The sequence below is a fragment of the Carcharodon carcharias genome, chromosome 32 (genome assembly GCF_017639515.1).
Source record: "Carcharodon carcharias isolate sCarCar2 chromosome 32, sCarCar2.pri, whole genome shotgun sequence".
Classification (NCBI taxonomy): Eukaryota; Metazoa; Chordata; class Chondrichthyes; order Lamniformes; family Lamnidae; genus Carcharodon; species Carcharodon carcharias.
In genome coordinates, this window is record NC_054498.1 from 29,256,762 (window position 1) to 29,545,119 (window position 288,358).

The following is a 288,358-nucleotide window of genomic DNA, read 5'->3' on the forward strand; positions in this document are numbered from 1 at the left end:
ACGGGAGAGAATCAGCCTGAAGCACGGGAGACAATCAGACTGAAGTATGGGAAACAATCAGCCTGAAGCATGGGAGACAATCAGCCGGAAGCAAAGGGACATTCAGACTGAAGCATGGGAGACATTCAGTCAGAAGCACGGGGCACATTCGGCATGAAGCAACGGAGATAATCAGCCTGAAGCACAGGGGGCATTCAGCCTGAAGCACGGGAGACAATCAGCCTGAAGCACTGGGGACATTCATCCTGAAGCACGGGAGACAATCAGCCTGAAGCACGGGAGACAATCAGACTGAAGTACGGGAGACAATCAGCCTGAAGCACGGGAGACAATCAGCCTGAAGCACAGATGACATTCAGCCTGAAACACGGAAGACAATTGGCCTGAAGCACAGGGGACATTCATTCTGAAGCACGGGAGACAATAAGACTGAAGCAGGGGAGACAATCAGCCTGAAGCACAGGGGACATTCAGCCTGAAGCACGGGAAAGAATCAGCCTGAAGCACGGGAGACAATCATACTGAAGTACAGGAGACAATCAGCCTGAAGCACGGGAGGCAATCAGCCTGAAGCAGAGGGGATATTCAGCCTTAAGTACGGGAGATAATCAGCATGAAGCACTGGAGACATTAAGCCTGAAGCACTGGAGACAATCAGCCTGAAGGACAGGGGACATTCAGCCTGAAGCACGGGAGACAATCAGCCTGAAGCAGGGGAGACAATCAGCCTGAAGCACAGAGGACATTCAGCCTGAAGCACGGGAAAGTATCGGCCTGAAGCACGGGAGACAATCAGACTGAAGTACGGGAGACAATCAGCCTGAAGCACGTGAGACAATCAGCCTGAAGCAGAGGGGACATTCAGCCTGAAGTACGAAAGATAATCAGCATGAAGCACAGGAGACATTCAGCCTGAAGCACTGGAGACAATCAGCCTGAATCACAGGGGACATTCAGCTTGAAGCACGGGAGACAATCGGCCTGAAGCAGAGGGGGACATTCAGCCTGAAGCACGGGAGACAATCGGCCTGAAGCACAGGGGACATTCAGCCTGAAGCACGGGTGAGAATCAGCCTGAAGCACGGGAGACAATCAGCCTGAAGCACAGGGGACATTCAACCTGAAGCACGGGAGACAATCAGCCTGCAGCACAGGGATATTCAGCCTGAAGCAGAGGGGGACATTCAGCCTGAAGCAGAGGGGACATTCAGCCGGAAGCACGGGAGAGAATCAGCCTGAAGCACGGGAGACAATCAGACTGAAGTATGGGAAACAATCAGCCTGAAGCATGGGAGACAATCAGCCGGAAGCAAAGGGACATTCAGACTGAAGCATGGGAGACATTCAGTCAGAAGCACGGGGCACATTCGGCATGAAGCAATGGAGATAATCAGCCTGAAGCACAGGGGGCATTCAGCCTGAAGCACGGGAGACAATCAGCCTGAAGCACAGATGACATTCAGCCTGAAGCACGGGAGAGAATCAACCTGAAGCACGGGAGACAATCAGACTGAAGTATGGGAGACAATCAGCCTGAAGCATGGGAGACAATCAGCCATAAGCATAGGGACATTCAGCCTGAAGCATGGGAGACAATCAGCCAGAAGAACGGGGCACATTCTGTCTGAAGCAAGGGGCCAATCAGCCTGAAGGACGGAGAAGAATCAGCCTGAAGCACAGTAGACATTCAGCCTGAAGCACAGTGACAATCAACCTGAAGCAGAGGGGGACATTCAGCCTGAAATACGGGAGACATTCAGCCTGAAACACGGGAGACAATTGGCCTGAAGCACAGGGGACATTCATTTTGAAGCACGGGTGACAATCAGCCTGATGAATGGGAGACAATCAGCCTGACGCACGGGAGAAAATCAGACTGAAGTACGGGAGACATACAACATGAAGCAGAGGGGACATTCAGCCTGAAGCACGGAAACTTTCAGCCTGATGTACGGGAGACAATCAGCCTGAAGCATGGGAGACAATCAGCCTGAAGCACGGGAGACAATCAGACTGAAGTATGGGAGACAATCAGCCTGAAGCACGGGAGACAATCAGCCTGAAGCACAGGGGACATTCAGACTGAAGCACGGGAGAGAATCAGCCTGAAGCACGGGAGACAATCAGACTGAAGTATGGGAGACAATCAGCCTGAAGCATGGCAGACAATCAGCCGGAAGCAAAGGGACATTCAGCCTGAAGCATGGGAGACAATCAGCCTGAAGCAAAGGGGTCATTCAGCCTGAAGCAGGGGAGACAATCAGCCTGAAGCACAGGGGACATTCAGCCTGAAGCACGGGAAAGTATCAGCCTGAAGCACGGGAGACAATCCGACTGAAGTAAGGGAGACAATCTGCCTGAAGCACGGGAGACAATCAGCCTGAAGCAGAGGGGACATTCAGCCTGAAGTACGGGAGATAATCAGCATGAAGCACAGGAGACATTCAGCCTGAAGCACTGGAGACAATCAGCCTGAAGCACAGGGGACATTCAGTTTGAAGCACGGGAGACAATCGGCCTGAAGCAGAGGAGGACATTCAGCTTGAAGCACGGGAGACAATCGGCCTGAAGCACAGGGGACATTCAGCCTGAAGCATGGGAGAAAATCAGCCTGAAGCACGGGAGACAATCAGCCTGAAACACAGGGGACATTCAACCTGAAGCACGGGAGACAATCAGCCTGCAGCACAGGGATATTCAGCCTGAAGCAGAGGGGGACATCCAGCATGAAGCAGAGGGGACATTCAGCCGGAAGCACGGGAGAGAATCAGCCTGAAGCACGGGAGACAATCAGACTGAAGTATGGGAGACAATCAGCCTGAAGCATGGGAGACAATCAGCCTGAAGCACGGGAGACAATCAGCCTGAAGGACAGGGGACATTCAGCCTGAAGCACGGGAGACAATCAGCCTGAAGCAGGGAGACAATCAGCCTGAAGCACAGAGGACATTCAGCCTGAAGCACGGGAAAGTATCAGCCTGAAGCACGGGAGACAATCAGACTGAAGTACGGGAGACAATCAAACTGAAGCACGTGAGACAATCAGCCTGAAGCAGAGGGGACATTCAGCCTGAAGTACGGGAGATAATCAGCATGAAGCACAGGAGACATTCAGCCTGAAGCACTGGAGACAATCAGCCTGAATCACAGGGGACATTCAGCTTGAAGCACGGGAGACAATCAGCCTGAACCAAGGGGACCTTCAGCCTGAAGCATGGGAGACAATCAGCCGGAAGCAAAGGGACATTCAGACTGAAGCATGGGAGACATTCAGTCAGAAGCACGGGGCACATTCGGCATGAAGCAATGGAGATAATCAGCCTGAAGCACAGGGGGCATTCAGCCTGAAGCACGGGAGACAATCAGCCTGAAGCACAGATGACATTCAGCCTGAAGCACGGGAGAGAATCAACCTGAAGCACGGGAGACAATCAGACTGAAGTATGGGAGACAATCAGCCTGAAGCATGGGAGACAATCAGCCAGAAGCATAGGGACATTCAGCCTGAAGCATGGGAGACAATCAGCCAGAAGCACGGGGCACATTCTGTCTGAAGCAAGGGGCCAATCAGCCTGAAGGACGGAGAAGAATCAGCCTGAAGCACAGTAGACATTCAGCCTGAAGCACAGTGACAATCAACCTGAAGCAGAGGGGGACATTCAGCCTGAAATACGGGAGACATTCAGCCTGAAACACGGGAGACAATTGGCCTGAAGTACAGGGGACATTCATTTTGAAGCACGGGTGACAATCAGCCTGATGAATGGGAGACAATCAGCCTGACGCACGGGAGAAAATCAGACTGAAGTACGGGAGACATACAACATGAAGCAGAGGGGACATTCAGCCTGAAGCACGGAAACTTTCAGCCTGATGTACGGGAGACAATCAGCCTGAAGCATGGGAGACAATCAGCCTGAAGCACGGGAGACAATCAGACTGAAGTATGGGAGACAATCAGCCTGAAGCACGGGAGACAATCAGCCTGAAGCACAGGGGACATTCAGACTGAAGCACGGGAGAGAATCAGCCTGAAGCACGGGAGACAATCAGACTGAAGTATGGGAGACAATCAGCCTGAAGCATGGCAGACAATCAGCCGGAAGCAAAGGGACATTCAGCCTGAAGCATGGGAGACAATCAGCCTGAAGCAAAGGGGTCATTCAGCCTGAAGCAGGGGAGACAATCAGCCTGAAGCAGAGTGGACATTCAGCCTGAAGCACGGGAAAGTATCAGCCTGAAGCACGGGAGACAATCCGACTGAAGTAAGGGAGACAATCTGCCTGAAGCACGGGAGACAATCAGCCTGAAGCAGAGGGGACATTCAGCCTGAAGTACGGGAGATAATCAGCATGAAGCACAGGAGACATTCAGCCTGAAGCACTGGAGACAATCAGCCTGAAGCACAGGGGACATTCAGTTTGAAGCACGGGAGACAATCGGCCTGAAGCAGAGGAGGACATTCAGCTTGAAGCACGGGAGACAATCGGCCTGAAGCACAGGGGACATTCAGCCTGAAGCACGGGAGAAAATCAGCCTGAAGCACGGGAGACAATCAGCCTGAAACACAGGGGACATTCAACCTGAAGCACGGGAGACAATCAGCCTGCAGCACAGGGATATTCAGCCTGAAGCAGAGGGGGACATCCAGCATGAAGCAGAGGGGACATTCAGCCGGAAGCACGGGAGAGAATCAGCCTGAAGCACGGGAGACAATCCGACTGAAGTACGGGAGACAATCTGCCTGAAGCACGGGAGACAATCAGCCTGAAGCAGAGGGGACATTCAGGCTGAAGTACGGGAGATAATCAGCATGAAGCACAGGAGACATTCAGCCTGAAGCACTGGAGACAATCAGCCTGAAGCACAGGGGACATTCAGTTTGAAGCACGGGAGACAATCGGCCTGAAGCAGAGGAGGACATTCAGCTTGAAGCACGGGAGACAATCGGCCTGAAGCACAGGGGACATTCAGCCTGAAGCACGGGAGAAAATCAGCCTGAAGCACGGGAGACAATCAGCCTGAAACACAGGGGACATTCAACCTGAAGCACGGGAGACAATCAGCCTGCAGCACAGGGATATTCAGCCTGAAGCAGAGGGGGACATCCAGCATGAAGCAGAGGGGACATTCAGCCGGAAGCACGGGAGAGAATCAGCCTGAAGCACGGGAGACAATCAGACTGAAGTATGGGAGACAATCAGCCTGAAGCATGGGAGACAATCAGCCTGAAGCACGGGAGACAATCAGCCTGAAGGACAGGGGACATTCAGCCTGAAGCACGGGAGACAATCAGCCTGAAGCAGGGGAGACAATCAGCCTGAAGCACAGAGGACATTCAGCCTGAAGCACGGGAAAGTATCAGCCTGAAGCACGGGAGACAATCAGACTGAAGTACGGGAGACAATCAAACTGAAGCACGTGAGACAATCAGCCTGAAGCAGAGGGGACATTCAGCCTGAAGTACGGGAGATAATCAGCATGAAGCACAGGAGACATTCAGCCTGAAGCACTGGAGACAATCAGCCTGAATCACAGGGGACATTCAGCTTGAAGCACGGGAGACAATCAGCCTGAACCAAGGGGACCTTCAGCCTGAAGCAGGGGAGACAATCAGCCTGAAGGACAGGGGACATTCAGCCTGAAGCACGGGAGAGAATCAGCCTGAAGCACGGGAGACAATCAGCCTGAAGCACGGGAGACAATCACCCTGAAGGACATTAGACTATCAGGCTGAAGCACAGTGGGACATTCAGCCTGAAGCAGAGGGGACCATCAGCCTGAAGCACAGTAGACAATCAGCCTGAAGCACAAGGGGACATTCAGCCTGAAGCACGGGAGACAATTAGCCTGAAACATGGGAGACTATCAGCCTGAAGCACAGGGGGACAATCAGCCTGAAGCAGAGGGGACGATCAGATTGAAGCACAGTGGACATTCAGCCTGAAGCACAGGGACATTCAGCCTGAAGCACGGGAGACAATCAGCCTAAAACACAGGGTATATTCAGCCTGAAGCACAAGGTACATTCAGTCTGAAGTACGGGGGACATTCAGCCTGAAGCATGGGAGACAATCAGCCTGAAGCACGGGGTAAAATCAGCTTGAAGCACAGGGGACATTCAGCCTGAAGCAGAGGGGATATTCAGCCTGAAACACAGGGGGACATTCAGCCTGAAGCGCAGTGGGAATTTCAGCCTGAAGCACGGGAGACAATCAGCCTGAAGAACAGGAGACATTCAACCTGCAGCACAGGTGACATCGGCCTAAAGCACGGGGGGACATTCAGACTGAAGCAGAGGGTACATGCAGCATGAAGCACAGGAGATAATCAGCCTGAAGCACAGGGGATATTCAGCCTGAAGTACAGTGGGAAATTCACCCTGAAGCACAGGGGACATTCAGCCTGAAGCACAGTAGACGATCAGCCTGAATCACAGGGGACAATCAGCCTGATGAATGGGAGACAATCAGCCTGACGCACGAGAGAAATTCAGACTGAAGTACGGGAGACATTCAACATGAAGCAGAGGGGACATTCAGCCTGAAGCACGGAAACATTCAGCCTGAAGCATGGGAGACAATCAGCCTGAAGCATGGGAGACAATCAGCCGGAAGCAAAGGGACATTCAGACTGAAGCATGGGAGACAATCAGTCAGAAGCACGGGGCACATTCGGCATGAAGCAATGGAGATAATCAGCCTGAAGCACAGGGGGCATTCAGCCTGAAGCACGGGAGACAATCAGCCTGAAGCACTGGGGACATTCAGCCTGAAGCACGGGAGACAATCAGCCTGAAGCACGGGAGACAATCAGACTGAAGTACGGGAGACAATCAGCCTGAAGCACGGGAGACAATCAGCCTGAAGCACAGATGACATTCAGCCTGAAGCACGGGAGAGAATCAGCCTGAAGCACGGGAGACAATCAGACTGAAGTATGGGAGACAATCAGCCTGAAGCATGGGAGACAATCAGCCAGAAGCATAGGGACATTCAGCCTGAAGCATGGGAGACAATCAGCCAGAAGCACGGGGCACATTCTGTCTGAAGCAAGGGGGACAATCAGCCTGAAGGACGGAGAAGAATCAGCCTGAAGCACAGTAGACATTCAGCCTGAAGCACAGTGACAATCAACCTGAAGCAGAGGGGGACATTCAGCCTGAAATACGGGAGACATTCAGCCTGAAACACGGGAGACAATTGGCCTGAAGCACTGGGGACATTCATCCTGAAGCACGGGAGACAATCAGCCTGAAGCACGGGAGACAATCAGACTGAAGTACGGGAGACAATCAGCCTGAAGCACGGGGGACAATCAGCCTGAAGCACAGATGACATTCAGCCTGAAGCACGGGAGAGAATCAACCTGAAGCACGGGAGACAATCAGACTGAAGCATGGGAGACAATCAGCCTGAAGCATGGGAGGCAATCAGCCAGAAGCATAGGGACATTCAGCCTGAAGCATGGGAGACAATCAGCCAGAAGCACGGGGCACATTCTGTCTGAAGCAAGGGGCCAATCAGCCTGAAGGACGGAGAAGAATCAGCCTGAAGCACAGTAGACATTCAGCCTGAAGCACAGTGACAATCAACCTGAAGCAGAGGGGGACATTCAGCCTGAAATACGGGAGACATTCAGCCTGAAACACGGGAGACAATTGGCCTGAAGCACAGGGGACATTCATTTTGAAGCACGGGAGACAATCAGCCTGATGAATGGGAGACAATCAGCCTGACGCACGGGTGAAAATCAGACTGAAGTACGGGAGACATACAACATGAAGCAGAGGGGACATTCAGCCTGAAGCACGGAAACTTTCAGCCTGATGTACGGGAGACAATTAGCCTGAAGCATAGGAGACAATCAGCCTGAAGCACGGGAGACAATCAGACTGAAGTATGGGAGACAATCAGCCTGAAGCACGGGAGACAATCAGCCTGAAGCACAGGGGACATTCAGACTGAAGCACGGGAGAGAATCAGCCTGAAGCACGGGAGACAATCAGACTGAAGTATGGGAGACAATCAGCCTGAAGCATGGCAGACAATCAGCCGGAAGCAAAGGGACATTCAGCCTGAAGCATGGGAGACAATCAGCCTGAAGCACAGGGGACATTCAGCCTGAAGCAGGCAAGACAATCAGCCTGAAGCACAGGGGACATTCAGCCTGAAGCACGGGAAAGTATCAGCCTGAAGCACGGGAGACAATCCGACTGAAGTACGGGAGACAATCTGCCTGAAGCACGGGAGACAATCAGCCTGAAGCAAAGGGGACATTCAGCCTGAAGTACGGGAGATAATCAGCATGAAGCACAGGAGACATTCAGCCTGAAGCACTGGAGACAATCAGCCTGAAACACAGGGGATATTCAGCTTGAAGCACGGGAGACAATCGGCCTGAAGCAGATGGGGACATTCAGCTTGAAGCACGGGAGACAATCGGCCTGAAGCACAGGGGACATTCAGCCTGAAGCACAGTGACAATCAACCTGAAGCAGAGGGGGACATTTAGCCTGAAGCACGGGAGACATTCAGCGTGAAACACGGAAGACAATTGGCCTGAAGCACAGGGGACATTCATTCTGAAGCACGGGAGACAATAAGACTGAAGCAGGGGAGACAATCAGCCTGAAGCACAGGGGACATTCAGCCTGAAGCACGGGAAAGAATCAGCCTGAAGCACGGGAGACAATCATACTGAAGTACAGGAGACAATCAGCCTGAAGCACGGGAGGCAATCAGCCTGAAGCAGAGGGGATATTCAGCCTTAAGTACGGGAGATAATCAGCATGAAGCACTGGAGACATTCAGCCTGAAGCACTGGAGACAATCAGCCTGAAGCACTGGAGACATTCAGCCTGAAGCACTGGAGACAATCAGCCTGAAGGACAGGGGACATTCAGCCTGAAGCACGGGAGACAATCAGCCTGAAGCAGGGGAGACAATCAGCCTGAAGCACAGAGGACATTCAGCCTGAAGCACGGGAAAGTATCAGCCTGAAGCACGGGAGACAATCAGACTGAAGTACGGGAGACAATCAGCCTGAAGCACGTGAGACAATCAGCCTGAAGCAGAGGGGACATTCAGCCTGAAGTACGAAAGATAATTAGCATGAAGCACAGGAGACATTCAGCCTGAAGCACTGGAGACAATCAGCCTGAATCACAGGGGACATTCAGCTTGAAGCACGGGAGACAATCAGCCTGAACCAAGGGGACCTTCAGCCTGAAGCAGGGGAGACAATCAGCCTGAAGGACAGGGGACATTCAGCCTGAAGCACGGGAGAGAATCAGCCTGAAGCACGGGAGACAATCAGCCTGAAGCACGGGAGACAATCACCCTGAAGGACATTAGACTATCAGGCTGAAGCACAGTGGGACATTCAGCCTGAAGCAGAGGGGACCATCAGCCTGAAGCACAGTAGACAATCAGCCTGAAGCACAAGGGGACATTCAGCCTGAAGCACGGGAGACAATTAGCCTGAAACATGGGAGACTATCAGCCTGAAGCACAGGGGGACAATCAGCCTGAAGCAGAGGGGACGATCAGACTGAAGCACAGTGGACATTCAGCCTGAAGCACAGGGACATTCAGCCTGAAGCACGGGAGACAATCAGCCTAAAACACAGGGTATATTCAGCCTGAAGCACAAGGTACATTCAGTCTGAAGTACGGGGGACATTCAGCCTGAAGCATGGGAGACAATCAGCCTGAAGCACGGGGTAAAATCAGCTTGAAGCACAGGGGACATTCAGCCTGAAGCAGAGGGGATATTCAGCCTGAAACACAGGGGGACATTCAGCCTGAAGCGCAGTGGGAATTTCAGCCTGAAGCACGGGAGACAATCAGCCTGAAGAACAGGAGACATTCAACCTGCAGCACAGGTGACATCGGCCTAAAGCACGGGGGGACATTCAGACTGAAGCAGAGGGTACATGCAGCATGAAGCACAGGAGATAATCAGCCTGAAGCACAGGGGATATTCAGCCTGAAGTACAGTGGGAAATTCACCCTGAAGCACAGGGGACATTCAGCCTGAAGCACAGTAGACGATCAGCCTGAATCACAGGGGACAATCAGCCTGATGAATGGGAGACAATCAGCCTGACGCACGAGAGAAATTCAGACTGAAGTACGGGAGACATTCAACATGAAGCAGAGGGGACATTCAGCCTGAAGCACGGAAACATTCAGCCTGAAGCATGGGAGACAATCAGCCTGAAGCATGGGAGACAATCAGCCGGAAGCAAAGGGACATTCAGACTGAAGCATGGGAGACAATCAGTCAGAAGCACGGGGCACATTCGGCATGAAGCAAAGGAGATAATCAGCCTGAAGCACAGGGGGCATTCAGCCTGAAGCACGGGAGACAATCAGCCTGAAGCACGGGAGACAATCAGCCTGAAGCACAGATGACATTCAGCCTGAAGCACGGGAGAGAATCAGCCTGAAGCACGGGAGACAATCAGACTGAAGTATGGGAGACAATCAGCCTGAAGCATGGGAGACAATCAGCCAGAAGCATAGGGACATTCAGCCTGAAGCATGGGAGACAATCAGCCAGAAGCACGGGGCACATTCTGTCTGAAGCAAGGGGGACAATCAGCCTGAAGGACGGAGAAGAATCAGCCTGAAGCAGAGGGGACATTCAGCCTGAAATACGGGAGATAATCAACATGAAGCACAGGAGACATTCAGCCTGAAGCACTGGAGACAATCAGCCTGAAGCACAGGGGACAATCAGCTTGAAGCACGGGAGACAATTGGCCTGACGCACGGGAGAAAATCAGACTGAAGTACGGGAGACATACAACATGAAGCAGAGGGGACATTCAGCCTGAAGCACGGAAACATTCAGCCTGATGTACGGGAGACAATCAGCCTGAAGCATGGGAGACAATCAGCCTGAAACACGGGAGACAATTGGCCTGAAGCACAGGGGACATTCATTTTGAAGCACGGGAGACAATCAGCCTGATGAATGGGAGACAATCAGCCTGACGCACGGGAGAAAATCAGACTGAAGTACGGGAGACATACAACATGAAGCAGAGGGGACATTCAGCCTGAAGCACGGAAACTTTCAGCCTGATGTACGGGAGACAATCAGCCTGAAGCATGGGAGACAATCAGCCTGAAGCACGGGAGACAATCAGACTGAAGTATGGGAGACAATCAGCCTGAAGCACGGGAGACAATCAGCCTGAAGCACAGGGGACATTCAGACTGAAGCACGGGAGAGAATCAGCCTGAAGCACGGGAGACAATCAGACTGAAGTATGGGAGACAATCAGCCTGAAGCATGGCAGACAATCAGCCGGAAGCAAAGGGACATTCAGCCTGAAGCATGGGAGACAATCAGCCTGAAGCACAGGGGAAATTCAGCCTGAAGCAGGCAAGACAATCAGCCTGAAGCACAGGGGACATTCAGCCTGAAGCACGGGAAAGTATCAGCCTGAAGCACGGGAGACAATCAGCCTGAAACACAGGGGACATTCAACCTGAAGCACGGGAGACAATCAGCCTGCAGCACAGGGATATTCAGCCTGAAGCAGAGGGGGACATTCAGCCTGAAGCAGAGGGGGCATTCAGCCGGAAGCACGGTAGAGAATCAGCCTGAAGCACGGGAGACAATCAGACTGAAGTATGGGAGACAATCAGCCTGAAGCATGGGAGACAATCAGCCGGAAGCAAAGGGACATTCAGACTGAAGCATGGGAGACAATCAGTCAGAAGCACGGGGCACATTCGGCATGAAGCAATGGAGACAATCAGCCTGAAGCACAGGGGGCATTCAGCCTGAAGCACAGGAGACAATCCGCCTGAAGCACAGGGGGCATTCAGCCTGAAGCACAGGAGACAATCAGCCTGAAGTACAGGGGACATTAAGCCTGAAGCAGGGGAGACAATCAGCCTGAAGCACGGGAGACAATCAGACTGAAGTACGGGAGACAATCAGACTGAAGTATGGGAGACAATCAGACTGAAGCGCGGGAGACAATCAGCCTGAAGCACAGATGACATTCAGCCTGAAGCACGGGAGAGAATCAGCCTGAAGCACGGGAGACAATCAGCCTGAAGCATGGGAGACAATCAGCCAGAAGCACGGGGCACATTCTGTCTGAAGCAAGGGGGACAATCAGCCTGAAGGACGGAGAAGAATCAGCCTGAAGCACAGTAGACATTCAGCCTGAAGCACAGTGACAATCAACCTGAAGCAGAGGGGGACATGCAGCCAGAAGCACGGGAGACATTCATCCTGAAACACGGGAGACAATTGGCCTGAAGCACAGGGGACTTTCATTCTGAAGCACTGGAGACAATCAGCCTGAAGCAGGGGAGACAATAAGCCTGAAGCACAGGGGACATTCAGCCTGAAGCACGGGAAAGAATCAGCCTGAAGCACGGGAGACAATCATACTGAAGTACAGGAGACAATCAGCCTGAAGCACGGGAGGCAATCAGCCTGAAGCAGAGGGGACATTCAGCCTGAAGTACGGGAGATAATCAGCATGAAGTACAGGAGACATTTAGCCTGAAGCACTGGAGACAATCAGCCTGAAGGACAGGGGACATTCATTCTGAAGCATGGGAGACAATCAGCCTGAAGCAGGGGAGACAATCAGCCTGAAGCACAGGGGACATTCAGCCTGAAGTACGGGAAAGTATCAGCCTGAAGCACGGGAGACAATCAGACTGAAGTACGGGAGACAATCAGCCTGAAGCACGGGAGACAATCAGCCTGAAGCAGAGGGGACATTCAGCCTGAAGTACGGGAGATAATCAGCATGAAGCACAGGAGACATTCAGCCTGAAGCACTGGAGACAATCAGCCTGAAGCACAGGGGACATTCAGCATGAAGCACGGGAGACAATCAGCCTGAAGCACAGGGGACATTCAGCCTGAAGCAGGGGAGACAATCAGCCTGAAGGACAGGGGACATTCAGCCTGAAGCACGGGTGAGAATCAGCCTGAAGCACGGGAGACAATCAGCCTGAAGCACGGGAGACAATCACCCTGAAGGACAGTAGACTATCAGGCTGAAGCACAGGGGGACATTCAGCCTGAAGCAGACGGGACAATCAGCCTGAAGCACAGTAGACAATCAGCCTGAAGCACAAGGGGACATTCAGCCTGAAGCACGGGTGACAATTAGCCTGAAACATGGGAGACTATCAGCCTGAAGCACAGGGGGAAAATCAGCCTGAAGCAGAGGGGACGATCAGACTGAAGCACAGTGGACATTCAGCCTGAAGCACAGGGACATTCAGCCTGAAGCACGGGAGACAATCAGACTGAAGTACGGGAGGCAATCAGCCTGAAGCACGAAAGACAATCAGCCTGAAGCACAGGGGACATTCAGCCTGAAGCACGGGAGAGAATCAGCCTGAAGCACGGGAGACAATCAGTCTGAAGTATGGGAGACAATCAGCCTGAAGCATGGGAGACAATCAGCCGGTTAGCAAAGGGACATTCAGCCTGAAGCATGGGAGACAATCAGCCAGAAGCACGGGGCACATCCTGTCTGAAGCAAGGTGGACAATCAGCCTGAAGGACGGAGAAGAATCAGCCTGATGCACAGTAGACATTCAGCCTGAAGCACAGTGACAATCAACCTGAAGCAGAGGGTGACATTCAGCCTGAAATACGGGAGACATTCAGCCTGAAACACGGGAGACAATTGGCCTGAAGCACAGGGGACATTCATTCTGAAGCACGGGAGACAATCAGCCTGATGAATGGGAGACAATCAGCCTGACGCACGGGAGAAAATCAGACTGAAGTACGGGAGACATTCAACATGAAGCAGAGGCGACATTCAGCCTGAAGCACGGAAACTTTCAGCCTGAAGTACGGGAGACAATCAGCCTGAAGCATGGGAGACAATCAGCCTGAAGCACGGGAGACAATCAGACTGAAGTATGGGAGACAATTAGCCTAAAGCACGGGAGACAATCAGCCTGAAGCACAGGGGACATTCAGCCTGAAGCACGGGAGAGAATCAGCCTGAAGCACGGGAGACAGTCATACTGAAGTATGGGAGACAATCAGCCTGAAGCATGGGAGACAATCAGCCGGAAGCAAAGGGACATTCAGCCTGAAGCATGGGAGTCAATCAGCCAGAAGCACGGGGCACATTCTGTCAGAAGCAAGGGGGACAATCAGCCTGAAGGACAGAGAAGAATCAGCCTGAAGCACAGTAGACATTCAGCCTGCAGCACAGTGACAATCAACCTGAAGCAGAGGGGGAGATTCAGCCTGAAACACGGGAGACAATCATACTGAAGTATGGGAGACAATCAGCCTGAAGCACGGGAGGCAATCAACCTGAAGCAGAGGGGACAATCAGCCTGAAGTACGGGAGATAATCAGCATGAAGCACAGGAGACATTCAGCCTGAAGCACTGGAGACAATCAGCCTGAAGGACAGGGGACATTCAGCCTGAAGCACGGGAGACAATCAGCCTTAAGCACAGGGGACATTCAGCCTGAAGGACGGGAAAGTATCAGGTTGCAGCACGGGAGACAATCAGACTGAAGTACGGGAGACAATCAGCCTGAAGCACGGGAGACAATCAGCCTGAAGCAGAGCGACATTCAGCCTGAAGTACGGGAGATAATCAGCATGAAGCACAGGAGACATTCAGCCTGAAGCACTGGAGACAATCAGCCTGAATCACAGGGGACATTCAGCTTGAAGCACGGGAGACAATCAGCCTGAAGCACAGGGGACATTCAGCCTGAAGCAGAGCGACATTCAGCCTGAAGTACGGGAGATAATCAGCATGAAGCACAGGAGACATTCAGCCTGAAGCACTGGAGACAATCAGCCTGAATCACAGGGGACATTCAGCTTGAAGCACGGGAGACAATCAGCCTGAAGCACAGGGGACATTCAGCCTGAAGCAGGGGAGACAATCAGCCTGAAGGACAGGGGACATTCAGCCTGAAGCACGGGAGAGAATCAGCCTGATGCGCGGGAGACAATCAGCCTGAAGCACGGGAGACAATCACCCTGAAGCACAGTAGACTATCAGGCTGAAGCACAGGGGGACATTCAGCCTGAAGCAGAGGGGACAATCAGCCTGAAGCACAGTAGACAATCAGCCTGAAGCACAAGGGGTCATTCAGCCTGAAGCATGGGAGACAATTAGCCTGAAATATGGGAGACTATCAGCCTGAACCGCAGGGAGACAAGCAGCCTGAAGCAGAGGGGTAAAATCAGCTTGAAGCACAGGGGACATTCAGCCTGAAGCGCAGTGGGAATTTCAGCCTGAAGCACGGGAGACAATCAGCCTGAAGAACAGGAGACATTCAACCTGCAGCACAGGTGACATCAGCCTAAAGCACGGGGGGACATTCAGACTGAAGCAGAGGGTACGTGCAGCATGAAGCACAGGAGACAATCAGACTGAAGCACAGGGGATATTCAGCCTTAAGTACAGTGGGAAATTCAACCTGAAGCACAGGAGGCATTCAGCCTGAAGCACAGTAGACCATCAGCCTGAATCACAGGGGACAATCAGCCTGATGAATGGGAGACAATCAGCCTGACGCACAGGAGAAAATCAGACTGAAGTACGGGAGACATTCAACATGAAGCAGAGGGGACATTCAGCCTGAAGCACGGAAACTTTCAGCCTGAAGCACGGGAGACAATCAGCTTGAAGCATGGTGGACATTCAGCCTGAAGCATGGGAGACAATCAGCAAGAAGCCTGGGGCACATTCGGCCTGAAACAAGGGGGACAATCAGCCTGAAGGACGGAGAAGAATCGGCCTGAAGCACAGGAGACATTTAGCCTGAAGCACAGTGACAATCAACCTGAAGTGGAGGGGTTCTTTCAGCCCGAAGGACAGGTGAAAATCAGCCTGAAGCACAGGGATACTCAGCCTTAAGCAGAGGGGTCATTCAGCCTGAAGCACAGGGGACAATCAGCCTGAAGCACAGGGGACAATCAGCGTGCAGCATGGGAGAGAATCAGCCTGAAGCATTGGAGAGAATCAGCCTGAAGCACGGGAGACAATCAGCCTGAAGCACAGGGGACATTCAGCCTGAAGCATGGGAGAGAATCAGCCTGAAGCACGGGAGACAATCAGCCTGAAGCACGGGAGACAATCAGCCTGAAGCACAGGGGGACAATCAGCCTGAAGCACAGGGAACAATCAGCCTGAAGGACGGAGAAGAATCAGCCTGAAACACAGGAGACATTTAGCCTGAAGCACAGTGACAATCAACCTGAAGCAGAGGGGGACATTTAGCCTGAAGCACAGTGACAATCAGCCTGAAGCACGGGAGACAATCAGCCTGAAGCACAGTGACAATCAACCTGAGGCAAAGGGGGAAATTCAGCCAGAAGTACGGGAGATAATCAGCCTGAAGCACAGCAGACATTTAGCCTGAAGCACTGGAGACAATCAGCCTGAAGCAGAGGGGGACATTCAGCCTGATGCACGGGAGACAATCGGCCTGAAGCAGAGGGGGACATTCAGCCTGAAGCACGGGAGACAATCGGCCTGAAGCACAGCAGACATTTAGCCTGAAGCACAGTGACAATCAGCCTGAAGCACGGGAGACAATCAGCCTGAAGCACAGTGACAATCAACCTGAGGCAAAGGGGAAATTCAGCCTCAAGCAAGGGAGATAATCAGCCTGAAGCACAGCAGACATTTAGCCTGAAGCACAGGAGACAATCAGCCTGAAGCAGAGGGGGACATTCAGCCTGAAGCATGGGAGACAATCGGCCTGAAGCAGAGGGGGACATTCAGCCTGAAGCACGGGAGACAATCGGCCTGAAGCACAGGGGACATTCAGCCTGAAGCACGGGAGACAATCAGCCTGAAGCACGGGAGACAATCAGCCTGAAGCACAGCAGACATTCAACCTGAAGCACGGGAGAGAATCAGCCTGAAGCACAAGGATATTCAGCTTGAAGCAGAGGGGGACATTCAGCCTGAAGCAGAGGGGACATTCAGCCGGAAGTACGGGAGAAAATCAGCCTGAAGCACGGGAGACAATCAGACTGAAGTATGGGAGACAATCAGCCTGAATCACAGGGGGACAATCAGCCTGAAGCACAGGGGTCAATCAGCCTGAAGGACGGAGAAGAATCAGCCTGAAACACAGGAGACATTTAGCCTGAAGCACAGTGACAATCAACCTGAAGCAGAGGGGGACATTTAGCCTGAAGCACAGTGACAATCAGCCTGAAGCACAGTGACAATCAACCTGAGGCGAAGGGGGAAATTCAGCCAGAAGCACGGGAGATAATCAGCCTGAAGCACAGCAGACATTTAGCCTGAAGCACTGGAGACAATCAGCCTGAAGCAGAGGGGGACATTCAGCCTGAAGCACGGGAGACAATCGGCCTGAAGCAGAGGGGGACATTCAGCCTGAAGCACGGGAGACAATCGGCCTGAAGCACAGCAGACATTTAGCCTGAAGCACAGTGACAATCAGCCTGAAGCACGGGAGACAATCAGCCTGAAGCACAGTTACAATCAACCTGAGGCAAAGGGGGAAATTCAGCCTGAAGCACGGGAGATAATCAGCTGGAAGCACAGCAGACATTTAGCCTGAAGCACAGGAGACAATCAGCCTGAAGCAGAGGGGGACATTCAGCCCGAAGGACGGGAGACAATCGGCCTGAAGCAGAGGGGGACATTCAGCCTGAAGCACGGGTGACAATCGGCCTGAAGCACAGGGGACATTCAGCCTGAAGCACGGGAGACAATCAGCCTGAAGCATGGGAGACAATCAGCCTGAAGCACAGGGGACATTCAACCTGAAGCACGGGAGAGAATCAGCCTGAAGCACAGGGATATTCAGCTTGAAGCAGAGGGGGACATTCAGCCTGAACCAGAGGGGACATTCAGCCGGAAGCACGGGAGAGAATCAGCCTGAAGCACAGGAGACATTCAGCCTGAAGCACGGGAGACAATCAGCCTGAAGCACGGGAGACAATCAGACTGAAGTACGGGAGACAATCAGCCTGAAGCATGGGAGACAATCAGCCTGAAGCACGGGAGACAATCAGACTGAAGTATGGGAGACAATCAGCCTGAAGCACGGGAGACAATCAGCCTGAAGCACAGGGGACATTCAGCCTGAAGCACAGGAGAGAATCAGCCTGAAGCACGGGAGACAATCAGACTGAAGTATGGGAGACAATCAGCCTGAAGCATGGGAGACAATCAGCCGGAAGCAAAGGGACATTCAACCTGAAGCATGGGAGACAATCAGCCAGAATCACGGGGCACATTCTGTCTGAAGCAAGGGGGACAATCAGCCTGAAGGACGGAGAAGAATCAGCCTGAAGCACAGTAGACATTCAGCCTGAAGCACAGTGACAATCAACCTGAAGCAGAGAGGGACATGCAGCCTGAAGCACGGGAGACATTCAGCCTGAAACATGGGAGACAATTGGCCTGAAGCACAGGGGACATTCATTCTGAAGCACGGGAGACAATAAGCCTGAAGCAGGGGAGACAATCAGCCGGAAGTAAAGGGACATTCATCCTGAAGCATGGGAGACAATCAGCCAGAAGCACGGGGCGCATTCTGTCAGAAGCAAGGGGGACAATCAGCCTGAAGGACAGAGAAGAATCAGCCTGAAGCACAGTAGACATTCAGCCTGAAGCACAGTGACAATCAACCTGAAGCAGAGGGGGAGATTCAGCCTGAAGCACGGGAGACATTCAGCCTGAAACACGGGAGACAATCATACTGAAGTACAGGAGACAATCAGACTGAAGCACGGGAGGCAATCAGCCTGAAGCAGAGGGGACAATCAGCCTGAAGTACGGGAGATAATCAGCATGAAGCACAGGAGACATTCAGCCTGAAGCACTGGAGACAATCAGCCTGAAGGACAGGGGACATTCAGCCTGAAGCACGGGAGACAATCAGCCTTAAGCACAGGGGACATTCAGCCTGAAGCACGGGAAAGTATCAGCCTGCAGCACGGGAGACAATCAGACTGAAGTACGGCAGACAATCAGCCTGAAGCACGGGAGACAATCAGCCTGAAGCAGAGGGGACATTCAGCCTGAAGTACGGGAGATAATCAGCATGAAGCACAGGAGACATTCAGCCTGAAGCACTGGAGACAATCAGCCTGAATCACAGGGGACATTCAGCTTGAAACATGGGAGACAATCAGCCTGAAGCACAGTGGACATTCAGCCTGAAGCAGGGGAGACAATCAGCCTGAAGGACAGGGGACATTCAGCCTGAAGGACGGGAGACATTCAGCCTGAAACATTGGAGACAATTGGCCTGAAGCACAGGGGACATTCATTCTGAAGCTCGGGAGACAATCAGCCTGAAGCAGGGGAGACAATCAGCCGGAAGCAAAGGGACATTCAGCCTGAAGCATGGGAGACAATCAGCCAGAAGCACGGGGCACATTCTGTCAGAAGCAAGGGGGACAATCAGCCTGAAGGACAGAGAAGAATCAGCCTGAAGCATAGTAGACATTCAGCCTGAAGCACAGTGACAATCAACCTGAAGCAGAGGGGGAGATTCAGCCTGAAGCACGGGAGACATTCAGCCTGAAACACGGGAGACAATCATACTGAAGTACGGGAGACAATCAGCCTGAAGCACGGGAGGCAATCAGCCTGAAGCAGAGGGGACAATCAGCCTGAAGTACGGGAGATAATCAGCATGAAGCACAGGAGACATTCAGCCTGAAGCACTGGAGACAATCAGCCTGAAGGACAGGGGCCATTCATCCTGAAGCACGGGAGACAGTCAGCCTGAAGCACAGGGGACATTCAGCCTGAAGCACGGGAAAGTATCAGCCTGCAGCACGGGAGACAATCAGACTGAAGTACGGGAGAGAATCAGCCTGAAGCACGGGAGACAATCAGCCTGAAGCAGAGGGGACATTCAGCCTGAAGTACGGGAGATAATCAGCATGAAGCACAGGAGACATTCAGCCTGAAGCACTGGAGACAATCAGCCTGAATCACAGGGGACATTCAGCTTGAAGCACGGGAGACAATCAGCCTGAAGCACAGGGGACATTCAGCCTGATGCAGGGGAGACAATCAGCCTGAAGGACAGGGGACATTCAGCCTGAAGCACGGGAGAGAGTCAGCCTGATGCACAGGAGACAATCAGCCTGAAGCACGGGAGACAATCACCCTGAAGCACAGTAGACTATCAGGCTGAAGCACAGGGGGACATTCAGCCTGAAGCAGAGGGGACAATCAGCCTGAAGCACAGTAGACAATCAGCCTGAAGCACAAGGGGTCATTCAGCCTGAAGCATGGGAGACAATTAGCCTGAAACATGGGAGACTATCAGACTGAAGCACAGGGAGACAAGCAGCCTGAAGCAGAGGGGTAAAATCAGCTTGAAGCACAGGGGACATTCAGCCTGAAGTGCAGTGGGAATTTCAGCCTGAAGCATGGGAGACAATCAGCCTGAAGAACAGGAGACATTCAACCTGCAGCACAGGTGACATCGGCCTAAAGCACGGGGGGACATTCAGACTGAAGCAGAGGGTACATGCAGCATGAAGCACAGGAGCCAATCAGCCTGAAGCACAGGGGATATTCAGCCTGAAGTACAGTGGGAAATTCAACCTGAAGCACAGGGGACATTCAGCCTGAAGCACAGTAGACGATCAGCCTGAATCACAGGGGACAATCAGCCTGATGAATGGGAGACAATCAGCCTGACGCACGGGAGAAAATCAGACTGAAGTACGGGAGACATTCAACATGAAGCAGAGGGGACATTCAGCCGGAAGCACGGAAACTTTCAGCCTGAAGCACGGGAGACAATCAGCCTGAAGCATGGTGGACATTCAGCCTGAAGCATGGGAGACAATCAGCCAGAAGCATGGGGCACATTCGGCCTGAAACAAGGGGGACAATCAGCCTGAAGGACGGAGAGGAATCGGCCTGAAGCACTGGAGACATTTAGCCTGAAGCACAGTGACAATCAACCTGAAGTGGAGGGGTTCTTTCAGCCTGAAGGACAGGAGAAAATCAGCCTGAAGCACAGGGATACTCAGCCTTAAGCAGAGGGGTCATTCAGCCTGAAGCACAGGGGACAATCAGCCTGAAGCACAGGGGACAATCAGCGTGAAGCATGGGAGAGAATCAGCCTGAAGCATGGGAGAGAATCAGCATGAAGCACGGGAGACAATCAGCCTGAAGCACAGGGGACATTCAGCCTGAAGCATGGGAGAGAATCTGCCTTGAAGCACGGGAGACAATCAGCCTGAAGCACGGGAGACAATCAGCCTGAAGCACAGGGGGACAATCTGCCTGAAGCACAGGGGACAATCAGCCTGAAGGACGGAGAAGAATCAGCCTGAAACACAGGAGACATTTAGCATGAAGCACAGTGACAATCAACCTGAAGCAGAGGGGGACATTTAGCCTGAAGCACAGTGACAATCAACCTGAAGCAGAGGGGGACATTTAGCCTGAAGCACAGTGACAATCAGCCTGAAGCACGGGAGACAATCAGCCTGAAGCACAGTGACAATCAACCTCAGGAAAAGGGGGAAATTCAGCCAGAAGCACGGGAGATAATCAGCCTGAAGCACTGCAGACATTTAGCCTGAAGCACTGGAGACAATCAGCCTGAAGCAGAGGGGGACATTCAGCCTGAAACACGGGAGACAATCGGCCTGAAGCAGAGGGGGTCATTCAGCCTGAAGCATGAGAGACAATCGGCCTGAAGCACAGCAGACATTAAGCCTGAAGCACAGTGAAAATCAGCCTGAAGCACGGGAGACAATCAGCCTGAAGCACAGTGGCAATCAACCTGAGGCAAAGGGGGAAATTCAGCCTGAAGCAGGGGAGATAATCAGCCTGAAGCACAGCAGACATTTAGCCTGAAGCACTGGAGACAATCGGCCTGAAGCAGAGGGGGACATTCAGCCTGAAGCACGGGAGACAATCGGCCTGAAGCAGAGGGGGACATTCAGCCTGAAGCACGGGAGACAATCAGCCTGAAGCACAGGGGACATTCAACCAGAAGCACGGGAGAGAATCAGCCTGAAGCACAGGGATATTCAGCTTGAAGCAGAGGGGGACATTCAGCCGGAAGTACGGGAGAAAATCAGCCTGAAGCACGGGAGACAATCAGACTGAAGTATGGGAGACAATCAGCCTGAAGCACGGGAGACAATCAGCCGGAAGCAAAGGGACATTCAGACTGAAGCATGGGAGACAATCAGTCAAAAGCACGGGGCACATTCGGCATGAAGCAATGGAGACAATCAGCCTGAAGCACAGGGGGCATTCAGCCTGAAGCACAGGAGACAATCAGCCTGAAGCACAGGGGACATTCAGCCTGAAGCACGGGAGACAATCAGCCTGAAGCACGGGAGACAATCAGACTGAAGTACAGGAGACAATCAGCCTGAAGCATGGGAGACAATCAGCCTGAAGCACGGGAGACAATCAGACTGAAGTATGGGAGACAATCAGCCTGAAGCACGGGAGAGAATCAGCCTGAAGCACGGGAGACAATCAGACTGAGGTACGGGAGACAATCAGCCTGAAGCATGGGAGACAATCAGCCGGAAGCAAAGGGACATTCAACCTGAAGCATGGGAGACAATCAGCCAGAATCACGGGGCACATTCTGTCTGAAGCAAGGAGGACAATCAGCCTGAAGGACGGAGAAGAATCAGCCTGAAGCACAGTAGACATTCAGCCTGAAGCACAGTGACAATCAACCTGAAGCAGAGGGGGACATGCAGCCTGAAGCACGGGAGACATTCAGCCTGAAACATGGGAGACAATTGGCCTGAAGCACAGGGGACATTCATTCTGAAGCACGGGAGACAATCAGCCTGAAGCAGGGGAGACAATCAGCCTGAAGCACTGGGGACATTCAGCCTGAAGCACGGGTAAGTATCAGCCTGAAGCACGGGAGACAATCAGACTGAAGTATGGGAGACAATCAGCCTGAATCACGGGAGACAATCAGCCGGAAGCAAAGGGACATTCAGCCTGAAGCATGGGAGACAATCAGCCAGAAGCACGGGGCACATTCTGTCTGAAGCAAGGGGGACAATCAGCCTGAAGGACGTAGAAGAATCAGCCTGAAGCACAGTAGACATTCAGCCTGAAGCACAGTGACAATCAACCTGAAGCAGAGGGGGACATTCAGCCTGAAGCACGGGAGGCAATCAGCCTGAAGCAGAGGGGACATTCAGCCTGAAGTACGGGAGATAATCAGCATGAAGCACAGAAGACATTCAGCCTGAAGCACTGGAGACAATCAGCCTGAAGGACAGGGGACATTCAGCCTGAAGCACGGGAGACAATCATACTGAAGTACGGGAGACAATCTGCCTGAAGCACGGGAGGCAATCAGCCTGAGGCAGAGGTGACATTCAGCCTGAAGTATGGGAGATAATCAGCATGAAGCACAGGAGACATCCAGCCTGAAGCACTGGAGACAATCAGCCTGAAGGACAGGGGACATTCAGCCTGAAGCATGGGAGACAATCATTCTGAAGCACAGGGGACATTCAGCCTGAAGCATGGGAAAGTATCAGCCTGCAGCACGGGAGACAATCAGCCTGAAGCACTGGAGACAATCAGCCTGAAGCAGAGGGGTCATTCAGCCTGAAGTACGGGAGATAATCAGCATGAAGCACAGGAGACATTCAGCCTGAAGCACTGGAGACAATCAGCCTGAATTACTGCGGACATTCAGCTTGAAGCACGGGAGACAATCAGCCTGAAGCACAGGGGACATTCAGCCTGAAGGAGGGGAGACAATCAGCCTGAAGGGCAGGGGACATTCAGCCTGAAGCACGGGAGACTATCAGCCTGAAGCACGGGAGACAATCAGCCTGAAGCACGGGAGACAATCACCCTGAAGCACAGTAGACTATCAGGCTGAAGCACAGGGGGACATTCACCCTGAAGCAGAGGGGACAATCATCCTGAAGCACAGTAGACAATCAGCCTGAAGCACAAGGGGACATTCAGCCTGAAGCACGGGAGACAATTAGCCTGAAACATGGGAGACTATCAGCCTGAAACACAGGGGGACAATCAGCCTGAAGCAGAGGGGACGATCAGACTGAAGCACAGTGGACATTCAGCCTGAAGCACAGGGACATTCAGCCTGAAGCACGGGAGACAATCACCCTAAAACACAGGGTATATTCAGCCTGAAGCACAAGGTACATTCAGTCTGAAGTACGGGGGTCATTCAGCCTGAAGCATGGGAGACAATCAGCCTGAAGCACGGGGTAAAATCAGCTTGAAGCACAGGGGACATTCATTTTGAAGCTGAGGAGACATTCAGCTTGAAGCACTGGAGACAATCAGCCTGAAGCACAGGGGATATTCAGCCTGAAGCACGGGAGACAATCAGACTGAAGTACGGTAGACAATCAGCCTGAAGCACGGGAGGCAATCAGCCTGAAGCAGAGGGGACATTCAGCCTGAAGTACGGGATATAATCAGCTTGAAGCACAGGAGACATTCAGCCTGAAGCACTGGAGACAATCAGCCTGAAGCACAGGGGGCATTCAGCCTGAAGCACGGGAGACAATCAGCCTGTATCAGGGGAGACAATCAGTCTGAAGCACAGGGGACATTCAGCCTGAAGCACGGGAAAGAATCAGCCTGAAGCATGGGAGAAAATCAGACTGAAGTATGGTAGACAATCAGCCTGAAGCACGAAGACAATCAGCCTGAAGCCGAGGGGACATTCAGCTTGAAGCACGGGAGACAATCAGCCTGAAGCACAGGGGACATTCAGCCTGAAGCAGGTGAGACAAACAGCCTGAAGCACAGTGGACATTCAGCTTGAAGCACGGGAGACAATCAGCCTGAAGCACAGGGGACATTCAGCCTGAAGCAGGTGAGACAATCAGCCTGAAGCACAATGGACATTCAGCCTGAAGCACAGGGATATTCAGCCTGAAGCTCAGGAGACATTCAGCTTGAAGCACTGGAGACAATCAGCCTGAAGCACAGGGGATATTCAGCCTGAAGCACTGGAGACAATCAGCCTGAAGCAGAGGGGGACATTCAGCCTGAAGCACGGGAGACATTCTGCCTGAAGCACGACAGACAATCAGCTTAAAACACGGGGTATATTTAGCGTGAAGCACAAGGTACATTCAGCCTGAAGTACGGGCGACATTCAGCCTGAAGCACGGCGTAAAATCAGCTTGAAGCACAGGGGACATTCAGCCTGAAGCAGAGGGGATATTCAGCCTGAAACACAGGGGGACATTCAGCCTGAAGCACAGTGGGAATTTCAGCCTGAAGCACGGGAGACAGTCAGCCTGAAGAACAGGAGACATTCAACCTGCAGCACAGGTGACATCGGCCTAAAGCACGGGGGGACATTCAGACTGAAGCAGACGGTACATGCAACATGAAGCACAGGAGACAATCAGACTGAAGCACAGGGGATATTCAGCCTGAAGTACAGTGGGAAATTCAACCTGAAGCACAGGGGACATTCAGCCTGAAGCACAGTAGACGATCAGCCTGAATCACAGGGGACAATCAGCCTGATGAATGGGAGACAATCAGCCTGACGCACGGGAGAAAATCAGACTGAAGTACGGGAGACATTCAACATGAAGCAGAGGGGACATTCAGCCGGAAGCACGGAAACTTTCAGCCTGAAGCACGGGAGACAATCAGCCTGAAGCATTGTGGACATTCAGCCTGAAGCATGGGAGACAATCAGCCAGAAGCACGGGGCACATTCGGCCTGAAACAAGGGGGACAATCAGCCTGAAGGACGGAGAAGAATCGGCCTGAAGCACTGGAGACATTTAGCCTGAAGCACAGTGACAATCATCCTGAAGTGGAGGGGGTCATTCAGCCCGAAGGACAGGAGAAAATCAGCCTGAAGCACAGGGTTACTCAGCCTTAAGCAGAGGGGTCATTCAGCCTGAAGCACAGGGGACAATCAGCCTGAAGCACAGGGGAAAATCAGCGTGAAGCATGGGAGAGAATCAGCCTGAAGCACGGGAGAGAATCAGCCTGAAGCACGGGAGACAATCAGCCTGAAGCACGGGAGACAATCAGCCTGAAGCACGGGAGACAATCAGCCTGAAGCACAGGGGGACAATCAGCCTGAAGCACAGGGGACAATCAGCCTGAAGGACAGAGAAGAATCAGCCTGAAACACAGGAGACATTTAGCCTGAAGCACAGTGACAATCAACCTGAAGCAGAGGGGGACATTTAGCCTGAAGCACAGTGACAATCAGCCTGAAGCACGGGAGACAATCAGCTTGAAGCACAGTGACAATCAACCTGAGGGAAAAGGGGACATTCAGCCTGAAGCACGGGAGATAATCAGCGTGAAGCACAGCAGACATTTAGCCTGAAGCACTGGAGACAATCAGCCTGAAGCAGAGGGGGACATTCAGCCTGAAGCACGGGAGACAATCAGCCTGAAGCAGAGGGGGACATTCAGCAAGAAGCACGGGAGACAATCGGCCTGAAGCACAGAGGACATTCAGCCTGAAGCACAGTGACAATCAACCTGAAGCAGAGGGGGACATTCAGCTTGAAGCACGGGAGACATTCAGCCTGAAACACGGGAGACAACTGGCCTGAAGCACAGGGGACATTCATTCTGAAGCACGGGAGACAATCAGCCTGAAGCATGGGAGACAATCAGCCTGAAGCACAGGGGACATTCAGCCTGAAGCACGGGAAAGAATCAGCCTGAAGCACAGGAGACAATCGTACTGAAGTACGGGAGACAATCAGCCTGAAGCACGGGAGGCAATCAGCCTGAAGCACAGGGGACATTCAGTCTGAAGTACGGGAGATAATCAGCATGAAGCACAGGAGACATTCAGCCTGAAGCACTGGAGACAATCAGCCTGAAGCACAGGGGACATTCAGCCTGAAGCACGGGAGACAATCAGCCTGAAGCAGGGGAGACAATCAGCCTGAAGCAAAGGGGACATTCAGCCTGAAGCACGGGAAAGTATCAGCCTGAAGCACGGGAGACAATCAGACTGAAGTATGGTAGACAATCAGCCTGAAGCACGAAGACAATCAGCCTGAAGCCAAGGGCACATTCAGCCTGAAGTACTGGAGATAATCAGCATGAAGCACAGGAGACATTCAGCCTGAAGCACTGGAGACAATCAGCCTGAAGCACAGGGTACATTCAGCTTGAAGCACAGGAGACAATCAGCCTGAAGCACAGCTGACATTCAGCCTGAAGTAGGTGAGACAATCAGCCTGAAGCACAGTGGACATTCAGCCTGAAGCACAGGGATATTCAGCCTGAAGCTCAGGAGACATTCAGCTTGAAGCACTGGAGACAATCAGCCTGAAGCACAGGGGATATTCAGCCTGAAGCAATGGAGACAATCAGCCTGAAGCAGAGGGGGACATTCAGCCTGAAGCACGGGAGACATTCTGCCTGAAGCACGGGAGACAATCAGCTTAAAACACGGGGTATATTTAGCCTGAAGCACAAGGTACATTCAGCCTGAAGTACGGGCGAAATTCAGCCTGAAGCACGGCGTAAAATCAGCTTGAAGCACAGGGGACATTCAGCCTGAAGCAGAGGGGATATTCAGCCTGAAACACAGGGGGACATTCAGCCTGAAGCGCAGTGGGAATTTCAGCCTGAAGCACGGGAGACAATCAGCCTGAAGAACAGGAGACATTCAACCTGCAGCACAGGTGACATCGGCCTAAAGCACGGGGGGACACTCAGACTGAAGCAGACGGTACATGCAACATGAAGCACAGGAGACAATCAGCCTGAAGCACAGGGGATATTCAGCCTGAAGTACAGTGGGAAATTCAACCTGAAGCACAGGGGACATTCAGCCTGAAGCACAGTAGACGATCAGCCTGAATCACAGGGGACAATCAGCCTGATGAATGGGAGACAATCAGCCTGACGCACAGGAGAAAATCAGACTGAAGTACGGGAGACATTCAACATGAAGCAGAGGGGACATTCAGCCGGAAGCACGGAAACTTTCAGCCTGAAGCACGGGAGACAATCAGCCTGAAGCATTGTGGACATTCAGCCTGAAGCATGGGAGACAATCAGCCAGAAGCACGGGGCACATTCGGCCTGAAACAAGGGGGACAATCAGCCTGAAGGACGGAGAAGAATCGGCCTGAAGCACTGGAGACATTTAGCCTGAAGCACAGTGACAATCAACCTGAAGTGGAGGGGGTCATTCAGCCCGAAGGACAGGAGAAAATCAGCCTGAAGCACAGGGTTACTCAGCCTTAAGCAGAGGGGTCATTCAGCCTGAAGCACAGGGGACAATCAGCCTGAAGCACAGGGGAAAATCAGCGTGAAGCATGGGAGAGAATCAGCCTGAAGCACGGGAGAGAATCAGCCTGAAGCACGGGAGACAATCAGCCTGAAGCACAGGGGACATTCAGCCTGAAGCATGGGAGACAATCAGCCTGAAGCACGGGAGACAATCAGCCTGAAGCACGGGAGACAATCAGCCTGAAGCACAGGGGGACAATCAGCCTGAAGCACAGGGGACAATCAGCCTGAAGGACAGAGAAGAATCAGCCTGAAACACAGGAGACATTTAGCCTGAAGCACAGTGACAATCAACCTGAAGCAGAGGGGGACATTTAGCCTGAAGCACAGTGACAATCAACCTGAAGCAGAGGGGGACATTTAGCCTGAAGCACAGTGACAATCAGCCTGAAGCACGGGAGACAATCAGCCTGAAGCACAGTGACAATCAACCTGAGGGAAAAGGGGACATTCAGCCTGAAGCACGGGAGATAATCAGCGTGAAGCACAGCAGACATTTAGCCTGAAGCACTGGAGACAATCAGCCTGAAGCAGAGGGGGACATTCAGCCTGAAGCACGGGAGACAATCAGCCTGAAGCAGAGGGTGACATTCAGCCTGAAGCACGGGAGACAATCGGCCTGAAGCACAGGGGACATTCAGCCTGAAGCACAGTGACAATCAACCTGAAGCAGAGGGGGACATTCAGCTTGAAGCACGGGAGACATTCAGCCTGAAACACGGGAGACAACTGGCCTGAAGCACAGGGACATTCATTCTGAAGCACGGGAGACAATCAGCCTGAAGCGTGGGAGACAATCAGCCTGAAGCACAGGGGACATTCAGCCTGAAGCACGGGAAAGAATCAGCCTGAAGCACGGGAGACAATCATACTGAAGTACGGGAGACAATCAGCCTGAAGCACGGGAGGCAATCAGCCTGAAGCAGAGGGGACATTCAGTCTGAAGTACGGGAGATAATCAGCATGAAGCACAGGAGACATTCAGCCTGAAGCACTGGAGACAATCAGCCTGAAGCACAGGGGACATTCAGCCTGAAGCACGGGAGACAATCAGCCTGAAGCAGGGGAGACAATCAGCCTGAAGCAAAGGGGACATTCAGCCTGAAGCACGGGAAAGTATCAGCCTGAAGCACGGGAGACAATCAGACTGAAGTACGGGAGACAATCAGCCTGAAGCACAGGAGACAATCAGCCTGAAGCAGAGGGGACATTCAGCCTGAAGTACGGGAGATAATCAGCATGAAGCACAGGAGACATTCAGCCTGAAGCACTGAAGACAATCAGCCTGAAGCACAGGGTACATTCAGCTTGAAGCACAGGAGACAATCAGCCTGAAGCATAGGGGACATTCAGCCTGAAGCAGGGGAGACAATCAGCCTGAAGGACAGGGGACATTCAGCCTGAAGCGCGGGAGACAATCAGCCTGAAGGACAGGGGACATTCAGCCTGAAGCACGGGAGAGAATCAGCCTGAAGCACGGGAGACAATCAGCCTGAAGCACGGGAGACAATCACCCTGAAGTACAGTAGACTATCAGGCTGAAGCACAGGGGGACCTTCAGCCTGAAGCAGAGGGGACAATCAGCCTGAAGCACGGTAGACAATCAGCCTGAAGCACAAGGGGACATTCAGCCTGAAGCACGAGAGACAATTAGCCAGAAACATGGGAGACTATCAGCCTGAAGCACAGGGGGACAATCAGCCTGAAGCAGAGGGCACGATCAGACTTATGCACAGTGGACATTCAGCCTGAAGCACAGAGACATTCAGCCTGAAGCACAGGGGACATTCAGCCTGAAGCAGAGGGGAAAGTCAGCCTGAAGCACAGTAGACAAGCTGCCTGAAGCACAGGGATATTCAGCCTGAAGCTCGGGGGACAATCAGCCTGAAGCAAAGTGACAATCAGCCTGAAGAACAGGGGGTCATTCAGCCGGAAGCACGGGGGACAATCAGCTTGAAGCACAGGAGACAATCAGCCTGAAGCAAAGTGACATTCAGCCTGAAGCACAGGGGGACATTCAGCCTGAAGCACGGGAGACAATCAGCGTGAAGCACAGGAGACCATCAGCCTGAAGCAGAGAGGACATTCAGCCTGAAGGATGGGAGACAATCAGCCTGAAGCACAGGAGACAATCAGCCTGAAGCACAGTAGATTATCAGGCTGAAGCAAAGGGTAACAATCAGCCTGAAGCAGAGGGGACATTCAGCCGGAAGCATGGGAGACAATCAGACTGAAGTACGGGAGACAATCAACCTGAAGTACATGGGGACATTCAGCCTGAAGCAGAGGAGTCAATCAGCCTGAAGCACAGTAGACAATCAGCCTGAAGCACAAGGGGACATTCAGCCTGAAGCACGGGAAACAATTAGCCTGAAACATGGGAGAGTATCCGCCTGAAGCACAGGGGGACAATCAGCCTGAAGCAGAGGTTCGATCAGCCTGAAGCACAGGGGACATCACGTGAAGGACGGGGGACATTCAGCCTGAAGCAAAGTAACAATCAGCCTGAAGCACGGGAGACAATCAGCGTGAAGCACGGGAGACAATCAGCCTGAAGCAGAGGGGATATTCAGCCTGAAGTACAGTGGGAAATTCAACCTGAAGCACAGTGGACATTCAGCCTGAATCCTGGGAGAGAATCAGCCTGAACCAAGGGAGAGAATCAGCCTGAAGCACGGGAGACAATCAGCCTGAAGCAGAGGAGACATTCAGCCTGAAGCACAGGGATATTCAGCCTGAAGCAAAGGGGGACGTACAGCCTGAAGCAGAGGGGACAATCGGCCTGAAGCACAGTGGACATTCAGCCTGAATCACAGGGGGACAATCAGCCTGAAGCACAGGGGACAATCAGCCTGAAGGACAGAGAAGAATCAGCCTGAAACACAGGAGACATTTAGCCTGAAGCACAGTGACAATCAACCTGAAGCAGAGGGGGACATTTAGCCTGAAGCACAGTGACAATCAACCTGAAGCAGAGGGGGACATTTAGCCTGAAGCACAGTGACAATCAGCCTGAAGCACGGGAGACAATCAGCCTGAAGCACAGTGACAATCAACCTGAGGGAAAAGGGGACATTCAGCCTGAAGCACGGGAGATAATCAGCGTGAAGCACAGCAGACATTTAGCCTGAAGCACTGGAGACAATCAGCCTGAAGCAGAGGGGGACATTCAGCCTGAAGCACGGGAGACAATCAGCCTGAAGCAGAGGGGGACATTCAGCCAGAAGCACGGGAGACAATCGGCCTGAAGCACAGGGGACATTCAGCCTGAAGCACAGTGACAATCAACCTGAAGCAGAGGGGGACATTCAGCTTGAAGCACGGGAGACATTCAGCCTGAAACACGGGAGACAACTGGCCTGAAGCACAGGGGACATTCATTCTGAAGCACGGGAGACAATCAGCCTGAAGCATGGGAGACAATCAGCCTGAAGCACAGGGGACATTCAGCCTGAAGCACGGGAAAGAATCAGCCTGAAGCACGGGAGACAATCATACTGAAGTACGGGAGACAATCAGCCTGAAGCACAGGAGGCAATCAGCCTGAAGCAGAGGGGACATTCAGTCTGAAGTACGGGAGATAATCAGCATGAAGCACAGGAGACATTCAGCCTGAAGCACTGGAGACAATCAGCCTGAAGCACAGGGGACATTCAGCCTGAAGCACGGGAGACAATCAGCCTGAAGCAGGGGAGACAATCAGCCTGAAGCAAAGGGGACATTCAGCCTGAAGCACGGGAAAGTATCAGCCTGAAGCACGGGAGACAATCAGACTGAAGTATGGTAGACAATCAGCCTGAAGCACGAAGACAATCAGCCTGAAGCCAAGGGCACATTCAGCCTGAAGTACGGGAGATAATCAGCATGAAGCACAGGAGACATTCAGCCTGAAGCACTGGAGACAATCAGCCTGAAGCACAGGGTACATTCAGCTTGAAGCACGGGAGACAATCAGCCTGAAGCACAGCTGACATTCAGCCTGAAGCAGGTGAGACAATCAGCCTGAAGCACAGTGGACATTCAGCCTGAAGCACAGGGATATTCAGCCTGAAGCTCAGGAGACATTCAGCTTGAAGCACTGGAGACAATCAGCCTGAAGCACAGGGGATATTCAGCCTGAAGCAATGGAGACAATCAGCCTGAAGCAGAGGGGGACATTCAGCCTGAAGCACGGGAGACATTCTGCCTGAAGCACGGGAGACAATCAGCTTAAAACACGGGGTATATTTAGCCTGAAGCACAAGGTACATTCAGCCTGAAGTACGGGCGAAATTCAGCCTGAAGCACGGCGTAAAATCAGCTTGAAGCACAGGGGACATTCAGCCTGAAGCAGAGGGGATATTCAGCCTGAAACACAGGGGGACATTCAGCCTGAAGCGCAGTGGGAATTTCAGCCTGAAGCACGGGAGACAATCAGCCTGAAGAACAGGAGACATTCAACCTGCAGCACAGGTGACATCGGCCTAAAGCACGGGGGGACATTCAGACTGAAGCAGACGGTACATGCAACATGAAGCACAGGAGACAATCAGCCTGAATCACAGGGGATATTCAGCCTGAAGTACAGTGGGAAATTCAACCTGAAGCACAGGGGACATTCAGCCTGAAGCACAGTAGACGATCAGCCTGAATCACAGGGGACAATCAGCCTGATGAATGGGAGACAATCAGCCTGACGCACAGGAGAAAATCAGACTGAAGTACGGGAGACATTCAACATGAAGCAGAGGGGACATTCAGCCGGAAGCACGGAAACTTTCAGCCTGAAGCACGGGAGACAATCAGCCAGAAGCACGGGGCACATTCGGCCCGAAACAAGGGGGACAATCAGCCTGAAGGACGGAGAAGAATCGGCCTGAAGCACTGGAGACATTTAGCCTGAAGCACAGTGACAATCAACCTGAAGTGGAGGGGGTCATTCAGCCCGAAGGACAGGAGAAAATCAGCCTGAAGCACAGGGTTACTCAGCCTTAAGCAGAGGGGTCATTCAGCCTGAAGCACAGGGGACAATTAGCCTGAAGCACAGGGGAAAATCAGCGTGAAGCATGGGAGAGAATCAGCCTGAAGCACGGGAGAGAATCAGCCTGAAGCACTGGAGACAATCAGCCTGAAGCACAGGGGACATTCAGCCTGAAGCATGGGAGACAATCAGCCTGAAGCACGGGAGACAATCAGCCTGAAGCACGGGAGACAATCAGCCTGAAGCACAGGGGGACAATCAGCCTGAAGCACAGGGGACAATCAGCCTGAAGGACAGAGAAGAATCAGCCTGAAACACAGGAGACATTTAGCCTGAAGCACAGTGACAATCAACCTGAAGCAGAGGGGGACATTTAGCCTGAAGCACAGTGACAATCAACCTGAAGCAGAGGGGGACATTTAGCCTGAAGCACAGTGACAATCAGCCTGAAGCACGGGAGAAAATCAGCCTGAAGCACAGTGACAATCAACCTGAGGGAAAAGGGGACATTCAGCCTGAAGCACGGGAGATAATCAGCGTGAAGCACAGCAGACATTTAGCCTGAAGCACTGGAGACAATCAGCCTGAAGCAGAGGGGGACATTCAGCCTGAAGCACGGGAGACAATCAGCCTGAAGCAGAGGGGGACATTCAGCCAGAAGCACGGGAGACAATCCGCATGAGGCACAGGGGACATTCAGCCTGAAGCACAGTGACAATCAACCTGAAGCAGAGGGGGACATTCAGCTTGAAGCACGGGAGACATTCAGCCTGAAACACGGGAGACAACTGGCCTGAAGCACAGGGGACATTCATTCTGAAGCACGGGAGACAATCAGCCTGAAGCATGGGAGACAATCAGCCTGAAGCACAGGGGACATTCAGCCTGAAGCACGGGAAAGAATCAGCCTGAAGCACGGGAGACAATCATACTGAAGTACGGGAGACAATCAGCCTGAAGCACGGGAGGCAATCAGCCTGAAGCAGAGGGGACATTCAGTCTGAAGTACGGGAGATAATCAGCATGAAGCACAGGAGACATTCAGCCTGAAGCACTGGAGACAATCAGCCTGAAGCACAGGGGACATTCAGCCTGAAGCACGGGAGACAATCAGCCTGAAGCAGGGGAGACAATCAGCCTGAAGCAAAGGGGACATTCAGCCTGAAGCACGGGAAAGTATCAGCCTGAAGCACGGGAGACAATCAGACTGAAGTACGGGAGACAATCAGCCTGAAGCACGGGAGACAATCAGCCTGAAGCAGAGGGGACATTCAGCCTGAAGTACGGGAGATAATCAGCATGAAGCACAGGAGACATTCAGCCTGAAGCACTGAAGACAATCAGCCTGAAGCACAGGGTACATTCAGCTTGAAGCACAGGAGACAATCAGCCTGAAGCATAGGGGACATTCAGCCTGAAGCAGGGGAGACAATCAGCCTGAAGGACAGGGGACATTCAGCCTGAAGCGCGGGAGACAATCAGCCTGAAGGACAGGGGACATTCAGCCTGAAGCACGGGAGAGAATCAGCCTGAAGCACGGGAGACAATCAGCCTGAAGCACGGGAGACAATCACCCTGAAGTACAGTAGACTATCAGGCTGAAGCACAGGGGGACCTTCAGCCTGAAGCAGAGGGGACAATCAGCCTGAAGCACGGTAGACAATCAGCCTGAAGCACAAGGGGACATTCAGCCTGAAGCACGAGAGACAATTAGCCAGAAACATGGGAGACTATCAGCCTGAAGCACAGGGGGACAATCAGCCTGAAGCAGAGGGCACGATCAGACTTATGCACAGTGGACATTCAGCCTGAAGCACAGAGACATTCAGCCTGAAGCACAGGGGACATTCAGCCTGAAGCAGAGGGGAAAGTCAGCCTGAAGCACAGTAGACAAGCTGCCTGAAGCACAGGGATATTCAGCCTGAAGCTCGGGGGACAATCAGCCTGAAGCAAAGTGACAATCAGCCTGAAGAACAGGGGGTCATTCAGCCGGAAGCACGGGGGACAATCAGCTTGAAGCACAGGAGACAATCAGCCTGAAGCAAAGTGACATTCAGCCTGAAGCACAGGGGGACATTCAGCCTGAAGCACGGGAGACAATCAGCGTGAAGCACAGGAGACCATCAGCCTGAAGCAGAGAGGACATTCAGCCTGAAGGATGGGAGACAATCAGCCTGAAGCACAGGAGACAATCAGCCTGAAGCACAGTAGATTATCAGGCTGAAGCAAAGGGTAACAATCAGCCTGAAGCAGAGGGGACATTCAGCCGGAAGCATGGGAGACAATCAGACTGAAGTACGGGAGACAATCAACCTGAAGTACATGGGGACATTCAGCCTGAAGCAGAGGAGTCAATCAGCCTGAAGCACAGTAGACAATCAGCCTGAAGCACAAGGGGACATTCAGCCTGAAGCACGGGAAACAATTAGCCTGAAACATGGGAGAGTATCCGCCTGAAGCACAGGGGGACAATCAGCCTGAAGCAGAGGTTCGATCAGCCTGAAGCACAGGGGACATCACGTGAAGGACGGGGGACATTCAGCCTGAAGCAAAGTAACAATCAGCCTGAAGCACGGGAGACAATCAGCGTGAAGCATGGGAGACAATCAGCCTGAAGCAGAGGAGACATTCAGCCTGAAGCACAGGGATATTCAGCCTGAAGCAAAGGGGGACGTACAGCCTGAAGCAGAGGGGACAATCGGCCTGAAGCACAGTGGACATTCAGCCTGAATCACAGGGGGACAATCAGCCTGAAGCACAGGGGACAATCAGCCTGAAGGACAGAGAAGAATCAGCCTGAAACACAGGAGACATTTAGCTTGAAGCACAGTGACAATCAACCTGAAGCAGAGGGGGACATTTAGCCTGAAGCACAGTGACAATCAACCTGAAGCAGAGGGGGACATTTAGCCTGAAGCACAGTGACAATCAGCCTGAAGCACGGGAGACAATCAGCCTGAAGCACAGTGACAATCAACCTGAGGGAAAAGGGGACATTCAGCCTGAAGCACGGGAGATAATCAGCGTGAAGCACAGCAGACATTTAGCCTGAAGCACTGGAGACAATCAGCCTGAAGCAGAGGGGGACATTCAGCCTGAAGCACGGGAGACAATCAGCCTGAAGCAGAGGGGGACATTCAGCCTGAAGCACGGGAGACAATCGGCCTGAAGCACAGGGGACATTCAGCCTGAAGCACAGTGACAATCAACCTGAAGCAGAGGGGGACATTCAGCTTGAAGCACGGGAGACATTCAGCCTGAAACACGGGAGACAACTGGCCTGAAGCACAGGGGACATTCATTCTGAAGCACGGGAGACAATCAGCCTGAAGCATGGGAGACAATCAGCCTGAAGCACAGGGGACATTCAGCCTGAAGCACGGGAAAGAATCAGCCTGAAGCACGGGAGACAATCATACTGAAGTACGGGAGACAATCAGCCTGAAGCACGGGAGGCAATCAGCCTGAAGCAGAGGGGACATTCAGCCTGAAGTACGGGAGATAATCAGCATGAAGCACAGGAGACATTCAGCCTGAAGCACTGGAGACAATCAGCCTGAAGCACAGGGGACATTCAGCCTGAAGCACGGGAGACAATCAGCCTGAAGCAGGGGAGACAATCAGCCTGAAGCAAAGGGGACATTCAGCCTGAAGCACGGGAAAGTATCAGCCTGAAGCACGGGAGACAATCAGACTGAAGTATGGTGGACAATCAGCCTGAAGCACGAAGACAATCAGCCTGAAGCCAAGGGCACATTCAGCCTGAAGTACGGGCGATAATCAGCATGAAGCACAGGAGACATTCAGCCTGAAGCACTGGAGACAATCAGCCTGAAGCACAGGGTACATTCAGCTTGAAGCACGGGAGACAATCAGCCTGAAGCACAGCTGACATTCAGCCTGAAGCAGGTGAGACAAAAAGCCTGAAGCACAGTGGACATTCAGCCTGAAGCACAGGGATATTCAGCCTGAAGCTCAGGAGACATTCAGCTTGAAGCACTGGAGACAATCAGCCTGAAGCACAGGGGATATTCAGCCTGAAGCAATGGAGACAATCAGCCTGAAGCAGAGGGGGACATTCAGCCTGAAGCACGGGAGACATTCTGCCTGAAGCACGGGAGACAATCAGCTTAAAACACGGGGTATATTTAGCCTGAAGCACAAGGTACATTCAGCCTGAAGTACGGGCGAAATTCAGCCTGAAGCACGGCGTAAAATCAGCTTGAAGCACAGGGGACATTCAGCCTGAAGCAGAGGGGATATTCAGCCTGAAACACAGGGGGACATTCAGCCTGAAGCGCAGTGGGAATTTCAGCCTGAAGCACGGGAGACAATCAGCCTGAAGAACAGGAGACATTCAACCTGCAGCACAGGTGACATCGGCCTAAAGCACGGGGGGACATTCAGACTGAAGCAGACGGTACATGCAACATGAAGCACAGGAGACAATCAGCCTGAATCACAGGGGATATTCAGCCTGAAGTACAGTGGGAAATTCAACCTGAAGCACAGGGGACATTCAGCCTGAAGCACAGTAGACGATCAGCCTGAATCACAGGGGACAATCAGCCTGATGAATGGGAGACAATCAGCCTGACGCACAGGAGAAAATCAGACTGAAGTACGGGAGACATTCAACATGAAGCAGAGGGGACATTCAGCCGGAAGCACGGAAACTTTCAGCCTGAAGCACGGGAGACAATCAGCCTGAAGCATTGTGGACATTCAGCCTGAAGCATGGGAGACAATCAGCCAGAAGCACGGGGCACATTCGGCCCGAAACAAGGGGGACAATCAGCCTGAAGGACGGAGAAGAATCGGCCTGAAGCACTGGAGACATTTAGCCTGAAGCACAGTGACAATCAACCTGAAGTGGAGGGGGTCATTCAGCCCGAAGGACAGGAGAAAATCAGCCTGAAGCACAGGGTTACTCAGCCTTAAGCAGAGGGGTCATTCAGCCTGAAGCACAGGGGACAATTAGCCTGAAGCACAGGGGAAAATCAGCGTGAAGCATGGGAGAGAATCAGCCTGAAGCACGGGAGAGAATCAGCCTGAAGCACGGGAGACAATCAGCCTGAAGCACAGGGGACATTCAGCCTGAAGCATGGGAGACAATCAGCCTGAAGCACGGGAGACAATCAGCCCGAAGCACGGGAGACAATCAGCCTGAAGCACAGGGGGACAATCAGCCTGAAGCACAGGGGACAATCAGCCTGAAGGACAGAGAAGAATCAGCCTGAAACACAGGAGACATTTAGCCTGAAGCACAGTGACAATCAACCTGAAGCAGAGGGGGACATTTAGCCTGAAGCACAGTGACAATCAACCTGAAGCAGAGGGGGACATTTAGCCTGAAGCACAGTGACAATCAGCCTGAAGCACGGGAGACAATCAGCCTGAAGCACAGTGACAATCAACCTGAGGGAAAAGGGGACATTCAGCCTGAAGCACGGGAGATAATCAGCGTGAAGCACAGCAGACATTTAGCCTGAAGCACTGGAGACAATCAGCCTGAAGCAGAGGGGGACATTCAGCCTGAAGCACGGGAGACAATCAGCCTGAAGCAGAGGGGGACATTCAGCCAGAAGCACGGGAGACAATCCGCATGAGGCACAGGGGACATTCAGCCTGAAGCACAGTGACAATCAACCTGAAGCAGAGGGGGACATTCAGCTTGAAGCACGGGAGACATTCAGCCTGAAACACGGGAGACAACTGGCCTGAAGCACAGGGGACATTCATTCTGAAGCACGGGAGACAATCAGCCTGAAGCATGGGAGACAATCAGCCTGAAGCACAGGGGACATTCAGCCTGAAGCACGGGAAAGAATCAGCCTGAAGCACGGGAGACAATCATACTGAAGTACGGGAGACAATCAGCCTGAAGCACGGGAGGCAATCAGCCTGAAGCAGAGGGGACATTCAGTCTGAAGTACGGGAGATAATCAGCATGAAGCACAGGAGACATTCAGCCTGAAGCACTGGAGACAATCAGCCTGAAGCACAGGGGACATTCAGCCTGAAGCACGGGAGACAATCAGCCTGAAGCAGGGGAGACAATCAGCCTGAAGCAAAGGGGACATTCAGCCTGAAGCACGGGAAAGTATCAGCCTGAAGCACGGGAGACAATCAGACTGAAGTACGGGAGACAATCAGCCTGAAGCACGGGAGACAATCAGCCTGAAGCAGAGGGGACATTCAGCCTGAAGTACGGGAGATAATCAGCATGCAGCACAGGAGACATTCAGCCTGAAGCACTGAAGACAATCAGCCTGAAGCACAGGGTACATTCAGCTTGAAGCACAGGAGACAATCAGCCTGAAGCATAGGGGACATTCAGCCTGAAGCAGGGGAGACAATCAGCCTGAAGGACAGGGGACATTCAGCCTGAAGCACAGGAGAGAATCAGCCTGAAGCACGGGAGACAATCAGCCTGAAGGACAGGGGACATTCAGCCTGAAGCACGGGAGAGAATCAGCCTGAAGCACGGGAGACAATCAGCCTGAAGCACGGGAGACAATCACCCTGAAGTACAGTAGACTATCAGGCTGAAGCACAGGGGGACCTTCAGCCTGAAGCAGAGGGGACAATCAGCCTGAAGCACGGTAGACAATCAGCCTGAAGCACAAGGGGACATTCAGCCTGAAGCACGGGAGACAATTAGCCAGAAACATGGGAGACTATCAGCCTGAAGCACAGGGGGACAATCAGCCTGAAGCAGAGGGCACGATCAGACTTATGCACAGTGGACATTCAGCCTGAAGCACAGAGACATTCAGCCTGAAGCACAGGGGACATTCAGCCTGAAGCAGAGGGGAAAGTCAGCCTGAAGCACAGTAGACAAGCTGCCTGAAGCACAGGGATATTCAGCCTGAAGCTCGGGGGACAATCAGCCTGAAGCAAAGTGACAATCATCCTGAAGCACAGGGGGTCATTCAGCCGGAAGCACGGGGGACAATCAGCTTGAAGCACAGGAGACAATCAGCCTGAAGCAAAGTGACATTCAGCCTGAAGCACAGGGGGACATTCAGCCTGAAGCACGGGAGACAATCAGCGTGAAGCACAGGAGACCATCAGCCTGAAGCAGAGAGGACATTCAGCCTGAAGGATGGGAGACAATCAGCCTGAAGCACAGGAGACAATCAGCCTGAAGCACAGTAGATTATCAGGCTGAAGCAAAGGGTAACAATCAGCCTGAAGCAGAGGGGACATTCAGCCGGAAGCATGGGAGACAATCAGACTGAAGTACGGGAGACAATCAACCTGAAGCACATGGGGACATTCAGCCTGAAGCAGAGGAGTCAATCAGCCTGAAGCACAGTAGACAATCAGCCTGAAGCACAAGGGGACATTCAGCCTGAAGCACGGGAGACAATTAGTCTGAAACATGGGAGACTATCCGCCTGAAGCACAGGGGGACAATCAGCCTGAAGCAGAGGTTCGATCAGCCTGAAGCACAGGGGACATCACGTGAAGGACGGGGGACATTCAGCCTGAAGCAAAGTAACAATCAGCCTGAAGCACGGGAGACAATCAGCGTGAAGCATGGGAGACAATCAGCCTGAAGCAGAGGAGACATTCAGCCTGAAGCACAGGGATATTCAGCCTGAAGCAAAGGGGGACGTACAGCCTGAAGCAGAGGGGACAATCGGCCTGAAGCACAGTGGACATTCAGCCTGAAGCACAGGGAATTTCAGCCTGAAGCACAGGAGACATTCAGCTTGAAGCACTGGAGACAATCAGCCTGAAGCACAGGGATATTCAGCCTGAAGCACAGGGGACAATCAGACTGAAGTACGGTAGACAATCAGCCTGAAGCACGGGAGGCAATCAGCCTGAAGCAGAGGGGACATTCAGCCTGAAGTACGGGATATAATCAGCATGAAGCACAGGAGACATTCAGCCTGAAGCACTGGAGACAATCAGCGTGAAGCACAGGGGGCATTCAGCCTGAAGCACGGGAGACAATCAGCCTGTAGCAGGGGAGACAATCAGTCTGAAGCACAGGGGACATTCAGCCTGAAGCACGGGAAAGAATCAGCCTGAAGCATGGGAGACAATCAGACTGAAGTATGGTAGACAATCAGCTTGAAGCACGAAGACAATCAGCCTGAAGCCGAGGGGACATTCAGCCTGAAGTACGGGAGATAATCAGCATGAAGCACAGGAGACATTCAGCCTGAAGCACTGGAGACAATCAGCCTGAAGCACAGGGTACATTCAGCTTGAAGCACGGGAGACAATCAGCCTGAAGCACAGGGGACATTCAGCCTGAAGCAGGTGAGACAATCAGCCTGAAGCACAGTGGACATTCAGCCTGAAGCACAGGGATATTCAGCCTGAAGCTCAGGAGACATTCAGCTTGAAGCACTGGAGACAATCAGCCTGAAGCACAGGGGATATTCAGCCTGAAGCACTGGAGACAATCAGCCTGAAGCAGAGGGGAACATTCAGCCTGAAGCACGGGAGACAATCTGCCTGAAGCACGGGAGACAATCAGCCTAAAACACGGGGTATATTTAGCGTGAAGCACAAGGTACATTCAGCCTGAAGTATGGGGGACATTCAGCCTGAAGCAAGGCATAAAATCAGCTTGAAGCACAGGGGACATTCAGCCTGAAGCAGAGGGGATATTCAGCCTGAAACACAGGGGGACATTCAGCCTGAAGCGCAGTGGGAATTTCAGCCTGAAGCACGGGAGACAATCAGCCTGAAGAACAGGAGACATTCAACCTGCAGCACAGGTGACATCGGCCTAAAGCACGGGGGGACATTCAGACTGAAGCAGAGGGTACATGCAGCATGAAGCACAGGAGACAATCAGCCTGAAGCACAGGGGATATTCAGCCTGAAATACAGTGGGAAATTCAACCTGAAGCACAGGGGACATTCAGCCTGAAGCACAGTAGACAATCAACCTGAATCACAGGGGACAATCAGCCTGATGAATGGGAGACAATCAGCCTGACGCACGGGAAAAAATCAGACTGAAGTACGGGAGACATTCAACATGAAGCAGAGGGGACATTCAGCCTGAAGGACGGAAACTTTCAGCCTGAAGCATGGTGGACTTTCAGCCTGAAGCAAGGGAGACAATCAGCCAGAAGCACGGGGCACATTTGGCCTGAAACAAGGGGGACAATCAGCCTGAAGGAGGGAGAAGAATCAGCCTGAAGCACAGTAGACATTCAGCCTGAAGCACAGTGACAATCAACCTGAAGCAGAGGGGGACATTCAGCCTGAAGCATCGGAGACGTTCAGCCTGAAACACGGGAGACAATTGCCCTGAAGCACAGGGGTCATTCAGCCTGAAGCACGGGGACAATCAGCCTGAAGGACGGGAGACAATCAGCGTGAAGCATGGGAGAGAATCAGGCTGAAGCACGGGAAAGAATCAGCCTGAAGCACGGGAGACAATCAGACTGAAGTACGGGAGACAATCAGCCTGAAGCACGGGAGGCAATCAGCCTGAAGCAGAGGGGACATTCAGCCTGAAGTACGGGAGATAATCAGCATGAAGCACAGGAGACATTCAGCCTGAAGCACTGGAGACAATCTGCCTGAAGCACAGGGGACATGCAGCCTGAAGCACGGGAGACCATCAGCCTGAAGCAGGGGAGACAATCAGCCTGAAGCACAGGGGACATTCAGCCTGAAGCACGGGAAAGAATCAGCCTGAAGCATGGCAGACAATCAGACTGAAGTACGGGAGACAATCAGCCTGAAGCACGGGAGACAATCAGCCTGAAGCACTGGAGACAATCAGCCTGAAGCACAGGGGACATGCAGCCTGAAGCACGGGAGACCATCAGCCTGAAGCAGGGGAGACAATCAGCCTTAAGCACAGGGGACATTCAGCCTGAAGCACGGGAAAGAATCAGCCTGAAGCACGGGAGACAATCAGACTGAAGCACGGGAGACAATCAGACTGAAGTACGGGAGACAATCAGACTGAAGTATGGGAGACAATCAGACTGAAGCGCGGGAGACAATCAGCCTGAAGCACAGATGACATTCAGCCTGAAGCACGGGAGAGAATCAGCCTGAAGCACGGGAGACAATCAGCCTGAAGCATGGGAGACAATCAGCCAGAAGCATAGGGACATTCAGCCTGAAGCATGGGAGACAATCAGCCAGAAGCACGGGGCACATTCTGTCTGAAGCAAGGGGGACAATCAGCCTGAAGGACGGAGAAGAATCAGCCTGAAGCACAGTAGACATTCAGCCTGAAGCACAGTGACAATCAACCTGAAGCAGAGGGGGACATGCAGCCAGAAGCACGGGAGACATTCAGCCTGAAACACGGGAGACAATTGGCCTGAAGCACAGGGGACTTTCATTCTGAAGCACGGGAGACAATCAGCCTGAAGCAGGGGAGACAATAAGCCTGAAGCACAGGGGACATTCAGCCTGAAGCACGGGAAAGAATCAGCCTGAAGCACGGGAGACAATCATACTGAAGTACAGGAGACAATCAGCCTGAAGCACGGGAGGCAATCAGCCTGAAGCAGAGGGGACATTCAGCCTGAAGTACGGGAGATAATCAGCATGAAGCACAGGAGACATTTAGCCTGAAGCACTGGAGACAATCAGCCTGAAGGACAGGGGACATTCATTCTGAAGCATGGGAGTCAATCAGCCTGAAGCAGGGGAGACAATCAGCCTGAAGCACAGGGGACATTCAGCCTGAAGTACGGGAAAGTATCAGCCTGAAGCACGGGAGACAATCAGACTGAAGTACGGGAGACAATCAGCCTGAAGCACGGGAGACAATCAGCCTGAAGCAGAGGGGACATTCAGCCTGAAGTACGGGAGATAATAAGCATGAAGCACAGGAGACATTCAGCCTGAAGCACTGGAGACAATCAGCCTGAAGCACAGGGGACATTCAGCATGAAGCACGGGAGACAATCAGCCTGAAGCACAGGGGACATTCAGCCTGAAGCAGGGGAGACAATCAGCCTGAAGGACAGGGGACATTCAGCCTGAAGCACGGGTGAGAATCAGCCTGAAGCACGGGAGACAATCAGCCTGAAGCACGGGAGACAATCAGCCTGAAGCACAGGGGACAATCAGCGTGCAGCATGGGAGAGAATCAGCCTGAAGCATTGGAGAGAATCAGCCTGAAGCACAGGAGACAATCAGCCTGAAGCACAGGGGACATTCAGCCTGAAGCATGGGAGAGAATCAGCCTGAAGCACGGGAGACAATCAGCCTGAAGCACGGGAGACAATCAGCCTGAAGCACAGGGGGACAATCAGCCTGAAGCACAGGGAACAATCAGCCTGAAGGACGGAGAAGAATCAGCCTGAAACACAGGAGACATTTAGCCTGAAGCACAGTGACAATCAACCTGAAGCAGAGGGGGACATTTAGCCTGAAGCACAGTGACAATCAGCCTGAAGCACGGGAGACAATCAGCCTGAAGCACAGTGACAATCAACCTGAGGCAAAGGGGGAAATTCAGCCAGAAGCACGGGAGATAATCAGCCTGAAGCACAGCAGACATTTAGCCTGAAGCACTGGAGACAATCAGCCTGAAGCAGAGGGGGACATTCAGCCTGAAGCACGGGAGACAATCGGCCTGAAGCAGAGGGGGACATTCAGCCTGAAGCACGGGAGACAATCGGCCTGAAGCACAGCAGACATTTAGCCTGAAGCACAGTGACAATCAGCCTGAAGCACGGGAGACAATCAGCCTGAAGCACAGTGACAATCAACCTGAGGCAAAGGGGAAATTCAGCCTCAAGCAAGGGAGATAATCAGCCTGAAGCACAGCAGACATTTAGCCTGAAGCACAGGAGACAATCAGCCTGAAGCAGAGGGGGACATTCAGCCTGAAGCACGGGAGACAATCGGCCTGAAGCAGAGGGGGACATTCAGCCTGAAGCACGGGAGACAATCGGCCTGAAGCACAGGGGACATTCAGCCTGAAGCACGGGAGACAATCAGCCTGAAGCACGGGAGACAATCAGCCTGAAGCACAGCAGACATTCAACCTGAAGCACGGGAGAGAATCAGCCTGAAGCACAAGGATTTTCAGCTTGAAGCAGAGGGGGACATTCAGCCTGAAGCAGAGGGGACATTCAGCCGGAAGTACGGGAGAAAATCAGCCTGAAGCACGGGAGACAATCAGACTGAAGTATGGGAGACAATCAGCCTGAATCACAGGGGGACAATCAGCCTGAAGCACAGGGGTCAATCAGCCTGAAGGACGGAGAAGAATCAGCCTGAAACACAGGAGACATTTAGCCTGAAGCACAGTGACAATCAACCTGAAGCAGAGGGGGACATTTAGCCTGAAGCACAGTGACAATCAGCCTGAAGCACAGTGACAATCAACCTGAGGCGAAGGGGGAAATTCAGCCAGAAGCACGGGAGATAATCAGCCTGAAGCACAGCAGACATTTAGCCTGAAGCACTGGAGACAATCAGCCTGAAGCAGAGGGGGACATTCAGCCTGAAGCACGGGAGACAATCGGCCTGAAGCAGAGGGGGACATTCAGCCTGAAGCACGGGAGACAATCGGCCTGAAGCACAGCAGACATTTAGCCTGAAGCACAGTGACAATCAGCCTGAAGCACGGGAGACAATCAGCCTGAAGCACAGTTACAATCAACCTGAGGCAAAGGGGGAAATTCAGCCTGAAGCACGGGAGATAATCAGCTGGAAGCACAGCAGACATTTAGCCTGAAGCACAGGAGACAATCAGCCTGAAGCAGAGGGGGACATTCAGCCTGAAGGACGGGAGACAATCGGCCTGAAGCAGAGGGGGACATTCAGCCTGAAGCACGGGTGACAATCGGCCTGAAGCACAGGGGACATTCAGCCTGAAGCACGGGAGACAATCAGCCTGAAGCATGGGAGACAATCAGCCTGAAGCGCAGGGGACATTCAACCTGAAGCACGGGAGAGAATCAGCCTGAAGCACAGGGATATTCAGCTTGAAGCAGAGGGGGACATTCAGCCTGAAGCAGAGGGGACATTCAGCCGGAAGCACGGGAGAGAATCAGCCTGAAGCACAGGAGACATTCAGCCTGAAGCACGGGAGACAATCAGCCTGAAGCACGGGAGACAATCAGACTGAAGTACGGGAGACAATCAGCCTGAAGCATGGGAGACAATCAGCCTGAAGCACGGGAGACAATCAGACTGAAGTATGGGAGACAATCAGCCTGAAGCACGGGAGACAATCAGCCTGAAGCACAGGGGACATTCAGCCTGAAGCACAGGAGAGAATCAGCCTGAAGCACGGGAGACAATCAGACTGAAGTATGGGAGACAATCAGCCGGAAGCAAAGGGACATTCAACCTGAAGCATGGGAGACAATCAGCCAGAATCACGGGGCACATTCTGTCTGAAGCAAGGGGGACAATCAGCCTGAAGGACGGAGAAGAATCAGCCTGAAGCACAGTAGACATTCAGCCTGAAGCACAGTGACAATCAACCTGAAGCAGAGAGGGACATGCAGCCTGAAGCACGGGAGACATTCAGCCTGAAACATGGGAGACAATTGGCCTGAAGCACAGGGGACATTCATTCTGAAGCACGGGAGACAATAAGCCTGAAGCAGGGGAGACAATCAGCCGGAAGTAAAGGGACATTCATCCTGAAGCATGGGAGATAATCAGCCAGAAGCACGGGGCGCATTCTGTCAGAAGCAAGGGGGACAATCAGCCTGAAGGACAGAGAAGAATCAGCCTGAAGCACAGTAGACATTCAGCCTGAAGCACAGTGACAATCAACCTGAAGCAGAGGGGGAGATTCAGCCTGAAGCACGGGAGACATTCAGCCTGAAACACGGGAGACAATCATACTGAAGTACGGGAGACAATCAGACCGAAGCACGGGAGGCAATCAGCCTGAAGCAGAGGGGACAATCAGCCTGAAGTACGGGAGATAATCAGCATGAAGCACAGGAGACATTCAGCCTGAAGCACTGGAGACAATCAGCCTGAAGGACAGGGGACATTCAGCCTGAAGCACGGGAGACAATCAGCCTTAAGCACAGGGGACATTCAGCCTGAAGCACGGGAAAGTATCAGCCTGCAGCACGGGAGACAATCAGACTGAAGTACGGCAGACAATCAGCCTGAAGCACGGGAGACAATCAGCCTGAAGCAGAGGGGACATTCAGCCTGAAGTACGGGAGATAATCAGCACGAAGCACAGGAGACATTCAGCCTGAAGCACTGGAGACAATCAGCCTGAATCACAGGGGACATTCAGCTTGAAACATGGGAGACAATCAGCCTGAAGCACAGTGGACATTCAGCCTGAAGCAGGGGAGACAATCAGCCTGAAGGACAGGGGACATTCAGCCTGAAGGACGGGAGACATTCAGCCTGAAACATTGGAGACAATTGGCCTGAAGCACAGGGGACATTCATTCTGAAGCTCGGGAGACAATCAGCCTGAAGCAGGGGAGACAATCAGCCGGAAGCAAAGGGACATTCAGCCTGAAGCATGGGAGACAATCAGCCAGAAGCACGGGGCACATTCTGTCAGAAGCAAGGGGGACAATCAGCCTGAAGGACAGAGAAGAATCAGCCTGAAGCATAGTAGACATTCAGCCTGAAGCACAGTGACAATCAACCTGAAGCAGAGGGGGAGATTCAGCCTGAAGCACGGGAGACATTCAGCCTGAAACACGGGAGACAATCATACTGAAGTACGGGAGACAATCAGCCTGAAGCACGGGAGGCAATCAGCCTGAAGCAGAGGGGACAATCAGCCTGAAGTACGGGAGATAATCAGCATGAAGCACAGGAGACATTCAGCCTGAAGCACTGGAGACAATCAGCCTGAAGGACAGGGGCCATTCATCCTGAAGCACGGGAGACAGTCAGCCTGAAGCACAGGGGACATTCAGCCTGAAGCACGGGAAAGTATCAGCCTGCAGCACGGGAGACAATCAGACTGAAGTACGGGAGAGAATCAGCCTGAAGCACGGGAGACAATCAGCCTGAAGCAGAGGGGACATTCAGCCTGAAGTACGGGAGATAATCAGCATGAAGCACAGGAGACATTCAGCCTGAAGCACTGGAGACAATCAGCCTGAATCACAGGGGACATTCAGCTTGAAGCACGGGAGACAATCAGCCTGAAGCACAGGGGACATTCAGCCTGATGCAGGGGAGACAATCAGCCTGAAGGACAGGGGACATTCAGCCTGAAGCACGGGAGAGAGTCAGCCTGATGCACAGGAGACAATCAGCCTGAAGCACGGGAGACAATCACCCTGAAGCACAGTAGACTATCAGGCTGAAGCACAGGGGGACATTCAGCCTGAAGCAGAGGGGACAATCAGCCTGAAGCACAGTAGACAATCAGCCTGAAGCACAAGGGGTCATTCAGCCTGAAGCATGGGAGACAATTAGCCTGAAACATGGGAGACTATCAGACTGAAGCACAGGGAGACAAGCAGCCTGAAGCAGAGGGGTAAAATCAGCTTGAAGCACAGGGGACATTCAGCCTGAAGCGCAGTGGGAATTTCAGCCTGAAGCATGGGAGACAATCAGCCTGAAGAACAGGAGACATTCAACCTGCAGCACAGGTGACATCGGCCTAAAGCACGGGGGGACATTCAGACTGAAGCAGAGGGTACATGCAGCATGAAGCACAGGAGCCAATCAGCCTGAAGCACAGGGGATATTCAGCCTGAAGTACAGTGGGATATTCAACCTGAAGCACAGGGGACATTCAGCCTGAAGCACAGTAGACGATCAGCCTGAATCACAGGGGACAATCAGCCTGATGAATGGGAGACAATCAGCCTGACGCACGGGAGAAAATCAGACTGAAGTACGGGAGACATTCAACATGAAGCAGAGGGGACATTCAGCCGGAAGCACGGAAACTTTCAGCCTGAAGCACGGGAGACAATCAGCCTGAAGCATGGTGGACATTCAGCCTGAAGCATGGGAGACAATCAGCCAGAAGCATGGGGCACATTCGGCCTGAAACAAGGGGGACAATCAGCCTGAAGGACGGAGAAGAATCGGCCTGAAGCACTGGAGACATTTAGCCTGAAGCACAGTGACAATCAACCTGAAGTGGAGGGGTTCTTTCAGCCCGAAGGACAGGAGAAAATCAGCCTGAAGCACAGGGATACTCAGCCTTAAGCAGAGGGGTCATTCAGCCTGAAGCACAGGGGACAATCAGCCTGAAGCACAGGGGACAATCAGCGTGAAGCATGGGAGAGAATCAGCCTGAAGCATGGGAGAGAATCAGCATGAAGCACGGGAGACAATCAGCCTGAAGCACAGGGGACATTCAGCCTGAAGCATGGGAGAGAATCTGCCTTGAAGCACGGGAGACAATCAGCCTGAAGCACGGGAGACAATCAGCCTGAAGCACAGGGGGACAATCAGCCTGAAGCACAGGGGACAATCAGCCTGAAGGACGGAGAAGAATCAGCCTGAAACACAGGAGACATTTAGCATGAAGCACAGTGACAATCAACCTGAAGCAGAGGGGACATTTAGCCTGAAGCACAGTGACAATCAACCTGAAGCAGAGGGGGACATTTAGCCTGAAGCACAGTGACAATCAGCCTGAAGCACGGGAGACAATCAGCCTGAAGCACAGTGACAATCAACCTCAGGAAAAGGGGGAAATTCAGCCAGAAGCACGGGAGATAATCAGCCTGAAGCACAGCAGACATTTAGCCTGAAGCACTGGAGACAATCAGCCTGAAGCAGAGGGGGACATTCAGCCTGAAACACGGGAGACAATCGGCCTGAAGCAGAGGGGGTCATTCAGCCTGAAGCATGAGAGACAATCGGCCTGAAGCACAGCAGACATTAAGCCTGAAGCACAGTGAAAATCAGCCTGAAGCACGGGAGACAATCAGCCTGAAGCACAGTGGCAATCAACCTGAGGCAAAGGGGGAAATTCAGCCTGAAGCAGGGGAGATAATCAGCCTGAAGCACAGCAGACATTTAGCCTGAAGCACTGGAGACAATCGGCCTGAAGCAGAGGGGGACATTCAGCCTGAAGCACGGGAGACAATCGGCCTGAAGCAGAGGGGGACATTCAGCCTGAAGCACGGGAGACAATCAGCCTGAAGCACAGGGGACATTCAACCAGAAGCACGGGAGAGAATCAGCCTGAAGCACAGGGATATTCAGCTTGAAGCAGAGGGGGACATTCAGCCGGAAGTACGGGAGAAAATCAGCCTGAAGCACAGGAGACAATCAGACTGAAGTATGGGAGACAATCAGCCTGAAGCACGGGAGACAATCAGCCGGAAGCAAAGGGACATTCAGACTGAAGCATGGGAGACAATCAGTCAAAAGCACGGGGCACATTCGGCATGAAGCAATGGAGACAATCAGCCTGAAGCACAGGGGGCATTCAGCCTGAAGCACAGGAGACAATCAGCCTGAAGCACAGGGGACATTCAGCCTGAAGCACGGGAGACAATCAGCCTGAAGCACGGGAGACAATCAGACTGAAGTACAGGAGACAATCAGCCTGAAGCATGGGAGACAATCAGCCTGAAGCACGGGAGACAATCAGACTGAAGTATGGGAGACAATCAGCCTGAAGCACGGGAGACAATCAGCCTGAAGCACAGGGGACATTCAGCCTGAATCACGGGAGAGAATCAGCCTGAAGCACGGGAGACAATCAGACTGAGGTACGGGAGACAATCAGCCTGAAGCATGGGAGACAATCAGCCGGAAGCAAAGGGACATTCAACCTGAATCATGGTAGACAATCAGCCAGAATCACGGGGCACATTCTGTCTGAAGCAAGGAGGACAATCAGCCTGAAGGACGGAGAAGAATCAGCCTGAAGCACAGTAGACATTCAGCCTGAAGCACAGTGACAATCAACCTGAAGCAGAGGGGGACATGCAGCCTGAAGCACGGGAGACATTCAGCCTGAAACATGGGAGACAATTGGCCTGAAGCACAGGGGACATTCATTCTGAAGCACGGGAGACAATCAGCCTGAAGCAGGGGAGACAATCAGCCTGAAGCACTGGGGACATTCAGCCTGAAGCACGGGTAAGTATCAGCCTGAAGCACGGGAGACAATCAGACTGAAGTATGGGAGACAATCAGCCTGAATCACGGGAGACAATCAGCCGGAAGCAAAGGGACATTCAGCCTGAAGCATGGGAGACAATCAGCCAGAAGCACGGGGCACATTCTGTCTGAAGCAAGGGGGACAATCAGCCTGAAGGACGTAGAAGAATCAGCCTGAAGCACAGTAGACATTCAGCCTGAAGCACAGTGACAATCAACCTGAAGCAGAGGGGGACATTCAGCCTGAAGCACGGGAGGCAATCAGCCTGAAGCAGAGGGGACATTCAGCCTGAAGTACGGGAGATAATCAGCATGAAGCACAGGAGACATTCAGCCTGAAGCACTGGAGACAATCAGCCTGAAGGACAGGGGACATTCAGCCTGAAGCACGGGAGACAATCATACTGAAGTACGGGAGACAATCTGCCTGAAGCACGGGAGGCATTCAGCCTGAGGCAGAGGTGACATTCAGCCTGAAGTACGGGAGATAATCAGCATGAAGCACAGGAGACATCCAGCCTGAAGCACTGGAGACAATCAGCCTGAAGGACAGGGGACATTCAGCCTGAAGCATGGGAGACAATCATTCTGATGCACAGGGGACATTCAGCCTGAAGCATGGGAAAGTATCAGCCTGCAGCACGGGAGACAATCAGCCTGAAGCACTGGAGACAATCAGCCTGAAGCAGAGGGGTCATTCAGCCTGAAGTACGGGAGATAATCAGCATGAAGCACAGGAGACATTCAGCCTGAAGCACTGGAGACAATCAGCCTGAATTACTGCGGACATTCAGCTTGAAGCACGGGAGACAATCAGCCTGAAGCACAGGGGACATTCAGCCTGAAGGAGGGGAGACAATCAGCCTGAAGGACAGGGGACATTCAGCCTGAAGCACGGGAGACTATCAGCCTGAAGCACGGGAGACAATCAGCCTGAAGCACGGGAGACAATCACCCTGAAGCACAGTAGACTATCAGGCTGAAGCACAGGGGGACATTCACCCTGAAGCAGAGGGGACAATCATCCTGAAGCACAGTAGACAATCAGCCTGAAGCACAAGGGGACATTCAGCCTGAAGCACGGGAGACAATTAGCCTGAAACATGGGAGACTATCAGCCTGAAACACAGGGGGACAATCAGCCTGAAGCAGAGGGGACGATCAGACTGAAGCACAGTGGACATTCAGCCTGAAGCACAGGGACATTCAGCCTGAAGCACGGGAGACAATCACCCTAAAACACAGGGTATATTCAGCCTGAAGCACAAGGTACATTCAGTCTGAAGTACGGGGGTCATTCAGCCTGAAGCATGGGAGACAATCAGCCTGAAGCACGGGGTAAAATCAGCTTGAAGCACAGGGGACATTCATTTTGAAGCTGAGGAGACATTCAGCTTGAAGCACTGGAGACAATCAGCCTGAAGCACAGGGGATATTCAGCCTGAAGCACGGGAGACAATCAGACTGAAGTACGGTAGACAATCAGCCTGAAGCACGGGAGGCAATCAGCCTGAAGCAGAGGGGACATTCAGCCTGAAGTACGCGATATAATCAGCTTGAAGCACAGGAGACATTCAGCCTGAAGCACTGGAGACAATCAGCCTGAAGCACAGGGGGCATTCAGCCTGAAGCACGGGAGACAATCAGCCTGTATCAGGGGAGACAATCAGTCTGAAGCACAGGGGACATTCAGCCTGAAGCACGGGAAAGAATCAGCCTGAAGCATGGGAGAAAATCAGACTGAAGTATGGTAGACAATCAGCCTGAAGCACGAAGACAATCAGCCTGAAGCCGAGGGGACATTCAGCTTGAAGCACGGGAGACAATCAGCCTGAAGCACAGGGGACATTCAGCCTGAAGCAGGTGAGACAAACAGCCTGAAGCACAGTGGACATTCAGCTTGAAGCACGGGAGACAATCAGCCTGAAGCACAGGGGACATTCAGCCTGAAGCAGGTGAGACAATCAGCCTGAAGCACAGTGGACATTCAGCCTGAAGCACAGGGATATTCAGCCTGAAGCTCAGGAGACATTCAGCTTGAAGCACTGGAGACAATCAGCCTGAAGCACAGGGGATATTCAGCCTGAAGCACTGGAGACAATCAGCCTGAAGCAGAGGGGGACATTCAGCCTGAAGCACGGGAGACATTCTGCCTGAAGCACGACAGACAATCAGCTTAAAACACGGGGTATATTTAGCGTGAAGCACAAGGTACATTCAGCCTGAAGTACGGGCGACATTCAGCCTGAAGCAGGCGTAAAATCAGCTTGAAGCACAGGGGACATTCAGCCTGAAGCAGAGGGGATATTCAGCCTGAAACACAGGGGGACATTCAGCCTGAAGCACAGTGGGAATTTCAGCCTGAAGCACGGGAGACAGTCAGCCTGAAGAACAGGAGACATTCAACCTGCAGCACAGGTGACATCGGCCTAAAGCACGGGGGGGACATTCAGACTGAAGCAGACGGTACATGCAACATGAAGCACAGGAGACAATCAGACTGAAGCACAGGGGATATTCAGCCTGAAGTACAGTGGGAAATTCAACCTGAAGCACAGGGGACATTCAGCCTGAAGCACAGTAGACGATCAGCCTGAATCACAGGGGACAATCAGCCTGATGAATGGGAGACAATCAGCCTGACGCACGGGAGAAAATCAGACTGAAGTACGGGAGACATTCAACATGAAGCAGAGGGGACATATAGCCGGAAGCACGGAAACTTTCAGCCTGAAGCACGGGAGACAATCAGCCTGAAGCATTGTGGACATTCAGCCTGAAGCATGGGAGACAATCAGCCAGAAGCACGGGGCACATTCGGCCTGAAACAAGGGGGACAATCAGCCTGAAGGACGGAGAAGAATCGGCCTGAAGCACTGGAGACATTTAGCCTGAAGCACAGTGACAATCATCCTGAAGTGGAGGGGGTCATTCAGCCCGAAGGACAGGAGAAAATCAGCCTGAAGCACAGGGTTACTCAGCCTTAAGCAGAGGGGTCATTCAGCCTGAAGCACAGGGGACAATCAGCCTGAAGCAAAGGGGAAAATCAGCGTGAAGCATGGGAGAGAATCAGCCTGAAGCACGGGAGAGAATCAGCCTGAAGCACGGGAGACAATCAGCCTGAAGCACAGGGGACATTCAGCCTGAAGCATGGGAGACAATCAGCCTGAAGCACGGGAGACAATCAGCCTGAAGCACGGGAGACAATCAGCCTGAAGCACAGGGGGACAATCAGCCTGAAGCACAGGGGACAATCAGCCTGAAGGACAGAGAAGAATCAGCCTGAAACACAGAAGACATTTAGCCTGAAGCACAGTGACAATCAACCTGAAGCAGAGGGGGACATTTAGCCTGAAGCACAGTGACAATCAACCTGAAGCAGAGGGGGACATTTAGCCTGAAGCACAGTGACAATCAGCCTGAAGCACGGGAGACAATCAGCTTGAAGCACAGTGACAATCAACCTGAGGGAAAAGGGGACATTCAGCCTGAAGCACGGGAGATAATCAGCGTGAAGCACAGCAGACATTTAGCCTGAAGCACTGGAGACAATCAGCCTGAAGCAGAGGGGGACATTCAGCCTGAAGCACGGGAGACAATCAGCCTGAAGCAGAGGGGGACATTCAGCAAGAAGCACGGGAGACAATCGGCCTGAAGCACAGGGGACATTCAGCCTGAAGCACAGTGACAATCAACCTGAAGCAGAGGGGGACATTCAGCTTGAAGCACGGGAGACATTCAGCCTGAAACACGGGAGACAACTGGCCTGAAGCACAGGGGACATTCATTCTGAAGCACGGGAGACAATCAGCCTGAAGCACAGGGACATTCAGCCTGAATCACGGGAGAGAATCAGCCTGAAGCACGGGAGACAATCAGACTGAGGTACGGGAGACAATCAGCCTGAAGCATGGGAGACAATCAGCCGGAAGCAAAGGGACATTCAACCTGAAGCATGGGAGACAATCAGCCAGAATCACGGGGCACATTCTGTCTGAAGCAAGGAGGACAATCAGCCTGAAGGACGGAGAAGAATCAGCCTGAAGCACAGTAGACATTCAGCCTGAAGCACAGTGACAATCAACCTGAAGCAGAGGGGGACATGCAGCCTGAAGCACGGGAGACATTCAGCCTGAAACATGGGAGACAATTGGCCTGAAGCACAGGGGACATTCATTCTGAAGCACGGGAGACAATCAGCCTGAAGCAGGGGAGACAATCAGCCTGAAGCACTGGGGACATTCAGCCTGAAGCACGGGTAAGTATCAGCCTGAAGCACGGGAGACAATCAGACTGAAGTATGGGAGACAATCAGCCTGAATCACGGGAGACAATCAGCCGGAAGCAAAGGGACATTCAGCCTGAAGCATGGGAGACAATCAGCCAGAAGCACGGGGCACATTCTGTCTGAAGCAAGGGGGACAATCAGCCTGAAGGACGTAGAAGTATCAGCCTGAAGCACAGTAGACATTCAGCCTGAAGCACAGTGACAATCAACCTGAAGCAGAGGGGGACATTCAGCCTGAAGCACGGGAGGCAATCAGCCTGAAGCAGAGGGGACATTCAGCCTGAAGTACGGGAGATAATCAGCATGAAGCACAGGAGACATTCAGCCTGAAGCACTGGAGACAATCAGCCTGAAGGACAGGGGACATTCAGCCTGAAGCACGGGAGACAATCATACTGAAGTACGGGAGACAATCTGCCTGAAGCACGGGAGGCATTCAGCCTGAGGCAGAGGTGACATTCAGCCTGAAGTACGGGAGATAATCAGCATGAAGCACAGGAGACATCCAGCCTGAAGCACTGGAGACAATCAGCCTGAAGGACAGGGGACATTCAGCCTGAAGCATGGGAGACAATCATTCTGATGCACAGGGGACATTCAGCCTGAAGCATGGGAAAGTATCAGCCTGCAGCACGGGAGACAATCAGCCTGAAGCACTGGAGACAATCAGCCTGAAGCAGAGGGGTCATTCAGCCTGAAGTACGGGAGATAATCAGCATGAAGCACAGGAGACATTCAGCCTGAAGCACTGGAGACAATCAGCCTGAATTACTGCGGACATTCAGCTTGAAGCACGGGAGACAATCAGCCTGAAGCACAGGGGACATTCAGCCTGAAGGAGGGGAGACAATCAGCCTGAAGGACAGGGGACATTCAGCCTGAAGCACGGGAGACTATCAGCCTGAAGCACGGGAGACAATCAGCCTGAAGCACGGGAGACAATCACCCTGAAGCACAGTAGACTATCAGGCTGAAGCACAGGGGGACATTCACCCTGAAGCAGAGGGGACAATCATCCTGAAGCACAGTAGACAATCAGCCTGAAGCACAAGGGGACATTCAGCCTGAAGCACGGGAGACAATTAGCCTGAAACATGGGAGACTATCAGCCTGAAACACAGGGGGACAATCAGCCTGAAGCAGAGGGGACGATCAGACTGAAGCACAGTGGACATTCAGCCTGAAGCACAGGGACATTCAGCCTGAAGCACGGGAGACAATCACCCTAAAACACAGGGTATATTCAGCCTGAAGCACAAGGTACATTCAGTCTGAAGTACGGGGGTCATTCAGCCTGAAGCATGGGAGACAATCAGCCTGAAGCACGGGGTAAAATCAGCTTGAAGCACAGGGGACATTCATTTTGAAGCTGAGGAGACATTCAGCTTGAAGCACTGGAGACAATCAGCCTGAAGCACAGGGGATATTCAGCCTGAAGCACGGGAGACAATCAGACTGAAGTACGGTAGACAATCAGCCTGAAGCACGGGAGGCAATCAGCCTGAAGCAGAGGGGACATTCAGCCTGAAGTACGGGATATAATCAGCTTGAAGCACAGGAGACATTCAGCCTGAAGCACTGGAGACAATCAGCCTGAAGCACAGGGGGCATTCAGCCTGAAGCACGGGAGACAATCAGCCTGTATCAGGGGAGACAATCAGTCTGAAGCACAGGGGACATTCAGCCTGAAGCACGGGAAAGAATCAGCCTGAAGCATGGGAGAAAATCAGACTGAAGTATGGTAGACAATCAGCCTGAAGCACGAAGACAATCAGCCTGAAGCCGAGGGGACATTCAGCTTGAAGCACGGGAGACAATCAGCCTGAAGCACAGGGGACATTCAGCCTGAAGCAGGTGAGACAAACAGCCTGAAGCACAGTGGACATTCAGCTTGAAGCACGGGAGACAATCAGCCTGAAGCACAGGGGACATTCAGCCTGAAGCAGGTGAGACAATCAGCCTGAAGCACAGTGGACATTCAGCCTGAAGCACAGGGATATTCAGCCTGAAGCTCAGGAGACATTCAGCTTGAAGCACTGGAGACAATCAGCCTGAAGCACAGGGGATATTCAGCCTGAAGCACTGGAGACAATCAGCCTGAAGCAGAGGGGGACATTCAGCCTGAAGCACGGGAGACATTCTGCCTGAAGCACGACAGACAATCAGCTTAAAACACGGGGTATATTTAGCGTGAAGCACAAGGTACATTCAGCCTGAAGTACGGGCGACATTCAGCCTGAAGCACGGCGTAAAATCAACTTGAAGCACAGGGGACATTCAGCCTGAAGCAGAGGGGATATTCAGCCTGAAACACAGGGGGACATTCAGCCTGAAGCACAGTGGGAATTTCAGCCTGAAGCACGGGAGACAGTCAGCCTGAAGAACAGGAGACATTCAACCTGCAGCACAGGTGACATCGGCCTAAAGCACGGGGGGACATTCAGACTGAAGCAGACGGTACATGCAACATGAAGCACAGGAGACAATCAGACTGAAGCACAGGGGATATTCAGCCTGAAGTACAGTGGGAAATTCAACCTGAAGCACAGGGGACATTCAGCCTGAAGCACAGTAGACGATCAGCCTGAATCACAGGGGACAATCAGCCTGATGAATGGGAGACAATCAGCCTGACGCACGGGAGAAAATCAGACTGAAGTACGGGAGACATTCAACATGAAGCAGAGGGGACATTCAGCCGGAAGCACGGAAACTTTCAGCCTGAAGCACGGGAGACAATCAGCCTGAAGCATTGTGGACATTCAGCCTGAAGCATGGGAGACAATCAGCCAGAAGCACGGGGCACATTCGGCCTGAAACAAGGGGGACAATCAGCCTGAAGGACGGAGAAGAATCGGCCTGAAGCACTGGAGACATTTAGCCTGAAGCACAGTGACAATCATCCTGAAGTGGAGGGGGTCATTCAGCCCGAAGGACAGGAGAAAATCAGCCTGAAGCACAGGGTTACTCAGCCTTAAGCAGAGGGGTCATTCAGCCTGAAGCACAGGGGACAATCAGCCTGAAGCAAAGGGGAAAATCAGCGTGAAGCATGGGAGAGAATCAGCCTGAAGCACGGGAGAGAATCAGCCTGAAGCACGGGAGACAATCAGCCTGAAGCACAGGGGACATTCAGCCTGAAGCATGGGAGACAATCAGCCTGAAGCACGGGAGACAATCAGCCTGAAGCACGGGAGACAATCAGCCTGAAGCACAGGGGGACAATCAGCCTGAAGCACAGGGGACAATCAGCCTGAAGGACAGAGAAGAATCAGCCTGAAACACAGGAGACATTTAGCCTGAAGCACAGTGACAATCAACCTGAAGCAGAGGGGGACATTTAGCCTGAAGCACAGTGACAATCAACCTGAAGCAGAGGGGGACATTTAGCCTGAAGCACAGTGACAATCAGCCTGAAGCACGGGAGACAATCAGCTTGAAGCACAGTGACAATCAACCTGAGGGAAAAGGGGACATTCAGCCTGAAGCACGGGAGATAATCAGCGTGAAGCACAGCAGACATTTAGCCTGAAGCACTGGAGACAATCAGCCTGAAGCAGAGGGGGACATTCAGCCTGAAGCACGGGAGACAATCAGCCTGAAGCAGAGGGGGACATTCAGCAAGAAGCACGGGAGACAATCGGCCTGAAGCACAGGGGACATTCAGCCTGAAGCACAGTGACAATCAACCTGAAGCAGAGGGGGACATTCAGCTTGAAGCACGGGAGACATTCAGCCTGAAACACGGGAGACAACTGGCCTGAAGCACAGGGGACATTCATTCTGAAGCACGGGAGACAATCAGCCTGAAGCATGGGAGACAATCAGCCTGAAGCACAGGGGACATTCAGCCTGAAGCACGGGAAAGAATCAGCCTGAAGCACAGGAGACAATCGTACTGAAGTACGGGAGACAATCAGCCTGAAGCACGGGAGGCAATCAGCCTGAAGCAGAGGGGACATTCAGTCTGAAGTACGGGAGATAATCAGCATGAAGCACAGGAGACATTCAGCCTGAAGCACTGGAGACAATCAGCCTGAAGCACAGGGGACATTCAGCCTGAAGCACGGGAGACAATCAGCCTGAAGCAGGGGAGACAATCAGCCTGAAGCAAAGGGGACATTCAGCCTGAAGCACGGGAAAGTATCAGCCTGAAGCACGGGAGACAATCAGACTGAAGTATGGTAGACAATCAGCCTGAAGCACGAAGACAATCAGCCTGAAGCCAAGGGCACATTCAGCCTGAAGTACTGGAGATAATCAGCATGAAGCACAGGAGACATTCAGCCTGAAGCACTGGAGACAATCAGCCTGAAGCACAGGGTACTTTCAGCTTGAAGCACAGGAGACAATCAGCCTGAAGCACAGCTGACATTCAGCCTGAAGCAGGTGAGACAATCAGCCTGAAGCACAGTGGACATTCAGCCTGAAGCACAGGGATATTCAGCCTGAAGCTCAGGAGACATTCAGCTTGAAGCACTGGAGACAATCAGCCTGAAGCACAGGGGATATTCAGCCTGAAGCAATGGAGACAATCAGCCTGAAGCAGAGGGGGACATTCAGCCTGAAGCACGGGAGACATTCTGCCTGAAGCACGGGAGACAATCAGCTTAAAACACGGGGTATATTTAGCCTGAAGCACAAGGTACATTCAGCCTGAAGTACGGGCGAAATTCAGCCTGAAGCACGGCGTAAAATCAACTTGAAGCACAGGGGACATTCAGCCTGAAGCAGAGGGGATATTCAGCCTGAAACACAGGGGGACATTCAGCCTGAAGCGCAGTGGGAATTTCAGCCTGAAGCACGGGAGACAATCAGCCTGAAGAACAGGAGACATTCAACCTGCAGCACAGGTGACATCGGCCTAAAGCACGGGGGGACATTCAGACTGAAGCAGACGGTACATGCAACATGAAGCACAGGAGACAATCAGCCTGAAGCACAGGGGATATTCAGCCTGAAGTACAGTGGGAAATTCAACCTGAAGCACAGGGGACATTCAGCCTGAAGCACAGTAGACGATCAGCCTGAATCACAGGGGACAATCAGCCTGATGAATGGGAGACAATCAGCCTGACGCACAGGAGAAAATCAGACTGAAGTACGGGAGACATTCAACATGAAGCAGAGGGGACATTCAGCCGGAAGCACGGAAACTTTCAGCCTGAAGCACGGGAGACAATCAGCCTGAAGCATTGTGGACATTCAGCCTGAAGCATGGGAGACAATCAGCCAGAAGCACGGGGCACATTCGGCCTGAAACAAGGGGGACAATCAGCCTGAAGGACGGAGAAGAATCGGCCTGAAGCACTGGAGACATTTAGCCTGAAGCACAGTGACAATCAACCTGAAGTGGAGGGGGTCATTCAGCCCGAAGGACAGGAGAAAATCAGCCTGAAGCACAGGGTTACTCAGCCTTAAGCAGATGGGTCATTCAGCCTGAAGCACAGGGGACAATCAGCCTGAAGCACAGGGGAAAATCAGCGTGAAGCATGGGAGAGAATCAGCCTGAAGCACGGGAGAGAATCAGCCTGAAGCACGGGAGACAATCAGCCTGAAGCACAGGGGACATTCAGCCTGAAGCATGGGAGACAATCAGCCTGAAGCACGGGAGACAATCAGCCTGAAGCACGGGAGACAATCAGCCTGAAGCACAGGGGGACAATCAGCCTGAAGCACAGGGGACAATCAGCCTGAAGGACAGAGAAGAATCAGCCTGAAACACAGGAGACATTTAGCCTGAAGCACAGTGACAATCAACCTGAAGCAGAGGGGGACATTTAGCCTGAAGCACAGTGACAATCAACCTGAAGCAGAGGGGGACATTTAGCCTGAAGCACAGTGACAATCAGCCTGAAGCATGGGAGACAATCAGCCTGAAGCACAGTGACAATCAACCTGAGGGAAAAGGGGACATTCAGCCTGAAGCACGGGAGATAATCAGCGTGAAGCACAGCAGACATTTAGCCTGAAGCACTGGAGACAATCAGCCTGAAGCAGAGGGGGACATTCAGCCTGAAGCACGGGAGACAATCAGCCTGAAGCAGAGGGGGACATTCAGCCTGAAGCACGGGAGACAATCAGCCTGAAGCACAGGGTTACTCAGCCTTAAGCAGATGGGTCATTCAGCCTGAAGCACGGGAGACAATCAGACTGAAGTACGGGAGACAATCAGCCTGAAGCACAGGAGACAATCAGCCTGAAGCAGAGGGGACATTCAGCCTGAAGTACGGGAGATAATCAGCATGAAGCACAGGAGACATTCAGCCTGAAGCACTGAAGACAATCAGCCTGAAGCACAGGGTACATTCAGCTTGAAGCACAGGAGACAATCAGCCTGAAGCATAGGGGACATTCAGCCTGAAGCAGGGGAGACAATCAGCCTGAAGGACAGGGGACATTCAGCCTGAAGCGCGGGAGACAATCAGCCTGAAGGACAGGGGACATTCAGCCTGAAGCACGGGAGAGAATCAGCCTGAAGCACGGGAGACAATCAGCCTGAAGCACGGGAGACAATCACCCTGAAGTACAGTAGACTATCAGGCTGAAGCACAGGGGGACCTTCAGCCTGAAGCAGAGGGGACAATCAGCCTGAAGCACGGTAGACAATCAGCCTGAAGCACAAGGGGACATTCAGCCTGAAGCACGAGAGACAATTAGCCAGAAACATGGGAGACTATCAGCCTGAAGCACAGGGGGACAATCAGCCTGAAGCAGAGGGCACGATCAGACTTATGCACAGTGGACATTCAGCCTGAAGCACAGAGACATTCAGCCTGAAGCACAGGGGACATTCAGCCTGAAGCAGAGGGGAAAGTCAGCCTGAAGCACAGTAGACAAGCTGCCTGAAGCACAGGGATATTCAGCCTGAAGCTCGGGGGACAAACAGCCTGAAGCAAAGTGACAATCAGCCTGAAGAACAGGGGGTCATTCAGCCGGAAGCACGGGGGACAATCAGCTTGAAGCACAGGAGACAATCAGCCTGAAGCAAAGTGACATTCAGCCTGAAGCACAGGGGGACATTCAGCCTGAAGCACGGGAGACAATCAGCGTGAAGCACAGGAGACAATCAGCCTGAAGCAGAGAGGACATTCGGCCTGAAGGATGGGAGACAATCAGCCTGAAGCACAGGAGACAATCAGCCTGAAGCACAGTAGATTATCAGGCTGAAGCAAAGGGTAACAATCAGCCTGAAGCAGAGGGGACATTCAGCCGGAAGCATGGGAGACAATCAGACTGAAGTACGGGAGACAATCAACCTGAAGTACATGGGGACATTCAGCCTGAAGCAGAGGAGTCAATCAGCCTGAAGCACAGTAGACAATCAGCCTGAAGCACAAGGGGACATTCAGCCTGAAGCACGGGAAACAATTAGCCTGAAACATGGGAGACTATCCGCCTGAAGCACAGGGGGACAATCAGCCTGAAGCAGAGGTTCGATCAGCCTGAAGCACAGGGGACATCACGTGAAGGACGGGGGACATTCAGCCTGAAGCAAAGTAACAATCAGCCTGAAGCACGGGAGACAATCAGCGTGAAGCATGGGAGACAATCAGCCTGAAGCAGAGGAGACATTCAGCCTGAAGCACAGGGATATTCAGCCTGAAGCAAAGGGGGACGTACAGCCTGAAGCAGAGGGGACAATCGGCCTGAAGCACAGTGGACATTCAGCCTGAATCACAGGGGGACAATCAGCCTGAAGCACAGGGGACAATCAGCCTGAAGGACAGAGAAGAATCAGCCTGAAACACAGGAGACATTTAGCCTGAAGCACAGTGACAATCAACCTGAAGCAGAGGGGGACATTTAGCCTGAAGCACAGTGACAATCTACCTGAAGCAGAGGGGGACATTTAGCCTGAAGCACAGTGACAATCAGCCTGAAGCATGGGAGACAATCAGCCTGAAGCACAGTGACAATCAACCTGAGGGAAAAGGGGACATTCAGCCTGAAGCACGGGAGATAATCAGCGTGAAGCACAGCAGACATTTAGCCTGAAGCACTGGAGACAATCAGCCTGAAGCAGAGGGGGACATTCAGCCTGAAGCACGGGAGACAATCAGCCTGAAGCAGAGGGGGACATTCAGCCAGAAGCACGGGAGACAATCGGCCTGAAGCACAGGGGACATTCAGCCTGAAGCACAGTGACAATCAACCTGAAGCAGAGGGGGACATTCAGCTTGAAGCACGGGAGACATTCAGCCTGAAACACGGGAGACAACTGGCCTGAAGCACAGGGGACATTCATTCTGAAGCACGGGAGACAATCAGCCTGAAGCATGGGAGACAATCAGCCTGAAGCACAGGGGACATTCAGCCTGAAGCACGGGAAAGAATCAGCCTGAAGCACGGGAGACAATCATACTGAAGTACGGGAGACAATCAGCCTGAAGCACGGGAGGCAATCAGCCTGAAGCAGAGGGGACATTCAGTCTGAAGTACGGGAGATAATCAGCATGAAGCACAGGAGACATTCAGCCTGAAGCACTGGAGACAATCAGCCTGAAGCACAGGGGACATTCAGCCTGAAGCACGGGAGACAATCAGCCTGAAGCAGGGGAGACAATCAGCCTGAAGCAAAGGGGACATTCAGCCTGAAGCACGGGAAAGTATCAGCCTGAAGCACGGGAGACAATCAGACTGAAGTATGGTAGACAATCAGCCTGAAGCACGAAGACAATCAGCCTGAAGCCAAGGGCACATTCAGCCTGAAGTACGGGAGATAATCAGCATGAAGCACAGGAGACATTCAGCCTGAAGCACTGGAGACAATCAGCCTGAAGCACAGGGTACATTCAGCTTGAAGCACGGGAGACAATCAGCCTGAAGCACAGCTGACATTCAGCCTGAAGCAGGTGAGACAATCAGCCTGAAGCACAGTGGACATTCAGCCTGAAGCACAGGGATATTCAGCCTGAAGCTCAGGAGACATTCAGCTTGAAGCACTGGAGACAATCAGCCTGAAGCACAGGGGATATTCAGCCTGAAGCAATGGAGACAATCAGCCTGAAGCAGAGGGGGACATTCAGCCTGAAGCACGGGAGACATTCTGCCTGAAGCACGGGAGACAATCAGCTTAAAACACGGGGTATATTTAGCCTGAAGCACAAGGTACATTCAGCCTGAAGTACGGGCGAAATTCAGCCTGAAGCACGGCGTAAAATCAGCTTGAAGCACAGGGGACATTCAGCCTGAAGCAGAGGGGATATTCAGCCTGAAACACAGGGGGACATTCAGCCTGAAGCGCAGTGGGAATTTCAGCCTGAAGCACGGGAGACAATCAGCCTGAAGAACAGGAGACATTCAACCTGCAGCACAGGTGACATCGGCCTAAAGCACGGGGGGACATTCAGACTGAAGCAGACGGTACATGCAACATGAAGCACAGGAGACAATCAGCCTGAATCAAAGGGGATATTCAGCCTGAAGTACAGTGGGAAATTCAACCTGAAGCACAGGGGACATTCAGCCTGAAGCACAGTAGACGATCAGCCTGAATCACAGGGGACAATCAGCCTGATGAATGGGAGACAATCAGCCTGACGCACAGGAGAAAATCAGACTGAAGTACGGGAGACATTCAACATGAAGCAGAGGGGACATTCAGCCGGAAGCACGGAAACTTTCAGCCTGAAGCACGGGAGACAATCAGCCTGAAGCATTGTGGACATTCAGCCTGAAGCATGGGAGACAATCAGCCAGAAGCACGGGGCACATTCGGCCCGAAACAAGGGGGACAATCAGCCTGAAGGACGGAGAAGAATCGGCCTGAAGCACTGGAGACATTTAGCCTGAAGCACAGTGACAATCAACCTGAAGTGGAGGGGGTCATTCAGCCCGAAGGACAGGAGAAAATCAGCCTGAAGCACAGGGTTACTCAGCCTTAAGCAGAGGGGTCATTCAGCCTGAAGCACAGGGGACAATTAGCCTGAAGCACAGGGGAAAATCAGCGTGAAGCATGGGAGAGAATCAGCCTGAAGCACGGGTGAGAATCAGCCTGAAGCACGGGAGACAATCAGCCTGAAGCACAGGGGACATTCAGCCTGAAGCATGGGAGACAATCAGCCTGAAGCACGGGAGACAATCAGCCTGAAGCACGGGAGACAATCAGCCTGAAGCACAGGGGGACAATCAGCCTGAAGCACAGGGGACAATCAGCCTGAAGGACAGAGAAGAATCAGCCTGAAACACAGGAGACATTTAGCCTGAAGCACAGTGACAATCAACCTGAAGCAGAGGGGGACATTTAGCCTGAAGCACAGTGACAATCAACCTGAAGCAGAGGGGGACATTTAGCCTGAAGCACAGTGACAATCAGCCTGAAGCATGGGAGACAATCAGCCTGAAGCACAGTGACAATCAACCTGAGGGAAAAGGGGACATTCAGCCTGAAGCACGGGAGATAATCAGCGTGAAGCACAGCAGACATTTAGCCTGAAGCACTGGAGACAATCAGCCTGAAGCAGAGGGGGACATTCAGCCTGAAGCACGGGAGACAATCAGCCTGAAGCAGAGGGGGACATTCAGCCAGAAGCACGGGAGACAATCCGCATGAGGCACAGGGGACATTCAGCCTGAAGCACAGTGACAATCAACCTGAAGCAGACGGGGACATTCAGCTTGAAGCACGGGAGACATTCAGCCTGAAACACGGGAGACAACTGGCCTGAAGCACAGGGGACATTCATTCTGAAGCACGGGAGACAATCAGCCTGAAGCATGGGAGACAATCAGCCTGAAGCACAGGGGACATTCAGCCTGAAGCACGGGAAAGAATCAGCCTGAAGCACGGGAGACAATCATACTGAAGTACGGGAGACAATCAGCCTGAAGCACGGGAGTCAATCAGCCTGAAGCAGAGGGGACATTCAGTCTGAAGTACGGGAGATAATCAGCATGAAGCACAGGAGACATTCAGCCTGAAGCACTGGAGACAATCAGCCTGAAGCACAGGGGACATTCAGCCTGAAGCACGGGAGACAATCAGCCTGAAGCAGGGGAGACAATCAGCCTGAAGCAAAGGGGACATTCAGCCTGAAGCACGGGAAAGTATCAGCCTGAAGCACGGGAGACAATCAGACTGAAGTACGGGAGACAATCAGCCTGAAGCACGGGAGACAATCAGCCTGAAGCAGAGGGGACATTCAGCCTGAAGTACGGGAGATAATCAGCATGAAGCACAGGAGACATTCAGCCTGAAGCACTGAAGACAATCAGCCTGAAGCACAGGGTACATTCAGCTTGAAGCACAGGAGACAATCAGCCTGAAGCATAGGGGACATTCAGCCTGAAGCAGGGGAGACAATCAGCCTGAAGGACAGGGGACATTCAGCCTGAAGCACAGGAGAGAATCAGCCTGAAGCACGGGAGACAATCAGCCTGAAGGACAGGGGACATTCAGCCTGAAGCACGGGAGAGAATCAGCCTGAAGCACGGGAGACAATCAGCCTGAAGCACGGGAGACAATCACCCTGAAGTACAGTAGACTATCAGGCTGAAGCACAGGGGGACCTTCAGCCTGAAGCAGAGGGGACAATCAGCCTGAAGCACGGTAGACAATCAGCCTGAAGCACAAGGGGACATTCAGCCTGAAGCACGGGAGACAATTAGCCAGAAACATGGGAGACTATCAGCCTGAAGCACAGGGGGACAATCAGCCTGAAGCAGAGGGCACGATCAGACTTATGCACAGTGGACATTCAGCCTGAAGCACAGAGACATTCAGCCTGAAGCACAGGGGACATTCAGCCTGAAGCAGAGGGGAAAGTCAGCCTGAAGCACAGTAGACAAGCTGCCTGAAGCACAGGGATATTCAGCCTGAAGCTCGGGGGACAATCAGCCTGAAGCAAAGTGACAATCAGCCTGAAGCACAGGGGGTCATTCAGCCGGAAGCACGGGGGACAATCAGCTTGAAGCACAGGAGACAATCAGCCTGAAGCAAAGTGACATTCAGCCTGAAGCACAGGGGGACATTCAGCCTGAAGCACGGGAGACAATCAGCGTGAAGCACAGGAGACCATCAGCCTGAAGCAGAGAGGACATTCAGCCTGAAGGATGGGAGACAATCAGCCTGAAGCACAGGAGACAATCAGCCTGAAGCACAGTAGATTATCAGGCTGAAGCAAAGGGTAACAATCAGCCTGAAGCAGAGGGGACATTCAGCCGGAAGCATGGGAGACAATCAGACTGAAGTACGGGAGACAATCAACCTGAAGCACATGGGGACATTCAGCCTGAAGCAGAGGAGTCAATCAGCCTGAAGCACAGTAGACAATCAGCCTGAAGCACAAGGGGACATTCAGCCTGAAGCACGGGAGACAATTAGCCTGAAACATGGGAGACTATCCGCCTGAAGCACAGGGGGACAATCAGCCTGAAGCAGAGGTTCGATCAGCCTGAAGCACAGGGGACATCACGTGAAGGACGGGGGACATTCAGCCTGAAGCAAAGTAACAATCAGCCTGAAGCACGGGAGACAATCAGCGTGAAGCATGGGAGACAATCAGCCTGAAGCAGAGGAGACATTCAGCCTGAAGCACAGGGATATTCAGCCTGAAGCAAAGGGGGACGTACAGCCTGAAGCAGAGGGGACAATCGGCCTGAAGCACAGTGGACATTCAGCCTGAAGCACAGGGAATTTCAGCCTGAAGCACAGGAGACATTCAGCTTGAAGCACTGGAGACAATCAGCCTGAAGCACAGGGATATTCAGCCTGAAGCACAGGGGACAATCATACTGAAGTACGGTAGACAATCAGCCTGAAGCACGGGAGGCAATCAGCCTGAAGCAGAGGGGACATTCAGCCTGAAGTACGGGATATAATCAGCATGAAGCACAGGAGACATTCAGCCTGAAGCACTGGAGACAATCAGCGTGAAGCACAGGGGGCATTCAGCCTGAAGCACGGGAGACAATCAGCCTGTAGCAGGGGAGACAATCAGTCTGAAGCACAGGGGACATTCAGCCTGAAGCACAGGAAAGAATCAGCCTGAAGCATGGGAGACAATCAGACTGAAGTATGGTAGACAATCAGCCTGAAGCACGAAGACAATCAGCCTGAAGCCGAGGGGACATTCAGCCTGAAGTACGGGAGATAATCAGCATGAAGCACAGGAGACATTCAGCCTGAAGCACTGGAGACAATCAGCCTGAAGCACAGGGTACATTCAGCTTGAAGCACGGGAGACAATCAGCCTGAAGCACAGGGGACATTCAGCCTGAAGCAGGTGAGACAATCAGCCTGAAGCACAGTGGACATTCAGCCTGAAGCACAGGGATATTCAGCCTGAAGCTCAGGAGACATTCAGCTTGAAGCACTGGAGACAATCAGCCTGAAGCACAGGGGATATTCAGCCTGAAGCACTGGAGACAATCAGCCTGAAGCAGAGGGGAACATTCAGCCTGAAGCACGGGAGACAATCTGCCTGAAGCACGGGAGACAATCAGCCTAAAACACGGGGTATATTTAGCGTGAAGCACAAGGTACATTCAGCCTGAAGTATGGGGGACATTCAGCCTGAAGCAAGGCATAAAATCAGCTTGAAGCACAGGGGACATTCAGCCTGAAGCAGAGGGGATATTCAGCCTGAAACACAGGGGGACATTCAGCCTGAAGCGCAGTGGGAATTTCAGCCTGAAGCACGGGAGACAATCAGCCTGAAGAACAGGAGACATTCAACCTGCAGCACAGGTGACATCGGCCTAAAGCACGGGGGGACATTCAGACTGAAGCAGAGGGTACATGCAGCATGAAGCACAGGAGACAATCAGCCTGAAGCACAGGGGATATTCAGCCTGAAATACAGTGGGAAATTCAACCTGAAGCACAGGGGACATTCAGCCTGAAGCACAGTAGACAATCAACCTGAATCACAGGGGACAATCAGCCTGATGAATGGGAGACAATCAGCCTGACGCACGGGAAAAAATCAGACTGAAGTACGGGAGACATTCAACATGAAGCAGAGGGGACATTCAGCCTGAAGGACGGAAACTTTCAGCCTGAAGCATGGTGGACTTTCAGCCTGAAGCATGGGAGACAATCAGCCAGAAGCACGGGGCACATTTGGCCTGAAACAAGGGGGACAATCAGCCTGAAGGAGGGAGAAGAATCAGCCTGAAGCACAGTAGACATTCAGCCTGAAGCACAGTGACAATCAACCTGAAGCAGAGGGGGACATTCAGCCTGAAGCATCGGAGACGTTCAGCCTGAAACACGGGAGACAATTGCCCTGAAGCACAGGGGTCATTCAGCCTGAAGCACGGGGACAATCAGCCTGAAGGACGGGAGACAATCAGCGTGAAGCATGGGAGAGAATCAGGCTGAAGCACGGGAAAGAATCAGCCTGAAGCACGGGAGACAATCAGACTGAAGTACGGGAGACAATCAGCCTGAAGCACGGGAGGCAATCAGCCTGAAGCAGAGGGGACATTCAGCCTGAAGTACGGGAGATAATCAGCATGAAGCACAGGAGACATTCAGCCTGAAGCACTGGAGACAATCAGCCTGAAGCACAGGGGACATGCAGCCTGAAGCACGGGAGACCATCAGCCTGAAGCAGGGGAGACAATCAGCCTGAAGCACAGGGGACATTCAGCCTGAAGCACGGAAAGAATCAGCCTGAAGCATGGCAGACAATCAGACTGAAGTACGGGAGACAATCAGCCTGAAGCACGGGAGACAATCAGCCTGAAGCACTGGAGACAATCAGCCTGAAGCACAGGGGACATGCAGCCTGAAGCACGGGAGACCATCAGCCTGAAGCAGGGGAGACAATCAGCCTTAAGCACAGGGGACATTCAGCCTGAAGCACGGGAAAGAATCAGCCTGAAGCACGGGAGACAATCAGACTGAAGTACGGGAGACAATCAGCCTGAAGCACGGGAGACAATCAGCCTGAAGCAGAGGGGCCATTCAGCCTGAATTACGGGAGATAATCAGCATGAAGCACAGGGGACATTCAGCTTGTAGCACTGGAGACAATCAGCCTGAAGCACAGGGGACATTCAGCCTGAAGCAGGGGAGACAATCAGCCTGAAGGACAGGGGACATTCAGCTTGAAGCACGGGAGAGAATCAGACTGAAGCACGGGAGACAATCAGCCTGAAGTACGGGAGTCAATCACCCTGAAGCACAGTAAACTATCAGGCTGAAGCACAGGGGTCATTCAGCCTGAAGCTGGGGGGACAATCAGCCTGAAGCACAGTAGACAAGCTGCCTGAAGCACAGGGATATTCAGCCTGAAGCTCGGGGGACAATTAGCCTGAAACATGGGAGACTATCAGCCTGAAGCACAGGGGGACAATCAGCCTGAAGCACAGGGGACGATCAGACTGAAGCACAGTGGACATTCAGCCTGAAGCACAGGGGACATTCAGCCTGAAGCACAGTAGACAATCAACCTGAATCACAGGGGACAATCAGCCTGATGAATGGGAGACAATCAGCCTGACGCACGGGAAAAAATCAGACTGAAGTACGGGAGACATTCAACATGAAGCAGAGGGGACATTCAGCCTGAAGGACGGAAACTTTCAGCCTGAAGCATGGTGGACTTTCAGCCTGAAGCATGGGAGACAATCAGCCAGAAGCACGGGGCACATTCGGCCTGAAACAAGGGGGACAATCAGCCTGAAGGAGGGAGAAGAATCAGCCTGAAGCACAGTAGACATTCAGCCTGAAGCACAGTGACAATCAACCTGAAGCAGAGGGGGACATTCAGCCTGAAGCATCGGAGACGTTCAGCCTGAAACACGGGAGACAATTGCCCTGAAGCACAGGGGTCATTCAGCCTGAAGCACGGGAGACAATCAGCCTGAAGCACGGGAGACAATCAGACTGAAGTACGGGAGACAATCAGCCTGAAGCATGGGAGGCAATCAGCCTGAAGCAGAGGGGACATTCAGCCTGAAGTATGGGAGATAATCAGCATGAAGCACAGGAGACATTCAGCCTGAAGCACTGGAGACAATCAGCCTGAAGCACAGGGGACATGCAGCCTGAAGCACGGGAGACCATCAGCCTGAAGCACTGGAGACAATCAGCCTGAAGCACAGGGGACATTCAGCCTGAAGCACGGGAAAGAATCAGCCTGAAGCATGGGAGACAATCAGACTGAAGTACGGGAGACAATCAGCCTGAAGCATGGGAGACAATCAGCCTGAAGCACTGGAGACAATCAGCCTGAAGCACAGGGGACATGCAGCCTGAAGCACGGGAGACCATCAGCCTGAAGCAGGGGAGACAATCAGCCTGAAGCACAGGGGACATTCAGCCTGAAGCACGGGAAAGAATCAGCCTGAAGCACGGGAGACAATCAGACTGAAGTACGGGAGACAATCAGCCTGAAGCACGGGAGACAATCAGCCTGAAGCAGAGGGGCCATTCAGCCTGAATTACGGGAGATAATCAGCATGAAGCACAGGGGACATTCAGCTAGTAGCACTGGAGACAATCAGCCTGAAGCACAGGGGACATTCAGCCTGAAGCAGGGGAGACAATCAGCCTGAAGGACAGGGGACATTCAGCTTGAAGCACGGGAGAGAATCAGACTGAAGCACGGGAGACAATCAGCCTGAAGTACGGGAGTCAATCACCCTGAAGCACAGTAAACTATCAGGCTGAAGCACAGGGGTCATTCAGCCTGAAGCTGGGGGGACAATCAGCCTGATGCACAGTAGACAATCAGCCTGAAGCACAAGGGGTCATTCATCCTGAAGCACGGGAGACAATTAGCCTGAAACATGGGAGACTATCAGCCTGAAGCAATGGAGACAATCAGCCTGAAGCACAGGGACATTCAGCCTGAAGCACAGGGGACATTCAGCCTGAAGCAGAGGGGAAAGTCAGCCTGAAGCACAGTAGACAAGCTGCCTGAAGCACAGGGATATTCAGCCTGAAGCTCGGGGGACAATCAGCCTGAAGCAAAGTGACAATCAGCCTGAAGCACAGGAGGTCATTCAGCCTGAAGCAAAGTGACATTCAGCCTGAAGCACAGGGGGACATTCAGCCTGAAGCACGGGAGACAATCAGCTTGAAGCACAGGAGACAATCAGCCTGAAGCACAGTAGATTATCAGGCTAAAGCAAAGGGTAACAATCAGCCTGAAGCAGAGGGGACATTCAGCCGGAAGCATGGGAGACAATCAGACTGAAGTACGGGAGACAATCAGCCTGAAGCACGGGAGACAAACAGCCTGAAGCTCAGTAGACTATCAGGCTGAAGCACATGGGGACATTCAGCCTGAAGCAGAGGGGTCAATCAGCCTGAAGCACAGTAGACAATCAGCCTGAAGCACAAGGGGACATTCAGCCTGAAGCAAGGGAGACAATTAGACTGAAACATGGGAGACTATCCGCCTGAAGCGCAGGGGAACAATCAGCCTGAAGCACGGGAGACAATCAGCCTGAAGAACAGGAGACATTCAACCTGCAGCACAGGTGACATCGGCCTAAAGTACGGGGGGACATTCAGACTGAAGCAGAGGGTACATGCAGCAAGAAGCACAGGAGACAATCAGCCTGAAGCACAGGGGATATTCAGCCTGAAGTACAGTGGGAAATTCAACCTGAAGCACAGGGGACATTCAGCCTGAAGCACAGTAGACGATCAGCCTGAATCACAGGGGACAATCAGCCTGATGAATGGGAGACAATCAGCCTGACGCACGGGAGAAAATCAGACTGAAGTACGGGAGACATTCAACATGAAGCAGAGGGGACATTCAGCCTGAAGCACGGAAACTTTCAGCCTGAAGCACGGGAGACAATCAGCCTGAAGCATGGTGGACATTCAGCCTGAAGCACAGTGACAATCAACCTGAAGCAGAGGGGGACATTTAGCCTGAAGCACAGTGACAATCAGCCTGAAGCACGGGAGACAATCAGCCTGAAGCACAGTGACAATCAACCTGAGGCAAAGGGAGACATTCAGCCTGAAGCACGGGAGATATTCAGCCTGAAACACAGGGGGACATTCAGCCTGAAGCGCAGTGGGAATTTCAGCCTGAAGCACGGGAGACAATCAGCCTGAAGAACAGGAGACATTCAACCTGCAGCACAGGTGACATCGGCCTAAAGCACGGGGGGACATTCAGACTGAAGCAGACGGTACATGCAACATGAAGCACAGGAGACAATCAGCCTGAATCAAAGGGGATATTCAGCCTGAAGTACAGTGGGAAATTCAACCTGAAGCACAGGGGACATTCAGCCTGAAGCACAGTAGACGATCAGCCTGAATCACAGGGGACAATCAGCCTGATGAATGGGAGACAATCAGCCTGACGCACAGGAGAAAATCAGACTGAAGTACGGGAGACATTCAACATGAAGCAGAGGGGACATTCAGCCGGAAGCACGGAAACTTTCAGCCTGAAGCACGGGAGACAATCAGCCTGAAGCATTGTGGACATTCAGCCTGAAGCATGGGAGACAATCAGCCAGAAGCACGGGGCACATTCGGCCCGAAACAAGGGGGACAATCAGCCTGAAGGACGGAGAAGAATCGGCCTGAAGCACTGGAGACATTTAGCCTGAAGCACAGTGACAATCAACCTGAAGTGGAGGGGGTCATTCAGCCCGAAGGACAGGAGAAAATCAGCCTGAAGCACAGGGTTACTCAGCCTTAAGCAGAGGGGTCATTCAGCCTGAAGCACAGGGGACAATTAGCCTGAAGCACAGGGGAAAATCAGCGTGAAGCATGGGAGAGAATCAGCCTGAAGCACGGGAGAGAATCAGCCTGAAGCACGGGAGACAATCAGCCTGAAGCACAGGGGACATTCAGCCTGAAGCATGGGAGACAATCAGCCTGAAGCACGGGAGACAATCAGCCTGAAGCACGGGAGACAATCAGCCTGAAGCACAGGGGGACAATCAGCCTGAAGCACAGGGGACAATCAGCCTGAAGGACAGAGAAGAATCAGCCTGAAACACAGGAGACATTTAGCCTGAAGCACAGTGACAATCAACCTGAAGCAGAGGGGGACATTTAGCCTGAAGCACAGTGACAATCAACCTGAAGCAGAGGGGGACATTTAGCCTGAAGCACAGTGACAATCAGCCTGAAGCATGGGAGACAATCAGCCTGAAGCACAGTGACAATCAACCTGAGGGAAAAGGGGACATTCAGCCTGAAGCACGGGAGATAATCAGCGTGAAGCACAGCAGACATTTAGCCTGAAGCACTGGAGACAATCAGCCTGAAGCAGAGGGGGACATTCAGCCTGAAGCACGGGAGACAATCAGCCTGAAGCAGAGGGGGACATTCAGCCAGAAGCACGGGAGACAATCCGCATGAGGCACAGGGGACATTCAGCCTGAAGCACAGTGACAATCAACCTGAAGCAGAGGGGGACATTCAGCTTGAAGCACGGGAGACATTCAGCCTGAAACACGGGAGACAACTGGCCTGAAGCACAGGGGACATTCATTCTGAAGCACGGGAGACAATCAGCCTGAAGCATGGGAGACAATCAGCCTGAAGCACAGGGGACATTCAGCCTGAAGCACGGGAAAGAATCAGCCTGAAGCACGGGAGACAATCATACTGAAGTACGGGAGACAATCAGCCTGAAGCACGGGAGGCAATCAGCCTGAAGCAGAGGGGACATTCAGTCTGAAGTACGGGAGATAATCAGCATGAAGCACAGGAGACATTCAGCCTGAAGCACTGGAGACAATCAGCCTGAAGCACAGGGGACATTCAGCCTGAAGCACGGGAGACAATCAGCCTGAAGCAGGGGAGACAATCAGCCTGAAGCAAAGGGGACATTCAGCCTGAAGCACGGGAAAGTATCAGCCTGAAGCACGGGAGACAATCAGACTGAAGTACGGGAGACAATCAGCCTGAAGCACGGGAGACAATCAGCCTGAAGCAGAGGGGACATTCAGCCTGAAGTACGGGAGATAATCAGCATGAAGCACAGGAGACATTCAGCCTGAAGCACTGAAGACAATCAGCCTGAAGCACAGGGTACATTCAGCTTGAAGCACAGGAGACAATCAGCCTGAAGCATAGGGGACATTCAGCCTGAAGCAGGGGAGACAATCAGCCTGAAGGACAGGGGACATTCAGCCTGAAGCACAGGAGAGAATCAGCCTGAAGCACGGGAGACAATCAGCCTGAAGGACAGGGGACATTCAGCCTGAAGCACGGGAGAGAATCAGCCTGAAGCACGGGAGACAATCAGCCTGAAGCACGGGAGACAATCACCCTGAAGTACAGTAGACTATCAGGCTGAAGCACAGGGGGACCTTCAGCCTGAAGCAGAGGGGACAATCAGCCTGAAGCACGGTAGACAATCAGCCTGAAGCACAAGGGGACATTCAGCCTGAAGCACGGGAGACAATTAGCCAGAAACATGGGAGACTATCAGCCTGAAGCACAGGGGGACAATCAGCCTGAAGCAGAGGGCACGATCAGACTTATGCACAGTGGACATTCAGCCTGAAGCACAGAGACATTCAGCCTGAAGCACAGGGGACATTCAGCCTGAAGCAGAGGGGAAAGTCAGCCTGAAGCACAGTAGACAAGCTGCCTGAAGCACAGGGATATTCAGCCTGAAGCTCGGGGGACAATCAGCCTGAAGCAAAGTGACAATCAGCCTGAAGCACAGGGGGTCATTCAGCCGGAAGCACGGGGGACAATCAGCTTGAAGCACAGGAGACAATCAGCCTGAAGCAAAGTGACATTCAGCCTGAAGCACAGGGGGACATTCAGCCTGAAGCACGGGAGACAATCAGCGTGAAGCACAGGAGACCATCAGCCTGAAGCAGAGAGGACATTCAGCCTGAAGGATGGGAGACAATCAGCCTGAAGCACAGGAGACAATCAGCCTGAAGCACAGTAGATTATCAGGCTGAAGCAAAGGGTAACAATCAGCCTGAAGCAGAGGGGACATTCAGCCGGAAGCATGGGAGACAATCAGACTGAAGTACGGGAGACAATCAACCTGAAGCACATGGGGACATTCAGCCTGAAGCAGAGGAGTCAATCAGCCTGAAGCACAGTAGACAATCAGCCTGAAGCACAAGGGGACATTCAGCCTGAAGCACGGGAGACAATTAGCCTGAAACATGGGAGACTATCCGCCTGAAGCACAGGGGGACAATCAGCCTGAAGCAGAGGTTCGATCAGCCTGAAGCACAGGGGACATCACGTGAAGGACGGGGGACATTCAGCCTGAAGCAAAGTAACAATCAGCCTGAAGCACGGGAGACAATCAGCGTGAAGCATGGGAGACAATCAGCCTGAAGCAGAGGAGACATTCAGCCTGAAGCACAGGGATATTCAGCCTGAAGCAAAGGGGGACGTACAGCCTGAAGCAGAGGGGACAATCGGCCTGAAGCACAGTGGACATTCAGCCTGAAGCACAGGGAATTTCAGCCTGAAGCACAGGAGACATTCAGCTTGAAGCACTGGAGACAATCAGCCTGAAGCACAGGGATATTCAGCCTGAAGCACAGGGGACAATCAGACTGAAGTACGGTAGACAATCAGCCTGAAGCACGGGAGGCAATCAGCCTGAAGCAGAGGGGACATTCAGCCTGAAGTACGGGATATAATCAGCATGAAGCACAGGAGACATTCAGCCTGAAGCACTGGAGACAATCAGCGTGAAGCACAGGGGGCATTCAGCCTGAAGCACGGGAGACAATCAGCCTGTAGCAGGGGAGACAATCAGTCTGAAGCACAGGGGACATTCAGCCTGAAGCACAGGAAAGAATCAGCCTGAAGCATGGGAGACAATCAGACTGAAGTATGGTAGACAATCAGCCTGAAGCACGAAGACAATCAGCCTGAAGCCGAGGGGACATTCAGCCTGAAGTACGGGAGATAATCAGCATGAAGCACAGGAGACATTCAGCCTGAAGCACTGGAGACAATCAGCCTGAAGCACAGGGTACATTCAGCTTGAAGCACGGGAGACAATCAGCCTGAAGCACAGGGGACATTCAGCCTGAAGCAGGTGAGACAATCAGCCTGAAGCACAGTGGACATTCAGCCTGAAGCACAGGGATATTCAGCCTGAAGCTCAGGAGACATTCAGCTTGAAGCACTGGAGACAATCAGCCTGAAGCACAGGGGATATTCAGCCTGAAGCACTGGAGACAATCAGCCTGAAGCAGAGGGGAACATTCAGCCTGAAGCACGGGAGACAATCTGCCTGAAGCACGGGAGACAATCAGCCTAAAACACGGGGTATATTTAGCGTGAAGCACAAGGTACATTCAGCCTGAAGTATGGGGGACATTCAGCCTGAAGCAAGGCATAAAATCAGCTTGAAGCACAGGGGACATTCAGCCTGAAGCAGAGGGGATATTCAGCCTGAAACACAGGGGGACATTCAGCCTGAAGCGCAGTGGGAATTTCAGCCTGAAGCACGGGAGACAATCAGCCTGAAGAACAGGAGACATTCAACCTGCAGCACAGGTGACATCGGCCTAAAGCACGGGGGGACATTCAGACTGAAGCAGAGGGTACATGCAGCATGAAGCACAGGAGACAATCAGCCTGAAGCACAGGGGATATTCAGCCTGAAATACAGTGGGAAATTCAACCTGAAGCACAGGGGACATTCAGCCTGAAGCACAGTAGACAATCAACCTGAATCACAGGGGACAATCAGCCTGATGAATGGGAGACAATCAGCCTGACGCACGGGAAAAAATCAGACTGAAGTACGGGAGACATTCAACATGAAGCAGAGGGGACATTCAGCCTGAAGGACGGAAACTTTCAGCCTGAAGCATGGTGGACTTTCAGCCTGAAGCATGGGAGACAATCAGCCAGAAGCACGGGGCACATTTGGCCTGAAACAAGGGGGACAATCAGCCTGAAGGAGGGAGAAGAATCAGCCTGAAGCACAGTAGACATTCAGCCTGAAGCACAGTGACAATCAACCTGAAGCAGAGGGGGACATTCAGCCTGAAGCATCGGAGACGTTCAGCCTGAAACACGGGAGACAATTGCCCTGAAGCACAGGGGTCATTCAGCCTGAAGCACGGGGACAATCAGCCTGAAGGACGGGAGACAATCAGCGTGAAGCATGGGAGAGAATCAGGCTGAAGCACGGGAAAGAATCAGCCTGAAGCACGGGAGACAATCAGACTGAAGTACGGGAGACAATCAGCCTGAAGCACGGGAGGCAATCAGCCTGAAGCAGAGGGGACATTCAGCCTGAAGTACGGGAGATAATCAGCATGAAGCACAGGAGACATTCAGCCTGAAGCACTGGAGACAATCAGCCTGAAGCACAGGGGACATGCAGCCTGAAGCACGGGAGACCATCAGCCTGAAGCAGGGGAGACAATCAGCCTGAAGCACAGGGGACATTCAGCCTGAAGCACGGGAAAGAATCAGCCTGAAGCATGGCAGACAATCAGACTGAAGTACGGGAGACAATCAGCCTGAAGCACGGGAGACAATCAGCCTGAAGCACTGGAGACAATCAGCCTGAAGCACAGGGGACATGCAGCCTGAAGCACGGGAGACCATCAGCCTGAAGCAGGGGAGACAATCAGCCTTAAGCACAGGGGACATTCAGCCTGAAGCACGGGAAAGAATCAGCCTGAAGCACGGGAGACAATCAGACTGAAGTACGGGAGACAATCAGCCTGAAGCACGGGAGACAATCAGCCTGAAGCAGAGGGGCCATTCAGCCTGAATTACGGGAGATAATCAGCATGAAGCACAGGGGACATTCAGCTTGTAGCACTGGAGACAATCAGCCTGAAGCACAGGGGACATTCAGCCTGAAGCAGGGGAGACAATCAGCCTGAAGGACAGGGGACATTCAGCTTGAAGCACGGGAGAGAATCAGACTGAAGCACGGGAGACAATCAGCCTGAAGTACGGGAGTCAATCACCCTGAAGCACAGTAAACTATCAGGCTGAAGCACAGGGGTCATTCAGCCTGAAGCTGGGGGGACAATCAGCCTGAAGCACAGTAGACAAGCTGCCTGAAGCACAGGGATATTCAGCCTGAAGCTCGGGGGACAATTAGCCTGAAACATGGGAGACTATCAGCCTGAAGCACAGGGGGACAATCAGCCTGAAGCACAGGGGACGATCAGACTGAAGCACAGTGGACATTCAGCCTGAAGCACAGGGGACATTCAGCCTGAAGCACAGTAGACAATCAACCTGAATCACAGGGGACAATCAGCCTGATGAATGGGAGACAATCAGCCTGACGCACGGGAAAAAATCAGACTGAAGTACGGGAGACATTCAACATGAAGCAGAGGGGACATTCAGCCTGAAGGACGGAAACTTTCAGCCTGAAGCATGGTGGACTTTCAGCCTGAAGCATGGGAGACAATCAGCCAGAAGCACGGGGCACATTCGGCCTGAAACAAGGGGGACAATCAGCCTGAAGGAGGGAGAAGAATCAGCCTGAAGCACAGTAGACATTCAGCCTGAAGCACAGTGACAATCAACCTGAAGCAGAGGGGGACATTCAGCCTGAAGCATCGGAGACGTTCAGCCTGAAACACGGGAGACAATTGCCCTGAAGCACAGGGGTCATTCAGCCTGAAGCACGGGAGACAATCAGCCTGAAGCACGGGAGACAATCAGACTGAAGTACGGGAGACAATCAGCCTGAAGCATGGGAGGCAATCAGCCTGAAGCAGAGGGGACATTCAGCCTGAAGTATGGGAGATAATCAGCATGAAGCACAGGAGACATTCAGCCTGAAGCACTGGAGACAATCAGCCTGAAGCACAGGGGACATGCAGCCTGAAGCACGGGAGACCATCAGCCTGAAGCACTGGAGACAATCAGCCTGAAGCACAGGGGACATTCAGCCTGAAGCACGGGAAAGAATCAGCCTGAAGCATGGGAGACAATCAGACTGAAGTACGGGAGACAATCAGCCTGAAGCATGGGAGACAATCAGCCTGAAGCACTGGAGACAATCAGCCTGAAGCACAGGGGACATGCAGCCTGAAGCACGGGAGACCATCAGCCTGAAGCAGGGGAGACAATCAGCCTGAAGCACAGGGGACATTCAGCCTGAAGCACGGGAAAGAATCAGCCTGAAGCACGGGAGACAATCAGACTGAAGTACGGGAGACAATCAGCCTGAAGCACGGGAGACAATCAGCCTGAAGCAGAGGGGCCATTCAGCCTGAATTACGGGAGATAATCAGCATGAAGCACAGGGGACATTCAGCTAGTAGCACTGGAGACAATCAGCCTGAAGCACAGGGGACATTCAGCCTGAAGCAGGGGAGACAATCAGCCTGAAGGACAGGGGACATTCAGCTTGAAGCACGGGAGAGAATCAGACTGAAGCACGGGAGACAATCAGCCTGAAGTACGGGAGTCAATCACCCTGAAGCACAGTAAACTATCAGGCTGAAGCACAGGGGTCATTCAGCCTGAAGCTGGGGGGACAATCAGCCTGATGCACAGTAGACAATCAGCCTGAAGCACAAGGGGTCATTCATCCTGAAGCACGGGAGACAATTAGCCTGAAACATGGGAGACTATCAGCCTGAAGCAATGGAGACAATCAGCCTGAAGCACAGGGACATTCAGCCTGAAGCACAGGGGACATTCAGCCTGAAGCAGAGGGGAAAGTCAGCCTGAAGCACAGTAGACAAGCTGCCTGAAGCACAGGGATATTCAGCCTGAAGCTCGGGGGACAATCAGCCTGAAGCAAAGTGACAATCAGCCTGAAGCACAGGAGGTCATTCAGCCTGAAGCAAAGTGACATTCAGCCTGAAGCACAGGGGGACATTCAGCCTGAAGCACGGGAGACAATCAGCTTGAAGCACAGGAGACAATCAGCCTGAAGCACAGTAGATTATCAGGCTAAAGCAAAGGGTAACAATCAGCCTGAAGCAGAGGGGACATTCAGCCGGAAGCATGGGAGACAATCAGACTGAAGTACGGGAGACAATCAGCCTGAAGCACGGGAGACAAACAGCCTGAAGCTCAGTAGACTATCAGGCTGAAGCACATGGGGACATTCAGCCTGAAGCAGAGGGGTCAATCAGCCTGAAGCACAGTAGACAATCAGCCTGAAGCACAAGGGGACATTCAGCCTGAAGCAAGGGAGACAATTAGACTGAAACATGGGAGACTATCCGCCTGAAGCGCAGGGGAACAATCAGCCTGAAGCACGGGAGACAATCAGCCTGAAGAACAGGAGACATTCAACCTGCAGCACAGGTGACATCGGCCTAAAGTACGGGGGGACATTCAGACTGAAGCAGAGGGTACATGCAGCAAGAAGCACAGGAGACAATCAGCCTGAAGCACAGGGGATATTCAGCCTGAAGTACAGTGGGAAATTCAACCTGAAGCACAGGGGACATTCAGCCTGAAGCACAGTAGACGATCAGCCTGAATCACAGGGGACAATCAGCCTGATGAATGGGAGACAATCAGCCTGACGCACGGGAGAAAATCAGACTGAAGTACGGGAGACATTCAACATGAAGCAGAGGGGACATTCAGCCTGAAGCACGGAAACTTTCAGCCTGAAGCACGGGAGACAATCAGCCTGAAGCATGGTGGACATTCAGCCTGAAGCACAGTGACAATCAACCTGAAGCAGAGGGGGACATTTAGCCTGAAGCACAGTGACAATCAGCCTGAAGCACGGGAGACAATCAGCCTGAAGCACAGTGACAATCAACCTGAGGCAAAGGGAGACATTCAGCCTGAAGCACGGGAGATATTCAGCCTGAAACACAGGGGGACATTCAGCCTGAAGCGCAGTGGGAATTTCAGCCTGAAGCACGGGAGACAATCAGCCTGAAGAACAGGAGACATTCAACCTGCAGCACAGGTGACATCGGCCTAAAGCACGGGGGGACATTCAGACTGAAGCAGAGTGTACATGCAGCATGAAGCACAGGAGACAATCAGCCTGAAGCACAGGGGATATTCAGCCTGAAGTACAGTGGGACATTCAGCCTGAAGCACAGTAAACGATCAGCCTGAATCACAGGGGACAATCAGCCTGATGAATGGGAGACAATCAGCCTGATGCACGGGAGAAAATCAGACTGAAGTACGGGAGACATTCAACATGAAGCAGAGGGGACATTCAGCCTGAAGCACGGAAACTTTCAGCCTGAAGCACGGCAGACAATCAGCCTGAAGCATGGTGGCCTTTCAGCCTGAAGCACGGGAGACAATCAGCCACAAGCACGGGGCACATTCGGCCTGTAACAAGGGGGACAATCAGCCTGAAGGACGGAGAAGAATCAGCCTGAAGCACAGGAGACATTTATCCTGAAGCACAGTGACAATCAACCTGAAGTGGAGGGGGTCATTCAGCCCGAAGGACGGGAGACAATCAGCCTGAAGCACAGGGATACTCAGCCTTAAGCAGAGGGGGACATTCAGCCTGAAGCACAGGGGACGATCAGCCTGAAGCACAGGGGTCAATCAGCGTGAAGCCTGGGAGAGAATCAGCCTGAACCACGGGAGAGAATCAGCCTGAAGCACGGGAAACAATCAGCCTGAAACACAGGGGCATTCAGCCTGAAGCACAGGGACATTCAGCCTGAAGCATGGGAGAGAATCAGCCTGAAGCACGGGAGACAATCAGCCTGAAGCACGGGAGAGAATCAGCCTGAAGCACTGGAGACAATCAGCGTGAAGCACAGGGGGCATTCAGCCTGAAGCACGGGAGACAATCAGCCTGTAGCAGGGGAGACAATCAGTCTGAAGCACAGGGGACATTAGGCCTGAAGCACGGGAAAGAATCAGCCTGAAGCACTGGAGACAATCAGCCTGAAGCACAGGGGACATTCAGCTTGAAGCACGGGAGACAATCAGCCTGAAGCACAGGGGACATTCAGCCTGAAGCAGGTGAGACAATCAGCCTGAAGCACAGTGGACATTCAGCCTGAAGCACAGGGATATTCAGCCTGAAGCTCAGGAGACATTCAGCTTGAAGCACTGGAGACAATCAGCCTGAAGCACAGGGGATATTCAGCCTGAAGCACTGGAGACAATCAGCCTGAAGCAGAGGGGGACATTCAGCCTGAAGCACGGGAGACATTCTGCCTGAAGCACGGGAGACAATCAGCCTAAAACACGGGGTATATTTAGCTTGAAGCACAAGGTACATTCAGCCTGAAGTATGGGGGACATTCAGCTTGAAGCACGGCGTAAAATCAGCTTGAAGCACAGGGGACATTCAGCCTGAAGCAGAGGGGATATTCAGCCTGAAACACAGGGGGATATTCAGCCTGAAGCGCAGTGGGAATTTCAGCCTGAAGCACGGGAGACAATCAGCCTGAAGAACAGGAGACATTCAACCTGCAGCACAGGTGACATCGGCCTAAAGCACGGGGGGACATTCAGACTGAAGCAGAGGGTACATGCAGCATGAAGCACAGGAGACAATCAGCCTGAAGCACAGGGGATATTTAGCCTGAAGTACAGTGGGAAATTCAACCTGAAGCGCAGGGGACAATCAGCCTGAATCACAGGGGACAATCAGCCTGATGAATGGGAGACAATCAGCCTGACGCACGGGAGAAAATCAGACTGAAGTACGGGAGACATTCAACATGAAGCAGAGGGGACATTCAGCCTGAAGGACGGAAACTTTCAGCCTGAAGCACGGCAGACATTCAGCCTGAAGCACAGTGACAATCAACCTGAAGCAGAGGGGGACATTCAGCCTGAAGCATCGGAGACGTTCAGCCTGAAACACGGGAGACAATTGGCCTGAAGCACAGTGGTCATTCAGCCTGAAGCACGGGAGACAATCAGCCTGAAACACGGGAGACAATCAGCGTGAAGCATGGGAGAGAATCAGGCTGAAGCACGGGAAAGAATCAGCCTGAAGCACGGGCGACAATGAGACTGAAGTACGGGAGACAATCAGCCTGAAGCACGGGAGGCAATCAGCCTGAAGCAGAGGGGACATTCAGCCTGAAGTACGGGAGATAATCAGCATGAAGCACAGGAGACATTCAGCCTGAAGCACTGGAGGCAATCAGCCTGAAGCACAGGGGACATGCAGCCTGAAGCACGGGAGACCATCAGCCTGAAGCAGGGGAGACAATCAGCCTGAAGCACAGGGGACATTCAGCCTGAAGCACGGGAAAGAATCAGCCTGAAGCACGGGAGACAATCAGACTGAAGTACGGGAGACAATCAGCCTGAAGCACGAAGACAATCAGCCTGAAGCCGACGGGCCATTCAGCCTGAATTACGGGAGATAATCAGCATGAAGCACAGGAGACATTCAGCCTGAAGCACTGGAGACAATCAGCCTGAAGCACAGGGGACATTCAGCTTGAAGCACGGGAGACAATCAGCCTGAAGCACAGGGGACATTCAGCCTGAAGCAGGTGAGACAATCAGCCTGAAGCACAGTGGACATTCAGCCTGAAGCACGGGAGATATTCAGCCTGAAACACAGGGGGACATTCAGCCTGAAGCGCAGTGGGAATTTCAGCCTGAAGCACGGGAGACAATCAGCCTGAAGAACAGGAGACATTCAACCTGCAGCACAGGTGACATAGGCATAAAGCACGGTGGGACACTCAGACTGAAGCAGAGGGTACATGCAGCATGAAGCACAGGAGACAATCAGCCTGAAGCACAGGGGATATTCAGCCTGAAGTACAGTGGGAAATTCAACCTGAAGCACAGGGGACATTCAGCCTGAAGCACAGTAAACGATCAGCCTGAATCACAGGGGACATTCAGCCTGATGAATGGGAGACAATCAGCCTGATGCACGGGAGAAAATCAGACTGAAGTACGGGAGACATTCAACATGAAGCAGAGGGGACATTCAGCCTGAAGCACGGAAACTTTCAGCCTGAAGCACGGCAGACAATCAGCCTGAAGCATGGTGGCCTTTCAGCCTGAAGCACGGGAGACAATCAGCCACAAGCACGGGGCACATTCGGCCTGAAACAAGGGGGACAATCAGCCTGAAGGACGGAGAAGAATCAGCCTGAAGCACAGGAGACATTTATCCTGAAGCACAGTGACAATCAACCTGAAGTGGAGGGGGTCATTCAGCCCGACCGACGGGAGGCAATCAGCCTGAAGCACAGGGATACTCAGCCTTAAGCAGAGGGGGACTTTCAGCCTGAAGCACAGGGGACGATCAGCCTGAAGCACAGGGGTCAATCAGCGTGAAGCCTGGGAGAGAATCAGCCTGAACCACGGGAGAGAATCAGCCTGAAGCACGGGAGACAATCAGCCTGAAGCACAGGGGCATTCAGCCTGAAGCACAGGGACATTCAGCCTGAAGCATGGGAGAGAATCAGCCTGAAGCACGGGAGACAATCAGCCTGAAGCACGGGAGACAATCAGCCTGAAGCACATGGGGACATTCAGCCTGAAGCAGAGGAGTCAATCAGCCTGAAGCACAGTAGACAATCAGCCTGAAGCACAAGGGGACATTCAGCCTGAAGCACGGGAGACAATTAGCCTGAAACATGGGAGACTATCTGCCTGAAGCGCAGGGGGACAATCAGCCTGAAGCAGAGGTTCGATCAGCCTGAAGCACAGGGGACATTCACGTGAAGGACGGGGGACATTCAGCCTGAAGCAAAGTGACAATCAGCCTGAAGCACGGGAGACAATCAGCGTGAAGCATGGGAGACAATCAGCCTGAAGCAGAGGAGACATTCAGCCCGAAGCACAGCGATATTCAGCCTGAAGCAAAGGGGGACGTACAGCCTGAAGCAGAGGGGACAATCGGCCTGAAGCACAGTGGACATTCAGCCTGAAGCACAGGGAATTTCAGCCTGAAGCACAGGAGACATTCAGCTTGAAGCACTGGAGACAATCAGCCTGAAGCACAGGGATATTCAGCCTGAAGCAGAGGGGACAATCAGACTGAAGTACGGTAGACAATCAGCCTGAAGCACGGGAGGCAATCAGCCTGAAGCAGAGGGGACATTCAGCCTGAAGTACGGGATATAATCAGCATGAAGCACAGGAGACATTCAGCTTGAAGCACGGGAGACAATCAGCCTGAAGCACAGGGGGCATTCAGCCTGAAGCAGGTGAGACAATCAGCCTGAAGCACAGTGGACATTCAGCCTGAAGCACGGGAGATATTCAGCCTGAAACACAGGGGGACATTCAGCCTGAAGCGCAGTGGGAATTTCAGCCTGAAGCACGGGAGACAATCAGCCTGAAGAACAGGAGACATTCAACCTGCAGCACAGGTGACATAGGCCTAAAGCACGGGGGGACACTCAGACTGAAGCAGAGGGTACCTGCAGCATGAAGCACAGGAGACAATCAGCCTGAAGCACAGGGGATATTCAGCCTGAAGTACAGTGGGAAATTCAACCTGAAGCACAGGGGACATTCAGCCTGAAGCACAGTAAACGATCAGCCTGAATCACAGGGGACAATCAGCCTGATGAATGGGAGACAATCAGCCTGATGCACGGGAGAAAATCAGACTGAAGTACGGGAGACATTCAACATGAAGCAGAGGGGACATTCAGCCTGAAGCACGGAAACTTTCAGCCTGAAGCACGGCAGACAATCAGCCTGAAGCATGGTGGCCTTTCAGCCTGAAGCACGGGAGACAATCAGCCACAAGCACGGGGCACATTCGGCCTGAAAGAACGGGGACAATCAGCCTGAAGGACGGAGAAGAATCAGCCTGAAGCACAGGAGACATTTATCCTGAAGCACAGTGACAATCAACCTGAAGTGGAGGGGGTCATTCAGCCCGACCGACGGGAGGCAATCAGCATGAAGCACAGGAGACTTTCAGCCTGAAGCACTGGAGACAATCAGCGTGAAGCACAGGGGGCATTCAGACTGAAGCACGGGAGACAATCAGCCTGTAGCAGGGGAGACAATCAGTCTGAAGCACAGGGGACATTAGGCCTGAAGCACGGGAAAGAATCAGCCTGAAGCACTGGAGACAATCAGCCTGAAGCACAGGGGACATTCAGCTTGAAGCACGGGAGACAATCAGCCTGAAGCACAGGGGACATTCAGCCTGAAGCAGGTGAGACAATCAGCCTGAAGCACAGTGGACATTCAGCCTGAAGCACAGGGATATTCAGCCTGAAGCTCAGGAGACATTCAGCTTGAAGCACTGGAGACAATCAGCCTGAAGCACAGGGGATATTCAGCCTGAAGCACTGGAGACAATCAGCCTGAAGCAGAGGGGGACATTCAGCCTGAAGCACGGGAGACATTCTGCCTGAAGCACGGGAGACAATCAGCCTAAAACACGGGGTATATTTAGCGTGAAGCACAAGGTACATTCAGCCTGAAGTATGGGGGACATTCAGCCTGAAGCACGGCGTAAAATCAGCTTGAAGCACAGGGGACATTCAGCCTGAAGCAGAGGGGATATTCAGCCTGAAACACAGGGGGACATTCAGCCTGAAGCGCAGTGGGAATTTCAGCCTGAAGCACGGGAGACAATCAGCCTGAAGAACAGGAGACATTCAACCTGCAGCACAGGTGACATCGGCCTAAAGCACGGGGGGACATTCAGACTGAAGCAGAGGGTACATGCAGCATGAAGCACAGGAGACAATCAGCCTGAAGCACAGGGGACATTCAGCCTGAAGCAGGTGAGACAATCAGCCTGAAGCACAGTGGACATTCAGCCTGAAGCACGGGAGATATTCAGCCTGAAACACAGGGGGACATTCAGCCTGAAGCGCAGTGGGAATTTCAGCCTGAAGCACGGGAGACAATCAGCCTGAAGAACAGGAGACATTCAACCTGCAGCACAGGTGACATAGGCCTAAAGCACGGGGGGACACTCAGACTGAAGCAAAGGGTACATGCAGCATGAAGCACAGGAGACAATCAGCCTGAAGCACAGGGGATATTCAGCCTGAAGTACAGTGGGAAATTCAACCTGAAGCACAGTGGACATTCAGCCTGAATCCTGGGAGAGAATCAGCCTGAACCAAGGGAGAGAATCAGCCTGAAGCACGGGAGACAATCAGCCTGAAGCACAGGGGCATTCAGCCTGAAGCACAGGGACATTCAGCCTGAAGCATGGGAGAGAATCAGCCTGAAGCACGGGAGACAATCAGCCTGAAACACGGGAGACAATCAGCCTGAAGCACAGGGGGACAATCAGCCTGAAGCACAGGGGACAATCAGCCTGAAGGACGGAGAAGAATCAGCCTGAAACACAGGAGACATTTAGCCTGAAGCACAGTGACAATCAACGTGAAGCAGAGGGGGACATTTAGCCTGAAGCACAGTGACAATCAGCCTGAAGCACGGGAGACAATCAGCCTGAAGCACAGTAGACTATCAGGCTGAAGCAGAGGGGGACATTCAGCCTGAAGCAGAGGGGTCAATCAGCATGAAGCACAGTAGACAATCAGTCGGAAGCACAAGGGGACATTCAGCCTGAAGCACGGGAGACAGTTAGCCTGAAACATGGGAGACTATCCGCCTGAAGCGCAGGGGGACAATCAGCCTGAAGCAGAGGTTCGATCAGCCTGAAGCACAGGGGACATTCACCTGAAGGACGGGGGACATTCAGCCTGAAGCAAAGTGACAATCAGCCTGAAGCACGGGAGACAATCAGCGTGAAGCATGGGAGACAATCAGCCTGAAGCAGAGGGGACATTCAGCCTGAAGCACAGGGACATTCAGCCTGAAGCACGGGAGACAATCGGCCTGAAGCAGATGGGGACATTCAGCCTGAAGCACGGGAGACAATCGGCCTGAAGCACAGGGGACATTCAGCCTGAAGCACGGGAGACAATCAGCCTGAAGCAGAGGGGACATTCAGCCTGAAGCACAGGGACATTCAGCCTGAAGCACGGGAGACAATCGGCCTGAAGCAGAGGGGGACATTCAGCCTGAAGCACGGGAGACAATCGGCCTGAAGCACAGGGGACATTCAGCCTGAAGCACGGGAGACAATCAGCCTGAAGCACGGGAGACAATCAGCCTGAAGCACAGGGGACATTCAACCTGAAGCACGGGAGGGAATCAGCCTGAAGCACAGGGATATTCAGCCTGAAGCAGAGGTGGACATTCAGCCTGAATCAGAGGGGACATTGAGCCGGAAGCACAGAGAGATTTAGCGTGAAGCATGGGAGACAATCAGTCAGAAGCACGGGGCACATTCGGCATGAAGCAACGGAGACAATCAGCCTGCAGCACGGGAGACATTCAGCCTGAAGCACGGGAGACACACAGCCTGAAGCACAGGGGACATTCAGCCTGAAGCACGGGAGAGAATCAGCCTGAAGCACGGGAGACAATCAGACTGAAGTATGGGAGACAATCAGCCTGAAGCATGGGAGACAATCAGCCGGAAGCAAAGGGACATTCAGCCTGAAGCATGGGAGACAATCAGCCAGAAGCACGGGGCACATTCTGTCTGAAGCAAGGGGGACAATCAGCATGAAGGACGGAGAAGAATCAGCCTGAAGCACAGTAGACATTCAGCCTGAAGCACAGTGACAATCAACCTGAAGCAGAGGGGGTCATTCAGCCTGAAGCACGGGAGACATTCAGCCTGAAACACGGGAGACAATCGGCCTGAAGCACAGGGGACATTCAGCCTGAAGCACTGGAGACAATTAGCCTGAAGCACAGGAGACATTCAGCCTGAAGCAGGGGAGACAATCAGACTGAAGGACAGGGGACATTTAGCCTGAAGCACGGGAGACAATTAGCCAGAAACATGGGAGACTATCAGCCTGAAGCACAGGGGGACAATCAGCCTGAAGCAGAGGGGACGATCAGACTGAAGCACAGTGGACATTCAGCCTGAAGCACAGGGACATTCAGCCTGAAGCACAGGGGACATTCAGCCTGAAGCAGAGGGGAAAGTCAGCCTGAAGCACAGTAGACAAGCTGCCTGAAGCACAGGGATTTTCAGCCTGAAGCTCGGGGGACAAACAGCCTGAAGCAAAGTGTCAATCAGCCTAAAGCACAGGGGGTCATTCAGCCTGAAGCACGGGAGACAATCAGCTTGAAGCACAGGAGACAATCGGCCTGAAGCAAAGTGACATTCAGCCTGAAGCACAGGGGACAATCAGCCTGAAACACAGGGGACAATCAGCGTGAAGCATGGAAGAGAATCAGCCTGAAGCACGGGAGACAATCAGCCTGAAGCACAGGGGACATTCAGCCTGAAGCATGGGAGAGAATCAGCCTGAAGCATGGGAGACAATCAGCCTGAAGCATGGTAGACAATCAGCCTGAAGCACAGGGGGACAATCAGCCTGAAGCACAGGGGACAATCAGCCTGAAGGACGGAGAAGAATCTGCCTTAAACACAGGAGACATTTAGCCTGAAGCACAGTGACAATCAACCTGAAGCAGAGGGGGACATTTAGCCTGAAGCACAGTGACAATCAACCTGAAGCAGAGGGGGACATTTAGCCTGAAGCACAGTGACAATCAGCCTGAAGCACGGGAGACAATCAGCCTGAAGCACAGTGACAATCAACCTGAGGGAAAAGGGGACATTCAGCCGGAAGCACGGGAGATAATCAGCGTGAAGCACAGCAGACATTTAGCCTGAAGCACTGGAGACAATCAGCCTGAAGCACAGGGGACATTAAGCCTGAAGCACGGGAGACAATCGGCCTGAAGCAGAGGGGGACATTCAGCCTGAAGCACGGGAGACAATCGGCCTGAAGCAGAGGGGACATTCAGCCTGAAGCATGGGAGACAATCAGCCAAAAGCACGGGAGACAATCAGCCTGAAGCACAGGGGACAATCAACCTGAAGCGCGGGAGAGAATCAGCCTGAAGCACAGGGATATTCAGCCTGAAGCAGAGCGGGACATTCAGCCTGAAGCAGAGGGGAAATTCAGCCGGAAGCACAGAGAGATTCAGCGTGAAGCATGGGAGACAATCAGTCAGAAGCAGGGGCACATTCGGCATGAAGCAATGGAGACAATCAGCCTGCAGCACAGGGGGCATTCTGCCTGAAGCACAGGAGACAATCAGCCTGAAGCACAGGGGACATTCAGCCTGAAGCACGGGAGACAATCAGCCTGAAGCAAGGGAGACGATCAGCCTGAAGCACAAGGACAATCAGCCTGAAGCATGGGGGAAAATCAGCCTGACGCACGGGAGACAATTAAACAGAGGTACGAGAGACAATAAGCCTGACACAGGGGAGAAAATCAGACTGAAGTACGGCAGTCATTCAACCTGAATCACAGGGGACATTCAGCCTGAAGCACGGTAGACAATCAGCCTGAATTACCGGAGACATTCAGCCTGAAGCTCAGGCGACATTCACCCTGAAGCACAGGTGGCAATCAGCCTGAAGCACTGGGGATATTCTGCCTGAAGCACAGGGGACATTCAGCCTGAAGCACAGGGGATATCTTGCCTGAAAAACAGGGAACATTCAGCCTGAAGCATGGGAGACAATCAGCCTGAAGCACGGGGGATATTCAGCCTGAAGCACAGCGGGAAATGCAGCCTGAAACACCGGGGCACATTTAGCCTGAAGCACGGGAGACAATCAACCAGAAGCACAGGGGACATTCAGCCTTACACAGGGGGAACATTCAGCCGGAAGCATAGGAGACAATCAGCCTGAAGCACGGGGGATATTCAGCCTGAAGCACAGTGGGAAATTCAGCCTGAAACACAGGGGGACATTCAGCCTGAAGCATGCGGGAAATTCAGCCAGGAGAACGGAGGACAATTAGCCTGAAGCACAGGAGACAATTAGCCTGAAGCACGGAAGACAATCAGCCTGATGCACAAGGGACATTCAGCCTGAAGCACGGGACACAATCAGCCTGAAGAACAGGGGACATTCTACCTGCAGCACAGGGGACATTTGGCCTAAACCAAGGGGGGACATTCAGCCTGAAGCACAGGAGACAATCAGCCTGAAGCACGGGGGATATTCAGCCTGAAGCACAGTGGGAAATTCAGGCTGATGCACAGGGGACATTCAGCCTGAAGCACAGGAGACAATCAGCCTAAAGCTCGAGGGACGATCAGCCTGAAGCACGGGAGACAATTAGCGTAAAGCACAGGTGAAAATCAGCCTGAAGCACGGGGTAAATTCAGCCTGAAGCACTGCGGGAAATACAGCCTGAAATACAGGGGGACATTCAGCGTGAAGCAGGGAGACAATTAGCCTGAAGCACAGGGGACATTTAGCCAGAAGCCTGGGAGACAATCAGTCTGAAGCACAGGGGACATTCAGCCTGAACCACAGGAGACAATCAGCCTGAAGCACGGGGGATATTCAGCCTGAAGCACAGCGGGAAATTCAGCCTGAAATACAGGGGGACATTCAGCGTGAAGCAGGGAGACAATTAGCCTGAAGCACAGGGGGCATTCATCAGAAGCACGGGAGACAATCAGTCTGAAGCACAGGGGACATTCAGCCTGAAGCACGGGAGACAATTAGTCTGAAGCACAGGTGACATTTAGTCTCATACAAAGTGACAATCAGCCTGAAACACGGTTGACAATCAGCCTGAAGCACAGAGGACATTCAGCCTGAAGCATGGGAGAAAATCAGCCTGACGCACGGGAGACAATCAAACAGAGGTACGAGAGACAATAAGACTGACACAGGGGAGAAAATCAGAGTCAAGTACGGGAGACATTCAACATGATTCACAGGGGACATTCAGCCTGAAGCACGGGAGACATTGAGCCTGAAGCGCGGGAGATATTCAGCCTGAAGCACCGGGGATAATCTGCCTGAAGCACGGGAGACATTCAGCCTGAAGCACGGGGGATATTATGCCTGAAGCACATGGGACATTCAGACTGAAGTACAGGAGAAAATCAGCCTGAAGGATGGGTGACAATCAGCCCGAAGCATGGGTGACAGTTAGGCTAAAGCACAGGAGACATTCAGCCCAAAGCACAGGGGAACATTTAGCCTGAAGCACATGTGACTATCAGCCTGAAGCACGGGGGATATACAGCCTGAAGCACAGGGGGAAATTCAGCCAGGTGAACGGAGGACAATTAGCCTGTAGCACAGGAGACAATCAGCCTGAAGCACAGGGGCATTCAGCCAGAAGCACAGAACACAATCAGCCAGAAGCACAGGGGACATTCAGCCGGAAGCACAGGACACAATCAGCCTGAAGAACAGGGAACATTCAACCTGCAGCACAGGGGACATTCGGCCTTAATCGTGGGGGGACACTCAGCCTGAAGCAGAGGGTACATGCAGCATGAAGCACAGGAGACAATCAGCCTGAAGCACGGGGGATATTCAGCCTGAAGCACAGTGGGAAATTCAGCCTGAAGCACAGGGGACATTCAGCCTGAAGCACAGGAGACAATCAGCCTGAAGCTCACGGGACAATCAGCCTGAAGCACGGGAGACAATTAGCCTGAAGCACAGGAGACAATCAGCCTGAAGCATGGGGGATATTCAGTCTGAAGCACAGCGGGAAATTCAGCCTGAAATACAGGGGGACATTCAGCGTGAAGCAGGGATACAATTGGCCTGAAGCACAGGGGACATTCAGCCAAAAGCACGGGAGACAATCAGTCTGAAGCACAGGGGACATTCAGCCTGAAGCACAGGCGACATTTAGCCTCATACACAGTGACAATCTGCCTGAAACACAGTTGATAATCAGTCGGAAGCACAGAGGACATTCAGCCTGAAGCACGGGAGACAATCAGCCTGAAGCACAAGGGACATTCAGCCTGAAGCACGGGGGAAAATCAGTTTGAAGCACAGGGGACATTCAGCCTGAAGCAGAGGGGATATTCAGCCTGAAACACAGGGGACATTCAGCCTGAAGCACGGGACACAATCAGCCTGAAGAACAGGAGAATTTCAACCTGTAGCACAGGTGATATTCGGCCTAATGCATCGGGGCACATTCAGACTGATGCAGAGGGTACATGCAGCATGAAGCACAGGAGACAATCAGCCTGAAGCACAGGTGATATTCAGCCTGAAGCACAGTGGGAAATTCAGCCTGAAGCACAGGGGACATTCAGCCTGAAGCACAGGAGACAATCAGACTGAAGCTCATGGGACAATCAGCCTGAAGCATGGGAGACAATTAGCCCGAAGCACAGGAGACAATCAGCCTGAAGTACGGGGGATATTCAGCCTGAAGCACAGTGGGAAATTCAGCCTGAAATACAGGGGGACATTCAGCGTGAAGCAGGGAGACAATCAGCCTGACGCACGGGAGACAATCAAACAGAGGTACGAGAGACAATAAGCCTGACACAGGGGAGAAAATCAGACTGAAGTATGGCAGACATTCAACCTGATTCAAGGCGACATTCAGCCTGAAGCACGGTAGACAATCAGCCTGAATTACCAGAGACATTCAGCCTGAAGCTCAGGCTACATTCACCCTGAAGCACCGGCGGCAATCAGCCTGAAGCACTGGGGATATTCTGCCTGAAAAACAGGGAACATTCAGCCTGAAGCATTGGAGACAATGAGCCTGAAGTACGGGGGATATTCAGCCTGAAGCACGGCGGGAAATTCAGCCTGAAGCAGGGGGGACATTCAGCCTGCAGCACAGGGGACATTCTGCCTAAAGCACGGGGTAACATTCAGCCTGAAGCACTGGAGACAATCAGCCTGAAGCACGGGGGATATTCAGCCTGAAGCACAGCGGGAAATGCAGCCTGAAACACCGAGGCACATTTAGCCTGAAGCACGGGAGACAATCAACCAGAAGCACAGGGGACATTCAGCCTTACACAGGGGGAACATTCAGCCGGAAGCATAGGAGACAATCAGCCTGAAGCACGGGGGATATTCAGCCTGAAGCACAGTGGGAAATTCAGCCTGAAACACAGGGGGACATTCAGCCTGAAGCATGCGGGAAATTCAGCCAGGAGAACGGAGGACAATTAGCCTGAAGCACGGGAGACAATTAGCCTGAAGCACGGAAGACAATCAGCCTGATGCACAAGGGACATTCAGCCTGAAGCACGGGACACAATCAGCCTGAAGAACAGGGGACATTCTACCTGCAGCACAGGGGACATTTGGCCTAAACCAAGGGGGGACATTCAGCCTGAAGCACAGGAGACAATCAGCCTGAAGCACGGGGGATATTCAGCCTGAAGCACAGTGGGAAATTCAGGCTGATGCACAGGGGACATTCAGCCTGAAGCACAGGAGACAATCAGCCTAAAGCTCGAGGGACGATCAGCCTGAAGCACGGGAGACAATTAGCGTAAAGCACAGGTGAAAATCAGCCTGAAGCACGGGGTAAATTCAGCCTGAAGCACTGCGGGAAATACAGCCTGAAATACAGGGGGACATTCAGCGTGAAGCAGGGAGACAATTAGCCTGAAGCACAGGGGACATTTAGCCAGAAGCCCGGGAGACAATCAGTCTGAAGCACAGGGGACATTCAGCCTGAAACACAGGAGACAATCAGCCTGAAGCACGGGGGATATTCAGCCTGAAGCACAGTGGGAAATTCAGCCTGAAACACAGGGGGACATTCAGCCTGAAGCACGCGGGAAATTCAGCCAGGAGAACGGAGGACAATTAGCCTGAAGCACGGGAGACAATTAGCCTGAAGCACGGAAGACAATCAGCCTGATGCACAAGGGACATTCAGCCTGAAGCACGGGACACAATCAGCCTGAAGAACAGGGGACATTCAACCTGCAGCACAGGGGACATTTGGCCTAAACCATGGGGGGACATTCAGCCTGAAGCAGAGGGTACATGCAGCATGAAGCACAGGAGACAATCAGCCTGAAGCATGGAGGATATTCAGCCTGAAGCACAGTGGGAAATTCAGGCTGATGCACAGGGGACATTCAGCCTGAAGCACAGGAAACAATCAGCCTGAAGCTCGAGGGACAATCAGCCTGAAGCATGGGGGATATTTAGCCAGAAGCACGGGAGACAATCAGTCTGAAGCACAGGGGACATTCAGCCTGAAGCACGGGGGATATTCAGCCTGAAGCACAGTGGGAAATTCAGCCTGAAACACAGGGGGACATTCAGCCTGAAGCACGCGGGAAATTCAGCCAGGAGAACGGAGGACAATTAGCCTGAAGCACGGGAGACAATTAGCCTGAAGCACGGAAGACAATCAGCCTGATGCACAAGGGACATTCAGCCTGAAGCACGGGACACAATCAGCCTGAAGAACAGGGGACATTCAACCTGCAGCACAGGGGACATTTGGCCTAAACCATGGGGGGACATTCAGCCTGAAACAGAGGGTACATGCAGCATGAAGCACAGGAGACAATCAGCCTGAAGCACGGAGGATATTCAGCCTGAAGCACAGTGGGAAATTCAGGCTGATGCACAGGGGACACTCAGCCTGAAGCACAGGAAACAATCAGCCTGAAGCTCGAGGGACAATCAGCCTGAAGCATGGGGGATATTTAGCCAGAAGCACGGGAGACAATCAGTCTGAAGCACAGGGGACATTCAGCCTGAAGCACAGGCGACATTTAGCCTCATACACAGTGACAATCAGCCTGAAACACGATTGACAATCAGCCTGAAGCACAGAGGACATTCAGCCTGAAGCAAGGGAGACGATCAGCCTGAAGCACAAGGACAATCAGCCTGAAGCATGGGGGAAAATCAGCCTGACGCACGGGAGACAATTAAACAGAGGTACGAGAGACAATAAGCCTGACACAGGGGAGAAAATCAGACTGAAGTACGGCAGTCATTCAACCTGAATCACAGGGGACATTCAGCCTGAAGCACGGTAGACAATCAGCCTGAATTACCGGAGACATTCAGCCTGAAGCTCAGGCGACATTCACCCTGAAGCACAGGTGGCAATCAGCCTGAAGCACTGGGGATATTCTGCCTGAAGCACAGGGGACATTCAGCCTGAAGCACAGGGGATATCTTGCCTGAAAAACAGGGAACATTCAGCCTGAAGCATGGGAGACAATCAGCCTGAAGCACGGGGCATATTCAGCCAGAAGCACGGCGGGAAATTCAGCCTGAAGCAGGGGGGACATTCAGCCTGCAGCACAGGGGACATTCTGCCTAAAGCACGGGGTAACATTCAGCCTGAAGCACTGGAGACAATCAGCCTGAAGCACGGGGGATATTCAGCCTGAAGCACAGCGGGAAATGCAGCCTGAAACACCGGGGCACATTTAGCCTGAAGCACGGGAGACAATCAACCAGAAGCACAGGGGACATTCAGCCTTACACAGGGGGAACATTCAGCCGGAAGCATAGGAGACAATCAGCCTGAAGCACGGGGGATATTCAGCCTGAAGCACAGTGGGAAATTCAGCCTGAAACACAGGGGGACATTCAGCCTGAAGCATGCGGGAAATTCAGCCAGGAGAACGGAGGACAATTAGCCTGAAGCACGGGAGACAATTAGCCTGAAGCACGGAAGACAATCAGCCTGATGCACAAGGGACATTCAGCCTGAAGCACGGGACACAATCAGCCTGAAGAACAGGGGACATTCTACCTGCAGCACAGGGGACATTTGGCCTAAACCAAGGGGGGACATTCAGCCTGAAGCACAGGAGACAATCAGCCTGAAGCACGGGGGATATTCAGCCTGAAGCACAGTGGGAAATTCAGGCTGATGCACAGGGGACATTCAGCCTGAAGCACAGGAGACAATCAGCCTAAAGCTCGAGGGACGATCAGCCTGAAGCACGGGAGACAATTAGCGTAAAGCACAGGTGAAAATCAGCCTGAAGCACGGGGTAAATTCAGCCTGAAGCACTGCGGGAAATACAGCCTGAAATACAGGGGGACATTCAGCGTGAAGCAGGGAGACAATTAGCCTGAAGCACAGGGGACATTTAGCCAGAAGCCCGGGAGACAATCAGTCTGAAGCACAGGGGACATTCAGCCTGAACCACAGGAGACAATCAGCCTGAAGCACGGGGGATATTCAGCCTGAAGCACAGCGGGAAATTCAGCCTGAAATACAGGGGGACATTCAGCGTGAAGCAGGGAGACAATTAGCCTGAAGCACAGGGGGCATTCATCAGAAGCACGGGAGACAATCAGTCTGAAGCACAGGGGACATTCAGCCTGAAGCACGGGAGACAATTAGTCTGAAGCACAGGTGACATTTAGTCTCATACAAAGTGACAATCAGCCTGAAACACGGTTGACAATCAGCCTGAAGCACAGAGGACATTCAGCCTGAAGCATGGGAGAAAATCAGCCTGACGCACGGGAGACAATCAAACAGAGGTACGAGAGACAATAAGACTGACACAGGGGAGAAAATCAGAGTCAAGTACGGGAGACATTCAACATGATTCACAGGGGACATTCAGCCTGAAGCACGGGAGACATTGAGCCTGAAGCGCGGGAGATATTCAGCCTGAAGCACCGGGGATAATCTGCCTGAAGCACGGGAGACATTCAGCCTGAAGCACGGGGGATATTATGCCTGAAGCACATGGGACATTCAGACTGAAGTACAGGAGAAAATCAGCCTGAAGGATGGGTGACAATCAGCCCGAAGCATGGGTGACAGTTAGGCTAAAGCACAGGAGACATTCAGCCCAAAGCACAGGGGAACATTTAGCCTGAAGCACATGTGACTATCAGCCTGAAGCACGGGGGATATACAGCCTGAAGCACAGGGGGAAATTCAGCCAGGTGAACGGAGGACAATTAGCCTGTAGCACAGGAGACAATCAGCCTGAAGCACAGGGGCATTCAGCCAGAAGCACAGAACACAATCAGCCAGAAGCACAGGGGACATTCAGCCGGAAGCACAGGACACAATCAGCCTGAAGAACAGGGAACATTCAACCTGCAGCACAGGGGACATTCGGCCTTAATCGTGGGGGGACACTCAGCCTGAAGCAGAGGGTACATGCAGCATGAAGCACAGGAGACAATCAGCCTGAAGCACGGGGGATATTCAGCCTGAAGCACAGTGGGAAATTCAGCCTGAAGCACAGGGGACATTCAGCCTGAAGCACAGGAGACAATCAGCCTGAAGCTCACGGGACAATCAGCCTGAAGCACGGGAGACAATTAGCCTGAAGCACAGGAGACAATCAGCCTGAAGCATGGGGGATATTCAGTCTGAAGCACAGCGGGAAATTCAGCCTGAAATACAGGGGGACATTCAGCGTGAAGCAGGGATACAATTGGCCTGAAGCACAGGGGACATTCAGCCAAAAGCACGGGAGACAATCAGTCTGAAGCACAGGGGACATTCAGCCTGAAGCACAGGCGACATTTAGCCTCATACACAGTGACAATCTGCCTGAAACACAGTTGATAATCAGTCGGAAGCACAGAGGACATTCAGCCTGAAGCACGGGAGACAATCAGCCTGAAGCACAAGGGACATTCAGCCTGAAGCACGGGGGAAAATCAGTTTGAAGCACAGGGGACATTCAGCCTGAAGCAGAGGGGATATTCAGCCTGAAACACAGGGGACATTCAGCCTGAAGCACGGGACACAATCAGCCTGAAGAACAGGAGAATTTCAACCTGTAGCACAGGTGATATTCGGCCTAATGCATCGGGGCACATTCAGACTGATGCAGAGGGTACATGCAGCATGAAGCACAGGAGACAATCAGCCTGAAGCACAGGTGATATTCAGCCTGAAGCACAGTGGGAAATTCAGCCTGAAGCACAGGGGACATTCAGCCTGAAGCACAGGAGACAATCAGACTGAAGCTCATGGGACAATCAGCCTGAAGCATGGGAGACAATTAGCCCGAAGCACAGGAGACAATCAGCCTGAAGTACGGGGGATATTCAGCCTGAAGCACAGTGGGAAATTCAGCCTGAAATACAGGGGGACATTCAGCGTGAAGCAGGGAGACAATCAGCCTGACGCACGGGAGACAATCAAACAGAGGTACGAGAGACAATAAGCCTGACACAGGGGAGAAAATCAGACTGAAGTATGGCAGACATTCAACCTGATTCAAGGCGACATTCAGCCTGAAGCACGGTAGACAATCAGCCTGAATTACCAGAGACATTCAGCCTGAAGCTCAGGCTACATTCACCCTGAAGCACCGGCGGCAATCAGCCTGAAGCACTGGGGATATTCTGCCTGAAAAACAGGGAACATTCAGCCTGAAGCATTGGAGACAATGAGCCTGAAGTACGGGGGATATTCAGCCTGAAGCACAGTGGGAAATTCAGCCTGAAATACAGGGGGACATTCAGCGTGAAGCAGGGAGACAATCAGCCTGACGCACGGGAGACAATCAAACAGAGGTACGAGAGACAATAAGCCTGACACAGGGGAGAAAATCAGACTGAAGTATGGCAGACATTCAACCTGATTCAAGGCGACATTCAGCCTGAAGCACAGGGGACATTCAGCCTGAAGCACGGGGGTCAATCATTCTGAAGCACAGGCTACATTCACCCTGAAGCACCGGCGGCAATCAGCCTGAAGCACTGGGGATATTCTGCCTGAAAAACAGGGAACATTCAGCCTGAAGCATTGGAGACAATGAGCCTGAAGTACGGGGGATATTCAGCCTGAAGCACAGTGGGAAATTCAGCCTGAAATACAGGGGGACATTCAGCGTGAAGCAGGGAGACAATCAGCCTGACGCACGGGAGACAATCAAACAGAGGTACGAGAGACAATAAGCCTGACACAGGGGAGAAAATCAGACTGAAGTATGGCAGACATTCAACCTGATTCAAGGCGACATTCAGCCTGAAGCACGGTAGACAATCAGCCTGAATTACCAGAGACATTCACCCTGAAGCACCGGCGGCAATCAGCCTGAAGCACTGGGGATATTCTGCCTGAAAAACAGGGAACATTCAGCCTGAAGCATTGGAGACAATGAGCCTGAAGCACGGGGGATATTCAGCCAGAAGCGCGGTTGGAAATTCAGCCTGAAGCAGGGGAGGCATTCAGCCATGAGCACGGAGGAAAATCAGCCTGAAGCACGGGAGACCATCAGCCTAAAGAACGGGGTATATTCAGCCGGAAGCACAAGGTACATTTCAGCCTGAAGCACAGGGGAAAATCAGCTTGAACAACAGGGGACATTCATCCTGAAGCAGAGGGGATATTCAGCCTGAAACACAGGGGGACATTCAGCCTGAAGCACAGTGGGAGTTTCAGCCTGAAGCATGGGAGACAATCTGCCTGAAGCACAGGGGACATTCAGCATGAAGCACAGGGGACATTCAGCCTGAAGCACGGGACACAATCAGCCTGAAGAACAGGAGACATTCAACCTGTAGCACAGGTGACATTCGGCCTAATGCACCGGGGCATATTCAGACTGAAGCAGAGGGTACATGCAGCATGAAGCACAGGAGACAATCAGCCTGAAGCACAGGGGTTATTCAGCCTGAAGCACAGTGGGAAATTCAACTAGAAGCAAAGGGGACATTCAACCTGAAGCACAGGAGACATTCAATATGAAGCAGAGGGGACATTCAGCCTGAAGCACGGTAGACAATCAACCTGAATTACCAGAGACATTCAGCCTGACGCACAGGCGAAATTCACCCTGAAGCACAGGGGACATTTAGCCTGAAGCACGGGGGATATTCAGTCTGAGGCATGGGAGACATTCAGCCTGAAGCACGGGGGATATTGTGCCTGAAGCACAGGGGACGTTCAGCCTGAAGCACATGGGACATTCAGCCTCAAGCACAGGAGAAAATCAGCCTGAAGGATGGGTGACAATCAGCCTGAAACAGGGGTGACAATTAGCCTAAAGCACGGGAGACATTCAGCCTGAAGCACAGGGGGACATTCAGCCTGAAGCAGAGGGGACATTCAGCCTGAAGCACAGGAGACAATCAGCCTGAAGCACGGGAGACAATCAGACAAAGGTACGGGAGACAATCAGCGTGACGCAAGGGAGAAAATCAGATTGAAGCACGGGAGACATTCAACCTGAAGCACAGGGACATTCAGCCTGAAGCACGGGAGACATTCAGCCTGAAGCACAGGGGACATTCAGCCTGAAGCACAGGGGACATTCAGCCTGAAGCACAGGGGACATTCAGCCTGAAGCAGGGGGGAACATTCAACTTGAAGCACAGGAGAAAATCAGCCTGAAGCACGGGGGATATTCAGCCTGAAGCACAGCGGGAAATTCAGCCTGAAACACAGTGGGACATTCATCCTGAAGCACAGGGGACATTCAGCCAGAAGCACGGGAGACAATCAGCCTGAAGCACAGGGGACATTCAGCTTGAAGCACGGGACACAATCAGCCTGAAGAACAGGGGACATTGAACCTGCAGCACAGGGGTCATTCGGCCTAAACCACGGGGGGACATTCACCCTGAATCAGAGGGTACATGCAGCATGATGCACAGGAGACATTCAGCCTGAAGGAGGGGAAACATTCAACTTGAAGCACAGGGGAAAATCAGCCTGAAGGATAGGTGACAATCACCCGGAAGTATAGGTGACAATTAGCCTGAAGCACGGGAGACAATCAGCCTGAAACACGTGGTATATTCAGTCTGAAGCACAAGGTACATTCAGCCTGAAGCCCGGAGGACAGTCAACCTGAAGCACGGGGGAAAATCAGCCTGAAGCACAGGGGGACATTCAGCCTGAAGCAGAGGGGATATTCAGCCTGAAGTACGGGGAAATTCAGCCTGAAACATAGGTTGACATTCAACCTGAAATACGGGGGTCATTCAGCCTGAAGCACAGGGGACATTCAGCCTGCAGCACAGGGGACATTCTGCCTAAAGCACGGGGTAACATTCAGCCTGAAGCAGAGGGTACATGCAGCATGAAGGACAGGAGACAATCAGCCTGAAGCACAGGGGATATTCAGCCTGAGCACGTGGGTCATTCAGCCTGAAGCAGAGGGTACATACAGCATGAAGCACAGGAGACAATCAGCCTGAAGCACGGGGGATATTCAGCCTGAAGCACAGCGGGAAATTCAGCCTGAAACACCGGGGGACATTTAGCCTGAAGCACGGGAGACAATCAACCAGAAGCACAGGGGACATTCAGCCTTACACAGGGGGAACATTCAGCCGGAAGCATAGGAGACAATCAGCCTGAAGCACGGGGGATATTCAGCCTGAAGCACAGTGGGAAATTTAGCCTGAAACACGGGGGACATTCAGCCAGGAGAATGGCGGACAATCAGTCTGAAGCACAAGGGACAATCAGCCTGACGCAAGGGAGAAAATCAGCCTGAAGCACGGGAGACATTCAACCTGAAGCACAGGAGAAAATCAGCCTGAAGAATGGGTGACAATCAGCCATGTAGCACGGGTGACAATTAGCCTGAAGCACGGGAGGCATTCAGCCTGAAGTACAGGGGGACATTCAGCCCGAATCACGGGAAACAATAAGACTGAAGCACAGGGGACATTCAGTCTGAAGCACCGGAGACATTCTGCCTGAAGCATGGGAGACAATCAGCCTGAAACACCGGGTATAATCAGCCTGAGGCACAAGGTACATCCAGTCTGAAGCATGGGGGACATACAGCCTGAAGCACAGGGGACCTTCATCCTGAAGCACGGGAGACAGTCAGCCTGAAGCATGGGAGACAGTCAACCTGAAGCAGCGGAGACAATCAGCCTGAAGCATGGGGGAAAATCAGCTTGTAGCACAGGGGACATTCAGCCTGAAGCAGAGGTGATATTCAGCCTGAAACACAAGGGGTCATTTAGCGTGAAGCAGGGAGACAATGAGCCTGACGCACAGGGGACATTCAGCCTGAAGCACTGGAGACAATCAGCCTGAAGAACAGAGGATATTCAGCCTGAAGCACAGGAGACAATCAGCCTGAAGCTCGCGGGACAATAGGCCTGAAGCACGGGAGACAATTAGCCTGAAGCACGGGAGACAATCAGCCTGAAACACGGGGGATATTCAGCCTGAAGCACAGTGGGAAATTCAGCCTGAAGTACAGGGGACATTCAGCCTGAAGCACAGGAGACAATCAGCCTGAAGCTCACGAGACAATCAGCCTGAAGCACGGGAGACAATTAACCTGAAGCACAGGAGACAATCAGCCTGAAGCACGGGGGATATTCAGCCTGAAGCACAGAGGGAAATTCAGCCTGAAATACAGGGGGACATTCAGCGTGAAGCAGGGAGACAATTAGCCTGAAGCACAGGGGACATTCAGCCTGAAGCACGGGGGTCAATCATTCTGAAGCACAGGGGACATTCAGCCTGAAGCACAGGAGACAATCAGACTGAAGCTCATGGGACAATCAGCCTGAAGCATGGGAGACAATTAGCCCGAAGCACAGGAGACAATCAGCCTGAAGTACGGGGGATATTCAGCCTGACGCACAGTGGGAAATTCAGCCTGAAATACAGGGGGACATTCAGCGTGAAGCAGGGAGACAATCAGCCTGACGCACGGGAGACAATCAAACAGAGGTACGAGAGACAATAAGCCTGACACAGGGGAGAAAATCAGACTGAAGTATGGCAGACATTCAACCTGATTCAAGGCGACATTCAGCCTGAAGCACGGTAGACAATCAGCCTGAATTACCAGAGACATTCACCCTGAAGCACCGGCGGCAATCAGCCTGAAGCACTGGGGATATTCTGCCTGAAAAACAGGGAACATTCAGCCTGAAGCATTGGAGACAATGAGCCTGAAGCACGGGGGATATTCAGCCAGAAGCGCGGTTGGAAATTCAGCCTGAAGCAGGGGAGGCATTCAGCCATGAGCACGGAGGAAAATCAGCCTGAAGCACGGGAGACCATCAGCCTAAAGAACGGGGTATATTCAGCCGGAAGCACAAGGTACATTTCAGCCTGAAGCACAGGGGAAAATCAGCTTGAACAACAGGGGACATTCATCCTGAAGCAGAGGGGATATTCAGCCTGAAACACAGGGGGACATTCAGCCTGAAGCACAGTGGGAGTTTCAGCCTGAAGCATGGGAGACAATCTGCCTGAAGCACAGGGGACATTCAGCCTGAAGCACAGGGGACATTCAGCCTGAAGCACGGGACACAATCAGCCTGAAGAACAGGAGACATTCAACCTGTAGCACAGGTGACATTCGGCCTAATGCACCGGGGCATATTCAGACTGAAGCAGAGGGTACATGCAGCATGAAGCACAGGAGACAATCAGCCTGAAGCACAGGGGTTATTCAGCCTGAAGCACAGTGGGAAATTCAACTAGAAGCAAAGGGGACATTCAACCTGAAGCACAGGAGACATTCAATATGAAGCAGAGGGGACATTCAGCCTGAAGCACGGTAGACAATCAACCTGAATTACCAGAGACATTCAGCCTGACGCACAGGCGAAATTCACCCTGAAGCACAGGGGACATTTAGCCTGAAGCACGGGGGATATTCAGTCTGAGGCATGGGAGACATTCAGCCTGAAGCACGGGGGATATTGTGCCTGAAGCACAGGGGACGTTCAGCCTGAAGCACATGGGACATTCAGCCTCAAGCACAGGAGAAAATCAGCCTGAAGGATGGGTGACAATCAGCCTGAAACAGGGGTGACAATTAGCCTAAAGCACGGGAGACATTCAGCCTGAAGCACAGGGGGACATTCAGCCTGAAGCAGAGGGGACATTCAGCCTGAAGCACAGGAGACAATCAGCCTGAAGCACGGGAGACAATCAGACAAAGGTACGGGAGACAATCAGCGTGACGCAAGGGAGAAAATCAGATTGAAGCACGGGAGACATTCAACCTGAAGCACAGGGACATTCAGCCTGAAGCACGGGAGACATTCAGCCTGAAGCACAGGGGACATTCAGCCTGAAGCACAGGGGACATTCAGCCTGAAGCACAGGGGACATTCAGCCTGAAGCAGGGGGGAACATTCAACTTGAAGCACAGGAGAAAATCAGCCTGAAGCACGGGGGATATTCAGCCTGAAGCACAGCGGGAAATTCAGCCTGAAACACAGTGGGACATTCATCCTGAAGCACAGGGGACATTCAGCCAGAAGCACGGGAGACAATCAGCCTGAAGCACAGGGGACATTCAGCTTGAAGCACGGGACACAATCAGCCTGAAGAACAGGGGACATTGAACCTGCAGCACAGGGGTCATTCGGCCTAAACCACGGGGGGACATTCACCCTGAATCAGAGGGTACATGCAGCATGATGCACAGGAGACATTCAGCCTGAAGGAGGGGAAACATTCAACTTGAAGCACAGGGGAAAATCAGCCTGAAGGATAGGTGACAATCACCCGGAAGTACAGGTGACAATTAGCCTGAAGCACGGGAGACAATCAGCCTGAAACACGTGGTATATTCAGTCTGAAGCACAAGGTACATTCAGCCTGAAGCCCGGAGGACAGTCAACCTGAAGCACGGGGGAAAATCAGCCTGAAGCACAGGGGGACATTCAGCCTGAAGCAGAGGGGATATTCAGCCTGAAGTACGGGGAAATTCAGCCTGAAACATAGGTTGACATTCAATCTGAAATACGGGGGTCATTCAGCCTGAAGCACAGGGGATATTCAGCCTGAGCACGTGGGTCATTCAGCCTGAAGCAGAGGGTACATACAGCATGAAGCACAGGAGACAATCAGCCTGAAGCACGGGGGATATTCAGCCTGAAGCACAGCGGGAAATTCAGCCTGAAACACCGGGGGACATTTAGCCTGAAGCACGGGAGACAATCAACCAGAAGCACAGGGGACATTCAGCCTTACACAGGGGGAACATTCAGCCGGAAGCATAGGAGACAATCAGCCTGAAGCACGGGGGATATTCAGCCTGAAGCACAGTGGGAAATTTAGCCTGAAACACGGGGGACATTCAGCCAGGAGAATGGCGGACAATCAGTCTGAAGCACAAGGGACAATCAGCCTGACGCAAGGGAGAAAATCAGCCTGAAGCACGGGAGACATTCAACCTGAAGCACAGGAGAAAATCAGCCTGAAGAATGGGTGACAATCAGCCATGTAGCACGGGTGACAATTAGCCTGAAGCACGGGAGGCATTCAGCCTGAAGTACAGGGGGACATTCAGCCCGAATCACGGGAAACAATAAGACTGAAGCACAGGGGACATTCAGTCTGAAGCACCGGAGACATTCTGCCTGAAGCATGGGAGACAATCAGCCTGAAACACCGGGTATAATCAGCCTGAGGCACAAGGTACATTCAGTCTGAAGCATGGGGGACATACAGCCTGAAGCACAGGGGACCTTCATCCTGAAGCACGGGAGACAGTCAGCCTGAAGCATGGGAGACAGTCAACCTGAAGCAGCGGAGACAATCAGCCTGAAGCATGGGGGAAAATCAGCTTGTAGCACAGGGGACATTCAGCCTGAAGCAGAGGTGATATTCAGCCTGAAACACTAGGGGTCATTTAGCGTGAAGCAGGGAGACAATGAGCCTGACGCACAGGGGACATTCAGCCTGAAGCACTGGAGACAATCAGCCTGAAGAACAGAGGATATTCAGCCTGAAGCACAGGAGACAATCAGCCTGAAGCTCGCGGGACAATAGGCCTGAAGCACGGGAGACAATTAGCCTGAAGCACGGGAGACAATCAGCCTGAAACACGGGGGATATTCAGCCTGAAGCACAGTGGGAAATTCAGCCTGAAGTACAGGGGACATTCAGCCTGAAGCACAGGAGACAATCAGCCTGAAGCTCACGAGACAATCAGCCTGAAGCACGGGAGACAATTAACCTGAAGCACAGGAGACAATCAGCCTGAAGCACGGGGGATATTCAGCCTGAAGCACAGAGGGAAATTCAGCCTGAAATACAGGGGGACATTCAGCGTGAAGCAGGGAGACAATTAGCCTGAAGCACAGGGGACATTCAGCCTGAAGCACGGGGGTCAATCATTCTGAAGCACAGGGGACATTCAGCCTGAAGCACAGGCGACATTTAGCCTCATACACAGTGACAATCAGCCTGAAACACGGTTGACAATCAGCCTGAAGCAAGGGAGACGATCAGCCTGAAGAACAAGGGACAATCAGCCTGAAGCATGGGGGAAAATCAGCCTGACGCACGGGAGACAATGAAACAGAGGTACGAGAGACAATAAGCCTGACACAGGGGAGAAAATCAGACTGAAGTATGGCAGACATTCAACCTGATTCACGGGGGACATTCAGCCTGAAGCACGGTAGACAATCAGCCTGAACTACCAGAGACATTCAGCCTGAAGCTCAGGTGACATTCACCCTGAAGCACAGGCGACAATCAGCCTGAAGCACTGGGGATATTCTGCCTGAAGCACAGGGAACATTCAGCCTGAAGCACGGGGGATATCCTGCCTGAAAAACAGGGAACATTCAGCCTGAAGCATGGGAGACAATCAGCCTGAAGCATGGGGGATATTCAGCCAGAAGCACGGTGGGAAATTCAGCCTGAATCAGGGGAGGCATTCAGCCATGAGTAAGGAGGAAAATCAGCCTGAAGTACGGGAGACAATCAGCCGGAGAACGGGATATATTCAGCCAGAAGCACAAGGTACATTCAGCCTGAAGCACAGGGGAAAATCAGCTTGAAACACAGGGGACATTCATCCTGAAGCAGAGGGGATATTCAGCCTGAAACACAGGGGGAAATTCAGCCTGAAGCACAGTGGGAGTTTCAGCCTGAAGCATGGGAGACAATCCGCCTGAAGCACAGGGGATATTCAGCCTGAAGCACAGGGGACATTCAGCCTGAAGCACCGGACACAATCAGCCTGAAGAACAGGAGACATTCAACCTGTAGCACAGGTGACATTCTGCCTAATGCACCCGGGCACATTCAGAGTGAAGCAGAGGGTACATGCAGCATGAAGCACAGGAGACAATCAGCCTGAAGCACAGGAGATATTCAGCCTGAAGCACAGTGGGAAATTCAACCAGAAACACAGTGGACATTCAACCTGAAGCACAGGAGACGATAAGCCTGAATCACAGGGGACAATCAGCCTGAAGCATTGGAGACAATCAGCCTGACGCAAGGGAGAAAATCAGACTGAAGTATGGGAGACATTCAACATGAAGCAGAGGGGACATTCAGCCTGAAGCACGGGAAACTTTCAGCCTGACGCACGGGGGACATTCAGCCTCAAGCACGGTAGACAATCAGCCTGAATTACCAGACACATTCAGCCTGATGCACAGGCGAAATTCACCCTGAAGCACAGGGGACATTCAGCGTGACGCACGGGGGATATTCAGTCTGAGGCTTGGGAGACATTCAGCCTGAAGCATGGGGGATATTGTGCCTGAAGCACAGGGGATATTCAGCCTGAAGCACATGGGACATTCAGCCTCAAGCACAGGAGAAAATATGCCTGAAGGATGGGTGACAATCAGCTTGAAGCATGGGTGACAAATAGCCTAAAGCACGGGAGACATTCAGCCCGAAGCACAGGGGGACATTCAGCCTGAAGCAGAGGGGACATTCAGCCTGAAGCACAGGAGACAATCAGCCTGAAGCACGGGAGACAATCAGACAAAGGTACGGGAGACAATCAGTGTGACGCATGGGAGAAAAGTACGGGAGACATTCAACCTGAAGCACAGGGACATTCAGCCTGAAGCACGGGAGACATTCAGCCTGAAGCACAGGGGACATTCAACCTGAAGCACAGGGGACATTCAGCCTGAAGCAGGGGGAACATTCAACTTGAAGCACAGGAGAAAATCAGCCTGAAGCATGGGGGATATTCAGCCTGAAGCACGGGGGGCATTCAGCCAGGAGAATGGAGGACAATCAGCCTGAAGCACAGGGGACAATCAGCCTGAAGCACAGGGGACATTCAGCCTGAAGCACGGGAGACAATCAGCCTGAAGCACAGGGGACATTCAGCCTGAAGCACGGGACACAATCAGACTGCAGAAAAGAGGACATTGAACCTGCAGCACAGGGGTCATTCGGCCTAAACCACGGGGGGACATTCACCCTGAATCAGAGGGTACATGCAGCATGATGCACAGGGGACATTCAGCCTGAAGCAGGGGAAACATTCAACTTGAAGCACAGGAGAAAATCAGCCTGAAGAATCGGTGACAATCACCCGGAAGTACAGGTGACAATTATCCTGAAGCACGGGAGACAATCAGCCTGAAATACGGGGTATATTCAATCTGAAGCACAAGGTACATTCAGCCTAAAGCCCGGAGGACAGTCAACCTGAAGCACGGGGGAAAATCAGCTTGAAGCAGAGGGGATATTCAGCCTGAAGTACGGGGAAATTCAGCCTGAAACACAGGGTGACATTCAACCTGAAATACGGGGGTCATTCAGCCTGAAGCACAGGGGACATTCAGCCTGAAGCACAGGGGACATTCAACCTGCAGCACAGGGGACATTCTTCCTAAAGCACGGGGGAACATTCAGCCTGAAGCAGAGGGTTCATGCAGCATGAAGGACAGGAGACAATCAGCCTGAAGCACGGGGGATATTCAGCCTGAAGCACAGCGGTCAATTCAGCCTGAAACACAGGGGGACATTAAGCCTGAAGCACGGGGGACATTCAGCCAGGAGAATGGAGGACAATCAGTCTGAAGCACAGGGGACATTCAGCCTGAAGCACAAAGGACAATTAGCCTGATGCAAGGGAGAAAATCAGCCTGAAGCACGGGAGACATTCAACCTGAAGCACAGGAGAAAATCAACCTGAAGAATGGGTGACAATCAGCCATGTAGCACGGGTGACAATTAGCCTGAAGCACGGGAGGCATTCAGCCTGAAGTACCGGGGGACATTCAGCCCGAAACACGGGAAACAATCAGACTGAAGCACAGGGGACATTCAGTCTGAAGCACCGGAGACATTCTGCCTGAAGCATGGGAGACAATCAGCCTGAAACACCGGCTATATTCAGCCTGAGGCACAAGGTACATTCAATCTGAAGCATGGGGTCATTCAGCCTGAAGCACAGGAGACCTTCACCCTGAAGCACGGGAGACAGTCAGCCTGAAGCACGGGAGAGAGTCAACCTGAAGCACGGGAGACAGTCAACCTGAAGCAGCGGAGACAATCAGCCTGAAGCATGGGGGAAAATCAGCTTGTAGCACAGGGGACATTCAGCCAGAAGCAGAGGTGATATTCAGCCTGAAACACAGGGGGTCATTCAGCCTGAAGCACAGTGGGAATTTCAGCCTGAAGAGCAGGGGACATTCAGCCTGCAGCACAGGGGAAATTTGGCCTAAAGCATGGGGGGACATTCAGCCTGAAGCAGAGGGTACATGCCACATGAAGCACAGGAGACAACCAGCCTGAAGTATGGGGGATATTCAGCCTGAAGCACAGGGGGAAATTCAGCCAGGTGAACAGAGGACAATTAGCCTGTAGCACGGGAGACAATCAGCCTGAAGCGCAGTGGCATTCAGCCAGAAGCATGGAAGTCAATCAGCCAGAAGCACAGGGGACATTCAGCCTGAAGCACGGGACACAATCAGCCTGAAGAAAAGGGGACATTCAACCTGCAGCACAGAAGACATTCAGCCTAAACCATGGGGGGACACTTAGCCTGAAGCAGAGGGTACATGCAGCATGAAGCACAGGAGACAATCAGCCTGAAGCACGGGGGATATTCAGCCTGAAGCACAGTGGGAAATTCAGCCTGAAGCACAGCGGACATTCAGCCTGAAGCAGAGGAGACAATCAGCCTGAAGTTCGCGGGACAATCAGCCTGAAGCACGGGAGACAATTAGCCTGAAGCACAGGAGACAATCAACCTGAAGCACGGGGGATATTCAGCCTGAAGCACAGCGGGAAATTCAGCCTGAAATACAGGGGGACATTCAGAGTGAAGCAGGGAGACAATTAGCCTGAAGCACAGGGGAAATTCAGCCAGAAGCATGGGAGACAATCAGCCTGAAGCACAGGGAAATTCAGCCTGAAGCACAGGAGACAATCAGCCTGAAGCTCGCGGGATGATAGGCCTGAAGCACGGGAGCCAATTCACCTGAAGCACAGGAGACAATCAGCCTGAAGCACGGGGGATATTTAGCCTTAAGCACAGCGGGAAATTCAGCCTGAAATATAGGGGGACATTCAGCGTGAAGCAGGGAGACAATTAACCTGAAGCACAGGGGATATTCAGCCAGAAGCACGGGAGACAATCAGACTGAAGCACAGGGGACATTCAGCCTGAAGCAGAGCTGATATTCAGCCTGAAACACAGGGGGTCATTCAGCCTGAAGCACAGTGGGAACTTGAGCCTTAAACGCAGGGGTCATTCAGCCTGAAGCACAGGGGACATTCAGCCTAAAGCATGGGGGGACATTCAGCTTGAAGCAGAGGGTACATGCCGCATGAAGCACAGGAGACAATCAGCCTGAAGCACAGGGGGCATTCAGCCTGAAGCACAGCGGACATTCAGCCTGAAGCACGGGACACAATCAGCCTGAAGAACAGGAGACATTCAACCTGTAGCACAGGTGAAATTCTGCCTAATGCAGCGAGGCACATTCAAACTGAAGCAGAGGGTACATGCAGCATGAAGCACAGGAGACAATCAGCCTGAAGCACGGGTGACATTCAACCTGCAGCACAGGGGACATTTGACCTAAACCATGGGGGGACTGTCAGCCTGAAGCAGAGGTTACATGCAGCATGAAGCACAGGGGACAATCAGCCTGAAGCACTTGGGATATTCATCCAGAAGCATAGTGGGAAATTCAGCCTGAAGCACAGGGGACATTCAGCCTGAAGCAGAGAAGACAATCAGCCTGAAGCTTGCGGGACAATCTGCTTGAAGCACGGGAGACAATTAGCCTGAAGCACAGGAGACAATCAGCATGAAGCACGGGGGATATTCAGCCTGAAGCACAGCAGGAAATTCAGCCTGAAATACAGGGGGACATTCAGCGTGAAGCAGGGAGACTATTAGCCTGAAGCACAGGGGACATTCAGCCAGAAGCACGGGAGTCAATCAGTCTGAAGCACAGGGGACATTCAGCCTGATGCACAGCGACATTTAGCCTCATACACACTGACAATCAGCCTGAAACACGGTTGACAATCAGCCTGAGGAACAAGGGACAATCAGCCTGAAGCATGGGGGAAAATCAGCCTGACGCACGGGAGACAATCAAACAGTGGTACGAGAGACAATATGCCTGACACAGGGGAGAAAATCAGACTGAAGTACGGCAGACATTCAACCTGATTCACAGGGGACATTCAGCCTGAAGCACGGTAGACAATCAGCCTGAATTAGCAGAGACATTCAGCCTGAAGCTCAAGCGACATTCACCCTGAAGCACAGGTGGCAATCAGCCTGAAGCACTGGGGATATTCTGCCTGAAGCACAGGGGACATTCAGCCTGAAGCACGGGGGATATCCTGCCTGAAAAACAGGGAACATTCAGCCTGAAGCATGGGAGACAATCAGCCTGAAGCACGATGGAAAATCAACTTGAAGCAGAAGGGATATTCAGCCTGAAACAAAGGGGGACATTCAGCCTGAAGCATTGGACACGATCAGCCTGAAGAACAGCAGACATTCAACCTGTAGCACAGGTGACATTCAGCCTGAAGCACGGGGGATATTCAGCCTGAAGCAGAGGGGACATTCAGCCTGAAGCACAGGAGACAATCAGCCTGAAGCACGGGAGACAATCAGCCTGAAGCACAGGGGACATTCAGCCTGAAGCACAGGGGACATTCAGCCTGAAGCACAGGGGTCATTCAGCCTGAAGCATGGGAAACATTCAACTTGAGGCACAGGAGAAAGTCAGCCTGAAGGATCGGTGACAATCACCCTGAAGCACAGGTGATAATTAGCCTGAAGCACGGGAGACAATCAGCCTGAAAAATGGGGGATATTCAGCCTGAAGCACAGTGGAAAATTCAGCCTGAAGCACAGTGGACATTCAGCCTGAAGCACGGGAGATAATCAGCCTGAAGCACGCGGGACAATCAGCCTGAAGCACAGGAGACAATTAGCCTGAAGCATGGGGGATATTCAGCCTGAAGCACAGCGGGAAATTCAGCCTGAAATACAGGGGGACATTCAGCGTGAAGCAGGGAGACAATTAGCCTGAAGCACAGGGGTCATTCAGCCAAAAGCACGGGAGACAATCAGCCTGAAGCACAGGGAAATTCAGCCTGAAGCACAGGAGACAATCAGCCTGAATCTCGCGGGACGATAGGCCTGAAGCACGGGAGACAATCAGTCTGAAGCACAGGGGACATTCAGCCTGAGGCACAGGTGACATTTAGCCTCATACACAGTGACAATCAGCCTGAAACACGGTTGACAATCAGCCTGAAGCACAGAGGACATTCAGCCTGAAGCAAGGGAGACGATCAGCCTGAAGCATGGGGGAAAATCAGCCTTACGCACGGGAGACAATCAAACAGAGGTATGAGAGACAATAAGTCTGACACAGGGGAGAAAATCAGACTGAAGTACGGCAGACATTCAATCTGATTCACAGGGGACATTCAGCCTGAAGCACGGTAGACAATCAGCCTGAATTACCAGAGACATTCAGCCTGAAGCTCAGGCAACATTCACCATGAAGCACAGGCGGCAATCAGCCTGAAGCACTGGGGATATTCACCCAGAAGCACGGCGGGAAATTCAGCCTGAAGCAGGGGTGACATTCAGCCATGAGCACGGAGGAAAATCAGCCTGAAGCACGGGAGACAATCAGCCTAAAGCACGGGGTATATTCAGCCTGAAGCACACGGTACATTCAGCCTGAAGCACAGGGGAAAATCAGCTTGAAGCACAGGGGACATTCAGCCTGAAGCAGAGGGGATATTCAGCCTGAAACACAGGGGGGCATTCAGCCTGAAGCACAGTGGGAATTTCAGCCTGAAGCACGCGAGACAATCCGCTTGAAGCACAGGGGTCATTCAGCCTGAAGCACGGGACACCAACAGCCTGAAGAACAGGAGACATTCAACCTGTAGCACCGGGGACATTCGGCCTAATGCAGCGAGGCACATTCAGACATAAGCAGAGGTTACATGCAGCATGAAGCACAGGAGAAAATCAGCTTGAAGTACGGGGGATATTCAGCCTGAAGCACAGTGGGAAATTCAGCCTGAATCAGAGGGGCCATTCAGCCCGAAGCAGAGGAGACAATCAGCCTGAATCTCGCGGGACAATCAGCCTGAAGGACGGGAGACAATTAGCCTGAAGCACAGGGAAATTCAGCCTGAAGCACAGGAGACAATCAGCCTGAATCTCACGGGACGATAGGCCTGAAGCACGGGAGCCAATTAGCCTGATGCACAGGAGACAATCAGCCTGAAGCACGGGGGATATTCAGCCTGAAGCACAGCTGGAAATTCAGCCTGAAATACAGGGGGACATTCAGCGTGAAGCAGGGAGACAATTATCCTGAAGCACAGGGGACATTTAGCCAGAAGCCCAGGGGACAATCAGTCTGATGCACAGGGGACATTCAGCCTGAAGCAGAGCTGATATTCAGCCTGAAACACAGGGGGTCATTCAGCCTGAAGCACAGTGGGAATTTCAGCCTTAAACGCAGGGGACATTCAGCCTGCAGCACAGGGGACATTCAGCCTAAAGCATGGGGGGACATTCTGCCTGAAGCAGAGGGTACATGCCGCATGAAGCACAGGAGACAAGCAGCCTGAAGTACGGGGGATATTCAGCCTGAAGCACAGGGGGGAATTCAGCCAGGTGAAAGGACGACAAACAGCCTGTAGCACGGGAGACAATCAGCCTGAAGCACAGGGGCATTCAGCCAAAAGCATTGAAGACAATCAGCCAGAAGCACAGGGGACATTCAGCCTGAAGCACAGGACACAATCAGCCTGAAGAACAGGGGACATTCAACCTGCAGAACAGGGGACATTTGGACCAAACCATGGGGGGACACTCAGCCTGAAGCAGAGGGTACATGCAGCATGAAGCACAGGAGACAATCAGCCTGAAGCATGGGGTATATTCAGCCTGAAGCACAGTGGGAAATTCAGCCTGAAGCACAGGGGACATTCAGCCTGAAACACGGTAGACAATCAGCCTGAATTACCAGAGGCATTCAGCCTGAAGCTCAGGCGACACTCACCCTGAAGCACAGTTGGCAATCAGCCTGATGCACTGGGGATATTCTGCCTGAAGCACAGGGGACATTCAGCCTGATGCACGGCGGATATCCTGCCTGAAAATCAGGCAACATTCAGCCTGAAGCATGGGAGACAATCAGCCTGAGGCACGGGGACTATTCAGCCAGAAGCACGGCGGGAAATTCAGCTTGAAGCAGGGGGGACATTCAGCCATGAGCACGGAGGAAAATCAGCCTGAAGCACGGGAGACAATCAGCCTAAAGCACGGGGTATATTCAGCCTGAAGCACAAGGTACGTTCAGCCTGAAGCACGGGTGAAAATCAGCTTGAAGCACAGGGGACATTCAGCCTGAAGCAGAGTGGGAATTTCAGCCTGAAGCACAGGAGACAATCCGCCTGAAGCACAGCGGACATTCAGCCTGAGGCACGGGACACAATCAGCCTGAAGAACAGGAGGCATTCAACCTGTAGCACAGGTGACATTCGGCCTAATGCAGCGAGGCTCATTCAGACTGAAGCAGAGGTTACATGCAGCATGAAGCACAGGAGACAATCAGCCTGAAGAACGGGGCATATTCAGCCTGAAGCATAGTGGGAAATTCAGCCTGAAGCACAGGGGACATTCAGCCTGAATCAGAGGAGACAATCAGCCTGAAGCCCGCGGGACAATCAGCCTGAAGCACGGGAGACAATTCGACTGAAGCACAGGAGACCATCAGCCTGAAGCACGGGGGATATCCAGCCTGAAGCACAGCGGGAAATCCAGCCTGAAATACAGGGGGGCATTCAGCGTGAAGCAGGGAGACAATTAGCCTGAAGCACAGGGGACATTCAGCCAGAAGCACAGGCGACATTTAGCCTCATACACAGTGACAATCAGCCTGAAACACGGTTGACAATCAGCCTGAAGCACAGAGGACATTCAGCCTGAAGCAAGGGAGATGATCAGCCTGAAGAACAAGGGACAATCAGCCTGAAGCATGGGGGAAAATCAGCCTGACGCACGGGAGACAATCAAACAGTGGTACGAGAGACAATCAGCCTGACACAGGGGAGAAAATCAGACTGAAGTACGGCAGACATTCAACCTGATTCACAGGGGACATTCAGCCTGAAGCATGGTAGACAATCAGCCTGAACTACCAGAGACATTCAGCCTGAAGCTCAGGCGACATTCACCCTGAAGCACAGGCGGCAATCAGCCTGAAGCACTTGGGATATTCGGCCTGAAGCACAGGGGACATTCAGCCTGAAGCATGGGGGATATCCAGCCTGAAAACAGGGAACATTCAGCCTGAAGCATGGGAGACAATCAGCCTGAAGCATGGTGGAAAATCAACTTGAAGCACAGGGGACATTCAGCCTGAAGCAGAGGGGATATTCAGACTGAAACACAGGGGGACATTCAGCCTGAAGCACAGTGAGAATTTCAGCCTGAAGCACGGGAGACAATCAGCCTGAAGCATAGGGGACATTCAGCCTGAAGCACAGGGTACATTCAGCCTGAAGCATTGGACACAATCAGCCTGAAGAACAGGAGACATTCAAGCAGTAGCACAGGTGACATTCGGCCTAATGCACCGGGACACATTCAGACTGAAGCAGAGGGTACATGCAGCATGAAGCACAGGAGACAATCAGCCTGAAGCACAGGGGATATTCAACCTGAAGCACAGTGGGAAATTCAACCAGAAGCACAGGGGACAATCAGCCTGAAGCACAGGAGACAATCAGCCTGAATCAGAGGGGACAATCAGCCTGAAGCAAGGGAGACAATCAGCCTGACGCACGGGAGAAAATCAGACTGAAGTATGGGAGATATTCAACATGAAGCAGAGGGGACATTCAGCCTGAAGCACGGGAAACTTTCAGCCTGAAGCACGGGGGACATTCAGCCTCAAGCATGGTAGACAATCAGCCTGAATTACCAGAGACATTCAGCCTGACGCACAGGCGAAATTCACCCTGAAGCACAGGGGACATTCAGTCTGAAGCACTGGGGATATTCTGTCCGAGGCATGGGAGACATTCAGCCTGAAGCACAGGTGAAAATCAGCCTGAAGGATGGGTGACAATCAGCTTGAAGCATGGGTGGCAATTAGCCTAAAGCAAGGGAGACATTCAGCCCGAAGCACAGGGGGACATTCAGCCTGAAGCAGAGGGGACATTCAGCCTGAAGCACTGGAGACAATCAGCCTGAAGCACGGGAGACAATCAGACAAAGGTACGGGAGACAATCAGCATGACGCATGGGAGAAAATCAGACTGAAGTACGGGAGACATTCAACCTGAAGCACAGGGACCTTCAGCCTGAAGCACGGGGTGCATTCAGCCTGAAGCACAGGGGTCATTCAGCCTGAAGCAGGGGAAACATTCAATTTGAAGCACAGGAGAAAATCAGCCTGAAGGATCGGGGACAATAACCCTGAAGCACAGGTGACAATTAGCCTGAAGGACGGGAGACAATCAGCCTGAAAAATGGGGGATATTCAGCCTGAAGCACAGTGGGAAATTCAGCCTAAAGCACAGGGGTCATTCAGCCTGAGGCACAGGAGACAATCAGCCAGAAGCTCACGGGACAATCAGCCTGAAGCACGGGAGACAATTAGCCTGAAGCACAGGAGACAATCAGCCTGAAGCATGGGGGATATTCAGCCTGAAGCACAGCTAGAAATTCAGCCTGAAATAGAGCGGGATATTCAGCGTTAAGCAGGGAGACAATTAGAATGAAGCACAGGGGTCATTCAGCCAGAAGCACGGGAGACAATCAGCCTGAAGCACAGGGAAATTCAGCCTGAAGCACAGGAGACAATCAGCCTGAATCTCGTGGAACGATAGGACTGAAGCACGGGAGCCAATTATCCTGAAGCACAGGAGACAATCAGCCTGAAGCACGGGGGATATTCAGCCTGAAGCACAGCGGGATATTCAGCCTGAAATACAGGAGGACATTCAGCCTGAAGCACAGGGGACATTTAGCCTCATACACAGTGACAATCAGCCTGAAACACGGTTGACAATCAGCCTGAAGCACAGAGGACATTCAGCCTGAAGCACGGGAGACAATCAGCCTGAAGATCGCGGGACGATAGGCCTGAAGCATGGGAGACAATTAGTCTGAAGAACAGGAGACAATCAGCCTGAAGCACGGGGGATATTCAGCCTGAAGCACAGCGGGAAATTCAGCCTGAAATACAGGGGGACATTCAGCGTGAAGCAGGGAGACAATTAGCCTGAAGCACAGGTGACATTCAGCCAGAAGCACGGGAGTCAATCAGTCTGAAGCACAGGGGACATTCAGCCTGAAGCACAGGCGACATTTAGCCTCATACACACTGACAATCAGCCTGAAACACGGTTGACAATCAGCCTGAAGCACAGAGGACATTCAGCCTGAAGCAAGAGAGACGATCAGCCTGAAGAACAAGGGACAATCAGCCTGAAGCATGGGGGAAAATCAGCCTGACGCACGGGAGGCAATCAAACAGAGGTACGAGAGACAATAAGCCTGACAGAGGGTAGAAAATCAGACTGAAGTACGGCAGACATTCAACCTGATTCACAGTGGACATTCACCCTGAAGCACAGGCGGCAATCAGCCTGAAGCACTGGGGATATTCTGCCTGAAGCACAGGGGACATTCAGCCTGAAGCACGGGGGATATCCTGCCTGAAAAACAGGGAACATTCAGCTTGAAGCACAGGGGACATTCAGCGTCAAGCAGAGGGGATATTCAGCCTGAAACACAGGGGGACGTTCATCATGAAGCACAGTGGGAATTTCAGCCTGAAGCATGGGAGACAATCAGCCTGAAGCACAGGGGACAATCAGCCTGATTCACAGGGGACATTCAGCGTGAAGCAAGGGAGACATTGAGCCTGAAGCGTGGGGGACCTTCAGCATGAAGCACGGTAGACAATTAGCCTGAATTACCGGAAACATTCAGCCTGAAGCTCAGGCGACATTCACCCTGAAACACAGGGGGCAATCAGCCTGAAGCACTGGGGATATTCTGCCTGAAGCACAGGGGACATTCAGCCTGAAGCACGGCGGATATCCTGTCTGAAAAACAGGGAACATTCAGCCTGAAGCATGGGAGACAATCAGCCTGAAGCACGGGGGATATTCAGCCAGAAGCACGGCGGGAAATTCAGTCTGAAGCAGGGGGGACATTCAGCCATGAGCACGGAGGAAAATCAGCCTGAAGCACGGGAGACAATCAGCCTAAAGCACGGGGCATATTCAGCCTGAAGTACAAGGTACATTCAGCCTGAAGCATGGGGGAAAATCAGCTTGAAGCACAGGGGACATTCAGCCTGAAGCAGAGGGGATATTCAGCCTGAAACACAGGGGGACATTCAGCCTGAAGCACAGAGGGAATTTCAGCCTGAAGCATGGGAGACAATCAGCCTGAAGCACAGGGGACATTCAGCCTGAAGCACAGGGGACATTCAGCCTGAAGCACGGGACACAATCAGCCTGAAGAACAGGAGACATTCAACCGGTAGCACAGGTGACATTCGGCCTAATGCACTGGGGCACATTCAGACTGAAGCAGTGGGTGCATGCAGCATGAAGCACAGGAGACAATCAGTCTGAAGCACAGGGGATATTCAGCCTGAGGCACAGTGGGAAATTCAACCAGAAGCACAGGGGACATTCAGCCTGAAGCACAGTAGACGATCAGCCTGAATCACAGGGGACAATCAGCCTGACGCACGGGAGAAAATTAGACTGAAGTATGGGAGACATTCAACATGAAGCAGAGGGGACATTCAGCCTAAAGCACGGTAAACTTTCAGCCTGAAGCACGGGGGACGTTCAGCCTCAAGCACGGTAGACAATCAGCCTGAATTACCAGAGACATTCAGCCTGACGCACAGGCGAAATTCACCCTGAAGCACAGGGGACATTCAGCTTGAAGCACAGGCGACATTTAGCCTGAAGCAAGGGAGACGATCAGCCTGAGGAACAAGGGACAATCAGCCTGAAGCATGGGGGAAAATCAGCCTGACGCACGGGAGACAATCAAACAGAGGTACAAGAGACAATAAGCCTGACAGAGGGTAGAAAATCAGACTGAAGTACGGCAGACATTCAACCTGATTCACAGGGGACATTCACCCTGAAGCACAGGCGGCAATCAGCCTGAAGCACTGGGGATATTCTGCCTGAAGCACAGGGGACATTCAGCCTGAAGCACGGGGGATATCCTGCCTGAAAAACAGGGAACATTCAGCTTGAAGCACAGGGGACATGCAGCGTCAAGCAGAGGGGATATTCAGCCTGAAACACAGGGGGACATTCAGCCTGAAGCACAGTGGGAATTTCAGCCTGAAGCATGGGAGACAATCAGCCTGAAGCACAGGGGACAATCAGCCTGATTCACAGGGGACATTCAGCCTGAAGCACGGGAGACATTGAGCCTGAAGCATGGGGGACATTCAGCCTGAAGCCCGGTAGACAATCAGCCTGAATTACCGGAAACATTCAGCCTGAAGCTCAGGCGACATTAACCCTGAAGCACAGGGGGCAATCAGCCTGAAGCACTGGGGATATTCTGCCTGAAGCACAGGGGACATTCAGCCTGAAGCATGGGAGACAATCAGCCAGAAGCACGGCGGGAAATTCAGTCTGAAGCAGGGGGGACATTCAGCCATGAGCACGGAGGAAAATCAGCCTGAAGCACGGGAGACAATCAGCCTTAAGCACGGGGCATATTCAGCCTGAAGCACAAAGTACATTCAGCCTGCAGCACAGGGGAAAATCAGCTTGAAGCACAGGGGACATTAAACGTCAAGCAGAGGGGATATTCAGCCTGAAACACAGGGGGACATTCAGCCTGAAGCACAGTGGGAATTTCAGCCTGAAGCATGGGAGACAATCAGCCTGAAGCACAGGGGACAATCAGCCTGATTCACAGGGGACATTCAGCCTGAAGCACGGGAGACATTGAGCCTGAAGCATGGGGGACATTCAGCCTGAAGCCCGGTAGACAATCAGCCTGAATTACCGAAAACATTCAGCCTGAAGCTCAGGCGACATTAACCCTGAAGCACAGGGGGCAATCAGCCTGAAGCACGGCGGATATTCTGCCTGAAGCACAGGGGACATTCAGCCTGAAGCATGGGAGACAATCAGCCTGAAGCACGGGGAATATTCAGCCAGAAGCACGGCGGGAAATTCAGTCTGAAGCAGGGGGGACATTCAGCCATGAGCACGGAGGAAAATCAGCCTGAAGCACATGAGACAATCAGCCTAAAGCACGGGGCATATTCAGCCTGAAGCACAAAGTACATTCAGCCTGAAGCACAGGGGAAAATCAGCTTGAAGCACAGGGGACATTCAGCCTGAAGCAGAGGGGATATTCAGCCTGAAACACAGAGGGACATTCAGCCTGAAGCACAGTGGGAATTTCAGCCTGAAGCACGGGAGACAATCAGCCTGAAGCACAGGGGACATTCAGCCTGAAGCACAGGGGACTTTCAGCCTGAAGCACGGGACACAATCAGCCTGAAGAACAGGAGACATTCAACCTGTACCACAGGTGACATGCGGCCTAATGCACCGGGGCACATTCAGACTGAAGCAGAGGGTACATGCAGCATGAAGCACAGGAGACAATCAGCCTGAAGCACAGGGGATATTCAGCCTGAAGCACAGTGGGAAATTCAACCAGAAGCACAGGGGACATTCAGCCTGAAGCACAGGAGACGATCAGCCTGAATCACAGGGGACAATCAGCCTGAAGCATGGGAGACAATCAGCCTGACGCACGGGAGAAAATTAGACTGAAGTATGGGAGACATTCAACATGAAGCAGAGGGGACATTCAGCCTGAAGCACGGGAAACTTTCAGCCTGAAGCACGGGGGACATTCAGCCTCAGGCACGGAAGACAATCAGCCTGAATTACCAGAGACATTCAGCCTGACGCACAGGCGAAATTCACCCTGAAGCACAGGGAACATTCAGCCAGAAGCACATTGGACATTCAGCCTGAAGCACAGGAGAAAATCAGCGTGAAGGATGGGTGACAATCAGTTTGAAGCATGGGTGACAATTAGCCTAAAGCACGGAAGACATTCAGCCCGAAGCACAGGGGGACATTCAGCCTGAAGCAGAGGGGACATTCAGCCTGAAGCACTGGAGACAATCAGCCTGAAGCACGGGAGACAATCAGACAAAGCTACGGGAGACAATCAGCGTGACGCATGGGAGAAAATCAGACTGAAGTACGGGAGACATTCAACCTGAAGCACAGGGACATTCAGCCTGAAGCACAGGGGATATTCAGCCTGAAGCACAGCGGGATATTCAGCCTGAAATACAGGGGCACATTCAGCCTGAAGCACAGGCGACATTTAGCCTCATACACAGTGACAATCAGCCTGAAACACGGTTGACAATCAGCCTGAAGCACAGAGGACATTCAGCCTGAAGCACGGGAGACAATCAGCCTGAAGCCCGCAGGACGATAGGCCTGAAGCATGGGAGACAATTAGCCTGAAGCACAGGAGACAATCAGCCTTAAGCACCGGGGATATTCAGCCTGAAGCACAGCGGGAAATTCAGCCTGAAATACAGGGGGACATTCAACGTGAAGCAGGGAGACAATTAGCCTGAAGCACAGAGGACATTCAGCCCGAAGCACGGGAGACAATCAGCCTGAAGCTCGCGGGACGATAGGCCTGAAGCATGGGAGACAATTAGCCTGAAGCACAGGTGACAATCAGCCTGAAGCACGGGGGATATTCAGCCTGAAGCACAGCGGGAAATTCAGCCTGAAATACAGGTGGACATTCAGCGTGAAGCAGGGAGACAATTAGCCTGAAGCACAGGTGACATTCAGCCAGAAGCACGGGAGTCAATCAGTCTGAAGCACAGGGGACATTCAGCCTGAAGCACAGGCGACATTTAGCCTCATACACAGTGACAATCAGCCTGAAACACGGTTGACAATCAGCCTGAAGCACAGAGGACATTCAGCCTGAAGCAAGGGAGACAATCAGCCTGAAGAACAAGGGACAATCAGCCTGAAGCATGGGGGAAAATCAGCCTGACGCACGGGAGACAATCAAACAGAGGTACAGGAGACAATAAGCCTGACAGAGGGTAGAAAATCAGACTGAAGTACGGCAGACATTCAACCTGATTCACCGTGGACATTCACCCTGAAGCACAGGTGGCAATCAGCCTGAAGCACTGGGGATATTCTGCCTGAAGCACAGGGGACATTCAGCCTGAAGCACAGGGACATTCAGCCTGAAGCACAGGGGATATTCAGCCTGAAGCACAGCGGGATATTCAGCCTGAAATACAGGGGCACATTCAGCCTGAAGCACAGGCGACATTTAGCCTCATACACAGTGACAATCAGCCTGAAACACGGTTGACAATCAGCCTGAAGCACAGAGGACATTCAGCCTGAAGCACGGGAGACAATCAGCCTGAAGCCCGCGGGACGATAGGCCTGAAGCATGGGAGACAATTAGCCTGAAGCACAGGAGACAATCAGCCTTAAGCACCGGGGATATTCAGCCTGAAGCACAGCGGGAAATTCAGCCTGAAATACAGGGGGACATTCAACGTGAAGCAGGGAGACAATTAGCCTGAAGCACAGAGGACATTCAGCCCGAAGCACGGGAGACAATCAGCCTGAAGCTCGCGGGACGATAGGCCTGAAGCATGGGAGACAATTAGCCTGAAGCACAGGTGACAATCAGCCTGAAGCACGGGGGATATTCAGCCTGAAGCACAGCGGGAAATTCAGCCTGAAATACAGGGGGACATTCAGCGTGAAGCAGGGAGACAATTAGCCTGAAGCACAGGTGACATTCAGCCAGAAGCACGGGAGTCAATCAGTCTGAAGCACAGGGGACATTCAGCCTGAAGCACAGGCGACATTTAGCCTCATACACAGTGACAATCAGCCTGAAACACGGTTGACAATCAGCCTGAAGCACAGAGGACATTCAGCCTGAAGCAAGGGAGACGATCAGCCTGAAGAACAAGGGACAATCAGCCTGAAGCATGGGGGAAAATCAGCCTGACGCACGGGAGACAATCAAACAGAGGTACAGGAGACAATAAGCCTGACAGAGGGTAGAAAATCAGACTGAAGTACGGCAGACATTCAACCTGATTCACCGTGGACATTCACCCTGAAGCACAGGTGGCAATCAGCCTGAAGCACTGGGGATATTCTGCCTGAAGCACAGGGGACATTCAGCCTGAAGCACGGGGGATATCCTGCCTGAAAAACAGGGAACATTCAGCTTGAAGCACAGGGGACATGCAGCGTCAAGCAGAGGGGATATTCAGCCTGAAACACAGGGGGACATTCAGCCTGAAGCACAGTGGGAATTTCAGCCTGAAGCATGGGAGACAATCAGCCTGAAGCACAGGGGACAATCAGCCTGCTTCACAGGGGACATTCAGCGTGAAGCACGGGAGACATTGAGCCTGAAGCGTGGGGGACATTCAGCCTGAAGCCCGGTAGACAATCAGCCTGAATTACCGGAAACATTCAGCCTGAAGCTCAGGCGACATTCACCCTGAAGCAGAGGGGGCAATCAGCCTGAAGCACTGGGGATATTCTGCCTGAAGCACGGGGGATATTCAGCCAGAAGCATGGCGGGAAATTCAGTCTGAAGCAGGGGGGACATTCAGCAATGAGCATGGAGGAAAATCAGCCTGAAGCACATGAGACAATCAGCCTAAAGCACGGGGCATATTCAGCCTGAAGCACAAGGTACATTCAGCCTGAAGCACAGCGGAAAATCAGCTTGAAGCACAGGGGACATTCAGCCTGAAGCAGAGTGGATATTCAGCCTGAAACACAGGGGGACATTCAGCCTGAAGCACAGTGGGAATTTCAGCATGAAGCACGGGAGACAATCAGCCTGAAGCACAGGGGACATTCAGCCTGAAGCACAGGGGACATTCAGCCTGAAGCACGGGACACAATCAGCCTGAAGAACAGGAGACATTCAACCTGTAGGACAGGTGACATTCGGCCTAATGCACCGGGGCACATTCAGACTGAAGCAGAAGGTACATGCAGCATGAAGCACAGGAGACAATCAGTCTGAAGCACAGGGGATATTCAGCCTGAAGCACAGTGGGAAATTCAACCAGAAGCACAGGGGACATTCAGCCTGAAGCACAGGAGATGATCAGCCTGAATCACAGGGGACAATCAGCCTGAAGCATGGGAGACAATCAGCCTGACGCACGGGAGAAAATCAGACTGAAGTACGGGAAACATTCAACATTAAGCAGAGGGGACATTCAGCCTGACGCACGGGAAACTTTCAGCCTGAAGCACGGGGGACATTCAGCCTCAAGCACGGTAGACAATCAGCCTGAATTACCAGAGGCATTCGGCCTGACGCACAGGCAAAATTCACCCTGAAGCACAGGGGACATTCAGCCTGAAGCATGGGGGATATTCAGTCTGAAGCGCAGGGGACATTCAGCCAGAAGTACAGGAGAAAATCAGCCTGAAGGATGGGTGACAATCAGCTTGAAGCATGGGTGACAATTTGCCTAAAGCACGGGAGACATTCAGCCCGAAGCACAGGGGGACATTCAGCCTGAAGCAGAGGGGACATTCAGCCTGAAGCACGGGAGACAATCAGACAAAGGTACGGGAGACAATCAGCATGATGCATGGGAGAAAATCAGACTGAATTACAGGAGACATTCAACCTGAAGCACAGGGACATTCAGCCTGAAGCACGGGAGACATTCAGCCGGAAGCACAGGGGACATTCAGCCTGAAGCACAGGGGACATTCAGCCTGAAGCACAGCGGACATTCAGCCTGAAGCAGGGGAAACATTCAACTTGAAGCACAGGAGAAAATCAGCCTGAAGAATCGGTGACAATAACACTGAAGCACAGGTGACAATTAGCCTGAAGCACGGGAGACAATCAGCCTGAAACACGGGGGATATTCAGCCTGAAGCACAGTGGGAAATTCAGCCTGAAGCACAGTGGACGTTCAGCCTGAAGCACAGGAGACAATCAGCCTGAAGCTCGTGGGACAATCAGCCTGAAGCACGGGAGACAATTAGGCTGAAGCACAGGAGACAATCAGCCTGAAGCATGGGGGATATTCAGCCTGAAGCACAGCGGGAAATTCAGCCTGAAATACAGGGGGACATTCAGCGTGAAGCACTGAAACAATAAGCCTGAAGCACAGGGGACATTCAGCCAGAAGCACGGGAGACAATCAGCCTGAAGCTCGCGGGACGATAGGCCTGAAGCATGGGAGACAATTAGCCTGAAGCACAGGAGACAATCAGCCTGAAGCACGGGGGATATTCAGCCTGATGCACAGCGGGAAATTCAGCCTGAAATACAGGGGGACATTCAGCGTGAAGCAGGGAGACAATTAGTCTGAAGCACAGGGGACATTCAGCCAGAAGCACGGTAGTCAATCAGTCTGAAGCACAGGGGACATTCAGCCTGAAGCACAGGCGACATTTAGCCTCATACACAGTGACAATCAGCCTGAAACACGGTTGACATTGAGCCTGAAGCAAGGGAGATGATCAGCCTGAAGAACAAGGGACAATCAGCCTGAAGTATTGGGGAAAATCAGCCGGACACAGGGGAGACAATCAAACAAAGGTACGAGAGACAATAAGCCTGACACAGGGGAGAAAATCAGACTGAAGTATGGCAGACATTCAACCTGATTCACAGGGGACATTCAGCCTAAAGCATGGTAGACAATCAGCCTGAATTACCAGAGACATTCAGCCTGAAGCTCAGGCGACATTCACCCTGAAGCACAAGCGGCAATCAGCCTGAAGCACTGGGGATATTCTGCCTGAAGCACAGGGGAAATTCAGCCTGAAGCACGGGGGATATCCTGCCTGAAAAACAGGGAACATTCAGCCTGAAGCACAGGAGACAATCATCCTGAAGCACTGGGGATATTCTGCCTGAAGCACAGGGTGCATTCAGCCTGAAGCACTTGGGACATTCAGCCTGAAGCACAATGGACAATCAGCCTGACGCAAGGGAGAAAATCAGCCTGAAGCACGGGAGACATTCAACCTGAAGCACAGGAGAAAATCAGCCTGAAGAATGGGTGACAATCAGCCATGTAGCACGGGTGACAATTAGCTTGATGCACGGGAGTCATTCAGCCTGAAGTACAGGGGGACATTCAGCCCGACGCACAGGAAACAATCAGACTGAAGCACAGGGGACATTCAGTCTGAAGCACCGGAGACATTCTGCCTGAAGCATGGGAGACAATCAGCCTGAAACACCGGGTATATTCAGCCTGAAGCACATGGTACATTCAGTCTGAAGCATGGGGTCATTCAGCCTGAAGCACAGGGGACCTTCACCCTGAAGCACGGGAGACAGTCAGCCTGAAGCACGGGAGAGAGTCAACCTGAAGCAGCGGAGACAATCAGCCTGAAGCATGGGGGAAAATCAGCTTGTAGCACAGGGGACATTCAGCCTGAAGCAGAGGTGATATTCAGCCTGAAACACAGGGGGTCATTCAGCCTGAAGCACGGGGGAAAATCAGCTTGAAGCACAGGGGCATTCAGCCTGAAGCAGAGGGGATATTCAGCCTGAAACACAGGGGGACATTCAGCCTGAAACACAGTGGGAATTTCAGCCTGAAGCACGGGAGACAATCAGCCTGAAGCACAGGGGACATTCAGCCTGCAGCACAGGGGACATTCAGCCTGAAGCACGGGACACAATCAGCCTGAAGAACAGGAGACATTCAAGCTGCAGCACAGTGACATTCGGCCTAATGCACCGGGGCACATTCAGACTGAAGCAGAGTGTACATGCAGCATGAAGCAAAGGAGACAATCAGCCTGAAGCACAGTGGGAAATTCAACCAGAAGCACAGGGGACATTCAGCCTGAAGCACAGGAGAAAATCAGCCTGAAGCACGGGGGATATTCAGCCTGAAGCACAGCGGGAAATTCAGCCTGAAACACAGGGGGACCTTCAGCCTGAAGCACGGGGGACATTCAGCCAGGAGAATGGAGGACAATCAGCCTGAAGCACAGGGGACATTCAGCCTGAAGCACGGGACACAATCAGCCTGAAGAACAGGGGACATTCAACCTGCAGCACAGGCGTCATTCGGCCTAAACCACTGGGGACATTCACCCTGAATGAGAGGGTACATGCAGCATGATGCACAGGGGAAACATTCACATTGAAGCACAGGAGAAAATCAGCCTGAAGGATCGGTGACAATCACCCTGAAGCACAGGTGACAATTAGCCTGAAGCATGGGAGACAATCAGCCTGAAACACGGGGTATATTCAGCCTGAAGCAGAGGGGATATTCAGCCTGAAGCACGGGGGATATTCAGCCTGAAGCAGAGCGGGAAATTCAGCCTGAAACACAGGGGGACATTCAGCCTGAAGCACGGGGGACATTCAGCCAGGAGAATTGAGGACAATCAGTCTGAAGCACAGGGGACATTCAGCCTGAAGCACGGGAGACAATCAGCCTGAAGCACAGGGTACATTCAGTCTGAAGCCGGAACACAATCAGCCTGAAGAACAGGGGACATTCAGCCTGCAGCACAGGGGTCATTCGGCCTAAACCACGGGGGGACATTCACCCTGAATCAGAGGGTACATGCAGCATGATGCACAGGAGACAATCAGCCTGAAGTACGAGGGATATTCAGCCTGAAGCACAGGAGACAATCAGCCTGAAGCATGCGGGACAATCAGCCTGACGCATGGGAGACAATTAACATGAAGCACAGGAGACAATCAGCCTGATTCACAGGGGTCATTCAGCCTGAAGCACGGGAGACATTGAGCCTGAAGCATGGGGGACTTTCAGCCTGAAGCACGGTAGACAATCAGCCTGAATTACCGGAGACATTCAGCCTGAAGCTCAGGCGACATTCACCCTGAAGCACAAGGGACAATCAGCCTGAAGCACTGGGGATATTCTGCCTGAAGCACAGGGGACATTCAGTCTGAAGCACTTGGGACATTCAGCCTGAAGCACAATGGACAATCAGCCTGACGCAAGGGAGAAAATCAGCCTGAAGCACGGGAGACATTCAACCTGAAGCACAGGAGAAAATCAGCCTGAAGAATGGGTGACAATCAGCCATGTAGCACGGGTGACAATTAGCTTGAAGCACGGGAGTCATTCAGCCTGAAGTACAGGGGGACATTCAGCCTGAAGCAGAGGGGATATTCAGCCTGAAACACAGGGGGTCATTCAGCCTGAAGCACAGTGGGAATTTCAGCCTGAAGCGCAGGGGACATTCAGCCTGCAGCACAGGGGACATTCGGCCTAAAGCATGGGGGAAATTCAGCCTGAAGCACAAGGTACATTCAGCCTGAAGCACGGGGGAAAATCAGCTTGAAGCACAGGGGACGTTCAGCCTGAAGCAGAGGGGATATTCAGCCTGAAACATAGGGGGACATTCAGCCTGAAGCACAGTGGGAATTTCAGCCTGAAGCATGGGAGACAATCAGCCTGAAGCACAGGGGACATTCAGCCTGAAGCACAGGGGACATTCAGCCTGAAGCACGGGACACAATCAGCCTGAAGAACAGGAGACATTCAAACTGCAGCACAGGTGACAATCGGCCTAATGCACCGGGGCACATTCAGACTGAAGCAGAGGGTACATGCAGCATGAAGCACAGGAGACAATCAGCCTGAAGCACAGGGGGTATTCAGCCTGAAGCACAGTGGGAAATTCAAGCAGAAGCACAGGGGACATTCAGCCTGAAGCACAGGAGACGATCAGCCTGAATCACAGGGGACAATCAGCCTGAAGCATGGGAGACAATCAGCCTGACGCACGGGAGAAAATCAGACAGAAGTATGGGAGACATTCAACATGAAGCAGAGGGGACATTCAGCCTGAAGCGCGGGAAACTTTCAGCCTAAAGAACGGGGGACATTCAGCCTCAAGCATGGTAGACAATCAGCCTGAAGCACAGGGGATATTCAGCCTGAAGCACAGTGGGAAATTCAACCAGAAGCACAGGGGACATTCAGCCTGACGCGCAGGCGAAATTCACCCTGAAGCAGAGGGGACATTCAGCCTGAAGCACGGGGGATATTCTGCCTGAAGCACAGGGGGCATTCAGCCAGAAGCACATGGGACATTCAGCCTCAAGCACAGGAGAAAATTAGCCTGAAGGATGGGTGATAATCAGCTTGAAGCATGGGTGACAATTAGCCTAAAGCACGGGAGACATTCAGCCCGAAGCACAGGAGACACTCAGCCTGAAGCACGGGAGACAATCAGACAAAGGTACGGGAGACAATCAGAGTGACGCATGGGAGAAAATCAGACTGAAGTATGGGAGACATTCAACCTGAAGCACAGGGACATTCAGCCTGAAGCACAGGAGACATTCAGCCTGAAGCACAGGGGACATTCAGCCTGAAGCACAGGGGACATTCAGCCTGAAGCAGAGGGGACATTCAGCCTGAAGCACAGGGGACATTCAGCCTGAAGCGGGGAAACATTCAACTTGAAGCAGAGGAGAAAATCAGCTGAAGGATCGGTGACAATCACCCTGAAGCACAGGTGACAATTAGCCTGAAGCACGGGAGACAATCAGCCTGAAACATGGGGTATATTCAGCCTGAAGCACAAGGTACATTCAGCCTGAAGCACGGGGGAAAATCAGCTTGAAGCACAGGGGACATTCAGCCTGAAGCAGAGGGGATATTCAGCCTGAAACACAGTGGGACATTCAGCCTGAAGCACAGTGGGAATTTCAGCCTGAAGCGCAGGGGACATTCAGTCTGCAGCACAGGGGACATTCGGCCTAAATCATGGGGGGGGACATTCAGCCTGAAGCAGAGTGTACATGCCGCATGAAGCACAGGAGACAATCAGCCTGAAGTACGGGGGATATTCAGCCTGAAGCACGGAGGGAAATTCAACCTGAAGCACGGGAGACATTCACCCTGAAGCACAGGAGACAATCAGCCTGAAGTACGGCGGATATTCAGCCTGAAGCACAGGGGACATTTTGCCTGAAGCTAGAGGATATTCAGTCTGAGGCATGGGAGACATTCAGCCTGAAGCACGGGACACAATCAGCCTGAAGAACAGGGGACATTCAACCTGCAGCACAGGCGTCATTCGGCCTAAACCACTGGGGACATTCACCCTGAATGAGAGGGTACATGCAGCATGATGCACAGGGGAAACATTCACATTGAAGCACAGGAGAAAATCAGTCTGAAGGATCGGTGACAATCACCCTGAAGCACAGGTGACAATTAGCCTGAAGCATGGGAGACAATCAGCCTGAAACACGGGGTATATTCAGCCTGAAGCAGAGGGGATATTCAGCCTGAAGCACGGGGGATATTCAGCCTGAAGCAGAGCGGGAAATTCAGCCTGAAACACAGGGGGACATTCAGCCTGAAGCACGGGGGACATTCAGCCAGGAGAATTGAGGACAATCAGTCTGAAGCACAGGGGACATTCAGCCTGAAGCACGGGAGACAATCAGCCTGAAGCACAGGGTACATTCAGTCTGAAGCCGGAACACAATCAGCCTGAAGAACAGGGGACATTCAGCCTGCAGCACAGGGGTCATTCGGCCTAAACCACGGGGGGACATTCACCCTGAATCAGAGGGTACATGCAGCATGATGCACAGGAGACAATCAGCCTGAAGTACGAGGGATATTCAGCCTGAAGCACAGGAGACAATCAGCCTGAAGCATGCGGGACAATCAGCCTGACGCATGGGAGACAATTAACATGAAGCACAGGAGACATTCAGCCTGATTCACAGGGGTCATTCAGCCTGAAGCACGGGAGACATTGAGCCTGAAGCATGGGGGACTTTCAGCCTGAAGCACGGTAGACAATCAGCCTGAATTACCGGAGACATTCAGCCTGAAGCTCAGGCGACATTCACCCTGAAGCACAAGGGACAATCAGCCTGAAGCACTGGGGATATTCTGCCTGAAGCACAGGGGACATTCAGTCTGAAGCACTTGGGACATTCAGCCTGAAGCACAATGGACAATCAGCCTGACGCAAGGGAGAAAATCAGCCTGAAGCACGGGAGACATTCAACCTGAAGCACAGGAGAAAATCAGCCTGAAGAATGGGTGACAATCAGCCATGTAGCACGGGTGACAATTAGCTTGAAGCACGGGAGTCATTCAGCCTGAAGTACAGGGGGACATTCAGCCTGACGCACAGGAAACAATCAGACTGAAGCACAGGGGACATTCAGTCTGAAGCACCGGAGACATTCTGCCTGAAGCATGGGAGACAATCAGCCTGAAACACCGGGTATATTCAGCCTGAAGCACATGGTACATTCAGTCTGAAGCATGGGGTCATTCAGCCTGAAGCACAGGGGACAATCAGCCTGAAGCACGGGAGACAGTCAGCCTGAAGCACGGGAGAGAGTCAACCTGAAGCAGCGGAGACAATCAGCCTGAAGCACGGGGGAAAATCAGCTTGTAGCACAGGGGACATTCAGCCTGAAGCAGAGGTGATATTCAGGTGACAATTAGCCTGAAGCACGGGAGACAATCAGCCTGAAACATGGGGTATATTCAGCCTGAAGCACAAGGTACATTCAGCCTGAAGCACGGGGGAAAATCAGCTTGAAGCACAGGGGACATTCAGCCTGAAGCACAGTGGGAATTTCAGCCTGAAGCGCAGGGGACATTCAGTCTGCAGCACAGGGGACATTCGGCCTAAATCATGGGGGGGGACATTCAGCCTGAAGCAGAGTGTACATGCCGCATGAAGCACAGGAGACAATCAGCCTGAAGTACGGGGGATATTCAGCCTGAAGCACGGAGGGAAATTCAACCTGAAGCACAGGAGACATTCACCCTGAAGCACAGGAGACAATCAGCCTGAAGTACGGCAGATATTCAGCCTGAAGCACAGGGGACATTTTGCCTGAAGCTAGAGGATATTCAGTCTGAGGCATGGGAGACATTCAGCCTGAAGCACGGAGGATATTCTGCCTGAAGCACAGGTGACATTCAGCCTGAAGCACATGGGACATTCAGCCTGAAGCACAGGAGAAAATCAGCCTGAAGGATGGGTGACAATCAGCCTGAAACATGGGTGACAATTAGTCTAAAGCACAGGAGACAGTCAGCCTGAAGCACAGGGGAAATTCAGCCTGAAGCACAGGAGACAATCAGCCTGATGCATTGGACACAATCAGACAGAGGTACGGGAGACAATCAGCCTGACGCACGGGAGATAATCAGACTGCAGTACGGGAGACATTCATCCTGAAACACAGGGGACATTCAGCCTGAAGCACGGGGGAAATTCAGCCTCAAGCATGGTAGACAATCAGCCAGAATTACCGGAGACATTCAGCCTGACGCACGGGGGATATTCTGCCTGAAGCACAGGGGACATTCAGCCTGAAGCACTTGGGACATTCAGCCTGAAGCACAATGGACAATCAGCCTGACGCAAGGGAGAAAATCAGCCTGAAGCACGGGAGACATTCAACCTGAAGCACAGGAGAAAATCAGCCTGAAGAATGGGTGACAATCAGCCATGTAGCACGGGTGACAATTAGCTTGAAGCACGGGAGTCATTCAGCCTGAAGTACAGGGGGACATTCAGCCTGACGCACAGGAAACAATCAGACTGAAGCACAGGGGACATTCAGTCTGAAGCACCGGAGACATTCTGCCTGAAGCATGGGAGACAATCAGCCTGAAACACCGGGTATATTCAGCCTGAAGCACATGGTACATTCAGTCTGAAGCATGGGGTCATTCAGCCTGAAGCACAGGGGACAATCAGCCTGAAGCACGGGAGACAGTCAGCCTGAAGCACGGGAGAGAGTCAACCTGAAGCAGCGGAGACAATCAGCCTGAAGCACGGGGGAAAATCAGCTTGTAGCACAGGGGACATTCAGCCTGAAGCAGAGGTGATATTCAGGTGACAATTAGCCTGAAGCACGGGAGACAATCAGCCTGAAACATGGGGTATATTCAGCCTGAAGCACAAGGTACATTCAGCCTGAAGCACGGGGGAAAATCAGCTTGAAGCACAGGGGACATTCAGCCTGAAGCACAGTGGGAATTTCAGCCTGAAGCGCAGGGGACATTCAGTCTGCAGCACAGGGGACATTCGGCCTAAATCATGGGGGGGGACATTCAGCCTGAAGCAGAGTGTACATGCCGCATGAAGCACAGGAGACAATCAGCCTGAAGTACGGGGGATATTCAGCCTGAAGCACGGAGGGAAATTCAACCTGAAGCACAGGAGACATTCACCCTGAAGCACAGGAGACAATCAGCCTGAAGTACGGCAGATATTCAGCCTGAAGCACAGGGGACATTTTGCCTGAAGCTAGAGGATATTCAGTCTGAGGCATGGGAGACATTCAGCCTGAAGCACGGAGGATATTCTGCCTGAAGCACAGGTGACATTCAGCCTGAAGCACATGGGACATTCAGCCTGAAGCACAGGAGAAAATCAGCCTGAAGGATGGGTGACAATCAGCCTGAAACATGGGTGACAATTAGTCTAAAGCACAGGAGACAGTCAGCCTGAAGCACAGGGGAAATTCAGCCTGAAGCACAGGAGACAATCAGCCTGATGCATTGGACACAATCAGACAGAGGTACGGGAGACAATCAGCCTGACGCACGGGAGATAATCAGACTGCAGTACGGGAGACATTCATCCTGAAACACAGGGGACATTCAGCCTGAAGCACGGGGGAAATTCAGCCTCAAGCATGGTAGACAATCAGCCAGAATTACCGGAGACATTCAGCCTGACGCACGGGGGATATTCTGCCTGAAGCACAGGGGACATTCAGCCTGAAGCACTTGGGACATTCAGCCTGAAGCACAATGGACAATCAGCCTGACGCAAGGGAGAAAATCAGCCTGAAGCACGGGAGACATTCAACCTGAAGCACAGGAGAAAATCAGCCTGAAGAATGGGTGACAATCAGCCATGTAGCACGGGTGACAATTAGCTTGAAGCACGGGAGTCATTCAGCCTGAAGTACAGGGGGACATTCAGCCTGACGCACAGGAAACAATCAGACTGAAGCACAGGGGACATTCAGTCTGAAGCACCGGAGACATTCTGCCTGAAGCATGGGAGACAATCAGCCTGAAACACCGGGTATATTCAGCCTGAAGCACATGGTACATTCAGTCTGAAGCATGGGGTCATTCAGCCTGAAGCACAGGGGACAATCAGCCTGAAGCACGGGAGACAGTCAGCCTGAAGCACGGGAGAGAGTCAACCTGAAGCAGCGGAGACAATCAGCCTGAAGCACGGGGGAAAATCAGCTTGTAGCACAGGGGACATTCAGCCTGAAGCAGAGGTGATATTCAGGTGACAATTAGCCTGAAGCACGGGAGACAATCAGCCTGAAACATGGGGTATATTCAGCCTGAAGCACAAGGTACATTCAGCCTGAAGCACGGGGGAAAATCAGCTTGAAGCACAGGGGACATTCAGCCTGAAGCACAGTGGGAATTTCAGCCTGAAGCGCAGGGGACATTCAGTCTGCAGCACAGGGGACATTCGGCCTAAATCATGGGGGGGGACATTCAGCCTGAAGCAGAGTGTACATGCCGCATGAAGCACAGGAGACAATCAGCCTGAAGTACGGGGGATATTCAGCCTGAAGCACGGAGGGAAATTCAACCTGAAGCACAGGAGACATTCACCCTGAAGCACAGGAGACAATCAGCCTGAAGTACGGCAGATATTCAGCCTGAAGCACAGGGGACATTTTGCCTGAAGCTAGAGGATATTCAGTCTGAGGCATGGGAGACATTCAGCCTGAAGCACGGAGGATATTCTGCCTGAAGCACAGGTGACATTCAGCCTGAAGCACATGGGACATTCAGCCTGAAGCACAGGAGAAAATCAGCCTGAAGGATGGGTGACAATCAGCCTGAAACATGGGTGACAATTAGTCTAAAGCACAGGAGACAGTCAGCCTGAAGCACAGGGGAAATTCAGCCTGAAGCACAGGAGACAATCAGCCTGATGCATTGGACACAATCAGACAGAGGTACGGGAGACAATCAGCCTGACGCACGGGAGATAATCAGACTGCAGTACGGGAAAGATTCATCCTGAAACACAGGGGACATTCAGCCTGAAGCACGGGGGAAATTCAGCCTCAAGCATGGTAGACAATCAGCCAGAATTACTGGAGACATTCAGCCTGACGCACGGGGGATATTCTGCCTGAAGCACAGGGGACATTCAGCCTGAAGCACGGGAGACAATCAGCCTGAAGCACAGGGTACATTCAGTCTGAAGCCGGAACACAATCAGCCTGAAGAACAGGGGACATTCAGCCTGCAGCACAGGGGTCATTCGGCCTAAACCACGGGGGGGACATTCACCCTGAATCAGAGGGTACATGCAGCATGATGCACAGGAGACAATCAGCCTGAAGTACGAGGGATATTCAGCCTGAAGCACAGGAGACAATCAGCCTGAAGCATGCGGGACAATCAGCCTGACGCATGGGAGACAATTAACATGAAGCACAGGAGACAATCAGCCTGATTCACAGGGGTCATTCAGCCTGAAGCACGGGAGACATTGAGCCTGAAGCATGGGGGACTTTCAGCCTGAAGCACGGTAGACAATCAGCCTGAATTACCGGAGACATTCAGCCTGAAGCTCAGGCGACATTCACCCTGAAGCACAAGGGACAATCAGCCTGAAGCACTGGGGATATTCTGCCTGAAGCACAGGGGACATTCAGTCTGAAGCACTTGGGACATTCAGCCTGAAGCACAATGGACAATCAGCCTGACGCAAGGGAGAAAATCAGCCTGAAGCACGGGAGACATTCAACCTGAAGCACAGGAGAAAATCAGCCTGAAGAATGGGTGACAATCAGCCATGTAGCACGGGTGACAATTAGCTTGAAGCACGGGAGTCATTCAGCCTGAAGTACAGGGGGACATTCAGCCTGAAGCAGAGGGGATATTCAGCCTGAAACACAGGGGGTCATTCAGCCTGAAGCACAGTGGGAATTTCAGCCTGAAGCGCAGGGGACATTCAGCCTGCAGCACAGGGGACATTCGGCCTAAAGCATGGGGGAAATTCAGCCTGAAGCACAAGGTACATTCAGCCTGAAGCACGGGGGAAAATCAGCTTGAAGCACAGGGGACGTTCAGCCTGAAGCAGAGGGGATATTCAGCCTGAAACATAGGGGGACATTCAGCCTGAAGCACAGTGGGAATTTCAGCCTGAAGCATGGGAGACAATCAGCCTGAAGCACAGGGGACATTCAGCCTGAAGCACAGGGGACATTCAGCCTGAAGCACGGGACACAATCAGCCTGAAGAACAGGAGACATTCAAACTGCAGCACAGGTGACAATCGGCCTAATGCACCGGGGCACATTCAGACTGAAGCAGAGGGTACATGCAGCATGAAGCACAGGAGACAATCAGCCTGAAGCACAGGGGGTATTCAGCCTGAAGCACAGTGGGAAATTCAAGCAGAAGCACAGGGGACATTCAGCCTGAAGCACAGGAGACGATCAGCCTGAATCACAGGGGACAATCAGCCTGAAGCATGGGAGACAATCAGCCTGACGCACGGGAGAAAATCAGACAGAAGTATGGGAGACATTCAACATGAAGCAGAGGGGACATTCAGCCTGAAGCGCGGGAAACTTTCAGCCTAAAGAACGGGGGACATTCAGCCTCAAGCATGGTAGACAATCAGCCTGAAGCACAGGGGATATTCAGCCTGAAGCACAGTGGGAAATTCAACCAGAAGCACAGGGGACATTCAGCCTGACGCGCAGGCGAAATTCACCCTGAAGCAGAGGGGACATTCAGCCTGAAGCACGGGGGATATTCTGCCTGAAGCACAGGGGGCATTCAGCCAGAAGCACATGGGACATTCAGCCTCAAGCACAGGAGAAAATTAGCCTGAAGGATGGGTGATAATCAGCTTGAAGCATGGGTGACAATTAGCCTAAAGCACGGGAGACATTCAGCCCGAAGCACAGGAGACACTCAGCCTGAAGCACGGGAGACAATCAGACAAAGGTACGGGAGACAATCAGAGTGACGCATGGGAGAAAATCAGACTGAAGTATGGGAGACATTCAACCTGAAGCACAGGGACATTCAGCCTGAAGCACAGGAGACATTCAGCCTGAAGCACAGGGGACATTCAGCCTGAAGCACAGGGGACATTCAGCCTGAAGCAGAGGGGACATTCAGCCTGAAGCACAGGGGACATTCAGCCTGAAGCGGGGAAACATTCAACTTGAAGCAGAGGAGAAAATCAGCTGAAGGATCGGTGACAATCACCCTGAAGCACAGGTGACAATTAGCCTGAAGCACGGGAGACAATCAGCCTGAAACATGGGGTATATTCAGCCTGAAGCACAAGGTACATTCAGCCTGAAGCACGGGGGAAAATCAGCTTGAAGCACAGGGGACATTCAGCCTGAAGCAGAGGGGATATTCAGCCTGAAACACAGTGGGACATTCAGCCTGAAGCACAGTGGGAATTTCAGCCTGAAGCGCAGGGGACATTCAGTCTGCAGCACAGGGGACATTCGGCCTAAATCATGGGGGGGGACATTCAGCCTGAAGCAGAGTGTACATGCCGCATGAAGCACAGGAGACAATCAGCCTGAAGTACGGGGGATATTCAGCCTGAAGCACGGAGGGAAATTCAACCTGAAGCACGGGAGACATTCACCCTGAAGCACAGGAGACAATCAGCCTGAAGTACGGCGGATATTCAGCCTGAAGCACAGGGGACATTTTGCCTGAAGCTAGAGGATATTCAGTCTGAGGCATGGGAGACATTCAGCCTGAAGCACGGGACACAATCAGCCTGAAGAACAGGGGACATTCAACCTGCAGCACAGGCGTCATTCGGCCTAAACCACTGGGGACATTCACCCTGAATGAGAGGGTACATGCAGCATGATGCACAGGGGAAACATTCACATTGAAGCACAGGAGAAAATCAGTCTGAAGGATCGGTGACAATCACCCTGAAGCACAGGTGACAATTAGCCTGAAGCATGGGAGACAATCAGCCTGAAACACGGGGTATATTCAGCCTGAAGCAGAGGGGATATTCAGCCTGAAGCACGGGGGATATTCAGCCTGAAGCAGAGCGGGAAATTCAGCCTGAAACACAGGGGGACATTCAGCCTGAAGCACGGGGGACATTCAGCCAGGAGAATTGAGGACAATCAGTCTGAAGCACAGGGGACATTCAGCCTGAAGCACGGGAGACAATCAGCCTGAAGCACAGGGTACATTCAGTCTGAAGCCGGAACACAATCAGCCTGAAGAACAGGGGACATTCAGCCTGCAGCACAGGGGTCATTCGGCCTAAACCACGGGGGGACATTCACCCTGAATCAGAGGGTACATGCAGCATGATGCACAGGAGACAATCAGCCTGAAGTACGAGGGATATTCAGCCTGAAGCACAGGAGACAATCAGCCTGAAGCATGCGGGACAATCAGCCTGACGCATGGGAGACAATTAACATGAAGCACAGGAGACATTCAGCCTGATTCACAGGGGTCATTCAGCCTGAAGCACGGGAGACATTGAGCCTGAAGCATGGGGGACTTTCAGCCTGAAGCACGGTAGACAATCAGCCTGAATTACCGGAGACATTCAGCCTGAAGCTCAGGCGACATTCACCCTGAAGCACAAGGGACAATCAGCCTGAAGCACTGGGGATATTCTGCCTGAAGCACAGGGGACATTCAGTCTGAAGCACTTGGGACATTCAGCCTGAAGCACAATGGACAATCAGCCTGACGCAAGGGAGAAAATCAGCCTGAAGCACGGGAGACATTCAACCTGAAGCACAGGAGAAAATCAGCCTGAAGAATGGGTGACAATCAGCCATGTAGCACGGGTGACAATTAGCTTGAAGCACGGGAGTCATTCAGCCTGAAGTACAGGGGGACATTCAGCCTGACGCACAGGAAACAATCAGACTGAAGCACAGGGGACATTCAGTCTGAAGCACCGGAGACATTCTGCCTGAAGCATGGGAGACAATCAGCCTGAAACACCGGGTATATTCAGCCTGAAGCACATGGTACATTCAGTCTGAAGCATGGGGTCATTCAGCCTGAAGCACAGGGGACAATCAGCCTGAAGCACGGGAGACAGTCAGCCTGAAGCACGGGAGAGAGTCAACCTGAAGCAGCGGAGACAATCAGCCTGAAGCACGGGGGAAAATCAGCTTGTAGCACAGGGGACATTCAGCCTGAAGCAGAGGTGATATTCAGGTGACAATTAGCCTGAAGCACGGGAGACAATCAGCCTGAAACATGGGGTATATTCAGCCTGAAGCACAAGGTACATTCAGCCTGAAGCACGGGGGAAAATCAGCTTGAAGCACAGGGGACATTCAGCCTGAAGCACAGTGGGAATTTCAGCCTGAAGCGCAGGGGACATTCAGTCTGCAGCACAGGGGACATTCGGCCTAAATCATGGGGGGGGACATTCAGCCTGAAGCAGAGTGTACATGCCGCATGAAGCACAGGAGACAATCAGCCTGAAGTACGGGGGATATTCAGCCTGAAGCACGGAGGGAAATTCAACCTGAAGCACAGGAGACATTCACCCTGAAGCACAGGAGACAATCAGCCTGAAGTACGGCAGATATTCAGCCTGAAGCACAGGGGACATTTTGCCTGAAGCTAGAGGATATTCAGTCTGAGGCATGGGAGACATTCAGCCTGAAGCACGGAGGATATTCTGCCTGAAGCACAGGTGACATTCAGCCTGAAGCACATGGGACATTCAGCCTGAAGCACAGGAGAAAATCAGCCTGAAGGATGGGTGACAATCAGCCTGAAACATGGGTGACAATTAGTCTAAAGCACAGGAGACAGTCAGCCTGAAGCACAGGGGAAATTCAGCCTGAAGCACAGGAGACAATCAGCCTGATGCATTGGACACAATCAGACAGAGGTACGGGAGACAATCAGCCTGACGCACGGGAGATAATCAGACTGCAGTACGGGAGACATTCATCCTGAAACACAGGGGACATTCAGCCTGAAGCACGGGGGAAATTCAGCCTCAAGCATGGTAGACAATCAGCCAGAATTACCGGAGACATTCAGCCTGACGCACGGGGGATATTCTGCCTGAAGCACAGGGGACATTCAGCCTGAAGCACTTGGGACATTCAGCCTGAAGCACAATGGACAATCAGCCTGACGCAAGGGAGAAAATCAGCCTGAAGCACGGGAGACATTCAACCTGAAGCACAGGAGAAAATCAGCCTGAAGAATGGGTGACAATCAGCCATGTAGCACGGGTGACAATTAGCTTGAAGCACGGGAGTCATTCAGCCTGAAGTACAGGGGGACATTCAGCCTGACGCACAGGAAACAATCAGACTGAAGCACAGGGGACATTCAGTCTGAAGCACCGGAGACATTCTGCCTGAAGCATGGGAGACAATCAGCCTGAAACACCGGGTATATTCAGCCTGAAGCACATGGTACATTCAGTCTGAAGCATGGGGTCATTCAGCCTGAAGCACAGGGGACAATCAGCCTGAAGCACGGGAGACAGTCAGCCTGAAGCACGGGAGAGAGTCAACCTGAAGCAGCGGAGACAATCAGCCTGAAGCACGGGGGAAAATCAGCTTGTAGCACAGGGGACATTCAGCCTGAAGCAGAGGTGATATTCAGGTGACAATTAGCCTGAAGCACGGGAGACAATCAGCCTGAAACATGGGGTATATTCAGCCTGAAGCACAAGGTACATTCAGCCTGAAGCACGGGGGAAAATCAGCTTGAAGCACAGGGGACATTCAGCCTGAAGCACAGTGGGAATTTCAGCCTGAAGCGCAGGGGACATTCAGTCTGCAGCACAGGGGACATTCGGCCTAAATCATGGGGGGGGACATTCAGCCTGAAGCAGAGTGTACATGCCGCATGAAGCACAGGAGACAATCAGCCTGAAGTACGGGGGATATTCAGCCTGAAGCACGGAGGGAAATTCAACCTGAAGCACAGGAGACATTCACCCTGAAGCACAGGAGACAATCAGCCTGAAGTACGGCAGATATTCAGCCTGAAGCACAGGGGACATTTTGCCTGAAGCTAGAGGATATTCAGTCTGAGGCATGGGAGACATTCAGCCTGAAGCACGGAGGATATTCTGCCTGAAGCACAGGTGACATTCAGCCTGAAGCACATGGGACATTCAGCCTGAAGCACAGGAGAAAATCAGCCTGAAGGATGGGTGACAATCAGCCTGAAACATGGGTGACAATTAGTCTAAAGCACAGGAGACAGTCAGCCTGAAGCACAGGGGAAATTCAGCCTGAAGCACAGGAGACAATCAGCCTGATGCATTGGACACAATCAGACAGAGGTACGGGAGACAATCAGCCTGACGCACGGGAGATAATCAGACTGCAGTACGGGAAGGATTCATCCTGAAACACAGGGGACATTCAGCCTGAAGCACGGGGGAAATTCAGCCTCAAGCATGGTAGACAATCAGCCAGAATTACCGGAGACATTCAGCCTGACGCACGGGGGATATTCTGCCTGAAGCACAGGGGACATTCAGCCTGAAGCACTTGGGACATTCAGCCTGAAGCACAATGGACAATCAGCCTGACGCAAGGGAGAAAATCAGCCTGAAGCACGGGAGACATTCAACCTGAAGCACAGGAGAAAATCAGCCTGAAGAATGGGTGACAATCAGCCATGTAGCACGGGTGACAATTAGCTTGAAGCACGGGAGTCATTCAGCCTGAAGTACAGGGGGACATTCAGCCTGACGCACAGGAAACAATCAGACTGAAGCACAGGGGACATTCAGTCTGAAGCACCGGAGACATTCTGCCTGAAGCATGGGAGACAATCAGCCTGAAACACCGGGTATATTCAGCCTGAAGCACATGGTACATTCAGTCTGAAGCATGGGGTCATTCAGCCTGAAGCACAGGGGACAATCAGCCTGAAGCACGGGAGACAGTCAGCCTGAAGCACGGGAGAGAGTCAACCTGAAGCAGCGGAGACAATCAGCCTGAAGCACGGGGGAAAATCAGCTTGTAGCACAGGGGACATTCAGCCTGAAGCAGAGGTGATATTCAGCCTGAAACACAGGGGGTCATTCAGCCTGAAGCACGGGGGAAAATCAGCTTGAAGCACAGGGGCATTCAGCCTGAAGCAGAGGGGATATTCAGCCTGAAACACAGGGGGTCATTCAGCCTGAAGCACAGTGGGAATTTCAGCCTGAAGCGCAGGGGACATTCAGCCTGCAGCACAGGGGACATTCGGCCTAAAGCATGGGGGAAATTCAGCCTGAAGCACAAGGTACATTCAGCCTGAAGCACGGGGGAAAATCAGCTTGAAGCACAGGGGACGTTCAGCCTGAAGCAGAGGGGATATTCAGCCTGAAACATAGGGGGACATTCAGCCTGAAGCACAGTGGGAATTTCAGCCTGAAGCATGGGAGACAATCAGCCTGAAGCACAGGGGACATTCAGCCTGAAGCACAGGGGACATTCAGCCTGAAGCACGGGACACAATCAGCCTGAAGAACAGGAGACATTCAAACTGCAGCACAGGTGACAATCGGCCTAATGCACCGGGGCACATTCAGACTGAAGCAGAGGGTACATGCAGCATGAAGCACAGGAGACAATCAGCCTGAAGCACAGGGGGTATTCAGCCTGAAGCACAGTGGGAAATTCAAGCAGAAGCACAGGGGACATTCAGCCTGAAGCACAGGAGACGATCAGCCTGAATCACAGGGGACAATCAGCCTGAAGCATGGGAGACAATCAGCCTGACGCACGGGAGAAAATCAGACAGAAGTATGGGAGACATTCAACATGAAGCAGAGGGGACATTCAGCCTGAAGCGCGGGAAACTTTCAGCCTAAAGAACGGGGGACATTCAGCCTCAAGCATGGTAGACAATCAGCCTGAAGCACAGGGGATATTCAGCCTGAAGCACAGTGGGAAATTCAACCAGAAGCACAGGGGACATTCAGCCTGACGCGCAGGCGAAATTCACCCTGAAGCAGAGGGGACATTCAGCCTGAAGCACGGGGGATATTCTGCCTGAAGCACAGGGGGCATTCAGCCAGAAGCACATGGGACATTCAGCCTCAAGCACAGGAGAAAATTAGCCTGAAGGATGGGTGATAATCAGCTTGAAGCATGGGTGACAATTAGCCTAAAGCACGGGAGACATTCAGCCCGAAGCACAGGGGGACATTCAGCCTGAAGCAGAGGGGACATTCAGCCTGAAGCACAGGAGACACTCAGCCTGAGGCACGGGAGACAATCAGACAAAGGTACGGGAGACAATCAGAGTGACGCATGGGAGAAAATCAGACTGAAGTATGGGAGACATTCAACCTGAAGCACAGGGACATTCAGCCTGAAGCACAGGAGACATTCAGCCAGAAGCACATGGGACATTCAGCCTCAAGCACAGGAGAAAATTAGCCTGAAGGATGGGTGATAATCAGCTTGAAGCATGGGTGACAATTAGCCTAAAGCACGGGAGACATTCAGCCCGAAGCACAGGAGACACTCAGCCTGAAGCACGGGAGACAATCAGACAAAGGTACGGGAGACAATCAGAGTGACGCATGGGAGAAAATCAGACTGAAGTATGGGAGACATTCAACCTGAAGCACAGGGACATTCAGCCTGAAGCACAGGAGACATTCAGCCTGAAGCACAGGGGACATTCAGCCTGAAGCACAGGGGACATTCAGCCTGAAGCAGAGGGGACATTCAGCCTGAAGCACAGGGGACATTCAGCCTGAAGCGGGGAAACATTCAACTTGAAGCAGAGGAGAAAATCAGCTGAAGGATCGGTGACAATCACCCTGAAGCACAGGTGACAATTAGCCTGAAGCACGGGAGACAATCAGCCTGAAACATGGGGTATATTCAGCCTGAAGCACAAGGTACATTCAGCCTGAAGCACGGGGGAAAATCAGCTTGAAGCACAGGGGACATTCAGCCTGAAGCAGAGGGGATATTCAGCCTGAAACACAGTGGGACATTCAGCCTGAAGCACAGTGGGAATTTCAGCCTGAAGCGCAGGGGACATTCAGTCTGCAGCACAGCGGACATTCGGCCTAAATCATGGGGGGGGACATTCAGCCTGAAGCAGAGTGTACATGCCGCATGAAGCACAGGAGACAATCAGCCTGAAGTACGGGGGATATTCAGCCTGAAGCACGGAGGGAAATTCAACCTGAAGCACGGGAGACATTCACCCTGAAGCACAGGAGACAATCAGCCTGAAGTACGGCGGATATTCAGCCTGAAGCACAGGGGACATTTTGCCTGAAGCTAGAGGATATTCAGTCTGAGGCATGGGAGACATTCAGCCTGAAGCACGGGACACAATCAGCCTGAAGAACAGGGGACATTCAACCTGCAGCACAGGCGTCATTCGGCCTAAACCACTGGGGACATTCACCCTGAATGAGAGGGTACATGCAGCATGATGCACAGGGGAAACATTCACATTGAAGCACAGGAGAAAATCAGTCTGAAGGATCGGTGACAATCACCCTGAAGCACAGGTGACAATTAGCCTGAAGCATGGGAGACAATCAGCCTGAAACACGGGGTACATTCAGTCTGAAGCCGGAACACAATCAGCCTGAAGAACAGGGGACATTCAGCCTGCAGCACAGGGGTCATTCGGCCTAAACCACGGGGGGGACATTCACCCTGAATCAGAGGGTACATGCAGCATGATGCACAGGAGACAATCAGCCTGAAGTACGAGGGATATTCAGCCTGAAGCACAGGAGACAATCAGCCTGAAGCATGCGGGACAATCAGCCTGACGCATGGGAGACAATTAACATGAAGCACAGGAGACATTCAGCCTGATTCACAGGGGTCATTCAGCCTGAAGCACGGGAGACATTGAGCCTGAAGCATGGGGGACTTTCAGCCTGAAGCACGGTAGACAATCAGCCTGAATTACCGGAGACATTCAGCCTGAAGCTCAGGCGACATTCACCCTGAAGCACAAGGGACAATCAGCCTGAAGCACTGGGGATATTCTGCCTGAAGCACAGGGGACATTCAGTCTGAAGCACTTGGGACATTCAGCCTGAAGCACAATGGACAATCAGCCTGACGCAAGGGAGAAAATCAGCCTGAAGCACGGGAGACATTCAACCTGAAGCACAGGAGAAAATCAGCCTGAAGAATGGGTGACAATCAGCCATGTAGCACGGGTGACAATTAGCTTGAAGCACGGGAGTCATTCAGCCTGAAGTACAGGGGGACATTCAGCCTGACGCACAGGAAACAATCAGACTGAAGCACAGGGGACATTCAGTCTGAAGCACCGGAGACATTCTGCCTGAAGCATGGGAGACAATCAGCCTGAAACACCGGGTATATTCAGCCTGAAGCACATGGTACATTCAGTCTGAAGCATGGGGTCATTCAGCCTGAAGCACAGGGGACAATCAGCCTGAAGCACGGGAGACAGTCAGCCTGAAGCACGGGAGAGAGTCAACCTGAAGCAGCGGAGACAATCAGCCTGAAGCACGGGGGAAAATCAGCTTGTAGCACAGGGGACATTCAGCCTGAAGCAGAGGTGATATTCAGGTGACAATTAGCCTGAAGCACGGGAGACAATCAGCCTGAAACATGGGGTATATTCAGCCTGAAGCACAAGGTACATTCAGCCTGAAGCACGGGGGAAAATCAGCTTGAAGCACAGGGGACATTCAGCCTGAAGCACAGTGGGAATTTCAGCCTGAAGCGCAGGGGACATTCAGTCTGCAGCACAGGGGACATTCGGCCTAAATCATGGGGGGGGACATTCAGCCTGAAGCAGAGTGTACATGCCGCATGAAGCACAGGAGACAATCAGCCTGAAGTACGGGGGATATTCAGCCTGAAGCACGGAGGGAAATTCAACCTGAAGCACAGGAGACATTCACCCTGAAGCACAGGAGACAATCAGCCTGAAGTACGGCAGATATTCAGCCTGAAGCACAGGGGACATTTTGCCTGAAGCTAGAGGATATTCAGTCTGAGGCATGGGAGACATTCAGCCTGAAGCACGGAGGATATTCTGCCTGAAGCGCAGGTGACATTCAGCCTGAAGCACATGGGACATTCAGCCTGAAGCACAGGAGAAAATCAGCCTGAAGGATGGGTGACAATCAGCCTGAAACATGGGTGACAATTAGTCTAAAGCACAGGAGACAGTCAGCCTGAAGCACAGGGGAAATTCAGCCTGAAGCACAGGAGACAATCAGCCTGATGCATTGGACACAATCAGACAGAGGTACGGGAGACAATCAGCCTGACGCACGGGAGATAATCAGACTGCAGTACGGGAGACATTCATCCTGAAACACAGGGGACATTCAGCCTGAAGCACGGGGGAAATTCAGCCTCAAGCATGGTAGACAATCAGCCAGAATTACCGGAGACATTCAGCCTGACGCACGGGGGATATTCTGCCTGAAGCACAGGGGACATTCAGCCTGAAGCACTTGGGACATTCAGCCTGAAGCACAATGGACAATCAGCCTGACGCAAGGGAGAAAATCAGCCTGAAGCACGGGAGACATTCAACCTGAAGCACAGGAGAAAATCAGCCTGAAGAATGGGTGACAATCAGCCATGTAGCACGGGTGACAATTAGCTTGAAGCACGGGAGTCATTCAGCCTGAAGTACAGGGGGACATTCAGCCCGACGCACAGGAAACAATCAGACTGAAGCACAGGGGACATTCAGTCTGAAGCACTGGAGACATTCTGCCTGAAGCATGGGAGACAATCAGCCTGAAACACCGGGTATATTCAGCCTGAAGCACATGGTACATTCAGTCTGAAGCATGGGGTCATTCAGCCTGAAGCACAGGGGACCTTCACCCTGAAGCACGGGAGACAGTCAGCCTGAAGCACGGGAGAGAGTCAACCTGAAGCAGCGGAGACAATCAGCCTGAAGCATGGGGGAAAATCAGCTTGTAGCACAGGGGACATTCAGCCTGAAGCAGAGGTGATATTCAGCCTGAAACACAGGGGGTCATTCAGCCTGAAGCACGGGGGAAAATCAGCTTGAAGCACAGGGGCATTCAGCCTGAAGCAGAGGGGATATTCAGCCTGAAACACAGGGGGACATTCAGCCTGAAACACAGTGGGAATTTCAGCCTGAAGCACGGGAGACAATCAGCCTGAAGCACAGGGGACATTCAGCCTGCAGCACAGGGGACATTCAGCCTGAAGCACGGGACACAATCAGCCTGAAGAACAGGAGACATTCAAGCTGCAGCACAGTGACATTCGGCCTAATGCACCGGGGCACATTCAGACTGAAGCAGAGTGTACATGCAGCATGAAGCAAAGGAGACAATCAGCCTGAAGCACAGTGGGAAATTCAACCAGAAGCACAGGGGACATTCAGCCTGAAGCACAGGAGAAAATCAGCCTGAAGCACGGGGGATATTCAGCCTGAAGCACAGCGGGAAATTCAGCCTGAAACACAGGGGGACCTTCAGCCTGAAGCACGGGGGACATTCAGCCAGGAGAATGGAGGACAATCAGCCTGAAGCACAGGGGACATTCAGCCTGAAGCACGGGACACAATCAGCCTGAAGAACAGGGGACATTCAACCTGCAGCACAGGCGTCATTCGGCCTAAACCACTGGGGACATTCACCCTGAATGAGAGGGTACATGCAGCATGATGCACAGGGGAAACATTCACATTGAAGCACAGGAGAAAATCAGTCTGAAGGATCGGTGACAATCACCCTGAAGCACAGGTGACAATTAGCCTGAAGCATGGGAGACAATCAGCCTGAAACATGGGGTATATTCAGCCTGAAGCAGAGGGGATATTCAGCCTGAAGCACGGGGGATATTCAGCCTGAAGCAGAGCGGGAAATTCAGCCTGAAACACAGGGGGACATTCAGCCTGAAGCACGGGGGACATTCAGCCAGGAGAATTGAGGACAATCAGTCTGAAGCACAGGGGACATTCAGCCTGAAGCACGGGAGACAATCAGCCTGAAGCACAGGGTACATTCAGTCTGAAGCCGGAACACAATCAGCCTGAAGAACAGGGGACATTCAGCCTGCAGCACAGGGGTCATTCGGCCTAAACCACAGGGGGACATTCACCCTGAATCAGAGGGTACATGCAGCATGATGCACAGGAGACAATCAGCCTGAAGTACGAGGGATATTCAGCCTGAAGCACAGGAGACAATCAGCCTGAAGCATGCGGGACAATCAGCCTGACGCATGGGAGACAATTAACATGAAGCACAGGAGACAATCAGCCTGATTCACAGGGGTCATTCAGCCTGAAGCACGGGAGACATTGAGCCTGAAGCATGGGGGACTTTCAGTCTGAAGCACGGTAGACAATCAGCCTGAATTACCGGAGACATTCAGCCTGAAGCTCAGGCGACATTCACCCTGAAGCACAAGGGACAATCAGCCTGAAGCACTGGGGATATTCTGCCTGAAGCACAGGGGACATTCAGTCTGAAGCACTTGGGACATTCAGCCTGAAACACAATGGACAATCAGCCTGACGCAAGGGAGAAAATCAGCCTGAAGCACGGGAGACATTCAACCTGAAGCACAGGAGAAAATCAGCCTGAAGAATGGGTGACAATCAGCCATGTAGCACGGGTGACAATTAGCTTGAAGCACGGGAGTCATTCAGCCTGAAGTACAGGGGGACATTCAGCCTGACGCACAGGAAACAATCAGACTGAAGCACAGGGGACATTCAGTCTGAAGCACCGGAGACATTCTGCCTGAAGCATGGGAGACAATCAGCCTGAAACACCGGGTATATTCAGCCTGAAGCACATGGTACATTCAGTCTGAAGCATGGGGTCATTCAGCCTGAAGCACAGGGGACAATCAGCCTGAAGCACGGGAGACAGTCAGCCTGAAGCACGGGAGAGAGTCAACCTGAAGCAGAGGAGACAATCAGCCTGAAGCACGGGGGAAAATCAGCTTGTAGCACAGGGGACATTCAGCCTGAAGCAGAGGTGATATTCAGGTGACAATTAGCCTGAAGCACGGGAGACAATCAGCCTGAAACATGGGGTATATTCAGCCTGAAGCACAAGGTACATTCAGCCTGAAGCACGGGGGAAAATCAGCTTGAAGCACAGGGGACATTCAGCCTGAAGCAGAGGGGATATTCAGCCTGAAACACAGTGGGACATTCAGCCTGAAGCACAGTGGGAATTTCAGCCTGAAGCGCAGGGGACATTCAGTCTGCAGCACAGGGGACATTCGGCCTAAATCATGGGGGGGGACATTCAGCCTGAAGCAGAGTGTACATGCCGCATGAAGCACAGGAGACAATCAGCCTGAAGTACGGGGGATATTCAGCCTGAAGCACGGAGGGAAATTCAACCTGAAGCACAGGAGACATTCACCCTGAAGCACAGGAGACAATCAGCCTGAAGTACGGCAGATATTCAGCCTGAAGCACAGGGGACATTTTGCCTGAAGCTAGAGGATATTCAGTCTGAGGCATGGGAGACATTCAGCCTGAAGCACGGAGGATATTCTGCCTGAAGCACAGGTGACATTCAGCCTGAAGCACATGGGACATTCAGCCTGAAGCACAGGAGAAAATCAGCCTGAAGGATGGGTGACAATCAGCCTGAAACATGGGTGACAATTAGTCTAAAGCACAGGAGACAGTCAGCCTGAAGCACAGGGGAAATTCAGCCTGAAGCACAGGAGACAATCAGCCTGATGCATTGGACACAATCAGACAGAGGTACGGGAGACAATCAGCCTGACGCACGGGAGATAATCAGACTGCAGTACGGGAGACATTCATCCTGAAACACAGGGGACATTCAGCCTGAAGCACGGGGGAAATTCAGCCTCAAGCATGGTAGACAATCAGCCAGAATTACCGGAGACATTCAGCCTGAGGCACAGGCGACATTCACCCTGAAGCACAGGGGGAAATCAGCCTGACGCACGGGGGATATTCTGCCTGAAGCACAGGGGACATTCAGCCTGAAGCACATGGGACATTCAGCCTGAAGCACAGGGGACATTCAGCCTGAAGCATGGGAGACATTCAACCTGAAGCACAGGGGATATTCAGCCTGAAGCACAGTGGGAAATTCAGCTTGAAACACAGGGGGACATTCAGCGCGAAGGACGGGGGAAATTCAGCCTGAAACACAGGGGGACATTCAGCGTGAAGCACAGGTGAAATTCACCCTGAAGCACAGTGGGAATTTCAGCCTGAAGCACAGGGGACATTCAACCTGCAGCACAGGGGACATTCGGCCTAAAGCATGGGGGGACATTCTACCTGAAGCAGAGGGTACAAGCAGTATGAAGCACAGGGGACATTCAGCTTGAAGCACGGGGGATATTCAGCCTGAAGCACAGCGGGAACTTCAGCCTGAAACACAGGGGGACATTCAGCCTGAAGCACGGGGTACATTCAGCTTGAAACACAGGGGGACATTCAGCCTTAAGCACAGGAGACAATCAGCCTGAAGCACGGGGGACAGTCAGCCTGAAGCACGGGACACAATCAGCCTGAAGCACAGGAGACAATCAGCCGGAAGCATGGGAGATATTGATCCTGAAGCAAGGGAGACATTCAGCCTCCGGCATGATAGACAATCAGCCTGAATTATCGGAGATGCTCAGCCTGAAGCACAGGGGACATTCAGCATGAAGCTCGGGTAATATTCAGCCTGAGGCACGGGAGACAATCAGCCTGAAGGACAGGGGACATTCAGTCTGAAGCAGGGGAGACATTCAGAATGAAGCACAGGGGACATTCAGGCTGAAGCACGGGAGACATTCAGACTGAAGCACGGGAGATATTCCGCCTGACACAGGGGACAATCAGCCTGAAGCACAGACTGAAATTCAGCCTGAGGCACAGGGGACATTCAGCCTGAAGCATGGGAGAGTTTCAACCTGAAGCACAGGAGACAATCAGCCTGAAGCACAGGTGACAATTAGCCTGAAGCACGGGAGACAATCAGCCTGAAGCACAGGGGACATTCAGACTGAAGCACGGGAGATATTCTGCTTGACACAGGGGACAATCAGCCTGAAACAAAGACTGAAATTCAGCCTGAAGCACGGGAGACATTCAGCGTGAAGCACAGGGGATATTGAGCCTGAAGTATGGGAGACGTTCAGCCTGAAGCATGGGAGACATTCAACATGAAGCACAGGAGACATTCAGCCTGAAGCACGGGAGATATTCAACCTGAAGCACAGGAGACAATCAGCCTGAAGCACGGGAGACATTCATCCTGAAGCAAAGAGGGACATTCAAACCGAAGCACGGGAAACAATCAGCCTGAAGCACAGGGGACATTCAGTCTGAAGCGCAAGAGACATTTGCCTGAAGCACGGGAGACATTCAGCCTGAAGCACAGGGGACATTCAGCCTGAAGCACAGGGGACATTCTACCTGAAGCACAGGAGAAAATAGGCCTGAAGAATGGGTGACAATCAGCCTGAAGCACGGGTGACAATTAGCCTGAAACACAGGGGGACATTCAGCCTCCGCATGGTAGACAATCAACCTGAATTACCAGAGCCATTCAGCCTGAAGCACAGGCGAAATTCACCCTGAAGCACAGGGTACATTCAGCCTGAAGCAAAGGAGACAATCAGCCTGAAGCACGGGAGACAATCAGCCTGAAGCATGGGAGACAATCAGCCTGAAGCACGGGAGACAATCAGCCTGATGCACGATAGAAAATCAGCCTGAAGCACGGGGGACATTCAGATTGAAGCATGGGAGATATTCCGCCTGACACAGAGGACAATCAGCCTGAAGCACAGGGGACATTCAGCCTGAATCACGGGAGATATTCAGCCTGAAGCACGGGTGACAATTGGCCTGAACTGTGGTAAGGCAGCTCACTGTGGTAATGCTGCTCACTGTGGTAATGCTGCGCACTGTGGTAAGGCTGCTCACTGTGGTGAGGCTCCTCAATGTGGTAATGCTGCTCACTGTGGTGATGCTGCTCACTGTGGTAATGCTGCTCACTGTGGTAAGGCTGCTCACTGTGGTGAGGCTCCTCAATGTGGTAATGCTGCTCACTGTGGTGACGCTGCTCACTGTGGTAATGCTGCTCACTGTGGTGACGCTGCTCACTGTGGTAATGCTGCTCACTGTGGTAAAGCTGCTCACTGTGGTAAGGCTCCTCAATGTGGTACGGCTGCTCAATGTGGTGACGCTGCTCACTGTGGTAATGCTGCTCACTGTGGTAATGCTGCTCACAGTGGTAACGCTGCTCACTATGGTAACGCTGCTCACTGTGGTAAAGCACCTCACTGTGGTAAGGCTGCTCACTGTGGTAATGCTGCTCACTGTGGTAATGCCGCTCACTGTGGTAATGCTGCTCACTGTGGTAACGCTACTCACAATGGTAACGCTGCTCACTGTGGTAAGGCTCCTCACTGTGGTAAGGTTGCTCACTGTGGTAAGGCTGCTCACGGTGGTAAGGCTGCTCACTGTGGGAACGCTGCTGACTGTGGGAATGCTGCTAACTATGGTAACGCTGCTCACTGTGGTGAGGCTGCTCACTGTGGTAAGGCTGCTCACTGTGGTAAGGCTGCACAATGTGGTGAGGCTGCTCACTGTGATGTAGCTGCTCACTGTGGTAATGTTGCTTCATGTGTTAAAGCTGCTCACTGTGGTAACGCTGCTCACTATGGTAAGGCTGCACAATGTGGGGAGGCTGCTCAATGAGGTAATGCTGCTCACTGTGGTGAGGCTGCTCACTGTGGTAACGATGCTCACTGTGGTAATGCCGTTCACTGTGGTGACGCTGCTCATTGTGGTAACGCTGCTCACTGTGGTGAAGCTGCTCACTGTGGCAACGCTGCTCACTGCGGTAAGGCTGCTCACTGTGGTGACGCTGCTCACTGTGGTAAGTCTGCTCACTGTGGTAAGGCTGATCACTGTGGTAATGCTGCTCACTGTGGTAAGGCTGCTCACTGTGGAAATGCCACTCACTGTGGTGACGATGCTCACTGTGGTAATGCCGCTCACTGTGGTAATGCCGCTCACTATGGTGTGGCTCCTCACTGTGGTAATGCTGCTCACTGTGGTAAGGCTGCTCACTGTGGTGAGGCTGCTCACTGTGGTAACGCTGCTCACTGTGGTGAGGCTGCAAACAGTTGCAAGGCTGCGAACTGTGGTGAGGCTGCTCACTGTGGTAAGGCTGATCACCGTGGTAACGCTGCTCACTGTGGTAACGCTGCTCAAAGTGGTGAGGCTGCTCACTCTGGTAACGCTGCTCACTGTGGTAACGCTGCTCACTGTGGTAACGCTGCTCACTGTGGTAATGCCGCTCACTGTGGTAATGCTGCTCACTGTGGTAATGCCGCTCGCTGTGGGAACGCTGCTCACTGTGGTAATGCCGCTCACTGAGGTAACGCTGCTCACTGTGGTAATGCCGCTCACTGTGGTGACGCTGCTCAATGTGGAATTGCCGCTCACTGTGGTGACGCTGCTCACTGTGGTAACGCTGCTCACTGTGGAAATGCCGCTCACTATAGTGACGCTGCTCACTGTGGAAATGCCGCTCACTGTGGTGATGCTGCTCACTATGGTGAGGCTCCTCACATGCGGTAACGCTGCTCACTATGGTAACGCGGCTCACTGTGGGAAGGCTCCTCACTGTGGTAACGCTGCTCACTGTGGTGAGGCTGCACACTGTGGGAATGCTGCGCAGTGAGGTGAGGCTGCTCACTGTGGGAACGCTGGTCACTGTGGTAAGGCTGCCCACTGTGGTGAGGCTGCTCACTGTGGGAACGCTGCTCACTGTGGTAAGGCTGCTCACTGTGGTGACGCTGCTCAATGTGGTAAGTCAGCTGACTGGTAAGGCTGATCACTGTGGAAATGCCACTCACTGCGGTGACGATGCTCACTGTGGTAATGCCGCTCACTGTGGTAATGCCGCTCACTATGGTGAGGCTCCTCACTGTGGTAATGCTGCTCACTGTGGTGAGGCTGCTCACTGTGGTAAGGCTGCTCACTGTGGTGAGGCTGCTCACTGTGGTCATGCTGCTCACTGTGGTAACGCTGCTCACTGTGGTGAGGCTGCAAACTGTTGGCAAGGCTGCTAACTGTGGTGAGGCTGCTCACTGTGGTAACGCTGCTAAATGTGGTAACGCTGCTCACTGTGAAAACGCTGCTCACTGTGGTGAGGCTGCTCACTGTGGTAACGCTGCTCACTGTGGTGACGCTGCTCACTGTGGTAACGCTGCTCACTGTGGTAATGCCGCTCACTGTGGTAAGGCTGCTCACTGTGGAAATGCCACTCACTGTGGTGACGATGCTCACTGTGGTAATGCCGCTCACTGTGGTAATGCCGCTCACTATGGTGAGGCTCCTCAATGTGGTACGGCTGCTCAATGTGGTGACGCTGGCACTGTGGTAATGCTGCTCACTGTGGTAATGCTGCTCACAGTGGTAACGCTGCTCACTATGGTAACGCTGCTCACTGTGGTAAAGCACCTCACTGTGGTAAGGCTGCTCACTGTGGTAATGCTGCTCACTGTGGTAATGCCGCTCACTGTGGTAATGCTGCTCACTGTGGTAACGCTGCTCACAATGGTAACGCTGCTCACTGTGGTAAGGCTCCTCACTGTGGTAAGGTTGCTCACTGTGGTAAGGCTGCTCACGGTGGTAAGGCTGCTCACTGTGGGAACGCTGCTGACTGTGGGAATGCTGCTAACTATGGTAACGCTGCTCACTGTGGTGAGGCTGCTCACTGTGGTAAGGCTGCTCACTGTGGTAAGGCTGCACAATGTGGTGAGGCTGCTCACTGTGATGTAGCTGCTCACTGTGGTAATGTTGCTTCATGTGTTAAAGCTGCTCACTGTGGTAACGCTGCTCACTATGGTAAGGCTGCACAATGTGGGGAAGCTGCTCAATGAGGTAATGCTGCTCACTGTGGTGAGGCTGCTCACTGTGGTAACGATGCTCACTGTGGTAATGCCGCTCGCTGTGGTGACGCTGCTCATTGTGGTAACGCTGCTCACTGTGGTGAAGCTGCTCACTGTGGCAACGCTGCTCACTGCGGTAAGGCTGCTCACTGTGGTGACGCTGCTCACTGTGCTAAGTCTGCTCACTGTGGTAAGGCTGATCACTGTGGTAATGCTGCTCACTGTGGTAAGGCTGCTCACTGTGGAAATGCCACTCACTGTGGTGACGATGCTCACTGTGGTAATGCCGCTCACTGTGGTAATGCCGCTCACTATGGTGTGGCTCCTCACTGTGGTAATGCTGCTCACTGTGGTAAGGCTGCTCACTGTGGTGAGGCTGCTCACTGTGGTAATGCTGCTCACTGTGGTAACGCTGCACACTGTGGTGAGGCTGCTCACTGTGGTAACGCTGCTCACTGTGGTGAGGCTGCAAACAGTTGCAAGGCTGCAAACTGTGGTGAGGCTGCTCACTGTGGTAAGGCTGATCACCGTGGTAACGCTGCTCACTGTGGTAACGCTGCTCAAAGTGGTGAGGGTGCTCACTCTGGTAACGCTGCTCACTGTGGTAACGCTGCTCACTGTGGTAACGCTGCTCACTGTGGTAATGCCGCTCACTGTGGTAATGCTGCTCACTGTGGTAATGCCGCTCGCTGTGGGAACGCTGCTCACTGTGGTAATGCCGCTCACTGAGGTAACGCTGCTCACTGTGGTAATGCCGCTCACTGTGGTGACGCTGCTCAATGTGGAATTGCCGCTCACTGTGGTGACGCTGCTCACTGTGGTAACGCTGCTCACTGTGGAAATGCCGCTCACTATAGTGACGCTGCTCACTGTGGAAATGCCGCTCACTGTGGTGATGCTGCTCACTATGGTGAGGCTCCTCACATGCGGTAACGCTGCTCACTATGGTAACGCGGCTCACTGTGGGAAGGCTCCTCACTGTGGTAACGCTGCTCACTGTGGTGAGGCTGCACACTGTGGGAATGCTGCGCAGTGAGGTGAGGCTGCTCACTGTGGGAACGCTGGTCACTGTGGTAAGGCTGCCCACTGTGGTGAGGCTGCTCACTGTGGGAACGCTGCTCACTGTGGTAAGGCTGCTCACTGTGGTGACGCTGCTCAATGTGGTAAGTCAGCTGACTGGTAAGGCTGATCACTGTGGAAATGCCACTCACTGTGGTGACGATGCTCACTGTGGTAATGCCGCTCACTGTGGTAATGCCACTCACTATGGTGAGGCTCCTCACTGTGGTAATGCTGCTCACTGTGGTGAGGCTGCTCACTGTGGTAAGGCTGCTCACTGTGGTGAGGCTGCTCACTGTGGTCATGCTGCTCACTGTGGTAACGCTGCTCACTGTGGTGAGGCTGCAAACTGTTGGCAAGGCTGCTAACTGTGGTGAGGCTGCTCACTGTGGTAACGCTGCTAAATGTGGTAACGCTGCTCACTGTGAAAACGCTGCTCACTGTGGTGAGGCTGCTCACTGTGGTAACGCTGCTCACTGTGGTGACGCTGCTCACTGTGGTAACGCTGCTCACTGTGGTAATGCCGCTCACTGTGGTAAGGATGCTCACTGTGGAAATGCCACTCACTGTGGTGACGATGCTCACTGTGGTAATGCCGCTCACTGTGGTAATGCCGCTCACTATGGTGAGGCTCCTCAATGTGGTACGGCTGCTCAATGTGGTGACGCTGGCACTGTGGTAATGCTGCTCACTGTGGTAATGCTGCTCACAGTGGTAACGCTGCTCACTATGGTAACGCTGCTCACTGTGGTAAAGCACCTCACTGTGGTAAGGCTGCTCACTGTGGTAATGCTGCTCACTGTGGTAATGCCGCTCACTGTGGTAATGCTGCTCACTGTGGTAACGCTGCTCACAATGGTAACGCTGCTCACTGTGGTAAGGCTCCTCACTGTGGTAAGGTTGCTCACTGTGGTAAGGCTGCTCACGGTGGTAAGGCTGCTCACTGTGGGAACGCTGCTGACTGTGGGAATGCTGCTAACTATGGTAACGCTGCTCACTGTGGTGAGGCTGCTCACTGTGGTAAGGCTGCTCACTGTGGTAAGGCTGCACAATGTGGTGAGGCTGCTCACTGTGATGTAGCTGCTCACTGTGGTAATGTTGCTTCATGTGTTAAAGCTGCTCACTGTGGTAACGCTGCTCACTATGGTAAGGCTGCACAATGTGGGGAGGCTGCTCAATGAGGTAATGCTGCTCATTGTGGTGAGGCTGCTCACTGTGGTAACGATGCTCACTGTGGTAATGCCGCTCGCTGTGGTGACGCTGCTCATTGTGGTAACGCTGCTCACTGTGGTGAAGCTGCTCACTGTGGCAACGCTGCTCACTGCGGTAAGGCTGCTCACTGTGGTGACGCTGCTCACTGTGCTAAGTCTGCTCCCTGTGGTAAGGCTGATCACTGTGGTAATGCTGCTCACTGTGGTAAGGCTGCTCACTGTGGAAATGCCACTCACTGTGGTGACGATGCTCACTGTGGTAATGCCGCTCACTGTGGTAATGCCGCTCACTATGGTGTGGCTCCTCACTGTGGTAATGCTGCTCACTGTGGTAAGGCTGCTCACTGTGGTGAGGCTGCTCACTGTGGTAATGCTGCTCACTGTGGTAACGCTGCACACTGTGGTGAGGCTGCTCACTGTGGTAACGCTGCTCACTGTGGTGAGGCTGCAAACAGTTGCAAGGCTGCAAACTGTGGTGAGGCTGCTCACTGTGGTAAGGCTGATCACCGTGGTAACGCTGCTCACTGTGGTAACGCTGCTCAAAGTGGTGAGGCTGCTCACTCTGGTAACGCTGCTCACTGTGGTAACGCTGCTCACTGTGGTAATGCCGCTCACTGTGGTAATGCTGCTCACTGTGGTAATGCCGCTCGCTGTGGGAACGCTGCTCACTGTGGTAATGCCGCTCACTGAGGTAACGCTGCTCACTGTGGTAATGCCGCTCACTGTGGTGACGCTGCTCAATGTGGAATTGCCGCTCACTGTGGTGACGCTGCTCACTGTGGTAACGCTGCTCACTGTGGAAATGCCGCTCACTATAGTGACGCTGCTCACTGTGGAAATGCCGCTCACTGTGGTGATGCTGCTCACTATGGTGAGGCTCCTCACATGCGGTAACGCTGCTCACTATGGTAACGCGGCTCACTGTGGGAAGGCTCCTCACTGTGGTAACGCTGCTCACTGTGGTGAGGCTGCACACTGTGGGAACGCTGCGCAGTGAGGTGAGGCTGCTCACTGTGGGAACGCTGGTCACTGTGGTAAGGCTGCCCACTGTGGTGAGGCTGCTCACTGTGGGAACGCTGCTCACTGTGGTAAGGCTGCTCACTGTGGTGACGCTGCTCAATGTGGTAAGTCAGCTGACTGGTAAGGCTGATCACTGTGGTAATGCTGCTCACTGTGGTAAGGCTGCTCACTGTGGAAATGCCACTCACTGTGGTGACGATGCTCACTGTGGTAATGCCGCTCACTGTGGTAATGCCGCTCACTATGGTGAGGCTCCTCACTGTGGTAATGCTGCTCACTGTGGTGAGGCTGCTCACTGTGGTAAGGCTGCTCACTGTGGTGAGGCTGCTCACTGTGGTCATGCTGCTCACTGTGGTAACGCTGCTCACTGTGGTGAGGCTGCAAACTGTTGGCAAGGCTGCTAACTGTGGTGAGGCTGCTCACTGTGGTAACGCTGCTAAATGTGGTAACGCTGCTCACTGTGAAAACGCTGCTCACTGTGGTGAGGCTGCTCACTGTGGTAACGCTGCTCACTGTGGTGACGCTGCTCACTGTGGTAACGCTGCTCACTGTGGTAATGCCGCTCACTGTGGTAAGGCTGCTCACTGTGGAAATGCCACTCACTGTGGTGACGATGCTCACTGTGGTAATGCCGCTCACTGTGGTAATGCCGCTCACTATGGTGAGGCTCCTCACTGTGGTAATGCTGCTCACTGTGGTGAGGCTGCTCACTGTGGTAATGCTGCTCACTGTGGTGAGGCTGCTCACTGTGGTAATGCTGCTCACTGTGGTAACGCTGCACACGGTGGTGAGGCTGCTCACTGTGGTAACGCTGCTCACTGTGGTGAGGCTGCAAACTGTTGGCAAGGCTGCTAACTGTGGTGAGGCTGATCACTGTGGTAATGCTGCTAAATGTGGTAACGCTGCTCACTGTGAAAACGCTGCTCACTGTGGTGAGGTTGCTCACTGTGGTAACGCTGCTCACTGTGGTGACGCTGCTCACTGTGGTAACGCTGCTCACTGAGGTCATGCCGCTCACTGTGGTAATGCTGCTCACTGTGGTAATGCCGCTCGCTGTGGGAACGCTGCTCACTGTGGTAACGCTACTCATTGTGGTAAGTCTGCTCACTGTGGTAATGCAGCTCACTGTGGTAACGCTGCTCATTGTGGCAAGGCTGCTCATTGTGGTAAGTCTGCTCACTGTGGTAACGCTGCTCACTGTGGTAACGATGCTCACTGTGGTAACGCTGCTCACTATGGTAACGCTGCTCACTGTGGTGAGGCTGCTCACTGTGGGAACGCTGCTCACTGTGGTAACGCTGCTCACTGTGGTGATGCTGCTCACTGTTGTAAGTCTGCTCACTGTGGTAAGGCTGATCACTGTGGTAATGCTGCACACTGTGGTAAGGCTGCTCACTGAGGAAATGCCACTCACTGTGGTGACAATGCTCACTGTGGTAATGCCGCTCACTGTGGTAATGCCGCTCACTATGGTGTGGCTCCTCACTGTGGTAATGCTGCTCACTGTGGTAAGGCTGCTCACTGTGGTGAGGCTGCTCACTGTGGTAATGCTGCTCACTGTGGTAACGCTGCACACTGTGGTGAGGCTGCTCACTGTGGTAACGCTGCTCACTGTGGTGAGGCTGCAAACAGTTGGCAAGGCTGCAAACTGTGGTGAGGCTGCTCACTGTGGTAAGGCTGATCACCGTGGTAACGCTGCTCACTGTGGTAACGCTGCTCAAAGTGGTGAGGCTGCTCACTCTGGTAACGCTGCTCACTGTGGTAACGCTGCTCACTGTGGTAACGCTGCTCACTGTGGTAATGCCGCTCACTGTGGTAATGCTGCTCACTGTGGTAATGCCGCTCGCTGTGGGAATGCTGCTCACTGTGGTAACGCTACTCATTGTGGTAAGTCTGCTCAATGTGGTAATGCAGCTCACTGTGGTAACGCTGCTCACTGTGGTAATGCCGCTCACTGAGGTAACGCTGCTCACTGTGGTAATGCCGCTCACTGTGGTGACGCTGCTCAATGTGGAATTGCCGCTCACTGTGGTGACGCTGCTCACTGTGGTAACGCTGCTCACTGTGGAAATGCCGCTCACTATAGTGACGCTGCTCACTGTGGAAATGCCGCTCACTGTGGTGACGCTGCTCACTATGGTGAGGCTCCTCACATGCGGTAACGCTGCTCACTATGGTAATGCGGCTCACTGTGGGAAGGCTCCTCACTGTGGTAACGCTGCTCACTGTGGGAACGCTGCGCAGTGAGGTGAGGCAGCTCACTGTGGGAACGCTGCGCAGTGAGGTGAGGCTGCTCACTGTGGGAACGCTGCGCAGTGAGGTGAGGCTGCTCACTGTGGGAACGCTGCTCACTGTGGTAAGGCTGCTCACTGTGGTGAGGCTGCTCACTGTGGGAACGCTGCTCACTGTGGTAAGGCTGCTGACTGGTAAGGCTGATCACTGTGGTAATGCTGCTCACTGTGGTAAGGCTGCTCACTGTGGAAATGCCACTCACTGTGGTGACGATGCTCACTGTGGTAATGCCGCTCACTGTGGTAATGCCGCTCACTATGGTGAGGCTCCTCACTGTGGTAATGCTGCTCACTGTGGTGAGGCTGCTCACTGTGGTAAGGCTGCTCACTGTGGTGAGGCTGCTCACTGTGGTCATGCTGCTCACTGTGGTAACGCTGCACACTGTGGTGAAGCTGCTCACTGTGGTAACGCTGCTCACTGTGGTGAGGCTGCAAACTGTTGGCAATGCTGCTAACTGTGGTGAGGCTGCTCACTGTGGTAATGCTGCTAAATGTGGTAACGCTGCTCACTGTGAAAACGCTGCTCACTGTGGTGAGGCTGCTCACTGTGGTAACGCTGCTCACTGTGGTGACGCTGCTCACTGTGGTAACGCTGCTCACTGTGGTAATGCCGCTCACTGTGGTAATGCCGCTCACTATGGTGAGGCTCCACACTGTGGTAATGCTGCTCACTGTGGTGAGGCTGCACACTGTGGTAATGCTGCTCACTGTGGTAACGCTGCACACGGTGGTGAGGCTGCTCACTGTGGTAACGCTGCTTACTGTGGTGAGGCTGCAAACTGTTGGCAAGCCTGCTAACTGTGGTGAGGCTGATCACTGTGGTAACGCTGCTAAATGTGGTAACGCTGCTCACTGTGAAAACGCTGCTCACTGTGGTGAGGTTGCTCACTGTGGTAACGCTGCTCACTGTGGAGACGCTGCTCACTGTGGTAACGCTGCTCACTGAGGTAATGCCGCTCACTGTGGTAATGCTGCTCACTGTGGTAATGCCGCTCGCTGTGGGAACGCTGCTCACTGTGGTAACGCTACTCATTGTGGTAAGTCTGCTCACTGTGGTAATGCAGCTCACTGTGGTAACGCTGCTCATTGTGGCAAGGCTGCTCATTGTGGTAAGTCTGCTCACTGTGGTAATGCCGCTCACTGTGGTAACGATGCTCACTGTGGTAATACTGCTCAGTGTGGAAATGCCGCTCACTGTGCTGACGCTGCTCACTATGATGAGGCTCCTCACTGTGGTAACGCTGCTCACTATGGTAACGCTGCTCACTGTGGTGAGGCTGCTCACTGTGGGAACGCTGCTCACTGTGGTAAGTCTGCTCACTGTGGTAAGGCTGATCACTGTGGTAATGCTGCACACTGTGGTAAGGCTGCTCACTGAGGAAATGCCACTCACTGTGGTGACGATGCTCACTGTGGTAATGCCGCTCACTGTGGTAATGCCGCTCACTATGGTGTGGCTCCTCACTGTGGTAATGCTGCTCACTGTGGTAAGGCTGCTCACTGTGGTGAGGCTGCTCACTGTGGTAATGCTGCTCACTGTGGTAACGCTGCACACTGTGGTGAGGCTGCTCACTGTGGTAACGCTGCTCACTGTGGTGAGGCTGCAAACAGTTGGCAAGGCTGCAAACTGTGGTGAGGCTGCTCACTGTGGTAAGGCTGATCACCGTGGTAACGCTGCTCACTGTGGTAACGCTGCTCAAAGTGGTGAGGCTGCTCACTCTGGTAACGCTGCTCACTGTGGTAACGCTGCTCACTGTGGTAACGCTGCTCACTGTGGTAATGCCGCTCACTGTGGTAATGCTGCTCACTGTGGTAATGCCGCTCGCTGTGGGAACGCTGCTCACTGTGGTAACGCTACTCATTGTGGTAAGTCTGCTCAATGTGGTAATGCAGCTCACTGTGGTAACGCTGCTCACTGTGGTAATGCCGCTAACTGAGGTAACGCTGCTCACTGTGGTAATGCCGCTCACTGTGGTGACGCTGCTCAATGTAGAATTGCCGCTCACTGTGGTGACGCTGCTCACTGTGGTAACGCTGCTCACTGTGGAAATGCCGCTCACTATAGTGACGCGGCTCACTGTGGAAATGCCGCTCACTGTGGTGACGCTGCTCACTATGGTGAGGCTCCTCACATGCGGTAACGCTGCTCACTATGGTAATGCGGCTCACTGTGGGAAGGCTCCTCACTGTGGTAATGCTGCTCACTGTGGGAACGCTGCGCAGTGAGGTGAGGCTGCTCACTGTGGAAACGCTGCGCAGTGAGGTGAGGCTGCTCACTGTGGGAACGCTGCGCAGTGAGGTGAGGCTGCTCACTGTGGGAACGCTGCTCACTGTGGTAAGGCTGCTCACTGTGGTGAGGCTGCTCACTGTGGTAATGCTGCTCACTGTGGTAAGGCTGCTCACTGTGGTCATGCTGCTCACTGTGGAAACGCTGCACACTGTGGTGAAGCTGCTCACTGTGGTAACGCTGCTCACTGTGGTGAGGCTGCAAACTGTTGGCAAGGCTGCTAACTGTGGTGAGGCTGCTCACTGTGGTAACGCTGCTAAATGTGGTAACGCTGCTCACTGTGAAAACGCTGCTCACTGTGGTGAGGCTGCTCACTGTGGTAACGCTGCTCACTGTGGTGACGCTGCTCACTGTGGTAACGCTGCTCACTGTGGTAATGCCGCTCACTGTGGTAAGGCTGCTCACTGTGGAAATGCCACTCACTGTGGTGACGATGCTCACTGTGGTAATGCCGCTCACTGTGGTAATGCCGCTCACTATGGTGAGGCTCCTCACTGTGGTAATGCTGCTCACTGTGGTGAGGCTGCTCACTGTGGTGAGGCTGCTCACTGTGGTAATGCTGCTCACTGTGGTAACGCTGCACACTGTGGTGAGGCTGCTGACTGTGGTAACGCTGCTCACTGTGGTGAGGCTGCAAACTGTTGGCAAGGCTGCTAACTGTGGTGAGGCTGATCACTGTGGTAACGCTGCTAAATGTGGTAACGCTGCTCACTGTGAAAACGCTGCTCACTGTGGTGAAGTTGCTCACTGTGGTAACGCTGCTCGCTGTGGTGACGCTGCTCACTGTGGTAACGCTGCTCACTGAGGTAATGCCGCTCACTGTGGTAATGCTGCTCACTGTGGTAATGCCGCTCGCTGTGGGAACGCTGCTCACTGTGGTAACGCTACTCATTGTAGTAAGTCTGCTCACTGTGGTAATGCAGCTCACTGTGGTAATGCTGCTCATTGTGGCAAGGCTGCTCATTGTGGTAAGTCTGCTCACTGTGGTAACGCTGCTCACTGTGGTAACGATGCTCACTGTGGTAATGCCGCTCACTGTGGTAACGATGCTCACTGTGGTAATACTGCTCACTGTGGAAATGCCGCTCACTGTGCTGACGCTGCTCACTATGATGAGGCTCCTCAGTGTGGTAACGCTGCTCACTATGGTAACGCTGCTCACTGTGGTGAGGCTGCTCACTGTGGTAACGCTGCTCACTGTGGTGATGCTGCTCACTGTGGTAAGTCTGCTCACTGTGGTAAGGCTGATCACTGTAGTAATGCTGCACACTGTGGTAAGGCTGCTCACTGAGGAAATGCCACTCACTGTGGTGACGATGCTCACTGTGGTAATGACGCTCACTGTGGTAAGGCTGCTCAATGTGCTAACGCTGCTCAATGTGGTAAGGGTGCTCACTGTGGTGAGGATGGTCACTGTGGTAAAGCCGCTCACTGTGGTAACGCTGCTCACTGTGGTGAGGCTGCTCACTGTGGTAACGCTGCTCACGGTGGTAATGCTGCTTATGGTGGTGAAGCTGCTCACTGTGGTAACGCTGCTCACTGTGGTAACGCTGCTCACTGTGGTAAGGCTGCTCACTGTCGTAACGCTGCTCACTGTGGTAACGCTGCTCACTGTGGTAAGGCTGCTCACTGTGGTGACGCTGCTCAATGTGGTGCGGCTGCTCACTGTGGTGACGCTGCTCACTGTGGTAATGCTGCTCACTGTGGAGAGGCTGCTCACTGTGGTAAGGCTGCTCACTTTGGTGATGCTGCTCACTGTGATGAGGCTGCTCACTGTGGTGAGGCTGCTCACTGTGGTAAGGCTGCTCACTGTGGTGACGCTGCTCACTGTGGTGAGGCTGCTCACTGCGGTAAGGCTGCTCACTGTGACAAGGCTGCTCACTGTGGTAAGGCTGCTCACTATGGTAAGGCTGCTCACTGTGACAAGTCTGCTCACATTGGTAAGGCTGCTCACTGTGGTGAGGCTGCTCACTGTGGTAACGCTGCTCACTGTGGTGAGGCTGCTCACTGTGGTCTGGCTGCTCACTGTGAAAAGGCTGGTCACTGTGGTAAGGCTGCTCAGTATGGTGAGGCTGCTCACAGTGGTGATGCTGCTCACTGTGGTAACGCTCATCACTGTGGTGAGGCTGCTCACTGTGGGAACGCTGCATACTGCGGTAATGCTCCTCACTGTGGTAAGGCTGCTCACTGTGGTGACGCTGCTCACTGTGGTAATGCTGCTCACTGTGGTGACGCTGCTCACTGTGGTAACACAGCTCACTGTGGTGATGCTGCTCAATGTGGTAAGGCTGTGCTCTGTGGTAACGTAGCTCACTGTGGTGATGCTGCTCACTGTGATAAGGCTGTGCACTGTGGTAACGGTGCTCACTGTGGTGAGGCTCCGCACTGTGGTGAGGCTGCTCACTGTGGTAACGCTGCTCACTGTGGTGAGGCTGCTCACTGTGGTCTGGCTTCTCACTGTGACAAGGCTGCTCACTGTGGTAAGGCTGCTCACTGTGGTGAGGCTGCTCACTGTGGTGATGCTGCTCACTGTGGTAACGCTGATCTCTGTGGTTACACTGCTCATTGTGGTAACACTGCTCACTGTGGTGACGCTGCTCACTGTGGTAAGTCTGCTCACTGTGGTAACGCTGCTCACTGTGATAACACTGCTCACTGTGGTGACGCTGCTCACTGTGGTAATGCTGCTCAGTGTGGTGACGCTGCTCACTGTGGTAACACTGCTCACTGTGGTGACGCTGATCACTGTGGTAAGTCTGCTCACTGTGGTGACGCTGCTCACTGTGGTAACACTGCTCACTGTGGTGACGCTGCTCAATGTGGTAAGGCTGTGCTCTGTGGTAACGCTGCTCACTGTGCTGAGGCTGCTCACTGTGGTGAGGCTGCTCACTGTGGTGATGCTGCTCACTCTGTTGAGGCTGATCACTGTGGTAAGGCTGCTCACTGTGGTAACGCTACTCACTGTTTTAACGCTGCACACTGTGGTGACGCTGCTCACTGTGGTAACACTGCTCACTGTGGTGACGCTGCTCAATGTGGTAAGGCTGTGCTCTGTGGTAACGTAGCTCACTGTGGTGATGCTGCTCACTGTGATAAGGCTGTGCACTGTGGTAATGGTGCTCACTGTGGTGAGGCTCCGCACTGTGGTGAGGCTGCTCACTGTGGTAACGCTGCTCACTGTGGTGAGGCTGCTCACTGTGGTCTGGCTTCTCACTGTGACAAGGCTGCTCACTGTGGTAAGGCTGCTCACAATGGTGAGGCTGCTCACTGTGGTGATGCTGCTCACTGTGGTAACGCTGATCTCTGTGGTTACAACTGCTCATTGTGGTAACACTGCTCACTGTGGTGACGCTGCTCACTGTGGTAAGTCTGCTCACTGTGGTGACGCTGCTCACTGTGGTAAGCCTGCTCACTGTGGTAACGCTGCTCACTGTGATAACACTGCTCACTGTGGTGATGCTGCTCACTGTGGTAACGCTGCTCACTGTGGTAACGCTGCTCACTGTGATAACACTGCTCACTGTGGTGACGCTGCTCACTGTGGTAATGCTGCTCAGTGTGGTGACGCTGCTCACTGTGGTAACACTGCTCACTGTGGTGACGCTGATCACTGTGGTAAGTCTGCTCACTGTGGTGACGCTGCTCACTGTGGTAACACTGCTCACTGTGGTGACGCTGCTCAATGTGGTAAGGCTGTGCTCTGTGGTAACGCTGCTCACTGTGGTGAGGCTGCTCACTGTGGTGAGGCTGATCACTGTGGTAAGGCTGCTCACTGTGGTAACGCTACTCACTGTTTTAACGCTGCACACTGTGGTGACGCTGCTCACTGTGGTAACACTGCTCACTGTGGTGACGCTGCTCAATGTGGTAAGGCTGTGCTCTGTGGTAACGCTGCTCCCTGTGGTGAGGCTGCTCACTGTGGTAAGGCTGCTCACTGTGGTGATGCTGCTCACTTTGGTGATGCTGCTCACTCTGGTGAGGCTGATCACTGTGGTAAGGCTGCTCACTGTGGTAACGCTATTCACTGTGGTAAGTCTGCTCACTGTGGTGACGCTGCTCACTGTGGTAACGCTGCTCACTGTGGTAAGGCTTCTCACTGTGGTGAGGCTGCTCACTGTGGTGAGGCTCCTCACTGTGGTGAGGCTGCTCACTGTGGTAACGCTGCTCACTGTGATGACATTGCTCACTGTGGTAACGCTGCTCACTGTGTTGAGGCTGCTCACTGTGGTGAGGCAGCTCACTGTGGTGATGCTGCTCACTGTGGTGAGGCTGCTCACTGTGGTGAGGCTGGTCACTGTGCTAAAGCTCCTGATTGTGGTTAGGCTGCTCACTGTGGTAAGGCAGCACAATGTGGTGACGCTGCTCACTGTGGTGATGCTGCTCACTCTGGTGAGGCTGATCACTGTGGTAATGCTTCTCACTGTGTTAACGCTGCACACTGTGGTAACGCTGCTCACTGTGGTAAGGCTGTTCACCGTGGTGAGGCTTCTCACTGTGGTAAGGCTGCTCACTGCGGTGAGGCTGCTCACTGTGGTAAGGCTGCTCACTGTGGTGAGGCTGCTCACTGTGGTAAGGCTGCTCACTGTGGGAACGCTGCTCACAATGGTAATGCTGCTCAATGTGGTAAGGCTGCTCACTGTGATGTAGCTGCTCACTGTGGTAACTTTGCTTCATGTGTTACTGCGGCTCACTGTGGTAACGCTGCTCACTGTGGTAACGCTGCTCACTGCGGTAAGGCTCCTCACTGTGGTAATGCTGCTCACTGTGGCAAGGCTGCTCACTGTGGTAACGCTGCTCACTGTGGTAAGGCTGCTCACTGTGGTGAGGCTGCTCACTGTGGTGATGCTGCTAACTCTGGTGAGGCTGATCACTGTGGTAATGCAGCTCACTGTGGCAACGCTGCTCACTGTGTTAACGCTGCACACTGTGGTAACGCTGCTCACTGTGGTAACGCTGCTCACTGTGGTGAGGCTGCTCACTGTGGTGAGGCTGCTCACTGTGGTAAGTCTGCTCACTGTGGTCAGGGTGCTCACTGTGGTAAGGCTGCTCACTGTGGTGAGGCTGCTCACTGTGGTAAGGCTGCTCACTGTGGGAACGCTGCTCACTATGGTAATGCTGCTCAATGTGGTAAGGCTGCTCACTGTGATGTTGCTGCTCACTGTGGTAACTTTGCTTCATGTGTTACTGCGGCTCACTGTGATAACGCTGCTCACTGTGTAACGCTGCTCACTGTGGTAATGCTGCTCACTGTGGTAATGCTGCTCACTGAGGTAATGCCGCTCACTGTGGTAACGATGCTCACTGTGGTAACACTACTCATTGTGGTAAGTCTGCTCACTGTGGTAATGCAGCTCACTGTGGTAACGCTGCTCACTGTGGTAAGGCTCCTCACTGTGGTAATGCTGCTCACTGTGGCAAGGTTGCTCACTGTGGTAACGCTGCTCACTGTGGTGAGGCTGCTCACTGTGGTGAGGCTGCTCACTGTGGTGATGCTGCTCACTCTGGTGAGGCTGATCACTGTGGTAATGCTGCTCACTGTGGCAACGCTGCTCACTGTGTTAACGCTGCACACTGTGGTAACGCTGCTCACTGTGGTAAGGCTGCTCACTGTGGTGAGGCTGCTCACTGTGGTAAGTCTGCTCACTGTGGTCAGGCTGCTCACTGTGGTAAGGCTGCTCACTGTGGTAAGGTTGCTCACTGTGGTGAGGCTGCTCACTGTGGTAAGGCTGCTCACTGTGGTGAGGCTGCTCACTGTGGTGATGCTGCTCACTGTGGTAAGGCTGCTCACTGTGGTGAGGCTGCTCACTGTGGTGAGGCTCCTAACTGTGGTGAGGCTGCTCACTGTGGTAACGCTGCTCACTGTGGTGACGCTGCTCACTGTGGTAACACTGCTCACTGTGGTGAGGCAGCTCACTGTGGTGATGCTGCTCACTCTGGTGAGGCTGATCACTGTGGTAATGCTTCTCACTGTGGTAACGCTGCTCACTGTGTTAACGCTGCACACTGTGGTAACGCTGCTCATTGTGGTAAGGCTGCTCACCGTGGTGAGGCTTCTCACTGTGGTAAGGCTGCTCACTGCGGTGAGGCTGCTCACTGTGGTGAGGCTGCTCACTGTGGTAAGTCTGCTCACTGTGGTCAGGCTGCTCACTGTGGTAAGGCTGCTCACTGTGGTGAGGCTGCTCACTGTGGTAAGGCTGCTCACTGTGGGAACGCTGCTCACTATGGTAATGCTGCTCAATGTGGTAAGGCTGCTCACTGTGGTAACGATGCTCACTGTGGTAACACTACTCATTGTGGTAAGTCTGCTCACTGTGGAAATGCAGCTCACTGTGGTAACGCTGCTCACTGTGGTAAGGCTCCTCACTGTGGTAATGCTGCTCACTGTGGCAAGGCTGCTCACTGTGGTAACGCTGCTCACTGTGGTGAGGCTGCTCACTGTGGTGAGGCTGCTCACTGTGGTGATGCTGCTCACTGTGGTGATGCTGCTCACTCTGGTGAGGCTGATCACTGTGGTAATCCTGTTCACTGTGGCAACGCTGCTCACTGTGTTAACGCTGCTCACTGTGGTGAGGCTGCTCACTGTGGTAACGCTGCTCACTGTGTTAACGCTGCACACTGTGGTAACGCTGCTCACTGTGTTAACGCTGCTCACTGTGGTGAGGCTTCTCACTGTGGTAACGCTGCTCACTGTGTTAACGCTGCTCACTGTGGTGAGGCTTCTCACTGTGGTAACGCTGCTCACTGTGTTAACGCTGCACACTGTGGTAACGCTGCTCACTGTGGTAAGGCTGCTCAATGTGGTGAGGCTGCTCACTGTGGTAAGTCTGCTCACTGTGGTCAGGCTGCTCACTGTGGTAAGGCTGCTCACTGTGGTGAAGCTGCTCACTGTGGTAAGGCTGCTCACTGTGGGAACGCTGCTCACTATGGTAATGCTGCTCAATGTGGTAAGGCTGCTCACTGTGATGTAGCTGCTCACTGTGGTAACTTTGCTTCATGTGTTACTGCGGCTCACTGTGGTAACGCTGCTCACTGTGGTAACGCTGCTCACTGTGGTAATGCTGCTCACTGTGGTAATGCTGCTCACTGAGGTAATGCCGCTCACTGTGGTAACGATGCTCACTGTGGTAACACTACTCATTGTGGTAAGTCTGCTCACTGTGGAAATGCAGCTCACTGTGGTAACGCTGCTCACTGTGGTAAGGCTCCTCACTGTGGTAATGCTGCTCACTGTGGCAAGGCTGCTCACTGTGGTAACGGTGCTCACTGTGGTGAGGCTGCTCACTGTGGTGAGGCTGCTCACTGTGGTAAGTCTGCTCACTGTGGTCAGGCTGCTCACTGTGGTAAGGCTGCTATTTGTGGTAAGGTTGCTCACTGTGGTGAGGCTGCTCACTGTGGTAAGGCTGCTCACTGTGGTGAGGCTGCTCACTGTGGTGAGGCTGCTCACTGTGGTAAGGCTGCTCACTGTGGTGACGCTGCTCACTGTGGTAAAACTGCTCACTGTGGTGAGGCTGCTCACTGTGGTGATGCTGCTCACTCTGGTGAGGCTGATCACTGTGGTAATGCTTCTCACTGTGGTAACGCTGCTCACTGTGTTAACGCTGCACACTGTGGTAACGCTGCTCAATGTGGTAAGGCTGCTCACCGTGGTGAGGCTTCTCACTGTGGTAAGGCTGCTCACTGCGGTGAGGCTGCTCACTGTGGTAAGGCTGCTCACTGTGGTGAGGCTGCTCACTGTGGTAAGGCTGCTCACTGTGGGAACGCTGCTCACTATGGTAATGCTGCTCAATGTGGTAAGGCTGCTCACTGTGATGTAGCTGCTCACTGTGGCAACTTTGCTTCATGTGTTACTGCGGCTCACTGTGGTAACGCTGCTCACTGTGGTAACGCTGCTCACTGTGGTAATGCTGCTCACTGTGGTAAGGCTGCTCACTGTGGGAACGCTGCTCACTATGGTAATGCTGCTCAATGTGGTAAGGCTGCTCACTGTGATGTAGCTGCTCACTGTGGTAACTTTGCTTCATGTGTTACTGCGGCTCACTGTGGTAACGCTGCTCACTGTGGTAACGCTGCTCACTGTGGTAATGCTGCTCACTGTGGTAATGCTGCTCACTGAGGTAATGCCGCTCACTGTGGTAACGATGCTCACTGTGGTAACACTACTCATTGTGGTAAGTCTGCTCACTGTGGAAATGCAGCTCACTGTGGTAACGCTGCTCACTGTGGTAAGGCTCCTCACTGTGGTAATGCTGCTCACTGTGGCAAGGCTGCTCACTGTGGTAACGGTGCTCACTGTGGTGAGGCTGCTCACTGTGGTGAGGCTGCTCACTGTGGTAAGTCTGCTCACTGTGGTAAGGCTGCTCACTGTGGTAAGGCTGCTATTTGTGGTAAGGTTGCTCACTGTGGTGAGGCTGCTCACTGTGGTAAGGCTGCTCACTGTGGTGAGGCTGCTCACTGTGGTGAGGCTGCTCACTGTGGTAAGGCTGCTCACTGTGGTGACGCTGCTCACTGTGGTAAAACTGCTCACTGTGGTGAGGCTGCTCACTGTGGTGATGCTGCTCACTCTGGTGAGGCTGATCACTGTGGTAATGCTTCTCACTGTGGTAACGCTGCTCACTGTGTTAACGCTGCACACTGTGGTAACGCTGCTCATTGTGGTAAGGCTGCTCACCGTGGTGAGGCTTCTCACTGTGGTAAGGCTGCTCACTGCGGTGAGGCTGCTCACTGTGGTAAGGCTGCTCACTGTGGTGAGGCTGCTCACTGTGGTAAGGCTGCTCACTGTGGGAACGCTGCTCACTATGGTAATGCTGCTCAATGTGGTAAGGCTGCTCACTGTGATGTAGCTGCTCACTGTGGCAACTTTGCTTCATGTGTTACTGCGGCTCACTGTGGTAACGCTGCTCACTGTGGTAACGCTGCTCACTGTGGTAATGCTGCTCACTGTGGTAATGCTGCTCACTGAGGTAATGCCGCTCACTGTGGTAACGATGCTCACTGTGGTAACACTACTCATTGTGGTAAGTCTGCTCACTGTGGAAATGCAGCTCACTGTGGTAACGCTGCTCACTGTGGTAAGGCTCCTAACTGTGGTAATGCTGCTCACTGTGGCAAGGCTGCTCACTGTGGTAACGGTGCTCACTGTGGTGAGGCTGCTCACTGTGGTGAGGCTGCTCACTGTGGTGATGCTGCTCACTCTGGAGAGGCTGATCACTGTGGTAATGCTGCTCACTGTGGCAACGCTGCTCACTGTGTTAACGCTGCACACTGTGGTAACGCTGCTCACTGTGGTAAGTCTGCTCACTGTGGTCAGGCTGCTCACTGTGGTAAGGCTGCTATTTGTGGTAAGGTTGCTCACTGTGGTGAGGCTGCTCACTGTGGTAAGGCTGCTCACTGTGGTGAGGCTGCTCACTGTGGTGAGGCTGCTCACTGTGGTAAGGCTGCTCACTGTGGTGACGCTGCTCACTGTGGTAAAACTGCTCACTGTGGTGAGGCTGCTCACTGTGGTGATGCTGCTCACTCTGGTGAGGCTGATCACTGTGGTAATGCTTCTCACTGTGGTAACGCTGCTCACTGTGTTAACGCTGCACACTGTGGTAACGCTGCTCATTGTGGTAAGGCTGCTCACCGTGGTGAGGCTTCTCACTGTGGTAAGGCTGCTCACTGCGGTGAGGCTGCTCACTGTGGTAAGGCTGCTCACTGTGGTGAGGCTGCTCACTGTGGTAAGGCTGCTCACTGTGGGAACGCTGCTCACTATGGTAATGCTGCTCAATGTGGTAAGGCTGCTCACTGTGATGTAGCTGCTCACTGTGGTAACTTTGCTTCATGTGTTACTGCGGCTCACTGTGGTAACGCTGCTCACTGTGGTAACGCTGCTCACTGTGGTAATGCTGCTCACTGTGGTAACGCTGCTCACTGTGGTGAGGCTGCTCACTGTGGTGAGGCTGCTCACTGTGGTGATGCTGCTCACTCTGGTGAGGCTGATCACTGTGGTAATGCTGCTCACTGTGGCAACGCTGCTCACTGTGTTAACGCTGCACACTGTGGTAACGCTGCTCACTGTGGTAAGGCTGCTCACTGTGGTGAGGCTGCTCACTGTGGTAAGTCTGCTCACTGTGGTCAGGCTGCTCACTGTGGTAAGGCTGCTCACTGTGGTAAGGTTGCTCACTGTGGTGAGGCTGCTCACTGTGGTAAGGCTGCTCACTGTGGTGAGGCTGCTCACTGTGGTGAGGCTCCTAACTGTGGTGAGGCTGCTCACTGTGGTAACGCTGCTCACTGTGGTGACACTGCTCACTGTGGTAACACTGCTCACTGTGGTGAGGCTGCTCACTGTGGTGAGGCTGCTCGCTGTGGTGGCGCTGCTCACTGTGGTAACGCTGCTCACTGTGGAAATGCCGCTCACTGTAGTGACGCTGCTCACTGTGGAAATGCCTCTCACTGTGGTAACGCTGCACACTGTGGTGAGGCTGCTCACTGTGGGAACGCTGCTCACGCTGGTAACGCTGCTCACTGTGGTAATGCCGCTCACTGTGGTAATGCTGCTCACTGTGGTAAGGCTGCTCACTGTGGAAATGCCACTCACTGTGGTGACGATGCTCACTGTGGTAATGCTGCTCACTGTGGTAATGCCGCTCACTATGGTGAGGCTCCTCACTGTGGTAATGCTGCTCACTGTGGTGAGGCTGCTCACTGTGGTAAGGCTGCTCACTGTGGTGAGGCTGCTCACTGTGGTAATGCTGCTCACTGTGGTAACGCTGCACACTGTGGTGAGGCTGCTCACTGTGGTAACGCTGCTCACTGTGGTGAGGCTGCAAACTGTTGACAAGGCTGCTAACTGTGGTGAGGCTGCTCACTGTGTAACGCTGCCCACTGTGGTAACGCTGCTCAATGTGGTAACGCTGCTCACTGTGGTAATGCTGCTCACTGTGGTAACGCTGCACACTGTGGTGAGGCTGCTCACTGTGGTAACGCTGCTCATTGTGGTAAGTCTGCTCACTGTGGTAACGCTGCTCACTTTGGTAACGATGCTCACTGTGGTAATGCCGCTCACTGTGGTGACGCTGCTCACTGTGGAAATGCCGCTCACTGTGGTGACGCTGCTCACTGTGGTAATGCTGCTCACTGTGGAAATGCCGCTCACTGTGGTGATGCTGCTCACTGTGGAAATGCCGCTCACTGTGGTGATGCTGCTCACTGTGGTAACGCTGCTCACTGTGGAAATGCCGCTCACTGTGGTTAGGCTCCTCACTGTGGTAACGCTGCTCACTATGGTAACGCTGCTCACTGTGGGAAGGCACCTCACTGTGGTAACGCTGCTCACTGTGGTGAGGCTGCTCAATGTGGGAACGCTGCTCACTGTGGTAACGCTGCTCACTGTGGTGATGCTGCTCACTGTGGTAAGTCTGCTCACTGTGGTAAGGCTGATCACTGTGGTAATACTGCACACTGTGGTAAGACTGCTCACTGTGGAAATGCCACTCACTGTGGTGAGGCTGCTCACTGTGGTAATGCCGCTCACTGTGGTGAGGGTGCTTAATGCGCTAACGCTGCTCACTGTGGTGAGGCTGCTAACTGTGGTAATGCCGCTCACTGTGGTAAGGCTGCCCATTGTGTTAGCGTTGCTCACTGTGATGAGGCTGCTCATGTGGTAACGCTGCTCATGGTGGTAACGCTGCACAATGTGGTGACGCTGCTCACTGTGGTGAGGCTGCTCACTGGGGTGAGGCTGCTAACTGTGGTGACAAGGCTGCTAACTGTGGTGAGGCTGCTCACTGTGGTAACGCTGCTCACTGTGGTAACGCTGCTCAATGTGGTAACGCTGCTCACTGTGGTAATGCGGCTCACTGTGGTAACGCTGCTCACTGTGGTGATGCTGCTCACTGTGGTAAGTCTGCTCACTGTGGTAAGGCTGCTCACTGTGGTAAGTCTGCTCACTGTGGTAAGGCTGATCACTGTGGTAAGGCTGCTCACTGTGGAAATGCCACTCACTGAGGTGACGATGCTCACTGTGGTAATGCCGCTCACTGTGGTAAGTCTGCTCACTGTGGTAAGGCTGCTCACTGTGGTAAGTCTGCTCACTGTGGTAAGGCTGATCACTGTGGTAAGGCTGCTCACTGTGGAAATGCCACTCACTGAGGTGACGATGCTCACTGTGGTAATGCCGCTCACTGTGGTAAGGCTGCTCAATGTGGTAACGCTGCTCACTGTGGTAAGGCTGCTCACTGTGGTAATGCTGCTCACTGTGGTAATGCTGCTCACTGTGGTGAGGCTGCTCACTGTGGTAACGCTGCTCACTGTGGTAATGCTGCTTACGCTGGTAACGCTGCTCACTGTGGTAACGCTGCTCACTGTGGTGAGGCTCCTCACTCTGATAACGCTGCTCACTGTGGTAACGCTGCTCACTGTGGTAAGGCTGCTCACTGTGGTAACGCTGCTCACTGTGGTAATGCTGCTCACTGTGGTAATGCTGCTCACTGTGGTGAGGCTGCTCACTGTGGTAATGCTGCTCACTGTGGTAACGCTGCTCACTGTGGTAATGCTGCTCACTGTGGTAACGCTGCTCACTGTGGTAATGCTGCTTACGCTGGTAACGCTGCTCACTGTGGTAACGCTGCTCACCGTGGTGAGGCTCCTCACTCTGATAACGCTGCTCACTGTGGTAACGCTGCTCACTTTGGTGAGGCTGCTCACTGTGGGAACGCTGCTCACTGTGGTAAGTCTGCTCACTGTGGTACAGCTGATCACTGTGGTAATGCTGCTCACTGTGGTAAGGCTGCTCACTGTGGAAATGCCACTCACTGTGGTGACGATGCTCACTGTGGTAATGCCGCTCACTGTGGTACTGCTGCTCACTGTGGTGAGGATGCTCACTGTAGTAACGTTGCTCACTGTGGTAATGCCGCTGACTGTGGTAACGCTGCTCACTGTGGTAATGCCGATCACGGTGGTAACGCTGCTCACTGTGGTGAGGCTGCTCACTGTGGTAACGCTGCTCACTGTGGTAATGCCGCTCAGTGTGGTGAGGCTGCTCACTGTGGGAACGCTGCTCACTGTGGTGAGGCTGCTCACTGTGGTAATGCCGCTCACTGTGGTGAGGCTGCTCACTGTGGGAAAACTGCTCACTGTGGTTAGGCTGTTCACTGAGGTGAAGCTGCTCAATGTGGTAAGTCTGCTCACTGTGGTAAGGCTGATCACTGTTGTAAAGCTGCTCATTGTGGTAAGGCTGCTCACTGTGGAAATGCTACTCACTGTGGTGACGATGTTCACTGTGGTAATGCCGCTCACTGTGGTAATGCCGCTCACTATGCTGAGGCTCCTCACTGTGGTAATGCTGCTCACTGTGGTAATGCCGCTCACTGTGGTAACGCTGCTCACTGTGGTGAGGCTGCTCACTGTGGTAACGCTGCTCACTGTGGTAATGCCGCTCAGTGTGGTAATGCTGCTTACTGTGGTGAGGCTGCTTACTGTGGTAATGCTGCTCACTGTGGTGACGCTGCTCAATGCGGAAAGGCTATGCACTGTGGTGAGGCTGCTCACTGTGGTAACGCTGCTCACTGTGGTGAGGCTGCTCACTGTGGTAAGGCTGCTCACTGTGACAAGGCTGCTCACTGTGCTAAGGCTGCTCACTGTGGTGAGGCTGCTCATTGTGGTAAGGCTGCTCACTGTGACAAGGCTGCTCACTTTGGTGAGGCTGCTCAATGAGGTAAGGCTGCTCACTGTGGTAATGCCGCTCACTGTGGTGACGCTGCTCAATGTGTAAATGCCGCTCACTGTGGTGACGCTGCTCACTGTGGTAACGCTGCTCACTGTGGAAATGCCACTCACTGTGGTGACGCTGCTCACTGTGGAAATGCCACTCACTGTGGTGACGCTGCTCACTATGGTAACGCTGCTCACTGTGGGAAGGCTCCTCACTGTGGTAACGCTGCTCACTGTGGTGAGGCTGCTCACTGTGGGAACGCTGCTCACTGTGGTGAGGCTGCTCACTGTGGGAACGCTGCTCACTGTGGTTACGCTGTTCACTGAGGTGAAGCTGCTCAATGTGGTAAGTCTGCTCACTGTGGTAAGGCTGATCACTGTTGTAATGCTGCTCATTGTGGTAAGGCTGCTCACTGTGGAAATGCTACTCACTGTGGTGACGATGCTCACTGTGGTAATGCCGCTCACTGTGGTAATGCCGGTCACTATGCTGAGGCTACTCACTGTGGTAATGCTGCTCACCGTGGGAACGCTGCTCACTCTGGTAACGCTGCTCACTGTGGTAACACTGCTCACTGTGGTAACGCTGCTCACTGTGGTAACGCTGCTCACTGTGGTAACGCTGCTCACTGTGGTAATGCCGCTCACTGTGCTAATGCTGCTCACTGTGGTGAGGCTGCTCACTGTGGTAACGCTGCTCACTGTGGTAATGCTGCTTACGCTTGTAACGCTGCTCACTGTGGTAACGCTGCTCACCGTGGTGAGGCTCCTCACTGTGCTAAGGCTGCTCACTGTGGTAACGCTGCTCACTGTGGTGAGGCTCCTCAATGCGGTAACGCTGCTCACTGTGGTGAGGCTGCTCAAAGTGGGAACGCTGCTCACTGTGGTAAGTCTGCTCACTGTGGTACAGCTGATCACTGTGGTAATGCTGCTCACTGTGGTAAGGCTGCTCACTGTGGAAATGCCACTCACTGTGGTGACGATGCTCACTGTGGTAATGCCGCTCACTGTGGTACCGCTGCTCACTGTGGTGAGGATGCTCACTGTAGTAACGCTGCTCACTGTGGTAATGCCGCTCACTGTGGTAACGCTGCTCACTGTGGTGAGGCTGCTCACTACGGTAACGCTGCTCACTGTGGTAATGCCGCTCACTGTGGTAACGCTGCTCACTGTGGTGAGGCTGCTTACTGTGGTAACGCTGCTCACTGTGGTAATGCCGCTCATTGTGGTAATGCTGCTTACTGTGGCGAGGCTGCTTACTGTGGTAATGCTGCTCACTATTGTGACGCTGCTCAATGCGGAAAGGCTGTGCACTGTGGTGAGGCTGCTCACTGAGGTAACGCTGCTCACTGTGGTGACGCTGCTCACTGTGGTGAGGCTGCTCACTGTGGTGAGGCTGCTCACTGTGGTAAGGCTACTCACTGTGACAAGGCTGCTCACTGTGCTAAGGCTGCTCACTGTGGTGAGGCTGCTCATTGTGGTAAGGCTGCTCACTGTGACAAGGCTGCTCACTTTGGTAAGGCTGCTCAATGAGGTGAGGCTGCTCACTGTGGTAACGCTGCTCACTGTGGTGAGGCTGCTCACTGTGGGAACGCTGCTCACTGTGGTTAGGCTGCTCACTGAGGTGAAGCTGCTTAATGTGGTAAGTCTGCTCACTGTGGTAAGGCTGCTCACTGTGGAAATGCCACTCACTGTGGTGACGGTGCTCACTGTGGTAATGCCGCTCACTGTGGTAATGCCGCTCACTATGCTGAGGCTCCTCACTGTGGTAATGCTGCTCACTGTGGTGAGCCTGCTCACTGTGGTAAGGCTGCTCACTGTGGTAATGCTGCTCACTGTGGTAACGCTGCACACTGTGGTGAGGCTGCTCACTGAGGTAAGGCTGCTCACCGTGGGAACGCTGCTCAATCTGGTAACGCTGCTCACTGTGGTGAGGCTGCTCACTGTGGTAACGCTGCTCACTGTGGTGAGGCTGCTCACTGTGGTAATGCCGCTCAGTGTGGTAATGCTGGTTACTGTGGTGAGGCTGCTTACTGTGGTAATGCTGCTCACTGTGGTGACGCTGCTCAATGCGGAAAGAATGTGCACTGTGGTGAGGCTGCTCACTGTGGTAACGCTGCTCACTGTGGTGAGGCTGCTCACTCTGGTGAGGCTGCTCACTGTGGTGAGGCTGCTCACTGTGGTAAGGCTGCTCACTGTGACAAGGCTGCTCACTGTGCTAAGGCTGCTCACTGTGGTGAGGCTGCTCATTGTGGTAAGGCTGCTCACTGTGACAAGGCTGCTCACTTTGGTAAGACTGCTCAATGAGGTGAGGCTGCTCACTGTGGTAATGCCGCTCACTGTGGTGACGCTGCTCAATGTGGAAATGCCGCTCACTGTGGTGACGCTGCTCAATGTGGTAACGCTGCTCACTGTGGAAATGCCACTCACTGTGGTGACGCTGCTCACTGTGGAAATGCCACTCACTGTGGTGACGCTGCTCACTATGGTGAGGCTCCTCACTGTGGTAATGCTGCTCACTATGGTAACGCTGCTCACTGTGGGAAGGCTTCTCACTGTGGGAACGCTGCTCACTGTGGTGAGGCTGCTCACTGTGGGAACGCTGCTCACTGTGGTTAGGCTGCTCACTGAGGTGAAGCTGCTCAATGTGGTAAGTCTGCTCACTGTGGTAAGGCTGATCACTGTGGTAATGCTGCTCACTGTGGTAAGGCTGCTCACTGTGGAAATGCCACTCACTGTGGTGACGGTGCTCACTGTGGTAATGCCGCTCACTGTGGTAATGCCGCTCACTATGCTGAGGCTCCTCACTGTGGTAATGCTGCTCACTGTGGTGAGCCTGCTCACTGTGGTAAGGCTGCTCACTGTGGTGAGGCTGCTCACTGTGGTAATGCTGCTCACTGTGGTAACGCTGCACACTGTGGTGAGGCTGCTCACTGAGGTAAGGCTGCTCACCGTGGGAACGCTGCTCACTCTGGTAACGCTGCTCACTGTGGTAATGCCGCTCAATGTGGTAATGCTGCTCACTGTGGTGATGCTGCTCACTGTGGAAATGCCGCTCACTGTGGTGACGCTGCTCACTGTGGTAACGCTGCTCACTGTGCAAATGTCGCTACCTGTGGTGATGCTGCTCACTGTGGAAATGCCGCTCACTGTGGTAACGCTGCTCACTGTGAAGAGGCAGCTCACTGTGGTCTGGCTGCTCACTGTGACAAATCTGCTCACTGTGGTAACGCTGCTCACTGTGGTAACGCTGCTCACTGCTGTAATGCTGCTCACTGTAGTAAGGCTGCTCACTGAGGTGACGCTGCTCACTGTGGTAATGCTGCTCACTGTGGTGACGCTGCTCACTGTGGTAACACTGCTCACTGTGGTGACGCTGCTCACTGTGGTAAGGCTGCTCAATGTGGTAACGCTGCTCACTGTGGTAAGGCTGCTCACTGTGGTAACGCTGCTCACTGTGGTAATGCTGCTCACTGTGGTGAGGCTGCTCACTGTGGTAACGCTGCTCACTGTGGTAATGCTGCTTACGCTGGTAACGCTGCTCACTGTGGTAATGCTGCTCACTGTGGTGAGGCTGCTCACTGTGGTAATGCTGCTCACTGTGGTAATGATGCTCACTGTGGTGAGGCTGCTCACTGTGGTAACGCTGCTCACTGTGGTAATGCTGCTTACGCTGGTAACGCTGCTCACTGTGGTAACGCTGCTCACTGTGGTGAGGCTCCTCACTCTGATAACGCTGCTCACTGTGGTAACGCTGCTCACTGTGGTAAGGCTGCTCACTGTGGTAACGCTGCTCACTGTGGTAATGCTGCTCACTGTGGTAATGCTGCTCACTGTGGTGAGGCTGCTCACTGTGGTAATGCTGCTCACTGTGGTAACGCTGCTCACTGTGGTAATGCTGCTTACGCTGGTAACGCTGCTCACTGTGGTAACGCTGCTCACCGTGGTGAGGCTCCTCACTCTGATAACGCTGCTCACTGTGGTAACGCTGCTCACTTTGGTGAGGCTGCTCACTGTGGGAACGCTGCTCACTGTGGTAAGTCTGCTCACTGTGGTACAGCTGATCACTGTGGTAATGCTGCTCACTGTGGTAAGGCTGCTCACTGTGGAAATGCCACTCACTGTGGTGACGATGCTCACTGTGGTAATGCCGCTCACTGTGGTACTGCTGCTCACTGTGGTGAGGATGCTCACTGTAGTAACGCTGCTCACTGTGGTAATGCCGCTGACTGTGGTAACGCTGCTCACTGTGGTAATGCCGCTCACTGTGGTAACGCTGCTCACTGTGGTGAGGCTGCTCACTGTGGTAACGCTGCTCACTGTGGTAATGCCGCTCAGTGTGGTAATGCTGCTTACTGTGGTGAGGCTGCTTACTGTGGTAATGCTGCTCACTGTGGTGACGCTGCTCAATGCGGAAAGGCTGTGCACTGTGGTAAGGCTGCTCACTGTGGTGAGGCTGCTCACTGTGGTGAGGCTGCTCATTGTGGTAAGGCTGCTCACTGTGACAAGGCTGCTCACTTTGGTGAGGCTGCTCAATGAGGTGAGGCTGCTCACTGTGGTAATGCCGCTCACTGTGGTGACGCTGCTCAATGTGGAAATGCCGCTCACTGTGGTAACGCTGCTCACTGTGGTAACGCTGCTCACTGTGGAAATGCCACTCACTGTGGTGACGCTGCTCACTGTGGAAATGCCACTCACTGTGGTGACACTGCTCACTATGGTGAGGCTCCTCACTGTGGTAATGCTGCTCACTATGGTAACGCTGCTCACTGTGGTAACGCTGCTCACTGTGGTGAGGCTGCTCACTGTGGGAACGCTGCTCACTGTGGTGAGGCTGCTTCATGTGGGATCGCTGCTCACTGTGGTTAGGCTGTTCACTGAGGTGAAGCTGCTCAATGTGGTAAGTCTGCTCACTGTGGTAAGGCTGATCACTGATGTAATGCTGCTCATTGTGGTAAGGCTGCTCACTTTGGAAATGCTACTCACTATGCTGAGGCTCCTCACTGTGGTAATGCTGCTCACTGTGGTGAGCCTGCTCACTGTGGTAAGGCTGCTCACTGTGGTGAGGCTGCTCACTGTGGTAAGGCTGCTCACCGTGGGAACGCTGCTCACTCTGGTAACGCTGCTCACTGTGGTAACACTGCTCACTGTGGTAACGCTGCTCACTGTGGTAACGCTGCTCACTGTGGTAATGCCGCTCACTGTGGTAATGCTGCTCACTGTGGTGAGGCTGCTCACTGTGGTAACGCTGCTCACTGTGGTAATGCTGCTTACGCTGGTAACGCTGCTCACTGTGGTAACGCTGCTCACCGTGGTGAGGCTCCTCACTCTGATAACGCTGCTCACTGTGGTAACGCTGCTCACTGTGGTGAGGCTCCTCAATGCGGTAACGCTGCTCACTGTGGTGAGGCTGCTCACTGTGGGAACGCTGCTCACTGTGGTAAGTCTGCTCACTGTGGTACAGCTGATCACTGTGGTAATGCTGCTCACTGTGGTAAGGCTGCTCACTGTGGAAATGCCACTCACTGTGGTGACGATGCTCACTGTGGTAATGCCGCTCACTGTGGTACCGCTGCTCACTGTGGTGAGGATGCTCACTGTAGTAACGCTGCTCACTGTGGTAATGCCGCTCACTGTGGTAACGCTGCTCACTGTGGTGAGGCTGCTCACTACGGTAACGCTGCTCACTGTGGTAATGCCGCTCACTGTGGTAACGCTGCTCACTGTGGTGAGGCTGCTTACTGTGGTAACGCTGCTCACTGTGGTAATGCCGCTCATTGTGGTAATGCTGCTTACTGTGGTGAGGCTGCTTACTCTGATAACGCTGCTCACTGTGGTAACGCTGCTCACTGTGGTGAGGCTCCTCAATGCGGTAACGCTGCTCACTGTGGTGAGGCTGCTCACTGTGGGAACGCTGCTCACTGTGGTAAGTCTGCTCACTGTGGTACAGCTGATCACTGTGGTAATGCTGCTCACTGTGGTAAGGCTGCTCACTGTGGAAATGCCACTCACTGTGGTGACGATGCTCACTGTGGTAATGCCGCTCACTGTGGTACCGCTGCTCACTGTGGTGAGGATGCTCACTGTAGTAACGCTGCTCACTGTGGTAATGCCGCTCACTGTGGTAACGCTGCTCACTGTGGTGAGGCTGCTCACTACGGTAACGCTGCTCACTGTGGTAATGCCGCTCACTGTGGTAACGCTGCTCACTGTGGTGAGGCTGCTTACTGTGGTAACGCTGCTCACTGTGGTAATGCCGCTCATTGTGGTAATGCTGCTTACTGTGGTGAGGCTGCTTACTGTGGTAATGCTGCTCACTGTGCTGACGCTGCTCAATGCGGAAAGGCTGTGCACTGTGGTGAGGCTGCTCACTGTGGTAACGCTGCTCACTGTGGTGACGCTGCTCACTGTGGTGAGGCTGCTCACTGTGGTGAGGCTGCTCACTGTGGTAAGGCGGCTCACTGTGACAAGGCTGCTCACTGTGCTAAGGCTGCTCACTGTGGTGAGGCTGCTCATTGTGGTAAGGCTGCTCACTGTGACAAGGCTGCTCACTTTGGTAAGGCTGCTCAATGAGGTGAGGCTGCTCACTGTGGTAATGCCGCTCACTGAGGTGACGCTGCTCAATGTGGAAATGCCGCTCACTGTGGTGACGCTGCTCAATGTGGTAACGCTGCTCACTGTGGAAATGCCACTCACTGTGGTGACGCTGCTCACTGTGGAAATGCCACTCACTGTGGTGACGCTGCTCACTATGGTGAGGATCCTCACTGTGGTAATGCTGCTCACTATGGTAACGCTGCTCACTGTGGGAAGGCTCCTCACTGTGGTAACGCTGCTCACTGTGGTGAGGCTTCTCACTGTGGGAACGCTGCTCACTGTGGTGAGGCTGCTCACTGTGGGAACGCTGCTCACTGTGGTTAGGCTGCTCACTGAGGTGAAGCTGCTTAATGTGGTAAGTCTGCTCACTGTGGTAAGGCTGATCACTGTGGTAACGCTGCTCACTGTGGTAAGGCTGCTCACTGTGGAAATGCCACTCACTGTGGTGACGGTGCTCACTGTGGTAATGCCGCTCACTGTGGTAATGCCGCTCACTATGCTGAGGCTCCTCACTGTGGTAATGCTGCTCACTGTGGTGAGCCTGCTCACTGTGGTAAGGCTGCTCACTGTGGTGAGGCTGCTCACTGTGGTAATGCTGCTCACTGTGGTAACGCTGCACACTGTGGTGAGGCTGCTCACTGAGGTAAGGCTGCTCACCGTGGGAACGCTGCTCACTCTGGTAACGCTGCTCACTGTGGTAATGCCGCTCACTGTGGTAATGCTGCTCACAGTGGTAACGCCGCTCACTGTGGTAACGCTGCTCACTGGGGTGAGGCTGCTCACTGTGGTAACGCTGCTCACTGTGGTAATGCCGCTCAGTGTGGTAATGCTGCTTACTGTGGTGTGGCTGCTTACTCTGGTAATGCTGCTCACTGTGGTGACGCTGCTCAATGCGGAAAGGCTGTGCACTGTGGTGAGGCTGCTCACTGTGGTAACGCTGCTCACTGTGGTGACGTTGCTCACTGTGGTGAGGCTGCTCACTGTGGTGAGGCTGCTCACTGTGGTAAGGCGGCTCACTGTGACAAGGCTGCTCACTGTGCTAAGGCTGCTCACTGTGGTGAGGCTGCTCATTGTGGTAAGGCTGCTCACTGTGACAAGGCTGCTCACTTTGGTAAGGCTGCTCAATGAGGCGAGGCTGCTCACTGTGGTAATGCCGCTCACTGTGGTGACGCTGCTCAATGTGGAAATGCCGCTCACTGTGGTGACGCTGATCAATGTGGTAACGCTGCTCACTGTGGAAATGCCACTCACTGTGGTGACGCTGCTCACTGTGGAAATGCCACTCACTGTGGTGACACTGCTCACTATGGTGAGGCTCCTCACTGTGGTAATGCTGCTCACTATGGTAACGCTGCTCACTGTGGTGAGGCTTCTCACTGTGGGAACGCTGCTCACTGTGGTGAGGCTGCTCACTGTGGGAACGCTGCTCACTGTTGTTAGGCTGCTCACTGAGGTGAAGCTGCTCAATGTGGTAAGTCTGCTCACTGTGGTAAGGCTGATCACTGTGGTAATGCTGCTCACTGTGGTAAGGCTGCTCACTGTGGAAATGCCACTCACTGTGGTGACGGTGCTCACTGTGGTAATGCCGCTCACTATGCTGGGGCTCCTCACTGTGGTAATGCTGCTCACTGTGGTGAGCCTGCTCACTGTGGTAAGGCTGCTCACTGTGGTGAGGCTGCTCACTGTGGTAATGCTGCTCACTGTGGTAACGCTGCACACTGTGGTGAGGCTGCTCACTGAGGTAAGGCTGCTCACCGTGGGAACGCTGCTCACTCTGGTAACGCTGCTCACTGTGGTAATGCCGCTCACTGTGGTAATGCTGCTCACTGTGGTAACGCTGCTCACTGTGGTAACGCCGCTCGCTGCGGGAACGCTGCTCACTGTGGTAATGCTACTCATTGTGGTAATTCTGCTCACTGTGGTAACGCTGCTCACTGTGGTAATGCCGTTCACTGTGGCAACGATGCTCACTGTGGTAATGCCGCTCACTGTGGTGATGCTGCTCACTGTGGAAATGCCGCTCACTGTGGTGACGCTGCTCACTGTGGTAATGCTGCTCACTGTTTAAATGTCGCTACCTGTGGTGATGCTGCTCACTGTGGAAATGCCGCTCACTGTGGTAACGCTGCTCACTGTGGTGAGGCTGCTCACTGTGGTCTGGCTGCTCACTGTGACAAATCTGCTCACTGTGGTAACGCTGCTCACTGTGGTAACGCTGCTCACTGCAGTAATGCTGCTCACTGTGGTAAGGCTGCTCACTGAGGTGACGCTGCTCACTGTGGTAATGCTGCTCACTGTGGTGACGCTGCTCACTGTGGTAACACTGCTCACTGTGGTGACGCTGCTCACTGTGGTAAGTCTGCTCACTGTGGTAACGCTGCTCACTGTGGTAACAATGCTCACTGTGGTGACGCTGCTCAACGTGGTAAGGCTGTGCTCTGTGGTAACGCTGCTCATTGTGGTGATGCTGATCACTGTGATAAGGCTGGGCACTGTGGTAATGGTGCTCACTGTGGTGAGGCTCCTCACTGTGGTGACGCTGCTCACAGTGGTAACGCTGATCACTGTGGTGAGGCTGCTCACTGTGGTGAGGCTGCTCACTGTGGTGATGCTGCTCACTGTGGTGAGGCTGGTGACTGTGATAACGCTGCTGATTGTGGTGAGGCTGCTCACTGTGGTAAGGCTGCACAATGTGGTGACGCTGCTCACTGTGGTGATGCTGCTCATTCTAGTGAGGCTGATCACTGTGGTAATGCTGCTCACTGTGGTAACGCTGCTCACTGTGTTAATGCTGCACACTGTGGTAACGCTGCTCACTGTGGTAAGCATGCTCACTGTGGTAACGATGCTCACTGTGGTAATGCTGCTCACTGTGGTGACGCTGCTCACTGTGGTAATGCTGCTCACTGTGGTAAGCATGCTCACTGTGGTAAGGCTGCTCACTGTGGTGACGCTGCTCACTGTGGTAATGCTGCTCACTGTGGGGACGCTGCTCATTGTGGTAACACTGCTCACTGAGGTGACGCTGCTCACTGTGGTAAGTCTGCTCACTGTGGTGACGCTGCTCACTGTGGTAACACTGCTCACTGTGGTGACGCTGCTCAATGTGGTAAGGCTGTGCTCTGTGGTTACGCTGCTCACTGTGGTGAGGCTGCTCACTGTGGTGATGCTGCTCACTCTGGTGACGCTGCTCACTGTGGTAATGCTGCTCACTGTGTTAAGCATGCTCACTGTGGTAAGGCTGCTCACTGTGGTTAGGCTGCTCACTGAGGTGATGCTGCTTAATGTGGTAAGTCTGCTCACTGTGGTAAGGCTGATCACTGTGGTAACGCTGCTCACTGTGGTAAGGCTGCTCACTGTGGAAATGCCACTCACTGTGGTGACGGTGCTCACTGTGGTAATGCCGCTCACTGTGGTAATGCCGCTCACTATGGTGAGGCTCCTCACTGTGGTAATGCTGCTCACTGTGGTGAGCCTGCTCACTGTGGTAAGGCTGCTCACTGTGGTGAGGCTGCTCACTGTGGTAATGCTGCTCACTGTGGTAACGCTGCACACTGTGGTGAGGCTGCTCACTGAGGTAAGGCTGCTCACCGTGGGAACGCTGCTCACTCTGGTAACGCTGCTCACTGTGGAAATGCCGCTCACTGTGGTAATGCTGCTCACTGTGGAAACGCCGCTCACTGTGGTAACGCTGCTCACTGAGGTGAGGCTGCTCACTGTGGTAACGCTGCTCACTGTGGTAATGCCGCTCAGTGTGGTAATGCTGCTTACTGTGGTGTGGCTGCTTACTCTGGTAATGCTGCTCACTGTGGTGACGCTGCTCAATGCGGAAAGGCTGTGCACTGTGGTGAGGCTGCTCACTGTGGTAACGCTGCTCACTGTGGTGACGTTGCTCACTGTGGTGAGGCTGCTCACTGTGGTGAGGCTGCTCACTGTGGTAAGGCGGCTCACTGTGACAAGGCTGCTCAATGTGCTAAGGCTGCTCACTGTGGTGAGGCTGCTCATTGTGGTAAGGCTGCTCACTGTGACAAGGCTGCTCACTTTGGTAAGGCTGCTCAATGAGGCGAGGCTGCTCACTGTGGTAATGCCGCTCACTGTGGTGACGCTGCTCAATGTGGAAATGCCGCTCACTGTGGTGACGCTGATCAATGTGGTAACGCTGCTCACTGTGGAAATGCCACTCACTGTGGTGACGCTGCTCACTGTGGAAATGCCACTCACTGTGGTGACACTGCTCACTATGGTGAGGCTCCTCACTGTGGTAATGCTGCTCACTATGGTAACGCTGCTCACTGTGGGAAGGCTCCTCACTGTGGTAACGCTGCTCACTGTGGTGAGGCTTCTCACTGTGGGAACGCTGCTCACTGTGGTGAGGCTGCTCACTGTGGGAACGCTGCTCACTGTGGTAACGCTGCACACTGTGGTGAGGCTGCTCACTGAGGTAAGGCTGCTCACCGTGGGAACGCTGCTCACTCTGGTAACGCTGCTCACTGTGGTAATGCCGCTCACTGTGGTAATGCTGCTCACTGTGGTAACGCTGCTCACTGTGGTAACGCCGCTCGCTGCGGGAACGCTGCTCACTGTGGTGACGCTACTCATTGTGGTAATTCTGCTCACTGTGGTAACGCTGCTCACTGTGGTAATGCCGTTCACTGTGGCAACGATGCTCACTGTGGTAATGCCGCTCACTGTGGTGATGCAGCTCACTGTGGAAATGCCGCTCACTGTGGTGACGCTGCTCACTGTGGTAATGCTGCTCACTGTTTAAATGTCGCTACCTGTGGTGATGCTGCTCACTGTGGAAATGCCGCTCACTGTGGTAACGCTGCTCACTGTGGTGAGGCTGCACACTGTGGTCTGGCTGCTCACTGTGACAAATCTGCTCACTGTGGTAACGCTGCTCACTGTGGTAACGCTGCTCACTGCAGTAATGCTGCTCACTGTGGTAAGGCTGCTCACTGAGGTGACGCTGCTCACTGTGGTAATGCTGCTCACTGTGGTGACGCTGCTCATTGTGGTAACACTGCTCACTGAGGTGACGCTGCTCACTGTGGTAAGTCTGCTCACTGTGGTAACGCTGCTCACTGTGGTAACACTGCTCACTGTGGTGACGCTGCTCAATGTGGTAAGGCTGTGCTCTGTGGTTACGCTGCTCACTGTGGTGAGGCTGCTCACTGTGGTGATGCTGCTCACTCTGGTGACGCTGCTCACTGTGGTAATGCTGCTCACTGTGTTAAGCATGCTCACTGTGGTAAGGCTGCTCACTGTGGTTAGGCTGCTCACTGAGGTGAAGCTGCTTAATGTGGTAAGTCTGCTCACTGTGGTAAGGCTGATCACTGTGGTAACGCTGCTCACTGTGGTAAGGCTGCTCACTGTGGAAATGCCACTCACTGTGGTGACGGTGCTCACTGTGGTAATGCCGCTCACTGTGGTAATGCCGCTCACTATGCTGAGGCTCCTCACTGTGGTAATGCTGCTCACTGTGGTGAGCCTGCTCACTGTGGTAAGGCTGCTCACTGTGGTGAGGCTGCTCACTGTGGTAATGCTGCTCACTGTGGTAACGCTGCACACTGTGGTGAGGCTGCTCACTGAGGTAAGGCTGCTCACCGTGGGAACGCTGCTCACTCTGGTAACGCTGCTCACTGTGGTAATGCCGCTCACTGTGGTCATGCTGCTCACTGTGGTAACGCCGCTCACTGTGGTAACGCTGCTCACTGAGGTGAGGCTGCTCACTGTGGTAACGCTGCTCACTGTGGTAATGCCGCTCAGTGTGGTAATGCTGCTTACTGTGGTGTGGCTGCTTACTCTGGTAATGCTGCTCACTGTGGTGACGCTGCTCAATGCGGAAAGGCTGTGCACTGTGGTGAGGCTGCTCACTGTGGTAACGCTGCTCACTGTGGTGACGTTGCTCACTGTGGTGAGGCTGCTCACAGTGGTGAGGCTGCTCACTGTGGTAAAGCGGCTCACTGTGACAAGGCTGCTCACTGTGCTAAGGCTGCTCACTGTGGTGAGGCTGCTCATTGTGGTAAGGCTGCTCACTGTGACAAGGCTGCTCACTTTGGTAAGGCTGCTCAATGAGGCGAGGCTGCTCACTGTGGTAATGCCGCTCACTGTGGTGACGCTGCTCAATGTGGAAATGCCGCTCACTGTGGTGACGCTGATCAATGTGGTAACGCTGCTCACTGTGGAAATGCCACTCACTGTGGTGACGCTGCTCACTGTGGAAATGCCACTCACTGTGGTGACACTGCTCACTATGGTGAGGCTCCTCACTGTGGTAATGCTGCTCACTATGGTAACGCTGCTCACTGTGGGAAGGCTCCTCACTGTGGTAACGCTGCTCACTGTGGTGAGGCTTCTCACTGTGGGAACGCTGCTCACTGTGGTGAGGCTGCTCACTGTGGGAACGCTGCTCACTGTTGTTAGGCTGCTCACTGAGGTGAAGCTGCTCAATGTGGTAAGTCTGCTCACTGTGGTAAGGCTGATCACTGTGGTAATGCTGCTCACTGTGGTAAGGCTGCTCACTGTGGAAATGCCACTCACTGTGGTGACGGTGCTCACTGTGGTAATGCCGCTCACTATGCTGGGGCTCCTCACTGTGGTAATGCTGCTCACTGTGGTGAGCCTGCTCACTGTGGTAAGGCTGCTCACTGTGGTGAGGCTGCTCACTGTGGTAATGCTGCTCACTGTGGTAACGCTGCACACTGTGGTGAGGCTGCTCACTGAGGTAAGGCTGCTCACCGTGGGAACGCTGCTCACTCTGGTAACGCTGCTCACTGTGGTAATGCCGCTCACTGTGGTAATGCTGCTCACTGTGGTAACGCTGCTCACTGTGGTAACGCCGCTCGCTGCGGGAACGCTGCTCACTGTGGTAACGCTACTCATTGTGGTAATTCTGCTCACTGTGGTAACGCTGCTCACTGTGGTAATGCCGTTCACTGTGGCAACGATGCTCACTGTGGTAATGCCGCTCACTGTGGTGATGCTGCTCACTGTGGAAATGCCGCTCACTGAGGTGACGCTGCTCACTGTGGTAATGCTGCTCACTGTGGTGACGCTGCTCACTGTGGTAACACTGCTCACTGTGGTGACGCTGCTCACTGTGGTAAGTCTGCTCACTGTGGTAACGCTGCTCACTGTGGTAACAATGCTCACTGTGGTGACGCTGCTCAACGTGGTAAGGCTGTGCTCTGTGGTAACGCTGCTCATTGTGGTGATGCTGATCACTGTGATAAGGCTGGGCACTGTGGTAATGGTGCTCACTGTGGTGAGGCTCCTCACTGTGGTGACGCTGCTCACAGTGGTAACGCTGATCACTGTGGTGAGGCTGCTCACTGTGGTGAGGCTGCTCACTGTGGTGATGCTGCTCACTGTGGTGAGGCTGGTGACTGTGATAACGCTGCTGATTGTGGTGAGGCTGCTCACTGTGGTAAGGCTGCACAATGTGGTGACGCTGCTCACTGTGGTGATGCTGCTCATTCTAGTGAGGCTGATCACTGTGGTAATGCTGCTCACTGTGGTAACGCTGCTCACTGTGTTAATGCTGCACACTGTGGTAACGCTGCTCACTGTGGTAAGCATGCTCACTGTGGTAACGATGCTCACTGTGGTAATGCTGCTCACTGTGGTGACGCTGCTCACTGTGGTAATGCTGCTCACTGTGGTAAGCATGCTCACTGTGGTAAGGCTGCTCACTGTGGTGACGCTGCTCACTGTGGTAATGCTGCTCACTGTGGGGACGCTGCTCATTGTGGTAACACTGCTCACTGAGGTGACGCTGCTCACTGTGGTAAGTCTGCTCACTGTGGTGACGCTGCTCACTGTGGTAACACTGCTCACTGTGGTGACGCTGCTCAATGTGGTAAGGCTGTGCTCTGTGGTTACGCTGCTCACTGTGGTGAGGCTGCTCACTGTGGTGATGCTGCTCACTCTGGTGAGGCTGATCACTGTGGTAATGCTGCTCACTGTGGTAACGCTGCTCACTGTGTTAACGCTGCACACTGTGGTAACGCTGCTCACTGTGGTAAGGCTGCTCACTGTGGTGAGGCTGCTCACTGTGGTAATGCCGCTCAGTGTGGTAATGCTGCTTACTGTGGTGTGGCTGCTTACTCTGGTAATGCTGCTCACTGTGGTGACGCTGCTCAATGCGGAAAGGCTGTGCACTGTGGTGAGGCTGCTCACTGTGGTAACGCTGCTCACTGTGGTGACGTTGCTCACTGTGGTGAGGCTGCTCACTGTGGTGAGGCTGCTCACTGTGGTAAGGCGGCTCACTGTGACAAGGCTGCTCACTGTGCTAAGGCTGCTCACTGTGGTGAGGCTGCTCATTGTGGTAAGGCTGCTCACTGTGACAAGGCTGCTCACTTTGGTAAGGCTGCTCAATGAGGCGAGGCTGCTCACTGTGGTAATGCCGCTCACTGTGGTGACGCTGCTCAATGTGGAAATGCCGCTCACTGTGGTGACGCTGATCAATGTGGTAACGCTGCTCACTGTGGAAATGCCACTCACTGTGGTGACGCTGCTCACTGTGGAAATGCCACTCACTGTGGTGACACTGCTCACTATGGTGAGGCTCCTCACTGTGGTAATGCTGCTCACTATGGTAACGCTGCTCACTGTGGGAAGGCTCCTCACTGTGGTAACGCTGCTCACTGTGGTGAGGCTTCTCACTGTGGGAACGCTGCTCACTGTGGTGAGGCTGCTCACTGTGGGAACGCTGCTCACTGTTGTTAGGCTGCTCACTGAGGTGAAGCTGCTCAATGTGGTAAGTCTGCTCACTGTGGTAAGGCTGATCACTGTGGTAATGCTGCTCACTGTGGTAAGGCTGCTCACTGTGGAAATGCCACTCACTGTGGTGACGGTGCTCACTGTGGTAATGCCGCTCACTATGCTGGGGCTCCTCACTGTGGTAATGCTGCTCACTGTGGTGAGCCTGCTCACTGTGGTAAGGCTGCTCACTGTGGTGAGGCTGCTCACTGTGGTAATGCTGCTCACTGTGGTAACGCTGCACACTGTGGTGAGGCTGCTCACTGAGGTAAGGCTGCTCACCGTGGGAACGCTGCTCACTCTGGTAACGCTGCTCACTGTGGTAATGCCGCTCACTGTGGTAATGCTGCTCACTGTGGTAACGCTGCTCACTGTGGTAACGCCGCTCGCTGCGGGAACGCTGCTCACTGTGGTAATGCTACTCATTGTGGTAATTCTGCTCACTGTGGTAACGCTGCTCACTGTGGTAATGCCGTTCACTGTGGCAACGATGCTCACTGTGGTAATGCCGCTCACTGTGGTGATGCTGCTCACTGTGGAAATGCCGCTCACTGTGGTGACGCTGCTCACTGTGGTAATGCTGCTCACTGTTTAAATGTCGCTACCTGTGGTGATGCTGCTCACTGTGGAAATGCCGCTCACTGTGGTAACGCTACTCATTGTGGTAATTCTGCTCACTGTGGTAACGCTGCTCACTGTGGTATTGCCGTTCACTGTGGCAACGATGCTCACTGTGGTAATGCCGCTCACTGTGGTGATGCTGCTCACTGTGGAAATGCCGCTCACTGAGGTGACGCTGCTCACTGTGGTAATGCTGCTCACTGTGGTGACGCTGCTCACTGTGGTAACACTGCTCACTGTGGTGACGCTGCTCACTGTGGTAAGTCTGCTCACTGTGGTAACGCTGCTCACTGTGGTAACAATGCTCACTGTGGTGACGCTGCTCAACGTGGTAAGGCTGTGCTCTGTGGTAACGCTGCTCATTGTGGTGATGCTGATCACTGTGATAAGGCTGGGCACTGTGGTAATGGTGCTCACTGTGGTGAGGCTCCTCACTGTGGTGACGCTGCTCACAGTGGTAACGCTGATCACTGTGGTGAGGCTGCTCACTGTGGTGAGGCTGCTCACTGTGGTGATGCTGCTCACTGTGGTGAGGCTGGTGACTGTGATAACGCTGCTGATTGTGGTGAGGCTGCTCACTGTGGTAAGGCTGCACAATGTGGTGACGCTGCTCACTGTGGTGATGCTGCTCATTCTAGTGAGGCTGATCACTGTGGTAATGCTGCTCACTGTGGTAACGCTGCTCACTGTGTTAATGCTGCACACTGTGGTAACGCTGCTCACTGTGGTAAGCATGCTCACTGTGGTAACGATGCTCACTGTGGTAATGCTGCTCACTGTGGTGACGCTGCTCACTGTGGTAATGCTGCTCACTGTGGTGAGGCTGCTCACTGTGGTGAGGCTGCTCACTGTGGTGATGCTGCTCACTGTGGTGAGGCTGGTGACTGTGATAACGCTGCTGATTGTGGTGAGGCTGCTCACTGTGGTAAGGCTGCACAATGTGGTGACGCTGCTCACTGTGGTGATGCTGCTCATTCTAGTGAGGCTGATCACTGTGGTAATGCTGCTCACTGTGGTAACGCTGCTCACTGTGTTAATGCTGCACACTGTGGTAACGCTGCTCACTGTGGTAAGCATGCTCACTGTGGTAACGATGCTCACTGTGGTAATGCTGCTCACTGTGGTGACGCTGCTCACTGTGGTAATGCTGCTCACTGTGGTAAGCATGCTCACTGTGGTAAGGCTGCTCACTGTGGTGACGCTGCTCACTGTGGTAATGCTGCTCACTGTGGGGACGCTGCTCATTGTGGTAACACTGCTCACTGAGGTGACGCTGCTCACTGTGGTAAGTCTGCTCACTGTGGTGACGCTGCTCACTGTGGTAACACTGCTCACTGTGGTGACGCTGCTCAATGTGGTAAGGCTGTGCTCTGTGGTTACGCTGCTCACTGTGGTGAGGCTGCTCACTGTGGTGATGCTGCTCAATCTGGTGAGGCTGATCACTGTGGTAATGCTGCTCACTGTGGTAACGCTGCTCACTGTGTTAACGCTGCACACTGTGGTAACGCTGCTCACTGTGGTAAGGCTGCTCACTGTGGTGAGGCTGCTCACTGTGGTAACGCTGCTCACTGTGGTAATGCCGCTCAGTGTGGTAATGCTGCTTACTGTGGTGTGGCTGCTTACTCTGGTAATGCTGCTCACTGTGGTGACGCTGCTCAATGCGGAAAGGCTGTGCACTGTGGTGAGGCTGCTCACTGTGGTAACGCTGCTCACTGTGGTGACGTTGCTCACTGTGGTGAGGCTGCTCACTGTGGTGAGGCTGCTCACTGTGGTAAGGCGGCTCACTGTGACAAGGCTGCTCACTGTGCTAAGGCTGCTCACTGTGGTGAGGCTGCTCATTGTGGTAAGGCTGCTCACTGTGACAAGGCTGCTCACTTTGGTAAGGCTGCTCAATGAGGCGAGGCTGCTCACTGTGGTAATGCCGCTCACTGTGGTGACGCTGCTCAATGTGGAAATGCCGCTCACTGTGGTGACGCTGATCAATGTGGTAACGCTGCTCACTGTGGAAATGCCACTCACTGTGGTGACGCTGCTCACTGTGGAAATGCCACTCACTGTGGTGACACTGCTCACTATGGTGAGGCTCCTCACTGTGGTAATGCTGCTCACTATGGTAACGCTGCTCACTGTGGGAAGGCTCCTCACTGTGGTAACGCTGCTCACTGTGGTGAGGCTTCTCACTGTGGGAACGCTGCTCACTGTGGTGAGGCTGCTCACTGTGGGAACGCTGCTCACTGTTGTTAGGCTGCTCACTGAGGTGAAGCTGCTCAATGTGGTAAGTCTGCTCACTGTGGTAAGGCTGATCACTGCGGTAATGCTGCTCACTGTGGTAAGGCTGCTCACTGTGGAAATGCCACTCACTGTGGTGACGGTGCTCACTGTGGTAATGCCGCTCACTATGCTGGGGCTCCTCACTGTGGTAATGCTGCTCACTGTGGTGAGCCTGCTCACTGTGGTAAGGCTGCTCACTGTGGTGAGGCTGCTCACTGTGGTAATGCTGCTCACTGTGGTAACGCTGCACACTGTGGTGAGGCTGCTCACTGAGGTAAGGCTGCTCACCGTGGGAACGCTGCTCACTCTGGTAACGCTGCTCACTGTGGTAATGCCGCTCACTGTGGTAATGCTGCTCACTGTGGTAACGCTGCTCACTGTGGTAACGCCGCTCGCTGCGGGAACGCTGCTCACTGTGGTAACGCTACTCATTGTGGTAATTCTGCTCACTGTGGTAACGCTGCTCACTGTGGTAATGCCGTTCACTGTGGCAACGATGCTCACTGTGGTAATGCCGCTCACTGTGGTGATGCTGCTCACTGTGGAAATGCCGCTCACTGAGGTGACGCTGCTCACTGTGGTAATGCTGCTCACTGTGGTGACGCTGCTCACTGTGGTAACACTGCTCACTGTGGTGACGCTGCTCACTGTGGTAAGTCTGCTCACTGTGGTAACGCTGCTCACTGTGGTAACAATGCTCACTGTGGTGACGCTGCTCAACGTGGTAAGGCTGTGCTCTGTGGTAACGCTGCTCATTGTGGTGATGCTGAGCACTGTGATAAGGCTGGGCACTGTGGTAATGGTGCTCACTGTGGTGAGGCTCCTCACTGTGGTGACGCTGCTCACAGTGGTAACGCTGATCACTGTGGTGAGGCTGCTCACTGTGGTGAGGCTGCTCACTGTGGTGATGCTGCTCACTGTGGTGAGGCTGGTGACTGTGATAACGCTGCTGATTGTGGTGAGGCTGCTCACTGTGGTAAGGCTGCACAATGTGGTGACGCTGCTCACTGTGGTGATGCTGCTCATTCTAGTGAGGCTGATCACTGTGGTAATGCTGCTCACTGTGGTAACGCTGCTCACTGTGTTAATGCTGCACACTGTGGTAACGCTGCTCACTGTGGTAAGCATGCTCACTGTGGTAACGATGCTCACTGTGGTAATGCTGCTCACTGTGGTGACGCTGCTCACTGTGGTAATGCTGCTCACTGTGGTAAGCATGCTCACTGTGGTAAGGCTGCTCACTGTGGTGACGCTGCTCACTGTGGTAATGCTGCTCACTGTGGGGACGCTGCTCATTGTGGTAACACTGCTCACTGAGGTGACGCTGCTCACTGTGGTAAGTCTGCTCACTGTGGTGACGCTGCTCACTGTGGTAACACTGCTCACTGTGGTGACGCTGCTCAATGTGGTAAGGCTGTGCTCTGTGGTTACGCTGCTCACTGTGGTGAGGCTGCTCACTGTGGTGATGCTGCTCACTCTGGTGAGGCTGATCACTGTGGTAATGCTGCTCACTGTGGTAACGCTACTCACTGTGTTAACGCTGCACACTGTGGTAACGCTGCTCACTGTGGTAAGGCTGCTCACTGTGGTGAGGCTGCTCACTGTGGTAATGCTGCTCACTGTGGTAACGCTGCTCACTGTGTTAATGCTGCACACTGTGGTAACGCTGCTCACTGTGGTAAGGCTGCTCACTGTGGTAAGGCTGCTCACTGTGGTGAGGCTGCTCACTGTTGTAAGGCTCCTCACTGTGGTGAGGCTGCTCACTGTGGTAAGGCTGCTCACTGTAGGAACGCTGCTCACTATGGTAATGCTGCTCAATGTGGTAAGGCTGCTCACTGTGATGTAGCTGCTCACTGTGGTAACGTTGCGTCATGTGTTACTGCGGCTCACTGTGGTAACGCTGCTCACTGTGGTAACGCTGCTCACTGTGGTAATGCCGCTCACTGTGGTAATGCTGCTCACTGTGGTGAGGCTGCTCACTGTGGTGAGGCTGCTCACTGTGGTGATGCTGCTCACTCTGGTGAGGCTGATCACTGTGGTAATGCTGCTCACTGTGGTAACGCTGCTCACTGTGTTAACACTGCACACTGTGGTAATGCTGCTCACTGTGGTAAGGCTGCTCACTGTGGTGAGGCTGCTCACTGTGGTAAGGCTGCTCACTGTGGTGAGGCTGCTCACTGTGGTAAGGCTGCTCACTGTGGTAAGGCTGCTCACTGTGGTGAGGCTGCTCACTGTGGTAGGGCTGTCACTGTGGTGAGGCTCCTCACTGTGGTGAGGCTGCTCACTGTGGTAACGTTGCTCACTGTGGTGACGCTGCTCACTGTGGTAACGCAGCTCACTGTGGTGAGGCTGCTCACTGTGGTGATGCTGCTCACTGTGATGAGGCTGCTCACTGTGGTGAGGCTGCTCACTGTGGTGAGGCTCCTCACTGTGGTAACGATGCTCAGTGTGGAAACGCTGCTCACTGTGGTAAGTTTGCAAACTGTTGTAAGGCTGCTCACTGTGGTAAAGCTGCTCACAGTGGTAAGACTGCTCACTGTGGTGAGGATGGTCACTGTGATAAGGCTGCTCACTGTGGTGACGCTGTTGAATGTGGTGAGGCTGCTCACTGTCGTAAGGCTGCATACTGTGGAAACGCTGCTCACTATTGTAACGCTGCTCACTGTGGGAAGGCTCCTCACTGTGGTGAGGCTGCTCACTGTGGTATGGCTGCACACTATGGTAATGCTACTCACTTTGGTAAGGCTGCTCGATGTGGTGAGGCTACTCACTGTTGGCAAAGCTGCTAACTGTGGTAAGGCTGTGCACTGTGGAAATGCCGCTAACTGTGGTAACGCTGCTCACTGTGACAAGGCTGTGCACTGTGGAAAGGCTCTTCACTGTGGTGACGGTGCTCACGGTGGCATGGCTGCTAACTGTGGTAACGCTGCTCACTGTGATAAGGCTGTGCACTGTGGTAAGGCTCTTCACTGTGGTGACGGTACTCATGGTGGTTAGGTTGCTCACTGTGGTAAGGCTGCTCACTGTGGTAAAGCTGCTCACTGTGGTGAGGCTGCTCACTGTGGTAACGCTGCTCACTGTGGTGAGGCTGCTCACTGTGGTAATGCTGCTCACTGTTGTAATGCTGGTCACTGTAGTAAAGCTGCACAATGTACTAAGGCTGCTCACTGTGGTGATGCTGCTCACTGTGGTGATGCTGCTCACTGTGGTAAGGCTGCTCACTGTGGTAAGGCTGCTCACTGTGGTAACGCTGCTCACTGTGGTACGGCCAGTCACCGCGGTAACGCTGCTCACTGTGGTAACGCTGCTCACTGTGGTAATGCTGCTCACTGTGGTAATACTGCTCACTGTGGCGAGGCTGCTCACTGTGGTAACGCTGTTAGCTGTGGTAAGGCTGCTCACTGTGGTAATGCTGCTCACTGTGGTAAGGCTGCTCACTGTGGTGATGCAGCTCACTGTGGTGAGGCTGCTCACTGTGGTAATGCTGCTCACTGTGGTAAAGGCTGCTCACTCTGGTAACGCTGCTCACTGTGGTAACGCTGCTCACTGTGGTAAGGCTGCTCACTGTGGTGAGGCTGCTCACTGTGGTAAGGCTGCTCACTGTGGTAACGCTGCTCACTGCGGTAAGGCTGCTCACTGTGGTAATGCTGCTCACTGTGGTAACGCTGCTCACTGTTGTAAGGCTGCTCACTGTGGTAATGCTGCTCAATGTGGTAAAGCTGCTCACAGTGGTAAGGCTGCTCACTGTGGTGAGGATGGTCACTGTGATAAGGCTGCTCACTGTGGTGACGCTGCTCAATGTGGTGAGACTGCTCACTGTTGTACGGCTGCAAACTGTGGTAACGCTGCTCACTATGGTAACGCTACTCACTGTGGTAAGGCTGCTGACTGTGGTAAGCCTGCTCACTGTGGTAAGTCTGCTCACTGTGGTGAGTTTGTGCACTGTGGTAACCCTGCTCACTGTGGTAACGCTGCTCACTGTGATAAGGCTGCTCATGGTGGTAAGGCTGCTCACTGTTGTAAGGCTGTTCACTGTGGTAATGCTGCTCACTGTGGTAACGCTGCAGACTGTGGTAAGGCTGCTCACTGTGGTGAGGCTGCTCACTGTGGTAATGCTGCTCACTGTGGTAATGACGCTCACTGTGGTGAGGCTGCTCACTGTGGTGAGGCTGCTCACTGTGGTAATGCTGCTAACTGTGGTAAGGCTGCTCACTGTGGCGAGGCTGCACATTGTGGTAACGTTGCTCACTGTGGTAAGGCTGCTCAATGTGGTAATGCTGCTCACTGTGGTGATGCTGCTCACTGTGGTAAGGCTGCTCACTGTGGTGAGGCTGCTCACTGTGGTAAGGCTGCTCAATGTGGTGATGCTGCTCATGTGGTAACGCTGCTCACCGTGGTGACGCTGCTCACTGTGGTGAGGCTGCTCACTGTGGTAAGGCTGCTCACTGTGGTGAGGCTGCTCACTGTGGTAAGGCTGCTCACTGCGGTACCGCTGCTCACTGTGGTGATGCTGCTCACTGTGGTAATGCTGCTCACTGTGGTAACGCTGCTCACTGTGTTAACGCTGCTCACTGTGGTAAGGCTGCTCACTGTGGCAACGCTGCTCAATGTGGTTATGAATCTCACTGGAGTGAGGCTCCTCACTGTGGTAACGATGCTCAATGTGGTAACGCTGCTCACTGTGGTAAGGCTGCTCACTGTGGTAATGCTGCTCACTGTGGTAACGCTGCTCTCTGTGGTAATGCCGCTCACTGTGGTAAAGCTGCTCACAGTGGTAAGTCTACTCAATGTTGTGAGGCTGCTCACTGTCGTAAGGCTGCACACTGTGGTAAGGCTGCTGACTGTGGTAAGCCTGATCAAGTAGAAACTCTGCTCACTGTGGTGAGGCTGCTCACTGTTGGCAAGGCTGCTAACTGTGGTAAGGCTGTGCACTGCGGTGAGGCTGCTCACTGTCGAAATGCCGCTAACTGTGGTGACGCTGCTCACTGGTGACGCTGCTCACTGTGGTGACGCTGCTCACTGTGGTAATGCCGCTCACTGTGGTAACGCTGCTCACTGTGGTTATGCCGCTCTCTGTGGTAATGCTGCTCAAAATGGTGAGGCTGCTCACTGTGGTAAAGATGCTCACAGTGGTAAGGCTGCTCACTGTGGTGAGGATGCTCACTGTGGTAACGCTGCTCACTTTGGTGAGGCTGCTCACTGTCTTAATGCTGCTCACTGTGGTAATGCTGCTCACTGTGGTCAGGCTGTGGACTGTGGTAAGGCTTTTCACTGTGGTGACGCTGCTCACGGTGGTAAGGCTGCTCACTGTGGTGATGCTGCTCACTGTGGTAAGGCTGCTCACTGTGGTGATGCAGCTCACTGTGGTAATGCTGCTCACTGTGGTAATGCCGCTCGCTGTGGGAACGCTGCTCACTGTGGTGAGGCTGCTCACTGTGGTAATGCTGCTCACTGTGGTAAAGGCTGCTCACTCTGGTAACGCTGCTCCCTGTGGTGGAGCTGCTCACTGTGATAACGCTACTCACGGTAGTGAGGCTGCTCACAATGGTAACGCTGCTCGCTGTGGTGAGGCTGCTTACTGTGGTAAGGCTGCTCACGGTGGTCAGGCTGCTAACTGTGGTGAGGATGCTCTCCGTGGTAACGGTATTCATTGAGCTAATGCTGCTCACTGTGGTAAGCTGCTCACTGTGGTGACGCTGCTCACTGTGGTAATGCTGCTCACTGTGGTAACGCTGCTCACTGTGTTAACGCTGCACACTGTGGTAACGCTGCTCACTGTGGTAAGGCTGCTCAGTGAGGAGAGGCTGCTCACTGTGGTAAGGCTGCTCACTGTGGTGAGGCTGCTCACTGTGGTAAGGCTGCTCACTGTGGTGAGGCTCCTCACTGTGGTGAGGCTGCTCACTGTGGTAACGTTGCTCACTGTGGTGAGGCTCCTCACTGTGGTAACGCTGCTCACTGTGGTGAGGCTGCTCACTGTGGTGATGCTGCTCACTGTGGTGAGGCTGCTCACTGTGGTGAGGCTGCTCACTGTGCTAACGCTCCTGATTGTGGTGAGGCTGCTCACTGTGGTAAGGCTGCACAATGTGGTGACGCTGCTCACTGTGGTGAGGCTGCTCACTGTGGTAATGCTGCTCACTGTGGTAAGGCTGCTCACTGTGGTGAGGCTGCTCACTGTGGTAAGGCCGGTCACCGTGGTAACGCTGCTCACTGTGGTAATGCTGCTCACTGTGGTAATGATGCTCACTGTGGTGAGGCTGCTCACTGTGGTAAGGCTGCTCACTGTGGTGAGGCTGCTCACTGTAGTAAGGCTCCTCACTGTGGTAATGCTGCTCACTGTGGTGATGCTGCTCACTGTGGTAAGGCTGCTCACTGTGGTGAGGCTGCTCACTGTGGTAAGGCTGCTCACTGTGCTGACGCTGCTCTTGTGGTAACGCTGCTCACTGTGGTAACTCTGCTCACTGTGGTAAGGCTGCTCACTGTGGTGAGGCTGCTCACTGTGGTAAGGCTGCTCACCGCGGTAACGCGGCTCACTGTGGTGATGCTGCTCACTGTGGTAATGCTGCTCACTGTGGTAACGCTGCTCACTGTTGTAAGGCTGCTCACTGTGGTAATGCTGCTCAATGTGGTAATGCTGCTCACTGTGGTAATGCCGCTCACTGCGGTAAAGCTGCTCACAGAGGTAAGGCTGCTCACTGTGGTGAGGATGGTCACTGTGATAAGGCTGCTCACTGTGGTGACGCTGCTCAATGTGGTGAGGCTGCTCACTGTTGTACGGCTGCACATTGTGGTAACGCTGCTCACTATGGTAACGCTACTCACTGTGGTAAGGCTGCTGACTGTGGTAAGCCTGCTCACTGTGGTAAGTCTGCTCACTGTGGTGAGTTTGTGCACTGTGGTAACCCTGCTCACTGTGGTAACGCTGCTCACTGTGATAAAGCTGCTCATGGTGGTAAGGCTGCTCATTGTTGTAAGGCTGCTCACTGTGGTAACGCTGCAGGCTGCGGTAAGGCTGCTCACTGTGGTGAGGCTGCTCACTGTGGTAATGCTGCTCACTGTGGTAATACTGCTCACTGGGGTGAGGCTGCTTACTGTGGCGAGGCTGCACACTGTGGTAATGCTGCTCACTGTGGTAATGACGCTCACTGTGGTGAGGCTGCTCACTGTGGTGAGGCTGCTCACTGTGGTGAGGCTGCTCACAGTGGTAATGCTGCTAACTGTGGTAAGGCTGCTCACTGTGGCGAGGCTGCACATTGTGGTAACGTTGCTCACTGTGGTAAGGCTGCTCAATGTGGTAATGCTGCTCACTGTGGTGATGCTGCTCACTGTGGTAAGGCTGCTCACTGTGGTGAGGCTGCTCACTGTGGTAAGGCTGCTCAATTTGGTGACGCTGCTCATGTGGTAACGCTGCTCACTGTGGAAAGGCTGCTCACTGTGGTGACGCTGCTAACTGTGGTGAGGCTGCTCACTGTGGTGAGGCTGCTCACAGTGGTAAGACTGCTCACTGTGGTGAGGCTGCTCACTGTGGTAAGGCTGCTCACTGTGGTAACGCTCTTCACTGTGGTAAGGCTGCACACTGTGGTGAGGCTGCTCACTGTGGTAAGGATGCTCACCGCGGTACCGCTGCTCACTGTGGTGATGCTGCTCACTGTGGTAATGCTGCTCACTGTGGTAACGCTGCTCACTGTGGTAACGCTGCTCACTGTGGTAAGGCTGCTCACTGTGGCTGCGCTGCTCAATGTGGTAATGAATCTCACTGGGGTGAGGCTCCTCACTGTGGTAACGATGCTCAATGTGGTAACGCTGCTCACTGTGGTAAGGCTGCTCACTGTTGTAAGGCTGCTCACTGTGGTAATGCTGCTCACTGTGGTAACGCTGCTCTCTGTGGTAATGCCGCTCATTGTGGTAAAGCTGCTCACAGTGGTAAGTCTGCTCAATGTGGTGAGGCTGCTCACTGACGTAAGGCTGCACACTGTGGTAATGCTGCTCACTATGGTAACTCTACTCACTGTGGTAAGGCTGCTGACTGTGTTAGGAATGATCAAGTTGTAAGTCTGCTCACTGTGTGAGGCTGAACACTGTTGGCAAGGCTGCTAACTGTGGTAAGGCTGTGCACTGCGGTGAGGCTGCTCACTGTCGAAATGCCGCTAACTGTGGTGACGCTGCTCACTGGTGACGCTGCTCACTGTGGTGACGCTGCTCACTGTGGTTATGCCGCTCTCTGTGGTAACGCTGCTCACTATGGTGAGGCTGCTCACTGTCGTAAAGCTGCTCACGGTGGTCAGGCTGCTAACTGTGGTGAGGATGCTCACTGTGGTAACGCTGCTCACTTTGGTGAGGCTGCTCACTGTGGTAACGGTGCTCATTGTGCTAATGCTGCTCACTGTGGTAACGCTGCTCACTGTGCTAATGCTGCTCACTGTGGTAACGCTGCTCACTGTGGTAATGATGCTCACTGTGGTAACGCTGCTCACTGTGGTAAGGCTGTGCACTGTGGTAAGGCTTTTCACTGTGGTGACGCTGCTCACGGTGGTAAGGCTGCTCACTGTGGTGATGCTGCTCACTGTGGTAAGGCTGCTCACTGTGCTAATGCAGCTCACTGTGGTGAGGCTGCTCACTGTGGTAATGCTGCTCACTGTGGTAAAGGCTGCTCACTCTGGTAACGCTGCTCCCTGTGGTAACGCTGCTCACTGTGATAAGGCCGTTCACTGTAGTAATGCTGCTCACCATGGTAACGCTGCTCACTGTGGTGAGGCTGCTTACTGTGGTAAGGCTGCTCACTGTGGTAAGGCAGCTCACTGTGGTAACGCTGCTCACTGTGGTGAGGCTGCTCACTGTGGAGAGGCTGCTCTCTGTGGTAACGGTGCTCATTGAGCTAATGCTGCTCACTGTGGTAAGCTGCTCACTGTGGAGACGCTGCTCACTGTGGTAATGCTGCTCACTGTGGTAACGCTGCTCACTGTGGTAATGCTGCTCACTGTGCTAATGCTGCTCACTGTGGTAACGCTGCTCACCGTGGTAAGGCAGTGCACTGTGGTAAGGCTTTTCACTGTGTGACGGTGCTCACTGTGGTAAAGCTGTTCACTGTGGTGATGCTGCTCACTGAGGTAAGGCTACTCACTGTGGTGATGCTGCTCACTGTGGTGAGGCTGTTCACTATGGAAACTCTGCTCACTGTGGTAAAGCTGCTCAATGTGCTGTTGCTGCTCACTGTGGTAGCGCTGCTCACTGTGGCGAGGCTGCACACTGTGGTAAGGCTGCTCACTGTGGTAAGGCTGCTCACTGTGGTAATTCTGCTCACTGTGGTAACACTTCACACTGTGGTAATGCTGCTCACTGTGGTGAGGATGCTCACTGTGGTAACGCTGCTCACTTTGCTGAGGCTGCTCACTGTGGTAACGGTGCTCATTGTGCTAATGCTGCTCACTGTGGTTACGCTGCTCACTGTGGTGACGCTGCTAACTGCCTTAATGCTGCTCACCGTGGTAAGGCTGTGCACTGTGGTAAGGCTTTTCACTGTGGTGACGCTGCTCACTGTGGTAAGGCTGCTCACTGTGGTGATGCTGCTCACTGTGGTAAGGCTGCTCACTGTGGTGAGGCAGCTCACTGTGGTGAGGCTGCTCTCTGTGGTAATGCTGCTCACTGTGTTAAAGGCTGCTCACTCTAGTAACGCTGCTCCCTGTGGTAACTCTGCTCACTGTGATAAGCCCGTTCACTGTAGTAATGCTGCTCACCATGGTAACGCTGCTCACTGTGGTGGAGCTGCTCACTGTGGTAACGCTACTGACCGTAGTGAGGCTGCTCACAATGGTAACGCTGCTCGCTGTGGTGAGGCTACTTACTGTGGTAAGGCTGCTCACTGTGGTGAGACTGCTCACTGTGGTAATGCTGATCACTGTGGTAATGACGCTCACTGTGGTGAGGCTGCTCACTGTGGTGACGCTGCTCACTGTGGTAAGGCTGCTCACTGTGGTGAGGCTGCTCACTGTGGTAATGCTGCTCACTGTGGTAATGACGCTCACTGTGGTGAGGCTGCTCACCGCAGTACCGCTGCTCACTGTGGTAATGCAGCTCACTGTGGTAACGCTGCTCACTGTTGTAAGGCTGCTCACTGTGGTAATGCTGCTCACTCTGGTAACACTGCTCACTGTGGTGAGGCTGCTCACTGTGGTAAGGCTGCTCACCGCAGTACCGCTGCTCACTGTGGTGATGCTGCTCACTGTGGCAACGCTGCTCAATGTGGTAACGAATCTCACTGGGGTGAGGCTCCTCACTGTGGTAACGATGCTGAATGTGGTAACGCTGCTCACTGTGGTAACGTTGCTCACTGTGGTAACGCTGCGCACTGTGGTAAGGCTGCTCACTGTGGTAATGCTGCTCACTGTGGTAAGGCTGCACGCTCAGGTAAGGCTGCTCACTGTGGTAAGGCTGCTCACTGTGGTAACGCTGCTCACTATGGTAATGCTGCTCGATCAGGTAAGGCTGCTCACTGTGGTAAGGCTGCTGGCTGTGGTGACGCTGCTCACTGTAGTGACGCTGCTCACTCAGGTAATGCTGCTCCCGGATGTAACGCTGCTCACTGTGGTAAGGCCGGTCACTGTTGTAACGCTGCTCACTATGGTAACGCTGCTCACTGCGGTGGCGCTGCTCACTGTGGTAACGCTGCTCACGGTAGTGAGGCTGCTCACAGTGGTAAGGCTGCTCACTGTGGTGAGGCTGCTTACTGTGCTAAGGCTGCTCACTGTCGTAAGGCAGCTCACTGTGGTAAGGCAGATGACTGTGATAAGGCTGCTCACTGTGGTAACGCTGCTCACTGTGGTAATGCTGCTCACTGTAGTGACGCTGCTCACTGTGGTGAGGCTGCTCACTGTGGTAATGCTGCTCACTGTGGTGAGGCTGTTCACTGTTGTGAGGCTGCTCACTGTGATAACGCTGCTCACTGTAGTAACAATGCTCACTGTGTAAACGCTGCTCATTGTGGTAACGCTCCTGACTGTGGTGAGGCTGCTCACTGTGGTATGGCTGCGCACTGTGGTAACGCTGCACACTGTGGTGAGGCTGCTCACTGTGGTAATGCTGCTCACTGTGGTGAGGCTGCTCACTGTGGTAAGGCTGCTCACTGTGGTAATGCTGCTCACTGTGGTAACGCTGCTCACTGTGGTAACTTTGCTCACTGTGGTAAGGAAGTTCACTGTGGTCAGGCTGCTCACTGTTGTAACACTGCTCACTGTGGTAACGCTCCTCACTGTGGTGAGGCTGCTCACTGTGGTATGGCTACTCACTGTGGTATCGCTGCTCACTGTGGTAATGCTGCTCACTGTGATACGGCTGCTCAATGTGGTAAATCATGTCATGGTAGTGAGGCCGCTCACAATGGTACGGCTTCTTACTGTGGTAATGCTGCTCACTGTGGTAACGCTGCTCACTGTGGTAATGCAGATCACTTTGGTAATGCTGCTCAATGTTGTAAGGTTGCTCACTGTGGTAACGCTGCTCACTGTGGTAATGCCGCTCACTGTGGTAAAGCTGCTCACAGTGGTAAGGCTGCTCACTGTGGTGAGGATGGTCACTGTGATAAGGCTGCTCACTGTGGTAACGCTGATCAATGTGGTGAGGCTTCTCACTGTGGTAAGGCTGCACACTGTGGTAACGCTGCTCACTATGGTAACGCTACTCACTGTGGTAAGGCTGCTGAATGTGGTAAGCCTGCTCACTGTGGTAAGTCTGCTCACTGTGGTGAGGATGCTCACTATCGAAATGCCGCTAACTGTGGTGACGCTGGTCACTGTGGTAACGCTGCTCACTGTGATTATGCCGCTCTCTGTGGTAACGCTGCTCACTATGGTGAGGCTGCTCACTGTGGTAAAGCTGCTCACAGTGGTAAGGCTGCACACTGTGGTGAGGATGGTCACTGTGGTAATGCCGCACACTGTGGTAACGCTGCTCACTGTGGTGAGGCTGCACACTGTGGTAAGGCTGCTCACTGTGATAATGCTGCTAACTGTGGTAACGCTGCTCACTGGGGTAACTCTGCTCACTGTGGTAACGCTGCTCACTGGGGTAACGCTGCTCACTGTGGTAAGGCTGCTCAATTTGGTAAGGCTGCTCACTGTGGTAAGGCTGCTCACTTTGGTAAGGCTGCTCACTGTGCTGAGGCTGCTTACTGTGGTAAGGCTGCTCACTGTGGTAAGGCAGCTCACTGTGGTAAGGCAGATGACTGTGGTGAGGCTGCTCACTGTGGTAATGCTGCTCACGTGGTAATGGTGCTCACTGTGGTGACGCTGCTCACTGTGGTACGGCTGCTCACTGTTGTAAGGCTGCTCACTGTGGTGAGGCTGCTCACAGTGGTGAGGCTGCTAACTGTGGTAATGCTGCTCACTGTGGTGAGGCTGCACACTGTGGTAACACTTTTCACTGTGGTAATGCTGCTCATTGTGTTGAGGTTGCTCACTGTGGTAATGCTGCTCACTGTGGTAATGCTGCTCACTGTGGTACCGGTGCTCACTGTGGTAAGGCTGTTCACTGTTGTGAGGCTGCTCACTGTGATAACGCAGCTCACTGTGGTGAGGCTGCTCACTGTGGTAAGGCTGCTCACTGTGGTAATGCTGCTCACTGTGGTGAGGCTGCTCACTGTGGTAAGGCTGCTCACTGTGGTAACGCTGCTCACTGTGGTAACTTTGCTCACTGTGGTAAGGCAGTTCACTGTGGTCAGGCTGCTCACTGTTGTAACACTGCTCACTGCGGTAACGCTCCTCACTGTGGTGAGGCTGCTCACTGTGGTATGGCTACTCACTGTGGTATCGCTGCTCACTGTGGTAATGCTGCTCGCTGTGATACGGCTGCTCAATGTGGTAAATCATGTCATGGTAGTGAGGCCGCTCACAATGGTACGGCTTCTTACTGTGGTAATGCTGCTCACTGTGGTAACGCTGCTCACTGTGGTAATGCAGATCACTTTGGTAATGCTGCTCAATGTTGTAAGGTTGCTCACTGTGGTAATGCTGCTCAATGTGGTAACGCTGCTCACTGTGGTAATGCCGCTCACTGTGGTAAAGCTGCTCACAGTGGTAAGGCTGCTCACTGTGGTGAGGATGGTCACTGTCGAAATGCCGCTAACTGTGGTGACGCTGCTCACTGTGGTGACGCTGCTCACTGTGGTGACACTGCTCACTGTGTTAATGCCGCTCACTGTGGTAACGCTGCTCACTGCGGTAATGCCGCTCTCTGTGGTGACGCTGCTCACTGTGGTACGGCTGCTCACTGTTGTAAGGCTGCTCACTGTGGTGAGGCTGCTCACTGTGGTAATGCTGCTCACTGTTGTAATGCTGCTCACTGTGGTGATGCTGCTCACTGTGGTAACGCTGCTCACTGTGGTGGGGCTGCTCACAGTGGTGAGGCTGCTAACTGTGGTAATGCTGCTCACTGTGGTGAGGCTGCACACTGTGGTAACACTTCTCACTGTGGTAATGCTGCTCAGTGTGTTGAGGCTGCTCACTGTGGTAATGCTGCTCACTGTGGTAATGCTGCTCACTGTGGTGAGGCTGCACACTGTGGTAACGCTGCTCACAGTGGTAACGGTGCTCACTGTGGTAAGGCTGTTCACTGTTGTCAGGCTGCTCACTGTGGAAACGCTGCTCACTGTGGTAAGGCTCCTCACTGTGGTAACGCTGCTCACTGTGGTAACGCTGCTCACTGTGGTGAGGCTGCTCACTGTGGTAAGGCTGCTCACTGTGGTAACTATGCTCACTGTGGTGAGGCTGCTCACTGTGGTAAGGCTGCTCACTGTGGTAATGCTGCTCACTGTGGTGAGGCTGCTCACTGTGGTAAGTCTTCTCATTGTGGTAATGCTGCTCACTGCGGTAACGCTGCTCACTGTGGTAAGGTAGTTCACTGTGGTGAGGCTGCTCACTGTTGTAACACTGCTCACTGTGGTAACGCTGCTCACTGTAGTAACAATGCTCACTGTTGTAACACTGCTCACTGTGGTAACGCTCCTCACTGTGGTGAGGCTGCTCACTGTGGTATGGCTGCTCACTGTGGTATCGCTGCTCACTGTGGTAATGCTGCTCACTGTGATACGGCTGCTCAATGTGGTAAATCATGTCATGGTAGTGAGGCCGCTCACAATGGTACGGCTGCTTACTGTGGTAATGCTGCTCACTGTGGTAACGCTGCTCACTGTGGTAATGCAGATCACTTTGGTAATGCTGCTCAATGTGGTAACGTTGCTCACTGTGGTAATGCTGCTCAATGTGGTAACGCTGCTCACTGTGGTAATGCAGATCACTTTGGTAATGCTGCTCAATGTGGTAACGTTGCTCACAGTGGTAAGGCTGCTCACTGTGGTGAGGATGGTCACTGTGATAAGGCTGCTCACTGTGGTAATGCTAATCAATGTGGTGAGGCTGCTCACTGTGGTAAGTCTGCTCACTGTGGTGAGGCTGCTCACTGTTGGCAAGGCTGCTAACTGTGGTAAGACTGTGCACTGTGGTGAGGATGCTCACGGTCGAAATGCCGCTAACTGTGGTGACGCTGCTCACTGTGGTGGCGCTGCTCACTGTGGTAACGCTACTCACGGTAGTGAGGCTGCTCACAATGGTAACGCTGCTCGCTGTGGTGAGGCTGCTTACTGTGGTAAGGCTGCTCACTGTGGTAACGCTGCTCACTTTGGTAACGCTGCACACTGTGGTGAGGCTGCTCACTGTGGTGAGGCTGCTCACTGTGGTAACGCTGCTCAAAGTGGTGAGGCTGCTCACAGTGGTGAGGCTGCTCAATGTGGTATGGTTGCTCACTATGGTAAGGCTGCTCACTGCGGTGATGCTGCTCACTGTGGTAATGCTGCTCACTGTGGCGAGGCTGCTCACTGTGGTAAGGCTGCTCACTGTGGTAAGGCTGCTCACTGTGGTAATGCTGCTCACTGTGGTAACGCTGCTCTTTGTGGTAAAGCTGCTCACTGGGGTAACGCTGCTCACTGTGGTAAGGCTGCTCACTTTGGTAAGAATGCTCACTTTGGTAAGGCTGCTTAATCTGGTGAGACTGCCCATGGTGTCATGGCTGCTCACTGTAGTGACGCTGCTCACTGTGGTAACGCTGCTCACTGTGGTAAGGCTGCTCACTGTGGTAATGCTGCTCACGGTGGTCAGGCTGCTCACTGTGGTAAGGCTGCTCACTATGGTAACGGTGCTCATTGAGCTAATGCTGCTCACAGTGGTAAGCTGCTCACTGTGGTGACGCTGCTCACTGTGGTAATGCTGCTCACTGTGGTAACGCTGCTCACTTCGGTAATGCTGCTCACTGTGGTAACGCTGCTCACCGTGGTAAGGCTGTGCACTGTGGTAAGGCTTTTCACTGTGGTGACGGTGCTCACTGTGGTAAGGCTGTTCACTGTGGTGATGCTGCTCACGGTGTTAAGGCTGCTCACTGTGGTGATGCTGCTCACTGTGGTGAGGCTGCTCACTGTGGAAACTATGCTCACTGTGGTGACGCTACTCAATGTGCTGATGCTGCTCACTGTGGTAGCGCTGCTCACTGTGGCGAGGCTGCACACTGTGGTAAGGCTGCTCACTGTGATAATGCTGCTAACTGTGGTAAAGCTGCTCACTGGGGTAACCCTGCTCACTGTGGTAACGCTGCTCACTGGGGTAACGCTGCTCACTGTGGTAAGGCTGCTCACTTTGGTAAGGATGCTCACTTTGGTAAGGCTGCTTAATCTGGTGATCTGCCCATGGTGTCATGGCTGCTCACTGTAGTGACGCTGCTCACTGTGGTAACGCTGCTCACTGTGGTAAGGCTGCTCACTGTGGTAAGGCTGCACGCTCAGGTAAGGCTGCTCACTGTGGTAAGGCTGCTCACTGTAGTGACGCTGCTCACTGTGGTAACGCTGCTCACAGGGGTAACGCTGCTCACTGTGGTAAGGCTGCTCACTTTGGTAAGGATGCTCACTTTGGTAAGGCTGCTTAATCTGGTGATCTGCCCATGGTGTCATGGCTGCTCACTGTAGTGATGCTACTCACTGTGGTAACGCTGCTCACTGTGGTACCGCTGCTCACTGTGGTAAGGCTGCACGCTCAGGTAAGGCTGCTCACTGTGGTAAGGCTGCTCACTGTAGTGACGCTGCTCACTGTGGTAAGGCTGCTCACTGTGGTAACGCTGCTCACTGTGGTAATGCTGCTCGCTCAGGTAAGGCTGCTCACTGTGGTAAGGCTGCTGGCTGTGGTGACGCTGCTCACTGTAGTGACGCTGCTCACTCAGGTAATGCTGCTCCCGGTTGTAACGCTGCTCACTGTGGTAAGGCCGTTCACTGTAGTAACGCTGCTCACTATGGTAACGCTGCTCACTGTGGTGGCGCTGCTCACTGTGGTAACGCTGCTCACGGTAGTGAGGCTGCTCACAATGGTAATGCTACTCACTGTGGTGAGGCTGCTTACTGTGGTAAGGCTGCTCACTGTAGTGACGCTGCTCACTGTGGTGAGGCAGCTCACTGTTGTAAGGCTGCTCACTGTGGTGACGCTGCTCACTGTGACAAGGCTGCTCACTGTGGTAAGGCTGCTCACTGTGGTGAGGCTGCTCACTGTGGTAATGCTGCTCACTGTTGTAATGCTGCTCACTGTGGTGATGCTGCTCACTGTGGTAACGCTGCTCACTGTGGTGAGGCTGCTCACAGTGGTGAGGCTGCTAACTGTGGTAATGCTGCTCACTGTGGTGAGGCTGCACACTGTGGTAATGCTGCTCACTGTGGTGAGGCTGCACACTGTGGTAATGCTGCTCACTGTGGTGAGGCTGCACACTGTGGTAACACTTCTAACTGTGGTAATGCTGCTCAGTGTGTTGAGGCTGCTCACTGTGGTAATGCTGCTCACTGTGGTAATGCTGCTCACTGTGGTGAGGCTGCTCACTGTGGTAACGGTGCTCACTGTGGTAAGGATGTTCACTGTTGTGAGGCTGCTCACTGTGATAACGCTGCTCACTGTGGTAACGCTGCTCACTGTAGTAACAATGCTCACTGTGGAAACGCTGCTCACTGTGGTGAGGCTGCTCACTGTGGTAACGCTGCTCACTGTGGTGAGGCTGCTCACTGTGGTAACGCTGCTCACTGTGGTGAGGCTGCTCACTGTGTTAAGGCTGCTCACTGTGGTAACGCTGCTCACTGTGGTGAGGCTGCTCACTGTGGTAAGGCTGCTGAATGTGGTAAGCCGGCTCACTGTGGTAAGTCTGCTCACTGTGGTGAGGCTGCTCACTGTTGGCAAGGCTGCTAACTGTGGTAAGACTGTGGAGAGGATGCTCACTGTCGAAATGCCGCTAACTGTGGTGACGCTGCTCACTGTGGTAACGCTGCTCACTGTGGTTATGCCGCTCTCTGTTGTAACGCTGCTCACTATGGTGAGGCTGCTCACTGTGGTAAAGCTGCTCACAGTGGTAAGGCTGCTCACTGTGGTGAGGATGGTCACTGTGGTAATGCCGCACACTGTGGTAACGCTGGTCACTGTGATAAGGCTGCTCACTGTGGTAACACTGCTCACGGTGGTCAGGCTGCTAACTGTGGTGATGATGCTCACTGTGGTAACGCTGCTCACTTTGGTGAGGCTGCTCACTGTGGTAACGGTGCTCATTGTGCTAATGCTGCTCACTGTGGTAACGCTGCTCACTGTGGTGACGCTGCTCACTGTGGTAATGCTGCTCACTGTGGTAATGATGCTCACTGTGGTAACGCTGCTCACTGTGGTAAGGCTGTGCACTGTGGTAAGGCTTTTCACTGTGGTGACCCTGCTCACGGTGGTAAGGCTGCTCACTGTGGTGATGCTGCTCACTGTGGTAAGGCTGCTCACTGTGGTGATGCAGCTCACTGTGGTGAGGCTGCTCACTGTGGTAATGCTGCTCACTGTGGTAAAGGCTGCTCACTCTGGTAACGCTGCTCCCTGTGGTAACGCTGCTCACTGTGATAAGGCCGTTCACTGTAGTAATGCTGCTCACCATGGTAACGCTGCTCACTGTGGTGGCGCTGCTCACTGTGGTAACGCTACTCACCGTAGTGAGGCTGCTCACGATGGTAACGCTGCTCGCTGTGGTGAGGCTGCTTACTGTGGTAAGGCTGCTCACTGTGGTAACGCTGCTCACCGTGGTGAGGCTGCTCACTGTGGTAAGGCTGCTCACTGTGGTAACGCTGCTCACTGTGGCGAGGCTGCACACTGTGGTAAGGCTGCTCACTGTGGTAATGCTGCTCACTGTGGTAATGCTGCTCACTGTGGTAACGCTGCTCTTTGTGGTAAAGCTGCTCACTGGGGTAACGCTGCTCACTGTGGTAAGGCTGCTCACTTTGGTAAGAATGCTCACTTTGGTAAGGCTGCTTAATCTGGTGAGACTGCCCATGGTGTCATGGCTGCTCACTGTAGTGACGCTGCTCACTGTGGTAACGCTGCTCACTGTGGTAAGGCTGCTCACTGTGGTAATGCTGCTCACGGTGGTCAGGCTGCTAACTGTGGTGAGGATGCTCTCTGTGGTAACGGTGCTCATTGAGCTAATGCTGCTCACTGTGGTAAGCTGCTCACTGTGGTGACGCTGCTCACTGTGGTAATGCTGCTCACTGTGGTAACGCTGCTCACTTCGGTAACGCTGCTCACTGTGGTAATGCTGCTCACTGTGGTAATGCTGCTCACTGTGGTAACGCTGCTCACCGTGGTAAGGCTGTGCACTGTGGTAAGGCTTTTCACTGTGGTGACGGTGCTCACGGTGGTAAGGCTGTTCACTGTGGTGATGCTGCTCACTGTGGTAAGGCTGCCCACTGTGGTGATGCTGCTCACTGTGGTGAGGCTGCTCACTGTGGAAACGCTGCTCACTGTGGTAAAGCTGCTCAATGTGGTGATGCTGCTCACTGTGGTAGCCCTGCTCACTGTGGCGAGGCTGCACACTGTGGTGAGGCTGCTCACTGTGGTAATGCTGCTCACTGTTGTAATGCTGCTCACTGTGGTGATGCTGCTCACTGTGGTGAGGCTGCTAACTGTGGTAATGCTGCTCACTGTGGTGAGGCTGCACACTGTGGTAACACTTCTCACTGTGGTAATGCTGCTCAGTGTGTTGAGGCGGCTCACTGTGGTAATGCTGCTCACTGTGGTAATGCTGCTCACTGTGGTGAGGCTGCACACCGTGGTAACGCTGCTCACTGTGGTAACGGTGCTCACTGTGGTAAGGCTGTTCACTGTTGTGAGGCTGCTCACTGTAGTAATAATGCTCACTGTGGAAACGCTGCTCACTGTGGTAACGCCCCTCACTGTGGTGAGGCTGCTCACTGTGGTATAGCTGCTCACTGTGGTAACGCTGCTCACTGTGGTGAGGCTGCTCACTGTGGTGAGGCTGCTCACTGTGGTAACGCTGCTCACTGTGGTGAGGCTGCTCACTGTGGTAAGGCTGCTCACTGTGGTAAGGCTGCTGAATGTGGTAAGCCTGCTCACTGTGGTAAACTACTCACTGTGGTGAGGCTGCTCACTGTTGGCAAGGCTGCTAACTGTGGTAAGACTGTGCACTGTGGTGAGGATGCTCATTGTCGAAATGCCGCTAACTGTGGTGACGCTGGTCACTGTGGTAACGCTGCTCACTGTGGTTATGCCGCTCTCTCTGGTAACGCTGCTCACTATGGTGAGGTTGCTCACTGTGGTAAAGCTGCTCACAGTGGTAAGGCTGCTCACTGTGGTGAGGATGTTCACTGTGGTAATGCCGCACAATGTGGTAACGCTGGTCACTGTGATAAGGCTGCTCACTGTGGTAACGCTGCTCACGGTGGTCAGGCTGCTAACTGTGGTGAGGATGCTCACTGTGGTAACGCTGCTCACTTTGGTGAGGCTGCTCACTGTGGTAACGGTGCTCATTGTGCTAATGCTGCTCACTGTGGTAACGCTGCTCACTGTGGTAATGCTGCTCACTGTGGTAATGATGCTCACTGTGGTAACGCTGCTCACTGTGGTAAGGCTGTGCACTGTGGTAAGGCTTTTCACTGTGGTGACGCTGCTCACGGTGGTAAGGCTGCTCACTGTGGTGATACTGCTCACTGTGGTAAGGCTGCTCACTGTGGTGATGCAGCTCACTGTGGTGAGGCTGCTCACTGTGGTAATGCTGCTCACTGTGGTAAAGGCTGCTCACTGTGGTAACGCTGCTCCCTGTGGTAACGCTGCTCACTGTGATAAGGCCGTTCACTGTAGTAATGCTGCTCACCATGGTAACGCTGCTCACTGTGGTGGAGCTGCTCACTGTGGTAACGCTACTCACGGTAGTGAGGCTGCTCACAATGGTAACGCTGCTCGCTGTGGTGAGGCTGCTTACTGTGGTAAGGCTGCTCACTGTGGTAAGGCAGCTCACTGTGGTAACGCTGCTCACTGTGGTGAGGCTGCCCACTGTGGTGAGGCTGCTCAATGTGGTATGGTTGCTCACTATGGTAAGGCTGCTCACTGCGGTGATGCTGCTCACTGTGGTAACGCTGCTCACTGTGTCGAGGCTGCACACTGTGGTAAGGCTGCTCACTGTGGTAAAGCTGCTCACTGTGGTAATGCTGCTCACTGTGGTAACTCTGCTCACTGTGGTAAGGCTGCTCACTTTGGTAAGAATGCTCACTTTGGTAAGGCTGCTTAATCTGGTGAGACTGCCCATGGTGTCATGGCTGCTCACTGTAGTGACGCTGCTCACTGTAGTGACGCTGCTTACTGTGGTAACGCTGCTCACTGTGGTAACGCTGCTCACTGTGATAAGGCTGCTCACTGTGGTAATGCTGCACACGGTGGTCAGGCTGCTAACTGTGGTGAGGATGCTCTCTGTGGTAACGGTGCTCATTGAGCTAATGCTGCTCACTGTGGTAAGCTGCTCACTGTGGTGACGCTGCTCACTGTGGTAATGCTGCTCACTGTGGTAACGCTGCTCACTGTGGTAATGCTGCTCACTGTGGTAATGCTGCTCACTGTGGTAATGCTGCTCACTGTGGTAACGCTGCTCACCGTGGTAAGGCTGTGCACTGTGGTAAGGCTTTTCACTTTGGTGACGGTGCTCACGGTGGTAAGGCTGTTCACTGTGGTGATGCTGCTCACTGTGGTGAGGCTGCTCACTGTGGAAACTCTGCTCACTGTGGTAAAGCTGCTCAATGTGGTGATGCTGCTCACTGTGGTAGCGCTGCTCACTGTGGTAAGGCTGCTCACTGTGGCGAGGCTGCACACTGTGGTAAGGCTGCTCACTGTGGTAACGCTGCTCACTGGGGTAACTCTGCTCACTGTGGTAAGGCTGCTCACTTTGGTAAGGATGCTCACTTTGGTAAGGCTGCTTAATCTGGTGATCTGCCCATGGTGTCATGGCTGCTCACTGTAGTGACGCTGCTCACTGTGGTAACGCTGCTCACTGTGGTAAGGCTGCTCACTGTGGTAAGGCTGCTCACTGTGGTAACGCTGCTCACTGTGGTAAGGCTGCACGCTCAGGAAAGGCTGCTCACTGTGGTAAGGCTGCTCACTGTAGTGACGCTGCTCACTGTGGTAAAGCTGCTCACTGTGGTAAGGCTGCTCACTGTGGTAACGCTGCTCACTGTGGTAATGCTGCTCGCTCAGGTAAGCCTGCTCACTGTGGTAAGGCTGCTGGCTGTGGTGACGCTGCTCACTGTAGTGACGCTGCTCACTCAGGTAATGCTGCTCCCGGTTGTAATGCTGCTCACTGTGGTAAGGCCGTTCACTGTGGTGGCGCTGCTCACTGTGGTAACGTTGCTCACGGTAGTGAGGCTGCTCACAATGGTAAGGCTGCTCAATGCGGAAAGGCTGCTCACTGTGGTATGGCTGCTCACTATGGTAACGCTGGTCACTGTGGTGAGGCTGCTCACTGTGGTAATGCTGCTCACTGTGGTAACGCTGCTCACTGTGGTGAGGCTTTTCACTGTGGTAAGGCTGCTCACTGTGGTAAGGCTGCTGAATGTGGTAAGCCTGCTCACTGTGGTAAGTCTGCTCACTGTGGTGAGGCTGCTCACTGTTGGCAAGGCTGCTAACTGTGGTAAGACTGTGCACTGTGGTGAGGATGCTCACTGTCGAAATGCCGCTAACTGTGGTGACGCTGGTCACTGTGGTAACGCTGCTCACTGTGGTTATGCCGCTCTCTGTGGTAACGCTGCTCACTATGGTGAGGCTGCTCACTGTGGTAAAGCTGCTCACAGTGGTAAGGCTGCTCACTGTGGTGAGGATGTTCACTGTGGTAATGCCGCACACTGTGGTAACGCTGCTCACTGTGGCGAGGCTGCACACTGTGGTAATGCTGCTCACTGTGATAATGCTGCTAACTGTGGTAACGCTGCTCACTGGGTTAACTCTGCTCACTGTGGTAAGGCTGCTCACTTTGGTAAGGATGCTCACTTTGGTAAGGCTGCTTAATCTGGTGATCTGCCCATGGTGTCATGGCTGCTCACTGTAGTGACGCTGCTCACTGTGGTAAGGCTGCTCACTGTGGTAAGGCTGCTCACTGTGGTAAGGCTGCACGCTCAGATAAGGCTGCTCACTGTGGTAAGGCTGCTCACTGTAGTGACGCTGCTCACTGTGGTAACGCTTCTCACTGTGGTAAGGCTGCTCACTGTGGTAACGCTGCTCACTGTGGGAATGCTGCTCGCTCAGGTAAAGCTGCTCACTGTGGTAAGCGTGCTGGCTGTGGTGACGCTGCTCACTGTAGTGACGCTGCTCACTCAGGTAATGTTGCTCCCGGTTGTAACGCTGCTCACTGTGGTGAGGCCGTTCACTGTAGTAACGCTGCTCACTATGGTAACGCTGCTCACTGTGGTGGCGCTGCTCACTGTGGTAACGCTGCTCACGGTAGTGAGGCTGCTCACAATGGTAAGGCTGCTCCCTATGGTGAGGCTGCTTACTGTGGTAAGGCCGCTCACTGTGGTAAGGCAGCTCACTGTGGTAAGGCAGATGACTGTGGTAAGGCTGCTCACTGTGGTAACGCTGCTCACTGTGGTAATGCTGCTCACTGTAGTGACGCTGCTCACTGTGGTGAGGCTGCTCACTGTTTGCAAGGCTGCTAACTGTGGTAAGACTGTGCACTGTGGTGAGGATGCTCACTGTCGAAATGCCGCTAACTGTGGTGACGCTGCTCACTGTGGTAACGCTGCTCACTGTGGTTATGCCGCTCTCTGTTGTAACGCTGCTCACTATGGTGAGGCTGCTCACTGTGGTAAAGCTGCTCACAGTGGTAAGGCTGCTCACTGTGGTGAGGATGGTCACTGTGGTAATGCCGCACACTGTGGTAATGCTGCTCACTGTGGCGAGGCTGCACACTGTGGTAAGGCTGCTCACTGTGATAATGCTGCTAACTGTGGTAACGCTGCTCACTGGGGTAACTCTGCACACTGTGGTAACGCTGCTCACTGGGGTAACGCTGCTCACTGTGGTAAGGATGCTCACTTTGGTAAGGCTGCTTAATCTGGTGATCTGCCCATGGTGTCATGGCTGCTCACTGTAGTGACGCTGCTCACTGTGGTAACGCTGCTCACTGTGGTAAGGCTGCTCACTGTGGTAAGGCTGCACGCTCAGGTAAGGCTGCTCACTGTGGTAAGGCTGCTCACTGTAGTGACGCTGCTCACTGTGGTAACGCTTCTCACTGTGGTAAGGCTGCTCACTGTGGTAACGCTGCTCACTGTGGTAATGCTGCTCGCTCAGGTAAGGCTGCTCACTGTGGTAAGGCTGCTGGCTGTGGTGACGCTGCTCACTGTAGTGACGCTGCTCACTCAGGTAATGCTGCTCCCGGTTGTAACGCTGCTCACTGTGGTAAGGCCGTTCATTGTAGTAACGCTGCTCACTATGGTAACGCTGCTCACTGTGGTGGCGCTGCTCACTGTGGTAACGCTGCTCATGGTAGTGAGGCTGCTCACAATGGTAAGGCTGCTCACTGTGGTGAGGCTGCTTACTGTGGTAAGGCTGCTCACTGTGGTAAGGCAGCTCACTGTGGTAAGGCAGATGACTGTGGTAAGGCTGCTCACTGTGGTAACGCTGCTCACTGTGGTAATGTTGCTCACTGTAGTGACGCTGCTCACTGTGGTGAGGCTGCTCACTGTGGTAATGCTGCTCACTGTGGTAATGCTGCTCACTGTGGTGACGCTGCTCACTGTGGTACGGCTGCTCACTGTTGTAAGGCTGCTCACTGTGGTGAGGCTGCTCACTGTGGTAATGCTGCTCACTGTTGTAATGCCGCTCACTGTGGTGATGCTGCTCACTGTGGTAACGCTGCTCACTGTGGTGAGGCTGCTCACAGTGGTGAGGCTGCTAACTGTGGTAATGCTGCTCACTGTGGTGAGGCTGCACACTGTGGTAACACTTTTCACAGTGGTAATGCTGCTCAGTGTGTTGAGGTTGCTCACTGTGGTAATGCTGCTCACTGTGGTGAGGCTGCACACTGTAGTAACGCTGCTCACTGTGGTAACGGTGCTCACTGTGGTAAGGCTGTTCACTGTTGTGAGGCTGCTCACTGTGATAACGCTGCTCACTGTGGTAACGCTGCTCACTGTAGTAACAATGCTCACTGTGTAAACGCTGCTCACTGTGGTAACGCTCCTCACTGTGGTGAGGCTGCTCACTGTGGTATGGCTGCTCACTGTGGTAACGCTGCTCACTGTGGTGAGGCTGCTCACTGTGGTAATGCTGCTCACTGTGGTGAGGCTGCTCACTGTGGTAAGGCTGCTTACTGTGGTAACGCTGCTCACTGTGGTAACTTTGCTCACTGTGGTAAGGCAGTTCACTGTGGTCAGGCTGCTCACTGTTGTAACACTGCTCACTGTGGTAACGCTCCTCACTGTGGTCAGGCTGCTCACTGTGGTATGGCTACTCACTGTGGTATCGCTGCTCACTGTGGTAATGCTGCTCACTGTGATACGGCTGCTCAATGTGGCAAATCATGTCATGGTAGTGAGGCCGCTCACAATGGTACGGCTTCTCACTGTGGTAAGGCTGCACACTGTGGTAACGCTGCTCACTATGGTAACGCTACTCACTGTGGTAAGGCTGCTGAATGTGGTAAGCCTGCTCACTGTGGTAAGTCTGCTCACTGTGGTGAGGCTGCTCACTGTTGGCAAGGCTGCTAACTGTGGTAAGACTGTGCACTGTGGTGAGGATGCTCACTGTCGAAATGCCGCTAACTGTGGTGACGCTGGTCACTGTGGTAACGCTGCTCACTGTGGTTATGCCGCTCTCTGTGGTAACGCTGCTCACTATGGTGAGGCTGCTCACTGTGGTAAAGCTGCTCACAGTGGTAAGGCTGCTCACTGTGGTGAGGATGGTCACTGTGGTAATGCCGCACACTGTGGTAACGCTGCTCACTGTGGTGAGGCTGCACACTGTGGTAAGGCTGCTCACTGTGATAATGCTGCTAACTGTGGTAACGCTGCTCACTGGGGTAACTCTGCTCACTGTGGTAACGCTGCTCACTGGGGTAACGCTGCTCACTGTGGTAAGGCTGCTCACTTTGTTAAGGCTGCTCACTGTGGTAAGGCTGCTCACTTTGGTAAGGCTGCTCACTGTGCTGAGGCTGCTTACTGTGGTAAGGCTGCTCACTGTGGTAAGGCAGCTCACTGTGGTAAGGCAGATGACTGTGGTAAGGCTGCTCACTGTGGTAACGCTGCTCACTGTGGTAATGCAGCTCACTGTAGTGTCGCTGCTCACTGTGGTGAGGCTGCTCACTGTGGTAATGCTGCTCACTGTGGTAATTCTGCTCACTGTGGTGACGCTGCTCACTGTGGTACGGCTGCTCACTGTTGTAAGGCTGCTCACTGTGGTGAGGCTGCTCACTGTGGTAATTCTGCTCACTGTGGTGACGCTGCTCACTGTGGTACGGCTGCTCACTGTTGTAAGGCTGCTCACTGTGGTGATGCTGCTCACTGTGGTAACGCTGCTCACTGTGGTGAGGCTGCTCACAGTGGTGAGGCTGCTCACTGTGGTAAGGCTGCTCACTGTGGTAATGCTGCTCACTGTGGTAAGGCTGCTCACTGTGGTAATGCTGCTCACTTTGGTAACGCTGCTCACTGTGGTAACTTTGCTCACTGTGGTAAGGCAGTTCACTGTGGTCAGGCTGCTCACTGTTGTAACACTGCTCACTGCGGTAACGCTCCTCACTGTGGTGAGGCTGCTCACTGTGGTATGGCTACTCACTGTGGTATCGCTGCTCACTGTGGTAATGCTGCTCGCTGTGATACGGCTGCTCAATGTGGTAAATCATGTCATGGTAGTGAGGCCGCTCACAATGGTACGGCTTCTTACTGTGGTAATGCTGCTCACTGTGGTAACGCTGCTCACTGTGGTAATGCAGATCACTTTGGTAATGCTGCTCAATGTTGTAAGGTTGCTCACTGTGGTAATGCTGCTCAATGTGGTAACGCTGCTCACTGTGGTAATGCCGCTCACTGTGGTAAAGCTGCTCACAGTGGTAAGGCTGCTCACTGTGGTGAGGATGGTCACTGTGATAAGGCTGCTCACTGTGGTAACGCTGATCAATGTGGTGAGGCTTCTCACTGTGGTAAGGCTGCACACTGTGGTAATGCTGCTCACTATGGTAACGCTACTCACTGTGGTAAGGCTGCTGAATGTGGTAAGTCTGCTCACTGTGGTATGTCTGCTCACTGTGGTGAGGCTGCTCACTGTTGGCAAGGCTGCTAACTGTGGTAAGACTGTGCACTGTGGTGAGGCTGCTCACTGTCAAAATGCCGCTAACTGTGGTGACGCTGCTCACTGTGGTGACGCTGCTCACTGTGGTGACACTGCTCACTGTGTTAATGCCGCTCACTGTGGTAACGCTGCTCACTGCGGTAATGCCGCTCTCTGTGATAACGCTGCTCACTATGGTGAGGCTGCTCACTGTGGTAAAGCTGCTCACAGTGGTAAGGCGGCTCACTGTGGTGAGGATGGTTACTGTGGTAATGCCTCACACTGTGGTAATGCTGGTCACTGTGATAAGGCTGCTCACTGTGGTAACGCTGCTCACGGTGGTCAGGATGCTAACTGTGGTGAGGATGCTCACTGTGGTAACGCTGCTCACTTTGGTGAGGCTGCTCACTGTGGTTACGGTGCTCATTGTGCTAATGCTGCTTACTGTGGCGACGCTGCTCACTGTGGTAATGCTGCTCACTGTGGTAATGCTGCTCACTGTGGTGACGTTGCTCACTGTGGTAAGGCTCTGCACTGTGGTAAGGCTTTTCAATTTGGTGACGGTGCTCACGGTGGTAAGGCTGCTCACTGTGGTGATGCTGCTCACTGTGGTAAGGCTGCTCACTGTGGTAACGCTGCTCACTGTGGTAAAGGCTGCTCACTGTGGTAATGCTGCTCACTGTAGTAAAGCTGCTCACTGTGGTAAGGCAGCTCACTGTGGTAAAGCTGCTCAATGTGGTAAAGCTGCTCACTGAGGTGAGGCTGCTCACTGTGGTGACGCTGCTCACTGTGGTAAAGCTGCTCACTGTGGTAATGCTGCTCACTGTGGTGAGGCTGCTCACTGTGGTAAGGCTGCTCACTGTGGTGATGCTGCACACTGTGGTAATGCTGCTCACTGTGGCGAGGCTGCAGACTGTGGTAAGGCTGCTCACTGTGGTAATGCTGCTCACTGTGGTGATGCTGCTCACTTTGGTAACGCTGCTCACTGTGGTAACGCTGCTCACTGGGGTAACGCTGCTCACTGTGGAAAGGCAGCTCACTTTGGTAAGCTGCTTAATCTGGTGAGTCTGCCCATGGTGTCATGGCTGCTCACTGTAGTGACGCTGCTCACTGTGGTAACGCTGCTCACTGTGGTAAGGCTGCTCACTGTGGTAATGCTGCTCACTCTGGTAAGGCTGCTCACTGTGATAAGGCTGCTCACTGTGGTAACGCTGCTCACTGTGGTAAGGCTGCTCACTGTGGTGAGGTTGCTCACTGTAGTCAGTATGGACCCGTCGTGTGGAGCATAGTCACCAGTAAGACCCATTGTGTGGAACATAGATACTGAAGTGGACCCATTTAGCGTGACATAAATACCAGTATCGACCCATTGTGTGGAGCATAGTCACCAGTATGGACCCATTGTGTGGAACATAGACACCAGAATGGACATATTGTGTGGAACATAGAAACTTAACTGGACCCATTGTGTGGAGCATAGTCACCAGTATGCACCCATTGTTCAGAGCATAGTCACCAGTATGGACCCATTGTGTGGAACATAGTCACCAGTATGGACCCATTGTGTGGACCATCGTCACAAGTATGGACCTATTGTGCAGTGCATAGTCACCAGTATGGACCCATTGCGCGTGACATAGTCACCAGTATGGACCAATTGTGCAGAGCATAGTCACCTTTATGGACCCATTGTGTGGAACTCAGTCACCAGTATTGGCCCATCATGTAGAGCCTAGACTCAAGTATGGACCCATTTTGTGGAACATAGACACCAGAAAGGACCCATTGTGTGGAGCACAGACACCAGTATGGACCCATTGTGCAGAGCATAGTCACCAGCATGGACCCATTGTGCGTTAAATAGTCACCAGTATTGACCCATTATGTAGAGCTTAGATATCAGTATGGACCCGTCGTGTGGAGCATTGTCACCAGTAAAGACCCATGGTGTGGAACATAGATACTGAAGTGGACCCATTTTGTGTGACATAAACACCAGTATCGACCCATTGTGTGGAGCATAGTCACCAGTATGGACCCATTGTGAGTGACATAGTCACCAGTATGGACCCATTGTGTAGAGCATAGTCACCTTTATGGACCCATTGTGTGGAGCATAGTCACCAGTATAGACCCATTTTGTAGAGCCTAGACACAGTATGGGCCCATTGTGTGGAGCATCGTCACCAGTATGGACCTATTGTGCAGTGCATAGTCACCAGTGTGGACCCATTGTGCGTGACATAGTCACCAGTATGGACCCATTTTGTAGAGCTTAGACATCAGTATGGACCCGTCGTGTGGAGCATAGTCACCAGTAAGACCCATTGTGTGGAACATAGATACTGAAGTGGACCCATTTCGCTTGACATAAACACCAGTATCGACCCATTGTGTGGAGCATAGTCACCAGTATGGACCCATTGTGTGGAACATAGAAACATAACTAGACCCATTGTGTGGAGCATAGTCACCAGTATGCACCCATTGTGCAGAGCATAGTCACGTTTATGGACCCATTGTGTGGTGGATAGTCACCAGTATAGACCCATTTTGTAGAGCCTAGACACCGGTATGGACCCATTGTGTGGAACATAGTCACCAGTATGGACCCATTGTGTGGAGAATCGTCACCAGTATGGACCTACTGTGCAGTGCATATTCACCAGTATGAACCCATTGTGCGTGAAATAGTCAGCAGTATTCAACCATTATGTAGATCTTAGACATCAGTTTGGACCCGTCGTGTGGAGCATAATCTCCAGTATGGACCCAAAGTGTGGATCTTAGATACTGAAGTGGACCCATTTTGCGTGACATAAGCACCAGTATAGACCCATTGTGTGGAGCATAGTCACCAGTATGGTCCCATTATGTACAGCATAGACACCAGCATGGACACATTGTGTGGAACATAGTCACCAGTATGGACCCATGGTGTGGAACATAGACAACTGTATGGACCCATTGTGTGGAACATAGTCACCAGTACGGAACCGTTATGTAGAGCCTAGACACCAGAATGGACCCATTATGTAGAGCCTAGTCACCAGTATGGACCCATTGTGTGGGATATAGTCACCAGTATGGACCTTTTGAGTGGACCATAGTCACCAGTAAGGACCCATTTTGCCGGGCATAGTCACCAGTATGGACCCAATTGGCATGACATAGTCGCCAGTATGGATAAATTATGAAGAGCCTAGACATCAGTATGGACCTGATGTGTGTAACATAGTCACCAGTATGGATCTACTGTGTGGAGTATAGATACTGAGGTGGACCCATTGTGCCTGACATAGTCTCCAGTATGGACACATTGTGTGGAGCATATTCACCAGTATGGACCCATTGTATGTGACATAGACACCAGTATGGACCCATTGTAGGTGACATAGACACCAGTATGGACCCATTCTGCTTGACATAGATACCAGTATGGAGACGTTTTGAGGAACATAGTCACCATTTTGGACCCATTGTACGTAACATAGATACAAATATGGACCCATTGTGCATGACATAGACACCAGGATGAACCTATTGTGTGGAATATAGGCACCAGTATGGACCCATTGTATGGATATAGAAACCAGTATGGACCCATTGTGTGGATCTTAGTCACCAGTATGGAGTCATTGTGCATGACGTAGACACCAGTATGGACCTATTGTGTGGAACATAGTCACAAGTATGGACCTATTGTGTGGAACATATACACCAGTATGGACCCATTGTGCAGAGAATAGACACCAGTATGGACCCATTGGGTTGAACATAGATACTGAAGTGGACCCATTGTGCAGAGAATAGTCACCAGTATGAACCCATTGTGCAGATCATAGCCACCAGTATGGACACATTGTGTGGAACATAGATACTGAAGTGGACCCATTGTGTGTGACATAGTCACCAGTATGGACACATTGTGCTTGCCATAGATACCAGTATGGACCTGTTTTGTGGAACATAGTCACCATTTTGGACCCATTGTGCATGACATAGACACAGATATGGACCCATTGTGCATGACATAGACACCATTATGGACCGATTGTGTGGAATATAGACACCAGTATGGACCCATTGCATGGAATATAGACACCAGTATGAACCCATTTTGTGGATCTTATTCACTAGTAAGGACCCATTGTGCGTGTCATAGACACCAGTATGGACCTATTGTGTGGAACATAGTCACAAGTATGGACTTATTGTGTGGAACATAGTCACCAGTATGGACCCATTGTGCAGAGCATAGTCACCAGTAAGGACCCATTGTGCACAGCTTAGACACCAGTATGGACCCATTGTGTGGAACATAGATACTGAAATGGACCCATTGTGCAGAGCATAGTCACCTGTATTGACCCATTGTGCAGAGGATAGTCACCAGTATCGACACATTGTGCAGAGCATAGAAACCAGTATGGATCCATTGTGCAGAGCATAGTCACCAATAAGGACCCATTGTGTAGAGCATAGACAACAGTATGGACACATTGTGTGGAACATGGAAACTTAAGTGGACCCATTGTCTGGAGCATAGTCACCAGTATGGTTCCATTGTGCAGAACATAATCACCTTTATGGACCCATTGTGTGGAGCATAGTCACCAGCATAGACCCATTTTGTAGAGCCTAGACACCAGTATGGACCCATTGTGTGGAACATAGTCACCAGTATGGACCCATTGTGTGGAGCATCGTCACCAGTATGGACCTATTGTGCAGTGCATAGTCACCAGTATGGACCTATTGTGCGTGACATAGTCACCAGTATGGACCCATTGTGCAGAGCATAGTCACCTTTATGGACCCATTGTGTGGAGCATAGTCACCAGTATAGACCCATTTTGTAGAGCCTAGACACCAGTATGGACCCATTGTGTGGAACATAGTCACCAGTATGGACCCATTGTGTGGAGCATCGTCACCAGTATGGATCTATTGTGCAGTGCATAGTCACCAATATGGACCCATTGTGCGTGACATAGTCACCAGTATGGACCCATTATCTAGAGCTTAGACATCAGTATGGACCCGTCGTGTGGAGCATAGTCACCAGTAAGACACATTGTGTGGAACATAGATACTGAAGTGGACCCATTTCGCATGATATAAACACCAGTATTGACCCATTGTGTGTAATATAGTCACCAGTATGGACCCATTGTGTGTAATATAGTCACCAGTATGGACCCATTGTGTGTAATATAGTCACCAGTATGGACCCATTGTGTGTAATATAGTCACCAGTATGGACCCATTGTGTGTAATATAGTCACCAGTATGGACCCATTGTGTGTAATATAGTCACCAGTATGGACCCATTGTGTGTAATATAGTCACCAGTATGGACCCATTGTGTGGAACTCAGTCACCAGTATGGACCCATCATGAAGAGCCTAGACTCTAGTATGGACCCATTTTGTGGAACATAGACACCAGAAAGGACCCATTGTGTGGAGCGTAGAAACCAGTATGGACCCATTGTTCAGAGCATAGACACCAGCATGGACCCATTGTGTGGAACATAGAAACTAAAGTCGACACATTGTGTGGAGCATAGTCACCAGTATAGACCCATTTTGTAGAGCCTAGACACCAGTATGGACCCATTGTGTGGAACATAGTCACAAGTATGGACCCATTGTGTGGAGAATCGTCACCAGTATGGACCTACTGTGCAGTGCATATTCACCAGTATGGACCCATTGTGCATGAAATAGTCACCAGTATTCAACCATTATGTAGATCTTAGACATCAGTATGGACCCGTCGTGTGGAGCATAATCACCAGTATGGACCCCAAGTGTGGATTTTAGATACTGAAGTGGACCCATTTTGCGTGACATAAACATGAGTATCGACCCATTGTGTGGAGTTAGTCACCAGTATGGACCCAATATGTAGAGCATAGACACCAGCATGGACACATTGTGTGGAAAATGGTCACCAGTATGGACCCATGGTGTGGAACATAGACACCTGTATGGACCCATTGTGTGGAACAGAGTCACCAGTATGGAACCATTATGTAGAGCCTAGACACCAGAATGGATCCATTGTGTGGAGCATAGTCACCAGTATGGACCCATTATGTAGAGCATAGACACCAGCATGGACACATTGTGTGGAACATAGTCACCAGTATGGACCCATGGTGTGGAACATAGACACCTGTATGGACCCATTGTATGGAACATAGTCACCAGTATGGACCCATTATGTAGAGCATAGACACCAGCATGGACACATTGTGTGGAACATAGTCACCAGTATGGACCCATGGTGTGGAACATAGACACCTGTATGGACCCATTGTATGGAACATAGTCACCAGTATGGAACCATTATGTAGAGCCTAGACACCAGAATGGATACATTGTGTGGAGCATAGTCACCAGTATGGAACCATTATGTAGAGCCTAGACACCAGAATGGATACATTGTGTGGAGCATAGTCACCAGTATGGATCAATTATGTAGAGCCTAGACGCCAGTATGGACCCATTGTGTGGAACATAGTCCCCAGTATGGACCCATTATGTAGAGCCTAGTCACCAGTATGGACCCATTGTGTGGGATTTAGTCACCAGTATGGACCCTTTGAGTGGACCACAGTCACCAGTAAGGACCCAATTGGCGTGACACAGTCGCCCGTATGGATAGATTATGTAGAGCCTAGACATCAGTATGGACTCGTCGTGTGGAGCATAGTCACCAGCATAGACCCATTGTGTGGAACTTAGATACTGAAGTGGAGCCATCTTGTATGACATAAACACCAGTATCGACCCATTGTGTGGAGCATAGTCACCAGTATGGACCTATTGTGTGGAACATAGTCACCAGTATGGACCCATTGTGCAGAGCATAGTCACGTTTATGGACCTATTGTGTGGAACTTATTCACCAGTATAGATCCATCTTGTAGAGCCTAGACACCAGTATGGGCCCATTGTGTGGAACATAGACACCAGTATGGACCCATTGTGTGGAGCATCATCACCAGTATGGACCTAGTGTGCAGCGCATAGTCACCAGTATGGACCCATTGTGCGTGATATAGTCACCAGTATGCACCCATTATGTAGAGCTTAGACATCAGTATGGACCCATCGTGTGGAGCATAGTCACCAGTATAGACTCAATGAGTGGAAGTTAGATACTGAAGTGGACGAATTTTGGGTGACATAAACACCAGTATCGACCCATTGTCTGGAGCATAGTCACCAGTATGGACCCATTGTGTGGAACACAGTCACCAGTATGGATCCATTATGTAGAGCATAGACACCAGTTTGGACACTTTGTGTGGAACATAGTCACCAGAATAGACCCATTGTGTGGAACATAGTCACCAATATGGACCCATTGTTCAGAGCATAGACACCAGCATGGACAAATTGTGTGGAACATAGTCACCAGCATGGACCCATTGTGTGGAACATAGAAACTTAAGTGGACCCAATGTTTGGAGCATAGTCACCAGTATTGACCCATTTTGTAGAGCCTAGACAGCGGTATGGACGCTTTGTGTGGAACAGAGTCACCAGTATGGACCCATTGTGTGTGGCATTGTCACCAGTATGGACCTATTGTGCAGTGCATAGTCACCAGTATGGACCCATTGTGAGTGACATAGTCACCAGTATGGACCCATTATGTAGAGCTTAGACATCAGTATGGACCCGTCGTGTGGAGCATAGTCACCCATAGAGACCGATTGTGTGGAACACAGATACTGAAGTGGACCCATTTTGCGTGACAGAAACAGCAGAATCGACCCATTGTGTGGAGCATATTCACCAGTATGGACCCATTATGTAGAGGCTAGACTCCAGTATGTACCCATTTTGTGGAACATAGACACCAGAATGGACCCTTTGTGTGAAACATAGACACCAGTATGGACCCATTGTTCAGAGCATAGAGACCAGCATTGACCCTTTGTGTGGAAGATAGTCACCAGTATAGACCCATTGTGTGGAACATAGTCACCAGTATGGAGCCATTGTGAGTGACATAGTCACCAGTATGGACCCATTATGTAGAGCTTAGACATCAGTATGGACCCGTCGTGTGGAGCATAGTCACCAATAGAGACCGATTGTGTGGAACACAGATACTGAAGTGGACCCATTTTGCGTGACAGAAACAGCAGAATCGACCCATTGTGTGGAGCATATTCACCGGTATGGACCCATTATGTAGAGGCTAGACTCCAGTATGTACCCATTTTGTGGAACATAGACACCAGAATGGACCCTTTGTGTGGAACATAGACACCAGTATGGACCCATTGTTCAGAGCATAGAGACCAGCATTGACCCTTTGTGTGGAAGATAGTCACCAGTATAGACCCATTGTGTGGAACATAGTCACCAGTATGGAGCCATTGTGTGAAGAATAGTCACCAGTATGGACCCATTTTGTGTGACCTAGTCACCCGTATGGATCCATTATGTGGAGCCTAGACATCAGTATATACTCGCTGTATAGAGCATAGTCACCAGTATGGACAGATTGTGTGGAGTATAGATACTTAAGTGGACCCATTGTGAGTGACATAGTCACCAGTATGGACCCATTGTGTGGAGCATATTCACCAGTATGGACCCATTGAATGTGACATAGACACCAGTTTGGACCCATTGTGTGCAGCATAGTGACCAGTATGGCTCCATTGTGCAGAGCATAGTCACCAGCAGGGACCCATTGTATGTGACATAGACACCAGTATGGAGCCATTGTGCGTGACATAAGCACCAGTATGGACTCATTGTGCGTGACATAGATGCCAGTATGGACCCATTTTGTGTAGCATAGTCACCAGTATGGACCCTTTTTGCGTGACATAGACACCAATATGGACCCATTGTGCATGTCATAGACACCAGTATGGATCTATTGTGTGGAATATAGACACCAGTATGGACCCATTGTATGGAATACAGACACCAGTATGGACCCAGTGTATGGAATATAGACACCAGTATGGACCCATTGTGTGGAACATAGTCACCAGTATGGACCCATTGTATAGACCCTAGACACCAGTAGGGATCCAATGTGTGGAGCATAGTCACCAGTATGGACACATTGAGTGGAACATTATGACCAGTATGGACCCATTATATAGAGCCTAGACACCAGTATGGATCCATTGTGTGGAACCATCGCCACCAGTATGGACCTATTGTGCAGTGCATAGTCACCAGTATGGACCCATTGTGCGTGGCATAGTCACCAGTATGCAGCCGTTATGTAGTGCTTAGCCATCAGTATGGACCCGTCGTGTGGAGCATAGTCACCAGTACAGAGCCATTGTGTGGAACTCAGGCACCAGTATGGACCCATTATGTAGAGCATAGACACCAGCATGGACACATTGTGTGGAGCATAGTCACCAGTATGGACCCATTGTGTGGAACTCAGTTACCAGTATGGACCCATTATGTAGAGCATAGACACCAGCATGGACACATTTTGTGGAACGTAGTCACCAGTATAGCCCCTTTGCATGGAACATATTCACCAGTATGGACCCATTGTTCAGAGCATAGACACCAGCATGGACACATTGTGTGGAATATAGTCACCAGTGTAGACCCATTTTGTAGAGCCTAGACACCATTATGGACCCATTGTGCATGTCATAGACACCAGTATGGATCTATTGTGTGGAATATAGACACCAGTATGGACCCATTGTATGGAATACAGACACCGGCATGGACCCGTTGTATGGAATATAGACACCAGTATGGACCCATTGTGTGGAACATAGTCACCAGTATGGACCCATTATGTAGACACTAGGCACCAGTATGGATCCATTGTGCTTGACATAGATACCGGTATGGACACGTTTTGAGGAACATAGTCACCATTTGGGGCCCATTGTGCATGACATAGACACAACGATAGACCCATTGTGCATGACATAGACACCAGTATGGACCTATTGTGGGGAAAATAGACACCAGTATGGACCCATTCTGTGGATCTTAGTCACCAGTATGGACCCATTGTGCACAGCATAGACAGCAGTATGGATCCATTGTGTTGAACATAGATACTGAAGTGGAACCATTGTGCAGAGCATAGTCACCAGTATGGATCCATTGTGCACAGCATAGTCACCAGTAACGACCCTTTGTGCAGAGCATAGACGCCAGTATGGATCCATTGTGCAGAGCATAGTCACCACTATGGACCCATTCTGCAGAGCATAGTCACCAGTATGGACCCATTGTGTGGAACATAGTCACCAGTATGGACCCATTATGTAGACCTGAGACACCAGTATGGATCCATTGTGTGGAACATAATCACCAGTATGGACCCATTAAATAGAGCCTAGAAACCAGTATGGACCCATTGTGTGGAACATTGTCACCAGTATAGACCCATTATATAGTGCCTAGACACAAGTATGGACTCATTGTGTGGAACATAGTCACCAGTATGGACCCATTGTGTGGACCACCGTCAACAGAACGGACCTATTGTGCAGTGCATAGTCACCAGTATGGACCCATTATGTAGAGCTTAGACATCAGTATGGACCCGTCGTGTGGAGCATAGTCACTAGTATAGACCCATTGTGTGGAATGTAGATACTGAAGTGGACACATTTTGCGTGACATAAACACCAGTATCGACCCATTGTGTGGAGCATAGTCACCAGTATGGACCCATTGCGTGGAACACAGTCACCTGTATGGACCCATTAAGTAGGGCCTAGACTCCAGTATGGACCCATTTTGTGGAACATAGACACCAGAATGGACCCATTGTGTGGATCATAGACACCAGTATGGACCCATTGTTCAGATCATAGACACCAGCATGGACCCATTGTGTGGAACATAGAAACTTAAGTGGACCCATTGTGCAGAGCATAGTCACGTTTATGGACCCATGGTGTGGAGCATAGTCACCAGCATGGACCCTTTGTGTGGAACACAGTCGCCAGTATGGACCCATGGTGCAGAGCATAGTCACGTTTATGGATCCATTGTGTGGAGCATAGTCACCAGTATAGACCCATTTTGTAGAGCCTAGACAGCAGTATGGACCCATTGTGTGGAACATAGTCACCAGTATGGACCTATTGTGCAGTGCATAGTCACCAGTATGCACCCATTATGTAGAGCTTAGAAATCAGTATGGACCCGTCGTGTGGAGCATAGTCACCAGTATAGACCCATTCTGTGGAACTTAGATACTGAAGTGGACCCATTTTGCATGAGATAAACACCAGTATCAACCCATTCTGTGGAGCATAGTCACCAGTATGGACCCATTGTGTGGAACACAGTCACCAGTATGGACCCATTGTGCAGTGCATAGTGACGTTTATGGAGCCATTGTGTGGAGCATAGTAACCAGTGTAGAGCCTAGACACCAGTATGGACCCATTGTGCATGTCATTGACACCAGTATGGATCTATTGTGTGGAATATAGACACCAGTATGGACCTATTGAATGGAATACAGACACCGGCATGGACCCGTTGTATGGAATATAGACACCAGTATGGACCCATTGTGTGGAACATAGTCACCAGTATGGACCCATTATGTAGACCCGAGGCACCAGTATAGATCCATTGTGTGGAGCATAGTCACCAGTATGGACCCATTGTTTGGAACATAGTCACGAGTAAGGACCCATTATATAGAGCCTAGAAACCAGTATGGACCCATTGTGTGCAACATAGTCACCAGTATGGACCCATTATATAGAGCCTAGACACAATTATGGACCCATTGTGTGCGACGTAGTCACCAGTATGGAACCATTATGTAGCCCCTAGACACCAGTACAGATCCATTGTGTGGAGCATATTCACCAGTTTGGATCCATTATATAGAGCCTAGACACCAGTATGGACCCATTGTGTGGAACATAGTCTCCAGTATGGACTCATTATGTAGAGCCTAGACACCAGTACAGATCCATTGTGTGGAACTTAGTCACCAGTATGGACCCATTATGTCGAGCCTAGACACCACTATGGACCCATTGTGTGGAACATAAGCACCAGAATGGAACCATTGTGTGGTACATAGACACCAGTATGGACCCATTATGTAGAGACTAGACTCCAGTATGGACCCATTTTGTGGAGCATAGACACCAGAATGGACCCATTGTGTGGAACATAGACACCAGTATGGACCCATCGTTCAGAGCATAGGCACCAGCATGGACCCATTGTTTGGAACATAGAAACTTAAGTCGACACATTGTGCAGAGCATAGTCACGATTATGGACCCATTGTGTGGAACACAGTCACCAGTATGAACCCATTGTGCAGAGCATAGTCATGTTTATGGACCCATTGTGTGGAGCATAGTCACCAATGTAGACCCATTTTGTAGAGCCTAGAAACCAGTATGGACCCATTGTGCATGTCATAGACACCAGTATGGATCTATTGTGTGGAATATAGAAACCAGTATGGACCCATTGTATGGAATACAGACACCAGTATGGACCCATTGTATGGAATATAGACACCAGTATGGACCCATTGTGTGGAACATAGACACCAGTATGGACCCATCGTTCAGAGCATAGGCACCAGCATGGACCCATTGTTTGGAACATAGAAACTTAAGTGGACACATTGTGCAGAGCATAGTCACGATTATGGACCCATTGTGTGGAACACAGTCACCAGTATGAACCCATTGTGCAGAGCATAGTCACGTTTATGGACCCATTGTGTGGAGCATAGTCACCAATGTAGACCCATTTTGTAGAGCCTAGAAACCAGTATGGACCCATTGTGCATGTCATAGTCACCAGTATGGATCTATTGTGTGGAATATAGACACCAGTATGGACCCATTGTATGGAATACAGACAGCAGTATGGACCCATTGTATGGAATATAGACACCAGTATGGACCCATTGTGTGGAACATAGTCACCAGTAAGGACCCATTATATAGAACCTAGACACCAGTATGGACCCATTGTGTGGAACATAGTCACCAGTATAGACCCATTATGTAGACCCTAGACACCAGTATGGATCCATTGTGTGGAGCATAGTCACCAGTATGGACCCATTGTGTGGAACATAGTCACCAGTTTGGACCCATTATATAGAGCCTAGACACCAGTATGGACCCATTGTGTGGAACATAGTCTTTCGTATGGACCCATTATGTAGAGCCTTGACACCAGTATAGATCCACTGTGTGGAGCATAGACACCAGTATGGACCCATTGTGTGTAACATAGTCACCAGTTTGGACCCATTGTATAGAGCCTCGTCACCAGTATGGACCCATTGTGTGGAACATAGTCACCAGTATGGACCCATTATGTAGAGCCTAAACACCAGTATGGACCCAGTGTGTGGACCATCGTCACCAGTATGGACCTATTGTGCAGTGCATTGTCACCAGTATGGACCCATTGTGCGTGACGTAGTCACCAGTATGGACCCATTATGTAGAGCTTAGACATCAGTATGGACCCGTCATGTAGGGCCTAGACACCAGTATGGATCCATTGTGTGGAACATAGTCACCAGTATGGACCTATTTTGTAGAGACTAGGCACCAGTATGGACACATTTTGCGTGACATAGTCGCCAGTATGGATAAATTATGTAGAGCCTAGACATCAGTATGGGCACGTTGTGTGGAGTATAGTCACCAGTATGGACCTATTGTGTGGAATCTAGATACTGAAGTGCACCCATTGTGCGTGACATAGTCAGCTGTATGGAACCATTGTGTGGAGCATAGTCACCAGGTTGGACAAATAGTGGGGAACACAGTCTCCAGTATGGACCCATTGTGTGGAGCATAGTCACCAGTATGGACCCATTGTGAAGAGCATAGTCACCAGTATGGACCGATTGTGCAGAGCATAGTCACCAGTATGGACCCAATGTATGTGACATAGACACCAGTATGGTGCCATTTTGCGTGACATAGATGCTAGTATGGACCCGTTTTGTGGAGCATAGTCACCAGTATGGACCCATTGTTCGTGGCATTGACACCAATATGGACCCATTCTGCATGTCATAGACACCAGTATGGATCTATTGTGTGGAATATAGACACCAGTATGGACCCATTGTATGTGACAAAGACATCAGTATGGACTCATTGTGTGGAGCATAGTCACCAGTATGGACCTATTGTGTGGAGTCTAGATACTGAAGTGCACCCATTGTGCGTGACATAGTCAGCTGTATGGAACCATTGTGTGGAGCATAGTCACCAGGATGGACAAATAGTGGGGAACACAGTCTCCAGTATGGACCCATTGTGTGGAGCATAGTCACCAGTATGGACCCATTGTGAAGAGCATAGTCACCAGTATGGACCGATTGTGCAGAGCATAGTCACCAGTATGGACCCAATGTATGTGACATAGACACCAGTATGGTGCCATTTTGCGTGACATAGATGCTAGTATGGACCCATTTTGTGGAGCATAGTCACCAGAATGGACCCATTGTTCGTGGCATTGACACCATTATGGACCCATTCTGCATGTCATAGACACCAGTATGGATCTATTGTGTGGAATATAGACACCAGTATGAATCCATTGTATGTGACAAAGACATCAGTATGGACTCATTGTGTGGAGCATAGTCACCAGTATGGACCCAATGTGCAGAGCATAGTCATCAGTATGGACCCATTGTGCAGGGCATAGTCACCAGTATGGAACCATTGTGCGTGACATAGTCACCGGTATGGACCCATTATGTAGCGCCTAGACTTAAGAATGGACCCGTTTTGTGGAATACAGTCACCAGTATGAACCCATTGTGTGGAGCATAGTCACCAGTATGGACCCATTTTGCAAGGTATAGTCACCAGTATGGACCCATTTTGTGTGACATAGTCGCCAGTATGGATAAATTATGTAGAGCCTAGACATCAGTATGGACCCGTTGTGTGGAGCATAGTCACCAGTATGGATCTATTGTGTGGAGTATAGATACTGAAGTGGATCCATTGTGCGTGACATAGACACCAGTAAGGACCCATTGTGCTTGACATAAATACCAGTATGGACCCGTGTTGTGGAATATAGTCACCATTTTGGACCTATTGTGCGTGACATAGACACAAATATGGACCCATTGTGCATGACATAGGCACCAGTATTAACCTATTGTGTGGAATATAGAGACCAATATGGAGCCATTTCATGGAATATAGACACCAGTATGGAACCATTGTGTGGATCTTAGTCACCAGTATGTACCCATTGTGTGTGACATAGACACCAGTATGGACCTATTGTGTGGAACATAGTCACAAGTATGGACCTATTATGTGGATCATAGTCACCAGTATGGACACATTATGCAGAGCATAGTCACCAGTAAGGACCCAATGTGTAGGGCATAGTCACCAATATAGACCCATTGTGTAGGGCATAGTCACCAGTATGGACCCATTGTGCGTGACATAGTCACCGGTATGGACACATTATGTAGAGCCTAGACATCAGTATGGACCCACTGTGTGGAGCATAGTCACCTGTATAGACCCAATGTGTGGAGTATAGATACTGAAGTAGACCCATTGTTGTGACGTAGCCACAAGTATGGACCCATTGTGTGGAACACAGTCACCAGTAAAGACCCATTGTGTGGCAAATAGTCACCAGGATGGACCCATTAAGTAGAGCCTAGACAGCAGCATGGACCAATTGTGTGGATCATTGTCAACAGAATGGACCCATTGTATGTGACATAGACCCCATTATGGACCCATTGTGCGTGACATAGACACCAGTATGGATCCATTGTGCGTGACATAGTCACCAGTATGGACCCATTGTGTGAGAAATAGACACTAACATGGACACATTGTGCATGACATAGACACCAGTATGGACCTAATGTGTGGAATATAGACACCAGTATGGACACATTGTATGGAATATAGACGCCAGTATGGACACATTGTGTGGAACTTAGTCACCAGTATGGACCCATTTTGCGTGACATAGACACCAGTATGGACCTATTGTGCGCAACATAGTCACAAGTATGGACCTATTGTGTGGATCATAGTCACCAGTATGGACCCATTATGCAGAGCATAGTCACCAGTAAGGACCCGTTGTGCAGGGCATAGTCACCAATATGGACCCATTGTGCAGGGCATACTCACCAGTATGGACCCATTCTGTGTGACATAGTCACCAGTATGGACCCATTATGTAGAGCCGAGACATCAGTATGGACCCATTGTGTGGAGCATAGTCACCTGTATAGACCCATTGTGTGGAGTATAGACACTGAAGTGGACCCATTGTTGCTACGTAGCCACCAGTATGGACCCATTGTGTGGAACACAGTCACCAGTATGGACCCATTGTGTGGAACACAGTCACCAGCATGGAACCATTGTGTGGAGCATAGACACCAGTATGGATCCATATGTAGATCCTATTCACAAGTATGGACCCATTATGTAGAGCCTAGACACTAGTATGGACCCGTTTTGTGGAACATAGTCACCAGTATGGACCCATTGTGTGGCACATAGTCACCAGTATGGACCCATTATTTATAGCCTAGACAGCAGCATGGACCAATTGTGTGGAACATTGTCAACAGTATGGACCCATTGTATGTGACATAGACACCATTATGGACCCATTGTGCGTGACATAGACACCAGTATGGACCCATTGTGCGTAACATAGGTACCAGTATGGATCCGTTTTGTGGAGCATAATCACCAGTATGGACCCATTGTGCGAGAAATAGACACTAATATGGACACATTGTGCATGACATAGACACCAGTATGGACCTAATGTGTGGAATATAGACACCAGTATGGACATATTGTATGGAATATAGACGCCAGTAAGGACCCATTGTGTGGAACTTAGTCAGCAGTATGGACCCATTGTGTGGAACATAGATACTGAAGTGGACCTACTGTGTGGAACATAGACACCATTATGGAAGCATTTTGTGGAACATAGTCACCAGTATGGACCCATTGTGTGGCAAATAGTCACCAGTATGGACCCATTATTTATAGCCTAGACAGCAGCATGGACCAATTGTGTGGAACATTGTCAACAGTATGGACCCATTGTATGTGACATAGACACCAGTATGGACCCATTTTGCATGACATAGACACCAGTATGGACCTATTGTGCGGAACATAGTCACAATTATGGACCTATTATGTGAATCATAGTCACCAGTATGGACCCATTATGCAGAGCATAGTCACCAGTAAGGACCCAATGTGCAGGGCATAGTCACCAGTATGGACCCATTGTGCAGGGCATACTCACCAGTATGGACCCATTTTGCGTGACATAGTCACCGGTATGGACCCATTATGTAGAGCCGAGACATCAGTATGGACCCATTGTGTGGAGCATAGTCACCTGTATAGATAAATTGTGTGGAGTATAGATATTGAAGTGGACCCATTGATGCGACGTAGCCACCAGTATGGACCCATTGTGTGGAATGCAGTCACCTGTATGGAACCATTGTGTGGAGCATAGACACCTGTATGGATCCATTATGTAGATCCAATACACAAGTATGGATCCATTATGTACAGCCTAGACACTAGTATGGACCCGTTGTGTGGAACATAGTCACCAGTATGGACCGATTGTGTGGCACATAGTCACCAGTATTGACCCATTATGTAGAGCCTAGACAGCAGCATGGACCAATTGTGTGGAACATAGTCAACAGTATGGACCCATTGTCTTTGACATAGACACCAGTATGGACCCATTGTGCTTAACATCGGTACCAGTATGGACCCTTTTTTTGGAGCATAGTCACCAGTATGGACCCATTATGTAGAGCTTAGGCATCAGTATGGACCCATTGTGCAGGGCATAGTCACCAGTATGGACCCATTGTGCAGGGCATAGTCACCAGTATGGACCCATTGTGCGTGACATAGTCACCAGTATGGACCCATTATGTAGAGCTTAGGCATCAGTATGGACCCATCATGTGGAGCATAGTCACCATTATGGACCCATTGTGTGGAACATAGATACTGAAGTGGAACCATTTTGCGTGACATAAACACCAGTATCGACCCATTGTGTGGAGCATAGTAACCAGTATGGACCCATTGTGTGGAACACAGTCACCCGTAATGGACCCATTATGTAGAGCCTAGACTCCAGTATGGACCCATTTTGTGGAACCTAGACACCAGAATGGACCCATTGTGTGGATCATAGATACCAGTATGGACCTATTGTGCAGAGCATAGACACCAGCATAGACCCATTGTGTGGAACATAGTCACCAGTATAGATCCATTGTGTGGAACATAGTCACCAGTATGGACCCATTGTGTGGAGCAATGTCACATTTATGGACCCATTTTGCAAGGCCTAGTCACCAGTATGGACCAATTTTCCGTGATATAGTCACCCGTATGGATCCATTATGTAGAGCCTAGACATCAGTATGGACCCGTTGTGTGGAGCATATCACCAGTATTCACCTATTGCGGGGTGTATAGATACTGAAGTGGACCCATTGTGCGTGATATAGTCACCAGTATGGACCCATTGTGTGGAGCATAGTCACCAGTATGGACACAATGTGGGGAACACAGTCACCAGTATGGACCCATTGTGTGGAGCATATTCACCAGTATGGACCCATTGTATGTGACATAGACACCAGGATGGATTCATTGTGTGGAGCATAGACACCAGTATGGATCCATTATGTAGATCCAATACACAAGTATGGACCCATTATGTACAGCCTAGACACTAGTATGGACCCATTGTGTGGAACATAGTCACCAGTATGGACCCATTGTGTGGCACATAGTCACCAGTATTGACCCATTATGTAGAGCCTAGACAGCAGCATGGACCTATTGTGTGGAACATAGACACAAGTATGGACCTATTGTGTGGAACATAGTCACCAGTATGGACCCAATGTGCAGAGCATAGTCACCAGTATGGACCCATTTTGCAGGGCATAGTCACCAGTATGGACCCATTGTGCGTGACATAGTCACCGGTATGGACCCATTAAGTAGAGCCTAGACATCAGTATGGACACATTGTGTTGAGCATAGTCATCAGTATGGACCCATTGTGTGGAACATAGATACTGAAGTGGACCTACTGTGTGGAACGTAGACACCATTATGGACCCATTGTGTGGAGCATAGTCATCAGTATGGACCCATTGTGTGGAACACAGTCACCAGTATGGACACATTGTGTGGAGCATAGACACCAGTACGGACCCTTTGTGTAGAGCATAGTCACCAGTATGGACCCATTGTTCAGGGAATAGTCACCAGTTTGGACACACTGTGCGTTACATAGTGACCAGTACGGACCCATTATGTAGAGCCTAGACACCAGTATGGACCCATTGTGTGGAACATAGTCACCAGGGTGGACCCATTGTGCAGAGCATAGACACCAGTATGGATCCATTGTGCAGAGCATAGTCGCCACCATTGGCCCATTGTGCAGAGATTAGTCACCAGTATGGACTCATTGTGTGGAACATAGATACTGAAGTGGACCCATTGTGCAGAGCATAGTCACCAGTATGGACCCATTGTGCGGAGCATAGACACCAGTATGGATCCATTGTGCAGAGCATAGTCACCACTATTGGCCCATTGTGCAGAGATTAGTCACCAGTATGGACCCATTGTGTGGAACATAGACAGTGAAGAGGACCAACTGTGTGGAACATAGACACCTTTATGGACCCATTGTGTGGAGCATAGTCACCAGTATGGACACATTGTTCAGGGCATAGTCACCAGTATGGACCCATTGTGTGGAGCATAGTCACCAGTATGGACACATTGTTCAGGGCATAGTCACCAGCATGGACACATTGTGCGTGACATAGTCACCAGTACGGACCCATTATGTAGAGCCTAGACACCAGTATGGAACCATTGTGTGGATCATAGACACCAGAATGGAACCATTGTGTAGAGCCTAGTCACCAGTATGGACCCATTGTGCAGGGCATAGTCACCAGTATGGACCCATTGTGCAGGGCATAGTCACCAGTATGGACCCATTATGTAGAGCCTAGAATTCAGAATGGACCCGTTCTGTGGAGCATAGTCAACTGTATGGACCCATTCTGTGGAGTATAGATACTGAAGTGGACCCATTGTTGTGGCGTAGCCACCAGTATGGACCCATTGTGTGCAGCATAGTCACCAGTATGGACCCATTGTGTGGAACACAGTCACCAGTATGGAACCATTGTGTGGAGCATAGACAGTATGGATTCTTATGTAGATCCTATTCACAAGTATGGACCCATTATGTAGAGCCTAGACACTAGTATGGACACATTGTGTGGAACATAGTCACCAGTATGGACCCAATGTGTGCAGCATAGTCACCAGTATGGACCCGTTGTGTGGAACACAGTCACCAGTATGGAACCATTGTGTGGAGCATAGACACCAGTATGGATTCTTATGTAGATCCTATTCACAAGTATGGACCCATTATGTAGAGCCTAGACACTAGTATGGACACATTGTGTGGAACATAGTCACCAGTATGGACCCATTGTGTGGAACATAGTCACCTGAATGGACCCATTGTGCAGAGCATAGTCAGCAGTATCAACCCATTGTGCAGAGCATAGACACCAGTATGGATCCATTGTGCAGAGCGTAGTCGCCACTATGGACCCATTGTGCAGAGATTAGTCACCAGTATGGACCCATTGTGTGGAACATAGATGCTGAAGTGGACATATTGTGTAGAACTTAGACGCCAGTATGGACCCATTGTGTGGAGCAGAGTCACCAGTATGGACCCATTGGGTAGAACACAGTCACCAGTATGGACACATTTTGTGGAGCATAGACACCAGTACGGACCCATTGTGTATAGCATAGTCACCAGTATGCACCCATTGTGCGGGGCATATTACCGGTATGGACCCATTGTGCGTGACATAGTCACCAGTACGGAACAATTATGTAGAGCTAAGACACCAATATGGACCCATGGTGTGGAACATAGTCACCAGTATGGACCCATTATGTACAGCCTAGACACCAGAATGGACGCATTGTGTGGAACATAGTCACCAGTATGGACCCATTGTGTGGAGCCTCGTCACCAGTATGGAACCATTGTGCAGTGCAAGGTCACCAGTACGAACACATTGTGTGTGACATAGTGACCAGTTAGGACCCATTATGTAGAACTTAGACATCGGTATGGACCCATCGTGTGGAGCATAGTCACCATTATGGACCCATTGTGTAGAACGATAGATACTGAAGTGGACCCATTTTGCGTGACATAAACACCAGTATGGACCCATTGTGTGGAACCCAGTCATCCGTAATGGACCCATTATGTAGAGCTTAGACATCAGTATGGACCCATCGTGTGGAGCATAGTCACCATTATGGACCCATTGTGTAGAACCATAGATACTGAAGAGGACCCATTTTGCATGACATAAACACCAGTATGGACCCATTGTGTGGAACACAGTCACCCGTAATGGACCCATTATGTAGAGCCTAGACTCCAGTATGGACCCATTTTGTGGAACCTAGACACCAGAATGGACCCATTGTGTGGATCATAGACACCAGTATGGACCCATTGTGCAGAGCATAGACACCAGCATGGACCCATTGTGTGGAACATAGTCACCAGTATAGACCCAATGTGTGGAACATAGTCACCAGTTTAGACCCATTGTGTGGAGCAATGTCACATTTATGGACCAATTTTGTAGGGCCTAGTCACCAGTATGGACCCATTTTCCGTGACATAGTCACCCGTATGGATCCATTATGTAGAGCCTAGACATCAGTATGGACCCGTTGTGTGGAGCATATCACCAGTATGCACCTATTGCGGGGTGTATAGATACTGAAGTGGACCCATTGTGCGTGATATAGTCACCAGTATGGACCCATTGTGTGGAGGATAGTCACCAGTATGGACCCATTTTATGTGACATAGACACCAGTATGGAGCCATTGTGCGTGACATAGACACCAATATGGAACCATTCTGCATGTCATAGACACCTGTATGGATCTAATGTGCAGAACATAGTCACCGGTTTTCACCCATTGTGCAGAGCATAGTCACCATTATGGACCCAATGTGCAGACCATAGTCACCATGTATGGACCCATTGTGCAGAGCATAGTCATCATGTATGGACACATTGTGTGGAACATAGATACTGAAGTGGACCCATTGCGCAGAGCATAGTCACCAGTATGGTCCCATTGTGCAGAGAATAGACACGAGCATGGATCCATTGTGCAGACCATATTCATCAGTATGAACGCATTGTGCAGAGCATAGTCACCAGTATGGACCGACTGTTTGGAACGTAGAATCTGAAGTAGAGCTATAGTGTGGAACATAGACACTAGTATGGACCTGTTGTGTGAAACATAGTCACCAGAATAGACCCATTGTGTAGAGCATAAACACCAGAATGGACCCATTGTGCAGAGCATAGTCACCTTTATGGACCCATTGTGTGGAATATAGATACTGAAGTGGACCCATTGTGTGGAGTATAGTCACCAATATGGACCCATTGTGCAGAGCATAGTCACCAGTATGGACCCATTGTGCAGACCTTGGTCACCAGTATGGACCCATTGTGTTGAAAATAGTCAGCAGGACGGACCCATTGTGCAGAGCATAGACACAAGTATGGATCCATTGTGCAGAGCGTTGTCGACAGCATGGACCCATTGTGCAGAGATTAGTCACCAGTATGGACCCATTGTGTGGAACATAGATACTGAAGTGGACATGTTGTGTAGAACATAGACGCCAGTATGGACCCATTGTGTGGAGCAGAGTCACCAGTATGGACCCATTGGGAGAACACAGTCACCAGTATGGACACATTGTGTGGAGCATAGACACCAGTGCGGACCCATTGTGTACAGCATAGTCACCAGTATGGACCCATTGTGCAGGGCATACTCACCGGTATGGACCCATTGTGCATGACATAGTCCCCAGTACGGAACAATTATGTAGAGCTAAGACACCAGTATGGACCCATTGTGTGGAACATAGTCACCAGTATGGACCGATTATGTAGAGCCTAGACACCAGTATGGACCCATTGTGTGGATCATAGACCACAGAATGGATCAATTGTGTAGAGCTTAGTCACCAGTATGGACCCAATGAGCAGGGCATAGTCACCAGTATGGACCCATTGTGCGTGACATAGTCACCAGTATGGACCCATTATGTAGAGCCTAGACTTCAGTATGGACCCGTTGTGTGGAGCATAGTCACCTGTATGGACCCATTCTGTGGAGTATAGATACTGAAGTGGACCCATTGTTGTGACGCCGCCATCAGTATGGACCCATTGTGTGGAGCATAGTCACCCGTATGGACCCATTCTGCAGAGCATAGTCACGAGTATCGACCCATTGTGCAGAGCATAGACACCAGTATGAATCCATTGCGCAGAGCCTAGTCACCACTATAGACCCATTGTGAAGAGCATAGTCACCAGTATGGACCCATTGGCTGGAACATAGAAACTTAAGTGGACCCATTGTGTGGAGCATAGTCACCAGTATGGACCCATTGTGCAAAGCATAGTCACCTTTATGGACCCATTGTGTGGAGCATAGTCACCAGTATAGACCCATTTTGTAGATCCTAGACACCAGTATGGACCCATTGTGTGGTACATAGTCACCAGTATGGACCCATTGTGTGCAGCATCGACACCATTATTGCCCTATTGTGCAGTGCATAGTCACCAGTATGGACCCATTTTGCGTGACACAGTCACCACTATGGACCCATTATGTAGGGCTTAGACATCATTATGGACCCGTCATGTGGAGCATATTCACCAGTGTAGACCGATTGTGTGGAACATAGATACTGAAGTGGACCCATTTTGCGTGACATAAACACCAGTATCGACCCATTATGTGGAGCCTAGACACCAGAATGGACCCATCATGTGGAACATAGACACCAGTATGGACCCATTGTTCAGAGCATAGACACCAGCATGGATCCATTGTATGGAACATAGTCACCAGTATAGACCCATTGTGTGGAACATAGTCACCAGTATGGACCCAATGCGTGGAGCATAGTCACCAGTATGGACCCATTTTGCGTGACACAGTCACGCGTATGGATCCATTATGCGGAGCCTAGACATCAGTATGGACCTGTTGTGTGGAGCATAGTCACCAGTATGGACCTTTTGGCTGCAGTATAGATACTGAAGTGGACACATTGTGCGTGACATAGTCACCAGTATGGACCCATTGTGTGGGGCATAGTCACCAGTATGTACACATAGTGGGGAACACAATCCCCAGTATGGACCCAGTGTGGAGCATAGTCAACAGTATGGACCCATTGCACAGAGCATAGTCACCAGTATGGACCCATTGTATGTGACATAGACACCAGTATGGACCCATTGTGCGTGACATAGACACCAATATGGACCCATTCTGCATGTCATAGACACCAGTATGGATCTATTGTGTGGAATATTGACACCAGTATGGACCCATTGTATGGAATACAGAGACCATTATGGTCCCATTGTATGGAATATAGACACGAGTATGGACCCATTGTGTGGAACATATTCAACAGTATGGACCCATTGTGTGAGCATAGTCACCAGTATGGACCCATTTTGCAGCGCATAGTCACCAGTATGGACCCATTTTGCGTGACATAGTCGCCAGTATGGATAAATTATGTAGAGGCTAGACATCAGTATGGACCCGTTGTGCGGTGGATAGTCACCAGTATGGATCTATTGCGTGGAGTATAGATACTGAAGTGGATCCATTGTGCGTGACATAGTCACCAATATGGACAATATGTGTGGAGCATATTCACCAGTATGGACCCATTGTATGTGACATAGACACCAGTATGGACCCATTGTGCTTGACATAGACACCAGTATGGAGCCATTGTGCTTGACAAAGATACCAGTATGGACCCATTCTATGTGACATAGACACCAGTATGGAGCCATTATGCGTGACATAGGCATGAATATGGACCCATTCTGCAGGTCATAGACACCTGTATGGATCTATTGTGTGGAACATAGTAACCAGTTTAGACCCATTGTGCAGAGCATAGGCACCAGAATTGACACATTGTGCAGAGCATAGTCACCATGTATGGATCCATTGTGCAGAGCATTGGACCAGTATGGACCCATTCTGTGGAACATAGATACGGAAGTGGACCCATTGTTCAGAGCATAGTCATCAGAATGGTCCCATTGTGCAGAGCATAGACACCAGTATGGATCCATTGTGCAGACCATAGTCACCAGTATGGACCCATTGTGTGGAACATAGATAATGAAGTGGACCTATTGTGTGGAACATAGACACTAGTATGGACCTGTTGTGTGTAATATAGTCACCAGTATGGACCCATTGTGTGTAATATAGTCACCAGTATGGACCCATTGTGTGTAATATAGTCACCAGTATGGACCCATTGAGTGTAATATAGTCACCAGTATGGACCCATTGTGTGTAATATAGTCACCAGTATGGACCCATTGTGTGTAATATAGTCACCAGTGTGGACCCATTGTGTGTAATATAGTCACCAGTATGGACCCATTGTGTGTAATATAGTCACCAGTATGGACCCATTGTGTGTAATATAGTCACCAGTATGGACCCATTGTGTGTAATATAGTCACCAGTATGGACCCATTGTGTGTAATATAGTCACCAGTATGGACCCATTGTGTGTAATATAGTCACCAGTATGGACCCATTGTGTGTAATATAGTCACCAGTATGGACCCATTGTGTGTAATATAGTCACCAGTATGGACCCATTGTGTGTAATATAGTCACCAGTATGGACCCATTGTGTGTAATATAGTCACCAGTATGGACCCATTGTGTGTAATATAGTCACCAGTATGGACCCATTGTGTGTAATATAGTCACCAGTATGGACCCATTGTGTGTAATATAGTCACCAGTATGGACCCATTGTGTGTAATATAGTCACCAGTATGGACCCATTGTGTGTAATATAGTCACCAGTATGGACCCATTGTGCAGAGCAGAGTCTCCAGTATGGATCAATTGTACAGATCATAGTCAGCTGTATGGACCCATTGTGCAAAGCATAGACACCAGTATGGACCCATTGTACAGAGAATAGTCACCAGTATGGACCTATTGTGTGGAACATAGATACTGAAGTGGACCCATTGTGTGGAGCATAGTCACTATTTTAGACCCATTTTGTAGAGCCTAGACACAAGTATGGACCTATTGTGCGGAACTTAGTAACCAGTATGCACCCATTGAGTGGAGCATCGTCACCATTATGGACCTATTGTGTAGTACATAGTCACCAGTATGGACCCATTGTGCGTGACATAGTCACCAGTATGGACCCATTATGTAGAGCTTAGACATCAGTACGGACCCCTCGTGTGGAGCGTAGTCACCAGTATAGACCCATTGTGTGGATCATAGATACTGAATTGGACCAATTTTGCGTGACATAAACACCAGTATCGACCCATTGTGTGGAGCATAGTCACCAGAATGGACCCATTGTGTGGAACACAGTCACCAGTATAGACCCATTGAGTGGAGCATAGTCACCAGAATGGACTCATTTTGTGTGACATAGTCACCCATATGGATCCATTATGTGGAGACTAGACATCAGTATGGAACCGTTGTGTGGAGCATAGTCACCAGTATGGACCTAATGTGTGCAGTATAGATACTGAAGTGGACGCATTGTGCGTGACATAGTCACCAGTATGGACCAATTGTGTGGAGCATAGTCACCAGTATGGACACATAGTGGGGAACACAGTCACCAGTATGGACCCATTGTGTGGAGCATAGTCACCAGTATGGACCCATTGTGTGTAATATAGTCACCAGTATGGACCCATTGTGTGTAATATAGTCACCAGTATGGACCCATTGTGTGTAATATAGTCACCAGTATGGACCCATTGTGTGTAATATAGTCACCAGTATGGACCCATTGTGTGTAATATAGTCACCAGTATGGACCCATTGTGTGTAATATAGTCACCAGTATGGACCCATTGTGTGTAATATAGTCACCAGTATGGACCCATTGTGTGTAATATAGTCACCAGTATGGACCCATTGTGTGTAATATAGTCACCAGTATGGACCCATTGTGCAGAGCATAGACACCAGTATGGACCAATTGTGCAGATCATAGTCAGCTGTATGGACCCATTGTGCAAAGCATAGACACCAGTATGGACCCATTGTACAGAGAATAGTCACCAGTATGGACCTATTGTGTGGAACATAGATACTGAAGTGGACCCATTGTGTGGAGCATAGTCACCATTTTAGACCCATTTTGTAGAGCCTAGACACAAGTATGGACCTATTGTGCGGAACTTAGTAACCAGTATGCACCCATTGAGTGGAGCATCGTCACCATTATGGACCTATTGTGTAGTACATAGTCACCAGTATGGACCCATTGTGCGTGACATAGTCACCAGTATGGACCCATTATGTAGAGCTTAGACATCAGTACGGACCCCTCGTGTGGAGCGTAGTCACCAGTATAGACCCATTGTGTGGATCATAGATACTGAATTGGACCAATTTTGCGTGACATAAACACCAGTATCGACCCATTGTGTGGAGCATAGTCACCAGAATGGACCCATTGTGTGGAACACAGTCACCAGTATAGACCCATTGAGTGGAGCATAGTCACCAGAATGGACTCATTTTGTGTGACATAGTCACCAGTATGGACCATTGTGTGTAATATAGTCACCAGTATGGACCCATTGTGTGTAATATAGTCACCAGTATGGACCCATTGTGTGTAATATAGTCACCAGTATGGACCCATTGTGTGTAATATAGTCACCAGTATGGACCCATTGTGTGTAATATAGTCACCAGTATGGACCCATTGTGTGTAATATAGTCACCAGTATGGACCCATTGTGTGTAATATAGTCACCAGTATGGACCCATTGTGTGTAATATAGTCACCAGTATGGACCCATTGTGTGTAATATAGTCACCAGTATGGACCCATTGTGTGTAATATAGTCACCAGTATGGACCCATTGTGTGTAATATAGTCACCAGTATGGACCCATTGTGTGTAATATAGTCACCAGTATGGACCCATTGTGTGTAATATAGTCACCAGTATGGACCCATTGTGTGTAATATAGTCACCAGTATGGACCCATTGTGTGTAATATAGGTCACCAGTATGGACCCATTGTGTGGAGCATAGTCACCATTTTAGACCCATTTTGTTGAGCCTAGACACAAGTATGGACCCATTGAGCGGAACATAGACACCAGTATGGTCCCATTGTGTGGAGCATCATCACCATTATGGACCTACTGTGTAGTGCATAGTCACCAGTATGGACCCATTGTGCGTGACATAGTCACCAGTATGGACCCATTGTGTGGAGCATAGTCACCAGTATAGACCCATTGTGTGGATCATAGATACTGAATTGGACCCATTTTGCGTGACATGAACACCAGTATCGACCCATTGTGTGGAGCACAGTCACCAGTATGGACCCATTGTGTGGAATATAGATACTGAAGTGGATCCATTGTGCAGAGCACATTCACCAGTATGGTACCATTGAGCAGAGCAAAGACACCAGTATGGATCCATTGTGCAGACCATAGTCATCAGTATGGACGCATTGTGCAGCGCAAAGTCACCAGTATGGACCCATTGTGTGGAACATAGATACTGAAGTGGACCTATTGTGTGGAACACAGACACTAGTATGGACCTGTTGTGTGAAACATAGTCACCAGAATGGACCCATTGTGTAGAGCTTATTCACCAGTATGGACCCATTGTGTGTAATATAGTCACCAGTGTGGACCCATTGTGTGTAATATAGTCACCAGTATGGACCCATTGTGTGTAATATAGTCACCAGTATGGACCCATTGTGTGTAATATAGTCACCAGTATGGACCCATTGTGTGTAATATAGTCACCAGTATGGACCCATTGTGTGTAATATAGTCACCAGTATGGACCCATTGTGTGTAATATAGTCACCAGTATGGACCCATTGTGTGTAATATAGTCACCAGTATGGACCCATTGTGTGTAATATAGTCACCAGTATGGACCCATTGTGTGTAATATAGTCACCAGTGTGGACCCATTGTGCAGAGTATAGTCACCAGTATGGACCCATTATGTAGAGCCTAGTCTCCAGTACGGACCCATTTTGTGGAACATAGACACCAGAATGGGCCGATTGTGTGGAACATAGACACCAGAATGGACCGATTGTGTGGAACATCGACACCAGTATGGACCCATTATTTAGAGCCTAGACGTCAGTATGGACCCGTTGTGTGGAGCATAGTCAACTGTATGGACCCATTCTGTGTAGTATAGATACTGAATTGGACCCATTGTTGTGACGTAGCCACCAGTATGGACCCATTGTGTGGAGCATAGTCACCAGTATGGACCCATTGTGCAGAGCATAGTCACGAGTATCGACCCATTGTGCAGAGCATAGACACCAGTATGGATACATTGTGCAGAGCCTAGTCACCACTATGGACCCATTGTGCAGAGCATAGTCACCAGTATGGACCCATTGGCTGGAACATAGATACTGAAGTGGACCTATGGTGTTGAACATAGACACGAGTATGGACATATTCTGTGAAACACAGTCACCAGTATGGACCCATTGTGTAGAGCATAGACACCAGTATGGACACATTATGGGGAACATAGTCACCAGTATGGACCCATTGTGTGTAATATAGTCACCAGTATGGACCCATTGTGTGTAATATAGTCACCAGTATGGACCCATTGTGTGTAATATAGTCACCAGTATGGACCCATTGTGTGTAATATAGTCACCAGTATGGACCCATTGTGGTGTAATATAGTCACCAGTATGGACCCATTGTGTGTAATATAGTCACCATTATGGACCCATTGTGTGTAATATAGTCACCAGTATGGACCCATTGTGTGTAATATAGTCACCAGTATGGACCCATTGTGTGTAATATAGTCACCAGTATGGACCCATTGTGTGTAATATAGTCACCAGTATGGACCCATTGTGTGTAATATAGTCACCAGTATGGACCCATTGTGTGTAATATAGTCACCAGTATGGACCCATTGTGTGTAATATAGTCACCAGCATGGACCCATTGTATGGAACATAGTCACCAGTATGGACCCATTGTGTGGAATATAGTCACCAGTATGGACCCATTGTGAGGAGCATAGTCACCAGTATGGACCCATTTTGCGTGACATAGTCACCTGTAAGGATCCATTATGTGGAGCCTAGACATCAGTATGGACCCTTTGTGTGGAGCATAGTCACCAGTATGGACCTTTTCTGTGCATTATAGATACTGAAGTGGACCCATTGTGCGTGACATAGTCACCAGTATGGACCCATTGTGTGGAGCATAGTCACCAGTATGGACACATATTGGGGAACACTATCACCAGTATGGACCCATTGTGTGGAGCATATCACCAGTATGCACACATAGTGGGGAACACAATCACCAGTATGGACCCATTGTGTGGAGCATAGTCAACAGTATGGAGCCATTGTGCAGAGCATAGTCACCAGTATGGACCCATTGTGAAGAGCATAGTCACCAGTATGGACCCATTGTATGTGACATAGACACCAGTATGCAGCCATTGTGTGTGACATAGACACCAGTATGGACTCATTATTCTTGACATAGATGCCAGTATGGATCCGTTTTGTGGAGCATAGTCACCAGTATGGACCCATTGTGCGTGACATAGTCACCAGTATGGACCCATTGTGTGGAGCATAGTCACCAGTATGGACACATATTGGGGAACACTATCACCAGTATGGACCCATTGTGTGGAGCATATCACCAGTATGGACCCATTGTGCAGAGCATATCACCAGTATGGACCCATTGTGCAGAGCATAGTCACCAGTATGGACCCATTGTGAAGAGCATAGTCACCAGTATGGACCCATTGTATGTGACATAGACACCAATATGGACCCCTTCTGCATGTCATAGACACCTGTATGGATCTATTGTGCGGAACATAGTCACCAGTTTGGACCCATTGTGCAAAGCATAGTCACCAGTATGGACCCATTGTGCAGAGCATGGTCACCAGTATGGACCCATTGTGTGGAATATAGATACTGAAGTGGACCCATTGTGCAGAGCACAGGCACCAGTATGGACCCATTGTGTGGAATATAGATACTGAAGTGGACCCATTGTGCAGAGCACAGTCACCAGTATGGACCCATTGAGCAGAGCATAGACACCAGTATGGACACATTATGGGGAACATAGAAACTTAAGTGGACCCATTGTGTGGAGCATAGTCACCAGTATGGACACATTGTGCAGAGCATAGTCACCTTTTTGGACCCATTGTGTGGAGCATAGTCACCAGTATAGACCCATTTTGCAGAGCCTAGACACCAGTATGGACCCATTGGGTGGTACATAGTCACCAGTATGGACCCATTGTGTGGAACATCGACACCATTGTGGACCTATTGTGCAGTGAATAGTCACCAGTATGGACCCATTTTGCGTGACACAGTCACCAGTATGGACCCATTATGTAGAGCTTAGACATCAGTATGGACCCGTCGTGTGGAGCATAGTCACCAGTAAAGACCGATTGTGTGGAACATAGATACTGAAGTGGACCCATTTTGCGTGACATAAACACCAGTATCGACCCATTGTGTGGAGCATAGTCACCAGTATGGACCCTTTGTGTGGAACACAGTCACCAGTATGGACCCATTATGTGGAGCCTAGACACCAGAATGGACCCATTGTGTGGAACATAGACACCAGTATGGACCCATTGTTCAGAGCATAGACACTAGCATGGACCCATTGTATGGATCATAGTCACCAGTATAGACCCATTGTGTGGAACATAGTCACCAGTATGGACCCATTGTGTGGAGCATAGTCACCAGTATGGACCCATTTTGCGTGACATAGTCACCCGTATGGATCCATTATGTGGAGCCTAGACATCAGTATGGTCCCTTTGTGTGGAGCATAGTCACCAGTATGGACCTTTTGTCTGCAGTATAGATACTGAAGTGGACCCATTGTGCGTGACATAGTCACCAGTATGGACCCATTGTGTGCAGCATAGTCACCAGTATGGACACATATTGGGGAACACTATCACCAGTATGGACCCATTGTGTGGAGCATATCACCAGTATGCACACATAGTGGGGAACACAATCACCAGCATGGACCCATTGTGTGGAGCATAGTCAACAGTATGGACCCATTGTGCAGAGCATAGTCACCAGTATGGACCCATTGTGAAGGGCATAGTCACCAGTATGGACCCATTATATGTGACATAGACACCAGTATGCAGCCATTGTGCGTGACATAGACACCAGTATGGACTCTTTATGCTTGACATAGATGCCAGTATGGACCCGTTTTGTGGAGCATAGTCACCAGTATGGACCCATTGTGCGTGACATAGTCACCAGTATGGACCCATTGTGTGGAGCATTGTCACCAGTATGGACACATATTGGGGAACACTATCACCAGTATGGACCCATTGTGTGGAGCATATCACCAGTATGCACACATAGTGGGGAACACAATCACCAGTATGGACCCATTGTGAAGAGCATAGTCACCAGTATGGACCCATTGTATGTGACATAGACACCAGTATGCAGCCATTATGCATGAAATAGACACCAGTATGGACTCATTATGCTTGACATAGATGCCAGTATGGACTCGTTTTGTGGAGCATAGTCACCAGTATGGACCCATTGTGCGTGACATAGTCACCAGTATGGACCCATTGTGTTGAGAATATTCACCAGAATGGACCCATTGTATGTGACATAGTCACCAATATGGACCCATTGTGCCTGACATAGACACCAGTATGGAGCCATTGTGCGTGACATAGGCACCAATATGGACCCATTCTGCACGTCATAGACACCTGTATGGATCTATTGTGTGGAACATAGTCACCAGTTTAGACCCATTGTGAAGAGCATAGTCACCATGTATGGACCCATTGTGCAGAGCATAGGCACCAGTATGGACCCATTGTGTGGAACATAGATACTGAAGTGGACCCATTGTGCAGAGCATAGTCAACAGTATGGACCCATTGTGTGGAACATAGATACTGAAGTGGACCTTTTGTGTGGAACATAGATACTAGTATGTACCTATTGTGTGAAACACAGTCACCAGTATGGACCCATTGTGCAGAGCATAGACACCAGTATGGACCCATTCTATGTGACATAGACACCAGTATGGAGCCATTGTGCGTGACATAGACACCAATATGGACCCCTTCTGCATGTCATAGACACCTGTATGGATCTATTGTGCGGAACATAGTCACCAGTTTGGACCCATTGTGCAGAGCATGGCCACCAGTATGGACCCATTGTTTGGAATATAGATACTGAAGTGGACCCATTGTGCAGAGCACAGTCACCAGTATGGTAACATTGAGCAGAGCATAGACACCAGTATGGATCCAAAGTGCAGACCATAGTCATCAGTATGGACGCATTGTGCAGAGCAAAGTCACCAGTATGGACCCATTGTGTGGAACATAGATACTGAAGTGGACCTATTGTGTGGAACACAGACATTAGAATGGACCTGTTGTTGAAACATAGTCGCCAGAATGGACCCATTGTGTAGAGCATATTCACCATTATGGACCCATTGTGTGGAATATAGTCACCAGTGTGGACCCATTGTGTGGAATATAGTCACCAGTATGGACCCATTGTGCAGAGTATAGTCACCAGTATGGATCAATTGTGCAGATCATAGTAACCTGTATGGACCCATTGTGCAAAGCATAAACACCAGTATGGACCCATTGTACAGAGAATAGTCACCAGTATGGACCTATTGTGTGGAACATAGATACTGAAGTGGACCCATTGTGTGGAGCATAGTCACCATTTTAGACTCATTTTGTAGAGCCTAGACACAAGTATGGACCCATTGAGCGGAACATAGTCACCAGTATGGACCCATTGTGTGGAGCATCATCACCATTATGGACCTACTGTGTAGTGCATAGTCACCAGTATGGACCCATTGTGCGTGACATAGTCACCAGTATGGACCCATTGTGTGGAGCATAGTCACCAGTATAGACCCATTGTGTGGATCATAGATACTGAATTGGACCCATTTTGCGTGACATGAACACCAGTATCGACCCATTGTGTGGAGCACAGTCACCAGTATGGACCCATTGTGTGGAATATAGATACTGAAGTGGATCCATTGTGCAGAGCACATTCACCAGTATGGTACCATTGAGCAGAGCAAAGACACCAGTATGGATCCATTGTGCAGACCATAGTCATCAGTATGGACGCATTGTGCAGCGCAAAGTCACCAGTATGGACCCATTGTGTGGAACATAGATACTGAAGTGGACCTATTGTGTGGAACACAGACACTAGTATGGACCTGTTGTGTGAAACATAGTCACCAGAATGGACCCATTGTGTAGAGCATAGACACCAGTATGGACCCATTGTGTGTAATATAGTCACCAGTATGGACCCATTGTGTGTAATATAGTCACCAGTATGGACCCATTGTGTGTAATATAGTCACCAGTATGGACCCATTGTGTGTAATATAGTCACCAGTATGGACCCATTGTGTGTAATATAGTCACCAGTATGGACCCATTGTGTGTAATATAGTCACCAGTATGGACCCATTGTGTGTAATATAGTCACCAGTATGGACCCATTGTGTGTAATATAGTCACCAGTATGGACCCATTGTGTGTAATATAGTCACCAGTATGGACCCATTGTGTGTAATATAGTCACCAGTATGGACCCATTGTGTGTAATATAGTCACCAGTATGGACCCATTGTGTGTAATATAGTCACCAGTATGGACCCATTGTGTGTAATATAGTCACCAGTATGGACCCATTGTGTGTAATATAGTCACCAGTATGGACCCATTGTGTGTAATATAGTCACCAGTATGGACCCATTGTGTGTAATATAGTCACCAGTATGGACCCATTGTGTGTAATATAGTCACCAGTATGGACCCATTGTGTGTAATATAGTCACCAGTATGGACCCATTGTGTGTAATATAGTCACCAGTATGGACCCATTGTGTGTAATATAGTCACCAGTATGGACCCATTGTGTGTAATATAGTCACCAGTATGGACCCATTGTGTGTAATATAGTCACCAGTATGGACCCATTGTGTGTAATATAGTCACCAGTATGGACCCATTGTGTGTAATATAGTCACCAGTATGGACCCATTGTGTGTAATATAGTCACCAGTATGGACCCATTGTGTGTAATATAGTCACCAGTATGGACCCATTGTGTGTAATATAGTCACCAGTATGGACCCATTGTGTGTAATATAGTCACCAGTATGGACCCATTGTGTGTAATATAGTCACCAGTATGGACCCATTGTGTGTAATATAGTCACCAGTATGGACCCATTGTGTGTAATATAGTCACCAGTATGGACCCATTGTGTGTAATATAGTCACCAGTATGGACCCATTGTGTGTAATATAGTCACCAGTATGGACCCATTGTGTGTAATATAGTCACCAGTATGGACCCATTGTGTGTAATATAGTCACCAGTATGGACCCATTGTGTGTAATATAGTCACCAGTATGGACCCATTGTGTGTAATATAGTCACCAGTATGGACCCATTGTGTGTAATATAGTCACCAGTATGGACCCATTGTGTGTAATATAGTCACCAGTATGGACCCATTGTGTGTAATATAGTCACCAGTATGGACCCATTGTGTGTAATATAGTCACCAGTATGGACCCATTGTGTGTAATATAGTCACCAGTATGGACCCATTGTGTGTAATATAGTCACCAGTATGGACCCATTGTGTGTAATATAGTCACCAGTATGGACCCATTGTGTGTAATATAGTCACCAGTATGGACCCATTGTGTGTAATATAGTCACCAGTATGGACCCATTGTGTGTAATATAGTCACCAGTATGGACCCATTGTGTGTAATATAGTCACCAGTATGGACCCATTGTGTGTAATATAGTCACCAGTATGGACCCATTGTGTGTAATATAGTCACCAGTATGGACCCATTGTGTGTAATATAGTCACCAGTATGGACCCATTGTGTGTAATATAGTCACCAGTATGGACCCATTGTGTGTAATATAGTCACCAGTATGGACCCATTGTGTGTAATATAGTCACCAGTATGGACCCATTGTGTGTAATATAGTCACCAGTATGGACCCATTGTGTGTAATATAGTCACCAGTATGGACCCATTGTGTGTAATATAGTCACCAGTATGGACCCATTGTGTGTAATATAGTCACCAGTATGGACCCATTGTGTGTAATATAGTCACCAGTATGGACCCATTGTGTGTAATATAGTCACCAGTATGGACCCATTGTGTGTAATATAGTCACCAGTATGGACCCATTGTGTGTAATATAGTCACCAGTATGGACCCATTGTGTGTAATATAGTCACCAGTATGGACCCATTGTGTGTAATATAGTCACCAGTATGGACCCATTGTGTGTAATATAGTCACCAGTATGGACCCATTGTGTGTAATATAGTCACCAGTATGGACCCATTGTGTGTAATATAGTCACCAGTATGGACCCATTGTGTGTAATATAGTCACCAGTATGGACCCATTGTGTGTAATATAGTCACCAGTATGGACCCATTGTGTGTAATATAGTCACCAGTATGGACCCATTGTGTGTAATATAGTCACCAGTATGGACCCATTGTGTGTAATATAGTCACCAGTATGGACCCATTGTGTGTAATATAGTCACCAGTATGGACCCATTGTGTGTAATATAGTCACCAGTATGGACCCATTGTGTGTAATATAGTCACCAGTATGGACCCATTGTGTGTAATATAGTCACCAGTATGGACCCATTGTGTGTAATATAGTCACCAGTATGGACCCATTGTGTGTAATATAGTCACCAGTATGGACCCATTGTGTGTAATATAGTCACCAGTATGGACCCATTGTGTGTAATATAGTCACCAGTATGGACCCATTGTGTGTAATATAGTCACCAGTATGGACCCATTGTGTGTAATATAGTCACCAGTATGGACCCATTGTGTGTAATATAGTCACCAGTATGGACCCATTGTGTGTAATATAGTCACCAGTATGGACCCATTGTGTGTAATATAGTCACCAGTATGGACCCATTGTGTGTAATATAGTCACCAGTATGGACCCATTGTGTGTAATATAGTCACCAGTATGGACCCATTGTGTGTAATATAGTCACCAGTATGGACCCATTGTGTGTAATATAGTCACCAGTATGGACCCATTGTGTGTAATATAGTCACCAGTATGGACCCATTGTGTGTAATATAGTCACCAGTATGGACCCATTGTGTGTAATATAGTCACCAGTATGGACCCATTGTGTGTAATATAGTCACCAGTATGGACCCATTGTGTGTAATATAGTCACCAGTATGGACCCATTGTGTGTAATATAGTCACCAGTATGGACCCATTGTGTGTAATATAGTCACCAGTATGGACCCATTGTGTGTAATATAGTCACCAGTATGGACCCATTGTGTGTAATATAGTCACCAGTATGGACCCATTGTGTGTAATATAGTCACCAGTATGGACCCATTGTGTGTAATATAGTCACCAGTATGGACCCATTGTGTGTAATATAGTCACCAGTATGGACCCATTGTGTGTAATATAGTCACCAGTATGGACCCATTGTGTGTAATATAGTCACCAGTATGGACCCATTGTGTGTAATATAGTCACCAGTATGGACCCATTGTGTGTAATATAGTCACCAGTATGGACCCATTGTGTGTAATATAGTCACCAGTATGGACCCATTGTGTGTAATATAGTCACCAGTATGGACCCATTGTGTGTAATATAGTCACCAGTATGGACCCATTGTGTGTAATATAGTCACCAGTATGGACCCATTGTGTGTAATATAGTCACCAGTATGGACCCATTGTGTGTAATATAGTCACCAGTATGGACCCATTGTGTGTAATATAGTCACCAGTATGGACCCATTGTGTGTAATATAGTCACCAGTATGGACCCATTGTGTGTAATATAGTCACCAGTATGGACCCATTGTGTGTAATATAGTCACCAGTATGGACCCATTGTGTGTAATATAGTCACCAGTATGGACCCATTGTGTGTAATATAGTCACCAGTATGGACCCATTGTGTGTAATATAGTCACCAGTATGGACCCATTGTGTGTAATATAGTCACCAGTATGGACCCATTGTGTGTAATATAGTCACCAGTATGGACCCATTGTGTGTAATATAGTCACCAGTATGGACCCATTGTGTGTAATATAGTCACCAGTATGGACCCATTGTGTGTAATATAGTCACCAGTATGGACCCATTGTGTGTAATATAGTCACCAGTATGGACCCATTGTGTGTAATATAGTCACCAGTATGGACCCATTGTGTGTAATATAGTCACCAGTATGGACCCATTGTGTGTAATATAGTCACCAGTATGGACCCATTGTGTGTAATATAGTCACCAGTATGGACCCATTGTGTGTAATATAGTCACCAGTATGGACCCATTGTGTGTAATATAGTCACCAGTATGGACCCATTGTGTGTAATATAGTCACCAGTATGGACCCATTGTGTGTAATATAGTCACCAGTATGGACCCATTGTGTGTAATATAGTCACCAGTATGGACCCATTGTGTGTAATATAGTCACCAGTATGGACCCATTGTGTGTAATATAGTCACCAGTATGGACCCATTGTGTGTAATATAGTCACCAGTATGGACCCATTGTGTGTAATATAGTCACCAGTATGGACCCATTGTGTGTAATATAGTCACCAGTATGGACCCATTGTGTGTAATATAGTCACCAGTATGGACCCATTGTGTGTAATATAGTCACCAGTATGGACCCATTGTGTGTAATATAGTCACCAGTATGGACCCATTGTGTGTAATATAGTCACCAGTATGGACCCATTGTGTGTAATATAGTCACCAGTATGGACCCATTGTGTGTAATATAGTCACCAGTATGGACCCATTGTGTGTAATATAGTCACCAGTATGGACCCATTGTGTGTAATATAGTCACCAGTATGGACCCATTGTGTGTAATATAGTCACCAGTATGGACCCATTGTGTGTAATATAGTCACCAGTATGGACCCATTGTGTGTAATATAGTCACCAGTATGGACCCATTGTGTGTAATATAGTCACCAGTATGGACCCATTGTGTGTAATATAGTCACCAGTATGGACCCATTGTGTGTAATATAGTCACCAGTATGGACCCATTGTGTGTAATATAGTCACCAGTATGGACCCATTGTGTGTAATATAGTCACCAGTATGGACCCATTGTGTGTAATATAGTCACCAGTATGGACCCATTGTGTGTAATATAGTCACCAGTATGGACCCATTGTGTGTAATATAGTCACCAGTATGGACCCATTGTGTGTAATATAGTCACCAGTATGGACCCATTGTGTGTAATATAGTCACCAGTATGGACCCATTGTGTGTAATATAGTCACCAGTATGGACCCATTGTGTGTAATATAGTCACCAGTATGGACCCATTGTGTGTAATATAGTCACCAGTATGGACCCATTGTGTGTAATATAGTCACCAGTATGGACCCATTGTGTGTAATATAGTCACCAGTATGGACCCATTGTGTGTAATATAGTCACCAGTATGGACCCATTGTGTGTAATATAGTCACCAGTATGGACCCATTGTGTGTAATATAGTCACCAGTATGGACCCATTGTGTGTAATATAGTCACCAGTATGGACCCATTGTGTGTAATATAGTCACCAGTATGGACCCATTGTGTGTAATATAGTCACCAGTATGGACCCATTGTGTGTAATATAGTCACCAGTATGGACCCATTGTGTGTAATATAGTCACCAGTATGGACCCATTGTGTGTAATATAGTCACCAGTATGGACCCATTGTGTGTAATATAGTCACCAGTATGGACCCATTGTGTGTAATATAGTCACCAGTATGGACCCATTGTGTGTAATATAGTCACCAGTATGGACCCATTGTGTGTAATATAGTCACCAGTATGGGCCCATTGTGTGTAATATAGTCACCAGTATGGACCCATTGTGTGTAATATAGTCACCAGTATGGACCCATTGTGTGTAATATAGTCACCAGTATGGACCCATTGTGTGTAATATAGTCAAAAGTATGGACCCATTGTGTGTAATATAGTCACCAGTATGGACCCATTGTGTGTAATATAGTCACCAGTATGGACCCATTGTGTGTAATATAGTCACCAGTATGGACCCATGTGTGTAATATAGTCACCAGTATGGACCCATTGTGTGTAATATAGTCACCAGTATGGACCCATTGTGTGTAATATAGTCACCAGTATGGACCCATTGTGTGTAATATAGTCACCAGTATGGACCCATTGTGTGTAATATAGTCACCAGTGTGGACCCATTGTGTGTAATATATTCACCAGTGTGGACCCATTGTGTGTAATATAGTCACCAGTGTGGACCCATTGTGTGTAATATAGTCACCAGTGTGGACCCATTGTGTGTAATATAGTCACCAGTATGGACCCATTGTGTGTAATATAGTCACCAGTATGGACCCATTGTGTGTAATATAGTCACCAGTATGGACCCATTGTGTGTAATATAGTCACCAGTATGGACCCATTGTGTGTAATATAGTCACCAGTATGGACCCATTGTGTGTAATATAGTCACCAGTATGGACCCATTGTGTGTAATATAGTCACCAGTATGGACCCATTGTGTGTAATATAGTCACCAGTATGGACCCATTGTGTGTAATATAGTCACCAGTATGGACCCATTGTGTGTAATATAGTCACCAGTATGGACCCATTGTGTGTAATATAGTCACCAGTATGGACCCATTGTGTGTAATATAGTCACCAGTATGGAACATTGTGTGTAATATAGTCACCAGTATGGACCCATTGTGTGTAATATAGTCACCAGTATGGACCCATTGTGTGTAATATAGTCACCAGTATGGACCCATTGTGTGTAATATAGTCACCAGTATGGACCCATTGTGTGTAATATAGTCACCAGTATGGACCCATTGTGTGTAATATAGTCACCAGTATGGACCCATTGTGTGTAATATAGTCACCAGTATGGACCCATTGTGTGTAATATAGTCACCAGTATGGACCCATTGTGTGTAATATAGTCACCAGTATGGACCCATTGTGTGTAATATAGTCACCAGTATGGAACCATTGTGTGTAATATAGTCACCAGTATGGACCCATTGTGTGTAATATAGTCACCAGTATGGACCCATTGTGTGTAATATAGTCACCAGTATGGACCCATTGTGTGTAATATAGTCACCAGTATGGACCCATTGTGTGTAATATAGTCACCAGTATGGACCCATTGTGTGTAATATAGTCACCAGTATGGACCCATTGTGTGTAATATAGTCACCAGTATGGACCCATTGTGTGTAATATAGTCACCAGTATGGACCCATTGTGTGTAATATAGTCACCAGTATGGACCCATTGTGTGTAATATAGTCACCAGTATGGACCCATTGTGTGTAATATAGTCACCAGTATGGACCCATTGTGTGTAATATAGTCACCAGTATGGACCCATTGTGTGTAATATAGTCACCAGTATGGACCCATTGTGTGTAATATAGTCACCAGTATGGACCCATTGTGTGTAATATAGTCACCAGTATGGACCCATTTGTGTAATATAGTCACCAGTATGGACCCATTGTGTGTAATATAGTCACCAGTATGGACCCATTGTGTGTAATATAGTCACCAGTATGGACCCATTGTGTGTAATATAGTCACCAGTATGGACCCATTGTGTGTAATATAGTCACCAGTATGGACCCATTGTGTGTAATATAGTCACCAGTATGGACCCATTGTGTGTAATATAGTCACCAGTATGGACCCATTGTGTGTAATATAGTCACCAGTATGGACCCATTGTGTGTAATATAGTCACCAGTATGGACCCATTGTGTGTAATATAGTCACCAGTATGGACCCATTGTGTGTAATATAGTCACCAGTATGGACCCATTGTGTGTAATATAGTCACCAGTATGGACCCATTGTGTGTAATATAGTCACCAGTATGGACCCATTGTGTGTAATATAGTCACCAGTATGGACCCATTGTGTGTAATATAGTCACCAGTATGGACCCATTGTGTGTAATATAGTCACCAGTATGGACCCATTGTGTGTAATATAGTCACCAGTATGGACCCATTGTGTGTAATATAGTCACCAGTATGGACCCATTGTGTGTAATATAGTCACCAGTATGGACCCATTGTGTGTAATATAGTCACCAGTATGGACCCATTGTGTGTAATATAGTCACCAGTATGGACCCATTGTGTGTAATATAGTCACCAGTATGGACCCATTGTGTGTAATATAGTCACCAGTATGGACCCATTGTGTGTAATATAGTCACCAGTATGGACCCATTGTGTGTAATATAGTCACCAGTATGGACCCATTGTGTGTAATATAGTCACCAGTATGGACCCATTGTGTGTAATATAGTCACCAGTATGGACCCATTGTGTGTAATATAGTCACCAGTATGGACCCATTGTGTGTAATATAGTCACCAGTATGGACCCATTGTGTGTAATATAGTCACCAGTATGGACCCATTGTGTGTAATATAGTCACCAGTATGGACCCATTGTGTGTAATATAGTCACCAGTATGGACCCATTGTGTGTAATATAGTCACCAGTATGGACCCATTGTGTGTAATATAGTCACCAGTATGGACCCATTGTGTGTAATATAGTCACCAGTATGGACCCATTGTGTGTAATATAGTCACCAGTATGGACCCATTGTGTGTAATATAGTCACCAGTATGGACCCATTGTGTGTAATATAGTCACCAGTATGGACCCATTGTGTGTAATATAGTCACCAGTATGGACCCATTGTGTGTAATATAGTCACCAGTATGGACCCATTGTGTGTAATATAGTCACCAGTATGGACCCATTGTGTGTAATATAGTCACCAGTATGGACCCATTGTGTGTAATATAGTCACCAGTATGGACCCATTGTGTGTAATATAGTCACCAGTATGGACCCATTGTGTGTAATATAGTCACCAGTATGGACCCATTGTGTGTAATATAGTCACCAGTATGGACCCATTGTGTGTAATATAGTCACCAGTATGGACCCATTGTGTGTAATATAGTCACCAGTATGGACCCATTGTGTGTAATATAGTCACCAGTATGGACCCATTGTGTGTAATATAGTCACCAGTATGGACCCATTGTGTGTAATATAGTCACCAGTATGGACCCATTGTGTGTAATATAGTCACCAGTATGGACCCATTGTGTGTAATATAGTCACCAGTATGGACCCATTGTGTGTAATATAGTCACCAGTATGGACCCATTGTGTGTAATATAGTCACCAGTATGGACCCATTGTGTGTAATATAGTCACCAGTATGGACCCATTGTGTGTAATATAGTCACCAGTATGGACCCATTGTGTGTAATATAGTCACCAGTATGGACCCATTGTGTGTAATATAGTCACCAGTATGGACCCATTGTGTGTAATATAGTCACCAGTATGGACCCATTGTGTGTAATATAGTCACCAGTATGGACCCATTGTGTGTAATATAGTCACCAGTATGGACCCATTGTGTGTAATATAGTCACCAGTATGGACCCATTGTGTGTAATATAGTCACCAGTATGGACCCATTGTGTGTAATATAGTCACCAGTATGGACCCATTGTGTGTAATATAGTCACCAGTATGGACCCATTGTGTGTAATATAGTCACCAGTATGGACCCATTGTGTGTAATATAGTCACCAGTATGGACCCATTGTGTGTAATATAGTCACCAGTATGGACCCATTGTGTGTAATATAGTCACCAGTATGGACCCATTGTGTGTAATATAGTCACCAGTATGGACCCATTGTGTGTAATATAGTCACCAGTATGGACCCATTGTGTGTAATATAGTCACCAGTATGGACCCATTGTGTGTAATATAGTCACCAGTATGGACCCATTGTGTGTAATATAGTCACCAGTATGGACCCATTGTGTGTAATATAGTCACCAGTATGGACCCATTGTGTGTAATATAGTCACCAGTATGGACCCATTGTGTGTAATATAGTCACCAGTATGGACCCATTGTGTGTAATATAGTCACCAGTATGGACCCATTGTGTGTAATATAGTCACCAGTATGGACCCATTGTGTGTAATATAGTCACCAGTATGGACCCATTGTGTGTAATATAGTCACCAGTATGGACCCATTGTGTGTAATATAGTCACCAGTATGGACCCATTGTGTGTAATATAGTCACCAGTATGGACCCATTGTGTGTAATATAGTCACCAGTATGGACCCATTGTGTGTAATATAGTCACCAGTATGGACCCATTGTGTGTAATATAGTCACCAGTATGGACCCATTGTGTGTAATATAGTCACCAGTATGGACCCATTGTGTGTAATATAGTCACCAGTATGGACCCATTGTGTGTAATATAGTCACCAGTATGGACCCATTGTGTGTAATATAGTCACCAGTATGGACCCATTGTGTGTAATATAGTCACCAGTATGGACCCATTGTGTGTAATATAGTCACCAGTATGGACCCATTGTGTGTAATATAGTCACCAGTATGGACCCATTGTGTGTAATATAGTCACCAGTATGGACCCATTGTGTGTAATATAGTCACCAGTATGGACCCATTGTGTGTAATATAGTCACCAGTATGGACCCATTGTGTGTAATATAGTCACCAGTATGGACCCATTGTGTGTAATATAGTCACCAGTATGGACCCATTGTGTGTAATATAGTCACCAGTATGGACCCATTGTGTGTAATATAGTCACCAGTATGGACCCATTGTGTGTAATATAGTCACCAGTATGGACCCATTGTGTGTAATATAGTCACCAGTATGGACCCATTGTGTGTAATATAGTCACCAGTATGGACCCATTGTGTGTAATATAGTCACCAGTATGGACCCATTGTGTGTAATATAGTCACCAGTATGGACCCATTGTGTGTAATATAGTCACCAGTATGGACCCATTGTGTGTAATATAGTCACCAGTATGGACCCATTGTGTGTAATATAGTCACCAGTATGGACCCATTGTGTGTAATATAGTCACCAGTATGGACCCATTGTGTGTAATATAGTCACCAGTATGGACCCATTGTGTGTAATATAGTCACCAGTATGGACCCATTGTGTGTAATATAGTCACCAGTATGGACCCATTGTGTGTAATATAGTCACCAGTATGGACCCATTGTGTGTAATATAGTCACCAGTATGGACCCATTGTGTGTAATATAGTCACCAGTATGGACCCATTGTGTGTAATATAGTCACCAGTATGGACCCATTGTGTGTAATATAGTCACCAGTATGGACCCATTGTGTGTAATATAGTCACCAGTATGGACCCATTGTGTGTAATATAGTCACCAGTATGGACCCATTGTGTGTAATATAGTCACCAGTATGGACCCATTGTGTGTAATATAGTCACCAGTATGGACCCATTGTGTGTAATATAGTCACCAGTATGGACCCATTGTGTGTAATATAGTCACCAGTATGGACCCATTGTGTGTAATATAGTCACCAGTATGGACCCATTGTGTGTAATATAGTCACCAGTATGGACCCATTGTGTGTAATATAGTCACCAGTATGGACCCATTGTGTGTAATATAGTCACCAGTATGGACCCATTGTGTGTAATATAGTCACCAGTATGGACCCATTGTGTGTAATATAGTCACCAGTATGGACCCATTGTGTGTAATATAGTCACCAGTATGGACCCATTGTGTGTAATATAGTCACCAGTATGGACCCATTGTGTGTAATATAGTCACCAGTATGGACCCATTGTGTGTAATATAGTCACCAGTATGGACCCATTGTGTGTAATATAGTCACCAGTATGGACCCATTGTGTGTAATATAGTCACCAGTATGGACCCATTGTGTGTAATATAGTCACCAGTATGGACCCATTGTGTGTAATATAGTCACCAGTATGGACCCATTGTGTGTAATATAGTCACCAGTATGGACCCATTGTGTGTAATATAGTCACCAGTATGGACCCATTGTGTGTAATATAGTCACCAGTATGGACCCATTGTGTGTAATATAGTCACCAGTATGGACCCATTGTGTGTAATATAGTCACCAGTATGGACCCATTGTGTGTAATATAGTCACCAGTATGGACCCATTGTGTGTAATATAGTCACCAGTATGGACCCATTGTGTGTAATATAGTCACCAGTATGGACCCATTGTGTGTAATATAGTCACCAGTATGGACCCATTGTGTGTAATATAGTCACCAGTATGGACCCATTGTGTGTAATATAGTCACCAGTATGGACCCATTGTGTGTAATATAGTCACCAGTATGGACCCATTGTGTGTAATATAGTCACCAGTATGGACCCATTGTGTGTAATATAGTCACCAGTATGGACCCATTGTGTGTAATATAGTCACCAGTATGGACCCATTGTGTGTAATATAGTCACCAGTATGGACCCATTGTGTGTAATATAGTCACCAGTATGGACCCATTGTGTGTAATATAGTCACCAGTATGGACCCATTGTGTGTAATATAGTCACCAGTATGGACCCATTGTGTGTAATATAGTCACCAGTATGGACCCATTGTGTGTAATATAGTCACCAGTATGGACCCATTGTGTGTAATATAGTCACCAGTATGGACCCATTGTGTGTAATATAGTCACCAGTATGGACCCATTGTGTGTAATATAGTCACCAGTATGGACCCATTGTGTGTAATATAGTCACCAGTATGGACCCATTGTGTGTAATATAGTCACCAGTATGGACCCATTGTGTGTAATATAGTCACCAGTATGGACCCATTGTGTGTAATATAGTCACCAGTATGGACCCATTGTGTGTAATATAGTCACCAGTATGGACCCATTGTGTGTAATATAGTCACCAGTATGGACCCATTGTGTGTAATATAGTCACCAGTATGGACCCATTGTGTGTAATATAGTCACCAGTATGGACCCATTGTGTGTAATATAGTCACCAGTATGGACCCATTGTGTGTAATATAGTCACCAGTATGGACCCATTGTGTGTAATATAGTCACCAGTATGGACCCATTGTGTGTAATATAGTCACCAGTATGGACCCATTGTGTGTAATATAGTCACCAGTATGGACCCATTGTGTGTAATATAGTCACCAGTATGGACCCATTGTGTGTAATATAGTCACCAGTATGGACCCATTGTGTGTAATATAGTCACCAGTATGGACCCATTGTGTGTAATATAGTCACCAGTATGGACCCATTGTGTGTAATATAGTCACCAGTATGGACCCATTGTGTGTAATATAGTCACCAGTATGGACCCATTGTGTGTAATATAGTCACCAGTATGGACCCATTGTGTGTAATATAGTCACCAGTATGGACCCATTGTGTGTAATATAGTCACCAGTATGGACCCATTGTGTGTAATATAGTCACCAGTATGGACCCATTGTGTGTAATATAGTCACCAGTATGGACCCATTGTGTGTAATATAGTCACCAGTATGGACCCATTGTGTGTAATATAGTCACCAGTATGGACCCATTGTGTGTAATATAGTCACCAGTATGGACCCATTGTGTGTAATATAGTCACCAGTATGGACCCATTGTGTGTAATATAGTCACCAGTATGGACCCATTGTGTGTAATATAGTCACCAGTATGGACCCATTGTGTGTAATATAGTCACCAGTATGGACCCATTGTGTGTAATATAGTCACCAGTATGGACCCATTGTGTGTAATATAGTCACCAGTATGGACCCATTGTGTGTAATATAGTCACCAGTATGGACCCATTGTGTGTAATATAGTCACCAGTATGGACCCATTGTGTGTAATATAGTCACCAGTATGGACCCATTGTGTGTAATATAGTCACCAGTATGGACCCATTGTGTGTAATATAGTCACCAGTATGGACCCATTGTGTGTAATATAGTCACCAGTATGGACCCATTGTGTGTAATATAGTCACCAGTATGGACCCATTGTGTGTAATATAGTCACCAGTATGGACCCATTGTGTGTAATATAGTCACCAGTATGGACCCATTGTGTGTAATATAGTCACCAGTATGGACCCATTGTGTGTAATATAGTCACCAGTATGGACCCATTGTGTGTAATATAGTCACCAGTATGGACCCATTGTGTGTAATATAGTCACCAGTATGGACCCATTGTGTGTAATATAGTCACCAGTATGGACCCATTGTGTGTAATATAGTCACCAGTATGGACCCATTGTGTGTAATATAGTCACCAGTATGGACCCATTGTGTGTAATATAGTCACCAGTATGGACCCATTGTGTGTAATATAGTCACCAGTATGGACCCATTGTGTGTAATATAGTCACCAGTATGGACCCATTGTGTGTAATATAGTCACCAGTATGGACCCATTGTGTGTAATATAGTCACCAGTATGGACCCATTGTGTGTAATATAGTCACCAGTATGGACCCATTGTGTGTAATATAGTCACCAGTATGGACCCATTGTGTGTAATATAGTCACCAGTATGGACCCATTGTGTGTAATATAGTCACCAGTATGGACCCATTGTGTGTAATATAGTCACCAGTATGGACCCATTGTGTGTAATATAGTCACCAGTATGGACCCATTGTGTGTAATATAGTCACCAGTATGGACCCATTGTGTGTAATATAGTCACCAGTATGGACCCATTGTGTGTAATATAGTCACCAGTATGGACCCATTGTGTGTAATATAGTCACCAGTATGGACCCATTGTGTGTAATATAGTCACCAGTATGGACCCATTGTGTGTAATATAGTCACCAGTATGGACCCATTGTGTGTAATATAGTCACCAGTATGGACCCATTGTGTGTAATATAGTCACCAGTATGGACCCATTGTGTGTAATATAGTCACCAGTATGGACCCATTGTGTGTAATATAGTCACCAGTATGGACCCATTGTGTGTAATATAGTCACCAGTATGGACCCATTGTGTGTAATATAGTCACCAGTATGGACCCATTGTGTGTAATATAGTCACCAGTATGGACCCATTGTGTGTAATATAGTCACCAGTATGGACCCATTGTGTGTAATATAGTCACCAGTATGGACCCATTGTGTGTAATATAGTCACCAGTATGGACCCATTGTGTGTAATATAGTCACCAGTATGGACCCATTGTGTGTAATATAGTCACCAGTATGGACCCATTGTGTGTAATATAGTCACCAGTATGGACCCATTGTGTGTAATATAGTCACCAGTATGGACCCATTGTGTGTAATATAGTCACCAGTATGGACCCATTGTGTGTAATATAGTCACCAGTATGGACCCATTGTGTGTAATATAGTCACCAGTATGGACCCATTGTGTGTAATATAGTCACCAGTATGGACCCATTGTGTGTAATATAGTCACCAGTATGGACCCATTGTGTGTAATATAGTCACCAGTATGGACCCATTGTGTGTAATATAGTCACCAGTATGGACCCATTGTGTGTAATATAGTCACCAGTATGGACCCATTGTGTGTAATATAGTCACCAGTATGGACCCATTGTGTGTAATATAGTCACCAGTATGGACCCATTGTGTGTAATATAGTCACCAGTATGGACCCATTGTGTGTAATATAGTCACCAGTATGGACCCATTGTGTGTAATATAGTCACCAGTATGGACCCATTGTGTGTAATATAGTCACCAGTATGGACCCATTGTGTGTAATATAGTCACCAGTATGGACCCATTGTGTGTAATATAGTCACCAGTATGGACCCATTGTGTGTAATATAGTCACCAGTATGGACCCATTGTGTGTAATATAGTCACCAGTATGGACCCATTGTGTGTAATATAGTCACCAGTATGGACCCATTGTGTGTAATATAGTCACCAGTATGGACCCATTGTGTGTAATATAGTCACCAGTATGGACCCATTGTGTGTAATATAGTCACCAGTATGGACCCATTGTGTGTAATATAGTCACCAGTATGGACCCATTGTGTGTAATATAGTCACCAGTATGGACCCATTGTGTGTAATATAGTCACCAGTATGGACCCATTGTGTGTAATATAGTCACCAGTATGGACCCATTGTGTGTAATATAGTCACCAGTATGGACCCATTGTGTGTAATATAGTCACCAGTATGGACCCATTGTGTGTAATATAGTCACCAGTATGGACCCATTGTGTGTAATATAGTCACCAGTATGGACCCATTGTGTGTAATATAGTCACCAGTATGGACCCATTGTGTGTAATATAGTCACCAGTATGGACCCATTGTGTGTAATATAGTCACCAGTATGGACCCATTGTGTGTAATATAGTCACCAGTATGGACCCATTGTGTGTAATATAGTCACCAGTATGGACCCATTGTGTGTAATATAGTCACCAGTATGGACCCATTGTGTGTAATATAGTCACCAGTATGGACCCATTGTGTGTAATATAGTCACCAGTATGGACCCATTGTGTGTAATATAGTCACCAGTATGGACCCATTGTGTGTAATATAGTCACCAGTATGGACCCATTGTGTGTAATATAGTCACCAGTATGGACCCATTGTGTGTAATATAGTCACCAGTATGGACCCATTGTGTGTAATATAGTCACCAGTATGGACCCATTGTGTGTAATATAGTCACCAGTATGGACCCATTGTGTGTAATATAGTCACCAGTATGGACCCATTGTGTGTAATATAGTCACCAGTATGGACCCATTGTGTGTAATATAGTCACCAGTATGGACCCATTGTGTGTAATATAGTCACCAGTATGGACCCATTGTGTGTAATATAGTCACCAGTATGGACCCATTGTGTGTAATATAGTCACCAGTATGGACCCATTGTGTGTAATATAGTCACCAGTATGGACCCATTGTGTGTAATATAGTCACCAGTATGGACCCATTGTGTGTAATATAGTCACCAGTATGGACCCATTGTGTGTAATATAGTCACCAGTATGGACCCATTGTGTGTAATATAGTCACCAGTATGGACCCATTGTGTGTAATATAGTCACCAGTATGGACCCATTGTGTGTAATATAGTCACCAGTATGGACCCATTGTGTGTAATATAGTCACCAGTATGGACCCATTGTGTGTAATATAGTCACCAGTATGGACCCATTGTGTGTAATATAGTCACCAGTATGGACCCATTGTGTGTAATATAGTCACCAGTATGGACCCATTGTGTGTAATATAGTCACCAGTATGGACCCATTGTGTGTAATATAGTCACCAGTATGGACCCATTGTGTGTAATATAGTCACCAGTATGGACCCATTGTGTGTAATATAGTCACCAGTATGGACCCATTGTGTGTAATATAGTCACCAGTATGGACCCATTGTGTGTAATATAGTCACCAGTATGGACCCATTGTGTGTAATATAGTCACCAGTATGGACCCATTGTGTGTAATATAGTCACCAGTATGGACCCATTGTGTGTAATATAGTCACCAGTATGGACCCATTGTGTGTAATATAGTCACCAGTATGGACCCATTGTGTGTAATATAGTCACCAGTATGGACCCATTGTGTGTAATATAGTCACCAGTATGGACCCATTGTGTGTAATATAGTCACCAGTATGGACCCATTGTGTGTAATATAGTCACCAGTATGGACCCATTGTGTGTAATATAGTCACCAGTATGGACCCATTGTGTGTAATATAGTCACCAGTATGGACCCATTGTGTGTAATATAGTCACCAGTATGGACCCATTGTGTGTAATATAGTCACCAGTATGGACCCATTGTGTGTAATATAGTCACCAGTATGGACCCATTGTGTGTAATATAGTCACCAGTATGGACCCATTGTGTGTAATATAGTCACCAGTATGGACCCATTGTGTGTAATATAGTCACCAGTATGGACCCATTGTGTGTAATATAGTCACCAGTATGGACCCATTGTGTGTAATATAGTCACCAGTATGGACCCATTGTGTGTAATATAGTCACCAGTATGGACCCATTGTGTGTAATATAGTCACCAGTATGGACCCATTGTGTGTAATATAGTCACCAGTATGGACCCATTGTGTGTAATATAGTCACCAGTATGGACCCATTGTGTGTAATATAGTCACCAGTATGGACCCATTGTGTGTAATATAGTCACCAGTATGGACCCATTGTGTGTAATATAGTCACCAGTATGGACCCATTGTGTGTAATATAGTCACCAGTATGGACCCATTGTGTGTAATATAGTCACCAGTATGGACCCATTGTGTGTAATATAGTCACCAGTATGGACCCATTGTGTGTAATATAGTCACCAGTATGGACCCATTGTGTGTAATATAGTCACCAGTATGGACCCATTGTGTGTAATATAGTCACCAGTATGGACCCATTGTGTGTAATATAGTCACCAGTATGGACCCATTGTGTGTAATATAGTCACCAGTATGGACCCATTGTGTGTAATATAGTCACCAGTATGGACCCATTGTGTGTAATATAGTCACCAGTATGGACCCATTGTGTGTAATATAGTCACCAGTATGGACCCATTGTGTGTAATATAGTCACCAGTATGGACCCATTGTGTGTAATATAGTCACCAGTATGGACCCATTGTGTGTAATATAGTCACCAGTATGGACCCATTGTGTGTAATATAGTCACCAGTATGGACCCATTGTGTGTAATATAGTCACCAGTATGGACCCATTGTGTGTAATATAGTCACCAGTATGGACCCATTGTGTGTAATATAGTCACCAGTATGGACCCATTGTGTGTAATATAGTCACCAGTATGGACCCATTGTGTGTAATATAGTCACCAGTATGGACCCATTGTGTGTAATATAGTCACCAGTATGGACCCATTGTGTGTAATATAGTCACCAGTATGGACCCATTGTGTGTAATATAGTCACCAGTATGGACCCATTGTGTGTAATATAGTCACCAGTATGGACCCATTGTGTGTAATATAGTCACCAGTATGGACCCATTGTGTGTAATATAGTCACCAGTATGGACCCATTGTGTGTAATATAGTCACCAGTATGGACCCATTGTGTGTAATATAGTCACCAGTATGGACCCATTGTGTGTAATATAGTCACCAGTATGGACCCATTGTGTGTAATATAGTCACCAGTATGGACCCATTGTGTGTAATATAGTCACCAGTATGGACCCATTGTGTGTAATATAGTCACCAGTATGGACCCATTGTGTGTAATATAGTCACCAGTATGGACCCATTGTGTGTAATATAGTCACCAGTATGGACCCATTGTGTGTAATATAGTCACCAGTATGGACCCATTGTGTGTAATATAGTCACCAGTATGGACCCATTGTGTGTAATATAGTCACCAGTATGGACCCATTGTGTGTAATATAGTCACCAGTATGGACCCATTGTGTGTAATATAGTCACCAGTATGGACCCATTGTGTGTAATATAGTCACCAGTATGGACCCATTGTGTGTAATATAGTCACCAGTATGGACCCATTGTGTGTAATATAGTCACCAGTATGGACCCATTGTGTGTAATATAGTCACCAGTATGGACCCATTGTGTGTAATATAGTCACCAGTATGGACCCATTGTGTGTAATATAGTCACCAGTATGGACCCATTGTGTGTAATATAGTCACCAGTATGGACCCATTGTGTGTAATATAGTCACCAGTATGGACCCATTGTGTGTAATATAGTCACCAGTATGGACCCATTGTGTGTAATATAGTCACCAGTATGGACCCATTGTGTGTAATATAGTCACCAGTATGGACCCATTGTGTGTAATATAGTCACCAGTATGGACCCATTGTGTGTAATATAGTCACCAGTATGGACCCATTGTGTGTAATATAGTCACCAGTATGGACCCATTGTGTGTAATATAGTCACCAGTATGGACCCATTGTGTGTAATATAGTCACCAGTATGGACCCATTGTGTGTAATATAGTCACCAGTATGGACCCATTGTGTGTAATATAGTCACCAGTATGGACCCATTGTGTGTAATATAGTCACCAGTATGGACCCATTGTGTGTAATATAGTCACCAGTATGGACCCATTGTGTGTAATATAGTCACCAGTATGGACCCATTGTGTGTAATATAGTCACCAGTATGGACCCATTGTGTGTAATATAGTCACCAGTATGGACCCATTGTGTGTAATATAGTCACCAGTATGGACCCATTGTGTGTAATATAGTCACCAGTATGGACCCATTGTGTGTAATATAGTCACCAGTATGGACCCATTGTGTGTAATATAGTCACCAGTATGGACCCATTGTGTGTAATATAGTCACCAGTATGGACCCATTGTGTGTAATATAGTCACCAGTATGGACCCATTGTGTGTAATATAGTCACCAGTATGGACCCATTGTGTGTAATATAGTCACCAGTATGGACCCATTGTGTGTAATATAGTCACCAGTATGGACCCATTGTGTGTAATATAGTCACCAGTATGGACCCATTGTGTGTAATATAGTCACCAGTATGGACCCATTGTGTGTAATATAGTCACCAGTATGGACCCATTGTGTGTAATATAGTCACCAGTATGGACCCATTGTGTGTAATATAGTCACCAGTATGGACCCATTGTGTGTAATATAGTCACCAGTATGGACCCATTGTGTGTAATATAGTCACCAGTATGGACCCATTGTGTGTAATATAGTCACCAGTATGGACCCATTGTGTGTAATATAGTCACCAGTATGGACCCATTGTGTGTAATATAGTCACCAGTATGGACCCATTGTGTGTAATATAGTCACCAGTATGGACCCATTGTGTGTAATATAGTCACCAGTATGGACCCATTGTGTGTAATATAGTCACCAGTATGGACCCATTGTGTGTAATATAGTCACCAGTATGGACCCATTGTGTGTAATATAGTCACCAGTATGGACCCATTGTGTGTAATATAGTCACCAGTATGGACCCATTGTGTGTAATATAGTCACCAGTATGGACCCATTGTGTGTAATATAGTCACCAGTATGGACCCATTGTGTGTAATATAGTCACCAGTATGGACCCATTGTGTGTAATATAGTCACCAGTATGGACCCATTGTGTGTAATATAGTCACCAGTATGGACCCATTGTGTGTAATATAGTCACCAGTATGGACCCATTGTGTGTAATATAGTCACCAGTATGGACCCATTGTGTGTAATATAGTCACCAGTATGGACCCATTGTGTGTAATATAGTCACCAGTATGGACCCATTGTGTGTAATATAGTCACCAGTATGGACCCATTGTGTGTAATATAGTCACCAGTATGGACCCATTGTGTGTAATATAGTCACCAGTATGGACCCATTGTGTGTAATATAGTCACCAGTATGGACCCATTGTGTGTAATATAGTCACCAGTATGGACCCATTGTGTGTAATATAGTCACCAGTATGGACCCATTGTGTGTAATATAGTCACCAGTATGGACCCATTGTGTGTAATATAGTCACCAGTATGGACCCATTGTGTGTAATATAGTCACCAGTATGGACCCATTGTGTGTAATATAGTCACCAGTATGGACCCATTGTGTGTAATATAGTCACCAGTATGGACCCATTGTGTGTAATATAGTCACCAGTATGGACCCATTGTGTGTAATATAGTCACCAGTATGGACCCATTGTGTGTAATATAGTCACCAGTATGGACCCATTGTGTGTAATATAGTCACCAGTATGGACCCATTGTGTGTAATATAGTCACCAGTATGGACCCATTGTGTGTAATATAGTCACCAGTATGGACCCATTGTGTGTAATATAGTCACCAGTATGGACCCATTGTGTGTAATATAGTCACCAGTATGGACCCATTGTGTGTAATATAGTCACCAGTATGGACCCATTGTGTGTAATATAGTCACCAGTATGGACCCATTGTGTGTAATATAGTCACCAGTATGGACCCATTGTGTGTAATATAGTCACCAGTATGGACCCATTGTGTGTAATATAGTCACCAGTATGGACCCATTGTGTGTAATATAGTCACCAGTATGGACCCATTGTGTGTAATATAGTCACCAGTATGGACCCATTGTGTGTAATATAGTCACCAGTATGGACCCATTGTGTGTAATATAGTCACCAGTATGGACCCATTGTGTGTAATATAGTCACCAGTATGGACCCATTGTGTGTAATATAGTCACCAGTATGGACCCATTGTGTGTAATATAGTCACCAGTATGGACCCATTGTGTGTAATATAGTCACCAGTATGGACCCATTGTGTGTAATATAGTCACCAGTATGGACCCATTGTGTGTAATATAGTCACCAGTATGGACCCATTGTGTGTAATATAGTCACCAGTATGGACCCATTGTGTGTAATATAGTCACCAGTATGGACCCATTGTGTGTAATATAGTCACCAGTATGGACCCATTGTGTGTAATATAGTCACCAGTATGGACCCATTGTGTGTAATATAGTCACCAGTATGGACCCATTGTGTGTAATATAGTCACCAGTATGGACCCATTGTGTGTAATATAGTCACCAGTATGGACCCATTGTGTGTAATATAGTCACCAGTATGGACCCATTGTGTGTAATATAGTCACCAGTATGGACCCATTGTGTGTAATATAGTCACCAGTATGGACCCATTGTGTGTAATATAGTCACCAGTATGGACCCATTGTGTGTAATATAGTCACCAGTATGGACCCATTGTGTGTAATATAGTCACCAGTATGGACCCATTGTGTGTAATATAGTCACCAGTATGGACCCATTGTGTGTAATATAGTCACCAGTATGGACCCATTGTGTGTAATATAGTCACCAGTATGGACCCATTGTGTGTAATATAGTCACCAGTATGGACCCATTGTGTGTAATATAGTCACCAGTATGGACCCATTGTGTGTAATATAGTCACCAGTATGGACCCATTGTGTGTAATATAGTCACCAGTATGGACCCATTGTGTGTAATATAGTCACCAGTATGGACCCATTGTGTGTAATATAGTCACCAGTATGGACCCATTGTGTGTAATATAGTCACCAGTATGGACCCATTGTGTGTAATATAGTCACCAGTATGGACCCATTGTGTGTAATATAGTCACCAGTATGGACCCATTGTGTGTAATATAGTCACCAGTATGGACCCATTGTGTGTAATATAGTCACCAGTATGGACCCATTGTGTGTAATATAGTCACCAGTATGGACCCATTGTGTGTAATATAGTCACCAGTATGGACCCATTGTGTGTAATATAGTCACCAGTATGGACCCATTGTGTGTAATATAGTCACCAGTATGGACCCATTGTGTGTAATATAGTCACCAGTATGGACCCATTGTGTGTAATATAGTCACCAGTATGGACCCATTGTGTGTAATATAGTCACCAGTATGGACCCATTGTGTGTAATATAGTCACCAGTATGGACCCATTGTGTGTAATATAGTCACCAGTATGGACCCATTGTGTGTAATATAGTCACCAGTATGGACCCATTGTGTGTAATATAGTCACCAGTATGGACCCATTGTGTGTAATATAGTCACCAGTATGGACCCATTGTGTGTAATATAGTCACCAGTATGGACCCATTGTGTGTAATATAGTCACCAGTATGGACCCATTGTGTGTAATATAGTCACCAGTATGGACCCATTGTGTGTAATATAGTCACCAGTATGGACCCATTGTGTGTAATATAGTCACCAGTATGGACCCATTGTGTGTAATATAGTCACCAGTATGGACCCATTGTGTGTAATATAGTCACCAGTATGGACCCATTGTGTGTAATATAGTCACCAGTATGGACCCATTGTGTGTAATATAGTCACCAGTATGGACCCATTGTGTGTAATATAGTCACCAGTATGGACCCATTGTGTGTAATATAGTCACCAGTATGGACCCATTGTGTGTAATATAGTCACCAGTATGGACCCATTGTGTGTAATATAGTCACCAGTATGGACCCATTGTGTGTAATATAGTCACCAGTATGGACCCATTGTGTGTAATATAGTCACCAGTATGGACCCATTGTGTGTAATATAGTCACCAGTATGGACCCATTGTGTGTAATATAGTCACCAGTATGGACCCATTGTGTGTAATATAGTCACCAGTATGGACCCATTGTGTGTAATATAGTCACCAGTATGGACCCATTGTGTGTAATATAGTCACCAGTATGGACCCATTGTGTGTAATATAGTCACCAGTATGGACCCATTGTGTGTAATATAGTCACCAGTATGGACCCATTGTGTGTAATATAGTCACCAGTATGGACCCATTGTGTGTAATATAGTCACCAGTATGGACCCATTGTGTGTAATATAGTCACCAGTATGGACCCATTGTGTGTAATATAGTCACCAGTATGGACCCATTGTGTGTAATATAGTCACCAGTATGGACCCATTGTGTGTAATATAGTCACCAGTATGGACCCATTGTGTGTAATATAGTCACCAGTATGGACCCATTGTGTGTAATATAGTCACCAGTATGGACCCATTGTGTGTAATATAGTCACCAGTATGGACCCATTGTGTGTAATATAGTCACCAGTATGGACCCATTGTGTGTAATATAGTCACCAGTATGGACCCATTGTGTGTAATATAGTCACCAGTATGGACCCATTGTGTGTAATATAGTCACCAGTATGGACCCATTGTGTGTAATATAGTCACCAGTATGGACCCATTGTGTGTAATATAGTCACCAGTATGGACCCATTGTGTGTAATATAGTCACCAGTATGGACCCATTGTGTGTAATATAGTCACCAGTATGGACCCATTGTGTGTAATATAGTCACCAGTATGGACCCATTGTGTGTAATATAGTCACCAGTATGGACCCATTGTGTGTAATATAGTCACCAGTATGGACCCATTGTGTGTAATATAGTCACCAGTATGGACCCATTGTGTGTAATATAGTCACCAGTATGGACCCATTGTGTGTAATATAGTCACCAGTATGGACCCATTGTGTGTAATATAGTCACCAGTATGGACCCATTGTGTGTAATATAGTCACCAGTATGGACCCATTGTGTGTAATATAGTCACCAGTATGGACCCATTGTGTGTAATATAGTCACCAGTATGGACCCATTGTGTGTAATATAGTCACCAGTATGGACCCATTGTGTGTAATATAGTCACCAGTATGGACCCATTGTGTGTAATATAGTCACCAGTATGGACCCATTGTGTGTAATATAGTCACCAGTATGGACCCATTGTGTGTAATATAGTCACCAGTATGGACCCATTGTGTGTAATATAGTCACCAGTATGGACCCATTGTGTGTAATATAGTCACCAGTATGGACCCATTGTGTGTAATATAGTCACCAGTATGGACCCATTGTGTGTAATATAGTCACCAGTATGGACCCATTGTGTGTAATATAGTCACCAGTATGGACCCATTGTGTGTAATATAGTCACCAGTATGGACCCATTGTGTGTAATATAGTCACCAGTATGGACCCATTGTGTGTAATATAGTCACCAGTATGGACCCATTGTGTGTAATATAGTCACCAGTATGGACCCATTGTGTGTAATATAGTCACCAGTATGGACCCATTGTGTGTAATATAGTCACCAGTATGGACCCATTGTGTGTAATATAGTCACCAGTATGGACCCATTGTGTGTAATATAGTCACCAGTATGGACCCATTGTGTGTAATATAGTCACCAGTATGGACCCATTGTGTGTAATATAGTCACCAGTATGGACCCATTGTGTGTAATATAGTCACCAGTATGGACCCATTGTGTGAATATAGTCACCAGTATGGACCCATTGTGTGTAATATAGTCACCAGTGTGGTCCCATTGTGTGTAATATAGTCACCAGTATGGACCCATTGTGTGTAATATAGTCACCAGTATGGACCCATTGTGTAATATAGTCACCAGTATGGACCCATGTGTGTAATATAGTCACCAGTATGGACCCATTGTGTGAAATAGTCACCAGTATGGACCCATTGTGTGTAATATAGTCACCAGTATGGACCCATTGTGTGTAATATAGTCACCAGTATGGACCCATTGTGTGTAATATAGTCACCAGTATGGACCCATTGTGTGTAATATAGTCACCAGTATGGACCCATTGTGTGTAATATAGTCACCAGTATGGACCCATTGTGTGTAATATAGTCACCAGTATGGACCCATTGTGTGTAATATAGTCACCAGTATGGACCCATTGTGTGTAATATAGTCACCAGTATGGACCCATTGTGTGATAATATACCAGTATGGACCCATTGTGTGTAATATAGTCACCAGTATGGACCCATTGTGTGTAATATAGTCACCAGTATGGACCCATTGTGTGTAATATAGTCACCAGTATGGACCCATTGTGTGTAATATAGTCACCAGTATGGACCCATTGTGTGTAATATAGTCACCAGTATGGACCCATTGTGTGTAATATAGTCACCAGTATGGACCCATTGTGTGTAATATAGTCACCAGTATGGACCCATTGTGTGTAATATAGTCACCAGTATGGACCCATTGTGTGTAATATAGTCACCAGTATGGACCCATTGTGTGTAATATAGTCACCAGTATGGACCCATTGTGTGTAATATAGTCACCAGTATGGACCCATTGTGTGTAATATAGTCACCAGTATGGACCCATTGTGTGTAATATAGTCACCAGTATGGACCCATTGTGTGTAATATAGTCACCAGTATGGACCCATTGTGTGTAATATAGTCACCAGTATGGACCCATTGTGTGTAATATAGTCACCAGTATGGACCCATTGTGTGTAATATAGTCACCAGTATGGACCCATTGTGTGTAATATAGTCACCAGTATGGACCCATTGTGTGTAATATAGTCACCAGTATGGACCCATTGTGTGTAATATAGTCACCAGTATGGACCCATTGTGTGTAATATAGTCACCAGTATGGACCCATTGTGTGTAATATAGTCACCAGTATGGACCCATTGTGTGTAATATAGTCACCAGTATGGACCCATTGTGTGTAATATAGTCACCAGTATGGACCCATTGTGTGTAATATAGTCACCAGTATGGACCCATTGTGTGTAATATAGTCACCAGTATGGACCCATTGTGTGTAATATAGTCACCAGTATGGACCCATTGTGTGTAATATAGTCACCAGTATGGACCCATTGTGTGTAATATAGTCACCAGTATGGACCCATTGTGTGTAATATAGTCACCAGTATGGACCCATTGTGTGTAATATAGTCACCAGTATGGACCCATTGTGTGTAATATAGTCACCAGTATGGACCCATTGTGTGTAATATAGTCACCAGTATGGACCCATTGTGTGTAATATAGTCACCAGTATGGACCCATTGTGTGTAATATAGTCACCAGTATGGACCCATTGTGTGTAATATAGTCACCAGTATGGACCCATTGTGTGTAATATAGTCACCAGTATGGACCCATTGTGTGTAATATAGTCACCAGTATGGACCCATTGTGTGTAATATAGTCACCAGTATGGACCCATTGTGTGTAATATAGTCACCAGTATGGACCCATTGTGTGTAATATAGTCACCAGTATGGACCCATTGTGTGTAATATAGTCACCAGTATGGACCCATTGTGTGTAATATAGTCACCAGTATGGACCCATTGTGTGTAATATAGTCACCAGTATGGACCCATTGTGTGTAATATAGTCACCAGTATGGACCCATTGTGTGTAATATAGTCACCAGTATGGACCCATTGTGTGTAATATAGTCACCAGTATGGACCCATTGTGTGTAATATAGTCACCAGTATGGACCCATTGTGTGTAATATAGTCACCAGTATGGACCCATTGTGTGTAATATAGTCACCAGTATGGACCCATTGTGTGTAATATAGTCACCAGTATGGACCCATTGTGTGTAATATAGTCACCAGTATGGACCCATTGTGTGTAATATAGTCACCAGTATGGACCCATTGTGTAATATAGTCACCAGTATGGACCCATTGTGTGTAATATAGTATGGACCCATTGTGTGTAATATAGTCACCAGTATGGACCCATTGTGTGTAATATAGTCACCAGTATGGACCCATTGTGTGTAATATAGTCACCAGTATGGACCCATTGTGTGTAATATAGTCACCAGTATGGACCCATTGTGTGTAATATAGTCACCAGTATGGACCCATTGTGTGTAATATAGTCACCAGTATGGACCCATTGTGTGTAATATAGTCACCAGTATGGACCCATTGTGTGTAATATAGTCACCAGTATGGACCCATTGTGTGTAATATAGTCACCAGTATGGACCCATTGTGTGTATATAGTCACCAGTATGGACATTGTGTGTAATATAGTCAACAGTATGGACCCATTGTGTGTAACATAGTCACCAGTATGGACCCATTGTGTGTATTATAGTCACCAGTATGGACCCATTGTGTGTAACATAGTCACCAGTATGGACCCATTGTGTGTAATATAGTCACCAGTATGGACCCATTGTGTGTAATATAGTCACCAGTATGGACCCATTGTGTGTAATATAGTCACCAGTATGGACCCATTGTGTGTAATATAGTCACCAGTATGGACCCATTGTGTGTAATATAGTCACCAGTATGGACCCATTGTGTGTAATATAGTCACCAGTATGGACCCATTGTGTGTAATATAGTCACCAGTATGGACCCATTGTGTGTAATATAGTCACCAGTATGGACCCATTGTGTGTAATATAGTCACCAGTATGGACCCATTGTGTGTAATATAGTCACCAGTATGGACCCATTGTGTGTAATATAGTCACCAGTATGGACCCATTGTGTGTAATATAGTCACCAGTATGGACCCATTGTGTGTAATATAGTCACCAGTATGGACCCATTGTGTGTAATATAGTCACCAGTATGGACCCATTGTGTGTAATATAGTCACCAGTATGGACCCATTGTGTGTAATATAGTCACCAGTATGGACCCATTGTGTGTAATATAGTCACCAGTATGGACCCATTGTGTGTAATATAGTCACCAGTATGGACCCATTGTGTGTAATATAGTCACCAGTATGGACCCATTGTGTGTAATATAGTCACCAGTATGGACCCATTGTGTGTAATATAGTCACCAGTATGGACCCATTGTGTGTAATATAGTCACCAGTATGGACCCATTGTGTGTAATATAGTCACCAGTATGGACCCATTGTGTGTAATATAGTCACCAGTATGGACCCATTGTGTGTAATATAGTCACCAGTATGGACCCATTGTGTGTAATATAGTCACCAGTATGGACCCATTGTGTGTAATATAGTCACCAGTATGGACCCATTGTGTGTAATATAGTCACCAGTATGGACCCATTGTGTGTAATATAGTCACCAGTATGGACCCATTGTGTGTAATATAGTCACCAGTATGGACCCATTGTGTGTAATATAGTCACCAGTATGGACCCATTGTGTCTAATATAGTCACCAGTATGGACCCATTGTGTGAAATATAGTCACCAGTATGGACCCATTGTGTGTAATATAGTCACCAGTATGGACCCATTGTGTGTAATATAGTCACCAGTATGGACCCATTGTGTAGAGCATAGTCACCAGTATGGACCCATTGTGTGTGACATAGTCACCAGTATGGACCCATTGTGTGTAATATAGTCACCAGTATGGACCCATTGTGTGTAATATAGTCACCAGTGTTAGTCACCATTGTGGACCCAGTGTGCATAGCCACCAGTATGGACCCATTGTGTGAATATAGTCACCAGTAGTGGACCCATTGTGTGCAGATATAGTCACCAGTATGGACCCATTGTGTGAGCATAGACACCAGTATGGATCCAAAGTGCAGACCATAGTCACCAGTATGGACCCATTGTGTGAAATATAGTCACCAGTATGGACCCATTGTGTGTAATATAGTCACC